Below are 288,358 nucleotides of genomic sequence, written 5' to 3'. Positions count from 1 at the left end.
GGTAATGTGAACTATTCAGGGAAAGGTTTTATACAACTTGTCCTCGAACTTTTAGATCATACTACGTACGTACGAGTTTTCAACTTACTATTTCATAACGTTTTTGAGTGACGCAAGTTTACGCGCATGAAGACATTACAAGAGAATTTGCGATAATTAACTTAGGAGGCGTTCAAAATGGATATTTTGGTCATCTATATGTTCTTAGGTACATAAGCATGTACAGATGTGTCAAAAAAACTTGTGAAGTATAAATTGGTTGATCGTAAAATTGAAATTGAGGTCGAAATCTGATTTTTTTTCTTTGTGATTACAATTCCTTATTCGTAGAAAGGAAGTAAAGTGAAATGAATCAATGATCCTTTAAATCCCCGACAATTTTATCAATTTATTTGTGTTTGATTTTTTTTTGCCATCGGCCAACGGCATCGGCCATCGGCCATCGGCAATCGGCCATTTGGAGGAAAACAATCGGCCATCGGCCATCGGCCATCTTTGAACAATCGGCCAACAATCGGCATCGGCCCATCGGCCAAAAAATGCCATCGGTCGAGCCCTAATATTTACAGGAGGCGCGATTTTGTTTCTTCCCTGATTCACCTTTCATTAATTACATTCGTCATAAGTGATAAAAAGGCAATATATTATATAACTCCCTATCTACCAATCATAAAGTGAATAACTGCAGCTAACGCGAACCAATGTAAAGGGAAAGCAATGAGCAATCTTGATTGCTCTGAAAAATTAACAATTGTTAACCCCTTCAGTCGGAATTATGAAATACTTGGCCAAAAATGTTTATATTTGGTACACAGTATACTATGGTAAAGGGTATCTTATTCACAAAATTTCAGGTTTTTTTGGATAAAAATTAAAAGAGATATGGCACGTCCAATATTCCGGACTTATATTTTTGAAATTAATATTTCATATAAGAAAACGATAAAATACCAAACAAACTTCATCATAAAATGTTGTTAAACAATAGTAAAACATAATATAAGCGTTTGAAACGATTAATTAAAAATTATATATTTTTTAAAAAATCAGGCAAAAAACCTCGCTTTTCGGACGAGAATCTATGGTTGGAAAAATTAGCCGCTCTCTCTCTCCCAATCCTTTTTGTCAGTGTTGCCCATTCCAAAACAAAACATTATTTCACGGATTATAATAAGCAAAATGTAAAGAGTCAACTACAAAAAAAATCACCTAAATTAATCAATTATTAAATGATTAACAGCTGTTTAAAGTGTATGTCCGGTATACCGGACACCAAGTCTGAAAGAGTTAAATGTATTATTGTATAACATAGACTTAAAACCAATATTGCTCTTAAAAAACACCTAATGTGTACACGTAATTTGTTCATATCTATATACGTTTCTTTTGAAACTTCTGCATGATTTTCTGCATAACTTTATTTACTCAACAAACAAAATAATAAAAGAATCTCGCTTTCTGCATGAGTTAGAATTTTTTCTTGAGTGTCCAAAAAAGATAGTACGAGTTGAACCCATGATCGAAATAAAAACCAATGTTTATCCCGAAAAAAAACATGAAAAGAAAGTAGTAGTTACAGTGAAGCACCGTTTATACGTTTCTCTTTTATACGTTTTTATCAATTATACGTTTTTAAAATTGGTCCCTGCAAAGTCTAATACACATTAACCTATACCTAATATACGTTTTTTCGTTTGTACGCTTTTTTCACAGTCCCCTTCAAAAACGTTTAAACGGTGCTTCACTATTTTTTCCTCGGGAGCGGATGTTATGCAACGGAATTGACGAAGGATTTATATTACTTTCCATGGAAAACCCGTTTCAAAAACATGAGTGACATTTTATACTTCCTATAAAAACGTTAGATGTTTTAAGCGGTTTGAGATATTACTTGATTTTACTTATTATTCCAAACATAGTTTGTTAAAAGAAAATACTTAATATGAAGAAGAAGAATATCAGAGCAGAAATTTTAATGTTTAATAAGCCGTGAAAACGCAATATGAGTAATGAAATATGGAATATGAGAAAGATGCACATGCTTGCAATGTTGTAACAATGTTGCTATCTTATTCATTACTATTGGTACCCGCACTGCATTTGCCTGTAATTGAAAAATTAAAAGGTCTTTTGGTTCGCCTGTATATTTACAAATAATGTATGGTGAATTTTCTCGCCAATTGGTTTGTACCCATGTTACGGTTCCACGTTATGATAATTTCGTATCTCGCCAATTGGCTTGTACCCATGTTACGGTTCCACGTTATGATAATTTCGTATCCGCCAATTGGCTTGTGCCCATGTTACGGTTCCACGTTATGATAATTTCGTAATTTACTCGTCCATCTTATGATAATTTTGTTCTTAAAATTGGAATAGAAAAGAATCACATCAAATTTTCGGAAAATCACTTCGAATTGCACACCCCCATGCTACAAACTAACTTTTTGCCAAATTTCATGAAAATCGGCTGAACGGTCTAAGAGCTATGCGCGTCACAGAGATCCTGACAGACAGAGATCTGGACAGAGAGAGATCCTGACAGACCGAGATCCGGACAGGGAGACTTTCAGCTTTATTATTAGTAAAGATAAGCATTCGTAATCAATTAAGTTAATTTAAAATCTTTTTGGAACGAAAGATTTTATTTCAAATCATTTATTTTGTCCAAATTTATATTAAATTTTCTAAAACTTTTCTTCTGTTCACAAAGAAGGAAAAAAAACTAATTTCCGACTTTATGTGAATAGTAATTTTTTTTAATCTGGAACATAACGTCCGAAAGATAAACTTAATTTTTTTTCAAACGTTTTGCGCTCTCCTAGTTAAATAAAATTGCGTTAAAAATATTACTGTGTAACAATTAGTTCTTTTTTCATCACCATAAATCAGTTATCTACTCCAACCATTATTTTCAAGCTTTTTTATTTACCATTTGTTTTCTAATCTTTTTCTAGAAATGCTTTAGCTTAGAAAAATTTTTTAATTTTTTCTGGATGCCTAAGGCACTCTCGATAATTAATATCGAAATGCATCTCAAAATGTTTTTTTTTTTCCTTATTTAAATGATTTTTTTTTAAACTATTGGTTATATTTCGTTCGGTAGAACAAAGTATTTCTTGGCTGCTTTCTACTACCATTTATAAATAGTTACCGAAGCCAGGTATTGAAAACAATTCTTCGGCATCAGTAATTGTTAAGGTTTTATAACCTTAACGAGCTGTACCTATGTCAATCACATTAAGTAGATACTGCCTTCATTTAAAACATATAATCAGAGAACCACATGAATAATGGGAAAAAAAAAAAGAAAATAGAGCTAGCAAGTTAACCATTGTTTTACACATAAATAATTCGCCCTCGTCTCTCCGTTATCAAGATATAAGGTCTTGAAATCTGACGAAACTTTAAGAAAAGTTGCCAAATGTAAAAATCAGAAACAATTCAATGGATGCATTATGTTTCTTATCAATATATTTTTATCATGACATTTGTTCCTTCATTTTATATTTGTTCACTATATGCTGTCATAAATAATGCAGTTTTTGTACAAAAATATAAAATGTAGCAACGAAACAATATATTTTGGACCATTGTTTTAGAAATTTCTTATACCGGTATCCGGGTATCACGCTTTAAACAATACCGAATACCGGTTTTGAATTTTTGGTCTGGTATTGCCTTCCCTAAGCGTACGCAAAAACTTTGCAACTAACAGTTTTCCATGAAAAGCCCAGTAAAAATGAATGAAGTCCCTACAAAAAGGAAATGGTTACTCCCTCTCCCCCCTCTTCCATTTTTTCAAAAATTTATAAGTTGATTTATTAGAAGCATTGTGTAACGTCTTTTACGTGGTGAAAAAAGAACTAAATTTTTTTCTTTGAAACTGCCTGTAAAAGCAATTTTTATTTTCCCCGTTCTGAACTTGGTAATGCGCAAATTATATTTCAGTAATGTTTGAAGCGTACGGAAAACCCACAAAAGCAGGAATGACAGATTATTTTTAAACTGTATGCATAAATCGCAAAACGGATCATCGAACAAAAATAATCGCAACAATTTTAAGCTTTAAAAATTACTTAATAGCGAATTATCTTACAAATTCCCCTCATTACTTATCTGATTTTAATACGAGCTAATATTTTGTGACATAGAGTTTCATAAATAAGACAAAAATAGTAGGAAACTTCATATTTTTCTCTCGCGGAATTTAACAAAGCCATGGCGAACTCAATTTTAACTTTACCTTCAAAAAAGTGAATGTTGTGAGAAAAATACTTTGGGGAATTTTTTGTTTACTATTTTTGAAAGGCAGCATATTGAAAATTTCTCCCCGAAAACAAGCCAGCCAATTTCAAATTAGTTATAAGATTTAAACTTAAGAAAAGTATTTTTGCCTCTTTTTTTCGTTCAATGCCTGCTGAACATCATTTCTTTTTTTACTTTTAAATGAATACCTAAATAATGAAAGATTTGGAAAGTTTGTTAAGTACATTAACTTACATTACTTAAATAATTCGATTCAAAAGAATGATTAAAAAATTATTTATCATGTGTATTTTAAAGTTGTTTCGCTCTCTTTAAACGGACGTAGATTTTGAAAAGAAATTAACAAAAATAAAACGGATTCACTTGTGAAATGTCGGTTTGGAACGAAGTCTCTAATCCTTGCCTTAATTAAAAATATGATTACAGTTCGGTTCTGATAAGATGGTTTCCAATGGACAGAAGATTAATCGATTCCCTTTATTTTCATTTTTTTTAAAGGAGTATGGAGTACAGGTTTGCTTTGACAAATCAAGTCTGACTGTTATGAGATGGCCCTTGAACACGTATTATATCAGAAGCGTCCATTTTCATGAAGGTGCAGTAAGCAGAGGAAAATTGAAGAACGGCATTCGCAAGAGCATAGTGGTTGCAATACCGGTATACCGGTATTTCGAATAATTTTCCAATTTCGTAATACCGGTTTTTGCTGAGGTAAAATACCGGAATTTTCGGTATTAGCTGAAAATATTAAATAGTTTTAATTAAAGTATTTTCAATTCAAATTGTTAAATATCTACTTATATTTTAAACTAGTGGTACCCTCACGGCTTTGCCTGCAATCGAAAATTAAAAGGTCTTTTGGTTCGCTGTATATTTACAAATAATGTATGGTGAATTTTGTCGCCAATTGGCTTGTCCCCATGTTACAGTTCCACGTTATGATAATTTCGTAATTTACTCGTCCATCTTATGGTAATTTTGTTCTTAAAATTGGAATAGGAAAAGAACCATATTGAATTTTCGAAAAATCGCTTCGAGGTGCACACCTCCATGCTACCATGAAACAACTCCAGACTTTCAGCTTTATTATTAGTAAAGATGTACATTTCTTTTTCCATGTTACAGAACTAATAAATATTGTTAAACAAAAGCAGCGAAAATATTATTGTCATTACTAGATGGTGAGATGAATCGCATTTTCGTACGCTTTTGTTTTTATTTTTTCCATCTCCCTGATCACTCACTTTCCCTTTTAAGGAAGTTAATTTCGAGTGTAATTTTGAATACATGTGTCCTACGAACAGTTTATTCCAACCATCTATTACAGTAATACTAAATGATTTCTTTTTTAATTATTTGTCTCAGCTGTACTAAGATTTGACAAAAACTTTTTTTTGTTAGCATAACAAATGGAAATTTGTTGTCACCAGTATTGGTTTGTTGTCTTGTCTCGCTATTTGGTCTTATACTTGGCAAGCTAATATTTAGAAATTATATAGTGCCTTGAAAGTTTGAATAGAGGTAAAACATAATCAATTGATATATCTATTCAGACAGTTACATAATTATAATTGAAGCATTTTGAAAATAAGGCGAAAACCAATAAGAGAGATTAACAAGATCAAATTTAGTAACGTTTATGATAAATTTCAAACCAAAGGACACAAGGGTAATACAAAACAAACACACACCTCTCCTGCTCTAGAGAAAATGAAAAGTATCGTCTCTCGGAAAGAAATTACAACTAGCCATAATAAAATAATTTAAGAAATAATGATACACACACTACAAAAGAAACACACAAAAGGATTAATCCAAAAATAACACGCAAGAGACTGAATTATTTGAAGATGAAGGACTTCTACACAATTAGAGGAGGTGCATTGTTAACAGTACCACCGACCTGCGTGAATTCAGAAAAATTAGTTTCAATTGTAGGAAAGATGAGCACTAAAATACGTTACAGGCTTAGAGACGATTCAATAGATGCATTATGTTTTTTACTATTTGATTTTTACTAAGCTATTTTTTCCTTCATTTTATATTTGCTTACAATACATTTTCATAAACAATACAATTGTTGTACAAAATTATGAAATGTGGCAACGAAACAATATGTTTTCAAGCATTTATTGAGAAATTTCAAATAACGGTATTCCGGTATTACGTTATAAAAATACTGAATACCGGTATTGAATTTTTGGTCCTGCATTACAATCCCTACAAGAGCGGTATTGTTTTAGAATTTGAATACGGGGGGCCATCTTGTGGGAATATAAGAAATGAGCCAAAGAGGTAAAACATTTCAATTTTGTGCGATCAAGGCATATGTCTTATTGGACAAGTCATATTATACGTACGTGGGTGGATCTTGGTTTTACATCTTTCAACAGCCTCCGCAGGCGCGACTGTCCCCCGGTAGTCCCTTCTCCTGGTCTGTGGCGTCCATGTACTACACACACACACACACGCTCATACACTCATACTCACACGCGCTCCTTTACACACATACACACACGACAACGTGCATACACACAGGTCTACGCACACACACAAGCCTACACGTACACAACTATACACACGTAACCGCCCAAGAGGAGGGACAGGAATTTTTTGTAGAAACAAGCGAGTGGGGTAGTAACCAATGAGTAGGGTCCTGTCGCAACTCGTGATTGCAAAAAACATAATTTGAATTCAAAATTTCAAAATTCAAATTAATTTTGAAAATTAAAAAAGTTTTTTTTATTTATTTATTTATTTTTTTTTAATTCAATTGATTTCAAAAATCTTAAGTAAAAATCATCAGAACTACGCACCTCATTTTTTTCAACAAAAAATGATCATCAACAAATTTCGATCAGCAAACGTTCGGTTAAGAATCAGATTGTTTCTCTCAAGATATTTACAGCAATCTCAATTGAAAAAATTATCTATATATAAATAAAACAGAGAATTTATATGAGGTAGTGAGAAGCAAAGGGATGCAAGTGGCAAAATTAAAAATTTGGAGCTAACCCGTACACATGGTAGGTGAAACTCTCCTCTGGTCTTAGTGCAAGAGATTGTACCAGTAGCCCTGGTAGGTACTGCTGTACAGTATGATTAAGAAAAAAATTTCAATGAAAGCCTACCTAGGATCTGATCTTTAAACGCATTTTACTCGAAACTTACAATAGTTCACTTGCATCCCTTTGCTTCTGTTATGCCTCATATGTGTGTGTGCATGTTCCCTATACAAATCCACAGTTCACGTCGGATCCATAGGCGGATTTACGGGGGTGCCAGGGGGTGCGCCGCACCCCCAACAATTTTGGTTGGATTTTTAAAGAAAATTTAAATGAAATATATTTTATCAGGAGAAAATATAAATTTCTCCTCAGGAATTTTGTAAAACAACTTGTATTTTTCTACATCTAAATGCAAAAGTTAATTTACTTGAAAGCAAACCCAAAAATAAAATACTAGGCAGCTTATTGTGTGACCTGGTAACCACATATCGCCAGTGCGAGAGAAACTGCACTATACGAATTAATAAGTTCTCCATTAAAAAAAAAAGAAAGATGATAAATAACTACATAAATCAAAGAGAAACATTCCATTAATTATTTTTCAGAACTGAATTATATAACAATTTTATGCTCCGCAATTTGGTATTTATTGGCATAACATTACAATTTTCTTTTTCTTTGAAACAACCAAAAATATGGCTATTGTGATGTACTTCCTTAAAAAAAATATAAAGTCCTTACACATCATTCCAGTAAACAATACAATAAAATCACTCTGAAATAAAGTAAAAACGAAAATTTCCACTAAAAATTTCAAAATTGTCTGAAGGGAGCGGAGCAGTGCTATCACTGAGTTCCGCTACTAAAATTAGTTACTTTTGTTACCTTTAATATGAATAATAGTCTCCAAAATAGTTACCAAATACAGAAACTAATTTCTAAAATAGTCTCCTATTAAAAAAAAAAGCATTTATATCATTTAAATGCCATGAAGTGGGACAGACCTACGTGGGGTAAATTTTCTCCAAACAACCTTTAAAAAGGAAAACTTCAAAAAATATTTTCCAAATTTTAGCCCAACCCCGAATAAACACTAGAGAAACTAGCACTGACACATTCTAGTATATTTTTCTCACTGTCTGACTTAATATTAAAGACAACAGTAAAAGACTGACTGTATAAAAAGAGCTCGAAGCGTCACATTCATATTTCCGATCGAAAGAAAATTAGCTCTCGTTTAAAAAAAAATGAATGTATAGTACGAATAAAATAAATTTGGAACCAAAAAACAGTTTTGAAAAAAAAGTAGTTGAGAAACAAAAATCGCGATTGCAAAAACTAATCATTTACAAAAATCGCACTCACAAAAACGATACCGTTACGAAAATTGCGATCTTTTACGATCGCGACGAAACTTTACAAAGCTTTTTTTATACAAAAATATAAATTTCACATTTTTTCTGATCGTGAATGTTTTATTACATTTCATTTTCCCACTTTTCAAAACGATTGTTTTCAAAAATTAAACGTGGTAAAACTTTCCTTTTTTTCCGGGTAACTAGGGGGGTAAACTCAAAAGTAATTATTTATTTATTTATTTATTTTTGTAAATTTTTTCTCTTAGGAAAAAAGCTAGTTTTTTTTTCTCCTATTTTTAGTTACATTTACTAAAATAGTCGCTGTATTTTACAACTGATTGCAAAATACTCGCTTTTGTCATCAAAATTGCGGTCAAAATAGCAGCTTTAGTCGCCATTTGCAGTGCTGTATCCCCCCTTCCATTCCCTGTATTGCAATGGCGTAGCTAGTTTCTATCGCCCGGGGCAGTTCCTCTATTTGCCATCTTTTCATTGAGACATATCTAATACATTAAAGCATTGAAAATTATCGCTCAAAATATAAAACTTCATTTAAGGTAGCAAAAGGAAACTGATTTGATCCGTATTCTTCCTACAAAGATAAAGGGGGCGGGGTCAGGCGTCTATCTCGGAGAAATACTCTGAAGTTACATCAAAAATTGCAGTTAAAAGTAACTTCTGGGGGAAAAGGGTTCTCTACCGAATCTTTATCAAAACTGAAGTCAGTTTAAGCCTTTGGGGACAATAAAGAGTCAGCTTTTATTCCATAACAAAGTTCCAATAATTTTTTGCCTGCATTAATTCAGTACTGGCGAAGAAACAACTTTTACAGAAATATATTTGATATTTACATACATAAATAGATTATTATTTTTTTTTTTTTTTAATTTCCAATGGCACATTTAAAGACAGTTGAATATCAAAAGGATAACAACAAAATTATAAATGAAAACGAGCAATCCAATAGCGTTCCCAGATGGATGTCCGAGGGAGAGCAGGACATCTGGACAAATGAGGCATGTCCATTACTTCGTGGAGATCACACAAAGTGCAGAAAGGGTCAGGCACGTTGATACGACAGAGATGTTTTCGTAGGCAATCATGGCCAGATAATAAACGAAACATGGCGACAGATTTCATCCTAGGCCAATTAGGAACATTCAGAATCAGCTCAAACCATGGTTTATTGCTGTTGCGATTTTTAAGTTCTTCGTGAAAAGTGTCTTTAAAAAGATTTTCTTTATTAAGCTTTTGATGTTACTAAATGGAAGCTTAGGATTGGTTCTCTAAAGAACCGATGCTCCCTTTTTGGCCAAAAAATCGGCCATCTCATAACCTTGGATTCCACAGTGGGCCGGAATCCACTGAAAAACAACTGTCTTATTTCTGGCAAACCGGTTAAGGAGCTTCAAACAATTATCGGTGGTTAAAGTTCGGGAGTGGCTAGGTGTATCGATAGCTTGGAGTGCAGCCTTTGAGTCCGTTAATACAACTGCTTTTGAAAAAGAGTCTAAATGTGGCTGGAGCTGCGACAGGGCCTGGCAAATGGCAGCAATCTCGCCATCGAAAGCTGATCTATGGTTGCCAATGGGGGTGTAAAAGGAAAATAATTCACAGTAAACACCAGCACCAGTATTAACACATCCATTCACTTTAGAGCCGTCAGTATATATTCTCAACCATTTCTCTCTGAGGTAACAGGATTCTATTGTTTCGAGAGCAAGAGCTCTTAACACTACATCATTTGTTTCCGCTTTGAACACATTCTTGATCAAATTAAGGCGAATGGAGAAACCTTTTTCAGAAATGGGGTTTATGGAGGGAGGAAATTGTTCAGTCTCATATTTTAAATCAAGTTTAGAAGAAATATCAGCTACTCCCTGGAGAAAACCTTTTATAAACAGATTATATATTTTAGAAATATGTTTGATATTACATATTTGAATATTTTCCGAAATTTAAGTTTTAAAAAAATACAATTTAAGTGTTGAATTACAATTTAAGGACATTAAGTGAATGAGGAAGGTTCAAGGGCTCACTACGGAAATATTTCAACTTTGAACACTGAAATGACCGTTCAGTCATACCAAAACCTTACATTTCAAAGGATTTTCTTTTCCTTGCCTCCAGTATTAGATTTAAAGTATGATTCCCTTATTCGATTTTTTTTTCACACCAAAAGTGCTGAATCGCCGCCCCGAAAAGTACACCGCCCCGGGCGGACCACCCTCTCCCCCCTCCCTAGCTACGCCACTGCTATATTGTTGCACCCCCAGAATTCACAGCCTAAATCCGCCTATGGTCGGATCTTCAACTAATTTGGGTAATGAGGTACTTGGGCACCAGAGAAGGAACGTAGAAGGGTTTTCGAACGTCAAAAAAGAAATGAACCGTTCGAATTTTAATTTTATGGCTCGAAAATGGCTCTTTCTACCCAAAATGATAACCTGACCGGTTCAATTTTAACGCCATTCGAAAACTCGCGAAAAATACCCATTGAATTCATCCATTTTCTTAGAATTTCAAAAAAAAAAAGCTATAAAATCACCGGGAAAAATTTTAAAAGTACTTTTAAGCCTAATGGAACTCTATTTTTATATCGGAAAACTATCGTTTGCGCGATTTCATTTTAAATTAGCGTTCAGAATGTTGCCACTTTTTTTTTTCCCCTCGGCTATGACTAAATAAAATTTTGCTTTTGTTTTGAGATAAAAATTTTCTCTTTTGATTATTTTATTTGGCGATTTATTGAGCAATGACGATTGCTCATTGTTCTCATTTGACTGTCCTTGACGTTACGCTGATTTTATCTCCCCTCCCGCCTCCCTCTGCAGCACTCCCGCTCACCGTCCTCTGCAGGCGCGGCTCCTCCGGTCCTGAGCAATGCCCCCCTCGAAATCCGCTTCTCCTGGTCAGTGGCGTCCATGTCCTATACACGCTCATACACACACACACACATACGCCTATGTGCATACACAAGTCTATGCACACATAAGACTACACATGCACAAGCGCCTACACACACAGAGAGACACACACGCCTACGTGTATGCACAGGTCTACGAACACACAAGCCTACACATGCATGCGCGCCTATATACACACACACATCTACACCACTACACACATCATACATCCACCTGGGCGGATACATACGTAACCGCCCAGGAGAAGGGGCAGGTTTGGGGGGGACAGGAGCAGTTTCTAGAAACAATAACTCCAATGAGTAGGGTCCTGTCGCAACTCGTGATTGCGAAAAACGTAATTTGAATTTAAAATATCAGAATTCAATTTATTTATTTTTTTTTTTAACTTTTTCTTTTTTTTTTTTTTTTTTTTCTTTTTTTTTTCTTTTTTTTTTTTCTTGTTTTTTTTTTTGAATTTTAGGTGTTGCGTTTAATTTATTCGGGAATTTTTGATTTACGTTTTCTTTCTTTAAGAATGATTACTTTGACGGGAAATGTTACACATTTTTTTTCTCTTTAATTGAAGCCTGATTGTTGAACATGCATCACTTGACAGAAATTTTATTTTCGAGGTAGACCGTACAAAGTCGAGCAGTGCAGCTAGCTAAGTAATAAAGTAGGTATTGCATGCGGTAAATTTCGAATTGTTTGCTACAATGTTGCCTGTATTTCTCCTCATGTGGGCAAAGAATTATTTTCTCTTTTATGACAAGTTTTAAAAAATCAATTTATACCGCCAAAATGTCGCTTAACTCGTAAGTATTGCACGCGTTTTTCTTATTCCTCTACCTATATTAAAGAATGGATTCGTTTGTCAAATAATGGACAGAGTGCCTCATTTTCACGGTCAGACAATAACAGCTACTTAAGCTCTGCCCATGTAAGAATTTCTCTACTTTTAACTCAAACATAAACGAGCTTGCCCTAGGTCAATCGTCTTGTTATCAGAGCCAAAGTAGACAAAGTGTTCAACAAATATTCCGTGTAAACTGTCAGTGTCATGTCTGTGGTCAGGGTCAAATTAACTAAAATATAGATTGAATGATTTTACTGATAAAGATTACGTAAATAAAGGACGTCAAAGTAAATACTTGGTACAGAAGCAGCCACAGAGCAAATAACGACAAACATCATTTCTTATATTTTCTACATTTGTTTACCGTGTTGTAGAAAGAGAGAGAGAAAGGACACAGAAGCAAAACAGGCAACCTTCGAATGTTAACAAAATATTGCTCGCGGGAAAATACGTCAATGGGTCTTGTGAAAACTAATAAAAATAAAAGTTACACGGAATGACATGTAAACGAATCGATTTGAGCTATTTGAAGTAATGACAGATATTAAACTTGTTGTTTTGTGAAATATCAGTAGCTTAGAATAGATTTCATGAGGGAAAACTATTTGAATGACAACGTAAACACATTAGTTTTTGAAACTCAGTTCGTCAGTCACTCTACAATTTGTAAAATGTCAATGCTGCATTAAGGTATTTATGGAGCAAAAATGAGTTGAATATTTGTTTCCTAGAAAGTCGCCCGTCAAGGTATGACGGGTGAAAATTGCTTCTACTCTTCTACATATGAACGAAGCAATTGCCTGTTTGGTGATGTTTTGATATTTGAAATTTTAACCCTAACTCCAGTGGATTAACCCAAAACTCTAGTACGTAGTGGTCATTGTTGACCCTTTTTTTCGTTTCTTCATTCCCCTGAAATGACACAGTCTTCCGAGCAAAACAGTTAAGTCTCCGGATCGAGTTCAGCCTTGTTACAATAAAGCCTTTTCCTGCATGTTAAACATTACGAAAACATATTATCAAATTATCATGCCGTGGCGCAAGTTTCATTGTTGAAACACGCTGGTTACTCGATCATTGGCTATTATTTATATGAGGATTGTTCAATGGTATGTGTCCACAAAATGTAGCAATCCGGCGGAAAAAAGTCATTTTCAAATAGCGTTCGTACTCATTCAGGAAAATGACTAGCTAGGCTTTAAATGGCTTTTCAGGAAAAGCTAAATGCATTTTTAAGACTGCAAATTTGAAAATTTGCAGTCGAGTCAAAGATCCTCCGTGTTCGCTTATGGTGACTGGGGCGCGTTAATTATGACCTAGTTAGCTTCTGGTCTGGATCAAAAAAACAGCGCTGTTTTCAAGGCCATACACAATCGATTAAACCACAGATAGTGGTAGGTATGGGGGGACGGTGATGTATACGGTAGATACGATAGTTATGAATGAATATTGTACAAATACGTGATCATACTTAAAACTTTCTTACAACAAATACATCTGAATGAATTCAATTAGAAAGGGGTTTTTTCTACATTAAAATTACTCTTTTTTTTTTTGTGTGTGTGTGTGTCTTTAATTTATTTTTTTGTTAATACTACTTTAAATTTCTTGCAGTCATTCAGGGTATCTTTGAGCCTGTCCGGATAACTTTGTGCCGCCTCATACCTTTTAGTTTATTTGACATAGAAAGAAAACGAAGTCTCAGTGATGCATTCTTGCTGGCGAGAGGGACGGCATAAAAAAATCGCATAAAAGGAAAATCGTACAAAACTTCACCAGCAGTTATAAAAAATACTTTTAGCAGCACAGTTTTTAAAAAAAAAATTTATGCAGTAAATAGGGACCGCACAAAAAAGGTCTCATGTAAAAAATAACTTAAAAACGTACGAAATAACTAGGAACTGCTCATTTAAACGGATTCAAGACACCGCAGCTACTTAAAAGCTCGCTAAACCTTTTATAATCTGATAAATAAATACCTTTGTGCTGAACAGTAAAGTAAGACAAAACAACGTAAGCAGAATTTACAAATTTGTGCTTCTGCTTACGTTGTTTTGTCTTGCTTTACTTTTATAATCTGGTTTACAAAATATAAATGCGAAAAAAAATTTTAAATAATTATTTGCATGTGCTCTTATTTTTGGTTCATTGAGTCCCAATCTGTTTGAAATTTTCATATACCGCACAAAAAACAAAAAGAAAAGAAAAAATCGCACAAAAGCAAGTTTAAGTGTGATGTAAAAATATGAAATGGTGCAAAATTATTCGAATCGGCTCGAAAATGCCCTATATGTCTGTACGGTAAGGACAATTAAGTTTTTCTCGTGCTTTTTTCGAGTATTATGGCACAACATTTAAGTATTATACCGTACCATATTTAGTATGAATCAAAAATATCTAGAAAAATAGACTTAAATTTAATCAAATTAATACAGTGGACTCCCTTTATTCTGTACACGCATGGGACTGAATAAAAATGTTCAGATTATGGGGTTGGGTCATTATATAGGGAGACTCGATAATGCATGGATATGTATTCTACCGCATCAATGGACTATGTTCAGTACTTTATCAAGTGCGCGGTGCCAATTATTGAGATAGAGGTGCTGAATTTTGGATTGACGGCTAGTGCAATGTCTACTAAAATCAGTAGGACGTAAACTTTTTCATTTCTTCATTTTTTACTTCCTTTTCCAAAAAAGGAAGTATTGTTTTTGCGAAAAAAAAATTCACTCAAAATTCGGCCTTAATTTTCATTTTGCTCACCCGCGGACAGGTAGGTGCCTAAGAACGTATAAACATCCTTAATATCTATTTTGACATTCCCCGAGTTAATTACAACGACTTTTCTCGTGACGTCCGTATGTACGTATGTATGCATGTGCGTATGTGCGGATGTGCGTATGTGCATAACTCAAGAACGGTATGTCCTAGAAAATTGAAAGTTGGTACGTAGACACCTAGTGGGGTCTAGTTGTGCACCTCTCCTTTTGGTTGCATTGGGGTGTTTCTATAGGGGTCTTTTGTCCCTTTTCGGGGGCAAATCATTGTTAATTTCTATGTAAACTCAAGTGGTGTTATAATTTGGCGGACACTTGGCAATATATCGCCAGTCTTTTGGTCAACAAGTTTAACTTGGTGACAAATTTGGCGATTTTTTTTAATTATTATTATTTTTTTATTATTTTATTTATTTATTTATTTTTTTTTTTTTTAATCTGGTTTCAATTTGACCATTGTTGGTGATATTTAGAGAGTAAACTATTGAATCACATTAAAATTACCGACAATGGGAAAATGATATTAAATTGGAGTAAAAGGAAGTCATGTGATGCACACATCAGTTCGTTCTTTCTTAATTTAAAGCGTTTTACGTTATAAACACCTATAAAATATTGCAATACTGTTATCGGTACAATACCTCTAATAAAATAAAAATTGTATATTAAAAATTATATATTTCTTTGCAATGTGTATTATCATTCAAGGCACGTGTTATCATCCAATTGTTTAAGTGAAAAGTTTTCCGGGTGATTCTCAACCACATATTACCTGTAGGTAATCGTACTTTAAAGGACTTGAATGGTTGGATTCTAAATAAGCAGTTCAGTGGCAGAAACTTCAGGTTCATATTGCTCGGCTGAATGATTTTATGAAATGCAGTAATATCCACGAAAAAAATCTTTGTTCTTCCTCTCTCCATCTTCTTAATGTTCTTCAATCATTGTGATAAAACCGAGAAGGTATTTCAGGTTTTACAGTTTGATTCATAGGAATTCCCAAGCACCGATTGTGAACATGTTCAGTATATAGGTAGGCAATAACTGAACGGGTTTAAAAATAGCGTTCATAATACAGGAGAGTTTATATTATAGAATGTTCTGAGTACAGGGAGGTCAGCCTATGCTAAGCCTAAGAAGTTTCGCCGGGACCATCAAAATGTGTTCAGAATATCGGGGTGTTCACATGAGGGAGTGTCCAGATAGAGAGAGTTCACTGTATTGATTATTGATTTCAAAATTTATCAATTTAATCAAATTGATAAATTTTAGAATCGCAGAGCAAGCAACTATAGAGCATCAAAATTCGAAAAAAAACGAGTTTTAAAAATAAACTAGCTGCGTGCCCGGCGTTGCACGGGCTACCTAAAAAATGTAAGAGCAGTCCAGTTGATGCTTTTGTAGTACACTGACACTAGTTTCTAACGCGTTAAGGAATAAATAAATGCGCGTAAAGCAAGGTTTGCAAAACACCAGTAAAACATATTTTTGCCAAAACACCTCATCAACGTTAATAATCGTTATCAATGATACAAGTTATGAGTACATTTTCAGTCAGCACAAAAGGGGAAAATATATGCATTATCAACTATAATCTTTACTCACGTTAAACTGAATTACATCTGATAGACTATATCGGAAATATTTATGCACAATAACAATCCGCTTTTTACATAAAATAGTCTACTACCCGGCGTTGCCCGGGTGTTTATTAATGCAACATACCACTCAGATAAATATTTGGATGGATTCTATCCACATGGTCGTATAAGAATTACATCAATCCGTTTTCCAGGTACAAACCCTCAAAGAACTCAAATAACTTGTAAATCACTCATTTACTTTACGACGTGCACGGTCCACCTCGAAAATAAAAGTTATGTCAAGTGACGCGAGTTCAACACTCAGGCTTGAACCAAAAAAAAAAAAAAAAAGTCAGTGTAGTTTTGCGGCAGATTGCGGAAAACCCCCCAAAAAAGTAAACAATTTAAATCCCCTGATTACAGGAAAAGCCTCAAAACAAAAACAAGAATTTTACCTGTTCATATTCGAGAAAAAGAAATGGCAACAGATCTTTCATCTCAATGATTTTCTTCACGCTGTAAATTTTAATAAAAGCGTTCATCCGGAAAGTTGAGTTGAAGCACTGAATAATAATTTGAATGGAGGAAAGCCTTCGAAAAATAGGGATTTGATTTTGAAATCTAAGAGTCATAATTAATAGTTTTTAATTGATATCTCCGCTAATTATTATCGGAGGATTATGTTAAATAGCCAAACATGAAGACGGGAAGATGACGAATCCATCGATACCTGGTTCGATGGTCAGTTCACTGTCGTTCGGGAGAAGAAGCTTGGACATAGATAGATAGATAGATAGATAGATAGATACTCAGATTTTATATGTATAAGATAAAAACCGTTTTAAAACCTGACTGCAATCTTTGATTGCTGAAACTTTAATTTGCCAGAAAAAGAAGTTCTTTTTAAACATTTAGCTTTAAAATAATTATTTTCTTTCTTTCTTCTTTTTATGAACTTTTTATTTGATATACAACGAATTTTAACTATGTACAGTAAAATACTACAACGATACTGTTGGGACCTAAAAAAAATATCGTAATAGACAGCTTATCGTTATAGACAGTTTGATTATTCATGCTGACATTTTGCTGGGGCCAAAAAAAATATTGTTACAGACAGGTTGTCGTTATAGATAGTATCGTTATACACAGGCTTCACTGTATGTGTCTATTTTCATTTTGATTTTCTTTAGAGACAAAGTAATATCAAACTTTGTATTCTTCCGAAAGTAATCACCTTAAAATTTTAAAAACTTTTAAGCATCTCTAGCAATTCCGGCTTAGAAAAAAATACAGGGATGATAAAAGATTTTTAAAAATATATTTTGATTTTAGTTATTTGCAGCGCCCTTGGCGTAGTAATTAAAGCACTAATTTTTTATGAATTAGAATCCTGATAATTGAATAAAATGGCAGGAAAAAAGTTGTTCATCCGCATTGACGAGAGTTATTGTGTGAAAAAGAAAATCTTTTATCAGAAAAGTCTTTTCTTTACGTTCGTAATTAAAGTTCTTTATGATCTGTTCGTTCTATAAAAATATTCAGTTTCTTTTAATTAAATAATTTCATTTCGTGTTTAAAAATGTTTCATTAATGAGATATTGTTCGAAAGAACTGACGGTTAAAAATGGGATTTTCCTCACTACTGCGCAATCATCGTTTCACTTCTGTGATTTTGATTCTTTGTGTTTCCCAAAAAGAAAATTAAGTGTCTATGAAAACCTAAAACTCTTTTTGGGGAAAGATAAACAATTATCAGCCAAGGAATAGTTAAATAGATCCTTAACAATCTGTTTCTAAGACTTTGTAAATGAGTCGGTTTCGAAAGGCACATATGCATTGTCCTACAGTGAAGAAAAAACGATTGTACTCATAAAATGCTGTTTGAAACCGACTAAATATTACATTTCTGTACGGTACACGCTGGGGTTAATATGAATGAGAACTCACAGAAGTTGACACCCTGCACTTTTCAATTTTATGTAAATTTTAACATTTTAGACAAGTGATGTGATTTAGTGGATAGGAAGAGCAGCACGAAACACGAAATGCAATTACCTCCTTTTGGCGGGTTCTGGGTTGTTAACATAATAAAATAGAACAACATTTTTAACGAAGAGCTGCATGGTACACATTTATTGTGAAAAAATTATCACGAGATTATAGAAAAAAATTGCAATGTGCAACAAAAGCTGTACAAAATCGATTTTGAGTTAATTTCACGGAATGTTACGGCAAATGCGCGATGCACGGTGATGCACGAACTAAAAGCTGCAGAGGAATGAAAATAGTTTTAAACATATGTAAAAAGAGTGTCAAAAATAAACATTTGGAAGGTATTAGAAAGAGGTTTTTAAACATTTGTTATTTCATTAAAAAGTTTGAAATTTTTTCGCCTTTTATTTCAAACTTTAAAGCTCACGAGCGAACTAAAGACACAATTATATGTTTATATATACATATGGAATTCATGAAGCAGTACAGCTAAATACAGTGGACTCCCTCTATGTGAACACTTTTTAATGTGACCATCTCGATATTCTGAACACATTTTGATGGTCCCGGCAAAACTCCATAGACTTTATACAGGCTGACCTCTCTGTACTCTGAACACCCTACAATATGAAGTATTATGTACCCCAGTATTATCAACGCTATTTTCAACCCCGTTCAATCATCACCTCTCTATATACTGAACATGTTCACAATCGGTATTCAAGAACTCCTATGAATCAAACTGGAAAGTCTAAAATATATTCACGATTTTATCACAAACATTGAATGGCATTAAAAAATGGAGAGAGGAAGACGAAAAATTATTTTTCTGGATATTACTGTATCACATAAAATCATTCAGCTGAGCAATAAGAGCCTGAAAATTCTGCCACTAAACTATATTTCAAAAATCCAACCATAATATCAAGTTGTATTCAAGACATTTAAAGTATAGTCCAGGATCTGAAGGGGGTTGAGCATACATGGAAAGGCTGACGCAATATTATTTCTGATTATTGTTACAGGCACGATGGTGATTATGAAACCACATGTCGTCGCCCCCCTGGGTGGTCGACAACCCCGGGGGAGGGGGGAAAGCAGTGGGGGAGCCGTTTCCTAAAACACTCATAACTCGCGAACTATTTGAGATAAAACACTGAAAAAAGTGGCAATCGACGCAACAAAACAAGGGCTTCATGAAAGCTAAATATAATTATACACCTATCTTTGTTGGTTTCTGAGTAAAATTCCGTTTTTCGCAAACAAGCAAAATTTTTGAATAAAATGCGCAAAACAAACTTTTTTTGACCAAAATAAATTCTAAATCAAAATTGTTTGATTTTTTTTTCGAATAATGTCCAAAATATCATTATTCAGTTTGTTAAAATCATTTAAGTACTGTTAACTCGTTGAAAAACGAAATGACAGTAGCAAACTCGAACACGATTTGCATTATAGTTCAGGATCTGAAGGGGTATTTTGAGCATGCATGGAAGACCTGACGCAAAATTATTTCTGATTAATGTCACAGGCACTATAGTGAATATGAAACCACATGTCTTCGCCCCCCCCCCTGGGTAGTCGACAACCTCGGGGGAGGGGGGAAAGCAGTGGGGGGAGCCGTTTGCTAAAACACTCATAACTCGCGAACTATTTGAAATAAAATACTGAAAAAAGTGGAAAAAGATGCAACAGAACAAGGGCTTGAAAAACCTAAATATGTTTATGGTCATATCTTTGTTGGTTTTTAATTAAAATTCCATTTTTAGCAGCCATGCAAAAATTTTGAATAAAATACGAAAAGCTTTTTTTTCAAAGATAAGTTTTTCTTTTAAAATTATTTAACCGTTTAGGGAATTAATAAAACCTGAAATTTCATTATTTATTTTGTTTAAAACTACTTAATTATTACCAACGTGAGAGTTAAAAAGCGAAATAGAAAATGCAAGCACTTGCCTAAGTTAGCGTATTGAATAAAACGGCAGTATGCTAAGGAGAAAAAAAATAGCCTTATTATCCTTATGACGAACTATTTATTCTTCAGTTTACAAACTTATTCTAATTGCAAAGTATTTAACTATGGCTTTAATTTTGTTATATACTGCTTTAAATTTGAGAGGAACTAGGGAACCAGGCCCAGAGTAGTTTCAATTCAAATATAATTTTAATTTATTTCTATTAATTTGTGTTTTCAATTTGCACAAAAGAATATTGCGGGTATTGTTTTGCGGATATTGCTTTTTATAATTTACTCAACAAAGAAAAATGATACAAGAAATAATATGTACTAAATAAATATAAAAAATGAGAAGCTTGAGCTTTTATGAAAACGAATATAAATATAAAACTATACACTAGAGTTCTAAAAAAACTAATTAAATAAAATTAGTAAAATAATGCGTAATAAAAAATAATTGGAGAATATCAATATGCATACATAAAGCATTAATACATCAGAAATTCTGAAAGGCGGATAATACTCTTTTTTGTTGACTTGTAATTGTCATATTGAATCGTTCTCTTCCGAGTATTTTGTAGTTTACGGGTTTTTGCTTTAGTCTTAAAAGCACAGTAGTTACAGCAAGATGAATTATTAATAAAACAATTACAATATTATTTACAGTTCTTGCCTGCGCAGGGTGGAATTAAACTCTCTGGTAAGAAATTATTGTAATGTACTTTCCGGAACTTCTGGTTTTCAAGTTATGAAAACGACAGTGAGATGTACCGATCGTGTTTAAGGTCCACTCGTGTAGTTTGACTATTGGAGAGAAAATGTTATTATTTTTTATTTGGAGACCTGCAAAATCTTTGCTACATTTGAAACAATATGGGACAATATGGACCAGAGTCATTCATTCCATCGATAACTTGAACTTTGTTCTTAAAATAGGGTGCTTCTTCCAGAGTTTTGCTGCAAGAAGTATCATTTTCAATTACATTCACGAAATCGGACCTCGCGCTTTGCTTCAGTGAACTATTCTGATGAACCTAACCTAGCATTGGGCTTATTTTATGGGAATGATTTTTAGATGTACTAACATCACTTTTGAGTTAACGTTTCCCAGGTTAAATGTTTTTTGGTTTTCTTTTGCTGTTTTGCAGTCGCTATTGAAGACATTGCCATTGCAGGACTTCTCTAGATAAGAGACTATTCACATTTTCTTTAACGTTCCACTAAAATTTTGATGCTGCTTATGTGGCAATAGCCTCGCTCACTATATTTCATAACTCAGGAGTAAAATCTGCAAAAGGGTTATCCTGATCATTTATCCTTTCCGTAATTACTTCGTACTTGCAAACTTGCATGTTTTAATTTTTAAAAAAGTCCCATTGTGACCCATACTAAGCAGCTATAATGCGTTAAAGGTTAAGTAATTAAGTAATTACTTAACTGGGACATTGTTTTGATAATATTACGAAATAAAACCGCCAAAACAGGAGAGCCACAAAATTTACTTTGGTTTATGTCGAGTCTTCAAGGTACATAGCGCAAACTTTTTTTTTTTTTTTCCTTTTGTGAATTACCTCAAATGCTTTTTGAGCTTGCTTTTATTTCACTTTTCAACGCTTTGATAATATTTAAGTAATTTTAAATAAACTGTATAATGATATTTCAGATTTTATTGGTTCCTTAAACAGTTAAATAATTTTGATAATTTGAAAAAAAAATGCGTATTTTTTTTCAAATTTTTTGCTTGTTTGCGAAAAATAAGAATTTTACTCAGAAATTAACAAAGATATGATCATAATCATATTTAGCTTTTATGAAGCCCTTGTTTTGTTGCGTCGATTGCCACTTTTTTCAGTGTTTCATTTCAAATAGTTAACGAGTTATGAGTGTTATAGCAAACGGCTCCCCCCACTGCTTTCCCCCCTCCCCCGGGGATCTCGACCATCCAGGGGGGCGAAGACATGTGGTTTCATAATCACTATAGTGCCTGTGACATTAATCAGAAATAATTTTGCGTCAGGTCTTCCATGCATGCTCAAAATACCCCTTCAGATCCTGAACTACACTGCTCAAAACAATTAGGGGAGCACATGGTTTTAACAAAATTACGCAAAGATGCATACTAATAAATAACATAAAATGTATGTACATATAAACATCCATAATTTTAAGCCTACCAGGAAACGGAAAAAGAAAACTTTATATGCCAATCAGTGTTCATGACGTCAAAAACCAGAAAAAGGAGATAAGAGCAGAAATCGAGATGTTGCAGAAACGTCCGTTTTATTGCCGTAACTGTGAAATTCGATTGCACAGTATTTTTTCTTGAGACAAGGTTACTTGAGAATGTCTTAACAGAGTGATTTACCGGAATCCATGACATGACATCTTATAGGCAGACTGGAATCCGCGCAAACATAACGTAGTGTCGCGGACGCTGTTTGAGTCTCCAGAAGTGTTGTTGCAAGGCTTTGGAATCAATTCCAAGAGACAGGAAATGTTAGACGTCGACCAGGGCAAGGTCGGCCACATGCCACTGAAGCAACTGATAACCAGTATATACTGTTAATAGCCCGTCGAAACAGAACAGAGAATGCTACGCAGCTGCAAAGACAGTTACTCTTGGCAACAGGACGAAGGATGTCCAGCCAAACAGTACGTAATCGGCTTCATGAGGGAGAGCTCTATGCACGTAGGCCAATGGTCCTCATTCCGTTGACCCCACGCCACCGTGCTGCCCGAAGATGATGGGATGCTGAACATCGAGATTGGGAGCAACATGATTGGAGCCAAGTGTTGTTTACAGATGAGTCCCGAATCAGCCTAGAGTGTGACATCCGACGCTTTCTGGTATGGAGGGACAGGGGCACTCGAAATAACCTCGCATTCATTCGTGAAAAGTCACAATACAGATGAGTTGGTTGGATGGTATGGGGTGGAATCAGCATAGGCGGACGTACGGACCTGCATATCATTTGGAATGGCACTTTGACTGGCCGAAGGTATGCATACGAGATACTGCGACCTCATGTCATCCCTTACTCTGGAGCCATTGGAGATTCCGTTGTTTTCCAGAATGATATTGCCCGACCGCATAGAGCTCGTCTGGTAGAGAACATGCTTGAAGCTGAAACAATACAGCGTATGGAATGACCAGCGTGCTCTCCTGACCTGAATCTAGTCGAGCATGTTTGGGACATGCTCGGACGACGCATTGCTGCGCGATCAAGGCCGCCTGTTACTGTTCGAGACTTGGAAATTGCACTTCTTGGGGAGTGGAACAGTATTCCCCAAAGTCAGATAGATAACCTCATCGCATCCATGGCAAACAGGTGTGCAGCAGTCTTAGGTGTTCGAGGAGCCCACACGCCTTATTAAAACTTATGCATCATGTCTAAACAGTGTCTTTTTTCATTATTTACATGTAACCAAATTGTTGCCCTAAATCATCTTTTAGCGTTTTTTCCATACTTTCAAAGCATTAAAACTTAATTCCAATTATTTTACGTCTTTTTTTCTGTATTACGCATTGATACGCGTGTACTATCCATTGTATGCCAATACATGGCCGTCTCGCCCGGTTTTCTTCACGTTTTTGCTTGCTCCCCTAATTGTTTTGAGCAGTGTATATTGCAAATCGTGTTCGAGTTTGCTACTGTCATTTTGTTTTTCAACGCGTTAACAGTACTTAAATGATTTTAACAAGCTGAATAATGATATTTTGGACTTCATTTGAAAAAAAAATCAAACAATTTTGATTTGGAATTTATTTTGGTCAAAAAAAGTTTGTTTTGCGCATTTTATTCAAAAATTTTGCTTGTTTGCGAAAAATGGAATTTTACTCAGAAACCAACAAAGATAGGTCCATAATCATATTTAGCTTTTTTGAAGCCCTTGTTTTGTTGCGTCGATTGCCACTTTTTTCAGTGTTTTATCTCAAATAGTTCGCGAGTTATGAGTGTTTTAGGAAACGGCTCCCCCACTGCTTTCCCCCCCTCCCCCGGGATTGTCGACCACCCAGGGGGGTGACGACATGTGGTTTCATAATCACCATCGTGCCTGTAACAATAATCAAAAATAATATTGCGTCAGCCTTTCCATGTATGCTCAACCCCCTTCAGATCCCGGTCTAGTATGATTACCTTCCAGCAAAATGCTTCTGAGAATCACCCGGAAACATTTTCACTTGGATGACAACACGTACCTTGCATGCAAATACCCCAAAGTGCAAAAATAGATTTAAAATACTTCTTTTTTCCAAGAATTCTACCGATAGCTGTATTTTAATGTTTTATTGTTGAATTTTACGTTAAAAATTTTAAATATAATAAAAAGGGAAAGAGTTCATGTCCTACCTGGGGTGTTAGTGATAATTATTATAAAAAAAAACTTCAAAAGCGTTTTTTTATCAATGATTTTAATGAGTTTTGTATGCATGTTTGAAGTGTTTTCACGGGGGGGGGGGGAGTCTGGCTTCCTTATAGTTTCGAAAAATGCTTCCTATATACTAGCTAGCTTCCTATATAGTTTCGGACTGGTATAGCTCACTGGGCAAAGCACTGAAAACAGTCCACTAACGCACTAGCTCAGCCAGAAAAACCTTCTGAAGTGAGTTTTTGGATCAAAAATACCTTCAGGAGAGGGGTTTTTTTGATCAAAAATCCCTTCTGAAGGGGATTTTCTAATAAAAATACTTTCTGAAAAGGGTTTTTTGATCAAAACAACCCTTTCATTTGCATAAATTTCTGTATTAGAATTAGCATTTATGTTAAAACTAATGCCCCCAGGGGTGTTTTCACCCCCAACCCCCCCCCCCCCTTCGCTGCGCCACTGCAACGCCAATAGGTACATATACATGCATTATCCAGTCTCCCTCCTATAATGGACACCCCCATAATCTGAATACTTTTGTTCGGTCCCATGAGTGTTCAGAAAAGAGAGTCTACTGTACATATTATTTCAAAGAGGATCAAATCTCAGGGGACGTACATTTGCTTTTTGATGTTTCTAGCAAATTTAAGAAAAGATTATTGTTTCACATCTATTTTCCCGTGAAATCATCTCAACTTTATTTTACATAAACGTCGCACCAATTATCTTATGAAAGAATTCAACACGGTAGCTATTCTTATAGAATCTTTATACTCTACATAATGAAAATGAAGTGGTCTTTTCTAAGAGTTCGCGAAGTTTATACTCTTGTTTAGTAAGATACTTTTCAGGCGTGTGAAAATGTTTTTAAAAAAGACGCAATCGAGAAGCTCGCTGCATATTAATCCCTCTCAAAAGTGTTAAGAAAATGTTACTTTTACGCGGTTCCCTACGCGTGAATGCAGGAAGTTTGAACGAAAATAAGCAAATAACACTTTCGCGCTTAGTTTAACATCATTGTGTTAAACTTACCGAGGTAAATTTTTAATTTTAACTGAATGGTGAAACTGTTTTTTTCTCTACTGGGATGGCATTGTTTCGGGATAAGCTTATTTAATTGTTATTTAGCAGTCCAATGGGGTTGTTTCCATCAGTCAAAAGTCCTACTTTTAGTCATTGAAGTTGATAGAATAAGCAAAAAAAAAAAAAAAAAAACAATGAACGAGCAAAACCTTTTATTTTCAAAACGTTTAATTTTATTTTTTTTTATTTTTTTTAATGTCCGATTTTTCAAACAACGCGCGGTTTTTATAACGTTACAACTTATGAATTTTGACACGTACTCCACTGGCGCATTGTATGCTTACCCTTGATGTCTACAGCGTTTCCAGCTTATGATGAATCAGAAGCGAATTAAATATTGCGCTCTATGCTTGCTATTAACCATATCGTTACATGTGAGTAAAGATGCGGATAAAATATTGCGCTCTGCGTTAATGGCATCAGTGAATGGTATTTCATTACTTGTGATGTCATGCGCAAAAGCGTAAAAAATGAAATTGAATCTGCTCAATGATTAAAAGAATTTCAAAAATATATTAAATTTTGGCTAATTATTTAAAATCATATGTTTTTAAGCTCTTTCAGATTTTTTCTTTCTTTCTTTTTTTTTTTTTTTTTTTCGGAAACGACCCCATTTTCTCATTAGTAGGCGTATTTCAGTGTGTTTAGAACAAATGAGTTGCTTAATTACCAATTTCAAAATTGCAGATAATATTATGAAAATTTATTTTCAAAATTGCTTAATATTTTGGTAACATAATCTCAAAGAATAAGAGGTTTCTATAGACAGTAGTTTTTGGGAAAACCTATATTAGTGTAGGCAATTTGAAAAGTAAATCCATATAAATAAAACAGAGAATGTGTGTGTGTGTGTGTGTGTGTGTGTGTGTGTGTGTGTGCCTATGTTCCCTATAGAAATCCACAGTTTTCTTGGATCTCGACCAAATTTGGCAGGGAGGTACTTGGGCACCGGAGAAGGAACGTAAGGGGGTTTTCGAACGCCAAGAAAGAATCGAACCGTTCAAATTTTGATTTTAGGGCCCGAAAATGGTATTAAATGGCTCTTTCTACCCGAAATAATTTTCCGATCAATTCCATTTTGGCGCCATTCGAAAGCACGCGAAAAACACCGATACAGTTCATTCATTTCCTTCGAATTTCAAAAAAAAAAGGCTGTTAAATCACCGGGAAAAAAATTAAATAGCACTGCGAAGCATAATGGAACAGAAATTTTAAATCGGAAAATTATCCTTTGCGCGATCTCATTTTAAACTAGCGTTCAAAAGGTTGCCACTTTTTTTTTTTTTTTTTTTCTCGGCTGTGACTAAATAATTTTTTTTTTTCGTTTTAAGGTTAAAATTTCCCCTTCTGATTATTATTTGGCGATTTATCTTCTTTCTTTTTTTTTAGGATTTTAGTTGTATTTATGGAGGGCTGCGTTTAATTTTTTCGGGAACATTTGATTTGCGGTTTTCTTTCTTTGAGAATGATTATTTTGACGGGAAATTTCGATTTTTTTTTTCTCTAATTGAAGCCTGCTGGTTGAACACGCATCACTTGACATAACTTTTATTTTCGAGGTAGACCGTGCAAAGCCGGGCAATGCAGCTAGTAATTAAATAAAAGGAAATATTACTAACGAGTGTATTGCAGGGAACTTTTGGATTTGTGCATACAGCTGTGAGCTTCAAGATGTATATGGTCCCTCACAGTAGCGTAACTAAAGACTAGAATAGGGGGTTCATAACTCCCCCCCCCCTCCAATGAAGCTACAAAAATACCATAAACTCTCAATAACTTGAAATCCCAACGAGCCGGCTAAAACCTTCGCGTAATTGTGATTCCGAGTTATCGAAAGTTCCTTTCCCAGTCTTATGGATTTTTTTTTCTCAGGAATAGTGCATAACAGATAGACTGTAATACTTGCTATAAAATTGAAGAAATTAAGTATTTGTATATACTTTATAAAAATACCTTTACAGAGAAAAAATTTTATTCGGCGGGTTGGGGTACACCGACTTAGGCGGTTGGTGTACTTGGACAGTTTCGGCCATTTTTACCACCGGCGGCAGTACATTTATTATTGAGGGGAGACTGGAACTATTTGTGACACTTGTGATATTACTGTAAAATTTGAACTTAATAGAAATATTTAGTTTATCATATCTTCAGAGTAAATCTCAAGAAATGTATTTATATAACTTCTATTAACATTACTAATGCATTTTGCGTAAGCTATTGAAATTTATCACAACTTGCCTCGTAGAGAAACTTGTAGTGACATGCTTGGGGCACATTGTGACACATAAATAACCCGTTCAAATACATTGCAACACATGTGAAGATTATGTAAGGAAGGCAATTAAATAGGAGAGTGAGAATTTTCTTCTCTTATAACGTTATCAACGCAACAAAAATACTTTCATGTTTTTCAATAACACTAAATAAGATGAAAATAAAATAACTAATTTTTTTAACCTTTGCTAACATTTTTTTAAAGATATTTAAAAACAGAAAGCTGTTTGAATAATGAAAAAAATGAAACGTAAACCATCACTAATTTTTGACCATATTGATCTTTGATTGGGTACAAAGTGTAGAGCCATATCCTATAGAAGAATTTACCTATTTTGACTATCACTCATTACCATCGCTTGTTTCAGCATCTGCATGATTTGTAGTTAATACAAATAAAAATAAAATAAAATAATAGTTTAAAAAACTTAAAAAACACGCTTTCGTAGCAAAATGAACTAAAATGTGAAAAATAATCTTTGGATGATAGTAGTTGACCAATCACTTAATTTTAATGTAATACAAAAAAGCGTGGGGTGCTGTCTATTTACATTTTTGCTTGGGCAACACATGGAAGAAATTCAAGACAAATGATAAGAAGCCCCCCACGCTTTTTTATATTACATTAAAATTAAGTGATTGATCAACTACTATCATCCAAAGATTATTTTTCACTTTTTAGTTCATTTTGCTACGAAAGCGTGTTTTTTTAGTTTTTTAAACTATTGTTTTATTTTTCTGTTTTTTAGTCTTATGTTGGAGAATTATCAGGCAAAGTTTTTTTTTTTTTTTTTTTTTTTTTTTTTGTGCGGTTAATGAAAATTTGAATCAGATTGGGACTTAATTGACGAAATTATTTATAAAACGAGTGCGAGGTAATATCTTAAAGTTAAGACAAGGGCACCCCGATGGGAAGCTACTGTGAATCATCGATGTATGTTTGCGGAAATCATATTTATATTACTTTGAAAATTTGAGATGCATTTGAATAAAAGTTTTGTTCATCAATGGTCTGATCGGCAATGAATTTCCAATTAAAGGCTCACCTAAATTTTAGCATGAAATTAGTTAAAAACAATTATATTTCATGTTCTAATTACCTTAGAACATTGAAACAAATTTTGTTTGATGCAGAAAAATTAAAGGTTTTTGTAGATATTTTTAAATAAGTTTTGCGAGCATTTTTTAATGTATTTTTTTAAATTTTTCCTTTTTCACATTGTTGGCTTTATGCCAAAATATTGATTAAAATGGGAGGAAACTAACAATTAAAAGAGTTAATTAATTAATTTGATTATGGAATACTGCATTGTCATCGGGTCTGAGGTCGCATGCCAAATTTCAAAAGAATCCGATCGCAGGAAGGGCGAAATTTGAGCTGCAAGATTCCGTTACAAGATACATACATACATACATACATACATACAGGTGAAGCTAATAAAATAATAAAAGCGTGTTAATGAGGTTTTTCACATCCATATAATAACAGAGATTTTTTGTGCCCAAAACTCTATATTTTTTCAGCATGACCCCTCCCCCTTCCCTCCCCAGAAAAAGAAAGCCAGTCTGTTCCCCCCTGGACAAAGAACCGCCAAAAAAAATTATGCCGACGGACCCCCAAACCTACAAATCAAGCAGCTGGTCAGTATTAGCTTGGGACTCGAACCCCCTTCTGTTTCCCTTTCTGGGCGCCTATGAGGGCGTCACGAAATTATTAATCTAACTTTGTTTGATCGTTGCAACTAATCATGTGCCGTATAGCCGTATCCGTGTCCGCGGATATTCGAGGGAAAATGAAGATTGTATTCGTGTCAGTTACGTTTTTGACCGATCTTAAACGGATCATTTATGTTTTTAAATTTCAACACGTGTTTGAATTCTAAATATAGATAAGTATAAAGCATTATTAAATTTCATTTTGATTAAAAAAAACAGTTTTATTTATTTAAATTATAATGTATCATTTCTGAATTTAAAAAGTCGTAGCGCCTAGACAGATGATCCGATTTCGTTAGTTCTTTTTTCGTTCAAAAGGTAGACTTGATTGAAAGTGTTCTAAGCTTGATGGTCTCGTCTTTGAATTTTAGTGCGCTAAATATTTGTCTGGAATTTATAAGTTAAATTCAGCAGGAGTTATAATCTTATTAAGTAAATTTTAAATACAATTCTTAAAATTTATACTGCACGAAATTAGTAACGATTTCTTTGTTCCAAGATAAAGGAGAAAAAGATTAATGATTTAAAATTCCTATCTGCTTTCAGTTTCTGTTACCCAAGTGTTCTGATCCATAAGATATGATATCCGGTCGGCCCTCTGGGTCAGGGTTTTTAAAAAAATTTAATTTGATATTAATTTTTGTGATTGATTCGGGGTTTGTATTACTCTTCATGGAGCGATTTTGGTGGAATGGGTCAGTAAAGTATATATGCTGAAAAAAATGCGGGAAAATATTTGGTGAATTCCAGCGGTAACGGAAGGACAGTTTGTACAAAAAAAATGATGTATTTCTGTCTATGAGCCTTTTAAAATACATATTTGTTCAAAAACTGATGCATAGACTTTTATACACATCATAGTAAGCAGCTAAAAAAGCCAAAGCTAGGAATTTTTTGTTAGTAACTTTTTTTTTTTAATCGAATTTAAAAAACGGTAACGGAATGGCATTATTGGGACATGATTTTCAAGCTATCATGTTCGCCCCAAAAGTTCAGCCAAACTATGAAAGGGAAAATTCTATAAAAATTAGGGCACAAACAGGAGTGTTCAATCGTTGCAATTCCAGCTCTAGTTTAAAGAAATAATTATTTTAAACATATAAATTATGTATTTGTTAATGATAACGGAAGGACAGTATCGGAAGGAAAAGAAATCCAAAGCAATTTAGCTTGGTAAATTTCAACTTACAAACATTTACTCAGCTAATACATCAGTCTGAAACAATGATATCTAATGCCTGAGCCATCTGTTGTAATTCTGAATTCTTAAAGAATTATGCATAGCATTATTACAACTATGCAAAAAATACACACATTTTTAAAATAATAGCCTTTAGGGGGCCTCAAAATTATTGTGGGCCTTTTGCGCCTCGCTTTTAGTTAGTCGGGCTTTGATTATTAATACAACTTTTTTTAATGGTTGCTCGTTGCAACTAATCATGTGCCGGATAGCCGTATCCGTGTCCGCGGATATCCGAGGGAAAATGAAGATTGTATTCGTGTCCGTTACGTTTTTGACCGATCTTAACCGGATCATTATCTACTTAATAATTTTATTAAAATACATAGACCATTATCTCCTTTCTCAGAGAGTACAAAGATCATTCCGACATTATTATGCATTCTCAAATAAGATATTTCTATGCCTTCATCTTCTTTATGAAGTACCTGTCCAACATTGCTTTTTGCTAATTTCTTTCCCATCCATTCAACTAATAAAACTTACCCAAACGTTAATGAATCCTTTGGCATACTCATGACTTGTTTTGGATTCAGCTGTATCTTCATTTTAACAATATTTATAACTGTCAGTCCGTCGACTTTGAAGTGAAATCTCCTTCGATTTGCTGAAGTACTCACTATATTAACTTTGTTACAGGGTTCAAATAGTGCATATTTTGAGTGCCAAGATGAGAATGGATATTATTTTATCTTTTTAAAAGTTGATCTTTGAATTTACTGATCTCATCGCAATACGTTTAACGGTTAAACTAATGCTCTCAACAATCCCTTCCTGTAACTTGTGGCAACAAATCTGAAAAAAGTTTCCAATATAAGTATCAAGTTTGTAAGCAACTGTTTCTGCTTAAATTGGCTTGTCACATTACAAACATTTCATAGCAAAATGATTTTCACTTGCTTGGGAATTCTTAAGTGCAATTTTCATGATTTTTATCACTTATAATAGAAGAAATGAAATCACGAAACATTTAATCTAAAAAATAAATAAAAGTGAGGTTTTTTTTTTTTTTTTTTTAAATGAAAGCACACATAATTTTTGAACAAATGTTTTAAATGTGACTACTAACTTTAAACAATAGTTTGTTTTCCATTAATATTCTAAAATTTTACCCTGTATCAGCTTATAGATAAATGTCCTTCCGATACCATTCAAAACCATATAAATTAAATATATATTCAAATTGTAAAAATGCCTCATTAACAAGGGTCTAAATTCTGCTTTGCATAAAAAAAACTTTTGTTTCAACACTGCACCCAATAGGTTAGTTGAAAAAAAAATGAAATTTTAAATTACTTAACAAAAAGTTTAACCAGACATTCAAAAGATAAAAGTTAATCTAAAAATATTATGTTATGATTACGTTTATTGAAATTACAGCTTCCCAAGTAACACTGAAACGTTACGTCATCGTTACATCACGTTGCAATTAGTTGAAATATCGTTACCGTTTCCCACGCAACGTGATATCATGTTGCTTTATCGATTCGTTACAAAAAGCGTAATTTTGAAACGTTACATCAGGTTGCAAATTTCTTAAATTTGTAACGTTGACAAACAGTTGCAAAAGAAACGTTACTTATCATTACTTTTCGTTGCACCTTGCCTCGTCTTCGGCAGCCTCCGAATCCTAGTGGCCATTTTCAGTAAACAACTTCTGGCTTGCTATGCCGCCATTATTCTGCAGCTTCTCTCATCACTTTTAGCAGTAAGTACTTTGCATTATTGTTAATGTATTATTGTTGATATACTTATTTAATTTAAAAAAAGTGTTATTACATATTTTTATGAAGTTAATGAACCGCCGTTGGTCGGAGTTTGAGTATTTTTCCCACCGTACTTTTATTCATAATATTGTTAGAAAGAGTAATGTTAGATGTTTTTATTTGAGTATTTATTCATTGATTTCTTAAAAAGATGCTGAAGCTTGGGGATATGTTCCATGAACAAGCTATAAAAGCGATAAATGATACCATTTTTTACTCATTTAATCGGCTTTTTGTAGAATGATTTTGCCGAAATAATTGTAGCAATTTTTTGAAAAAATTTTTGTCATATAACTGAAATTATCTTTAGTAATAATATTGGAAATTTTTGTTAAAGCACTGATGTAAGAGCATTTTTTCAAAACTTTCATGCCTTTCGAAAAGTATTACTGGAGTTCTTTAGTAATAATAATAATTATTTTTTTCAAGAATTTATTTATGAAAGGGGTTTTTATTTAATTTGTAGCAATATCGTTAATTTTAAATATTAATACTAACCACTTGATGTAAATTCGGCTATGCTATGTTATGGTCTGTTTATTTTTAAATATCAGGAATGCTCTTACAAAATATTGTAAATGAAGCAACAGTGTAAGAATACTCGAACGCCTTTAAACAGCATAAGACATTTTATAAATTAAAAAAAAAAAAAATGTGAAGATTTTATAAAAGTATATTAACAGTAATTGCATTAACAAAAAATGCAGAATACTTACTGTATCAAAAATTGAGGGTTCAATGAACCCACCTCCCTTCTTACCAAGAAAAAAAAACTTTATTCAAGCTTTGAAAAAAAAAAAAAAAGCTTAATACAACGTTTAAAAGCAACGTGATAAATAAAGGTTGTTGTAACGTTTCAAAAATCGTTGATGCAACGTTACTGAAACCGTTGGTGTAACGTTACTAAAACCGTTGCTTTTGCGTTTTGCAACGAGACATATTTTCGCTCTATCAACGTTACCAGTAACGTGATGTAACGTGATTTATCTTACTTGGGTTATGTAACAAAAAGAGATTTTTTTTTTGTTCTGTAAACACACAAAGAGAAAACTTGATTTTGCCCTTGATTTTCTGAAAGTCATCGAACTATATGGAAAAAGCAGGTTAAGATTAAAGAAATTCAATTATTTCTGAAGAGAACGGTATATGGCAAATGACAGAATTTTAATTTTTAAGATTCAAGTGTCATGCCTCCTTTTTCCTGGAATTCACCTTTTCTTGCCGATCCAGTAGCAACTTGATAATATAGACTCTTGTTCCTACATCCTACATCTACACAGAGCAAGTTATAACTAAATTTTCAAACTTTATTTAAAGCATGAATGCAGCTCTGTCCCATTCCTCCCAACTCTTTTCCAATCTTTGTTTTCGTAGTAGATGAACTTTTCAAAGAAATAGTGCCTTTAACCTGAAAGGAATACCGTTCGTGACAAATTTTACCTTCGGGTAACTGAACTGGGTAAGAAAACAATTGAAGTCCGTATCCATATCCGCGAATCCAGACACTAATGATCCGGAACCGCAGGCCCGGATTCATAACCCAAGTAACATAAATCACGTTACATCACGTTGCTCTCAAGCGTTGACATCACGTTACTGGTAACGTTGATAGAGCGAAAATATGTCTCGTTGCAAAACGCAAAAGCAACGGTTTTAGTAACGTTACATCAACGGTTTCAGTAACGTTACGTCAACGATTTTTGAAACGTTACAACAACCTTTATTTATCACGTTACATCACGTTGCTTTTAAACGTTGTATTAAGCTTTTTTTTTTTTTTTTTTTTCAAAGCTGGAATAAAGTTTTTTTTCTTGGTAAGAAGGGAGGTGGGTTCATTGAACCCTTAATTTTTGATACAGTAAGTATTCTGCATTTTTTATTAATGCAATTACTGTTAATATACTTTTATAAAATCTTCACATGTTTTTTTTTTTTTTTTTTTTTCAATTTATAAGATGTCTTATGCCGTTTAAAGGCGTTCGAGTATTCTTACACTGTTGCTTCATTTACAATATTTTGTAAGAGCATTCTTGATATTTAAAAATAAACAGACCATAACATAGCATAGCCGAATTTACATCAAGTGGTTAGTATTAATAGTTAAAATTAACGATATTGCTACAAATTAAATAAAAACCTCTTTCATAAATAAATTCTTGAAAAAATAATAACTCCAGTAATACTTTTCGAAATGCATGAAAGTTTTGAAAAAATCCTCTTACATCAGTGCTTTGACAAAAATTCGCAATATTATTACTAAAGATAATTTCAGTTATATGACAAAAATTTTTTCAAAAAATTGCTACAATTATTTCGGCGAAATCATTCTACAAAAGGCCGATTAAATGAGTAAAAAATGGTATAATTTATCGCTTTTATAGCTTGTTCATGGAACATATCCCCAAGCTTCAGCATCTTTTTAAGAAATCAATGAATAAATACTCAAATAAAAACATCTAATATTACTCTTTCTAACAATATTATGAATAAAAGTACGGTGGGAAAAATACTCAAACTCCGACCAACGGCGGTTCATTAACTTCATAAAAATATGTAATAACACTTTTTTTTAAATTAAATAAGTATATCAACAATAATACACTAACAATAATGCAAAGTACTTTGCTAAAAGTGATGAGAGATCGCGATTGCGAAGCTGAAGAACAATGGCGGCACAGCAAGCCAGAAGTTGTTTACTGAAAATGGCCACTAGGATTCGGAGGTTGCCGAAGACGAAGCAAGGTGCAACGAAAAGTAATGATAAGTAACGTTTCTTTTGCAACTGTTTGTCAACGTTACAAATTTAAGAAATTTGCAACGTAATGTAACGTTTCAAAATTATGCTTTTTGTAACGAATCGATAAAGCAACGTGATATCACGTTGCGTGGAAAACGGTGACGATGTTTCAACTAATTGCAACGTGATGTAACGATGACGTAACGTTTCAGTGTTACTTGGGAAATTTTGGGCCCCCTACAACAAAATCTGTAGGGCCTCTCCCTATAGGCAGCAGGTAATGTTAATAAGTCGTAGTGGTAGTTTTTTTCACCTTGTTTCTTTAATTTCTTAGGCTACTGGGCCTTTTTAAGGACGTGCCCTCCCCCCTCCTCCGCCCTGCGGGGCCTGAGGGTACGCAGATCCGGGTCTGCGGATCCGTATCCGTGCATCTACATTTCTAACGATCCGGCAGATCTTAGTTGCAACGATTATATTCAAATATAGTATTCAACTGTAATATAACCTATTATAGAACTCTTTGGTTATATTGTGAACGCAAATTAAAGAAAAACAAATGGGAGAGAAATAACGCTTAACTGCATCTGCAATAAATTTAAAAGGGGGGGGGAAGGAGAAGAGAAACATTTAACTTTAACCGTGTTTAGTGTTTACAAACAGAGCGATAGTGTGCTTAAGGAATTTTTGTTTCTGTTGGGTAGTTAATATGAGCTTGTTACTGAGCTAATTGCCGTATTTTCGTTTCTGTTTTAATTTTTGTATTATCTTTCTTTTGTTACTTGCATTTTTTGCGATTCTTTTGTATGAGATCTAAGTCTTAAAGCAATTACTTGAAGTAGCCACACGAAATATTCGAAAAGCTCCAAACTTCCTTCTATCTTATTTTTTTTATTGGACGAACAGAGAATCGTGAGTAAATATATTTTTACTAGCATAAGTTACATTAGATTTGACTGTTATTCATAGAATTTTCGTTCCGATTGGTCTATTGAGCTAAGAATAGTCTCCTGATTATGTTATAAGCATGCAGTATAAATGGAAGCACATCTTGAGTAGGGACGTGCGCAGAAATTTTAGGGCCCGTCACAAATGACTTATCCGGGAAAACTCTTCATATTGTTTAGCCCTGTATTTCCGTCCAAATTTATAAATATTGGCCCCCTTCAGACTAAGGCTCAGGCCAACAGGTGTCTCCCCCCCCCCTTCCCTTTTGTGTACGCTCCTGATCTTGAGTTATTTGTATAGATTGCATTGCAAATGTGTTTCTGTGCTGTCATTGAAGTTGCAATTTTCTGTGTGGACATTGAATAGATAAAACTTAAAGTTGAAAAACTATTTCTATTCAACGTCTACTAAGCAAAAGAAAAAAGTGAACAAAACTGCTTCAGATATATTAGTCAAAACTAATGAATGAATTTTCAAAATACTTTTACAAGTCCGACACTCCCCATTGATATCACTGCTATTTACATGCCTGCTTAGAATTCATCTTATTACAGTAATGGTCAACCTAATGCCTGCATACCATGTGTAGCCAGCAAAGCTATTTCTTAGTACCCCCGTTGTAGTATTGATTATTAGATATTCAAAAAAAATATTTCAGAGCCTTCCAAAATAAACGATCATCCTAATTCAGTATTTGAATTATTGTTGCAAATTTGAAGCCAAAAAGACAAAAATTGGTGTGAAACCAAAAAAAATTCTAAGTATTGCGACACTTTAAATTAGCAGTCCTAATGCTTAGAATTTTTAATTAGCTCAGCCCTTCCCCCTCCTGCTGCTGTCCCTCATTGTGAGATAAATCTTGCGCAGGCTGGTACACATATAAACTTAAATTGTTATTTATATTTTTTCTAAAAACATATTATTAGGTACCTAATATTTTAATGACATTGGCAAACGTGTAGAAATAAAGGAATTTACAAACTTAAAATTATTATTTTGTTTGCTGCCTTACCATTTATTTTTTAGAAACCCATTTCATACTATTTGGCTCGAAATTTGCAATAACCATTCTTAATACCGAAAATGAAAATGATGAGTTGTTTATAAGGCTCTAAAATATATTTTTCGATTCGTACTACTGAATATAACAATGGGCCACATGAATCAGCTTTGCAGGCTATAGGTTGGCACCACTACTCTAAACTTATAGGGTTTTTATTTTTTTGAAAATATGGTACTAAAAACATTATAGGGTGTCTACCCACCTGTAAAACCTGGAAATGCCAGGGAAATTTTTTCTACTGGAAATGTAAGGGAAAGTCAGGGAAATTTACTTTTGTATGCAAAAAAGCTAGAAAATTTTTAACAATATTACCAGTTTCATTTTTTTTTCTTTTTTTTTTTTTTTTTTTTTTTGCAGTTTAGTAAAATAAATTTGGTCAGAAATTCATGCAACTTGAAATTACTAAAAGAATCTTTCTTTCCTTAAACCAGTTCTTCAACCCCACCTTTTGTTATCTGGTAGTTCTCTCACACCACATAATCTCCTCTGAGGCTGAGTCCAACCTCAGACAATAACTTTCTTTCCTCAAACCATTTCTCCAACTCACCTTTTGTTCTGTAATGGAGTCGTTTCCGAAATTTTAAAAGTATTTTTTTCTGAAAGAGCATGCTTAAAAACATTTGATATGACCATTTTTAAAAATATCCCATGTTTTTAAGCATGCTCTTTAAAATAATTTGTTTAAGTTTAATATTTTTTAAAAATTACATAAATCGATGCGCTTTCATTGTTTATGTTTCTGCCCGATGACATCACAAATTATGAAATGCTATTCAGTGTTGCCATTCACAGATCAAAATATTTAATTCGCATCTTTACTCACGTGTATTGGCAACGATATGGTTGATAGCAAGCATAGAGTGCAATTTTAATTTGCTTGTTGATTGTCATAACATGGAACCGTGGTAGAAAGATGCACCAAAATGCATCATTTGTGACGTCATCAAGACCATCCACCCCTTGTTTGAAAAATCGGACATTTAAAAAAATTAATTAAAAAACAACTGTTGGGAAAATAAAAATATTTTCTGGGTCTATGTTATTTTTTTTTTTTTTTTTGCTTATTCTATCAATTTCAGTGACTAGAAGTAGTATTTTTGACTGAAGGAAACATCCCCATTATGCACATTTCAATTTCTTGGGGGCTGAGTAGTTTAGACCTACTAACAATGGTAGTTAGGTTGCTTCTGCAGCTACCAATGAAAAACTATTACTTTTTCCCTTACCAGTTATAAAGCTCTGCAAAAAAAGGGTAAACTATTTATCAGTATGTTACCGCCCCTAAGCATAGAGGAAGACCTTTAATATTGGCCATTGCTTTGATGAGATGACACCTGCCTCCAGCTTTGTTATTCACTATTCCTGACTGGTATATTGCATGTAAGGGTAAACTAGTTTATAGATTACTAGTGGAATTTGTACAGCTTTGCCTGTAGTTGAAAATTAAAAGGTCATTTGGTTTGCTTGTATATTTGCAAATAATGGATGATGAATTTCTCGCCAATTGGCTATGTTCATTCGCTCTCCCATTCCACGTCATGATAATTTCGTAATTTACTCATCCATCTTATGATAATTTTGCTCTGGAAAATGTTCTTAAAATTGGAGTAGAAAAAGAACAAATCGAAGTTTCGAAAAATCACTTCGAGGTGCAAACCCCATGCTACAAACAAACTTTGTGCCAAATTTCATGAAAATCGGCTGAACGGTCTAGTGGCTATGCGCGTCACAGAGATCCAGACAGAGAGACTTTCCGCTTTATTATTAGTAAAGATTATTTCATTTCAGTATTACTTAGGTGTTTGTGTAGTTCTTTATCTGTAGAGATGTGTTTGTTAATTTGTGTTTAATTGCTGAAACAATTCCTGTTGAATCAGAGTTAAACCAACTGTAAAAATGTCACCAAAGAAAAGTTTTTCCACTGAAATTTTGTTCGATTCGGTGGGTAGAGAGCTCAACTGTTGCATTTTAACCCAACTTGGCAACAAATTTAGCTTTTTTTATTTTAATCTGGTTTCTATTTGGCCACTATTGGCGATATTTATAGAGTTAACCATTGAATCACATTAAAATTGCCAATATTGTAAAAATTAATCTGTATAAAACATTTTTTTTTTGCTTTGTTTCGCAACAAACTTGGGGTGAAAATATTTGAAGTGTTTCTTTACTTACTCCAAATCCAAGACACTATTATCATTAAATTAGCATAAAAGCAAGTCATGTGATGCACACATCAGCTCGTTTATAAATGAAGTATCGTGATTTTCCTATTTTAAATATGGTCTTTTAATTTGCTTATTATTTTCAAAACTATTACCTACGGTTCAATCCCATGGTTTTGATTTCCAAGGGACCAGAAAAACGTTTGTTGTAACAAAATATTTGTTATAACGAAATCATCTTAAAACTTCATTTTTATATAAGTGTTAATTTTGCAAATCTGAACTCTTAATATAACTAAATCTGCAACATTAACCATTACTAATGATCAATAAGTAAACACATTATTTATTCTGAAAATACAAAAAGAAAAATATTGAGCACTGAACTTTTATTCTTTGGTCATCTTCACAAAAAGTATTATTTTTTATGAGAGATTTATTCCCAGTGGACAATATAAAAGATTCTAATTTGTGAAGGGCAGTTACATCCCAAGAAAGGTTGAAAACTTGCTGACCCTCTTTGGAAATTGCGAGGTGCTTTATGTTTAGTGCACAGAAATCGACTGTGCTTTGCTAGACAGTGACTTTTGTTGTCGCACTGAACAGATTTCCACCTTGAATGGTTCTCTTCCGAAAGTACAAACGGACATGCCCAGATCTAAGTACTTGCAGACCCTGTAGTGTGGAGGGACCCACAGCCATAAATGGCCCAACGGCTCAAGAAATTGTGAAATTTTTTTTGAAAAACTAGCGCTAAGACCTATTAACATTGCAACTGTACACTATTGGTTTCTGGGGATTTGGGACTGAAAGTTGGTTTTCTGGTGAGCCCTACAGATTTTGTTGCAAGATGGTCCAAAATTTATAGACACTGGCCTGCAAACAGAGTTTGCAGTTATCACGTTACAACTTGTGAAAGCTGTTTTTTAGTTTCTGAAAACAGCAGTGAGAAAAAAAAATCTATCTGAAGTTGAGAAAAACATTTCATTGTAACAAATTTAAAAAAAATTACTTTGTTAAAACCAGATTTTTTATACATTTTCTTGATTGCTTTTAAAATGGGACCAAAGGTTTTGTTCATTGTAATGAATTTTTCATTGTAACGGTACTTGCTATAGTGGTATTTCTCTGTATTTGCTAAAGGTCAAGACTCACGCTTACCACTGGACGACCTAGTTTGATTTGTGGTGTGTTGAGAAGGTTCCTGAGTCATCAACTTTTGGAGGATTTTCAAGAAGCAGCTCTGGTTCTCAATTGTCATGAAGGAACATTGGAGCATGATAACTCATAATGAGACAATTGGACCCCTCTCACAGAAAAACTACAACACGATAGAACAAAAATACTGCCAAAGTAGCTACAAACAGCCATGTTACAAAACTATCTTGGGAAAAAAAGAAATTTGTAAAAAGAAAAAAGTTTGTGTGAGTCTTGTAGATAAAAAAATCATTTTGATCCGCTTGTGCAAAAACATATTTAACAGATTTTCTGATAAAGGGTAACATAGAATCCAAAATATTTTAACATTATCAATGTGTACACATTTTATGGAACCAGCAGAAAATGACATTGTAAGTAGGAATGGATAACATATGAAACAGATGACATGAAATTACTGTTCCATTGTTATAAATGATTTAAAATATGTATTTATCGTGTAATATTGTACTACAGTATCATATTTTAACTATATAGGGTTAAAAAGGATGCTTTCATAAGTTGCTTTCCATAATTTTACAAAAATGAAGTTATTGGTGGTTTTTGAATTTTCTGAAGTTTCTTAAATGTATTAAGTTGAAATAGTTTGTAATTAAAAAATGTTAACTGTTTGAATATAAACATAGGCTGCGTTCGGAAACGATCCACCGGTTACACCGCGTGGTTAGTCCGGTGTGGTTATGACGTATTTGGAATTTCTCTAGGAATTCCGGTAGAACAGCTGTGTTTCCGAACGCTCGTGGTTAAACCGCGGTAGTTCTAGTTCAGCAGCAAACGACACTCCAATCAACGCGTAACTTTCATAGTAGGCAAGTCACGTGCGTTACGATCAAAACATGAAACACGACCGGATTGGTCAACACAGACTTTGTGACGTTTGTGATCTCGCTAACCGCTTCCAGACAGCGGTGCCACAGGTTGCTACCAAGTCGACCGCCAGAAAACAACCGCAGTGTTTCCGAACGCGGTTAAGTGACGTCACCGGTTCCACCGCAAGCGTTTCCGAACGCTTGCGGTTGCACCGAGGCGACCGATCCGTGTTTCCGAATGCACCCATATTAAGCAGATTTTCTGAAAAGGAGTAGGTAAAACCTGGAGTGTTTTAACATTCTTAGCATACAGCAATTTAGTACTTGAAAAGCATTTATTTTTGCAAGCCTTAATTTTTGCAAAAGTGAAGATATAAGTAATTTTGTGAATTTTATAAAAAAAAACTTTCCCAAAGTTTCTTACATATTTTTAGTGGAAATAGTTTGCTAGACTCAATTTCTTTATAATTTGTGAAAGATATTTTCAGGACTTGTTCACATTCATTAAAAATATAGTTTAAATGTCATTATTGTGTTAATACTTATGACATTTATGTTAGTACTATTGGTGCTTTTTTATACTAAGTAAATGTTTAGTAAAGCATATTATGTTGCTTGCATGTTGCTTTAGACATTTCATTGTATCACCTGTGTATAATTTTACACATTTTGTTTGTCCCAGGTAGTTCAAGTAGGAACATGAAATGGTTGTTGGAACATGAAGAATATTTAATTGATCTTATTCGTCCCCAAAAATGCTTGTGGGACACAAAACACACACTGTACATGAAAAAATCACATCGAAATCGCCTTATGAGAGGAATATGTAAAATGTTGAGTGATCGATATCCTGATGCTGCATTGCTCTTTACATACGGTAAGTTTTTTTTTGGTCATTTCATACCGGACATTGATGTACTAATTTAATCTCTATCAAATTTAAGTGGGCCATAGTGGCCGGATGGGTAAACTGTCAGACTCATAGCGGAGGGGGCATGGGCTCAATGCCGGCTGGTCAAAGATCCTCTGTTTGTGAATGGTTACTGATACACTTAAAATATGTTGGGGTCACAAAGTATGGAACAATACCTCTGGGGTAAAGTCCTGGATCCGTCTCTTAAGTGGCAACACACTTTGATCCATGCACTGCGCGCCGCTTTCGACTGCGATTGGAGGCGGGCAGTCACGGGGGTTCAGTCCGCCATTTTGTGTTGTTGCGTGTGTGATTTCACTGTGCGGAATACTAGATATTTTCTCTTTGCTATTCGTATTTTTCTTCAAACGCTATCTTTAATGTGAAGATGCCTTGGTGTAGTGCATTAAGATGTTCTAACAGTTCAAAATTACTATATCGAAGTACATTGAAAGATTATTTATGTATTTTAAATGTTTTCATCAATACTGCTGCGCAATTTCAGATACTTTATGAAACTCTTGTTGAAATTGTAATATTTTTTACTTTTCATTAAACTGTCTGATGGTTTGTTAATTTTCATGGGATAATAAAGACATTCACTAAAATCATCATAAATAGTTCCTTCAAATATTGTAAAGCTCAACTATGTAACGGCACCTAATAAATTGCCTGCAGTAGCAAAATATTTGCCCTGTTTTCAAAACTGATTTTTCTGAATTTAAGATAACAAAACCGCCAAAATTTAAATATACTAGTTATTTTATTTATTTTTAATGTAAATTTTCTATTGTTTAGTTAGTTTCAAAATGTCTCAATAACTGTAGCAAAATTATTTTAAGAACACGTCGTTTTGCTTTTAATTGTGTCATAGCCATGAGTTTCAGTGTGTTGCCAAGTTAATTATTTATCTTGCACGTAAAAATTAAGATATTAAAAGTATGAAAATATTCATTAAAAAGATTAAGCTTCTTTGAGATTACAGTAACATGTAACTCAAGCCAAGTTACATAATTACGTGAAGATTTTTTTTTTGCCCGGAAAAAATCTGTTTTCGTTTAATTTTTATTTTGATGTGAAAACTTTAATAAATAAATAAATATATATATATATATACATATATATATATATATATATATATATGTGATTTATCCCAGTATCTGTTAATTTACAAATTCATTATTACTATTTATAACAGTTCGTCACAGATGTAATCTGAACTCTTTTATTTGAATTCCTATTGGTATCAAATATTTCAATTATTATTATTATTTTTTAAATATTGATTTAAAACTGGTTACATTTTATTATCAGTTCGTTGAATTTTTAAGAACTAGTAGTATCCTTAAAAGTCAGGTTTAAATGAAAGGCATTTTTTAATGTAAAATCGTCATGAGAAACAAGAAAGTGTTGGTAAAAAATAAAATAAAAAAGAAAGAAAACTACACACATTAGTAATATAAATGATACTGCTTTGCATGAATAAGTTCAAACTGTTGCCCACAAATAATTTATGACACAATTAATTTAGCTCACTACTGTTCTACTCAGTGGATTAAAGGGGGGAGGCCCGTGCCCCCCCCCCCCCCAAAAGGATAAATTTATTTAAATATTTTATTCACAATTTTTTAATTGACTTCTCCATAGCGTTTTTTTATATAGTTAATTAAACAGAACACAAAACACACACAGAGAATATTTTGAATAATAGCATTTTTGTTTGCTAAAGAAGTCATACTGGAGTCCTAGAGTGGCAGAATACATTTGTACATTTAACTCGCTGGTTTTGAGTTCAAGGGAACGTAATATCGCGATTTGTCCATTAATTTTTCTTTGATGGAATCAATAACTAACATTCTATAAAAAATGTGCAGGCGTGCCTAGAAGAATTATTTTGATCCAGGAAGCTATTTGCGAAATAATAGCTTTTTCTTCTTCAGCTTATAAAAAATGCAAAATGAAATAAATCATATCGTAGTTTCTTGAGAAAACCATGATATTAATGGAGGCGGTATGTAATATGAATATGTTATCTCAACTTTATCATGGTTTCAAGAACAATAAGCAACTGCTTCGAAATCCACACAGAAATTGTCCTGAATTTTTCAGTAAAACTTATATGTTTAATAGCTATGATTTTCTTAATTAAATAATATTTTATAGTTAAAATGCTATAAAATAATATTAAAACCTCAAATGAGGTATGGGTATATTTTTTTCTTGAATAACCTTGCCCTCGTGTTATAATAATTACGACATTGTTCCTAAAATTAAAACCGCTAATTGTATAGCATTTCGGTAACATTATTATGGTTTAGTATTTCATTGGCTTGAAACATTAAAGATGTTTTGCGTCCACATTCAAAGTATATTGGTACATAATATGTATGTTCTTAGAAGTGGATCATAAGGGGGGATAAGATAATTAACGGATCCTAAAAAATTTAAAAAAAGACATTTTAAAATAAAGTAATGAAAACTTTGTTATGAAACGCCGTATGTGGCAGGGGGAAGGAAGAGGTGCTATTCAATTTCCCGGGTCCCCTCCGAGAGATTTTTCTGTATCCGCCCCTGGTTCTATTACACCAACTTTCTAATAATAAAACGCATGTTTAAAACACTTCAAGTAATTTAACTCAGAAGGTTTATAAGGGGGAAAAAAGAAATTACTCTTAAAAGTAGTCGAAAATTTCTTCAAAACACCTTTTTACTAATATTTGGTTTAATAATAAAAAAATATTTTTCTAAGGTAAAATTCAACATTTTTGTATGTATATTATCAGTTACATAAGTTACGATCAAAAATCTGCAAACATTCGTTGATAAAAAGATACTTTTCAATGAGCGAAACTCTGCATTTTTCTACTGTTGAGATTGGGAGAAAGTTGCGGAACGACACAAAATGGCGGATGCTGGAACGTGTCGCCACTTAAGAGACGGATCGAGGGCTTTACTCTGGGGGTGCTAGGCCAGGGAGTGGCTTCAAATTCAAGGTATTCAAATTCAAGAAATAAAGTAATATATTATTGTTTGTGGAACTTCTTAAAACAATCTTACGCACATAGATCTGACTTTTCTTTACAAGCTGGACAGAGATAACGCCTTTCCCGCCATTTTTTTGCTTATTCAACATGGCTTTGTCAGATGCTGTTTTTTTTTCTGTAGTTGGTTTCATTTTTTATGCTTTTAGATGAAAACTTTGCACTAGATTTAGCGTTTTTAATAATATAATGTGATTAAATCAAATTGTCATTTTAGGCCAGATTTCTAAAAATTGCTTTGCCAATCAACGTATTAAGCACTTTAATCTGTCATTAAGTTTGTTAATGGTCTTAATTAAAGCATTGTGCCAAAATCAGACTTTGTTAAACTTAATGATTGCAAAGTAAAATGACACCAAATCATATTTTTTCTTTTTAAATGTAATTTTTATATGGTGTCTATAAAATTGATTTTTATCTTTTGAGGTTGTTGTAGATTAAATAAGTATATGAAGTTTTCGGTTATTGTTTTACATATAATCATTATACAAGTAGCCATTTATTTGTTCATTTGCATCAATACAGTTCAGCATTTTGTTACAATTAAGTAGATAACTGTATCGTTCTCCTAAACTGGTTTTACTTTTGCCTTGAATGAAACTGTAAAACTAGTATCCAAGATGGGGGGCACGCCTTCATAGGAAGGCATAGAATAGTTTTAAGCCAATCTGCACATTGCACTAATGCTTCACTTGTGTGGTATTTTGAATATCTATTTTTCCATAAAAAAGTTTGTGAGTCGTTAAATTCAGTAATATTAACAGAAATTGTATTATAATGTACCAATTAAGAAATATGCTTTGGTTTGGTGCATAAAAACTATAAAATATGGTTTTGCTTTTCAATCCTGCTAAATAAATTGTAGCTTCAGGCAGGCACTTCTTAAATTGGATTATTATTAAAATTAACCTGGGGGAGGGGTTCTTTATGTTAAAAAGGAGCCCAGAAAGTCTGTATCCACCCCCGTGCAGAATATGTCAGCCTTTAGAAAAGGGTATATGGAAAGTTCTGGTACTAAAATTAATAACAGGCCTGTTATTTAGGGGTGTCGATTCACCCCCCTCCTCATGCCTGCCTTTGGCAAATTAATGTATTTACATGGCAGAGGGCATAGTTATTGCTGTTTTTTTTTTGGTACGGTGACCCCTCGTTATATCATGCTTTTCGGGGGACAAAGAAAAAGCGCTATATATCCGAAAGCGTGATGTAACCGAGGTCATTAAAAATAGTTATCCATCCAACACATACAAGAAAATTAGCATTCACTTTTTTTGACATGATGCCCCTATGCTTTTTTTTATCCCTTGCAAAAAAAATTATCATTTTTTTTTTGTTACCTTAAAAAGTTAATCTCCACCCCCCCCCCCTTTTTTTCTTTTAATGACGATATTTTTTTGTAGTTCCAATTACCCTTATAAGGCTTCAAAATGCAGAATTGTATATCTTTTTTTTTTTTTTTTCAAAATTTCCTGCCCTGCAGACCCCTAAAATTTAGAAATATTACATATATCCATCTTAAAAAAGGAAACCCTGGATTCACTCACCTGCAAGGACGGATCCAGAAATTGTTCAAGGATGGGCGGTTGATTTTTTAACTTATCTCTACTTCATATCTAATTTATATATTCTTTTTTGGGGGGAGGGGGGCAGAAAATTTTTATCTGACATGACTCAATTGTTTAGATTTATTCAAGGAGGTCCCCGAACCTATTCCATTGTTTTTCTGTTGAAAGAGTTATTTCAAAATTGAGCTTTAGAACTTAAATTTTGTAATAATTCTGGGGCAATATTTCAAAACCCCCTCCCTCTAACATGATCGACGGTCATCTAAAATTGCTATTTTTTGGAACTTCAGTTTTAAAAAAATTCTGATGGAAAGTCACGGAACCTATTTCTTCCATTAAGTAAAAGTTGTAAATAATTAAGTTGTAGCTAAGTTTTGCAAAATACCCGGGAGAAGTCCTTCAAACTCATCATTATATCATAAACAAAGATCGTCTGGAAATAGCCCACTTAAAAATTCAATTCTAAAAAGCTTCTGGAAGAGAGATTCAAACCCCATTCCTATGATAAAGGTCATCTAAAATGGCCTGCACTTGCACTTTAGAACCTTAATTTTGAAAAATTGCCGATGTAGGATCCCCCAAGGGAGGAACAATCACCCTCTTTTGTATACATCCTTGCTCACCTGATACCATTCCCGCTCTTAAGAACAATCAAAAAAAGAAAAACATGAAAAAAGGCACCACAAAAAAAAAATGATAATAATAATAGTAATCATGGCTTTATGTACCACAGAAAGAAAAAAAACAACACATAGTAAACAAATTTTTTAAAAAATGTAAAATTGGCCTCTTTTGCCATTGACAGAAAAGTTGTCTGGACTACAAAAGGGGCCCCATACCTAAAATATGCAACTCTCAAGCAACTACATATCATCTAACATTTGGCCGCTTCTGGATCCTTTCAATTAGTTAATTCTATTCTTAATTGCTCGATTTCGAAAAAATAGTCCGACCCCAGTAACAGACACCGAAAATTCTGATGACACCCAGAAACAGCTAGGATGAGGAAAGGATGAGTAATGGACAGACTTCCCCTTTTCTCTTCACAATGTGTAAAAGTTCTTTATTTTTAGATCTAAAACCTTATTAAATTCAAATGAACATAAAACACTGACAGACCTTGTGGTGGCTGTTCATAACTTTCTACCACTGCCCTTGTAAATACCGATTGGCTCATAAAATTCACTCTGATAACACTATATGGTTGCACTGTACTCATGGGCTGCAGAAACATCAGTTTTACCCGCCTTAAATTCTTATTATTTAAATCCAATCTTATGACTATGTCTGTTACTTGACCTTTTTCTGTTACTGGTGGGTGCCATTACCCAATGTGCACAATGTGGCTATCTTCCCCATGAACCATCACCTAGAGACCAAATTTACATCTTAACTGTAGACAGCAATATATATTTAGTGAAAATTATTTTTTCTTGCTTTATGTTTATTTTGTACAAATATTCAACATTATTGATTTTGACTGTTGATGGCTGCTTTGTCTAAATATGTAACTATAAGTAATTGATTGCAATTGTTTGTGCATGTATAGAGAGAGTTTTATCCCACTCATTTTTTGGTTTAAATATTTTTTGGTTCTTATTATATATTTCATTAATTCTTCATATTTTTTTTTCTTTCATTACAGACAATTTCTACAATTGTTATAATCCAGGGGCTAAAGTTTCAGTCTTTTGATTGATTTCCATCTTTTAAAAAATGTTTGAAACCGAAAAAATTAAACAATCAGTGTATCAGTTGTGTAGGAAAAATTCAGACAATTTAGCTTTTTTATTTGAATAATAGCTGGGGTTCTCAAGCTTTTTCGAGAATTAGAATTTTCTCATGGCACCCTAGATTAGTTCTATTATATACATATTATTGATACCATGGACTCTTTACGGCACCCCAAGTGCTGCTGACAGACAGTTTGAGAACCCCTGAATTATAGGATCATATTCAAGGAAAAAGGAACTACTCATTACCTAAAGCATGAAAAATAATTCATTCTTGAATAAAATTTTCGTATAGTTTCAATTCTCAAACAGTCCTTATAATTCTTCGTTGTGTTATTTTCTATTTTATAATTTTAATCTTTACATCAAAAATAGGTTTTTATTTTTGAAATATAGAGTTCTGTATTCAATACTTTTGTTTTCTTAAACGCTAAATTTGCAATACACCTCCTTTTTTTTAAAGGCATTTCTGTCTTGATAATTTTTGCAACTTTCATCTTTAGAATAGCATTAGGCATCCTAACATAGTTTCAAGCAGGGCAGCGGATTCTGAGGAAAAACTGTTACCCCAAAATCCTTCAGACTCTGACTTTGCAAGCACTAGCAGAGTTGTAGTTTTTGGGAAAAAATGAGCGACTCTGACTCTTGAAATTTTATACCCTCGACTCCTGACTCTGACTCGTTTACCCTTCCCTTAGAATGAGACTCTAACCCTGACTTTGCAGCCCTGGTTTCAAGCAGTGGAAAGTTTTCTAAAAACATCTGCAGATAAATTTCAGTTTAAATGAAGTGTTGAAAATTTTAAGAGAAGAATTTGTATTTAGACACAGGTACTCTTTTTTTTTTATCCTTCAATCATCAACTATCTCTCTCTCTCTCTCTTCATCAACTTTTATGAAAAGTTATTTGTAACTCGTTTTAAAGCAACTTGAAATGACTTACATCACTGTCACTCAGTAGTTAAGATGGGTTTACTCAAAACAAGTTATGCATTGACTGCTATGCGTGAATGATACTCCTCTTAGCAGAAAGTTATGGCTGTTGGTCGAACCAGCACCATGGAAACTGACACAACTGTCATTCTCTCTTACTGAGTAGTTCCAATTAATTTCAATTAATAGACACTGTTCATTTGCTATTTGTGGGCTTTTTTTTTTTTTTTTTTTTGAACAATCACAAAGTGCCTATTGTTCTCACTTGACCCTTTTTGTAACAAAACCGCCGTCGACCGGCTACCTGATGCTGATCCTCCAGTGAGCTACTGAGTGGTGGCATCCATCTCTTATACACACATACACTCATGCCAACATACACGCACTTACACATACATGCCTACACACACACACACACACACCTGTGACTGCAAAAGGCATAATTTAAATTCAAGATGTCAAAAATTTAAATTATCTTTTTTTTTTTTGCTCAGTTAATACACTTCACAGAGGAACTAAAGATGAACCCAGATCCATGCTTAGCTCAATTTGTAAGATTTTTGACTCATTCCTGTCTGATTAAATCTTGCCACCTCTTTCAGAACAAGTGCAGAAAAAATATAGAAACTTGAGAACATACTTCTTGAAGGAACTTCGATGTTTAAATAAACAGGAAAATGAAAGTGGGGTCAAAGTTGTCAGGTCAAAGTGGGCACACTTTGAGCGGATGTTGTTTCTGCAAGACATAGAGACCTCTTCAGCAAGCTACTCGAACCTGAATTACAGCTCCACATCTGAAGCAGATCCCAGTGTAGGTTACTGACTTTAATTTTACAGTCATTGCTTGAGTTTGAATCACTAACTGGGGTTATATAGCTTTGCATAATGTGAGTAGGGAAGGGTGGCTCTAAGCGGGTAGGCATTCGTATGCCCCCCCCCCCCCCCCATGGTGTGTAAGCGGCGATGCATACATATGTCATGTTTACATGAACATCTCTGAGTTTTTATCAGTCCCAGCGAAATATCAGTGAAGTGGCATGGCGCAACCAGGCTTAAAATTTAAAAAAAGATACATTTCTTTTAAAAAATAAAGTTTTGTAACTTATGATTAGTCGAAGACCAGCTTTTTTTTTTTTTTTTTTTTTTGATTGTCAATAACAATACGTTATTCTGACACCATCCACCTATAAATTACAATAGTCATTTTGTTTGTTTCTTTTTTTAAATTTAAGGTTAAAATTATTGAAATAAAAAACGTGCCATTTTGGGCAAAGTGGGTTGGGCAAAGCAGATATAGGATTTAATCATGTATTTACTTATAATATCTTGATGATTCGTGTGCTGAGTTAGATTTTCGATTTCAATAGGATAAGGATACCTTAAAAAAGTTATTTTTTAGTCTGTCAATTAATTAGTCTATTATTTTAATCAGTTATTTCTTTATGTTTTATAAACGAATGCCCTGACTTCAAATTGGATAAGTACAACTGTTTTATATTTTTTTATATAATGGCAGGTAGCTATTCAACTATTTTAATCATTTGTAACTTCATATTTGATTGGCAAATATACCAAACCACAATTAGTTAAGCTTAGCCACTTTGGGCTCCCTGGTAGAGCATAGCGGGTTTTTCAAGTGTTTTTAATAACTGTTAATAAATAAATATTGGGTTTGAAATAATACAAAAATCCCTTTTTATTTTGAAATTGAACCCTGTTAGGAAATAAAACCGAAATTGTTGCGATAAAAATCCAAAAACTACAATTTTCGAGCTTTCTTTAAAAACCTAAACGCTTTGGGCCACCCTCCTCTTCATAGTTGGTTAAGAAAGTGAAAATGTCAAATTATTTTGCATTAAAGTGAAAGGTTTGAGACTATCATGTTTGTCTGTATTTTTTTATTTGTTTGAGAATACATTTTTTTGCATTTAACTACCTAGGTAACTGTAGTCTTGTTACAATATAAGTGGTAACAGTAAATCTGCAAAATTCAAGTTTAAGGTAATAAATAGTTTTAGAGTTGCATTTCATAAGGCTTAGATGCTGTGTATTCATTTTGTAATATAAGTTATAACAAAGGCTATAGTAACAAACAAATTTTTTGAAAAGTTCTGCTTTAGAAAGTTCTGGTTTGACAGTATTGTTTTCTGCTTAATTCAGCAACAAGTACATAGAAAAAGTAGTTATAACCCTGAAACTTTTTTTTTGTGGCTGTTGAAATGGTATTTGCATACTGTGTACCTGCCAATTGTTATTCATTTGGCTCAAAACGTACACATTTTAACTGCTTTTATGATTTTGACCAATACTGCTTTTTTGTGTTGTGTCATTTTTCTTTCTGGGATGTCATGTGTTTTTTATTGGCTGGACAAAAATAGCAGAAGGGCCCACCATAAATATAGGGGCCATGATTTATAGATCATAAAAGTTCATTTTTGTTTCCAAACTAATAAAATTTTACTTACATAGCACATTACTAAATGTATGTTTACTTTACAGGAAAATCAGAGATTTGAAAACTCATACATTTTGGGTGTTCCAATGATTACTGATGTGTCGGGAAATGGTGACGAGTGCAGTGATTTGGATGTTACCACTGTGGAAAGTGAAGAGATTGAAGTTGCTGCAGATGCAATAATTACTCCTTATGAACATTGCGATGGTGAGCTGCCAAGGACGGAAAAAAAGCGAAATGACCGTGATGAAGCAGATCCTACTGTTACAACATATCCACAGATGCTCAATAATGACAAAAGGGATGATCCTGTATTGGCTGCCGAACTGCATTTTGGCAATTTTGTTGGATATAGTTTATCGACAATCAAGGAGAGTAAAAAAAGAGATTTGTGCCATATGGAAATTATCCAGGCATTGGCTAAATATCAAAAATAAGATTTCATTCGTTTTCTTAAATGTATGATTTTTTTTCTTTGAACTTTTTTATGTTAATAAAATATTTTAGATAAAATTTTGTTTTGTGTTTTTTAAATTCCTGTATGAGTCCTTAAACATATAATCATTTTAAATTTAATATCAATCTGAAATTTAATTTGTCGACCCCCTTAACATTAGAATAAAGGAGGGGGCCTGTGTGACACTTTCCATAGTTTGTCGTTCAATCAATCAAAAATTAACCAACTGAAAGTGATGGAACTGTATGTGGAGAAATGTGTAATAATTTTGCATTGATTACAAAACGTAAAATTTTTGCGTTCAGAATGTTCAGCAATATTGGGAAATTGGAACTGACAACCCTGTTAAATATACAAGTATCATGTGCAATTGAATATTGTAGTTTCTACATGGTCCAAAAGCTGTAGGTAAAGATATTAAGTACTGGAACTTAAATTTGCACTCGCCCCTGGAAGAACCCAATTCCATGCTTAATTTTAAAATTTTGACTCATTCTAACCTGTTCAATTAAATCTTTTGCCTCCTATTTCAGAAAATGTGAACAAAAAATTCCAAAACTTGAGAACATATTTCCAGACTCAACTTCGATGTTTAAATAAACAGAAAAACGAAAGTGGGGTGGAAATTGTCAAGCCAAAGTGGGCACACTTTGAGCGGATGTTGTTTCTGCAAGACAACGTGACCCCTTCGGCAAGCTCCTCGAACCAGAACAACAGCTCCACATCTGAAGCAGATCCCAGTGTAAGTTACTGACTTTAATTTATGGACATTGCTTGAGTTTTAATCACTAATTTCAGTTAAATAGCTTATGCAACGTGAGCATGGAGTTGGCATAAAGTGAAATGTTTGAGACTATTATGCTTGTCTGTAATTTTTATTTATTTGAGACTGCATTTCTTTTTATTGCATTTAACTATCTATGTAGCTACAGTATTGTTACAATATGAGTGGCAACAATATATCCGTAGAATGCAAGTTTTAGGTACCCAGGTTTTAGGTTAGAGTTGGTTTTCATAATGCATATATGCTGTGTAATTGTGTTGTTATATAAACTTTTACACATGCTATAAGTAAGAAACACATTTTTAAAAAAAAAAGTTTTACTTTCAAGGGACTTTCTCTAAAAGAAAAAAGTTATGCAGAAGCCTGAAAATTTTGTGGGATTACTCTAAAGCAGCGGTTCCCAACCTTTTTGATTGTGCGGCCCACCAGCTTTGTAGAAAACACGATTGAGGCCCACTAACTACTATACATTACTTTCACAGCCGAAATTTTCTTTCTGGGAAGGGGGGAGAGGAAGGTACTTGCTCATAACTGTCCTTAAGTGAAAGTAATATACGCATTAGGAAGAATAGGCCTGGCTTGTGGGGTTGGCAACCTAGACGGACGCCTGGGGCGGCAAATTTCGAAATTGAAACTTTTTTTTAAAGTATGAATATCTGTTTCAGTGCCAAAAGATTCACCAGAGCCGGATTTAGGGGAGGGCTGGCGGGGCTACTATCCCGGGGTCCCCAGAATAAAATTTTTACAAAATGTCCTAACTTTCACGAGTCATAAATATCGGATATATACATATATATATTAAAATAATTTATTATTTTAATTTGCAATGAATTGGTAATTAATGATAAACCTAATGAGATTGATATGATTTGGCTGGAATTGATTAGTAATAAGGGCAAAAAACTACGTTTAGGGAATATTTATAGGCCACCCAAGTTAAGCCAGGGTCAAGACGAACAGATGTTTAGTATTATTCGTCACATTTCTAGCAAGGGGTCAGTCATCATAATGGGAGATTTTAATTTTCCAGGAATTGATTGGAATAATTTTTACCATAGTAATAGCAGAGAAGAGGAATTTTTGAAAGTAATTGGTGACTGTTTCTTTGATCAAATTGTAACTCAGGGTACTCGACAGGACGCGATTTTGGATCTAGTTTTATGCGACATGGAAGGCTCTGTTCAGGGGTTATGTGTAGGGGAACACATTGGAGATAGTGACCACAACAGTATTAGGTTTGGGATTAAATTTGATATGCACAAAGTAGAGAATTTAAGGTTTGTGCCCAATTTCAGAAATACTGACTTTGTGGCACTTCGGCAGAGTTTGAAAGCAGTTTTCTCTTCTGGATTGGACAATAGCGATGAGAATCTTCAATGGGCAGAGTTTAAGGAAAATCTAGCGAATATGGTTAGGGATCATGTTCCTTTTAGGAGAAAGGGTGTCAACACTAAAATTTGGCCAATGTGGTTCTCCACAGAAACTAAAGACGCTCTAAATTACAAGCAAGCTGCTTTTCATAGGTTTAGAGAAACAGGTCACAGTGCAGATAGGCTCCAATATTGTAAGGCAAGGTGTAAATTTAAGTATTTGGTACGGATTCAGAAAAGAGAGTTGGAGCAAAGACTGGCAGATAACATAAACAGGAATCTGAAGAGTTTTTTTGCATACGCTAATTCGGGGAAAGTTCAAAATAGTCATATTGGGCCACTGGTTGATGAGCACGGAATTTTAATTCAGGACGATAGTGATATTGCTAATGTTCTTAATAACTTTTTTTCGAGTGTTTTTAATGATAACTGTATCTCAACAGTTGACACCAACAAGATACAAGCTATAGTACAGCTTGAGGACTTGGTATTTTCCAGGGATGACGTTTTACTTCATTTGAAAAAAATTAAAGAGACTAAGGCTCCGGGGCCAGATAATATTTATCCGAAAATTTTAGTTGAATGTGCAGAGGAATTAGCAGATGTAATCGCAAACATTTTCAATGCTTCTTATAATTCGGGGACAGTGCCAGAGGACTGGAAACTGGCTAACATTACACCGCTCTTCAAGAAAGGGTCTAAAGGGAGTGCGGGAAATTATAGACCTGTGAGTCTAACTTCGGTGGTTTCCAAAATTTTTGAAACATTGATGAAAATTAAGATAGTAAATTTTCTAGAGACTAATAATCTATTGACTAGTTTTCAGTACGGTTTCAGGAAAAGTAAATCTTGTGCAACTAATTTATTACATTTCTATGACAAAGTTACCATGGCTTTGGACAATAAGAAGCCTGTAGATGTTGTTTACATTGATTTTCAAAAAGCTTTCGATAAGGTACCGCATGTTGCTCTACTTAGCAAATTAGCTGATATAGGAATAGGAGGGAAAACTTTCATTTGGGTAAAAAACTGGCTGACCGGAAGGAAACAAAGAGTAGTTGTAATGAGAAATTATTCTAATTGGAGTGAGGTCTTTAGCGGGGTTCCTCAAGGATCAGTGTTAGGGCCTGTTTTGTTCATTGTCTTTATGAACGATATTCACAAAAATATTTCTGGGAACATGAATTGTTTTGCTGATGATGTCAAAGTTATGGGGACTGTAGAAAATGAAGAACAAGCAAATCAGCTGCAAGAGGATCTAGATCATATTGCGGAGTGGGCTGATAAATGGGGTATGGCTGTTAATGTTGGGAAATGTCAAGTGCTACATTAAGGGCATGGAAATAAGTGTACAAGTTATTATTTGCAAGGTTCAGTCATTAGTCAGGCAGACAAAGTTACTGATCTGGGGGTCTTAATAAGTCAGGATTTAAAGTTTAGCCAACAGTGCAGCATTGCTAGCAACAAAGTCAATAAGATGCTTGGGTTTATCAATAGATCTATTTCAAACAAATCTAAAGAAGTTCTTCTGCCCTTATATAGAAGTTTGGTAAGGCCCCATTTGGAGTATGCTGTTCAGTTTTGGTCTCCTTATCTTAAGAAAGACATTTATGTATTGGAAAGGGTACAAGGCTAATAAGTGGACTTTCCCATTTAGATTATGATTCTAGGCTTAGAAGGCTAAAAATGTACAGTTTTGAACAAAGAAGAGACCGAGGGGACACGATTCAGCTGTTTAAATTTATTAAAACGGAAGATGTTACGGGGCTAAAGTTTAGCACTGAAAACAGGACAAGGGGTCATTGTTTTAAGCTATTTAAATCTCAGACTAACATGGATATTAGGAAAAATTATTATTTTAGCAGGGTAGTGGAACCTTGGAACAGCTTACCGGAAGAGGTGGTAATGAGCAAAGGAGTAGACAGTTTTAATAGGGCCATTGATCTTCACTGGGGATTGTTAATTGACTAGGACCAGTCTAGCTGGGCCCAGAGCCTGTTGCTGGTCGTCACTTTTGTATTTGTGTAAAATATTCGGATATATATCAAAGTATCGGATATTTTCGAAAATATGATGATCTTTTCAAAACCTGCTTAGGGGCCTCCACACTTCCAAATCCGGCCCTGAGATTCACTGCTTCAATGCAAAAATAAATAAATAAATAAAAATAATATTATTAATTTAGATTTAGAGTGTACCAGTGCTTGGATATGTAAAACGTAGTTCGGAATTTAACAAGAAATTCTGTTTAATTTTAAAGGCAGCAAATTGCATAATTTAAAAGACTTTTCAAAATATTAATATCTGTTTCAGTGCCATAAGATGCACTACTTTAATGTTAAAAATAGAATTTAAAGTGTGTACCAGCGCTTAGATATGCAAAATCCAGTATGGAATTTAACTAGAAACTCACTTCAATTTTAAGCAATTTACTATTATTTTTATTTTATTAATATATTATTATTTTATCAATGGGGGAGTGGCACTTTTCAGTATCGCCTATAGCGGCAAAACTACTAGAGCCGGCCCTAATTAGTACTGAAAGTGCGTTAGAAACAAGAGTTCTGGAGCTGTTAATCCCCTTCTCCCCTTATGTTGCACCACAGATATAAATATACTGTACAAAAACAATTTTAAAAATAATTTTTAAGGAAGAAAATAACTTTATTGCATTCACTTAGCTGGCACAGCTGTAAGGTAATTCAAAATCAAGTCATCAAAGTTAAAGCTCCATTGGATTTTTGGAGTTGTTTTTCTTCTATGAGAGAGTTGATATCTGAATAGTTCTGGTCTCAGTAAATTCACAACATTCAATGCATTTTTATGTATATTTTTTTTAACTGCATACTGCAAGGAAAAGTCTCATTTAAATAAGTAAATTGTCAAAAAAAACCCCTCAATGCCTCAATTCACTAGTTATTCATGCCAGTTCAGCAAAGAAGGAGCATTTTTAACTTGAAACTTGAAGCTAGTACTAGTTTCTTTGGCAATTTTCATTAAAGAAGTTTCTGTTTCATTAGATTCCATCTTTAATTGTAGGGGAAAGTTCCTAAGAAATATGAAAAATCTCAATCCTTAAGTTCCTTATTCGCAATGAGTTAGGGAGAGTTTCTGAGTGACGGTATATCTAATAAGTGAATTTTTGCAAAAAAAAAAACTGAAATTCATGCTCCAAGATTTATTTTGGTTCAGATTCTTGACCAGTGTCCACGGCCCAGTAGCACGCTGTCCCACAAGTGGGCCCCTGGCCCATGGGTTGGGAACCGCTGCTCTAAAGCCGTAGACTAGGAATTCTGAAGAGTAGCCACTGGCTACCAAAGTCTCAAAAAATGGTAACGTTTTTCAACTTTTGTAGCCATTTTTTAAAAAGTACATGCCGCAAGAAATATATTTAAACTTAAAAGAGCTTACTCTGAAATACGTTGCCAAGGGGCGGACTAATGCCTCAAATGTCTCAGAATTGGAAGCGCGTCGCAATAGCACAATATATGATTTGATTTTTGAGAGATAAAAAAGCACATGGTCACAACTTTGGGTGAATAAGACTTGATTTTTTGTTTGCCATTTTCAATGAAATGGTCACCCGTTGGCAACTGGCAGTTGCTAATGTAGAGCTTCTCTTGAATACAGGAATTACTTTCACCCTTTCTTGAAGATCGTAAGAATAATCTTGACATTCGCTTCTGTCTTATTTATGAAATATGTAATGCTATTAATAAAAGCAGCTCTAAAAATATTTTGCACAAATAATATTTTTTGTGTGTTTGCAAAGAGGATGTTTCCTGGCAAAAAATAGATAGAATTGAACAAATAGTGCATTAACACTAGAAAGACGACGTTTTGCGTATACCTGGAAAGACGAGCAGCGGTCACTTTGACCGCCATACTTAAAATAATAGAAATTTCCTCCTTTCGGGATTTTCACCCATATAAAAGATTTGTTTTATAATATCAAAGTTTAATTTAACAATTTAATCCTAATATAGTCTGCAAATAAGTCTCAGATAGCTTTTTTTTATTTTACGTTCGATCAAGTGAAATACACATGCTTTACACAATTGGCATTGAGAAAGAGGAAATTTGTACAAAAAAGAGGAAATTTTCTTAGCATGTAATAACTAACAAGTACTATAATCAACCATGCATGTGTTATTTAAAAAATATCTTAATCACGCAAGATACCGTACATTACTATCTTTTACAGTATTTCGAAATACTTATGTTATCACGTCACCTGTATATTAGTCATTAACAGTTTTTTGTTTGGAAGTTAGAACAAATGCTCGTAGTTTTAGTTCCGCATAATTTAATTTCACACTATTTTAATCTTTTTCCTGAGGTACTTACTTATTTATATGCAGCAAAATTGATCAGTGGGGATGACTTGGAGGAAATTGAAGAAATAGGAGTTCTGTTTTTGAAATTTTCTCTTTTTTTTCGGCGTCGGACCCTTTTCACTCTTTCTTTCACTACTTTTTAAATTTTGAGCATCAGTTTTTATTAGCGAGGTTTCTTCTCATTCTAACTCAGAAGAACAATCCTTTTCTGCAAATCTAGGCTCTGAAAAATATTCGCAATAATCTCATGAAAGCAAACTATTCTCATCGCTAGAAATATATTTCTCTTCAGATAAGTCAGACTGTTCATTCAAACCATAATCTGTTTTAGATATAAATCTGCAACAGTTTCAGGAGTTAATGTTCCTATAAGTTTTGCTTGTCAACGGTTCATCTCGACATCATGAAGATAATTATGTGACTGAGCACTTCATTATCACCGAAGAAAATAAACGTCAATGCTTCAAGCAAAGCACATGTTTTGGTGCACAAAACAATTCCATCAAACATTTTTGTAATTTACCTGTTTATATTTACTTCTTTTTAGACCCAAAGTAATAGCACGTGTCCAGTCACATGCTTTTCAAATTTACCTTTCCCAACTTTGCCCCCTGTGCAGATAGCAGAAAACTGAAACCATGCAACCAGCAGGTGTTTCGCATTTTCCTAACAGTTCAAAGAATTAAACCTGACCAACAGGTACTGCTCAAGCACAAAAGAACATTACTCACCCTGACAACTAACAATAGTCCATAGTACACACAACTGATAAGCGAAAAAAGAAGAAAACGGATGCATAAAGAAAGGTTCACTTAGCGGTCAAAATGACCGTAGTCAGTCTTTCTAGGTATAAACATTTATAGCGACTATAATAATAATCCTAAAAGGAAAAAAATTACTGTTGTAAAATCTTAATAAATAGTTAGGAAAAGTCAATGAAGGAAAAAGAGTTTGAAAATTAAACGCAGCAAATATGAGCATTTGAAAATCGTTTGCGGTCAAAATGACCGCTTCCGTCTTTCTAGTGTTAAAACTTGTGAAGAGAAAAGGGTTTTTGATAATTGAACATGCAAGTATGTTACAAGCAGTTAATTTAAAATGCTTGACTCTTGATTTATGTATGTGTTTTCAAAACAGCATAAAATTTCTTACACACTTAGATTGACAACTATGATGCTGCCAACTTTTACGTTTCAAAATTCTTTTGTTGTTTTTTTCTTGAAAAATTCTTTTCTAAAGTAATATAACCATTGAAATATATCTTTTTTAAATTACACATTCTGTGTCTGTGAGATAGCAGGGACTAGAAACCACACTAACATATTGACCTAAAAGTACTGGGTTCACTGTGGGAGGGGGAAATAGAGCCACTTATGCACCCTTCAAAGGTACTAATGACGCTCTATTACATAAATTTGGGGCTCTTAAATAGGTGTGGATTACCATTTGAAATGTTAATAACAGGATCTTAATCATATTATATAAGTACAAAAATAATTTTGAAACAATAAAATATTACAATATGAATACCAATTTTTGCAAAATGCTTGTATTATTGTATTCTTTCATCTTCAGGGGTAACTTTTTCTTGAATGGAATAGACTATATGTGTCACTACATATTTAAAATATTATAGATAGGGGACAATAAAAACAGAGTAAATGCATCACATTTCGTTTTGCCTTTCTATTTTACTTAGTCCCATGTTCCCTACTATTGATTTGAAATGTCATGTTCCCTTTTTCTCTTTAAATAAGGAAAAACCTGAAAACTACATTTCACTTACATTTCCACTTTTTGCTCTGCTTACCCCCATAACGAAGTTTTTGAAAAAGAATTGGAATTTTTAAAGATACATTTGAATATTTTATTATTGATTTTAGTACAAAATGTCCACATTTTAAAAGTGAAAAATCAAACTGGTGTGCATCTCTTCTTTCATTTAATCCTTGTCTGCCATATTTTATTTAATCCTTTTTACTTTCTTCTATATCTAATATATATAAGAAAGTATTGGAAAGTATTTTCAAATTTTGACGGATTCGAAACTTTTGAGGCGTGCTGAGTCCAATTTAACCATTTTTGGAAAATGTCTGTGTGTATAAGTGACAAAATGTTGTGTGTGTATATGTGTGACCAGTTTTTGCAGCCGCTCTACAGTAAAAGTTACTGCATGAAATCGAACGAAATTTGATACACATATGTACCCCTATGTGAGCTTGTGCCCATTGGTTTTTGGCGCAAATTCCTCCAAGGCTGGTGGAGCAATGGGACGTTTCTTGAGTTATGCGTGTCTGCTATTCCCCTGAAAGTAACTGGGGGAAACACAACATTTGGTCCATATATTGCCCCTAATATGTACAGGTGCTGATTCAATGTTGGTGTCGAAAACTCAAAGGGGGGATGAACTATAGAATGTTTTTTGTCGTCACTTGTGACTGCTATATCTCAAGAAATAATGAACCGAATCAAAAAAAAATTTATCTACAAGTATCCTTTAGAGGGTACAAGAGCCGATTCTATTTTCACGTCAATAACTGAAAAGGGGCAGGTACAATCGAACCTTCTCTCGTTTTCCTTGTGAGTGCTATATCTCAAAATGTAATGCTTCGTTCTGACAGAAAGTTGGAATTAGGGATTGCAATACCGGTATACCGAATTCCGATATTTGGAGCAATTTTGCAATTTTGTAATACCAGTATTTGCTGAGGTAAAATACCAGAATTTTTGGTACAGTAAAATCCCTCTAATGCGGACACTAACGGGACAAATTTTTTTGTCCGCAATATAGAGGTGTCCGCAGGACAGGGGTTTAATAATGTTATTTGCATTGGAACTGGGAAATTAAAAATTGTCCGCATAAGAGTGGTGTCCGTCTTTGAGGGGTGTCCGTTAGGAGGGGTTTCACTGTATTAGCTGAAAATAATAAAATAATTAAAGAATTTTCAATTTAACATATTCATTATCGAATTCTAAATGTACATTTCTTTCCCATGATACAGAACCAACATCTATCAATCGATGTAAAAATTTTGCTTCAAAAGCAGGAACTAATATAATATCATAAAATAAAAGTGGTGGAAAGATTGCAGACTAAGCTTTTCATTACAAGATGCTGAGATAAAGCAGTTATGTGTGTAGTTGTGCATCATGCTTTAACTTTTTCTATTTCCCTGATCACCTCCTTTCCTTTTTGAGATAGTTAATTTTGAATGTAATTTCAAATGTATCTGTTTTAAAAATAATTTATTCCAACCGTCAATTGCAGTAATACTTTGTTATTTTCTTTAAATATTTTTCTCAACTGTACTGAATTTTGAAAAAAAAAAAAAACTTTTGCTTGTTAGTAAAAAAAAATGGTAATATGTTGTCACCGGTATTGGTTTGGTGTCATGTCTTGCTTTATGCTAGGGAAAATAATATTTAGAAATCATATAGCGCCTTAAAAATTTGCATAGAAGTTAAGCAAAATCATTTTTCAGATATTTACATAATTATAACTAAAGAATTTTGAAAAGAACGTGAAAACGAATAAGAGAAACTAACAAGATCCAATTTAGTCATCGTACATTTCAAACCAAAGGCTAATAATAAAAATCAAACACAAACCTTTCCAGCTCAAGATTAAATGATGTTAATATCGTAAAAGTATCATCTCTCGGAAAAAAATTACAACTAGCTATAAATCTAAAATATATATAATATTAATACGCACAATACAAAGGAGACACACACATACAGAAAGATTTGATTTTTCCAAAAATAACACGCAAGAGACCGAATTATTTGAAGATTAAGGTTTTCTAGACAATTAGAGAAGGTGTATCGCGCATTTTTAGCCATACCACTGACCTGCATGAGTTCAGAAAGAGTATTTTCAACTGTAGGAAAGTTAAGCACTAAATGAGTTCCAGGCTTAGAAACAAGACCATTCAATAGATGCATTATGTTTTTTACTAGTATTAATTTTTTATTATGACATTTGTTCCTTCATTTTATATTTGTTCACAATAGTTTTCATAAATAATACAATTAGTGTACAAAATTATCAAATGTGGCAAAAAAACAATATGTTTTCAAGCATGTTTTAAGAAATTTCAAGTACCAGTATTCTGGTATCACGTTTTAAAAATGCCGAATACCGGTATTGAATTTTTGGTTTGGTATTGCAATCCCTAGTTGGAATAAATGTGAACCTATAATGTAAACTGGCGATGGTTCAATTTTGGCGCCAATTGCTCCAATGGGGGCTTTTTTTTTTGTGCGAATAAAAATAGTTTTATTAAAATGCAACAACATGAAAGATAAATCGTAATAGACTGTTGTCTGCGTATTTCGTATGATTTTAATTGATGAGAAATAATCAAAAATATTATCTCACTGATTTAAAATGTTTAACTGTTGCCGTCTTATATTTGTTATAATGAATGATAATATGAATAATGGTAATGAAACATAATGAAAGATAAATTCATATTATAAATGAAAGATATGAGCTCTAATGAAGATTTTTGAACTTAGTTTTAAGATTTAGGTTATTCTCATGAAAATAGTGCAAATCAAGTTGCACACTTTAGACTTTTTTTCAGTTAATTTGAATAATTTATAATTATTAAAATTAGTGGTAAATATTAATTTTAATAATTACCACTATTTGATCTTTTTATTTTTTTATTGAATCTCCATTCATTAGTGTATAATCAAACATCAGTGGAAAATTTATAATGGATTTAAAAATATTTTAACTACTCTTACATATTGAATGTATAGAGTGGACTTAAAAAATTGTTTTGAAACTTAATAATTATAAGAACACTATAAAATGAGATCTATTCTGTTGCTGCTGTCATTATATTGACAATTTCAGGAGAAAAAACTTTTTTATTATACATTAATATAAATGCATAAAAGTAAAAATTACCTAGTCTTCTTTAAAATGTTATCAGATTCAGTGTCAATGTTTATTTTGTTTTTGAAATGGCTTTGAGAGAGTGGACAACGTGAACCATGAACCATCGAAAATGTTTGGACATAAGTAAAAAAATTTTTTCTTCATGGAAATTCCTTTTTCTCAAGTTGTATTGGAAAATTTCTGTTCGTGTGAAAGATGTAATTTAACTGATATTTTCTATTGGTGTTTCATTTCTGCGATCTTAAATTATATTTTACCTCCTAATGATTTGAAGTGACATAATATTTTCCTTCTTGTTTTAAAGCAAAGTGTTTTTGAACCCATCTTAAATTAGTTATGTAAAGGGTGTCTCAAAATTAACGCAAGATTTGAATCTGCCGCCATTTTTGCAATAAATTGTGGGCAATCTTGAAAAAAGAACAATTTGGCAGCTGAGGGTCTAGGGTTATTACAAATGGAGCGTTTTTGATTCTATAATGCGTTTTAATTTTCAAACATTATTTGAAAAATAATGAAAGTTTGGGCGGGTCAAGCAGTTTACTGTTATTGGCGCTCGATATCACAATTAGGTAATGCGCAGGTGGTTGTGGGATTGCTGACATAGACGTTTGACTTCAAATAACCCCATAGGGAGAAGTCTAATGATATAAAATCACACGATCTAGGATGCAATTCATATCACCGAAACAAGAGAGTACACGAACAGGAAATTCCTCATGCAGTGATTGAATTGTTTCGCTGGCTGTATAATAGCATAACACTCCATTTTTACTAACCCTAAACTCCCAGCTGTCAAATTGTTCTTTTTCCGTAGCTGCCAACAATTCACAGCAAAAATTGCGGCAAATTCAAATCTTGCGTTAATGTTGGGACACCCTTTACAAGCAAGTGATGCTTGGTTGTGTGTAATTAAATGGAAAATCAATAAAACAATCTGATTAATTGGTGATAATTATTAAAATTGATTTTTAGAATAAAAGCAAAACGTTGGACAGGATTTGTAATTTTTTTTCCAAAATGACCCATCAATATTATGAAATATGTTAATTTATGAGTATAGCAAGTAAGTGAAGTAAACTTTTTGTTTGGTTTTATCTTATAATTTTGCCCATATTGGTATTAGCAGTATTAATAGTTTTAATCTTGAATTTATAATTTTGTTAGCAAATATTTGGTAAATTGACTGCCACGAAGATGTTTTTTATGTATTTTTTGGAGGCATGGCAAAAATAGCAGATGGCACATTATAAATATGAAGGCCATGATTAGTAGATCATCAATTTTAGTTTTTGTTTCCCTCTTTAAATTTACTTACCTAGCACATCACTGAATGTATGTTTATTTTGCAGGGATCTCAAAACTTAGCAACTTTGTACAGTTTCACTGTGCCGATAATTACTGATGTGTCGGGAAATAATATTGAGTGCAGTAACTTGGAGGTTTCCACTGCGGAAAGGGAAGAGATTGCTGAAAGGGAAGAGGTTGAAGCTGCTACAAATGCAATAGTCATACCACATGAACATTGCTACATTGAGCAGCCAGACACAGAAGAAAGGAGAAAAGACACTTGTGATAAAGCAGTCGCTACTGTCACAAAATATCCACAGACGCTCAGTAATGAAAAAAAAGATGACCCTGCAGAGGTTGCCGAAATGCATTTTGGCAATTTTATCGCATATAGTTTATTGACAATCAAGGATGTTAAAAAAAGAGATTTGTGCCACATGGAAATTATCCAGACACTCGCTAAATATAAAAAATAGGAATTCTTTAATGTCCTGTTTTCCTTTAACTTTTTTATGTTAATAAAATATTTTAGATAAATTTTTGTTATGTCTTCTTGAGCAGAAAATCATTTTAAAGTTGAAAACAATCTGAAATTCAATTTATAGACCTCTTAAGGATTTTAAGTTAAATTTCAAAACAGTAATTTTGAAGAAAAGTTTTCTGGAAAAAAAAAAGAGTAAGCATTGTGGTGAAATTAAATCAATTATCAATGAAAAAGTTTTCATTGATAATGTCTGATTTCTAATACTTGAAAGCTTTTTCAAGTATTAGAAATCAGCCAGCCATAAGTGATTTTTATTTGAAGTATAAATTTATTGAATTTTTTGTTGTTTTGCATTGGATAACTTTACTATATTTTGTTTTGAACAGAAGAAGAAAAAAAAGTTTAAAAAATTTATAGAATGGTGGCGTAAATTATTGGTTTGATATATTTTCTCTTCTCCACATGTGTGCAGCATATATGGCATCAAATTCATGTTGATTGCAGAGACATTTTTAATGTTTTTACTAGTGTGGAAAAGTTGTTCTAAGAAATTGGTAATGTATTGAAGTCATCATCATCCCCTTTGTCCTGGATAAATAGTTTGATTGCGTTGTTGCAACTGTCCTTGCAATGCAAGTTCGCAACAGAGTAGTTTAATGATGATTTTCTACAAGTGACCTTAAAAGCAATCGGTCAAAATCATCTTCAAGAGTCCGTCAGGAGCAACATCTGATTCCGAGAATTTCAGCACGAGTTGGTCATTCCTCTTTTTCCCCCATTTACCCCCAATTCGGTACTTCACCAATTAGTTCCTTGCTACAGGTGTACCTGGTGGTACGGCAGAGTTAGAGATCAGTCTGGATGTTTACATCTACTTTGATAAATAATCTGTAATGGAACTCATTGAGGGACTTTTCTGTGTATGTTTTTAGATATTATATGATTTTAGATTTCTTGTACATTTTGACAGCACCATACCATGAGAGATACATATGGATGCCTCACTTGCCAAATCGATTAACTCCAGTTTTTACAAAAATCATCATCTCTGCTTTAATAGTGCTTAATCAATGCTTAGCATGTTAATTTATATTAAAGTTTTGGTTCAGTACATTTCTGACCATGTGATTGCTGAAAATGTAAAACACGATCCAGGAAGATTGGGCGCCACGAACTTTGGACGCCGAGCATTTTTGACACCGGGAACTTTGGGCGCCGAGCATTTTGGGCATCGCAAATTTTGTGCGCCGGGAACATTTGGTGCAGGGACCTTTGGACGTAGAAAAAATTTGTTTGCTTCAGCGGTATTGGATTTCGGCTTTTCTCGCCTGCTTTTGCTTGACGCTGTTTGATTATTTTTTGTCCTACTTTAGCTATTATGGTTGGATAAATATTAAAATAAATTGCTGCAATGCTCATTTATCGCGATGGCCGATGTCTGTCTGTATTCCAGTTCCAGAGCTTAGAATGCAATAACTAGGGGTGCCATCCCTCAAGTGCGATTGCCCCCCACCCTGGCAAAATTTTACTGGGTATATCCCTAAACACAATCCTTCAGTGGTGAGACTGAGATCCCTTTAAAATACCTTCTCTAAAGCTGTCAGTATTGTAGACTTTTTCATGCATCCCCGCCCCACCGGCAACTCCTGCTTCAGCCTTTATTTTTAGAATAAATTACTGGAATATTTAATTGATAAAATATCCCATGGTCGCTCTCTATTGCAGATTTTAGTCTGCTTCGCAACAAAAAACGCGACCCCCTACTGTAGAAACTTAACTAAAAGTATTTTTCAAGAAATTCTCTAAAAATTTTAAAACTATAATCCTTGCCCTAACTCACCCCACCCTTACATAGGTACCCTTCTATTAGCTCTTATTATTACAACAGATCTGAACCATTTATTTGTTGAGATGGCCTATGCTTATCTTTATTGCAGATCTTAGATAGCAGAAACATTAGTTGAGGATGGCCACCCCCCTCCTTTCCAAATCGGAAAATATTTGTTCAGTGTCACAACTAAACCCCACTTGGAGTCTACGTACCAAATTTCAACTTTCTAGGACATACCAATCTTGAGTTATGCGGCATACATGCATACGCACATTAAAATTTTGAAAAAGATAGTTAAAAAATTTGGCTTATTCAAAGTTGAAGCAATATTTGGAGGCAGCTTGAGAATTTAATTTGAGATACATAGTTACATCTAATGCAGAGGAGGGGGGAGAGGCAATCCCTCCTCCCCTCCCCCGCATCAGATGTAACACACTGATCTAAACTGATATATTTGCTATGTTGAACAAAAGAAAAGCATCTGTCCCAGAAGAGTACAGGTAACTTATGCTTAACAGGAAGTCAAGGAATATTCCATTATTTTGCTCAAATACAAGTATTATATCAGTTTCTCTTTAAGAATTTTTTTGAAAAAGAGAGCACAAACATGTTCACAAAATTCGTAATTCATATATTTTAACAGCTTTTTGTTAGTGTGTGTATTCATACGGCTAAATGTTAGACAAATAAGAAATATTTTTAAGTTAAAAACATTTATTATGAAAAAAATATGCATAGGATCAATGATATTGTTAAATGGTTCTTACACACAATTAAAACTTATTTTCAAGGATAAAATGATTTTTTTTTTTTTTTTTTTTTTTTTGTAAGGATTAGATGGGACTACAACCGTGGAATTTTTTTTAAACCAATGAAATAATAAGTGCTGATTTGGTTTCAGTTTATATAAAAGTGTCAGAGCATTAAACAAAACCGTTTACACCGCCCTATAAAAGCTTCAAAATCAGTCTTTAATAGAGGGATCTGATTGACAGCCACTGATCCTGATCTAAATTTACAATAAAAGCCTAGTAGTCAACCCCCTTCATAGCGAGTTCGGGATGTAACCATCCCTCAATCGTTACGGCCTGATAAATGGCCTCAACTGAAAGCCTATGTCGTTAATGTATTTTCAAAAGTTTGTAACGATTACCAAACGCAAGAGAACCGGCTGAAACGATCAAAATTTTTATAAAATTTCCTGATTTTTTCAACATTTGTCCTAGAAACATTCTTATCAATTTCTTCATAGCCAAACACCACTAATTGGCAATTCTTCCCCTTTTTTCACCAGATCACCCTGGTCCAAACCACATTCCTCAACTATTATTCCACTGTGTAATGAACTTCATACTAGGTCTAGGAAAATTGGGCACCGTCGATTCGAATACCGTGAAAGCAAACAAATTTTTTCGGCATCTAAAGATCTCTGCACCCAATGTTCCCGGAGCCCAATCGACGGCGCCCAATCTTCCCATTCCGTGTCGTAACACGAGGTTCTATTTACTTCAATGGATAACACCACCTTCTTCATAATTTTTCTCTACTTTTTGTTTTACGGAGTTAATCGATATGGCAAGTGAGGCATCCATAATATGACCCCAGCCGCCTCAATGGCTTCACGGGAAGAACTGTTGATATATACTTGAGATATATTAATGTTGTATGATTTTAGATTTCTGATATATTTTGACAGCAGAATGTTTTTATTAGTTGGGGAATTGGCTATCAAGAAGGCAACCAGGAAGACTTTCTCTCAAATGATAGACCGAAGAATTTTTCCATCTGATGATAGCCGTCGTCGCAATATCAACGTCAACATCACCTAAAGCTCAGACCGTATTTGTTTCGTTTTTCAACAGCTTCATCATTAGTGGATTTTTCAGTTGACTGTTATTATGAAAATTGGACAAAAATCTTATTGTTTGACTTTTGTTTCAATTTTCTAACTGACATTGATGTCCATATGGTTTATACAGTCGTCCCTTTTTGCCTAACAGTTTTGTAGACTAGGTGTCTTTCTGCACGTTCTCAGTCTACCAATTCATACTGCATTTACTTAATTTTGCAAGTCTTCGGTCTTCGTCCGATTGCTTGGTAAAGGGCTGTCCATAAATAATGTCACATCTTTTTTCAACATTTTTACCCCCCCCCCCCCAAGTTCGTTTTACAAGCTACTTTTTCATTAACATATTCGTATTTTAAAAAATGCTTGATATGTCACACTTATTACTCTTTCCTTCCCCCTTGTCACAAAGTCACATAATTTCACAGACCCTCCCCCCTCCCCCCCGTAAACATCATTTTTGTAGTAATCCACGAACACTTCTTTATTGTTCATTAGTATTGTCGAATTCATTGAAGAAAGAGGAAGTGCGCGATCCTTTCGAGTCAGTTTGAAATTTGTGAATGGAAAGTGTTGTATTTTTTGCCATTAAAGTGCATGTTTGAAATTCTGTAATTTTTGATAGGTTGAATGAAATATTACAAAATAGCATACCAAATTGAAGGAAATTTAACGCTCTAACAACTTTGTCGTTGACAATTTTCATGAATACTGATCTTAGGCACTATAGGAGCACAGTGGCGTAGCTAGGGAGGGGCGGTCCGCCCCGGGCGGCACTTTTCAAGGGGCGGCAAATTAACCTTTTTGATGCGAAAAAAAACCCGTATTTTTCAAATAAGAAAATTATGGTTTAAATCTGTTACTGCAGGCAAAAAGAAAGTCTTAGATTTGTAAGACTCTTGTGTCGCTACCAGATCAAAATCACTTACGTATGTAAAAAACTTTTTTGATTTTTTTTAAAAACTTTCAAAAGTCTTTCTTAATAGCATATCAGTACAATTCCTTGTTTAATTTCTGAGGGGGCGGTAGTGGACATTCATGGGACCAATGTCTTCTTAGACTGTAGAAGTTTACTCCAGGAGGAAGAAAACACTCAAGTTTTCCCATTTTCGTTATAAGAAAGAGTTAACACTGTATTTTAAGAGACTTTCTTGAAAACCCAGAGAAATAAAACTTTTTTTTTTTAACTTCAAGAAAATGGTGACATGAGTAAGAAAGGGAGGGGGGAGTGAAAAATGGCACACGGAACAACATATAGCTTATGACAGGGGTGGCTTTATATGTTGCAGGGTTTACTTTGATTTCTCATTTATTACAAAATTTCTCTATTTCAAAAGAAGTAAATAGGAATTCTGTTTTCTCGCTTTTGAGCGTAGAAAATCTATCCAACAACTTTGGATCATATGTTAGACTATTCCTTATGGAAAGAAAGCGAATTTCATTTTCCAACATTTGGTTTGGACCCTCATCTTGGCCAAGCATAGTCTAAAATTGTTTTTTAGCGCATTCAGTTTCAAACAATTCCGGTTGGGAACTTCTCCAACCTCCACTCTATATAGTCTTAACAGCGTGAAAGATAGCTTCAAAATGTTTTTATGAGGGAGAGCTCTCGAATTTTGCATCTCATTCCTGATATCACCAAAGATAACTTACAGTTTTAGACCTCAATGTTTAAAAATTTCTATGTAGAACCCCGAACCCTGTCTTTTCCTCTAACGTAACAAACACAGTTAAAAATTACATATTTAGGACTTGAATTCTGAAAACCTTCCTGGAAAAAACTCTCCCCTCTCTTCTAAAGTCTCAACATATATCCTAAAATTACGTTTTTAAACTTTGATACTTCGATTACTCAATTTTATTACTCAATTTTTGAAAACAGCATTTGAACCTTGGCTATGCTTTATCTCCTAACGTGATCACTAATAGCTTAAAATACGTTTTTAGGACTTCAGTTCCGGAATTTTTCCGAGAAAGATATCTTAACCCACTCCCCCTCGTCTAAAGTCACCAAAGATTAAAACTGCGTTTTGAAAACTTCGATTTTGAAAACTTTCCTAGGAAGGAAAGCCGAACTCCTCAGACCTTTTCCTAAAGTCCCCAAAGATAGCCCAAAATTTCGCTCATAGAAATTTGCGTGGGTGAGAGAACTCGCTAATCCTTCTTTCTTAAAGATAACCAAAAATGAACTTCAGCTTTAAGAAAGATTTTTGGGAGGGAAACCTACCTCTGCCCCCTTTTGCTCCTAACATTATCAATATCAAACAAAGCCTAAAGTCGGGCGTCAATTACGGAATGTTTCCATTAGATAGCCGCCTGGCTTCACAGCATTTTCGGTGCTATTAGGTGTTAGGGAACCCTTTAACGTCACCAAAGATGGCGTAGAATTTCGTTTTTGAGACTTTGGTGCTGAACAAATTTTAAGGAAAGAAGCCGAACCTTCCCTATTCGAATAAATCACCAAAGATGCCCTTAAAATTGATTTCAATTAAAAAAATATTTAAGTAAGGAGCCTCAGCGCCCCTTCCTCACCTAACGCTTACAACCGCCTTAGAATACACATGCAACTGCGTTGCCAAAGATAGCCTAAAATTGCATATTTCAGAGCTGAAAGTTTTCGAATTGAGTATCCAACCATCTGATTTTCTTAAACTCTCCACAAAATAACCTAAGCTGCATTTTAAAACGTTGATTTCGGAACATTTCTCTGCTGTGCCCACCGATCCCCTAACGTCAACAAAGAAACACTAAAAGAGACTTCTGTTTTGAAAAAAATCGGAAGCAAACCCAACCCGCTCTTTCTCTACACTTTACCAAAAAACTGCCTAAATTTTGAACTTTTTAGGTAAATTTTGCAATTTTCTTCAAGTGGCCCCCTTCCTTCTTTTTTTTTCTCCTGTAAGTATGTAGAAAATAATTACGTCTTTTTTTTCTTTAACTAAATTTCTAGCTTTAATTTCAACACTCTTGACAGTTTAAAGTATTAGCTATTTTACAACGAAAGGGCAGCAAATTGAAGAACCGCCCCGGGCGGCAAACACTAGCTACGCCACTGGGAGCAAATGTTTGACAAAAAGAGAGAATTTTTTCGAAAATCATTGATTTTTCATAACATATAACTGGAAAATTATTGGAAATTTAGCAAATATGTGTAGAAACAGTTTCATAGTAAGTTTATTTAGTTTTAATTTTTATTTTAAACGCATTTTTTCCACCGTTTCCGGCAATTTCTCGAAAAACCACAAATTTTCTTCTCCCCTCCCTTCTACCTTTAGCTCACCCCCTAGGGTCTGGGACTTTTAATATGTTTACTTACTAACTACCCCTATAACAATATTCTGAAGTCAAAAATTTTCGCACATTCCATGCACGCTACAATGTGTTCATTGACTGGACTATGCTCTTTCTTCTTTTAAATGGTTCAAACTTATAAACTTCTCCAATTCGCAACTCCAGGACTCGAATACGCTACCTTGCGGTGTATAACAATACTAAAGAAAAGGGTAAAACATTCCATTCCACGTGTTTTCTTTGGGGAAAATTAAATACAAATACAAAAGTGACGACCAGCAACAGGCTCTGGGCCTAGCTAGACTGGTCCTAGTCAATTTACAATCCCCAGTGAAGATCAATGGCCCTCTTAAAACTATCTATACTCTCTTGCTCATTAACACCTCTTCTGGTAAGCTGTTCCAAGGTTCCACTACCCTGCTAAAATAATAATTTTTCCTAATATCACGTTAGCCTGAGATTTAAATAGCTTAAAACACTGACCCCTAGTCCTGTTTTCAGTGCTAAACTTCAGCCCCGTAACATCTTTCATTTTAATAAATTTAAAGACCCCCGAAAAAGAGAAAATACCCCTAGAAACAACCTCCCCCTAAAAATCCCTGCCAAAACGAATTTGTAGAAAAAATTCAAGTAGTTTAAAACGAAAAAATCTGGGCCTGCACACCCACAATGATTTGTCGTGCTTGGAAAACAAATAAATGTAGAATGCATTTAATAATCACACACACACACACACACACACACACACACAAAAAAAAAAAAAAAAAAAAAAAAACAATGTTTTATCTTAGTTTTAAATTTATTGGAAGAAAGAAAAATAGTTGGAAAAATGAATTCATTTACTTTGAAAGACTTGAGTACTTGCGAGGATTCAACACTCGCCGTTAGCAAGTACGACACGTGTGAATGTGTATGAGACCCTGGAATGAAGAAGAAAATGGCTATGCTCCGGCGCACCTCTCCCTCACCCCTTTCAAGTCCTGGGATCTTAACAAAACTGCAGAGGGGGGGGGGGGCTTATGGAACGCATTACTTGTTTCGCTGAACGTGCAAATCAGCAACGAGCTTGCAATAAATGGGCGTAAATGTGAAACAGGTTTGAAGGTTAGAAATAAGTTGGGAATGTGTTTAGTCGGATATAGGTTGGTTTTAAACCATCCTCCGATGCTTCGAATGATCGGATGAGCGTATGAAAAAAACCAATATCTAACCAAAACATATTTCCAACCATTGCGATGCATTTTCAACCTTTCTCCAACGTAAATCCGATGGTTTGTGCTACCTGGGGTAACTCTGAAATTAAAAAAATCGAAACAAATTTTTTAAATTAACCGATTCGGGAATTCGAGAGAAATAACTCAGCTGCAAATGCAAAACAATAAGCGCTAGCCAAGCAAGGCAAAGAAGTATCATCTTCTTTCGATAATAATTTGTAATGTCATATTGAATTTTCTAGCATTAATTGTTATTCTTGTCAGGTCACAATTATTATTTAATTTTATCAAGAATTGATAAATATCGAATTCAACATCGTGGAAATTGCTGCTTAGAACTACGAACTACGTAGTTTGCATTAATCTTTGACGTTTAGTAATGCTTCTTGAATTCTCATTTCTTTCTACGTGGGCCAGAATATCCACAAGATTTTGAAAATTAATTTAAAAAGAATGAAGCGAAAAAATTATACATACGATCAAAAATCACAACACTTTTAGCATTTTCTTCGTTACCACATGCGTTTGTTTTAGTTTTTTCGTCCGCCATTAGACAGTGACTGCAGTGCCCCCTATAGTTCGTTGGAGTTGCGAATTCCTTTGCACGACATTCAACTAAAATTTTTGGATAAATATTATCAGGTTCCGGATCCTTAGTCTCTTTATTTTTTTTCAAATGAAGTAAAACGTCATCCATGGAAAATACAAAGTCCTCAAGCAGTTTTATAGCTTGTGTCTTGTTGGTGTCAACTGTTGCGATAGTTATCGTTAAAAACACTCGAAAAAAAAGTTATTAAGAACATTAGCAATATCATTATCGTCCTGAATTAAAATTCCGTGCTCATCAACCACCCAGTAAGCAAAATATCTTGCCTCAGCATTGCATAAAGGTTGACATGCAAGAAAAATCATCTTGCATTAATGCTGCCTCAATATTGTTATGTTACTCCATTTCTGCTGTCAGCAGGCTGCCACAATATTGACTGACAAGGTGTATGCAGCATAATATCAGGAAAATATCAAGGTATGCTGCTTTTGTAATATTGCATACGTATTGAAATGACAGGAAAATATAAAGATGTTGTCATGACAGCATGAAATCAAGGTCTAGGCAAGATGATCATGCTTTTGTAATCTTGCATACGTATTGATATGACATTATAATATCAAGATGTTGTCATGACAGCATGAAATCAAGGTCTAGGCAAGAGGATCTTGCTTTTGTAATATTGCATACGTATTGATATGGCAGGAAAATGTCAGGATACATTGACATGACAGTATGAAATCAGCACGTTTGCAAGGTGTTTTATCCATTTATTTATTTGTATTATTTTCACTTTAAACTCAAGAATTAAATTTCATTCTTTAATTATTTCTGTTATTCTTCAAGATAGTTTTCTAGCCTAAGAATATTTTCTTAAAGCTGACATCTGCTCGGAAACTCATATAAAGATATTAATAGTACTCGCAATTTAATTTAAAAAATGAAACTTTCTTCGTTTTGCGTAATGATAATATATATATATATATATATATATCAACGCACAGCCAATACTGCTGAAGCTTCAGACTTGGAATTTGGCAGGCATGTCCGCATGATTACGGAAGTAACCACTAAGAAAGGATTTTTCGAAATCTCAATTAGTTCAGGAGATAATTATTAAAACCCCTTCATTTCTGCGAAATTAAAAACTTGACATTGAAATTCAAATCCTTTATTTTCGAAGGCTTTCCTCCATTCAAATCATTATTCAGTACTTCATCTCAACTTTTGGTCGATAGCGAATTATAAATTTGATAATGTTTATGTTTCTCACATGATTCATCGAGGCTTTTCTCAAGTCAAATCATGTTTCTGTCTTTTGCTTTTACTTTTTCAAAACTAGAAACGAAGTTTTTAAGAACATCATCACAGGCGGACTATCCTTTTGAATTTAGAAGAGTGCAGTTTCCTGTTAAAGTTTGCTTTGCAATAACCATTAATAAGTCACAAGGACAGACATTAAAAGTAGAAGGGATCGATTTAAGAGAAGACTTTTTTTCACACGACCAATGTTATGTAGCTTGCTCCAAAGTCAGTTCAACAAGCAGTTTAATGATTTTAGCACCAGAAAAAAAAACTAAAAATGTTGTACGAAGTTCTAGCTTAAACATAGGTATAACAATAAAATGTGGATGACCTGTGTTTGCAGAGATAATCAATACTTAAAAAGGATCGTTAATAACAGTTAAAGATCGGTTAAGGACAAGGGCATATATATATATATATATATATATATATATATATATATATATATATATATATATATATATATATATATATATATATATATATATATATATATATATATATATATATAAGGAGTCCAGGGTCCCCGGGTTCCTCCCCAAATTAGAAAAAGTTATAGGTTATAAGTAATTACTATAGGGGATTTTTGAAACTAGGTGCACCAAGCACTGTTAACCCCTGCTAATTCCATTACCGAGCAATGCCGCGTACGGGAATGCTAGTTGTACTATAAAGACATAAAATGCCTAGTTAGGAATAATTGCGGAAGGTTTTATAGTACATTTAAGAGTAAAGATAGCAAAATAATAAATAAATAAATACAATAAAGTACATTTTCAAATGGATGTCAGCATTGAAAATATCCCATGGGCAAAGCATATGAATTTATCTTAAAGAATAACATAAATAACCATTGAATAAAATTAATCTTACTCGTGAGATTGAAATGATAATACGAAATTCTGGGCTTCATGTCCTTTGTTTCGAAGTTTAAGATCGAAAAAAGTAATTTTCGGCCATTTTTAACATTGATCGCACATCGTCTGCGATATGACTTGTTTAGTACTATATTAATAAACGAATGCAAATATCAGTCATTCATAAGTTATTCCAAAAACAATAATATTCCACACTAATAACTAAGCAACCAACGCAACGAAGCCTAAAAAATGCAACGCCACGTGCAGCTCCTCTGAACCGACTGAATCGATGAGCCGGTCCAAGGGGAGGGTTTTAGGGGTTAAACCCCTCCCATTGGCGAAAAATAATAAGGAAAATGAAGAAAATATGTTTTTTTTTTTTTGGCTTAAATTAATTTTAATGTAAAATTTGTGTTCAGCGTTTTTTTTTTTTTAATTTTTGTTTTTTTTAAACTTTCTCTCTTTTCTTAAGTTTTTCTGCAATTTACATCTGTTAAAGCTTTCTCAACTGAAATAATATTTCGGAAAAACTAAGGTGGAAGAACTGCTGAATGATCTATCAATGCAAAGCGTTAATATTGCTTATTGTAAGGAGGTTATGATGAATTTAGCATATGTTGTAGCAATGAAAATGCATTAGTGATGGTGTTTGGTAATGTCATTTGTATCTGCAATAACCTTTTTCTGGTTTAGTTTATTAAGCATTATTTCAATTATTTAGAACATAAAACCTGATATACATTCTACATTATAAAATAATTTGTGGATACATTTTAGTATTTATTGCAATGTACCGCATAGTAAGCAGATTTAATTAAAAAGAAACAAACAAGGTTTGATTAAAGTGAACCTGTTAAATGAAGAATTACTTTGATGGTCACCTGCACAGCCAAAACTATCCCTCAAAAAAAAAAAAAAAAAAAAAAAAAGGGCGGGGGGTTCAGCAGCCCCTCCAGGTGTATAAACGCCATACTGGGATCGGCAATTTGTCGTAAACTAAAGGTTGTGGAGGGTTCAATTCCCCCTCCCGCAGGTAAGAATAAAACCCCTCCCTTTATGAAAATCTGGACACGGACCTGCCAACGAACTGTGCGCATGCGCAAGTATCAACGAAGGTCCACATGTTCTATTGTGTACTAATTACATTGACGGCGAAAAAACTCTTGGGATTCCTGTTTATGTTATCTGCCAGTCTTTGCTCTAACTCTCTTTTCCGAATTCGTATACCAAATACTTAAATTTACATCTTGCCTTTTACAATATTGGAGCCTATCTGCACTGTGACCAGTTTCTTTAAACCTATGAAAAGCGTGCCTATGAAAATTACAGGCTCCAGACAGCTTGTGGTGTAATGTAATTTCAGAGGAATAGAAAAGAAAGTTTCCCACAAACACGATGAAAAATTACTGCCATTAATAAGCTTCAAAGCGAGTTAAAAGTTACGGCATTTGTTTGTTTTACCTTTTTCATCCGCCATTAGACAGTGGCTGCAGCGCCCTCTATAGTTTATTGGAGTTGCGAATGATGGAGAAAACATTTTGATATCATATATTAAAAAGTTTTTTTTCCGTAAAATCAAATTCGGAACTCCAGCGCTCGAATACGCTACCTTGCGGTGATTAACAAAACTGCCGATGAAACTGAAACATTGCCACGTTGCGTTCCACGTGTGTCTGTTGACGTAAACACAGGCAGTTTGTTCTGAGTATTTATTAACGCAATCGATGTGTCTTAGTTTGCTTTCAGCTACAGAAATTAATTCGTCCCTTAGTAGTACTCTCGAGCTTCTCAAAATAATGTTAGTTTTCTTTATTTCTTTCAAAAAAGTATTAAATGGTGGAAGCGTGAACAAGAAAACTCTGGATTAACAAAATTGGATAACGTTATACCAGGTATATTTTTTTATTGTTTTGTATGAATTTGTAAGAATATGAGTTTTTTTTTTTAATCTTAAATTAATTTAACTAATCATATTTTACAGCAGCATTTAGTTGGAATGGACAGTATGCAAAATATTTTCTTGAATTTATTATCGTAGAACAAAATGAAAAATGTTTAACCGAGAAAGAATTTACTTTATTCCTTTTATTCTCAGCTGAAAGGTTTCGCCAAATTTGGTTAGGGTTATAGTTTTAGTATTGTGCGAGCAAAGTAGCCTTGGCGAGATTTCGCGTTTTTAGTTAAACCATTTTTAATTTTTATCATGAGTGGAATAAAATGATAGTAAGATTACAGAATTCGATAAGTAAAAAGAAATAATGGTCAATCAACTGAAAAGAAAACTACCACCATATATAAATTGTGAGTACACATTTTATTTATTTTGTTCTGAGTGCATTTGAATAAATATCAGTTTTTCAATTTGATGAAAAAAAAAACGAACTTAACAACATTGACTGGACACTTTTCCTTAACCTAATTCCACATAATGATTTAAATAACCTTTGTTACTACAGTATCCTACAGAAATAGACAGTATGCAAATAAATTTTCTTGAAAATATTTATCGCAGAACAGATTGAAAAATCCAGAAAGAACGTTAAGAATTTGAACAATAAAAAATAAAAGTTCGCCAAAAATCTGTTTATAAGGTTATGGTTTTAAAGTTGTGTGAAAGAATAATGTATCTTGACAAGATTTCGAATATCAGGTAAATCATTTCCATGACGAATGAATTAAATGCATGATTTCTTTAGATATCCAATCATATAGTCATAGAAATAAATTATCTAGTGTAAAACGTTACTCTTGACAGTCTGCCACGTATGTGCACTATGTGACAAAAATGTCAACAAATGCCGGAAATGTCACGAAACTGAACTTAATATGTACTAATGTATAGAAAAAACGGTACAAAATGAAAATGCCATTCGAAGCGAACCAAAAATTTATGAATTCCGAATTCAACATCGTGAAAATGGCTGCTTCAGAACAACTTACTGTGTGTTCTGCATTAATTGTTTACTTTCGTAATACTTTTTGGTTTCTAATCTCTTTCTATATGGGTCAGAATAACCAAAAGACTTTGAAAAATCTTTTCAAATGAATAAAGCGAAAAAATCATACATACGAACAAAAATTACAACACTTTTAGCATTTTCTTCGTTACCACATGCGTTTGTTTTAGTTTTTAAGTCGGCCATTAGACAGTGACTGCAGTGCCCCCTATAGTTCGTTGGAGTTGCGAATTTCCTTTGAAAATATGAGTTGATTGAAAATGGTGAAAGCGAAAACTGGATTAACAAACTTGGATAACGTTATACAAGGTAAAATTTTTTATCGTTTTGTATGAATTTGTAAGAATATGAGTTTTTTTAATCTTAAATTAATTTAACTAACCATCTTTTACAGCAGCATTTAGTTGGAATGGACGGTATGCAAAATATTTTCTTGAATATATTATCGTAGAACAAAATGAAAAATGTTTAACCGAGAAAGAATTTACTTTATTCCTTTTATTCTCAGTTGAAAGGTTTCGCCAAATTTGTTTAGGGTTATAGTTTTAGTATTATGCGAGCAAAGTAGCCTTGGCAAGATTTCGCGTTTTTAGTTAAACTATTATTAATTTTTATCATGAGTGGAATAAAATGGTAGTAAGGTTACAGAATTCGATAAGTAAAAAGAAATAATGGTCAATCAACTGAAAAGAAAACTACCACCATATATCCGTAAGAATTCTGAAGATGATTTGCATAACTTGACATAATTAAATATCGTAACTCAGAAATTAGAAAAATCGAAACAAAAAATTTTAAATTAACCGATTCGGGAATTCGAGAGAAATAACTCAGCAACAAATGCAAAACAATAAGCGCTAGCCAAGCAAGGCAAAGAAGTATCATCTTCTTTCGATAATAATTTGTAATGTCATATTGAATTTTCTAGCATTAATTGTTGTTCTTGTCAGGCCACAATTATTATTTAGTTTTATCAAGAATTGATAAATATCGAATTTAACATCGTGGAAATAGCTGCTTAGAACTACGAACTACGTAGTTTGCACATTAATCTTTGACGTTTAGTAATGCTTCTTGAATTCTCATTTCTTTCTACGTGGGCCAGAATATCCGCAAGACTTTGAAAATTAATTTAAAAAGAATAAAGCGAAAAATATCATACATACGAACAAAAATCACAACACTTTTAGCATTTTCTTCGTTACCACATGCGTTTGTTTTAGTTTTTAAGTCGGCCATTAGACAGTGACTGCAGTGCCCTCTATAGTTCGTTGGAGTTGCGAATACCACTTATAATAAATACCACTCCTTTTTTTTTTCGATGTTGAGGCCGTATAGATGTTTGGGACCGTAACGGAATGGGACGAAGTCTGTTTACATTCTCCGTGCTGCTGCAACAAGTTCTTGACATTTAAGTTTTTTCATGCAACCTTTTCTAAAAAATAAATGAGTAATTTAAAATTTTCTTTCGAAGTGTTTGAAACTCTCTTAAAAATGCTTTTGTGATATCTCTTTTCGTTTGATTTTCTTGTGCCGTATTAATTTTTAAAAACTCGATTTTCTTTGGCTTAGAAATTGAGCTTATAGTTGACGGTGGGACAAATAAATGTGATGCAAAGTCAAAAAATTAATCAATGGAGTTGAAAATGTGTAGGCATTTTAGCCTTTAGTGTTGCGAAATGCATTTATTGTAAAATGTAATTTAGTTTTGCTCGCATAAAAAATCAGGTAAAATTTTGCTTGGCATAAAAAAGCATTTTATCTTTGATGTAGCTCGTCATAATCATTTTGTTTGAAAGTTTTAGAGGAGTGTTTCTGGGAGCGGTTTTCAAAATTGAAAGTTATTGCTTGCGTTCTTTTCTAATGCTCAAATAGTTATTCAATATATGTAACCAAACAGTCTCTATGACTTTGTATATCATTTTCTTATCTAATATCAATATGAATTATTAATCATTAATAATAACGATAAAACAAAGAAACTGGAAAAGGGGGTATATGTTAGTTTAATCTTAGACTATTTGCTTTGCTTTTTGACACTTCAAAACCTCCTCTTGAGATAGGTCAATGTCTTTATGGTACATACTAGCTAGACCATTTCATTGTTCTTGCAGGACTACTGTAATATAGAAGTTCTGAATTCAACGGAAACAGGGCACCCCTTAAATAAAATTTTTTATTTTTTAGTTCATTTTGTTACAAGAGTGTTTATTTAGTTTTTTTAACTTTTATATTATTTTTCTTTTTTTAGTCTTAGTTGTTTTATGAAAAAATAGTATTTTTTTATAATTCAAGATTTTTTCGCATGAAATTTAACAAAATAGAATAAATTGCTCAAGCGACATTCGAAACAAGGAACTCTTTAACTCTAAAAGGAATAATTGGTAAGGTATAACAGTCAAACTAAAATTGTTCAAAGTCGCGGATCAACTGCTTGTTCGAGAGATTATCTAATACAACTCTTCTACAGCTCTATCAAATCAGCTCTTATTTTCATTATGTCCCACTTGTATACCAATTAGTTTATACTAAACAGCATTTAGTTATACTGTTATACTAAATGAGAAAACCAATCGGTTGTGCTATCTATTCCCTTGGAGGTGATTTGAGCTAAAAAACTAAATTATCGAATTGTCATTGGTTTCAAACATAGAAGATCTGAAAGTGGATGAAAATGAGTTAAATTATTTCATTCCAGTTATATATGCAGTCAAACTTAATAAAAATGAGGGGTTAACTTTCAAAACAGATTGTATCCAGTTTTATACTTTTTTGGCAAAACGAAAAAAACGTTGTATGCACAAACACTTAGAATTTCAAGTTTCTCGCGCTGTTTTGGTAGAATAGCAAGTGACTATACTGTAGATCTAGTAATTTTTCCTCAATTTTAATAGACCTAAATTGCCAATTTTATTTTGGATATATTCCTTTTTGATGTAAAACAGTGGATATAATCACTTTGGCAAAAAACATGCATTTTCTTCAGAAATAAACTTCATTTAGATTAGAACAAAATTTTCAACATTTTTTAATATACATATTTTTTACTCTACTTTATTCCTTCCTACTTACTTTATTATTTTCATTGAACAAATTTTCATTGAAAAAAAGGACCTTCGATCCAATAAAGTATGAACAATAAATGTACCCTAGCTAATTCAAATAACAATGTTGTATAGGTATTCATAGATCGCAATTTTTATCACAGTTTTTCAATTAATCATTAATTAATCAGAATTTAACAGTAATATTAATTATTTAATATTAATTTTGTAATCACAATTTGAGGTTGCGCTTGCCTAACTAATAACAGGCTTGCGCAAGGTGCTGGGATCTCTTAATACGGACAGGTATCAGTCTTGATTGGAAATGCTCAGCCAGTGCTTTGCTCTGCTATTTTATTTGTGAACTACTTTTGAGTTATAAGTAGCAAATTCAAATTTGGATCCCTGCCCTCAGGCCCTTTCTAGATTTTCATAAAGCGAGAGGTTTTAATATTACCTGTGTGTGGGGGAGGGGCGGAATTCAACCCCTCACAACCTTTAGTTTTATGACAAACTGCCGATCCCAGTATTACGTTTATATACTTGTAAGGACTGCTGTACCCCCCTCCCCTATCCATGCTGCACAAGTGACCAAAGTACGTATTAATTCATTTTACAGGTTGACTGTAATCAAACCTTGTTTGTTTATTTTTAATAAAATCTGTTTACTATGCGGTATGATGCAATACATGTTAAAAAATTTCCGCAAATTCTTTTATAATATAGAATGTATATCAGGTTTTATGCTCTGAAATAATGGCTCAATAAACTAAACAAGAAAGAGTTTATTGCAGATGCAACTTGTATTATCAAATACAATCACTAATGCAACATGTGCCAAGTTCATCATAACCTCCTTACAATTAGCAATATTACTGCTTTGCATTGGTCAATCATTCAGTGATTCTTCCACCATAGTTTTTCCAAAATATTATTTCAGTTGGCAAAGCTTTAACTGTTATAAACTGCAGAATTAATTTAAGTCGAATATACATTTTCTTCATTTCACTTATTGTTTTTCCCCCATGGGAGGGGTTTAACTCCTAAAATCCTCCCCTTGGGCACAGCCCTGTGTGCCTTCTTGATCGGAAAGTGAATAAGTAGTTACTGTCAAATAAGGGATACGTTACACTTTGCTGTAAAAGACCTGGCAAGAAATAAGGGGATAGATATGCACCGTTTAGGTGGTAAAAACCAATGTTTAATCATTTTTTAACAGTAGATATAAATCACTTTGAGAAAAAAGAAATTCCTGGATCACACAATAGGGCTTATATTATATATTCTGAAAATGAAAAAAAGTTTTTTTCAAAAAGTGAGTGGATATAATCTGTTTTGAAAGTAAACTCCTCAAATGCATTTTTACTTTTCATGTTCTTTTTTTTTTCCTTTTTTATCACCTAACCAACAGAAGGGCTAGATTCCATTACAAATATACATACAGGTGAAACTAATGTAAGCGTGTTGAAAAGAAAAATACATTTAATTGAAATTGAATTTAAAGGAGCCAACTTATTATAGCTCATTTCTAAATATTAGAAAATTTCTTGTCATAAATGATTTTTGTTTGTAGTAAAAAAAATTTGGGTAGTGTAAAATTTTCATTCTGTGACTTTGCCATATAGTTTTTAAAAAAAAGTTCATAAAAAAAATAGGAAAAAGGTATTGGTTTTAAAAGTACCAGGGTTCGTATGCTCTTTCAAAACTACTCCAATACTCCTTCATTCAAGAAATTTTTTTGAACGGCCCTTCAAACTCTTTCATTTTGGTTTTAACTTCTTTAAAACTCTTTATATTTTAGTTCAAGATTACTAAATTTTCTTCTATGACAGTAACTTAGATCAACAACTTAACATCTTCACAAGGGCAAAGGTATAAGGATGATTTTGATATAGTAATTTCATATATTAATATTTTTCAAAAGATGTGAATTGCAAATTGATCATAGAAATTGAAGGTGAAAATATTATTAGATGACTAAGACAATTCATAAGTGCAGTAAAACATGCTTAAATGGTGCTTGGCTATTTTTTAAAGTTTTATGATTGTTGCTTCCCCCTCCCCCCACAAAACTCTCAGCAGCAAAAATCAGTTGGTCCAATTATTATTTAAAAATACATAAGTATTTTTAAGATGTACTCCATTTAGTGATTGTGTTAAAAAAAGCAATTGTTTAGTAAATTGCAGTTATGATATTGTAAAAAGGGTCATCCACATCCACAAGTGATGTCATGCCTTAACAGGGCTGCAGAGAGCCCCTTATCAGTTATGTCACCGGGCCCTTTCCGTCCCCCCCCCCAAAAAAAAAGAAAATAAAAGAAGGAAAAGAAGAAAAAAGGGGGTAAAAAAATTGAAACTGCTTATTAGAAAACAATTAACACTATTTTAAGTGCCATAAAAGTAAATATCAAAAGAGTAAATTTCACTTATAATCTTTACGTTTTCTCTTATTTGAAGTCCTTACCCCCTTTTTCTTTATTCGCTTTTTTTTCTTTCTTCTTTTTCTTTTCTTCCTTTTTCTTTTTGCTTCACTGTCACCAGCCCCTAGTTTCCAACTAGGCTGACATGGCGTCTCGTCAGGCATATGCCTTGAGGGGGAGACAGATTCATGAAATTGTGACAAGGGGAAGAAAGATGGTGACAAAAAGTGACATAACACAGTTATTATAATAATATGACATGTGACAAGAGGAGTAGTAAGGTGAAGTGTGACACTTTGTGAAAAAGGGGAAAGGAGTCAGAAATGTTGAAAAAAAAGTGCAGCATCATTTAAGGATAGCCCAGTAGTACTCCTTCAGAACTCCTCCAAAACTTCTTCATTTTGTTTCTGAAATTGAGTATGAACCTTGATAGTACCCTCCCAAAGAAGTTTGTGGAATAAGAACATCCATACCCTTCCCTTCCCCCCTTCCCATTCTGATATGAAATGATCATTTTTCTTCAACCAAAATGCATACACAGCTTTTCAGAAAACCTATTCAAGTCTCTTTGGAATTGAAAACTATTTGCCAAAACACATGAAACGAAAGCTGCCTGCGACAACCAGCTGGTTCGCATTTCTATACGAGCAGCTCCCAAGGACGGATACAAGGGAGGGGCGATAAGGGCGATCGCCCCCTCCTTGAGCCGAGAGACACGAAATTTCTTCATGTATATTTTCAATACTGAAGTTTCAAAACCGTAATTTTACATAATCTTCGATGGTGTTAGAAGAAAGGGAGCTCTTTTCAGGAATTTTTCTGGAATTTAAGTCTTTAAAACGCAATCGTCGCACATCTCTTATTACTCTGGGGATAGGGACAGGAACTTTCTACAAGCATATTTTTGAAATTGAAATTCTGAAATCTCAATTTTAGATGATAGAGGATATTTGGGATAGGTAAACGAGGAGTTCAATGCACTCCTTCGAAAATTTTTAGAAATTGAAGTTCCAAAGAGTAAAGAATGAAAAACAATCGCCCCCTCCTTGAACATTTTCTGGATCGACCCTTTTCAGCCCCAAAGAAGAGGGGGGGGGGAGGGGAGGTGTAGCATTGATCACCCGTTGAAGTTCCTTAAATGCGGACCGATATCGACATCTATATTTCATCTATCGATAATTCTATATGATCTATGCATATCTACCTCTGATGGTAATCAACAATCTTTTCTATGTGTATGAAACAAAGTTCATACAAAAAAAGTTTTTTTTATTTATTTAGTTAAAATAAAACCAAAAAAAAGCTCTCGGTTACCTGAAGTGGGCAAAAGATATAAAAAACTCGCTGCTTTTATTGAATCAAATGTGCACAAATAATATGTAACGCATTAAATAACAGCAGCAAAACGTGGGGGGGGGGGGGGGGGTGAATGAAATTCCTAAATAGAAGAAAGAAAAGAAACAAAAGCAAGCGCTGCAGTTATATCATGTGGCCGTGATGAAATGACCGTCATCAATTGAAGATTGTTAAAACTTACTTCGGCTATGCTTAGAAGTGGCTCCATACTTCGCTGTAAAATAATCCTTAAAAAAAACTATTGTGTATTTTTGAAAACTTTTTAATCGAAAGAAGGTGAAGTGATTTTACTTGCATAGTTAAATTTTAGAAAAGAGGCCTTTATACATTTTGAGGTATGTGTTTTTAAAAAAATTAAACCCAGAAAAAATGCGAAATGCAAGTTTTGTTTCAAAAATTCATAAAAAATACAAAAATTGCTCTATCTGCAAAATTTTCTACATTTTAGTACAAAAAATATTTTTTTTGTTTAATTGGTTCAAGATCTGTGGGGTAAAAAGTACTAAAAACTGCTAAAAATCATATAAAAAACTTTGAATAACTTTTTTAAAATTAAACCAGTAGTTCCTGAGATTAGCACATTCAAACAAACAAACTTTTCAGCTTTATATTATTAGTTAATTACGTAATAAGAAAAGTAAGACAATGATACGTGTTTATATATATTTTTATTACAAATCATTTTTAGCATCGTTTAGGATTTTCTCTGAAAAGTACACTCGAGATTTGCCTCATGGCTGACTCCAACCTATGCCCACTGGAGCATAGCGAAGCCCGCACGTTCAGGTCAAGCCACCGTGGCTGCACATATTCTGCGTTCCAAGCATTTTATATCATAATTTAAATTTCATAAAAATTTTTATTGCTGCTTCACTCCTATTAGTCATAGCATGATGTTATATAGCCTTTTCCAATGAATGGACTTACACAACACAAAAAGAATTTTTCCATTCAAGCCAGTAGTTCCTGAGATTAGCATGTTCTAACAAAAAAACTCTACAGTTTTATATTATTAGTATAGATAATGCACAGTTTTTTGTTTTAAATTTCTTATTCTCTTACTTTTTTGCTAAACATGATTTCGCATAAACTTTTTTGATGCTGCAAAATTTGAAAATTGTATATCTTTTCTGACTTTTTATATATATCTCACTTTCATGCCTATGTCTATTAATTGAAAATGAATTATTAGATCTGCACATAAATGATATTGTTTGTCGTTCATGATGAGAGCTGTCAGCTGAAGAGAACCATGCTGTATTGTCTGCGGAGTTGAAAAAGATATTTAGATTGGAAGGAAATCCATACTGTAAGTAAGAAATAGCCTAAGTTTTCTGACAGCTAAAATAAATAAGGTTTTTTTTGTTTCATCGCATTTAATATCTTTCTAGAATGTCAGCACTTGGTAACTGTTGCATGTACAGTGTATATGAAAAAAGTAAACTATTTAAAAAAGTACAAATTTTGTAAAAACTTGTATTATCAGTGTTAGATATAAGAATTGAAAGCTAGGTGTCATGACGGCACCTAGCATAAGTTTCAAGGTATCAAAAAGAACAACCTAGATGTCATTTTTAAAGAATCAAGTATATGTATCCAACTCTAAAAGTTTTTAAATTAAACACTGCTGGTAGTAAATTTATAAAATATGCCACAGAAAATGATTATAGACAAAAATTGATTTCATTTAAAAATTAATTTAAAAAAAGTCCTTCATACCATATCACACTCCAGAGTTCCCTGTACCTCCTATTATATGTGGTTTAACCAGTTGGATGTAGCCCTAAAGACAGCTGTTTCTTTTTTTTTTTATCCATAAGCCGAGCAGTCCCTGGTTCATCACCCCGAGAGGTATTGATTCACTTGGAGGACATTGTAACCGCGACATATTTAACATGCCCGACAAAGTCCTCCAAGCTGACATATTTAACAGAGGATCTTTGACTGGCTGCCGTCAAACCTGGGACCATCCAGTTACGAGTCTAACACCTTATTGATCAGGCCTCCATATACTTCATGTTTTCTGATACTAAGAGAATATTCAACACAAAGGCTTTTAGCTTGAAACTTTGAGAAATTGTACACAAAATATGCAATAGGATTGAATTTAAGAAAGAGTCTACATTTTTAAACTACTAGGAAAAGTCTGCTACAAAATGTAAAAAAAACAATATTTGAAAGACAAAATTTATTGCATTTGAAGATCATTTGTACTTTTATGAATTTGTTCTTCTGGCCAGCACCAGCTTTTAGTGACAATAAGTCAGGAAAGAAAAGCTTGAATGTTATCCAAAATTTAGGTGTCAAATGTGGCACCTAGGGGTGAAAATCTGGGCATCTAATCAATTTTTGATCACAAGATGTGACTAACGATAGCTTATTTCTAAACTTTGTCATACATGTGTTGCTTCATTGGTTTTTCAATTTACCTCTTTATTTTGCAAAAGTATGTGAGCTCATGGATATGAAACTATCCAATGAAAGTGTTTTGTTTAATGATCTTTTGCATTTAAAAGAGGTTTTTTTGTAACCCTGATACACGTGTGTGCAATTTTGTGCTTTTTTAACATCGTTCGTACTGACATCTTTCAGCTCAAAGGTATTTATTTATTTCTTAATCCTTAATTCTACAATGCATGACTATTTATTTCATTAAAATAATTGAGTTTCATTTTTATTTTGATTTACACTTGTGGCTTTTTCTACAGGTGGTGTGGATTATGCCGGGCAAAGTGAAGGTTCGCGTGGTGGCAGGACGGAATTTGCCAGTAATGGACCGATCCAGTGACACCTGCGATGCGTTTGTTGAGGTTTGTCTGCCTTTTGCATTTCCATACTTTAACTCCATTATATAATCTATGGTGGATTTTACTGCTTTTTCTAAGGCTGAAAGTTACTTTAATGTGGGACAAACCATGGCTAAGTTAGCTGAAAACGATCTGGATTTCTCAGCAGGGATATTTATATATTAGCATTCTCCATTTCAATTAATTTAAGTAATTTAATCATGTCTCCTCTTACTCTCCTGTTTTTGAGATCACACATTTTAAGCCTGAAATCATAATTGAAATCTGAAAATCGATTTACTACCCCGTCTACACCAAAACAGAAACAAACAACAAAAAAAAAATAATAATTTGAATTCTGAAATTTTGAAATTCAAATTATATTTTTCGCAATCACGAACTGCGATAGGATCCTATTCATTGGAGTTGTTTTTTCTAGAAACGGCTCATGTCCCCCCAAGCCTTCCTCTCCTCCTGTGCGGTTACGTGTGCATAGTTTTGTGTGTAAGTGTGTAGGCTTGTGTGTGTGCGTAGACCTGTGTGTGTGCACGTAGGCATGTGTGAGTGTATGTGCGTGAAGTCGTGTGTGTGAGCGTGCGTGTGTGTTGTACATGGACGCCTCCGACCAGGAGAAGCGGATAGCTCAGGACCGGAGCAGCTGCGCCGCCTGCACAAGCCGGTGGGCGTTGATGATGCAGAGACCCCTGGTCCAAGCTGAAAAAGGAACCAGACGCCAAAGACTGTCAAGTGAAGACAATAAGCAATCGTGATTGCTCAAAAAAAAAAAAAAAGACAAGTAGCCAGAAGGTGTCACATTTGGGGACTTTCTCTGCATTAAAGAATATAAATCAATGTTCACCATCAGCTTAATGTCACTTTGTCATTTTCCTCCATGCCAAACGCGATTTACGCAGCCAAATGGCACTTTTGTGAACATCTAGTCTCTTTTCCGTGATTGCAATAGTAGCCCTCCTGTGAACTCTTTTCACTAAGTTAATGTTTTTCTTAAAACTTAAAGTCCAAAATTGAACAAAATGTTATAAAATTTCTGATAATATGAATGTTTACAGTCAAATATTTAAAAGGAAACTGTCTCATTAACAAGAAACTCCAATATATAATAGACTGCTAAAAATATCAAAATAATTAACTGCTTGCTTTAAAATGTACAAAATACTTGTGTCTTAAAATAACTTTAATATAATTAGTTTTGTATGCTATTGTTTTTTAAAATTTATTTAATTAATTTTTAATGCATATAATTTTACATTTCACATTTACAGGGTAGGCATCAATTCACCAGCAATGAAAGCTTAGCAGTTCACATGTACATATTTGAATAATAAAAATGCATGCGATAGCAACCATTCCTTTTATAAATAATAACGTTGATAATATTTATATAATCTCAATTAAACAATTATGATAACTATGTATGTATGTATTATTTTATAATTTATTTTTATTGTGATATTATAAATAATCATTATAATGTAACAACCATAATAATGTTGACAAAAACATCACAAATATCCTAAACTGAGATTTTAAGCATGTCTAAAAGAAAATGAGAATACACAACAGCTGTGTGTACATTTTGCATTGTTTCTTCTTGCATACACATCACATTCATGTTATTGTGTTGAATGATTTTGTTCTCTCCTTTCAGATCAAGTTAAGCAACACAACCTACAAGACAGAGGTGTTCAGGCATTCCCTCAACCCAGAGTGGAATTCAGAGTGGTTCAGGTTTGAGGTGAGTTTTTCTTCTTTTTGTCCCTTTAAGTGGAATAAGCAGAATGGATAACAAAGCCCACTTATTGGAATATCGGTTGAAAGAATATCCCACTTGTTGTTATAAAGTTTTGATGTATGGGGGGAATGTTTCAGAAAAATGGAATGACTCTCTATTATAAAACATTTGTGTGTCACATTGGCCATAAAAAATGAAAAAATTGCAGTTACTTCCCCAGCACAGTATGTTGCCGTGGACAGAAATTTTGCATTAATTTTTTTTCCCATTTTAGTTATCTATTGATCGTTAACTTTATTGTACAAGCTTGCTTATTTGGTTTCCGTTGGGAAAAAAGTGTCCAACCCATAGCTGCCAACTTGTAAGATTTAGCCTTACATTGTAAGATTTTTGGAGGTATTGTAAGTTTGTATGCTCTTATGGCATAATTGTAAGATAATTAGATTTTAGATCTCTGGTATTGCTTTTTTTTTATGAGTTTCCTGTTATGTTGCTTCAGAAGAATAGAGAAACTGCAGATGAAGAGCATAAGATAAGCTCCAAGGTGAATTTCACTCTGTACAAATAGATGATTTGCCTGATGTTATGCTAAAAAGGGAGAGGATGGATAAAAAATAGGCTGCTTTTGAAGAAATTAGTTGATGTTAATGGTTCATTGAAGTATGAAAGTCTCTCTTTTTCTATGCTTTCCATTCTAGCCATACCTCTCAGCAATGCAGAGTGCGAAAGAATATTCAGTAGTGTCAGAAAGGCGAGGACAGAGCTGTGCAGTTTTGTCTGATAGTTACCTGGATAACATTTTATTCATTAAGAACTTACACAAAAAAAAAAACCTATTGTTTTGAATAAGTTATTGAAATAAAATTTTTTGAATGTTGCTAAGTCAGCAACTTAAGTTCCAGTAAAAGTAGTTTCAGCAAAAGCAGCTGATTGCATTAAAGAAAAGTAAGATAATACAACAAGTTATTAGTTTCTTCCAAAGGAATATTTTAAAAGATTAACATTAAATGATGCATCTTACAGAAAAATATTAGACAACATTTTAAAAGTGCACACATGTATTCTTAAATTTTTAAATGCACAGGCCTGACTTTTTGAAACTAACTGCTTGTTGTAATCCTATATTTCTCTTTTGTGAATCCAGTTTTTTTTTTTCTGTGCTGATTAATTACAAGTAAAGATTTCTTTTAGTTTTAACGGTTAGGTGTGTGTTGGTTAAAGAAGTGTACAAATACACCCATGGCATGCATTGTAAGATTTTTAAAGTTGATATGTTGGCAGCTATGTCCCCTATTATTAGTATGGTATCCAAAACACATTTCTTTCAAATATCTCAAAAATTTATTTCTGCAGATACTGCTGTTTACCGGCCTATGGTAGTACATCAACATATTTTTATAAGTGTTGAAAATATGCAATTAAGAAGTACTACTTCTAATGCACAATGTGCATTCATGAGTATGCACACCTTTTTTTTTTGAGTTGTTAAAACTACATTGGTTATGTATAAAGGGCCACGGGGAAGAATGATCGTTGTCCACCATGCACAAATTTTCCTCAGTGCGTTTTTAAACTTGAAACCTCTAATCTTTTCTGAGTTAGCCTCGTTCTTCCCTGTTAAAACTCACTCACTATCATGATTCTTGCCTGAATAATATTTCTCTTAAATACTGTCTGTAATAATCTACATATTTCCATTGGTTAACCAGAGTTTTTTAGAAAAATAGACTTTGATCGTTCTTCCCTGTAGAAATTCACATAGAAAGCATACAAGGAAGTCAAAAAGTGCATTCATATTTTTTCTTCATTAAATTTATTTATCATATTTTCATTCGCGCATGTTAAAGATCTTAACGCCCCCTCATTCAAATGATTTGTTGTATCAAAAACCAATAGAATATACAAATAAAATTATACTTAACCTTATAGATTTATCTAGAAATGTGTTTGGTAAATCCCTCCTCCAAACAGAAGTCTGATTAGGACCCTGATTTGAATGTATTCAGGGTTCTGGCCAGAGGAAATTTGCGTCCATTAACGGACCCTTCACAAAAATCCAATCAACCAAAACGGACCTTTCACAAAATCCCGATCAACCAAAACGACTCTTCACAAAATTATGATAAACAAAAACAGATCTTTCATAAATTGTTTATTGAAAGAGCAAATCAAAATAACGCAGCATATTTCCATTCATAGCTGAATTCAGCTATGAAGAAATTCATAGCTGAACGTCAGTTTGGTTTATAATTTTGCTTGTTTGTTTTATGCAGCAGTGTTGTTGTAAACTTCTCTGAAAAGCGTCAACCTCCTCTGAATAGGCGTCATAAGCAGTTTTCTCCCTGCTCATGATTTAATAAACAATAATATACAGCAAAATGAACTTAGAACTGCAAAGGATCGTTGGGTTGGAGGAAAATGTGATCGCTTCAGATAGGGTTGCCAACTTCAAACTTATCGCCACTTAGCCACTTAGCATCTAGCTTTGCGATGGATGTTTAACTGTTTATCGCCACTTAGCATCTGGCGGAGTGTTTAGCTGTTATTTTGAGAGAAAGTTATGTAGGTTTGATTTTTTGATGCTAAAAAAGATAATCAACTTTAAATAAATTTTTATTTTCCGTTTTTTTTTCATTAGATGCCTACATTTTGGAAAACGCAATCTTTTTACATCCGATATGAGAGTCATATTTTTTTCTTTTTTCAAGCTAATTTCACTTTATTAGGATGCAAATACGTGAAAAGTCTCTTTATTTTTGTAGCAACGTTTAGTTCCAAGTTTTTAAAGCGGAATCCCATTTTCTTTTATGAGTCAAAAATTAAAATGCTGAATCGATGTTTTTTTTTCTCTTCAGCTGTGTCCAGATATTAATGATATGTATATCATAGGACTCTAAAATGCAATTCTAAAGTGATTTTATCAAAAATATTTATTTTACAAGCCATTTTTATACTTTTGGTGCCTTTACTTGGAGGATTGCGATCTTTTTGCATCCGCTATGGGAATCTGATTTTTCAAATTTTTCATGTTTAGTACGCTTTGTTAAGAGGTTAACAAATAAAATATTTTTTACTTTTGTGAAAATCACAGAGTTTTAAGTTTTAAATGAAATTCTGAGCTCTTTAACGGGGGTCTTGGTTCAAAAAGTTAAATGCTGATCTGCTGCCTGAATTTCTTTGTTACAATTGTTTTAAATACCATACATTTTACATTTCTAGTATAATTTAACATAATGTTGAATGATTAAAAAATATTGATATTTGAGTGGTGCCCATCTCCCAGAGAGCAATGCCCCCCCCCCCCCCAAATATTTCAAAAACACCCAACTTTAAATGTCAATGATGCATTTTGTGCCATCTTAAAATTTTAAAATTTCGTTTTTGCAAAAAAAATAATTTTTTTTTTTGCAAAATTATTTGATTTTTCACAAAATAAATTGGTTTTTCACAAATTTTTTTGATTTTTCACAAAAAGTGGACTTTGAAAAAACAGTCCACTTTTACAGGGACAGACCCCTGGTATTATTACACAAGTTAAAAGTAATAAAGTGATCCATTCTGGCCCATGCTTGATAATCAAGTAAACAGCCACCATTCTGTGTTATGCAATTATAAATGGACCTAAATGTTCTCCTAAGAATTTTAGCCAATGAAAAGAGAAAAATAATACTAAAAATGAGCCAGTTTACTTTAGATGCTAGAGTACAAAAGAAGATTTTATATTAATTATTTTCTATTTGGAAGGGAGGGGCAGCAGTCATCCTCTGCTCTCTCTGGATGCGCCCATGCCGAGTGATATTCAAAATGTGTATAGAGTTTACGTAAAATATAAATAGTTCAATTCGGAAAGTTCCCTCCAGTCATTTAATTTATTAAACACTATTATCTTTTTTTTTATTTGTATCATAAAATCTTGCAGAAAGATTGTGAATCAAGTTGTCAGTACTTTTAAAATGTCAAAACCAATGGTAAAGAAGGTCCTTGTTTATTCTCCGTCCATGTTCCAGTCTCCTGAATAATACAGCAAAACTAAAGGGGTGGTTCTGTTTTGTCCATTGGTTCCATTCTGCCCCACCTTCCTCTACTAAATAAAGGTTAACTGGCTGTGATTTGTTTTGTTTCTTCAAGATTTGATTGTGCTTCAGATAAAACTGCGAGTTATCCAAAAAAAAAAAGCTTGCATTTTCTTCTTTTACAATACACCAATTTTAAAAAGATATATGAATTTGCAGAAGTAAAAAAAAAAAAAAAAAAGTTGAAATTTTTTCACTCAAAATGGTATTTGTTTGGTGTTAATTTTAGTTAATAACTTCTACTTTAACTGTAGAGCGCCCTCATGTATATAATATGATCAATAAAGATGTTAGTGTTTCTGAAAAGTCTATGATGTTAGTGTGTATGAACCTGCTACTTAAATCAATTTGCGAAAGACATAGTATCAGGTTCATTGATGTATGAAGTCATTGTAAACAGGATTGGATTTCTAGGGATGGCCTGCATCTGAGCTCTACAGGGGTCAAAATGGTTAGTGGTTTAATTTTAGGGGCTTCGGAGTCAAAAAACTAAGTTTGAATGGGGGGCATGGTTCAAACATGAGGTATGGAGAGGAAGAAATTTTTTTGGATATTGCTAGAAATGGAAATAAAGTGTCAAACAGGAGTAGTAATTTTAACAATTGTGATTTAGGAAATTTCAGAATGTTAAATAAAAGCAATTTGGGCATACTTAAAGTTTACTATACTAATGCTCGCAGTATTGGGAACAAAATGGAAGAATTGAAAAGGGTAATTATAGGTGAGAAGTTGGATGTTATTGGAATTACAGAGACATGGGCTACCGAATTTGATGTATATTTATTACATATTGCTGGGTATAATTTGTTTAGACAAGATAGAGTAGGCAAAAGAGGTGGTGTTAGAGCCAATTTCATTTGCAAAGAAATTGATCATATAAACCTACTGATATTGATATGGTTTGGCTGGAGTTGATGAGCAATAAGGGCAAAAAATTGCGCTTTGGAAACATCTATAGGCCACTTATTCAAGCCACGGACAAGATGATTAAATGTTATTTGTGACATGTCCAGTAATAAGGGATCAGTCATCCTAATGGGGGATTTCAATTTTTTGGGTATTGATTGGAATAATTTTAATCCTTGTGATGGCAGAGAAGAGGAATTTTTAAAAGTAATTGGTGACTGTTTCTTAGATCAAGTTGTAACTCAGGGGACTCGATAGGAGGCGATTTTGAATATAGTTTTCTCTGACGTAGGAAATTCTGTTCAGGGGTTGTGTGTAGGGGATAATATTGGACATAGTGATCATAACAGCATTAAGTTCTAGATTGAATTTGAATTGTAAAAAGTTGAAAATTTTATGCTTGTGCCCAATTTCAGAAACACTGATTTTGTTGTACTTTGGCAGAGCTTGAAAGAGGTTTTTCGGTCAGGATTGGAAAATAATGACGTAGATCAGCAGTGGACATAATTTAAGGAAAAACTGGCAAAAATGGTTGGATTATGCTCCATTTAGGAGAAAAGGTGTTGGTTCTCCCGGGAGCTCACTCTAGAAAAAAGCTCTAAACTATAAGCAAGCAGCTTTTCGTCAGTTTAAGGAAACTGGTCAGAGTGCAGATAGACTCCAGTATTGTAAGGCAAGACGAAATTTTAAGTATTTGGTACGGATTCTGAAAAGGGAATTGGAGCAAAGGCTAGCAGATAACATTGATGGGAATCCTAAAAGATTTTTTGTTTACGCTAATTCTGGGAAAGCTTGAAATAGTCAAATCGGGCCATTGGTTTATGAGCATGGAAATTTAACCCGAAACGATAGGGATATTGTAAATGTTCTTAACTTTTTTTCCAGTGTGTTTAAAGATAAGAGGAATTTGTGGATATTATTTTAAATATTTTCAATGTTTCTTATAATTCAGGGACAGTGCCAGAGGACTGGAAACTGGCTAACATAATGCCGTTCTTCAAGAAAGGGTCTAAAGGTAATGCTGGGAATTATAGACCTGTAACTCCAGTAGTTTTTAAGATATTCAAAACTTTGATTGAAATTAATGTAATGAATTTCTTTGAGATTAATAGTCTGTTGATTATATTCATTAAATTACCGCCCATTAGCCAGTGCTAATGCAGAAATACTGGCGGTGTATTTCATGTAGTCTGTTGACTAGTTTGCAGTCTGGGTTCAGGAAAGGTAAATCGTGCGCTACTAATTTATTGCATTTCTGTGACAAGGTTACCTTGGCTTTAGATAACAAAAAGAGTGTGGATGTTGTTTATATTGATTTTCAAAAAGCTTTTGATAAGGTACCGCATGTTGCTCTTCCAAGCAAATTAGCTGTTATAGGAATAGGAGGAAAAACTTTACTTTGGGTTAGAAATTGGCTGACTGGAAGGAAACAAAGAGTAGCTGTGAGAGGAAATCATTCTAAATGGAGTGATGTTTTAAGCAGGGTTCCTCAGGGTTCGGTTTTAGGACCTCTCTTGTTTATTATTTTTATGAATGACATCAATGAAAATATTTGTTCAAGCATGAATTGTTTTGCGGATGATGTAAATGTTATGGGAATTGTAAAAAATGAAGAACAGGTAAAACAGCTTCAAGAGGATTTAGATTATATTACTAAATGGGCGGATAAGTGGGGTATGGCAGTTAATGTAGAGAAATGTCAAGTCTTACACTTATGTCATGGAAATAAGCGTATGAGTTATCGTTTACAGGGTACAATCATTAGTCAGGCAGAAAATGTTATTGATCTGGGTATCTTAATAAATCGGGGACTTCAAGTTTAGTCAACAGTGTAGCATTGCAAGTAACAAAGCCAACAGAATGCTTGGGTTTATCAATAGATCTATTTCAAACAAATCTAAGAAGGTTCTTCTGTCTTTATATAGGAGTTTAGTAAGACCCCATTTTTGGAGTATGCTGGGCAGTTTTGGTCGCCTTATCTGAGGAAAGATATTTGTGTATTGGAAAGGATTCAAAGAAAGGTAACTAGACTAGTAAGGGGACTTTCAGATTTAGATTATGATACCAGACTTAATAGGCTTCATATGTATAGCCTGGAACAAAGGAGGATCAGAGGGGACATGATTCAGTTGATTAAATTTATCAAAATGAATGATGTTAATAGATTAAATTTTTGCATGGAAAGCAGGACGAGGGGTCATTGTTTTAAGCAATTAAGTTATTCGAATCTCAGACTAAGCTGGAAATAGGGAAAAACTACTACTTTCGTAGAGTTGTGGGCACTTGGAACAGCTTACCGGAAGAGGTTTCAATGAGCAAGGGGGCGGATAGCTTTAAGAGGGCCAATGATCTTCATTGGGGACTAATAAATTGACTAGGACCAGCCTAGCTGGGCCAAGAGCTTGTTGCTGGTCGTCAGATTTGTATTTGTTTTTGTCTCTTGCTTAACACATTTAAATTATGGCTAGTTCTTATGTACGTGGAATTTATTCCCTTGTGTAGCATACAGTCTTGTTTTCTGTCATTTTATCTGAAGTGCCATGTTGCTTTCTTTACCTCTGCTATCAGTTTTTGTGAAATAGGGTATAATGTAAAAGCATTGTTCTTGCTAAGGAATTTAAATGTAATGCCTATTATTTTTATACTTTTTAAATTACAGGTTGATGATGAAGAGCTGCAGGATGAACCTTTACAAATCAGGTGATATTTCTGTTCCAGCTTTGTAAATAGTCTGATCTTGTAGTTATGAACTTGTCTATCCTTTACTTTTATGTTTCCAGTATTTAATGTCATGAGTAATACTTTCATTTTTTGATTTTCTGTTTTGTATTGCATAAATGTTAAAAGATAAATGATAAAGTTATTAAGAGACAAATTTCCAAAAATATGTTTACAGGTGTCTCAGGGTTATAAGAACCTTTTTAGCAATGCAAAAAAAAAAAAAAAAAAATGAAAATGTTGATTTTTTTTTAATGAAATTAATTTGAATCAACTTTGTCAACTTAGGATATTTTTACCAGTAGTCTTCAATACAAATATAAATACATTAGATTTAACTAGATATAATATAAATACTAAAGACAAGGTATGAATATTAAAGGAGTGCAAAACAAATTTTTAAAACGATAGCAAAAGTTCAATTATTTTCTAATATAACTTGATTGTCTTGGAGCAATTTTTAAAAAAATCAAATGAACTAAATCAGTGCTTACTCGAAAGCTGCACCTCATATTCAGATGAACCTCGTGAGCCAGATAGTTAGGTAGAACATAGATAAATTTTAATTCTACTTCATTCTTTTCTACAAAAAAGTACAAAAAAGAAGTGAAAAATACATTTAAAAAATTGTTATCATTGCTACATGCTCTTTTCATTGATATGAATTTTTTTTTTTGGAAACCAATTTCTAAATGTTTGGCTCCATTCTTCCGATGGCTTAGCAAGAAATTCCTCAGGGTGGTGTCCAGCTTAAAAATAGTTAACTCTGATTCTCGGAAATATAAATAGAACCAGTCATAACATTATTGGTAGTCATAGGTACAAAAAATCGATTGTGTGATGAAAAAAGTATTTTAAACAGAAGAGAATATTTTTTGTTTTCATTTACAGAGTTTAGTTTTGAGCGTCAATTGAGGAATCTGAGCTCAGGGAGTGCCCCCTCTTCTACCACACTAAACATAGGCGGCTAGTGCCCTGAGAAATGTGGCGGGGGAGGGGGGATGCTGCAAAGGCTGTAAGGAGGGTTGGGGCAGGTTCAGAAGGTGGCGTCCCCGAAGCTGACTTTATTATTAAAATTGTGCAATTGAATTTCAACATCATTAATAATCAAACAATCTTCTCCAAAATATTCGGGATAGGACCTCGAAAATCATACATAACGCACAGTAAAACTCATTCTTCCAATTCAAAGCTTCACTTTTCTTTTTATGGAGTAATACCATGAGAAAAATATAAACACACACTTATTAAGTCAATTCTTTGCTCCTTCAACACTCATTGTGATTGATTTTATCATTTCTTGATCAGTCGATAATTTTGAATTTTGAAAAGTGGAGTTGCAAATCCTCTTTACTTTTGAAAGAGGGCCCTACTTGCCCCTCCGTATGAGACACCTATGATACTTAATTGTTCTTATTACCAAATGCATATGATTTGTTGCTTTGGAAAGCACCAGAACATGGTTTCCGATTCGTCAATTAAACATAACATACCATATAGACAGCTTCACGGGCCATAGGCTGGACACCACTAAACTAAATGATAATTCAGTATCACTGCATGCAAAAGTTTGTTTGCTTTTTTTAAATAGCAAATTGGCTTATCTTAATTTTATTCCTTTTTAATCATTTGGTTATACATTAGTAAAGGATATTTGTGTAGCTATTGAAAAAATTGGATTACAGTGAATCCAAAAATTTGTTCACCACCCACAGTATATATCTGTTTACAAATATATGTAAATGTAGATACAGTGAAAAACCTGAGTAAGAAGTTTTTCCAGCTTAACATATTCTTTTCCTTGATCCCAAGTTTTTGTTCTTAATCACGGTTTTTTAAAGCAATTTCATGACTTTTCAGACTAAGTTAATAGTTTATTCTAGTCAAGAACAGATACAAGGGAGGGTGATGGGGGTGATCGTCCTTCCCTTGAAGGACCCTGCACCGACAATTTTTCCCTACTGAAGTCCTGAAATGCAAGTGTAGGCAACCAGGAATCTCCTTCCTGGAAATGGGCAAATAGACAATGCTTCAAAAAGGCAATTTCATACGATCTTTGACGATGTTAGGAGAATGAGTCTGGAGGCCTCCTTCTGGGCAATTGGCAAAATTTAAATTTTAAAGATGTGATTTTAGATTTCAGAGGTTGTGTTAGGGGAAATGTTGGGCTCAGTGACTTACCTCCGGTAATTTTTTGAAACTGAAGTTCTAAAAGTACAATTTTAGACGAATTTACATGATGTTAGAGGGGGCGGGGATTTCAAAAAATTCCCAAGGGAATATTACGAAATTGAAGTTCTAAAATAAAATTGCTGTGTACCTCTTTTAGCAAAAAAAGTTTGGACACCTAATTGGCTAAATCTATTTTAGTTGCTTTAGATAAAATGCTCTGGTAGTCCCCCTCCTCCCTCCAAGTTTAAACAGGCCATATACGTAATAAGAGGTTAGTTAAAAAATCATCTGCCCCCTCCTTGATGCATTTTTAAATCCATCCTTGATTCATGTGAATGGAGTGATTGATTATGCTCCAGTTATATATATATATATATATATATACAGTGAAACTTCGATAACTCGAAGTTGCAAGAAACGCGAAAAAAATTCGAGTTATCGAAAATTCGACTAATCGAAAACAAAACCAAAACTATAGAAGAAAAAGAAAATGATACCACTAAAACTCAAAAAATTTATAACATGCTCAAAAAAGTGATAAAATAATGTACCAGTGATACTATATACATACATGACATAATTAACATATAATTGTAAAAATTAAAGAATTTATGTAGGTTGAAAAACAAATTTAAATTTGTATGCATAATGAACAACTTTTTAACTTACCAAAAAAGACATAGGTATCATTTTTTAAAAAAATCTGTAATCAAACATTGCTTTTGCGCGGATATTTGTTCTTTCACTAAATAATCTTCGGATACATTTAATGCGTCAAAGAGAGAGTCTGGAACATTCGGACGCGATTCTACAAAAACGCGCAATATATCTGCTGCTCGTTTTGCATCTTGAATCGAAGGTAATTTTATCACTGGCTCAAATACTTCTACCTCTTCATCACCAGAATCTTTTTCGCTTTTTTCCGTTATGCTTGATAAAATTTCTTCATCTGTCGGGTATTCAGTCACTAAAACTCCGTCATCAACTGACACAAAATCCATAAAATCTCTGTCGGTAGGAATGTTCATTTTATTTCGTAAAACGCTCCACTCACTTTGAAAATTTATATCGTCCATATTTTCATCTTCTTCGTATTCATTATCTAGCTCCAAACAAGATGTATCTTTTACAAAACCAGCCTTTTTAAAACAGTTAACAATTGTCTGTTGTGTAACATCACTCCATGCTTTCCGCAGTTCCCGGAGACTGTCGAGCAGAGTAATGCAAGGAACCGAATTCTCTTCCAGACACTGTAGAATTTTTAATACAACACGTTTTCTGTAGTGAACCTTTAAATTTTTTATGATGCCCTGATTCATAGGCTGCATGATAGAAGTTGTGTTCGGAGGAAGAAATTCCAATTTAATTGCAGTTAAGTTATTTGCCGCTGCCTTGGGATGTGCAGGGCAATTATCAATAAACATTACAATTTTTCTTCCAGCTGAGATAAATTTATTATCTATTTTTTAAGCCAAGAATTGAACACCTCTGAAGACATCCAGGCTTTACTATTGCTTGTGTAATCGACTGGCAAAGACTTGACGCTGTTAAAGCATCTCGGCTTCTTAACCTTACCGATAACAAGCAAAGGCAGCTTCTCCGTGCCTGACATATTGCTTGCTACCATAACAGTTATGCGTTCTTTGCTCCGCTTTCCACCCGAACATGTGTCACCTTTTATAGTAAAAGTTTTGTCAGGGAGACATTTGAAAAAAAGTCCCGTCTCATCTGCATTAAAAATATTATTTTCATTGTACTCCATTAGAATAGTTTTTAATACTTTTTCTTTCCATTCTTCGCAAATTTTTTCATCCACTACTGCGCTTTCGCCACAAATGGTTCGGTACACAATGTTGTGTTGAGTTTTAAATTTGTCTAGCCAACCTGCGCTAGCTTCAAAATTTGAAATGCCGATATTTTTTGGGAAAGTTTCTGCTTTTTCACGTATGATTGGTCCAGATAACGGAACATTTTTCTCTCTCACTACTAGCATCCACTTTACTAGGGCCTCTTCAAGCTCTAGATACCTTCCATCCTTAAGGCGTTTTCTTTTTGCATTAAATTTTTCGTCAGCAACCCCTTGGAGGTAGACATTTTGGTTTTTTAAAATTGTGAATCCAAGCGTACTTGGATTCACACCAAACTTCAATGCAATGTCCTTCTTTTTTGCTATGCCTAAATCGACTTCTTTTATCAGCTCAACTTTTTCTTGCAAATTTAAAATTTTAAGTTTTCTCTTAGCCTATTTTTTAAGGTCTAAACTTTGAGGGATAAGCGAGACAGCCCCTCAATCACACGCTTTCTTTAACACATAAAGAAAAACAGCAAATTTAGAACGACCTTACAGCTTTGTAGAACAAAACGCTAATTCGAGAAAGAATCCCTTCTGTCGAGACAACAGTCCCCGCCCGACCTTTTTTCCCCAAAAGTGGATATTTCAGTCCTAAATGTACCGTCCCCCCCCCCCCTTTCTCTATTTTTTTCTGTCCCGGGCTCCGCAAAGTCAGAGCTTTGGTTTCCCCCTGTGCAGGTTTTTCTTTTTAAGAAAAAAAAGGAAGCAAACAATACCTTTAGGAAAAAAAAAAGAAAAAACATTTACAAAAACATTTACAAGGTTACCTACAAAATATCGAATTCCTATTTATTAGATCTACTTGGTCTAGACGTCTTTTGATGCAATGCAGTGGCGCCAGCTTTTTTCTTTTTGTTCATACTAGAAGAAAAAAAACGATTTCGACTTATAGAGTTACATTAGCATGGAAAATTTGACAAGGTCAGGGGGAAAAATTCGGCTCATCGAATATTTCGACTCAACGAAATTCGGTTTATCGAAAATAATTAACATGCATTCTCCGTTCAGTTGGACGGGAATTAATAACCACTTCTGCTTGTCGAAGTTTTCGACTCATCGAAGTTCGACTTATCGAAGTTTCACTGTATATATATACAGTCGGACCTCCATATATCGAAGTAGCAAATTTCTGGAAAAAAATTCGATATATAGAAACGATCTTATTTTATCGTACAAACCTCCTAAAACGCTAAAATTAATGATAATTTTCAGGTATAAAACCCAATTTCTAATTTATACGAGCATCGGATTAAATGAAAGTTTAAAAATAAAAAATTAACAGAAATTACATTTTTGCACCGTTATACATCTTCTTTCTTCTGCAATTAACTTGATTCGCAACATGAGGGGGGGGGGGGGTCGTTTTGACGGTGTAATCGAGAGAAAAGTAAAAAATCAATCTACTTAACTTGAATGTTTTTTACTGAAGCTAAAAAGACTAGGAATGATAATCAACAGACAAAAGGGATAACTTGAAACTGATTTTACAGTGTTACTGGTTACAACTTAGATTTAAAATAAACTTGAGGGAATTTAAGAACTCCAGAACGGAGCAACGACCTATCAACGCAGCCCTCAACCCCAGATTCGTTGTGAGTTTCGTAGCAACCTTTAGTGAACATAATTTTCTCCCCTAATTTTCATTTTTCATGAGACAAACAGCCTGAAGTGGAAAAAAAATCTACGAATGTCTCGAAAAAAATTTCGATAAAAAGAGATTCTTTCGATATATAGAAACAATTTTTCTATGTAATGAACATAGAAATTTGCTTTGATTTCGATATATAGAAAATTTCGATATGTGGAAGTTCGATATATGGAGGTTCGACTGTATATACATGATTAAATAAATAAAATTAATTAGAAAAATATTTAAATTTTGTGAACCAGTTTTTAAAAATTGCTGTTAATAAAATTACACACTGTTAATTACATATGAAAATTCAAATATTTTTTCTTCAAATCAGAATATTCCAGCAAAATTCAGATGCCATTTTTTAAATGGATGAATTGACATAGTAAAAAATTCTATATTATTATTATTAATTTGATGTATTACTTGTTATGTTGCAGGACCTTACACAATTTGTTTATTGTTAATAAACTGCTTCAGTATATTGTTTTTGTTCTAGGCATACTTATGGTAATTTTAAATGCAAATTAATTTTCCTGCCAATTCATAGCTAAAAAGTGGCTGATAAGAAATATCGGCAAAGTGTCTGATTATAGATTGCGCCTAATTGATCTGTGTATCCCTAGTTTCTATTTTTGTAGTGTTAAGTTTCAACATTTATAATGCGTGAATCAATCTCAAAAAATGTTAGAAATTGCTTTCTTTTAATTTTAATATCCACTCTACTCTTTTACTTATATTTAAATATTTAGTCCTTAAGAAGTCATTGTATGCTGTTAGATTTTGGTCGTCTGATCTCAAAAAAGATATTTCTTTATTAAAAATAGCTCAATTCTGGGTTATGGGATTATGGTTTAGTCTTAAAAGGTTTAATATGTATAGTTTGTAAAGGAGAGTTAGAGGAGACATGATTCAGTTGTTTTAACTTATCAAAATGAAGGATGTAAATAGGTAAATCTTTGAGTCAGAAGTAGGACAAGAGGGCAATGTTTTAAGCTGCTCAAATCTCTGGCTAATCTGAAAATTATTACTTTAGTTTGGTTGTAGGCACTTGAAACAGTTTTCCAGAAACTGTAATCAGCAAGGGGATTGATTGTCTTTTTTTTAAGAGGGCCTTTGACCTTCACTGGGATGACTAAGAAATTGACTAGGACCAACCTAGTTGGACCTTGAGCTTGTTACTGGTCACCATTTTTGTATTTGTATTTGTCATTCCTTTTGAACCCTGTAGGTTATGGTGATAGTGAATTAAATGTTAATCCTAAATAGAATAAAGGGAATGAGTAGACTCTAATAAAGAGTATTTATCTGTTATCTTAGTATCATAACAGAGTAGATACATTTTATTGAATAGCTTGAAGAATTTTGTTCATTTAAATCATTGGACATTTAGTAACAATTATCCACTGTGCCAATAGACAAAAATGGCAAAAAATTCACAAGCAGTTTTTGTCTACCGGCATGGTTGAAAGTGGATGAATCACTCTACTGTTTACGTCTTGCAGATTGAAATATTTCGTGCATTTGTCTAACATCTTTCTTGCTTGCAGAAGCATACATTAGGTTTTGTATTTTTGAGATATCCATGACTGACAAGTCCAGGTCTCATAATTATATTTTTCTTCTATTTAATTGTTAGCTATATATTTCTTGTATTTAAATGTTTTCTTTTATCTATACACGCATAAGTATGTATATATGTTACTGATGTACTTCTCTCAGGGTTATGGACTATGACACGTACAGTGCAAATGATGCCATAGGCAAGGTGTATATTGACCTGAATCCCCTGCTGTGCAAGGAGGCTGGATCTCTGCTGTCAGGATGGTTCCCCATCTATGACACCATGCACGGTGAGTGCCCCTCCCGTGAAAAAAAATATTTTTGTAAAACTGCTGATGAAACAGGATCTCATTGAACTGTGCTGTGCAGCAAATTGGTTGCATTTTTAAAATGTGCAGAAATATAATATACTTTTGTGCAGTTGATACTTAAATTGAAACAGAAAACTGAGACTAGATTATGTTTTTCATTAATATTTATTTAATAATTAAAATATTTAAAACTGATGCTTGTACAAAACTCCAAAATGGTTAGAAATAGATAACATCAAAATACAGAGAACGTGTTGGATGTAGAGAATTCAGTTGGATATGAAACAGCTTGAACTATTGTATATGTATTTGTGTTAACAAAGTTATAGTTTAATATGAGTTTTATTTTGCTTTTTCATATTTGGTTTACATATTGATCCTAGTTTTTCACTTTAAATTTCTATTATTCTGCTAGCATAGCCAAATAGATATTAATTCTCTTAAAAATTAACTAAAAGATAAGAATTTGTTATTTGATTGTTATGACCCGTTTAATAATTTAAACCAAAGTCACACAGTTTGTTTGTTTATTACTATTAAAATTAATTTGCACTTATTTGGTTCAGAACTTTTGCACCCATATGCAAAATTGTAAGGGGGGACCTCAAATATTTTAACCATGGTTTAGCAGGATATTTTCCCCATGGAAGCACATTTCAGGGCAGATTAGAGTCATTAAAATTTGACATTTTTAATAACTTATTCATTAATAGCTGGAGAAGAAATGTTTTTACATTTTTGCAAAGAAAAAAGTACTAAAAGCAAGCAAGTTCTAATTTCTAAGGGGGGGGGGGGCTCCAGCCCCCCCTTGCCCCCCTATATAAGCGCCCTTGGTTCAGAACATATTTTTATTTTTGGAAACACATTTGAGAACATGTTTTGAACACTGACGCATGTCTCTTCTTTTAGAACACTTTGAAACACAGGTTTTTTGGACACTTTTACAGTACTTATGTACCACCCCTTTAATTTTACCAGTAGTTTTTGCTGTTAGTTTTACAGCAATATTGTGGGGCAGTTGTCAGTTATCACTGGCAATGGACTTCCTTCGACCAGGATGGTCATACTTTTCCCCGGCATTCTCGACACCAACCGACAGTGGTTCATTGCAATAAAATTCTACTATTACATTGAGAGATTCTATTGAATAGTAATTATAGATATTGAAAGTATATTTGTACAAAAGAAATCAATGGTTTCACAAGTGTGCCCAAATATGTTTCCAATTTTAAGTTTATCAAATATCCCAAGCGGGTCACATTAGGAACAAATGTGGAGCGCATTCCAGTCTTTCATTTTAATGCAGCAAATTTGGAACACATTTTAGTGCACATTTGGGTAACTGGAACACTTTTTCTGAATTCAAGTTTTCTAAATATGTTTACAATGTGTACTGAGAATTTGCAGTCTGGTGGTTGCACAATCTTACAACTTTGTATCTCGAGATGTCAGGAAGGGGTGTTCAAAGGACTCCATAGCTTCCTTCCCAAAGTTCCATTCTTTGAGGGTGAAAAATCTTTTTTTCAAATATAAAGCAATATTTAAATATCATTTAACATGTTTTATACATTTCTTCCCAAAGATTGGCCGACCCCCTCCTAAAACTTGGCATACCCCTAAGTGGTCCGCGGACCACAGTTTGGGAAGCCCTGCCTTGATGATTACAGTGATGTTATCATCGATTTTTCTGAGGGTATTCTACCAGTAATCCATTACGCACAATTTGTGTATGTGATCATATACATAGTATGTCATAATTAGTGATGTGCCGGATCGTTAAAAAAAGTAGATCCGCGGATCTGGATCCGGATCATTTGTGTCAAGATCCTTGGATACGGATAGGGATATGGATCTCAAATTTTTTTTGCCCAAATCAACTATCCAAGTGTAAAATTTTTTACGGAAGGTATTCTCGTCCCTATAATAACACTGTTTCTTCAAAAAATGTCATCTACAACTAAAATATAATAAAGACTATGATTTACTCTTTGAAGAAATCTCCGTTAAAATTGATGGAGGGTTGGAAGGAACGGGTCAGCGCAGCATTAATGCTTAAATAGAATGTGAAAAATTATTTCTAGCTTGCTCAGTAGATGTAGGATACAGGAGCAAGAATATAAAGCTGCTACTGGATAGGCTAGAAATAATTTTCGCATTTTTTTTTCAGCATAAATGCAGTGCTGACCCATTCCACCCAAATTACTTCGACCGACGAAGTAACATAGCCGGAATCACCTTTACAAACAGTAAATAGAGAATTGTCTCACTTTTTTTGAAAGATGCCGGGAAAAACCAAAATGAAGAAAAACAGAAACCCCAAAATCATTAACAAAAAGTAATGTTAAACTAAAAATTAAGAAAAAAACATGTCTCAGAGGGCCGTTGGCTTCTGAATTGATACCTTATAATTAAAATAGGGAGTAAAACCTAATTTAAACAGAATTGAAGAGTCTTCTATTCAAACATTTAAGAATTTTTAGAATAGAAAAGATCTGTTTAAGATCCGTCAAAAAAATAACGGATACGGATACAAATTTTTATTTTTCCCCGGATGTCCGCGGATATGGATACGGATATCCAGAACATTACTAATTATAATATGAATAGTGTCATTTATGAAGCTTGCGGGTATACGCTATATGTCTAAAAAATGTTTGAGAGTATACGATGTGTATGGAGTATACCCTATGGGAATACCACTGTGTACATAGGGGTCTCTCTGAGATGTCTTGATTCATTACATAATATCATTCGTGTAATGGATTGCAAATAAATGATGTTGTAGAAACATTGAAGTCTGCAATATCATTTGAAACTAATGATTTCTACCAGACATCATATGTCAAGAGGTTCAAGTTACTGTAAAGTTACCATAAATTAATCTACCATCTTTGTGATTGATAATATCAAGTCACATGATGTATTACAACCTGCCAATGAAATGAAAGTTAGGTTATTGATCAGTAAAAATCCCCTCTAAACACAAATATCATTATCTTTTTTTTTTTTTTTTCGCATTCATGAACTATGACTATTTATTTATTTGTTGTCATGTATTCAAATATTTTTTTTTAAAGGCAAACGATAGTTTGTGAAAAAAACTGAAGTGGTTTGAGAATAATAATTGGAGTTGAAGTGTAAGTGATAAATCAAAAGCATGCGCTAAAAATCTAGAAACAGAAAAATAAATAAATTTCTATTCTTAAGTTATTTCAATAATATTGAATTTGAATAACCTTAGAAAACCTTTAAACTGTTTGATTCCAAGGATATAATTTTTAATGTTATAGGATTAAAGTGATATTTGTTATGTTTAATAATGAGAGTAATTTTTGTAGGAATCCGTGGAGAAATCAATGTTATGGTGCGAGTGCATCTATTCAGTGATTCCAACAAGTACAGAGAGTCTTCCTGTGGAGTGCAGTTCTTTTACAGTACGTATCAGTGGTCCCTTTTTCAAAAAGACTTTTTGAGCTCAGGTGACTGTGAAATTATAGATATTAAAGTGATCTTTCACCCTTTTTTGAGTTGAAATGATTGCTGGAAATTCAGAGCTACCAACTTGTATGATTCTTCTGTGCAATGTAAGACTTTTGATTAGATTGTTGAGAAAATTGCTCATTTTGCCTGATTTTTGATTGCTTCATACATTTCTTGACACATTTGACAAACATAAAAATCTATGGTTTCCATAGTTTTTCTTTTTTTTTTGTTATGTTTGGATGATTTTATTCATTTAAAAGAAACCTTGTCACTGATGTACAAGCCTTTATATATGTTGTGCATATAAATCAATATAAGTACAAATTTAACTTATTAGTCATCACTAGAATGAAGTTTTTTTTAATCTACGGAACCTAACCCCTATTTTAACATTACCATTAAGTCTTAATTTATGCAGTTTTGATTTGTGTGGCATTTCTGTGGAACCTAACTCTCGCATAATACGAGGGTCTACTGTATTTAAACATATATAGGCATTGTTTTTGCTTGTTTTTCGTTACAGTATGCAAGGAACAACATACCCATGTTTTGGAAAAATTGAAATGACTGCTCATACATATTATTAGAAAATGTAGAGGCTGGAGTTTTGAAACCTGCCAATTGTCTCTGTTGTTTCTCAGTAATTTATCAGTTTCATATGAGGCATGGCCCTCAGGTTAAGAAAGTTGGGCATGACTGTATTTACATACATATGGACTAATTTTTGTTGCTTTTTGATACAATATGCATGCATGGAGGATGTATTCTTGCCTCCCATGGAAATATTGGAAGTTGTGGGTCTGGATTCCTTATAAAAAGTATATGCTTTTTTTTTTTGTGTGTGTGTGTGCAATTTTTTTTTAAATGTTGAATAAAATATTAGCTTGTGTCTGCTGTTGAAAACACACAAACACACACACACAAAAAAAAATCTAGTCATGAAATCGTGACCTTTTTTATATCTTTCAGGTAGTACCATACCCTGGGGATTCAAGGCCCAGGCGATCCTTGGATTTGTGGAGGAGTTGGTAGTCAATGACGATCCAGAGTACCAATGGATTGACAAGATCCGCACTCCCAGGGCATCCAACGAAGCTAGGCAGACTCTCTTCTCCAAGCTGTCTGGTAACCATTTTTGTTTTGTTCTCCTTATGGAAAGGATTATAAAAATAATTTTTTGAATGCTTTTTAAAATGTTTTTTTTTTTCAATTCAAAGTTTCAAACACTCTAAGTGTTAAAAATCAAAATAGTATGCATTCTTGTTTCCCTGCCATCTTCCATTTAGAAAGCTAGTTTTTTATTTAATAAATCACTGTACTGCCATGCTAAGCACAAAAGTTGTATGTATTTGCACTTTGTTATAAAAATTGAGTTACAGGCACCAGGTGTAGGACCAAAGGACCAAATGACGGTCCTGACCAAATGACGGAATTTGGTCTGATGGAGTCAGACCAAATCGATGAAGCCATTGACCCTTATGAAATCTGACACTAGCAGTGGACTGTCGAATATGTCGTTCCAGTTCAATCCCAGGCAGCTCAAGATATGCTGTGGTGATGCCTGGTCTTGTTGGCATTTAGGGCAGATGGGGAACCTTTTGGCGCTTCCAGAGAAAGTGAGACTTTTCAGATGTCCACTGGCGAGGCGAGACAGAATGGTGTTAGTCTGCCTATCACAGGGAAAGGCAAGAGATTGTCCTGGCCTTTTGCCTTTGTACTAATTGTGAGATGGAGGTATTAACCATTTTTCTTTATTATTGGCTTTTTGCTTGGAGAACAGTTTCTAGATAGGTGAGCTCCAAGGTGGTGGTTCTTTGTAACATATTTCATCAAAATCCAATGTTTTATTATCATCGTGGAAGAAGAGTTTTTTTTTTTTTTTAAATTCTGAAGAAGTTGCATTAGAATCAAATACATGGAGCTTTAGTCTGCAGTATCTCATTTTGAACTCGACTGCAGATGTGACTTTTGTGCTTAGCATGGCAGTGTAGTCATTTTCAGCTTTCGTATATTTCACTTCTCTAAAATGAATTTCACTCCACTGAAAAATTTGATGAGAATTTTCATGCCTTGACAGAAATCTAGCAGTATCTCTGTTTCTACTTGTATTACAGCTCTGCATGCTGTACTTACAGCAGCCTGCATGCTGCAGGCAGCTTCTCACATTACTCCCTTGTTTTGACTGCCTTACACAGTGCCCCCTTACATCTTCATGTGGCATATCCAAACATGCAGTGTACTGCAAATGTTTTTATGCTTGTTCTCCCCTAGCCTCCTTAAAATGTGTTCAGATATTTCTTGATCACCCTGTTTATGTTAGTCATTAAAGTAGACGTGTTTTGTGTTTTAAGAACTAATATATTTTGGAATGATTCTAATATGTAACTACTTGAACACATTGAAAGCATTCATGAAATGTTCAATACAATGCTTGAAACACACAACACCATAAGCCTGTGACAGTGGTTGAAAAAAGTGCACTACAAGTAGTGCTGCTATGCAGCATCTGAAATTTGTAGTTTTTTCTATTGTAGTGCACTACTTTTTTTAAAAAGCAGAGTAGTGAGCAAAAAAGTAGAGTAGTAGCAATACAAAAAAATGGTATTTTGTTGCTACTATTTTTTTTATTATCATTTTGGAAACTATTTTTAAATAAAGTTTGAAAAAAGGTAAATCAAGTCAAACAAATCTAACTGGTGCATATGTTACGCAAGTACATTAGCGGAAACAATGAAAAATAAGTATCATAAAAAAATGAGCTGACCTCAGACTGACGCCTCACATTCTATTTGACACCATTAGTTTTTCCTCGCAATTTTCATATTTTGCCGATATTTGCATTGAACAGATCTGGGCTTAGGAGGAAAAGAATAAGTGATTAACTGCCAATTTTGTAACACCATTGTTTTCTCGCTGCGGAGAATGTCTTCCTGATGAACATTTAGAATTCATTGGACTATTCTACCATGGGCAGGTAAAGGGCAGTAACTGCAAATTTTTCATTTTTAATTCTTTTGCATTTTTGGCATCTATTATATGTTAGCTTTATCGTACAAACTTGTTTCTTTGTTTTCCGCTGGGAAAAAAGCGCGAAAAAATATCTAATTAAGCCTTTTCCCCATTGTTTCTGTTGAATACCAAACACATTTTTTTCAAATATCTCAAAAACTCAATTCTGCAGATACTGCCGTTTACTTTCCCACAGCAGTATTGTTCCAATATTCACCAAATATGGAAACAACATTAAATGTTATAGAAGAGGATGATATTGAACTGCCCTGGCCGACTTACTTTAAACATTAGAGTGCTATAGAAAAGCATAAAGATAGAAATTTTTGCATTTCATGCAAAATTAGCCCGCTAAGCAAAAACTACTGTAATGAAAATTAAAGTTTTTCTCTTCTGTTTGGAAGATGGTTTTCATCATCTAATCAATGTTATGTATCTAATTTAAACCAAATTATGGCTGCTTCTATTTATATTTTCAAACTGCTGAGTTGCACTTCTTGAACTAAATATTCGCTGGCAAGGAAGAATTAAAATTTGGAAAGTTGAATTCTTTCCAGGTTTTAATCCTTTCTTGCAGAAAATATTCGTTGAGATTGTAAAAAAATGGTTCAGAATGAAAAATTGGCTCAAAAAAGGAGGGGGGGGGGAGAAAGAATAGATAGTTCTTTGACATATTCCATGTAATATTCCGGTAAGTTATTAAACTAAACTACTTTTCGAAGGTTTTCGTTTAATCCTCAGATGGTCTGTCTGTAAGCTTTTTATTTTTATTTTTTAAAAAGTTGCAAGGTAGCAACTACATTTCAAAAATAAGTCACTACCTTGCAAAAATGAGTCACTATATTTAAAAAATAATATTGATAATTATAGTTAGTTACATTTGTAATAAAGTAGTTGTTGTTCGCTGTAAATTAAATGTTTTTTCTGACCACTGCTCTGAGGTATGATTGAATGCTGAATGAAAACAATTTTTCAGGTGAAGTACAAAGAAAAATTGGACTCAAAGCTCTGGAACTCGGAGGCAATGCTGTGATAGGGTATGTTACTATCTTTTTTGCAATAACTGAGTTAAATTAAAGTTACTAATACAGTAGGACTTTGGTTATCCAAAATGTTTTTAACGAAAACGTCATATAACAGGCATTGATTTACCTTATGTTTAGTTTTTTATTTATTTATTTTTTGGTTAGCAATATCACTTCATGGTCACCAGAGGTGGGAATTCCTATTGTTGTCACCAAATTATCTGAGCATTTCTTTCACTGTTGTTTTTTTTTTAATCAAATCCACCGGCAAATTTTTGAAAAAATAAACTAACTTCAGTTTATGAGTTGTGAAATGATATTAAATTAAAATTATTTTTATTAAACTTCACATTTACATTTAAAATTAATGAAAAAAAATAGAAAAAAATATTTAACTGCATTATTAAATTCATAAAAAGATGAATGTTTGCTATATTATCTTTAGTATTTATTTTTCAAATTTAGTATTTATACTTACATTAATACAGGGTGAGTTTGATCAAATCTGCCATACAAAAGGGAGTGATAGAAGAGCCCAAGCGGAGCATAGAATCACTCATTATCGTGTCCAATCATTAACCGTAACCCAGTTATGGTAGATATAAAGAAAATGAGTAAAAAAACAAAATTTTGAGAAAATGACCAATTTCTGAGATTGCTGTAGGACCTATACACAAAATAAGTAGATATTTGGAAAAAGCAGACTAAATCCTACAAAATGACACTTTTCCCATCAAGATAGTTGCATTTTACAAGAGCTACAAGCTTTGAAACATTGGACACACTCAGAATTGAAATGGTGCCAAAATTTTCAATCTACATTTTCAAAAACAACCGTATGAGCTACAATCGGGCAAATCTATCAAAAACTGGCTGATTTCACTGAATTCCAGATGATACAACAACAAATCATATTGGCTTTAAGTTCAGCATAAATTCAGGCTTCTGTTTGAAACAATGTAAAAATCTGCATTCGTTGGAAAAGGAAAACCAGCGAAAAGTTCTAACTTTTCTATTTTAAATTTTCTGGTTCATGTAAGCATGTTGCTTTTTCTGTTTAAGAAAATTATATTTTTATATCACAATAATAGTTTTATCATTTGATTAAGGGAAAAAAACCATGATATAACAAAAAGTAGAAATAAAAGAAGTATTAATTTCCCGTGCTTTTCACAAAGGAAAAATCAATAATAAAAAAGTTACATAACGTCAATAAATACATTTAATCAATCAGTACATTTATAATAGTTGCTGAAATTGGTCTCCACCACACCTGATTCTTGCCCTTGCTTTTTTGCGAACGGAAACAACAGTTGCTCTAAGTGAAATTTCATTTCTTAGTCTTACTACTGTTCCGTCAAGCCAGTTGCTCAGTTCCTGCAAACTGACTACTTCTGTTTTGAAAACTTCTTTTCTTAAGAATCTTCAAATAAAAAAGTCCACTGAAGTCAGGTCTGGTGTTCTAGGTGGCGAAGCAATGAGGCCCCTACAACCAATTCATTGGGGACACTCTTCAGTCAGAAGAAAATCCCGAACGGCATTTGAAAATGAGCAGGGTTACAATCGTATTGAAAAATGATTTCCGCTCTCTTTGAACCAGGATAGGAGCCAGAATCACAGTTCAGCCGATATCGAGGAGTATGTGCTAGACCGAGAAGTGAAATACCCATGTTTGAGTTCACGCACGATTGCTATAGAAGGTGGACTTTCACAAAGTAAAGTTATGAAAACTGCAAAAAAACAAGTATCACCCTTACCATTTCACACTAGTACAAGAATTGTGCAATTCAAATTTAGAAAAGCGGGAAACTTTTTACAGATGTGGACAGATGAGTTGTTGTTCACTAGATGGGGCATCATGGATTTGCAAAACTGTCATCAGCATGCTGAACATAAGCATTTTTTAACCCGAAGCTCATCGTTCCAAACTGGATTCAGCTTAAATGTTTGGTTTCGCGTAATCAGAGATCATTTGATTGGTCTGTATGCGTTTCGAAGTAGCCTAACAGTAAACATATTTAGAGTTTATTGAACATTATTTGCCCGGCTTACTTGATGCTATTACTGCTGACTGAAATAGCAAAAATCATTTTCCAACATGATGGAGCCCCTACGCATTCTCCAGGGTGGCGACAGATCAAGGAAATCAGGGAGATCAGGGAAAAGTCAGGGAACTTTATTAATCAGGGAAAAGTCAGAGAACTTTATTAATCAGGGAAAGTCAGGGAAATATCAAGGAATTTTGAAAAAATAACAAAAATCAGGGAAAATTGATTTTATGAAGGAAAAATTTTTTTTTTGCTTTATAAAATTAAGTAATTTAAGTATTCCCTACGCATTTTCCGCCAATTATCTGCTCAAAAAAAAAAGTAAAACTTATGAGGTGCGATTATACACTGCCGCATATTTCTGCATCTTTTTTCTAAACCTCAAAGTATTGAATAGAATCTTACTTATTAACCACAGGATGAACTTCCTAAGATTGCTTCTGTGTCTGTTAGGTTGTTTATTTTACCTAGCTTGAAATTTCCTTTTATGCTTTCAATGCTACGTAAAATAAACAACTGAACGGGCAAAGAAAAAGCCTTCATTAATGCCTTAGCTCCTTTGCCTTTATTCCATTGTCTCGAAGTAATTAGCGTACCGTAATCACGATTTCAAGAAGAAACCTTTGGTTTTTGAATTAATACTATAGAAGCTTAAAAGTTATTACTTCTTCGCGTTTTTAATTTAATTGCTAAAATTGAACTTTCAATAAAAAAACTTTGTTTTTTGCCGTTATACTATTTGTTGTCACTGCAGATTATAAGGGTTTTCTTTTCTTCAGACTTAAGTGATTCTTTAATTTTATAACCAAGTTGTATTCTTCTTTTATATATTTTGAAATTAACTAATTGCTTTTTTTTCTTTTTTTTTCTTGCATTTCAAAGTTTGTTACAAATGCAATCTAAGATTTTTTTTTCGTTACTTCCTGAAATCATTTGAAATACTTGTGTACTTAAGTAAATATCTTTATTTTTTTATTGTTAAAATGCTGTATTCATTCATTAAAACCTATGTTCTTGATTAGAGAAAAGCTCCCTATGAATGGATGTCAAATAGTTTCATCTGTTTTGCATAAATATGTCAATTAGTTATATAAAAATAACTACATCACTTCTATTCTTTCACTATTACTTGCTATTCTTGCAACAATTATTATACTGTTTGAAAACTTAGTTCAAAATAATTTCAATCACTTTTTAGTTCTATCATATATACACATATGTTTTTAAGAGTAATTTTAATAGTTTCTTAAAATTCTTATGCTAAGTGGTTTCTGGAAGTAAAGTTTTTTTTTTTTTAATTTTCTATAATCATTCCATGTAGAAAAATTTAATATACTGTTAGTTTTGTAGGTTTTTTCCCCCCGAAAAAATTGACTTGATACGTTTTTTGTAACCATTTTATTAAAAAAGTAGCATCTTTTTAAAATATATCTTTAATTCAACAACTTTGCACAACTTAAAACGTTTAAAATACTGCATTTTATACAAACATACAATGGATTTCAAGTAGAGCAAAGAAAGCAAACCATTATCATTGGTAACGTAAATCAGGGAAATTTGGTGAACTTAATCAGGGAAATCAGGGAAAAGTCAGGGAACTTTTTTTCACAGTTCCTGTCGCCACCCTGCCTCCAAATGCTGTTTGGGATTTTCTGACTGAAGAGTATCCCCAATGGATTGGTCGTAGGGGCCTCATCCTTTGGCCACCTAGACCACCAGACCTGACTCCAGTGGACTTCTTTATTTGGAGACTATTAAAACAGGAAGTTTACAAAACAAAAATATCCAGTTTGCAGGAACTGAGCAACCGACTCGACGGAACAGTAGTAAAACTAAGAAATGATATTTCACTTAGAGCAACAGTTGTTTCCATTCCCAAAAAGGCAAGGGCATGTATCAGGTGTGGCAGCAATCAATTTCAGCATCTATTGTAAATGTTTAAGATTGATTAAGTGTACTCTAATCAATCTTACAATCAGTACTTAAGTGTACTTTTATTATTGATGTTATGTAACTTTTTATTATTGATTTTTCTTTGTGTAAAGCTCGTGAAAGTAATTCTTTTTTTTTCTACTAATTGTTATATCTTGTGTTTTTTCCCTTAATAAAATGCTAAAGCTATTATTTTAGTATAAAAATATCATTTTCTTAAACAAAGAAAGCAACATGCTTACGTAAAACAGAAAAGTGCAACTCTTTGCTGGTTTTCCTTTTCCAACGAATGCAAATTTTTACGCTGTCTCAAACAAAAGCCTGAATTTCTGTTGAACTTAAAGCCCAATATGACTTGTTGTTGTATCATCTGAAAGCTAGTGAAATGGGTCAGTTTTTGGTAGATTTGCCCGATGGTAGCTCATACGGTTGTTTTTGAAAATGTCGATTGAAAATTTTGGCACCATTTCAATTCTGAGTGTGTCCAATGTTTCAAAGCTTGTAACTTGTTGTAAAATGCAACTATCTTGATGGGAAAAGTGTCATTTTGTAGTATTTAATCTGTTCTTTCAGAATATGTACTTATTTTGTGTATAAGTCCTACAGCAATCTCAGAAATCACTCTTTTTCACAAAATTTTGTTTTTTACTCATATTCCTTATATCTTCCATAACTCGGTTACGGTTAAGGATTGGACACGATAATGGGTGGTTCCATGCTCCGTTTGGGCTCTTCTATCACCCCCTTTTGTGTGACAGATTCGATCAAACTCACCCTGTATAGCTCAAAACATCACATGTATTTTTAACTTTTCAACTAGTGTATTTTACACATTAAAAATCAAAAGTAAAACTCAAAAAGTTTGCCAAACCCGTGTCCATGATTTGTTTCTTCATAAGAATTTATTATCATGTGGGCAATCAGGGGTGGCAAGTAGGGAGGTGGAGAGGAGGCGGTAGCACCCCCAAGTTTTTCAAGAAGAATGATAAAAAATGAGAAAATTCAATTTACGTAAATCGCAAATCAATGTTCAAGAAAAACAATCTTGTTTGTACTCCGTAATGGTTGATAAAATTCGACACATTTTGAGACGGAGCAAGTGTTTTCCATTTTTTAAATTATTAGAAAATCAAGCCTTTACCGGCCTTTTCAGAACAGAAAAAACTGAAGAATCATGGTTGATTTTATCTAGACTTAATTTCCTCATGTAGGCTAAATATCTCGTTCTTGTGTGCTCTGTGTATTGATGGTTATGAGAGGCCCGTCCACTCGTGCAGTGGTGTGGCTGCATGATTTTCACATGAAAATGCCTTGGTTTTTAAATTGATTGTTACGCTCATATTTTAAGTGTGTCTATTTAATGAATATTCATTACTTTCTTCTGTTAGAAAAGCATTTCAGCTGCTCAATGCATAGTATGCTTTCATACATTCTTACTGGCAAAAGCTCAGGAGTTAAATCAAATTTGATAGATCAGCTACTATGAAAGGCTACACTATAGTAAGTTAGGCAACAAATCAATAACACGTTTAAAATATTTGTTTAATTCATTTCTTTCTTAGATTAGATAACAAATTTATTTATTTTCAAATACATGCAATGCAATTATTGCACAGATGAAATTAAATTTAACAGTTGGTTTTGATGTTTACAAATAAGTAAAAATCCACTTACTTATTATATGTATTCAAGTAATTTATACAATGTCCAATGACTTATATCAAATAGGGGAGACCAGGGCAGGTTTTCCAGCTTTTTTTGTTTTATTTTTTAAAAATTTTTTATTTAAACATTTTGTTAAGTTTTGATTATGCCTTGAATTCTTGTACTTTAGGCTAAATATTAACATTACTAAAATATAAAAAAATTTAAAAAAACTTCAAATAAATAAATATATATTTGTTACCATGTCACATTGGAAAACCAACCCCGTAGCCGGGGCATGTTTTCTAACATATAAAATTGGGTCGGGGCAAGTTTTCCAATTAGTTTAAATTGTCTATAATAATGGTAAAATAAACATGGAGTGTAACGTAAAATTTATATTCTAACTCATTGGTAAGTACAATGGGTACATTCTTAATAATTTATTACATTAAAATGTAACATTACATTATAAAAATATAATCAAAGTTAGTCAGAGTCATCTTCCATATTACTGTGACAGTTAATGCAAACAAAAAAACGAAGTCTTCTTTTTGACGCACGCTAGGTGAGCCCATTTCTTGCAATGAATAACACTGGATCCACTTTTCTTTTGACTTTGAGTTAGACCTATAAACATACAGTAAAAAGAGATTGTCGCAAAGGATATTGTGTACTATATCTAATAAATTATTGATGGTTTATTGTAAGAAGTCTACTTACACTCCATATTTTGCCAAATCCGAATTGTAGTTCTGGTATAGGGGACAAGCCTTCAGTTGAGGCCATTTCAACTGCAGGAACTCGTGCTGACTGTATATCAACATGTGCCATTTGGGTTGTAGAAACTTCGGCTTGAGGTACTTCGACCTGTGGCATTCCGACTTGAGGGCCATCAGCTTGAGGGACTTCGGCTTGTGGTAATTCGGTTTGAGGCACTTTGGCTTGTGGTAATTCGGTTTGAGGCACTTCGGCTTGTGGAACTTCGGCGTGAGGCACCTCAACTTGAGGTTCTTCAGTTGAAGCCAACTGAACATTAATGATCTTGTGGCGGTAGTTATTTAATGTCCTCGTATTTATATTAAATTCTATAGAAGCTTTCCTAACACTACATCCGTTTCTTATTGCTGCAAGCGCTGCATTTATTTGCGCTTGCATGTAGTTCCCTCGGTCTGACTTCTTACGGTAATTGTGCACCATTTTCAGTCCATCTGATATATCACATTGGAGAATGAAAATTCAGTTTCAGATATGACTTGATACTATTAAAAAAAAAAAAAATCAGATCATTTAAGTAGTTATCCAAAATTTAATTTTAAATATTTATAATTGTGGTTTTATGCAGTAATTATAAACTGTATTGGCTAAAAATATAAAGTTAAACGGTAAAATTAAAAAAAAAACCCATAAAAAACATTTATGGAGAACCCGGGACACATTTTCCAATTAGAAAATGTGCCCCGTATTGAATTGGAATACGTGCCCCAACGCCATATTTGATATTTTTTGTAATATTTGACTATGAAAATTAAAAATATTTGCCAAAGCAATTACGCCATCAGAACCGTAATGAAATATAGTTTAAAGTTAGGTCCCGACAATGAAATAAAAACAATATCATACATGTTTTTTTTAATGAAAAGTAAATGCTTGCAAAGTTACTCACCAGAAGAAAAACCGCAAAAGTTAATGTCTCATCAAGACAAAGCCAGCTGATGACCTGAGGATCACGTGGAAGGTGTGCGCAGTGCTGTAGTTTCACACTGTTCGGTAAGCGTCGCTTCCTAGCGAAAAACGCTTAAACTATGGCGCGTTGGAATACGTGCCCCTATAGAATATCTGCCCCGGTCTCCCCTAATCATCAAATAAAAAGAAATAAGAATATAGATAAAATTTTAGAGAATCAAAAGCACAAAAGTTGAAAATGTGTGCTCTTTAAAAATACATATTGTTGTATGCTCTTTAAAAATACATACCAATTTTGAAAAAAATCTCGTATCAACAAATACCTTTTTGGGGGGCTCCTTAACTATACAATCTCTCCCCCATATCATGATTACTAGCTGTTAGCCAATATGAGTTTTGTTCTGTACTAAGCTAATTCATATTTAAAAAGCTCGACCCCCCGAGTGAAATGCTGAAATGCTGCCCCTGTGGGAAATGGAGACAAAAACATTTTAAATTTGTTATTTTACCTTGAATATTATTTTTTTTTTATTTATGCAAAGGATCAATCATTCGAAAGTTTAAAAAATGAAAATAGTTCACATCTTTTCTTTCGCTGCCATCTTCCACCTCATCCTTGGGAAATTAGTTTTTTTTTTCAAGGGATTGATTGTTATTATGATCTTTACTTTGTTCATAAATTTAACTCCTGAAAAATGCATTTCACTCATGTAAAAAATTTCAAGGAATACTTTCATGTCTTGAAAAAAAAGCAAAAAAAAAAAAAATCTCTTCCTGTGGTAATTATTTTTTAAGCTTGTTAAATCTAGAGTCAGAGCTTCTTCAGTCTCTTGCTAGCAATTTTAAAGTACAACTGAGCTCTCCCAATAGGCCAGAGTTAATACAAAACCACGGCTAAAATGATTAAGTTTGGTTTGTTATTTAATACATTTGATTTGCTGTTTTACCTTATGCATTAAACTGCATTAAAATGAAAGGTTCAGCTGAGACAAACTAAAATTTCTAGCTTCTGCAATAAAAAATTTTGGGATTGAATACTGTCAGTTTTTTAATCAGATTGTCACCATTTTATTTAATTATAAAAATCAATTCATGTGTTGAGAATAGTAGCATGCTTCGGATAATTTTGAATAGAGAATTAAGTCCTTGCATTTGTTAACCTGTGGACATTTCGATTTGCTTGGAGATATAATTATTCATCTTTCTCTGTGCATTATCACCTGTCTCTCTATTTTTGGTTATCACCTTTCTTTTCCAAAAATGTGAAATTTTTAGAAGTTAGAATTTTCTGAATGTAGTAGTAATTACTCATAGTATACAATATGTATATTAGTAATATTTAATAATTATAATTTTTTTTAATATATAAATAATTATTTCTTTATTTTTGCACTCCACTTATTCAAGGTTGAAAATGGTTGACAGAGCAATCCGCTGCCTCTCTTTAGCTTTACAATTTTTCTTTAGCTTCTTTTCTGTCATTGAGGATGCTTTTCGTATACCGTTTTCAAGTTTCCGCGGCTAGTTTCAAAAGAAAGTTAGGTCTTACCAATTGAAGATTTGCCTTTAAATTGTAGATCGGGTTATCAGCTTGAGTTTGATATGGCATGCCAAGAGTTTAAAGTATCATACTTTTGTAGTATAAAACATTTTTTTGTTTAATGTCACTTAATACCATTTAAATAAATCAGAGTAACATCTAATTAAGTAATAATTGTTATCTAAATTAGGTTAAGTTTTGTATGTGTGTGTGTGTTTAAGAAATGTTAAACGAGTTAGTGTATCGAACCCTATTTGGCGCATAATATGTTTCCTGATATGTAAATGGATTTTTAGTAGTTTTGGATGCACATCACTCACAGGAAGATGTCAAAATCGAACGGTTTTCTCATTAAGCCTGATTGCTATATCTTAGAAATAATGTAGGAGGTGGCACAAAAATGTGCATATAGGGGCACCTTTTTCAACAAGTTTAGCTGCCACTCTTATAACCTTCTCTTAGCCTGCTTATCAACATATTTTGGATTTTACCAGTAGTATGCAGATCCACTTCTCTCTGGCTTTCAGCTAGAGTTTTTGCTAGTTTCTATCCAGAATGCAATTTGCAGTTTACGAATTTGTTTACGTTAATAAGTAAAACCCTTTCCGAGATACCATAACTTTTAACATGTGTAAAGATTTTTTTTCGCCAATTCTACATTGTTAGGAGAAGATCATGGAGCAGAAAGGAGTTGCCTGTGATGTCACACAGAGCAGGGAATGAATTAAGATTTGTTGTTTACAAGAGCTAGTTAGTGTAATGTTCTGAACAGTATCTTCGTCTAGTATTTTTTTAAATGTTAGCGAGTTTATATTATTTTTCCTTTCCCTTTGGAAAGCAATGAAACCATATTGTAGTTTATAATTGTGTGCTAATTTGAAGAGGAAATTTTCAAAATATGGTTGACTCCAGATACAACGCAATTCGACTAACACGAAATGGCTATAACGCGAGATTTTCACGAGTCAAATGTTAGAGGTAACACGAATTTCTCGCTCACAACGTAAAAATTTTCGGCAGAATAACTTATAAACAGAAAGATAAATTAATCACTCTTTTTTGTTCACCTTTTTCTTCTGAAGAGTTTCCTGGTGCTCATGCGGTGTCAGGGGTGTTGGCCCTCATGGAAGACCAACGGATGTGGAATGGTAATATTCGGGAGAAATGAGCAATGGAAACTGAATTTCAATTTAAATAACATTTTAATTCAAAACATGTGTAAAATGTAAATAGGCAAAAACAATCAAACATTTATAAAAAACACACCCCCTATTAACAATTCAAATGGAATAATACCCCCCCCCCCCCCAAACAAACAAATACCACAGAGAAATATCACAAGATTCAGTTACTTAAAAAAACCATCAGTTCTAAAACGTTCCTAATATTTTTAAAAGTTTACCCTATGCTATGCCACAATGATGGTAGCTGTCCAGAAAAACTATTTAAAAGTTCATACCACTGGAAGTCCATACTTTAAACTTGGCACACATAACAACGAAGGCAACATCCATCTGTGGGATGTTCAGACGAGTTGAAAACGTCCACTTGTGGACGGCAGACCAGAATCCATAGTCAATCAGTCCCAGGCACACCCTTGCCACAGTAGAGGACTCCTCACCATAAGCAGCACAGGAAATTTTTTCCCCAGCTTCAATCAAAATGGGAACCATCCACTAGCAGAGGATGCCTCTCCGTATAGTGGATTCAATCCAGTCCGACCGGTTAATCGGGTATATGCCAGACGAAACTTCCGGCCTTGTTAGGCCTAATACTTAAAAAAACGTCAACTCTTCACTTATATTCCTTAAAAAAACTCCTTGGTTACTTGTAGGGCACTGTTTTAGAACATCCTGCACTTTTAGCAGGCTATCGAATCTTGTTACTACATATCTCAAAACTTCCACGTCCTTTGCGTGGATAAATCAACCAACTGATCCCTCATGCTCAAATCAAAACACAGCGTCTGCAGAATGGAACCAAATCATAAGAGGTCGATTGATTGATTGACTTTCTATTTAAACTATGTCTGTTATCCCCAAGCAGTGACGTGATATTGTCAAAATTTACATCTGTTGCATCTCAAAGCAACTCAACACAGTTAATCTTTTAACTGTTGCTATTTCTTAAATTTACTTTCTTGACTGCTACCAGCAGAAAGATCCTCAACTCTTGAGGCCCTGACGTCATGTCCGCCAATTGGCGAAATACGTGATTGACTTGTTGGGTGTTTAGTCACTGGGGATTTCAACACGCTCGCCGGGTATTTACATCTTTTAAAACCGGGAATCAATTTCTCAGGGATAGGTTTGAATTCACAGGTAAGTTTTAAACAATTTAAAATACATTCAAGCTTCTTATGAATCTCTCCAAGAACCAAAATAATGGCTTTTGCCAACAAGGGGAAGACTGATAACAATCTGATTGCGCATCATAAAAGCATCATTATCTTCATATTTTAAGTTATAAATGTTATTACTGTATCTACTGTACTGTACTCTTATAGTGCTGTATTTTATTATTTCTAAATGCTATACCTACCGTACTGTTTTATTTTATGTCTCTTTCTCCCATTGATCAATGATTTTGTGCATCATATGAATATTTTATGTTGAATAAAACAGGTTTTCAAAACACAGTAAAAGTTCACTTCTTTATGTAAGAAATGGTACTAGATAGTTAAGAAATAGTTTAAAACAGTTTAAAGGGTGTTTACAAACTCTTATGAAAATGGTCTATAGAATTCTATTAAAACATTCTATAGAAGAATTCTATTAAAACATTCTATATACACTGGTGTGCAAAAATTAAGGACGAAGTCGAAAAATTAGCATATCAGCTGAACGAAGAGGCAGAGCGGACAGAAAGACCAATCAGGAGATTAAGTAAGGTGATGTACGGTAGCACATGCGCAGATATGCAGGCAGACGTAATGGGGGAGTGTCTGAGTAGTATAAAGCATGTTGTTGGTGTAAGATCAGTATTTCTGGCAAAGAGATTGCACGCCGTATAGCAGTTAAAATCACACCGAGTTGCTGCCTCAGCGAGAAATGGCAAATAATCAATCTGTTAGACAACATCTGGATGCTTTTACCCGAGGTCGAATCATTGGGAAGTTGGAGGAATTCCGCAGTGTGACAACTGTGTCTGCAGAGTTCGGAATTGCTCACAGCATTGTTTCACGACTTTGGAGACAATTTCAAACTACAGGAACAGCTATCCGTGGGTTCAGTAGTGGTCATCCACAAGGAACCACACCCGCAGATGACCGGTATATTGTCTTACAGGCCAGAAGAAACAGACAGCGGGAGAAATCGCTAGACATACGACACAGGCGACTGGACAACCGATATCGCGTTTTACCGTGGCCAGAAGACTGCACGGTGGTGGTCTGTTTGCACGACGCCCTATACGGTGTGTACCTCTAAATGCCTGCCCATCGGGGAAGGCGTTCTCTGTGGTGCCGGGAACACCGGAATCGGAGAGACAATGAATGGGGACGAGTACTCTTTACAGATGAGAGCAGATTCAGTCTGAGTAGGGATTCTCATCGCATACTCATCTGGAGAGAGCGGGGAAGTCGCAATCATCCCTCGAACATCATTGAAAGGGACAGGTATGGAGGTCGCGGTGTTCTCGTTTGGGGAGGCATCATGCTTGGTAGTCGTACAGACTTTCACATCTTCGACACAGGTTCAGTCAACGGGACCCGTTATTGTAACGAGATTCTTCTTCCATATGTGCATCTTTTTAGAGGCGCTATGGGTCCACAGTTCCTTTTCATGGAAGACAATGCACCATGTCATCACATAATAGCTGCCGAACAGCTCTTAGAGAGTGAGGATATTGAACATATGGATTGGCCGACCCAATCTCCGGATCTTAATCCCTTCGAGCATGAATGGGATTTTCTAGGCAGACGCTTGGCAGCTCGTACCTTAACACCAGTAACGATTCGGGAGCTTCGATTGGCGCTGCAAGACGAATGGGCAGCAATGCCTCAACAACTCATTGACACCCTCATTCTCAGCATGGGCAGACGCTGTGAAACCTGCCTGGCAGTCGGGGGAGATCATATCCCCTACTAAAGACCGGATGTTTCTTGCTGGACACCTATCACAGCGATGTTTCAGCCTTCAGTCGCATTGCGCTCCATGCTACTTTTTCAATAAAGCTTCTTTTTATCCCTTTGATTTCTCTTTTAGTAAGTGTTGCTTACATTACACATGTCCTTACGTATTGGGGATCTTACGGTATTAAATGTGTTGATTTGGAAAGCTTTTGTACAAAGTTATATTAAAAAAACCGTTTCGTCCTTAATTTTTGCACACCAGTGTAGAGTCTTATAGAATTATAACCCTATTTTCCATAGGCTGTTTTCTACAGAATTCTATAGTGAAAAACTCTTGAAGTTTCTATAAAATTAGTTCAATAGAATTCTATATACTTCTTATAGAATGCTATAGTTTTTTTTAATAGAATTCTATAAAAGTGTTCTATAGAAAATTGGGCCATAATTCTATGTAACTCATGCAGGTATTTTTTACAGAGCCTCGATAGATCTTCTTATAGAGCCTTTGTAGATCTTCCTATAGAGCCTCTATAGATCTTAAAAGTCTCATAAAACACAATGACAGTCCTTTACATAATCAATGAATCCAAGCTTTAGGCTCTTGTGACTTACATGGATTAATAAGACAAAAAACCACTCATAAATTAATGTCATTACTCAGTCATGAGCCTTATTTATTTTGTGAAATTAAGTGCTATTTCCGATGCATAATAAAGTTCATACTGGATTAAAAACTCAAATTTTGTTTTATAACTACTATTTATAAATATATTTATTCCCATTTGGTTCAATACAATCAAATCCAACAAAACACAAATTTAATACATACTTTCCGACGAATTCGCGATATGTTCGGACATTTTCATCACAATGCTTTGTGACAATCGCATGTGGAAAACGGACGATTCCATTGGGGCAAAAAATAAAGAAACGGATATGGCGCTTCGCAAAGAGATAAAATATTGTCGGCCAGCTCCCGCAACAAAATATAGAGACTGCATCTTGGAATTTCGATTATTTTGTTCTCTAAACAATGGAAAAAAAAGGCATGATTCTTCACACACTCGAAATTAATTTCAAAGTTTAGAAGTTTTATTATTACTATAAATAATTCAAAAAATTTTAATAATAAATTATTTTTAGCTTTTATGAGTATATTTTTTTATTAATTAATTACGTTTGTCTTTTTTCCTTGAACTATGACAAAATGCAACCGTATTATAGTTAAAGATCATACTACAAGCCTTCTTTGTAATAAAAAATGTAACCGTAACAAATAATTAATTGTTAAAATAGTTATTTTTAAAATGAAATAGATTAATTTATAACCTTTTTTTAACCTTTCCAAACTAAAAGTATTATATAAACATTAATGAAAGCTATAATTGTAAATAAAATGAACGAATTCTCTTTTTTTTACAGAATTGTACAGCAAGAGAAATTTTATGATTAAATTCTATAGAATTTTATAGAATTAATTATCTATAGAAATTTTGTGGTCAAATTCTATATCAGTTTGTATAGAATTTTATAAGAAATTGCTTTTTAGAAGAAATTTGGTATAGAAACTTCATTCTCAAGTTAAAGTTCTATATGGATACCTATAGAATTATATATAAATAATTTCTATAGAAACTTTCTTATAGGCTTCTATTTAGCTTTCTGTAGAACTCTATAAGTCTCTATCAATCATTTTTGTAAGGGAATGCATAAATTAACTAGGTATGCTTACAAAAAATTTGTATGCTCACCCTTTTCCACAACGTGAAATTTCTACTTAGGTGAGAGGTCTTGGAACGCATCCCTCGCGTAATTGGAGACTCGACTGTACTCCCAAAGTGCAGTTATTTTCATTGCTTAAATATGGTTATCTGTAGCAAAAGTGGATGAATGCAATAAGTTGACAGGATTTCATTTCTACATGGAACACTAAGGTAAGTAATTATTTTTTAAATCAATATAAAAATTTATTGTAGATAAAATCTGTTCAATTCATGATGTGAAATTTTGCATGCTTCAGTTGCAATTTGAATCTGGTTTAAGTGGATATGACCTAGGAGCCATTTGTGGTTTAGTGTAAGATTAAGCATTGTTTTTCTCATTCAAAGTCAAATAATGTCACCTAAAATGACAGTGGCATCTCCCACTTCCCAGAAGGGTGCCAATGTTTATAAAGCATTAATTTTGGTATTTCTTGCTTTTTGGATGCTTACCCAATTATTTAGTTCTTAGCACTACATAATTTTAAAATAAGGTCATTATTTTATCTTTCAAATTCCATAAGAAAACTATATTTTCTTTTACTTCTGTCTTGGAAACAAATAATAAAAGTATTTTATGAGCAAGTTATTTCTTCGTAACATTTAGATGAGCTATTTTGGCAAATTTAAGTTAGTGGTTGAGCAATTTAACTCACCAATGAAAGATGTATGATAAATTTCTAAAAGAGTATTTATAATGGTAGTGTGTCGTAATGTTATTTATTATGAGAAACTAGAAATGACAGATGTATGAGATGTAATCTCTTAAATTTTTTGAATCAATTTAGAATACTTTTTGGAAATAAATTTATTTTTTGTACACAAAATAATACATTTTGTTTGTCTTCTCTTCATCAGGTTTGTGAACATCTGCTTCACGACAGCGTCTAACTCATAACTGGAGGATCCTGGGTTCGATGCCAGCCGGTCAAAAATCCTTCGTGTTCATTAATGGTGACTGGAGCAGGTTAAACATGTCATGGTCACAAAGTCCTCCGTGTGAATCAATATCTCTGGGGGTGCTGGACCAGGGATTGCTCAGCTTCTGCTCTGGATTAAAAACAAAAAAAAAGGAGCTGTCTTCAGGGCCCCATCCAACCGGTTAAACCACAAATAGTGGTAGGTACAGGGGGACCATGGAGTGTGATATTAGATGTGTAATATGAAAAACGATGTGTGCACATTGGAAATGGAGAATTTACTCAAGCATTAAGTGACAGTTTGGAAGTACACAAAGGACAGAATGCACAAAATACATTCAGGTTTACACTTACAGGTTTATGTAACATGTTGGATAGAAACATATTCAAGGCATAGATTTTGGTTAAAAAAAGAACAGGTTTTTATTTTTATGATTTAAGTTGAGTCATGTGCTGAAGTATTATTAGTAGTTCATGGAAGTTTTGAGCTAAAGGTGTATTACAAAAAGATACAAATGCGAAAACTTAGAAATGTAAAACTACCCAAGACAATGATTGCTGTCAAAAACATTAATCACATTTTCAATACACTGCTCGACATTGAAAATGCAACACCAAGAAGGAGTGTTTAGAAATTTATGTCAATTTTAGTGTAGACGTACATTACTCAGTTATTTTAAATGATGTGAAATGCGCAGCTCTCCGACGCACACGAAGTAAGATATGAGGGAAGGAACTTGCAGAATGAGCAATATTCGTGTCGTTATTTCTGACTGGAGAAATATTGAAGAAATTTTGTTTTTGGCTTGGAGGATACGTGTAACACGAGAGAATGCCAGGCCGCCATCAACGAAGGCACTTCCATCAGATAGACGATTTTACAAGGGGTATGGTGATCAGACTGAGAAAGGGAGGTTGGTTCGTACGTCAAATCACAACTGATACCCACATGGATGTGAGCTTGGTGCATCCACTGTGCCCAAGATGGTTGAAACAACGAAATGTGGCAAGATTGAGGGGTGCAGGGGCAGCCAGAGTGACGTCAGAACACGTGGATCGATGCATCCACCGACAAGCTGTAGCAGACCCACAAGTCACTTGTTCCTTGATTCTGCAGCAGGTGCAAGATACCCTGAATGTTCCCGTGTCAACCAGAACCTTTCCCGTCTTAGGTCGCATGTGGTCTGCAATCATGGCGTCCGTTAAGAAGACTGCCATTGATCCCACCACATAGACAGCAACGTTTAATGTGGTGCTGGACTAGAGCCATGTGGATGACAGAATGGCGAAATGTCGTGTTCTCAGATGAATCCCGCTTCTGTTTATCCAGTGATAGTCGCCGCATACGTGTGTGGTGTCGACGTGGAGACAGATCTAATCCGGCAGTAACTGTGGAACGTCCCACCGCAGGACAACGTGGCATAATGGTTTGGGGCGCAATTGCGTACAGTTCCATATCACCTCTAGTTCGTATTCAGGGCACCCTATGACGACCCAACGATACTTGGATAATGTGCTGCGGCCGGTGGCAATCATTTACCTACAAGGGCTACCTAATGCAATTTTTCAGCAGGATAACGCCCAACCACACAATGCTCGCATCTGCCAACATGCTCTCCAAGGCACACAGATGCTTCCCTGGTCTCCATACTCTGGTGACGTCTCACCAATCGAACATGTGTGGGATGTGATTGGAAACCGTTTGCAGACTCTGTCCCTGCCTCATTCAGAAGACAAACTGTGGCAAATGGTTGAAAGGGAATGGAGAGCCATCCCTCTGGACACCATCCGCACCCTTATTGACTCGATGCCTAGACGTATTTCTTCATGTATCGCGGTCCGTGGTGGTACTACATCCTACTGAGCCGACGCCGTTCTCGCTCTGTATTCTGCCTATCATTTTGAAATTAAGATCATTTATTATTCTTTGCTGTCTCTGTATTTTTTCCAAATTCCATCACTTTCTGACCACTCCTTCTTGGTGTTGTATTTTCAGTGTTGAGCAGTGTATTTTAGAAACTTTGCCTGCCTTGATATCATGTGAAGGACATTTTGAAAATATTTTTGCTGAATGTTCCGAGAATTTGCAAGAAAGGACCTCAGATTTTGAAAATTCAAAAGTTCTATCATTTAAATATGAAGAACTTTTGTTACAAGCAAAAGAACCATCCTTTGTCCACTCAATAAGCTTGGAAAGATATGGAAACTTGCAGGATTGGTCCCCCATAAACTCGGTGACCGACAACAATAAGACACTGGAACGCCTGAACTCCAACAAGAATGCTTGATAATTATGAAGCAACCTATTCATACTATTAAAATCTGTTCACGCTCGTCTGTCTGATCATCTGAAGATCGATCTTCTTGAGAATCCCTACGAATCGAGAGTTGAATGAGTAACCGATGAATTCAAAATTTTCCAAAGAAAACAAGACCAATCTTGTAATTGTATGACTTTAATTAGCGGAGATATTAATTAAAACGTTAATTAACATTACGTTATTCAGAAACTTTTATTTCTTTCCTGTTACCATTTTGCATATAGCTGAGCAAATAAAATTCTAATAATTGTTTGAATAGAGATTTTTTTGGCTGCTGTCCAAATCTTAAAACAACGTTTCCATCCAGAATTTTATTTTAAAATAGTTTAAAATCGGTTGTTCTATTCGGACATAACCTTTATTTTATTGTGTGCCCTTTTTTTATTTTTTGCAGCCAGCGTTCTTAACTCTTTTCAGAATATGAAAGTTGTTTCTTTAGCTATGTTTATTTATTTTAGTGTAAGTTTATCATTACCAGCCTCATATTTTGGTAAATTTAGGATGTGCGACTAATTATGTTTATTTTGTTGGACGTTTTCCCTTCACATGGGTCAGTTTTCGAATTGTAATAATTCTCATTTTAGTTCCTATTTTTACTTTTGAAATCAATTTGGATCGTTAAAAGAACAGGTTAAATCAAGATTGTTTGGATTTCTTTAAGTGAAACAGAGTTGAACAAAAAATATTGTTTTTAAGGACTTGAACTAAAGTTTAATTGGAATCTGATGACTTGGTATTAAATTAATGCTTATTGGTATTTATTAAGTCTTGGTGCTTTAGTTTCACGTAATCAACCAAACAGTATGTGTCATTTTGTGTAAAAAGCTGATTGTAATTGTACATAAATATTTCAGATATAGTCTATCAGATGTAATTCAGTTTAACGTGAGCAGAGGTTATAGTTGATAATTCCTATTATTTTCATCTTTTGTGCTTATTGAAAATACTCATAACTTATATCATTGATAACTATGATTAACGTTAATGAGATTTTTGCCAAAAATATGCTCTACTGGTGTTTTGCAAACCTTGCATAACGCACATTTATTTATTCCTTAACGTGTTAGAAACTGACGTCAGAGTAATACAGAAACATCAACTGTACATCTCTTTCATTTTTTACGTAGCCCGTGCAGCACCGAGCATGCAGCTAGTCATTTAATAATAGAAGTTCGTATTTTGTTCTCGGCGAACATCTACAAGGAAATATGAACTTCTTTACATTTTTTTTTCTTCTTATAACTTTTTGCCACCCATTTCAGGTAATGTAAAACCTTTTTCAAGTTCAACATGATAAATATAATATGATCATTTCTTGCAGTTTAAATTTAATTTTCTATGTTGCTTCAGAGTAGTCCAATTTTGTATACAGTTTACTATTCAGGGCCGGATTTAGGGGAGGGCAGGCGGGGCTACTGCCCCGGTGCCTCCACAACAAAGGGGCCCCCACAAAATTTTTTTAACAAAATATCCTAACTTTCACGTGTCGAAAATATCGGATATATATATATATATATATATATATCAAAGTATCGGATATTTTCGAAAATATAATGATCTTTTTGAACCCTGATTAGGGGCCTCCACTCCTTTGTTGCCCCGGGGCCTCCACACTTCCAAATCCCACCCTGACTATTTTCATACAAGTGCATAATTTTTGCATTTAAACTTTTTAAGTTCTCCAACTCTTGCTAGTTTCTAACGTTATTGTTTTGATTTCTCTTTTGCAAAAAAATATTAAAAGGAAAATTTGTTTACAATTTAAAGTTTAATTTTCTGTATTTTTACTCTTTCAGTTGAAACTCTTACCTGGAGCTAGTAAATCTTTAATTTATAAATATTTTGCTTATAAAAATTCTATTATCATGCAATAAATGTTAATTTAACAATATGTATGTATACAAATGTCCTGTTTATGGATTAGCTGAAGTTACTTATTACTAATTATTCTTGAAAATTAATTAACTTGTTATCAGTAAAAAGGAGAAAAAAATGAAGAATATTACAGTTATTTAAACAAATATTTAATTTATGGTTTCTTTTCATGTATTGTTTTGACTTGTTTCAATAAAATATTTGTAATAAACTTTCTGGTTTCATTGTCTTTTTATTAGACCAAACTCTAGTTTTCTAAGATATTGTAACTTGAGGGAAGGAGTAATATTTCTATCTCTTATAATTAAAATACTAATTAAGTTATCCTTATTACATTAACTTTTGCTTCCGTTTGATATACTGGGGAGCTCAGCCCCCTGCTCACTGATGCTCGCCAACCCCCAAAGATTCACAATCTTATAATATTTGGTTTATAATGATTTGAGATCTTCTAGTGAGAAAAATCAAATCAAAATACTTGGTATGATTGGAACAAAATGAAGACCCCCCCCCCCCTTCCAGTAAAAAATTGTATTTAAGTAAAGAACTCTTTATAATTAGACGAATATTAAAATCCTGCTCCCACTCGAGGACAAAAAGAACTTGATTGAAATATGTATAATCAAGTTATTAAAAAATAATAATAATAAAAAAAAACTTTTGAAGGGCGCATCTTCTCTGGGTTCTCTACTTTGGTAATCTTTTAAGGATTTGCATTATTTTTGTAAACAGACTTTTTTCCATACAAGTTACTTTCGAGCGCTGCTAGGATCGCTATTCTATTCCCTGCTCTCAGTGATGTCACAGAGACACGCTATGGCCTTCTGCTACCTACGTAGTGCTGTTTTTACCTGAGTTTTAAATGGAATTTACATGACATACAAATGCCTTCTGAACGGGGCGATTGAGATCAGGTGCTGATAGGTTTGATAGCTGCGGGTACAATAATTTTATGTAATGTTCACATGAAATATACAGTAGGAGGAGGGTGTGTGATGGCCGCAGCATACTAGTTTCCTTATTTTGTTTCAGCTACCACCAGTGCTTTGATTTGGAGGGCGAATCTGGCATCGTGGTGCGTGGCATCGGTACGGCGGTAATCCTCGCGAAATCGGCGGACGCAGATGATTCCTCGGCCTCCCCCATCGAAACCCTCAGAGAGTGAGTATTTTGGCTCTTGTTTGCATTTCGCTACGTAAAAACTACAAGCTTTAATGAAAAAAAAGTTTTTAGCTGAAACTAATCAGAGTTAAAAGACTAATTAAAAAGGGTTTGAATTTGGCTTCCTGAAAGAAAATCAAGAGTAGTTGTAAGGATATTTTTTCTCAACGTTCTGATGTTTTAAGTGGGGTTTCACAAGTTTCTGTTTTACGGCTATTGTTTATTTTCATAAATGATATTAGTTAAAAGAATTTAGGGAATATTAGCATTTTTGCCGATGTCAAAGTTATGGGAGTTTTTGTCAGCGAAGAACAAATGAAAAAACTTTAAGAGGATTTAGATCGAATTTCTAAAGTCTCAGGAAAAGAGTCGTGGGAATACACATGCTAGGTATTATTTGCAGGAAAGTTTTTTTTAGCGAAAAAGAAACAGTAGTAGATCTGGGTGCCGGCGCCTTAATCAGCCATGACATCAAGGCTTTGTGAGCAGTGCAGTATAGCAAGTAACGAAACCAACATAATGTTAGGTTTTATCAATAGGTCTATTGCACAAAATTCTAAGTTTTTTTACCTTTGTATAGAAGTTTGGCAAGCCCTCATTTAAAATATCCTGTTTGGTTTTGGTCTCCTTATCGAAAGAAAGATTTCAACTAATTAAAAAGGTTCAAAGTAGGGCTACGATATTAGTAAATGGACTTTCTAATTTAGACTACGATTCCAAAATTAAAAGGCTTTATATGTATAGTCTTAAGCAAAAGAGATAAAGAAAGGGACATGATCAAGTGATTTAAATTTATTAAAAGGAAGGACGTTTATGGAATACATTTCTGCACAGATGATAAAACCAGGAGTAATTGTTTTAAGCTTTTCAATTCCCAAGCTAATCTTGACATCAGAAAAAAAATATTATTTCAACAGATTTGTTGGTATTTGGAATAGTTTACCAGAAGCAGTTGTTACTTGCACAGCACTGTTAAAACTACAGGTTGCGTTTGGCACCTTTCAGGGGGAAAGGAAGGAACTTCCAGAGAGAAAAATGGCACCCTCACTGATTTCTACAGTAGATCCTCTTCCCCCTCCGCCCTATTGTGTGCGTTTTTGAATATTATTGTGTTCTATTTATTGTTTGGGTTTATGATAGACAAAGTATTGGTACTTTTTTCACATTGAATTCATTTTGGATTAAAACTTGTCATTTAAGGCATTTGATCACATTTCAGACTTTCCAACATAATTTAGAAGTGTTCGTGACTTCAATTCCTCTATCTGAGTTCTAACTCTCATAAAAACCCTTGGATTGCTCAATAGTTTTAAATGATATTGATATTTACTATAGCATGATACTAAAAAAATAAGAGTGTAGGCATTTATGGATAATTTACAAGCACAGCCAAAAATATTCAGTTATATTACTATCACGGAAAAATCAAATCGTTTCATAAAATGCAGGCGTTTCATAAACGTTCAAAATATTTTAATCAAGAGTAACATATTGATACGTATTATATAGTTCGACATTTGAATATTCTATTTGAACATAAGTAATCTAAAAAAGCACTTTTTTTCTTTGTTAAATAGAAACTTTTTTGACATTAAAAATTAAAACAAATTTTTAGCATCCTACATAATGAAAAGCATTGGAAACAGAAATTAGAGAGAGAAAAAAAATAAACGCGTATAGACACTGCATTCGGTTTTTGAAATAACACCAACGAAATATTTTCACGTAATGAGTCATGGCAGAGATTTCTTTTCAAAGCTTTTTTTTTTCTTTGCTGCGTCTACGCAGTTATTTTATTGAGAAGGCATAAAGACATTTAGTGTATCTGCTGTGTCAGTTAGTTACATCATTGAATTTTCATCCCGGTTACTTATTAATTATTTCGTATTGCTAACAATAAACAATTTTGGGGAAAATCCGTGAGACCGCAGAGGTGACAAGCAATGAACACCATATATTAGTACACGTGATAAAAAAAGCCATACATCACTATGTTAAAACGGTTAACTATAAACAATAAGCATTACTCAGTTTACTTTGTTGAGACACAACTCTGAAAACACTAAAAGCCTGTTGGAAAGCCTTAAATGTTATACCATGATTAAATGCCTGTACTTACGCAAGGTTTTGAAGGTTTGTCCCAGAAATGTGGAATTTTAATCCAGTTTCGTTGTTTATTCAAATGTGAAAATTTAATGTACCAACAACTACGTTGCAGCATCGTCGTCCGCCATTAAAGTGGCTGAATTGAACTTATGCCGGAGTGCACAGCGCATGTGCGAGCAAGGCACCTTTGCGGAGGAAAAGAGTCGCTATTGGCTACTGCGTGGGCTGATGGCCCTTCATTACCTTCTTTCATCCACTGAGGTGCTAAAAGATATCGGAACAATATTTCCTAGCCTCTATGGCACCCTGCGGCTCCGTCGTTGCACCCTGCGGCGGAAAATCGCACCCAGCTGGCGCCTCTGGTTATAACAGTGTGGAGGGAATTGTTTTAAGAGGGCTATTGATATTTTTTGGGTACTGATAAATTGCCTAGAACCAGCCTTGCTGGGTCCGTGGCCCAGAGTGTGTTGCTGGTCGTCACTTCTGTAATTTTACATCTACTCAGTTACCACTTGTGAATGAAAAGGTTTCGTTCTTCCTATCGCGATTTTTGAGAAGGGTTCGTTTCCGCGATTATACATGTTGATCATTGTTGCTTTTAATATGAATTGTTACCAGTAGAAAAAAAAATAGTTGAATGCAAGTCATGCATTGTAGGGTTAAAAGTTCCATTATGTTTGTGTTATTTAAGCCTCTTAAGAGTTGTACTTGATATTTTATTATTTTTTTTTTACTCTTACTGATATCTTATTTTAATTATTTACTTTGTTACTGTAAAATGACAGTTATTGTGTGAGGTAAGTTTTTTTTCTATCTTTTTCTTACTGCTAGTGTTCGAAAATTTACTTAACAGGATGTAGTTGAATGCTTTTGCAAAAATATAGTTTGTGCTACTTTGTGCACGCCTTCACTTACTATAACATTTTGAAAAAATGATCTTTGGAATGGCAACATGAATAACTTTTTGAATTGCATGTGTAAAGTTAGATTCTGTTGAACTTGAGATTGCTATTTTCGCTTTTTTTTTCCTTTAAAAGGTAAAAGCTTCTTCTTTAAAAAGTTTAATGAAAACATAGAATCCTTTATTAGATGAAACACACTGTAGTTAAATGCACAAGTAGAGTTATAAAAATAGTTAAAACTCTCGAACTGTTGTGTCGCGATTTACGAAGCGATCCTCTTCAGTAGTGTAAAAGAAAAAGAGAAAAAAAAGTGAAACAGGTTCATAGTAGCCCCAAAGAAACGACGAGTTAACAGAGAAAGCGGGATAAGACAGGATATGTTGCTGTTCTTCCTGTTCAATATTAAGACATCTTGAACGTTGAAACTTCTATATAAATATGTAAAGTAATTCATGCTTTGCCAATTCTTTGCTGAGATATGCTGAATTTCAGTTTTTTCACTCTCTAATGTCTAATCATATTTTCTTTGACACATTCTTTCTTACATTTCTTACACTGCAGGAAAAAATGTTTAAACGCGCTTTTCAAGGGGGGAAAAAAAGTTTCAGGGCAGTGATATGTAGCTAGGCAGACAAAAATAAAAAAATTAACATCACCCGAAACGCGGAACTAGATGCATGGATTTTTTTTTTTTTTGTTTTTGTTTTTCATTTTTTAGGTTGCTGTGAATCATCTATCTCTTTTTTTTCCCAATAATGGAGAGGTCTATTTCGCCAGATTTGAAATGGCTGTTTGCGATTTTATATCACTGTTTACCATTTTATCTGTACTATAAAGTGTTCATTTTTGAACTGTATGTTTCTCTCGAAAATAATTGTACTGCATACTGCAGTAGAAGATCTTTATAATTTTTGCTTGGAATTAACAGCTGTTAAATTTATACACTCATGCTTGTGAAAATTGCAGCAACATGAAGTACTCATTGGAAAGGGATAAAATTTTTTACTCATATTACTCATAGTGCTACAAACAAACGATCAAAATTAAAGATCACTGAAATGAAAATAACTGCCGTAAATTAATATCGGATGTAGCTTCTCCGCGCAGCTATTCGAGCCTGTACACGTTTGGTGTCGAATCATAGAGGTTCTAAACGTCATGATTGGGAATAATAGCATCCCACATGGCTTCAATCTGAAGCCAGAGTTCTTTCGTACCAATTGCTGGACAAGAGACATGGTCTAGTCTCCAACCAACGCAATCCAAGATACTCTTAACGGGCGTCATATCCGGAGAACGAGCAGACCAAGAAAGTAGCGTAACCTGTCGTGCACCGAAGAACATTTGTACGTTACGTGCGACATGTGGACGTGCATTTTCCTGCTGAAACACTGCACCAGGAATGCTCTGAAGAAAGGGTAGTACCACCGGCGTCACAGCGTCCCTGAAGCAGCGCTCACTGTTGAGGTTACCCGTAATTCGAACTAGATGGGAGTGCCCTTGATATTCAATAGCGCTCCAGACCATGGCGAATGGCGTTATGCCGGTGTCGGATTGCACACTCTGGGTGGTGACATTTCAATGAATAACATCTGACGCGCACACCTCCATCGTTATAGTGCAGATTAAATCTGCACTCATCGAAAGACGAGCTGTTGCTAGTTCGTACGCAATTGGGTGTATTGGTGGGTCCATCGAAGTCGGAAGTGACAATGGTTAAGGGAAAAGGGATCCTTGCATGCAGGGCCCTGGCGCAGCAGACGTCGACGAACCGGGGATGCAGGAAGTGTGACACCTGTCGCCATGCTCCAACGTTGTGCTAGCGTACGAGAGGACGCTATATGATCCATCACAGCTAGGCGGATGAGGTGTCGATAATCTCGTGGCTTCGTTCTGTTGCGTGGGCTGACGTGAGTCTTTCGGCTAATTTCATCGTCCTCTGTCCATCTTTTACTAATACGCGCTACAGTTGATGCATTAAGCCACGTGCGGGCACTAATTTCTGTATACGTAAGTTCACCCCTCACGCATGCTGATCATGCGGCTACTTTCGAACTCCATTACTCGTTCGTATGACGCTCTGCGTTTTGGACAAGGCATATAGAGTACTAGAGAAGCATCTACCATCGGCAGATAATCATACGATAATTCCAAAATGCCTTTACAGCCCTTTATATACAGAATCTAAGCCGCAGTTCAGAGGGCGTTACTCAGTTCACGCATGCGCGGCGGCTCTGTAATGCTGATCATTTGCATATCTTAGCCTGCTATACGTTTCCTGTAAATTTCAGTTCATTTTCACAATTCCTTCTTGGTGTTGCAATTTTCACAAACATGAGTGTAAATTGGTGCTATGTCGTTATGTCGATTATTTTAACGCACCGAATGAACGATGCTTAGAACATATCAGAAAAATATATTTCAAGCCAAATGATGCGTCAGAATTAGTCAGGTATCAAATGCTGCTAAGTCGGGGGAAAAACCTCAAAAACTGCCGATAGATGATCCTAGTACGAGCGACTTTGGTGGAAATGTGCAGTTTTGAGAAGATGCACTCGGTGCTAAATCCAGGAGTGCCCACCTAGAGGGGAGTGGGGGGGGGGGAGGGGGGTCATGGCGCAGGACTGCGGTATTGAAATTTTTAGAGGGGAAGGTGTTTTGAGGAGTAATTTTCTCATTGGGGGGACCTTGCCTTTTAGGGAGGGATCATTGATATTGAGAGGGGGTGCGGACCTGCCCTTAGGGGGAGGGGTGGGTATTCCTAATAAGTCCACAACCTTACAGTTTTCAAACTAGATCATTAAGCGCTCAAGTTCTTTGAATCGTCTCATTTTATTTCCATTTCTGTTGTTTAAACTGGCGCCATTTATCGTGTGTTTTCAAGTTTTATTTTCCTGACTAAAGATATTCCCATGACATGACATAATAACGTTAGATCTGCAGATAATTTTCATTTCGAATATTTTTCTAAAACATTTCCACGGACTTTTTGACCACTTCGAGCGTGTTATTTTGCAAATAAACGCTTCGTACAAATAAAAGCACATTCGTTAACAGCAACGATTCTTACTCAGTTTGCTTTATGTCATGCTGGCTTCACATCGACGGCGACTGCTTCTGTTGCATGCCATTGGCTCTACGCGATTCACCTAATTCGCCCCGTTGCTGATTGACTCATTTATGCCGTCATTGAAAAATGGCTTCTATCCAGAGAACTAAGATTTGTTTCACTGGCATAAATGGAATTTAAAAGCTGTCAATGTGGGCGTGAAGTCATAATCAATGATGGTATATTTAATGGTTGGCCGGCTTATAAGACCAGCGTTCATTCATTTTGCGCTCAAATCATATCCTAGCTATGGTTTTTAACGAAGTTTTTAATACATTTGCTTGAGTGATTTTTGAACTTTTTCGGAGTTTATTATTTTCAAGTGTATTTGTGGAGCAGTCCCGAGCAGGTTCGTGGCTTCAGAGAGTCTTCTATTAAGGCATCTTCCCCTCCCTTCCCACCAAAAAAGAAAGAAAAAGAAATGCTATAATCACCTCTCCACAACAAAAAGCAAGAATTAAATTTCCTCTGTTGATGTATAGGCTCTTGATACATTGAAAACAAAAAATTGTAATAATCCCTTGAGTTTGATTACTCTGAGAATTGCTATCGTGTGCTACGTACATGTTCGGGACCGCTCTAGTTAATTTAGTATTGGTGCCTGCCTTTTCTTGCGCGCGGATCTGAATGCATGCGTTCTGATCGCCCCCCACGCCCTGCATCTGCTAAGGAATGCCTCTGCACCCATTCTGAGAACGTACCTTTCATTTATTTCTCTCTCCTTTGTTCTTTTGCCTTTTTTCTTTATTTTTAAGAAAAACCTTGAATCTCTGACAGACAAATGCTATATGTAATAGAACATCCAACCGATTCTTCCTCGAGTACAAGGCCTGTTCAAAAGAAACGTAGACTTGCGTCATAACACAAAATTTACTTTATTTAGAAGTTACATGTCTGGATCCCTTTCAAAGTTCTATCTTCCCCGATTCATACACTTACGTATTCCGACGGTGTTTACACCTTTCGAGACACTCCTGGAACGCTTCTTTTGTGATGTCCTTCAGCTCCTCGTTGCACTTGCTTTAATCTCGGGAATCGTTTGAAATCTTCTTTCCTTTCAAAAGCTTATTGAATTTGGGGAACAAGAAGTCACAAGGAGTGAGGTCAGATGAGTAGGGTGGGTAGGGAAGGGCAGTGACCAAGCGTTTGGCCGAAAACGGACGTGTTCTGAGGTCTGAATGGGCTGCAACACGGGGTATCTTGATTTTTTCGGTCGAAATCTTGTAACATTACTCAACTGGCATCCCACACTCTTCACCAAACGTTCACATTGTCAGACGTCAGTTTACCAATACCAGCAGGGTATCCATTTAGGGCAGGAGGGGGGGGTCTCTTCTTTTGGGGGATGCTCTTGATTTTGGGTTATCTTTGTAGTATTTGGAAAAGGGCACGCCCTTGCTCTCGGGGGGGGGGGCAACCAACGAGGATGTTAGTTTTGTCCACGTGTGCTGCGTCAGTTGAAGTGGAAGAACGTCCGTGACGTTCATCGTCTTCAATCGGCTGACGACCATTTTGAAATCGTCCATACCACTTAAAACACGTCGCACGCTTCATACCAATGCCACAGTAAGCAGTCTTGAGCGTATCGGAAGTTTCACTGGCAGAGTTGCCGATGGGCTCTTCCGAAACGATGCTTGGCCAAGTGCTAACTTCTAACCGTCGGACTACACCCTCCTCTTTTTGTTTAGAAAACCTTCTCTTCCCAGAGCCTAAATGCTGTGGTATCCCCTTGCACCCCTCATGCGAAGCTATGGAAGTTACGGGTTACTCAAGTTTTGTTGTAATGTTTACATTGATTGCTAAAACTTTCCTTCTTTGACGAATGTTTCACGGCTGCAACTTTTAAATCTTGCATTGTTTGTCAGAGATACAAGACCTACACTCAAGGTTTCCAGGCTTCATGCAATCAAATTTCCATATTAAATTCAATTGGGTGTTTTATGAAAGCTACTTCAAGAAATGCGTGCTCTGTTGTTGTTTGAAGCTATATTGAGGCCTGCGCAGAATGCTTTAATTTATTTAATCAAAAATTCCATGGATGCGTAGAGGCATTTTGGGTGCTTTTCCATTATAGGTACTTCAATTGACGCAATTTTGAATCTTAGCTTTAATTTTGTTTCTTTTTTTATATTGTCAACATGTTCTGTCAAAGCTGCGCAGAACCTTACTTGTACATAGAACCTACTTTAATTGTCTTTGCGTTTTACGGGTTTTAATATTAAATTGTGCTAACGTTTAACTAACAAGGTTGGTAGCTCTGCATTAGTTTTGTTCGGTTAACACCCCGTTTCCGTAAAAAATTCTTGTAGCATGTGAGTGAAATCTTCTAAAAATCTAATTCATAACCTCAATAAAAAAAATGCATCAATCGCACTTCCTAGCAAGCATTTTTGATGACTCTAACCTGGGCAACCTTCCTTTCTCTCTTTTTTTTTAAACTTTTTCTCTCTGCTTGTTTTATTCTTCTATTAAATATCGCATTAGATTATTTTCTTCTTTTTCATTTCTTATAATTTAAGATTTCTGTTCTACTTGATCCACGAACTGCCTTTCCTTGATCCTGAAATTCAAACTCTTGAGTTTGAGCCATAAAAAAAGCATTCACTTTAAGAATACACGATAAGGCAAAATGTCTTAAGCGCGAACGAAACCTGTCTTTCCCAAGTTTTTCGATGAGGGGGAAGGAACAATGCATGCTAAATCATAAAGCTTATTATATGCGCGCAAACACAGTTTTGTTTGGCAGCTGATCTTTAGTTTATCTCCTTTAACCGGATAGATCTAAATATAACACGAGTTGACAATTCTTTGTCCACCATTTCAGCTAAACAAAACTAGCGTGGGAGTATTGCTCAAACTGACAGGGAATAGATGTTCTTAACCTGTTGTAAATTTTGGACAGTAAAGCAATGAATTTGCAGAATAAGTAGCGACATGACCACCATTTTGGGGCTGATCGTTTTTTTCTTCCTATGTCTGCCATGGTGAAGTAGCGTGTTTTGCTTCTTGATTGTGGTTTCTTATTAACTCCATATTAATCCACAATCAAGAAGCAAACCACGTTACTTCGTTTTAGCAGACGTAGGAAGAAAGCGACATTTAGCCCCAAGATGGCGGATGTGTTGCTACTTAACTAGGGCTTTAATGAGTATGACTCCCACAACATGAATGTTAAGGGCAGCATAGCAAAGTATGTGGAAGATTTTTTGATTCAACTTGTGTTTCTGTAGTCGTACCATGGAATTTCGTCATACTGTATTCTTAAACAAAATCAATGTTAACAGTGTCATAATATACTAAGAGGCTACTTATAGAGAACGGCAAACGGGGGATAATTCTTGAAGCGATCGTTGCTCCAGTCCCGTAAAGAAAGGTATTATTGTATTAACTTTTCGTCATCTTTTAGTAGTTAGGATTTTTTTCTCTTTTGATAGACATGGACAAAAAAGTCGGCTGTAGAATTTAAAAAAAAAAAAAAAAATCCTAGTTTAAACGCGGAAAATCTAGTTGCAAGTTAACTTCTTAGAACAGGATTTAGTACTGGAGGGAACAGGTTCTCAATCATTGGCTTTAGAATAGCTGAAGCTCCCAGTCACGTGATAAAGCTACACCGAATGATCGACTAGTTTTCCTTGCAACTACTAAAAGAAACACGATTTCTTCCAATTCTTTACTTTTAAACATATCACATGAGTTTGGATCCATGCTTTAAGATTAAAAGAATTTCTTTCTCTACCTTTCATCCCTTCTCGATGGTTAAAACCATTATTTTTAGGTTAAAAAACTAGTTATGCTCTTTCGGAAGGAACTTTTTTGATGAGTGCAGCATTTTACACATTTGACTTTCTTCATGGGAGGGGTTATAGCTCCTGTACCTTCCTTTCGTCACGCCAAAGGTAAATGATAATCGCGCATGAAAAAGCGTGTAAAGGTGAAGTAGGGCTCAAGGAAAGGCATTTCTTCCCTATGTGTCCGACTCTCCCGATTCCCCCGCAGGCAGTCTCCCACAAGGGTCGTCTCTTCCCGCCTCTTTCCCGTCTCTCGCTCCCGCTCTCCGTCTCCCGTCGAGGCCCGCCCCCGAGAAAAGGCGCGCCAATGCGGCTCCAAGCGGTTCGCCTCCTTCAAGGGCGCGACCTCGCAGGCAACGCAACTCAAGCGCATCTGCTCTGATCCCCTCTACCCCAGGTCCTCGCCCCTGGCCGAGGAGCAGCAGTCTGGATCGCCCTCCGAGAGGACTTCTTCCTGCCACTCTCCAGCCCGGCCCGCCCTCTCCTCCGCACACAGAAGGTCTTCGGATTCCGACCTCAGCAGCACGCCCAAAGGTGAGTTTCTTTGTTTTAATATAAAAAGGGGGGGGGGAAACGCGTCCAGTTGGGGCAACGTCGGTCGAAACGCCTACCGGTCTGCCCACGTTTGCTTTGGAGCCGGCAAGCTGCCAATTAAGACACTTTGAAGGGCAGTGGTCGCACACCGAAACCACCAATTTTAAATCTCCCCCCCCCCTTTGTATGAAGTTTAATCGCTTGAGGTAAGTTTAATCGGAAGTTCTGTCAACTTCCAGAGACACCAATATATGGCAGCAAAACAGAGTATCTTTTTCTGTTGACTCAATTTCCTGTTCAAATCATCCCAAGCTCTGAACTCAAAAATGGGATTTTCTTAAAGATTTTAAAATTTTCAATCAGTACCGAAACAGTACACTTTTTCTTCATTTTCTCTAAGGTTTTTCAATCGTAGTTTTTTGTAAAAGATTAAAATCCATTTTTGCAGCACGTTTTCTTTTTCCCCTGTCTTAAGTGGGAGTTGTAAACGAATGCAAACACCATCTCCGAGAGTTGTGAGAAATATTCGCATCCGAATTATAGTCATCCACTAACTTGTCAAAGGAATATAAAACTGAGTGGCGTAACAGCCCATGGGGTGTCGTGGCCTTCTATGCCCGTCTCAGTTTTCGTTACCGAGGTCTTTGGGTTTCAGCAGATGTTACGTTCTCATGTAAACAACCTTTACTTGACTAGAGATCATATAAAAATTTGGAGAGTGCTGATTTGCTGTCTCTCGTATAAACGTCATCCATCTCTTTTGCATGCTCTATTTATTGTTTCATTTGAAAACAAGATCTTCTGGGCTTTAGGCGAAGGATGGCATGGGGGAAGTAAAAACATTCAAACGTGAATTCAGAACTTCTAAAGGAACGAAATTTGTTCAAATACGTTGGACGGGGAAGAAAGCGTGGCAGTTACATTTGCGTTAGCTGGGCAATCAGGAGTACCACAACTATTACAAAGTGCCTAACTGAGTGAAGGTTAATCATATGCGCTCCGGTTAGATGGTCAGTGGGGCAAGAAACCCCATCTTCAGTTCCCGAGCACACTTGGTACTCATTTTATCAAACCACTGAAGGGATGAAAGGCTGAGTCGACCATACTGAAACCAGAGAATCAAACTCAGATCTGCAATGTGGAAGCGCGAAGGGCGGCCAATGGGCTTTGCTAAAGAATTCCCATGAGAATTGTAGCGGTTTCAGTTTGAAAGCAAACATATCGCTTCTATCCGGCAAAATGAAAAAATATAATTTGCCTCACCATTGTTGGCACTCTGGAGTGGAACGTAAAAGGAACAAAAATACATTACTCGTATAAAAGTGCGTTAGAGTAACGAAATTATCTTATTGTCTTCTAGTTTGTTGCAAACCAATGTACGAAAGAGTTTTACAGCAATCTCACCAATGGAGTTCTGAAGGAATATTTTCTAAACATCGATCAGTTTGCCCTAAATTTGGAGTCCCATTTATGGCACAGAATTAGACGAGATATCGTGAAATAGGCGCTAATTTGTGACATCGCTTCCGTTTTATGTCAAGATTTTACCTTTATCGTGCCAAAAGAAGTATAGATTCAAAAAAAAAAAAAAAAAAAAATGTCCCCTATGGCGGTTGAGGAGGAGGGAAAGAAACTGAAGAAAAAACTTGAAATACATACATGTTCGTACATATACACATACCTATCCATACATATATATATAAGAGGAAATAGGCTTGAATAAGTTAGTAGGCTGGAAGTGCTCTATTGGGGCTTGAGTTACGAGGAATTAATGCCTGAGAATGCTGTTACATATACAGGGTGTTCCGTTTTAACCTGCAAGACCTTTATTTTCGCAACCGTTATTCCTAGATGTATACTTGCAATTGCAAAAATGTTCAAAATCATATGCAGAGTTAAGATATTGAAAGTTTGAAGTAAAAATAAAAATAAGTTAAAAAATACAAAATTTAACTTTTCATAGGGCCCCCAGGTCCCCTAACTTATAGTTAGAGAAATAATCTTCATTGAAAAATAATTCCAACACAAAAAATTTGAAATTAGTACGACCAATATTCTTCGAGATACGAAGCGCAGCGTTTTGTGACTTACACAACTTTTCCCTCGCCGTCAATAATACCTTTTGGGGGGAAATATAGCGGTTAACAAGGGTTAAAAATTATATGTGTGCATAGAGTGTGGTTTTTCAAACTGTTCGAGGTTTTGCAGTCTGTGTTTGCGTATCACTGCGTAACATTTGCTCTAATTTTTGAATAGCAATGAAAAATACAAATACTTTGTTTTTTTATTTCTACAACTTGTCATTCCTCTGAAAGGGCGATAAGTTCCTATCTCATCCTCTGTATGGTCCCTTAAAACTTTGAACTGGAATATCTCCTTGAGTTTTGGTCGCACTAGTATCAAGTTTTTGGTGTCAGTAATAGTTTTCAAAGGAGATTATTTCTCTAAATATTAGTTAGGGGACCTAGAGCCGGTTGAAAAAGTTAAATTTTGTATTTTTTGACTCTTTTCAATTTTTGCTTCAAATTTTCAACATCTTAACTCTGCATTTGATTTTGAACATTTTTGCAACTGGAAGTATACATCTAGGACTAACGGTTGCGAAAAAAGAGGTCTTGCAGGTTAAAACGGAACACCCTGTATATCCTCATTTAAAATAAAATTATTAACAGTGTAATAAGTAAATATATACAATAATACTTATAATAAAAAGACGAAGACCGAAGGGTTTTCAAAGGAATTGCAGCGGGACCGAATGTTTTTTGTTGCCTGATGAATAAAATCAATAGTCATACTCATACCCCAATTGAAAGTGAAATATCAGTTTATCTAATGAACTAATCCAACAGATTACACGTTTTGGCTCTTCTTAACACAAATAATTTAATAAAATAGAATACTATGTTCTGTTGCTGGTAGAAGTTACCCACGTTGTGATCTGTTTTGTTACAGGTGGCGGTGTTTGTGACAACGGCGGAACCAAGTGCATCAAGAGACCCGCTGTTGCGCAGGAGAGCCTCAGTATGCTGGTGAAGTATCTTGACCTGTTCCTTGTGTCTTTTTGATCCTTTGCACTCCGTTTATTCATTAGAGCAGGGATTTCCTACCTTTTTCAACCCATTGAAAAAGAAAATTTCACTGGATCTTAATCTTTTATTTGTATTATTTATGTATTACACATAAAGTGTGTTTGGAGCAGAGGGGGCCGAAAGAAAAAAAAAACAAAACTTCTGTCTAACTTCAGATTACACCTGCAACCTTTCTTAATGGAGTGTCCGCTCAACCAACCCAACCAAAATATCAGCTGTGGTTGTTTAAACTTATGTGCAGGAGTAATATGCATCACAAGAGAGGGTTTTTCATCAGGGTTACGGAGTCGGAGTCGGACTGGTTTTGGGGTTGAGAAGTTGGAGTCTGAATCAGGCACCTAAGGTTTAAAATTCTGAGGATCGGAGTTATGCTAAGCTAGTCTAAGCTCCTCCTCTCTTGTGTTTTCATTAGTTTCTTTATTATGCTCTTCTTTGCCCGTGCTTTGCGCCGGTAGTTTTCGTAACACGCCAACCGTTCTAACGCCATTTTGTTTTTTATCCCCTTCTAGATTAGCGCTTGAAACTACCATTTCTTAAATTTTTGTGTGATTGAAAAGGCGGTCAAGTAGCCTAGAGTTTAAACTGGTAGACACAGCAGAGAATTATCTTCTTCGATTTACTTGTGCAGAAAAGGATTTTCGAATTTTAACTTACTTGCAGTGCAAGTATAGAAACAAGCTTAATATTGTAGTTGATTTGTTGCTATTCAAATGACCATGTTTTGACTAAGCTGGAGCCACAGTTGTGGGAACTTGATCAACAGATCCCATTGCCACTAATTATTTCATGAGACTTAAATAGAATAATACTTAAAGTTTTATATTGTGCATTAGCTTGTAATCCAAGTGCATTTTTTGCTCTCACGTGCGGTCTATAATCAAGAGCTTTTAGCAATCTATAACACTTTAACCTTTTGCCACGTATTAGTAAGTAGTTAGTCGGTAAATAAAGGTGGGGAGCCCTTGCAAATTAACAAAAATTTATCTGGTAGTGTATTTACTCATATTTAATTGCATTTTAAATAAATGTATTTCTTTGTTTTCCTTGGAGGATCTTGTGCACATATAGAGGAACCGCAACTGGTCCGGGTAATTACCAATGTTAATGAGTGAGCAATCTTTTGCAGGAATACCCGTTCTTGACGATGAGACAGTTTCCGCCGGGATTCGTGCAACACGTCGGAGGAGTGGTCTCAGCCCGTTCCGTCAAGCTGCTAGTGCAGATCAACAACCCAGGTGGGGAAAGATTTCTTACCTCTTTTTCGAAATCGAATACCTCCAAACTTATTGGCCGCCCGTAATTTCTCCTGGGACTTGAATTTGGTTCACGCTAAATCCTTAAATATGTAGATAAAGTTGTGTCTCCGAGGGATGGCGGATGAACAGGAAGCGGAAAAGAAACACTTGATCTGTGTTTTTATAAACAGGCGGGTCAGGTCTTTGCGTGGCTGCTACAGTCCTTTTCAGGACTTTCCCTCGTAGCTACCCCCTACTGAGAGCTTACTTTCTTACGACTTCACCGATTGATTTTTACGGAAACGACATGGCATCGACATCGACAACGGAATCTGGATCTGGATTTGATAACATTAGAGAACGGCACTCCGTTCAGGAAATCGTGGGAACTCCACAAATCACCGTCGCATACTCCTCATACATCCGACGCTCCACAACCTCGTGTCCTGACACGAGAGCAATGATTGAGGCCTACCTTGCTCGCGCCGAGCAGATGGAGCTCCATATGACGTCCAAGAATCATCTAGATGACTGGACGATAGCTAGAAACCGGATGCTCCTTCATCTCCTCGCCCGTGGTAAGCATGGCTTTCTTGTTCCCGTGGCAGAGCACGAGTTAATTCATACCTATGTCATTAACAATGACAATCTTGAAGCGTATTACACCCCCCCCCCACCTAATGGGGAGGTTATTCCCCCCATGGACACTCAGTCCAAAACTAAGAAAAAAGCGGCCAAAAGGCCACCTGACAATGACGGCTTTAGAAAGCCGAATAAGCATTCTAAACAACCTGTATTGGTCGCTCCCAAAGAGACCACAATAAACAATCAATTTGATGCCTTGAGGCAACCTGATAATGATGAAAATAATATGGAGCTTGAGCGAGCAGAGGCGACACCTGCTGCCCCCACTGCTGCAAGAAAGCCCCCCCCCCCCCCATTAGAGTTATGCTACCCATTTCGGACTATAAATCTTGGATTCAAAAACTAAAGGAAGCTTCTCAAGTTGAATTTAGAGTCAAAATTTCCAATGAATTCGCTAATTTCTATGTTGATTCTAGTGATCAACATAGACAACTTAACAAGTTCCTCTTGGAACAAAAAATCCCGCATTACGTTGCTCCGTATCGGGCCGAGGTTCCACTCAAAGTGGTGATAAAAGGCCTCCCCATTTTCACGGAGCGGGCGGACATTTCTACAGATATTGAAGCCCTTGGCTTTCAGGTGGTGCGAGTCTCGCAACTCACCAAGCGAGGAAATATCCCCATACCCATCTTCCAACTCCTTCTTAAGAAGACTGAAGGAGTGGAAGGTATTTACAAAATTGAGAGACTCTTGCACACAATCGTAAAGATTGAGGCATTCAAGAGGAGGAAGGGGCCTCCTCAGTGCCACACCTGCCAACGGCTGCACCACTCGTCCTACAATTGTAGGCTTCCCCCAAGGTGCGTTAAATGCGCCGGGGAACATCTCTCGTCTGAGTGTCCCCAAGGGAAGGAGAAGCTTCCAACCCCCCTTTGTTGCAACTGTGGAGGAAAGCACCCGGCTAATTATCGAGGATGCAAAATCTTCCAAAACAAGTCCGCTCAAAAACCAGTCGAAAATCCTGGTGGCATTAAAAGGGATCCGAAATCCCAACCTAAATTCAACAAGGCCAAGCCGGGCCTTAGCTACGCCAATGCGGCCACGGGCAAACAGCCCGAAGCCGTCGCCTCTACTAGCTCAACCAATGAGGGAGCTCCAGTGGCTCCTAAAGCCACACCCCCACCGGTGTCGGATAATGCCTTCTCCTTCTTTGATCTCATAAAAGAGGTCAAAGAAATTTTCGCAAATCCTGACATCATGCAATATATTAATATAATCAGGAACATTATTCCTGAAATTAAGAAGGCACCCACCGGGTGGGATAAGATATTTATTATTTTTGAGGCCCTAACTCAGGCCAATAATGCTAGTTTTTCTGCCTGATGGGTTTTCGCCTTTTTTGCTGGAACTCAAATGGTCTCCGTACCAGGGTCCCTGACCTCAATTACTTCCTTGTAGATCAATATCCTGACGTTTTAGCCATTTCCGAAACCAAATTTGGCCAGGGGATGGCTGACCCCGTCTTTGACGGTTACGACTTCTATCGTAACGATAGGCAGGTGTTGCGCCCACGCACTGTTAGGGGAAACCCTTATGCTGCAGGTGGAACAGCTATTTTAATTAAAAATAATATCCCCCATCACTACATTAATACACCGACTCTGGGAGCCGTTGAAGCCACAATTATTAAAATAAACTCAGATGTCGTTTGCCCAGTCACAATTGTCTCCATTTACATACCCCCCAATAGGCGAAACAGAGAAACAAGCGCTGGAAGAAGAGATATTGAGAGGGATCTACGGAAACTTCTCGCACTCGATTCCAACGTTATCATATGTGGAGACTTTAACGCTAAACATACCCTTTGGAACTGCTACGTTAACAACTCCATTGGCAACATTATACACAGATTGGCGAATCGCCTGGATATAATGATAGCAGCTCCCCCTACACCTACACGATCAGACATCTACGGGACTAGTGTAATTGATTTCGGATTAATTAAGGGTTTCCCTTATAGGTTCGAGGTAACGTCGCTTGCGATGTTAAACTCGGACCACAATCCGGTAAAATTCATTTTTCTCGTAGATCGCCTGGTTTCACCACAGACACGCAGACTCATCCCTGATTGGAGGAAATTCACCTCCGATCTAATCTCCACACACCTTGACTACGCAGACATTACCTCGGGGATGCAACTTGATAATGCTGTTTCCCACCTCAATAATACTATAACTGCTGCCCTTGAAAAAAACTCAAGGCATATTGCAACCGAAAATTGTCGTCATCGACTACCTGAAAATATTGTTAAACTTATTAAAACTCGCAACCATGCGAGAAAAATTTTTCAAAGGACAAGAGATCCTGCTGACAAAAATATCTACAATAATGCTTGCAGCCAACTCCGAACTCAATTTCGCAAACATAAAAACGAATCTTGGAACACATATCTATCCTCTCTATCCCCAGACAACTGCTCCATCTGGAAAGCTGTCGAAAGGCTAAGGGAGAATAGAACTTACATTCCGCCCATTGAAGGCCAGGCAGGGATTGCATACTCAGATGCTGAAAAAGCTGAGATCTTTGCAGATCATTTTCAGCGTCAATTCACCAATAATGACATACATCACAGACCAACAGAACAAGCAGTTGACTCTACGATACATAACCTCCTTACAAGCCCATTCGCAAACACACACAAGGTATACCCCTCTGATATCTTAGAATATGTCAAAAAAGCCAAAGTCAAAAAAAGCCCGGGCATTGACGGCATTACAAACACTATTCTCAAGAAACTACCCATACGCACAATCTTCTCACTCACAACTTTAATTAATCACTCACTCAATTTAGGATATTTCCCAGCTCCTTGGAAAATCGCAGTGGTTACAACTATACACAAACCAAAGAAACCGGTCGAAAAAGCTGAAAGCTACCGACCGATCAGTCTTTTGCCTGTGTTTTCCAAGGTTGCTGAGTATTGCATCTCTATGCACCTACACAAGTGGATTAGCCACCACAACATAATTCCACCAGAACAATTTGGTTTCCGAGCCAAACACTCCACCACCCATCAATTACTACGGCTCGTAGAATCCATTAAAACAGCACAAAACAATCACAAACGCTCAATAGCCCTCTTTCTTGACATTGCTAAGGCTTTTGACAGAGTGTGGATACCTGGACTCATACACAAACTTGTACACCTTGGGGCCCCCCCAGCACTCGTACAAATCATAACGTCCTATCTCACGAATAGGCACTTTGTCGTTCGTATCAAAAACACTACTTCCACAAGGAGACCCATATGCAGTGGAGTCCCGCAAGGGAGCATATTGGGTCCCCTACTTTACAATATTTATACGAGCGACATCCCACGACTCTCTAACACAGAACTCTACACTTTTGCTGATGACACGGCAATCCTAGCCCACAACGACGATTTGGCCGAGGCCCTAAACACACTACAAAACCACCTACATTCACTGGAGCTCTGGCTACGCAAGTGGAAAATTCAAACCAGCCCTGAAAAATGCCTAGCTATGCATTTTTTCGACCCAGCACCTGCAAGTAACCTCGTCTTAGACGGCAAAGCCGTCTCTTGGGGGGGAAATTATAAATACTTGGGGGTAAATATTGATTATAGACTCCTTTTTAAAACTCATATTATTAATATCCAACATGAATTCACCCAAAAAAAAAAATGATCCTCCAACCATTGATTGATAGGAGATCAATACTCTCAATAGACAACAAACTATTGATCTACAAGGCGTATTTGAGGCCAAAACTCACCTATGCTTGCCCCGTCTGGGGAAGCACAACTTCAGTAAGCAATCTCCATAAAATTACAGTCCAACAAAATAAAGCTCTTCGCGATATTGTTAATGCACCCTGGTACATTCGTAACGAAGCTATTCACAGAGAGCTGGGTATACACCGGCTACCATTCTACATTTCGAAACTCAGTCGAAATTTTTATTCCAAATTACACACCGTCAATAATGATTTATTGGACGCAATTGAGTCCTATGACCACAGCGACCCAGCTAACAGGCGAAGACCGAGGGCAATTCTTGCCATCAATACCCCTTTTTAATTTTCTTTTTTGTTTTGCCATTTTTCCATAGTCACCCATAATAGTTACCCAATTTTTTCTATGTGGAAAGGAAATTCTCCTCCCCCTAATATACTAGCACGCCAACCATCTTAGGACCGGTTCGCCGTTCCTATGCTAGTATTGGCAGTCCTGTACTATCTTAGGACTGGCAGTCTCCCTCCCCTGCCCGGAAATTGGCAAATTAATATTTTTATTAATATACCGATAGATGTGTAGGGGTGCTCTGCCATTCGGGAAACACGGGCGAGTCAAGTACTACGATGCTTTCCTCTAACGCCACCTGACCCGACCTTTATTGATGCAATTCTACAGGACCGAGGCGAACGCGGAGAAAAGTGCTCTCTGTTGACGCCTCGGCTTCCCATCTTAGACTGACCCCCATTCTCACGCGGGATTTCGCCACCAGGGTGGGAGGAGCCATCCTCTCCTCTGATTGGCCTATCCATTCACTTCCTATTATTTTTCACTTTTAAATTTTTTAGTCGTTTTTAATTTTTTAAACTTCCTATTAGACATTTTTATACAGGGAATTTAGGAGCTCCAAGCTCCAGGCGTTCCATAATAAGACATATGTTCATGTTCATCTCTCCGTAGCATAGCTATACTGTAGCTCAGGTGACAGCAAAAAAGCGCGGTGGATTCAAAAACGCAATATCACCGAGGTCAATAAAAAATAGCGATTCACTTTACATTCTACTAAATGCTGAATAGATGTGTCTAGTGTGGTGTTAGTTTACTAGTTGGCGAATTATTTGGTGAACCTTTTTCATGCTATTTATTTTGCTTGTTTTTTATTATTAGATTATTTTGCTTTTTAATGGCGTAGATTAGTTATTTGACAGATTATTTTTCCTTTCAGTGGAACTTTTAACAATTTATTTTCTTCAAAAGTCCATTGAAATGACCAAGTAATGTAACAATTGCAATACATGCATAGTTTCTACGTAAGTGGGACCAAATATCGCGGCAATAAATAAAATGAAAAATCATTGCCATGATTGAAAAGCGCCGATTGTCTTGAAGTACCGAAGTAATTTTTTCGTTGTAGATGAACCCGAGACACGTGATGCGTGGTGGACAGAACTACGGAAGGAGGTGCGCTCCCATATCCGGGCCCTGGGGTGCAACGTCGTCTTGGGATACATGGAGACTACCAACATCAGGTGAGTTAGTTTCTATGCTGTTTTCGTTGTGCAATTTTATGAAAATCTAACAAAATCACCAAGCCCGTTATTTCGAATTTTTCCGAAAGGGCGGGGGGGGGGGGGCAAAGAATGCATACTCAGTACAAATTTTATCGGTAAACAACAACAAATTATGCCCATTTATATGCAAAAACACCATTTTTTCTAAGCTAGTTGGTCAATTGACCCCCTCTCGTACAGTCTAAATGATAGGCATGAAAATCATGCAAGGCGGAGACCAAATGTTTGTTTTCTGATTGCAAATAAAACTTGGCCGTAGGAAGCTTAGTAGTTACGGCAGAGGTTCGAGATCGTGTTTGATGCCCGAAAATATAAAAACTGCATCGAGTACAAGCAAAGACCTGAAAAAATATGTGGTCGTCGGTAGCTAAGAAAGAAAACGGCCATCGTAATGACCTCGAAAATGGCCATCTCTTTCACTGCACAGAAAAGCGCGAACGCTCGACAAGCAAAGTGCATCTGTATTTTGAGACATGATTGGCCAACATGGCAGATAATAAGTTTCCACTGGGATTGGTAATGTCCTGAAACTTCGCTGTGGTAATTCAAGCTTTGTATCGTTGAAAACACAGATCCAAAACGCCTGATGCGTCAGCTCATTTATATAGTGGCCGTATCCAGCTTCTGTTGGTAAACTAAAAGTGTTTGTTCTGATTGCAGTGACGATATTTGCGTGCTGTCTGCATCCGGCACTGCAGCTGTGCTCAGCAGCTCGGAGCAAGATGTGGGGCTGTCCTCCAGCCTTCAGCCCCGGCCGAGCCTTGTCATTGAACACGAGAAGGCCCCCAAAGAGCGGACCTCCAAGGGAGACATACATGCTACCACCCAGGGAAAGCACGAATGGTAAGGAAATTGAAGATTGACAAAACTTCAGCTATGATTGGAAGTCGTGGCGTGCTCCGCATTTAAAAAATGTAATGTTAATGTTTTTTTTTCTGAAGAAGGTGAAATGGATTTACTATTACATAGTTAGAGTTCAGAAAAAAAGTCTTTATACTTTTTTCGGGATGAGTTTAGAAAAAATTAAATCCAGAAAAAAATACAAATTAAAGGTTTTTTTCAAAACTGCATAAAAAATACAAAAAGCGCTCTGTCTGCTAAAAACTTTTTTTTTCATCATTCTTAAAAATAAATTTCCTACATCAATACAGAAAATATTTTCTGGCGCAATTGGTTCGGGGTCTTTGCTGTAAAAAGTACAAAAAACTGCTAAAAACCGCAAAAAAGATTGAATATTCTTTTTTCTAATTAAAATATCAAGGTAAATTACAGCCTATAGCCTTCCTCAATAAATGGACTATTCAACACAAAAAAACATTTTTAATTCGAACCAGTAGTTCCTGAGATTATTAACGCTATCAAACAAGCAAACGCTTCAGCTTTATGTTATTAGTATAGATTAATAAGAAAAATGAAAACGTGTGTATTCATTAATCTGTAATAAAACGTATATCTCGATTTTTTTTACAAATATTTTTTGGCATCGTTTAGTATTTTCTCTGAAAAAGTACCCTCGAGATTTGCTTAATAGCTGACTCGAACCTACGCCCACTGAATCGCGAAGCCCGCAGTTTCAGGTCGAGCCACCCTGGCTACGCATATTCTTCGTTCCAAGCATTTTATATTATAATATCAATTTTCCCGTTTCCGTAACATTCACTCGTATTAGTCATAACGTGATGTTATATAGCCTGTAGCTTTCCTCAATGAATGGACTATTCAACACAAAAAGAATGTTTCAATTCGAAATAGTAGTTCCTGAGATTAGCGGGTTCAAACAAACTCTACTACTTTATATTATTAGTATAGATAAAAATTATACTCACCAGCATATTATTTTATAGAAAAAGGTCGAGTTCAAAAAATAACAACTGCTGCCTCTGAAATCGCGAATTGCCATTTTTAGTTCGTTTGAAATTTTTAGATGCAAAATACGGCTAACAATCATTACCTTTACACACTATGGGCATCCCTGCTGAACATTATTATCAATAAAATGACGTATTCGTGTGTCCCTAGTATGAGTGGTAGGTATTCATGTGAAAAAGGTTTTTTTTCTTTTCTTTTTTAACTGTACAAGAAGAATGTATTCATTAAAAAAGATTTGAGTATGTTTTGACGAGGTTACGTGTCTCCTTTTGTAGGGGAGAAGATCACGTGAAATCCCCTGGATGCCGAATCTGCCACATTCCCTACTCGGAATCAAGCGTCCCTTTCCCCACCAACCTGGTACGATGTCACGTGTGCCGGTGAGTGTTCAATTTGCATGAAGGCAATCTTTTATTGCGTCAGAACCTTGATTATCCAAACCACTCGGTTAAGCAAAGTTCATCTTTTAAACACTTTTCTTTTTCTAATTTTTAATTTCTGCACTGCATTTAGATATGACTCTTGCGGTCTCGAACGCATATAAAATTTCAATATATTTAGTTTTTTTAGATAGCAACAGAAAACATGGAAAAGGCATAAAAATTAAGAATTGCTTTTGTCATGACTTGATACTCTTTTTTATGTATGCAATGTTGCAACTGTTTCTCGGAAACCAATTTCTGAATATTTGGCACCAGATTTTTAGCTATTTTTCTATTCGCCAACATCTAAGTATCTAAATGGCTTAAAAAAAAAAAATTAAAAAAAACAGAAAACTCAGCATTAAAGAAGTGGAGAAGTGATTTTATACCGCCGAAATACGGGCGGATGTTGCTGGCCGGCTGTCGAGGATGTTTTTGTGGTAAGATTTTAAGGTCCTAAAAATACAGTCGACTCCCGCTACAGCGCGGTTCAACTTACGCGACGAATTTTTCACGAGTAACGAATTTTAGCGAATTCCTCGTCAACAGCACGATTTTTTTTTTTTTTTTTTTTTTTTGAATGAAGTATCGGCTTCGTTATTGGCTTCTAAATATTGATTTCAGGAATGTTATTACATCCTTTTATTAGCATCACTGATAGCGAAAGCTCTCACATCAAACTAGTTTACACATTTCGCGTTGTCACACCATCAAATAACTACTCATCATCTTTCATTTATTTTTTATTTTTTTTCATTCTAACTATTAAAGTGGATAAAATATAATGACACCTTAATGCGCTGTTTCATTCAAAGTTTGAAGATGGGAAGAAAAAGCAAGTTTCCGCCAAAAAAAAGAAAGAAAAGAACAAGAAGTTCCGTCTAGAACTAAACGAGCCTACTTTCGGGTATACCCATACTACTTTCTAGTACCTGATCAATATTTTCAAAAATAGCTAAAATCGCAAATTGTTTCAAACATATTTTAATATTTTAAGCTGATTTCTAGGAATAAAATATTCCTCACTCATCTTAAAAAAAAAAATAAATAAATAAAAAAAAAATAAATAAAAAAAACGAACAAATAGAAGAGACCTTTTGAACAAAGCAGCTAATACACTTTTTTCCATTAAAAAAATTCTTTAACAGCTTTCAAAACGAAGAAATAATAATTAAAATTAATAAGCTCATTAAAATAAGTACATCATATAAAAAAAAAGTTCCTTTCTCCTCTTGCCAAAAATATTTTTTTTAAATGAATTAATAAACTTACCAAAATAAATAAAAACAATAAAATGTCAACTTCAAGAAATAATTTTCATCGTCAAAAAAAAAAAAAAAAAAAAAAAAAAAAAATCGTCTGCGCATGTCCTTTATGTAGAAACATAAAGGTCCTTTATGTAGAAACATGTCCTTTATGTAGAAACATAAAGGACTTCGAGGTTATTCGCCGAAAACTGAATACATAAATTAAAACTTTAGCGTGAAAATACAAACAAGTCATATCAGCAATAATTATTTCACAGTTAAAACCATAGCCGCGGAATAGGAGTCGAAGTCAATCTCATTTTGAGATAAAAGAGTCGGAGTCGAATATCCAAGAATCGGAGTCAGTCATTTGTCCTCCGTGTATAAATTTTTGCCAAAGCTACGAAGTCAGAGTCGAAGTCGGGGAGTTGGAGTCCGATTAATTGTCGGGCACAGGAGTCAGAGTCGGAGTCAGGTGCCTCTAAATTCTCGGAGTCGGAGTCTGGAGTTTGGCGTCAAGAGCTATTTTCAACTAAATTTGTTTGAAGTAAATCCGCCTTCAAGTGCGGAATCTACATTGACTTTCAGTTTCCCCGTAGAAGCTAATGTTAAAGGATTTAAACTGTTCAAAATTGAACGGAAAATTGTTCAAATCAAAAAGATGTTTTATATACAAGTTTTTCATCAAAACATTTTTCCTACAAAGTTTGTTTGAAGCAAATTCACCTCACAGTTCGAATTGCCTTGAATTTCCCCGTAGGCACTAATGTTAAATTTTTTTGAAATGTTCAAAATTGAACAAAAAATAGTTCAAATCAAAAAATGAAATATGGGAATGAGGTGTCCTCGTCGAGATCTTTCAAACAAAAAAAAGTTTGTTCGAATCGGATTATTCATTCAAAAGTTATTAGGGGGGGGGGGCAGACAGACAGACCGACAGGCATTTTCCCCATCTCAATAGCCTACTTTCCAATTTTTAATTTTTCGACATTTATTTAATTATTTTATTCATTTTTGACTTTTTTTTGTTTTTCGCGATATTTTTAAGCTGCATCAAGCCTTCTTTCATGCTTTTTTCTTCTTTTTCTGACTTTTACTGGGAAAGTAGGCTAAAAAGAGAAAAGGGCTAAGATTCTTGATATGCTTGAACAACTACAAAACGTCGACGGTAGCATGACAATCAGAATGAGTGAATCTTCCATGCGTACAAATAAAAGTCAAATCAAAAAGATATCCGTAAAAGCTCAGAACTTAGTTTCAATATTGAAGGTTGCAGAGTAGCATGTAGCCATAAATGGAATCGTAAAACAGAAAAGGCGAAGCATTCGAATTAAAAATGTATTAAAAAAGAATAACGATCTGATCATGGAGCATAAATCATCGCCATCTTTATTTTTCAGCTCATGAATATTATTACTGTATCTACTGTGCAGTACTATTATAGTGCAGTATTTTGTTATTACTACATACTGTGCGTGCCGAGTTGTTTTATTTTATGTATTTCTCTCCCATTCATCATTCATTTTGTGCGTCTTAAAGTATTTTATGTTAAATAAAACGGCTTTAAAAAAAATAAAAATAAAAATAAAAATAAAAAAAAATAATAAAAAAAAAACGTAAAAGTTCAGTTCTTTATGCAAGAAACTGTAATGTATAGTTAAGGAATACTTTAAAGCAGTTTAAGGGGTGTTCAACAGTGTCTAAAAGAATTTGGTATGATTATAAAAAATTGGTACACATACCTTTTTCTACAACGCGAAATTTCGAGTTACGTGAGGAGTCTTGGAACGCATCCCTCGCGTAAGTCGAGATTCGACTGTATTCCGTTCGTCAGAAGTTAGCTCTTGGCCACGCCTCCACTCAGAAGAGTCATTTTCATGTAGGTGAGTTAGGTAAAGAAAATGAAAAGCGGAAAGAGGAATGGGGTCGTTCCCAAAATTTTAAAAGTCTTTTTTCCTGAAAGAGCATGCTTAAAAACAGGATCTGGCCATTTTTTAAATAATTTGACTAAGTTTAATATTTTTTAAAAAATTCTTAAATCGGTGCGCTTTTATTAACGCTTCTGCCGATGACATCACAAATGATGACGCCGATGACATTCACTGTTGCCATTCAGAAAAGCACAATGTTTTATTCGCATCTTTACTCACGTGTACTGGCAACGATATGGTTCATAGCACGCGTAGAGGCAATTTTTAATCCGCTGCCTGATTATCATAACATGGAAAAGCAGTGAAAAATACGCCAAAGGACATCATTTGTGACGTCATAAAGACCACGCCTTGTTTGAAAAATTGGACATTCAAAAAAAATTAAGTAAAAAATAACAGTTGGGAAAATAAAAGTATTTTCTGGGTCCATGTTTTTTTTTGCTTATTCTATCAATTTCTGTCACTAAAAGTAGTACTTTTGACTGAGGAAACAACCCCATTGCGATTTTTAGAAATTAATATTCATTCTAGTCCAGTCAATGAGTGCTCAAAACAAAAGTGTAGAGTGCACGGAATATGCGATAATTTTTGACTTCAGAATATTGTTAGGAGTAGTTAGTAAGTGAACATACTAAAAGTCCCCGACCCTGGGAGATGAGCTAAAGGGGGGATGGACTACGAACGCGAGGGATGGGGGGAACGAAAATTTTGGGTTTTGCGAGAAAATGTCGGAAACGGTGAAAAAAATGCGTTTAAAATAAAAACTCAAGTTAAATAAACTTCCTACGAAACAGTTTCTACACATATTTGTCGAATTTCCAATATTTTTCCGTGTATTTGTTATGAAAAATTTATTTTCGGAAAAATTCCCTCTTTTTTTTCAAACTTTTGCTCTTACTGCCTCCCAGGATCAGATTTTGGGAAAGTTGTCAATGACAAAGTTGTAGAGATTTAAATTTCCTTCAATTTCATATGCTACTTTGTTACATTTTATTCAACCAATTAAAAGTTATAGAATTCCAAACACGCACCTTCATCGCAAAAAATGGAACGCTTGCCATTCATCAATTTTAAATTGAGGAAAGAGGAAGTGCACGATTCTTGCACGTCCATGAATTCGACAATCCTGATGGACAATAAAGAAGTATTTGTGGATTACTACAACACAAATGATGTTTGAGAGGGGGGGGGGGGGGTCATGAAATTGGGACTTTGTGACAAGAGGGAAGGAGAGAGTAAGAAGTGTGACATCAAGCATTTTTAAATACGAGTATGTTTATGAAAAGTAGCTTGTAAAACGAACTTTGTGACGAAGGGGGGGGGGAATAAAATGTTGAGAAAAGTGTGACATCGTTTACATATGGACAGCCCCTTACCAAGAAATCGGATGAAAAATTGCAGAACTACGTACAGTCAATTCGCGATAACTTGAATCTAAAGGGACCGACGAAAAACTTCGACTTACCGCTGACTTTGGTTTTCGACTTTTAATATTAAAAACCATCGAATATTTTAATTAATATGTACATATAACAATCAAACTTACAGAAGTTAAAAGTTTTTAAGCACAATATGCACAGTTTAATCAAAAATATTGAGAGAAAAAATCAAAAGCATGGTTTTGATTTCGATACTGCTGGAACCACTTGAATAGAGCTGATTCTACTTCAGTAAAGGTGCACATCTTCATTCGTTTCAAATTCGGATTTATGGATTTCACCGTTTTAGAAGTATCTCTTTTTCTTTTAATATCATTGACAGAATACTTGGTTAGACATCTTTGATAGTAAAGAAAACTCACTCTGTCTCTCAGGAACTTAACAGCAAATAATCGAACTAAAGAATGAAGGGGAACGCATCTTAGGTCAGCCTTTGAATAAAGGTATAAGCAGTTGACTCGACAACTAGACAGCTTAAAAGCAAGTTCGTAGTCCAGCAACATGTCAAAGTGTAAACAGTACAGTACAACAAAAGAAAACAAGCTAACTCATTTCTATACGTGTAACTCTTTTGTCGCACATTGGCTCAACAGGTGCTCTTCTTGCTTTAGAGATCTATTGTGCAGGAATTGCAAGTGAAGGTGAATTAATTTTTCTCTTAGTCACTTGTTTCTTTCTTCTTCTTCTTCTTTTTTTTTTTTTATTCGGTCTTTCAAAAAAAAAAAAAAAATTCGATTCATCTTGAAAAAAAAACTTAGAGTTAAAGGAAGTTAACTTCGAGATATTGAGAATAATTAGCATGGAATTAAAGACAAAATGGTCAAGACTTGATAAAAACTTCGAGTTGTAGTAATATTCAAGTTATCGAACTTCGAGTTATCGCGAATTGACTGAATAAGCAGCATGAATTAGCTCCATACCCATGGCATTATTTAACAAAAGTGAACTGAGGAAGTGCAGAAAGCCAGCACTTCTTCGGTAAGAAATTAGTTAGAAGTAAATAATAAATAAACATACTGAAAGTCTCCGATCCTAGGGGAGGGGGAAGGGGAGATAAATATTGTGGTTTTCGATTATATCTCGGAAACGGCAGGAAAAATGTGTTCCGAATAAGAGTGAAAGTTAACTAAATTTATTGTGAAATTGTTTTCATACATATATGTCACATTTCTAGTGGTTTTTTAAGTATGGGGGCGTTCTTGAAAACCAATACTTTTCGAAATTAAAAAAAAAGCCTCGAACTTTTTGTCTCAGAGTGTCTGTGCCAAGCAGGAGCTCAAGGGATCTTGTGCATCAATCATGTGACATGGACCCTGACGGTTTTCTGCGCCTTGAAAATACACCGGCTAAACATTTGAACAGCAGATTCAAACATGTTGACAAAGAAATACGAAGCCTATGCCCAATCATCTCGACACCCAGCTGACAAGCAATCAAAAACTATGAAGTTTTAGCATGTATTCTACTTTGTTATTCTTATTGAAATGAATATGTGACGCTATAGCATGATAAGGAAAAATTTTATAATAGAAATAAGGTAAATGTAACTGACACGCAGCACTTTTTTGTAATTATAGTTTTTTTTACATTATTACTAATCATATTTTGAAAGTGTTAATATGGAATATGGACTTACACTAATTAGAAAATGAAAATATGTATAATCTTTTAAGGTGACATCTTGGTTTTATTCTAAGGCGGGGAAGTTCATGTCCACCAGCAGTGGAAAGGTTTTTCTAAGAAATTGGTAATGCATTGATGCCATCGTCGTCACGTTTCCTCCTAGATAAATATTTTGATTCCGTTGTTGCAACTGCCCTTGCAATGCAAGATTGCGACAGAATAGTTTAACGATGATTTTCAACAATCAATCGGTCAAAATCATCTTCAAGATTCCGTCAGGAGCAACATCCGATTCCTAGAGTTTCGGCACGAGTTGGTCATTCCTCCTTTCCCAAACCCCCAATTCGGTACTTCGCCATTTAGTTCCTAGCTACAGATGTACCTGGTGGTACGGCAGAGTTAGAGATCAGTCTTGATGTTTACATCTACTTTGATAAATAATCTGTAACGGAACTCAGCGACTTTTCTGTGTATGTTTTTAGATATTGTATGATTTTTGATTTCTAGTACATTTTGACAGCAAAATTTTGTAATCAGTTGGGGATTTGGCTGCGAAGAGAACAACCAAGAGGACTTCCTCTCAAATGATAGCTACCTAAGAATTTTGCCATCTGATGATAGTCGTCTTCGCCATATCAATGTCAACATCACCTAAAGCTCGGAGCGTATTTGTCTCGTTTTTCAACAGCTTCATCATTAGCAGATTTGTCAGCTGACTGTTGTTATGAAAGTTGGAGAGACACTTTCTTGTTTGACCGTCGCACAGTGTGGCATAGTGGGCAAAAATCCACCGAACTCGCGGGTTTTGAGCTAGAATTTTCTATTATGGCTCAAAATGCGGCAAAATTCTTCGACTATTTCGTAGTGGTGCTACAATTTTGAATTTTTTAACCCCCTAAGTCCCGCAGAGCTCAGAATGGACCCAAGTCGCGATTTTGAAAACTAAAAAGTATGACCATATTTTTTCCTTGATATGTGGCTCAATGCTTAGTATAAATCGAGGAATTGGATGATAAATTACAACTTTTGATCCCTGCCGGGTGTTTAGAAATGTTTTTTTCCACCGTATAAGTCATTAAAAACATTATTTTTCAGGTTTTTCCGTTGAAAAAATGGGTTTTAACGGTCTTCACACATCTCCCGCGCAAGAACAAATATACATTTTAATTCTAATCTACAAGTTTTCAATCATTTTCCAAGGTTCAAAAGGCAAAAACCTCCCTAAAACACCGAAAAATTGCTCAAAGTCCGAATTTCAGCTCGAGATTCTACCATTGTTCACGGAAATAAATCTGTGCAATAGCGGCAAACAGCTTATCTTATATGTATGCATTTATATGTATACATTTTGAGAATAAATCGTCTGCGTTCGAATAAAGACCTTTACATATAAAATTTCCGAATGCTTTTGATGTTTTTAAGAAAATTTAATGTATTAAAGTAACAGTTGAGCAAATGTGTAGACGCAATATTAGTATGTCTGTTTCCTTGGATTAATCGTAATATTCGAATTGTAACAGGTATGTTCACTCTTTTACATAAGTATACAAAATAGAAAACTTTGTCCTCTGTTACATAAATAAGTCTTTAAACAAATTATGCAAGTTATATTTTTTTAAAAATTAGTTTCTGCGTGTAAGACCAACAAAACAACATAAATTTGAATATAAATTCAATAAAACTTTATTATAAAGTTAAAATAACATGTCTTTACTGTTTTTCATACGGAAAGCGAAAGCTAATGGACATATATTTGTAATTATTTGTTTTTAAAATTAAATAGAGTGAAGTAAAATCATATAATTTCATTAATCCTTTCATCCCTACCTTAAATTTAGTTGTATTACCTATAAATGATGTTGTTAGGAACAAATCTGGGCTAAAAGGGTTCAGCTGAGCATTAATTGTTTAGTTTAAAACACCTTAAAATTTTAACATGCGTTTTTACATTTTAAGTTAGAATTCCAACAAAAATACTTACGTAAAAGAGTGAACATACCGTTACAATTCAAATATTATGATTATTCCGAGGAAACAGACAAACATACTAATTTTGCGTCTACACATTTGCTCAACTGTTACTTTAATATATTAAATTTTCTTAAAAACATCAAAAGCATTCGGAAATTTTAAATGTAAAGGTCTTTATTCGAACGCAGACGATTTATTCTCAAAATGTATACATATAAAATAAGCTGTTTGCCGCTATTGTACAGATGCATTCCCTTGGACAATGGTAGGATCTCGAGCTGAAATTCGGACTTTGGGCAATTTTTCAGTGTTTTAGGGAAGTTTTTGCCTTTTGAACTTTGGAAAATGATTGAAAACTTGTAGATTGGAATTAAAATACATATTTGTTCTTGAGCGGGAGATGTGTGAAGACGTTTAAAACCCATTTTTTCAACGGAAAAACCTGAAAAATAATGTTTTTAATGACTTATACGGTGGAAAAAAGCATTTCTAAACACCCGGCAGCGATCAAAAGTTGTTTTATCATCCGATTCCTCGATTTATACTAAGCATTGAGCCACATATCAGGGAAAAAATGGTCATACTTTTTAGTTTTCAAAATCGCGACTTGGGTCCATTCTGAGCTCTGCGGGCTTAGGGGGTTAAAAAATTCAAAATTGTAGCACCACTACGAAATAGTCGAAGAATTTTGCCGCATTTTGAGCCATAATAGAAGATCCTAGCTTAAAACCCACGAGTTCGGTGGATTTTTGCCCATTATGCCACACTGTGCGTCGTTTCAATTTCCTAACTGAGATTGATGTCCATATGGTTTGTACAGTCGTCTCTTTTTGCCTAACAGTTTAGTAGACTCAGTAACAAAAAATTCAAATTAAATTAAATCAATGTCTGTATCAATTTCCTTAAACAGTATGTATAGTGCTTGCTGATTTTCTGTAGGTCCTCAGTCCACCAATTCATACTGCATATACGTAATTTTGCAAATCACACTTCTTACTCTTTCCTTCCCCCTTGTCACAAAGTCACAGTTTCACGACCCCCCCCCCCCCCTTAAACATCATTTGTGTTGTAGTAATCCACGAATACTTTTTTATTGTTCATCAGAATTGTCGAATTCATTGAAGAAAGAGGAAGTGCGCGATCCTTTCGAGTCAGTTTGAAATTAGTGAATAGAAAGTGTTGTATTTTTTGACATGAAAGTGCGTGTTTGAAATTCTGTAACTTTTGATTGGTTGAATAAAATATAACAAAATATCACATCAAATTGAAAGAAATTTAAAGCTAAACAACTTTGTCATTGACAATTTTCATGAATACTGATCCTGGGAGGTACTAGGAGCAAATGTTTTACAAAAAGAGAGAATTTTCCGAAAATCATTGATTTTTCGTAACATATACCCGGGAAAATATTGGAAATTTGACAAATAAGTGTAGAAACAGATTCACGGGAAGCTTTTTTAGCTCGAATTTTTATTTTAAACTCATTTTTTCCACCGTTTCCCACATTTTCTCGAAAAACCCAAAATTTTCGTCCCCCCATCCCTCCCGCCTTTAGGGGCGATGACTTTTGGTATGTTGACTTACTAACTACCCCTAAAAATATTCTGAAGTCAAACATTATCGCATATTCCAAGCACGCTACAATGTGTTCATTGACTGGACTATTATTATATATGCTTAATGTTTTACTTCTTCTATACATTATTTTTTTCCCTCCTTATGAAAAATAAGCACAAATCTAGAATTTACCAAATTGTTATGATTAAAATGATTGTGTGTGGTACTTATTGTTAGGAAATAAATATGAATTAGAATGTTTCGTAAATTAATTTTTCTTTCCTGGTTGTTTGTTGTATTAGTAGAATTCATATGCGGGAAGCCATCTCAATCTTGAACTCTGAAAATCTAATAATTGAAAAGTAAATTGCACTACAATTAGAAAAGACGGCCTCACTCGTTGATATTAGAACTTACACTTTACTTTCTTCTAGAGAGTTACACGCTTGCGCAGCGCGCCATCTGTAGACTGTATACGAAACATATCGCCCCCCTTGAAACACGGAGGGGGTTTCAAAATTAATGAATTAAGTTAAACATACTAAATGAATTTAAATTAACAATAAATCATACTTCTAAATAAATGAAATTAAGTAATTAGCCTTACAGATGAATCGACGACCTTAACCTTCTACAATATTAGAAAGAAAAATTAGGTATAGTTCAAGAATGCTCAGGTGTCTATAGGAAGGAGACACAGTTTTGCAATTGGTCTAACAAGTTCACCAGTGTCAGTTTTTACCTTGACCACACGAATTTTATTGTCTTTACCAGGGAACGTTTCCGTGACCTTCCCTAATTTCCACTGTAGTGGAGGTAAGTTGTCGTGTTTGATTAAAACAAGATCTCCAATACCAAGGTTCTTTTGAGAATTGTGCCACTTCGCTCTTGATTGTAGCAATGTCAAATACTCTGACGAGCATCTATTCCAAAAATGTTGGATCATTCTTATAAGCAATCGCCAACGATCGCAATGACTGATGTCGTCTGGAACCGTAGGTTGAGGAACAGCTGTTAATGCTTTTCCTATTAGAAAATGTCCTGGAGTCAGAACAGACGGATCATCTGGACTGCTAGATAATGCACATAGTGGTCTAGAATTAAGGCATGCCTCAATTTGACTTGATAACGTGGCTAATTCTTCGAATGTGAGACTGTTGGCTCCAACAACTCTTTTCAAATGAAACTTGAACGATTTCACGGTAGCCTCCCAAATGCCTCCGAAGTGGGGAGCAGATGGAGGATTGAAGTGAAAGGTGATGTTGTCTGTTACCAGAAATTGATGTACGTCGTTTTCCTTCATCAACTGACGAAACTCCTTCCTGAGCTCTCTGCTCGCTCCATAAAAATTACTTCCTTGATCGCACAAGAGGGCAGATGGCCTACCTCTGCGTGCCACGAATCTTTTTAAACAAGCGATAAAGGCTTTTGATGACAAGTCGCTGACGACTTCAAGATGAACTGCCTTCGTTGCGAGGCAGACGAAGACGCAGATGTAGCTTTTAGTATTGCGGCTTCCTCTTCCCTTGGAGTTCCGTATTAAGAATGGACCTGCAAAGTCAATACCAGTTCGTTGGAAGACAAAAGAGGGGCAAACTCTGGACATTGGAAGATCTCCCATGATTTGACCAGCGAACATTGGACGATTTCTGAAGCACGGGATACATTTTCTTACAACTCTTCTAACTGCATCTCTGGCTAAAAGAATCCAAAATTTTTCTCTGAGAGCTGCTTGGAGAAGTTGTGGACCGGCATGAAGAAGTTTTAGATGATAATCGGCGATAATTAAATTCACAACATGGTCGGTTTTAGGAAGCAAGATGGGATGCTTCTGCGATTCTGAAAGCATTGAATTTTTTAGTCTCCCACCGACACGAATTATTCCGGAATCATCGTAGAACGAAGTCAAGGGATTAATCTTGTTGTTCGAAGGAAGCTGCCTTCCCGCTGACAGATAGGAGACCTCCGTCAAAAAAAGATCCTGCTGGATAAATCTTACAATCCTTTTCTCGGCTTCGTGCAATTCTGTCGTTGTTAAAAAAGACTTATTTCTTTTATCCGCAGCCAGAGAACAGTTCTTCCCAAATCTTAAACAATAGGCTACAACTCTCTTCAACTTGTTCCAAGACGAAAATTTCTGAAAAAACTCTGCCTTGAAAGAAGCATCAACCACCTGCAGCATAACCAGCTTGGATGTTCCTTTAGCTTCTACAGACATGTCTTTTTGCAATTCTGGATTATCCTCAAACCCTCCATTAGGAAAAGTAGAACTCCTTAGCCAATCAGGTCCGTTGAACCACAATTCGCACCTTTCTAGTTTAGTTGGAGGTATCCCTCCTGTTCCGCAATCAGCAGGATTCTCCAGACCGCTCACATGGTTCCAGTGCACATTAGGAGTCAGCTCTTGAATTTGTGCTACTCGATTAGCTACGAACGGTTGCCATCTTCTTGGTTCAGACTTCAGCCATGCCAGTGTGATCTTGGAATCAGACCACGCAAATGTCTCAGAGATTGGCACAGTTAGCGTTGGCAAGGTAGCTTGCAACAAATTGGCAAGAAGTAAAGCAGAACAGAGTTCCATTCGAGGTAAAGACTGCGGTTTTACTGGAGAGACACGCGTCTTGGATGTTAGCAGTCTGGATGTCACAGCTAGGGTTACATCCTGGGAATGAATGTATATAGCTGCGCAATAGGCCTTCTCTGAAGAGTCGCAGAATCCGTGTACTTGCACGTCTGAAGCCTGGGGAATGAGAATACAGCGTGGAATTTTGATATTTGTAAGTACAGGAAGCTGTTCTTGAAATGTTCTCCACTGCTTTGCCAGAGAATCAGGTAGCTCCTCGTCCCAGCTTAGATGATGACTCCACAGCTCTTGGAGGAAGATTTTGGAAATGATAACTGTAGGTGCCAACCAGCCCAAGGGGTCAAAGATTTTAGCGACTTCAGAAAGTACCTTACGTTTAGTCCATACGTCCATCTCATTGACGGTGATGGTAAAGGTGAACTTGTCAACATCTGGAAGCCAAGCTATTCCCAGAATCTTGACAGGTTGGTCATCGTTGATCGTGTGTTTTGAATCAATCGCCTGTAATTCTTTTGAAATGGTTGCTAGTACGTCGGGATCGTTTGACAGCCATTTACGTAAAGAAAAGCCTCCCTTTTTCATCATCTCCTGCAGCTCGGATACCAGTTGAATGGCTTCCTTCTTTGTCGCACTCCCACTCAGCAAATCATCTACATAAAAGTGACAACGGGTAGCTCTTGAAGCGGCTGGAAAATTCTCTTGTTCGTCTATGGCAAGCTGTCGTAAGGTTCTCGTGGAGAGGAATGGTGCTGAGGATGTTCCGTAGGTAACAGTAGTTAGACGATATTCTTTTATTGGTTCGTTTGGAGACTCCCTCCAAAGAATTCTTTGCCAGTCTACGTCTTCCTCATGAACTTTAATCTGGCGGAACATCTTTTCCACATCAGCGCAAATTGCTACATTGAAAAGTCGAAACTGAATCAGGATAGGGAAAAATTCTGGCTGTACTCTTGGTCCAACCATGAGCAAATCGTTTAAAGAAAGTCCAGACGAGGTTTTACTTGAAGCGTCGAAGACGACGCGGAGCTTAGTTGTAGAGCTAGTGTTTCTAACAACTTCGTGATGAGGGAGGTACAAACTATTGATGTTATTGATTTCAGAATCTGGAACCAGCTCCATGTGCTTTAGATCAAGGTATTCCTTCATGAATTTGCGATCGAGTTCGTATTTTTCTAGATTAGAAATGAGATGGCGTTCCACGCTGATTAGCCTACGAATTGCATTTTGTTTTGAATCACCTAACCGCGTGGGAGGTGTATGAAATGGTAACCTTACTGTATATCTGCCATTCTCATCCCTAGAATGTGTCTTTGCGAAATGATCTTCACACGACTTTTCTAAAGAAGTTAAGGGTTTAGCACATGGTACAGAATCTAATTCCCAAAATTTATTGATTGGATGATCTGACACTAACTGAATATTATTTACATGAAGAGAATTTTGATCACCAAAATTAGCCTTACCGCCAAAATTATACAACCCAGTTCTGAACGAATGGCAAATGGTTTATCCTTACCTAACGATAACGTTTGACCCTTTAGCAATGGCAAAGTATGGTCAATACCGAGAAGTACATCAATCGGACCACTCTTGTAAAATGTTGGATCAGCCAGAGAAATATCCCCAAATAATTCGCACATTGAGGAATCTAAGTTGTGATGTGGTAGCATACCTACAATTTTGTTAACCACATACACGGGCGCTTCAAAGGACTTTTGAGATGGAAAATGTGAGGTGAATTGAATCTCAGCAATCCCATTTGTACGCGTATCGGAAGCACCCAAACACGAAATACGAACATTAGCCTTTTTCCTGTGCAAGCCCAATTTTTCAATACACTCATTTGTAATAAGCGAAGCCTGGCTTCCGCTATCCAAAAGACATCTACAGGTCTGATAGTTACCCCAAATATCTCTTACTTCAATCAGAGCCGTGCAGAGGAGAATTTGAACGTCTGAGCCCACATCAGAAAGACAAGATGTAACATCCACCACTCCAGAATTTTCCCTCAATTCATTAGTACTTGGAACAAGGGCAGGTGAAAACACAGGGGCGTTGATAGAAAGTCCACTCGAATTTGACACATTTACAGGACCCTGTCTTCCCCTAGCTCTAACATTTTCGATATGAAGTAAACTGTGGTGGGTTTTTTTGCACGTTCTACATCTAAACTTGCTTTTGCAAGTTTTCACACCGTGAAATTGAATTAAGCAGTTAAAACAAACATTATTCGATTTAACGAAATTTGAACGCTCTTGTACTGACAATTTTAAGAATTTATCACACCTCGACAATGCATGCTCTCTATTACAGAGAGGACATTGTGACTGGGCGCTAGACGCGACCAAAGTCACCTTTCTTTGAAGAACGTTTCTCTTGGTAGTTAAACTCGGGATGGATCTCGCTTGTGTTGCAAGAAATTGCTATAGTTCGTCCAACTTTGGAATGACATCAGTTGAAAAGGTTCTCTCAAACCAAGTTCTTAAATTTGTATCAAGCTTGAACAATATCATATGCATCAAAAGGGTATCTGCAGTTGGATCAATCTCATATTCCAAGGACTCTAACATTCTTACAAATTCCTTAGTAGAATCTATCAAATTCAAAATTTGTGTGGAAGATTCTCCACTTAAGGGTGTTATATTGATAAATCTTTTCATTAAGGAGGACACAATTTCTCTTTTATTAAAGTATCTATCCCTTAGCAATCTCCAAGCAATTTCGAAATTATCATTGGTAATCGATAAAGAGTTTACGATTTTTAACGCATCTGACCTTAAACTCCCTTTTAAATATTGCAATTTTTGTGCTCCCGTCAAATTTTGATTGTTGGAAACTGCAGCTTCAAAAAGATCGGAAAAGGTAAGCCATTATTCCTCAGTTGCACAGGAAAATATAGGTAGGGATAACGTAGGCAGTTTTACTTCAGCTGACTGAGCTGGGACTGAAGTTTGGCTTGAATCCTGGGTTTTAACCTGAAACTCGGAATTTACCACAGAAGGTACAAGCCGAGTATCTATAGTGACAAGTACTGCCTCTAAAGTGTCTAAAAGATCGTCCTTTTCCGTACAATAAGTTTCCTCATCTTTTTCTTCTCAAATACTTATAATAGGATCCAAAATACCCTTTATAGTCCAGGATCTGACAGCACTTCTGTAGGAAAGTTCGAGTAGGGAGAGTTTCTTTTCAAAAACGTTTAGTAGGTGTCCTAGAAAGTATTTTGGACTCGGGTGGACATCCGCCACCTGGTCACTTCTCCTGCTATGACGTCATCAAAGATGGCGGCCGCTCGCTCTCATAAATGCTTAGTACTTCGATGGGAAGATTGAGTGCGGAGAATTTTGCTTCAAAAATGTTTAGAGGTGTCCTAAAAAGTATTTAGAGCTTAGGTGGACATCTGCCATTTCGTACATTTTTTGCTATGACGTCATCAAAGATGGCAGGCCCGCACTTTCGGCCCCATATAAGCCCAAATTTATGTTAATAGTACTTCACCAACAAAAATGAAAATTTGGCCAGTAAGTTACAATTAGTGTTTTTAAGGCGAATGGCAATGTATTTTTACTGCTGCTATTAATAAGTTTTTTTTATTTTTTTGTTGCACTTAATAAAATTATATTTAAAAGGGGTTGTTACAAGTTGGTTTCAAACCAAGGGCGCTCATATGCAAAATAGTAAAGGGGGGACTCAGATATTTTCCCCATGGGTTGGGAGGGTATTTTCTCCACGGAAACCGATTTTAGGACAGATTAGAGTCATTAAAATATTTCATTTTTAATAACTTATTCATTAATGACTGGAGAATAAATGTTTTTACATTTTTGCAAAGCAAAAAGTGCCAAAAGCAAGGAAGTTCTAATTTTAAAGGTTGGGGGCAAGCCCCCCTATATGGGCACCCTTGTTGCAAACCCGTACTATTACACTTACAGAAAGAGCAACAGGTTACTTCATTTGCTCTACAAGTACAGGAAGATTTGCACATTTCAAGCAATTACATGCTCCAATAAAATCGATTGGAAATCTCTGTAAGTTCTTTTCTGGCATCAAATCATCATCTACCACAGCAAAACCAAATTCACAAGGATCTAAGTCAACAGCAACATCGTCAATACAATGTCGTTGTAGGTATGTGTAAAAATATGATTTTAATAAGTGGCTCTTAGCATTCTGCTAGTAGGCGGCAAGTTATCAGTGTCAATATTTTTTGCATGATGATACAGCCATAACATAAGTTCATCTAAAGATTTACAGAATGACCCTTTCCGCAGTACTTGCACTAAGTATTTTTCTGCCGATTTAAGACTTTGCTCTATATAAATCCAGTCAGATGATACGCCAAAACTCTCCAAATATTCTACAGATGTACAATGAAGAGCAGATTTTTTGGTACGAAATTTACTTGATTAATCTGATCCAGGTAGTGCGTATATGGCAGGAAGCAACGAACATAAGTTTTCACCTTTTTTCAGTGAATATCATTAACGATAAGAATCGTGTAAAATCACCAACTCCAGTACGCACCCAAAGTTCCTGAACACCAAATCGTTGAAGAGTAAGATAGTGAAACAAAGTTAACACCATTATATCAGTGTCGGCGCTAGCAATAATGATTTTAGTGAACACACACAAGGATGCATGTTTTGAAGGAATCGACATTCTGAATTCAGCTTCCTCTACTGTCAGACAGTTTAATTCTGGGTTATTTATCTGTTTTCCACTTTGCACAGATGTACAGTTAAATATTACATCATCCTCTTCATCACCATGAAAGGCACTAAAAGTGTGGTTGGTATTATGTGGCGTTTGGAGTCAAAGAAGTTGTCACTGTATCGACAATGGACTTTTGCAACATCAGTTTGTTTCTTAAAGATCCCCAAAAGCTGCTGAGTCGGACAGGCAATGGAATATATCTTCTGAGATTTTGACCACATCTATAACGATGCTGCTACCTTGTCTTTGCACCCTTTCAGACTTTTTAGGAGAAAATTTGCGATAACTGTCAAAAATGTAATGTACTCTTCCACAGTTCTTGGTGATGCTCCCGATGTATGACGAAAAAGCTGAAATAACTCCACCAAAAGTTTTATTTTCATTTGTCATAACCTTTCGTACAGAGTTCATGACGTCAACTATAAAACAGGTTTTATCGTCAGACTTGAACCAGGTATCATCACTGGTGCTACCATGTTTCCAGCTCTTTTAACAATGCACTTTTTTGTTATTTTACCATTAGCCCTTGGTCATTGAATAATGAACAGTTTTCAGATAGCTCATAACAAAAGAGCTCTTGCATGTCATACGAACGAGCCTGAGCTATTTGTATCATTCGGTGAGATGACTTGCTCGATATCTTTTTAGTAACTTTCCTTGTAGCACCTATACTTTGCGCTTTGGTGCAATGATATGGTGGCAACATGTCTTTACGGAAGGTGCTTGATATTCTTACTGTTTTGTCCTCGTATCGTGTTTTCTGCAATGTACAATACATCTCTTCGCCGGTCTTAGATAATTTTAATATTTTTTCCTTTGTATCTTGGGAAACCAGTGCTTTTGTTAACAGATTGTGCAATGGATTAGGAAGCATATGCATATAAAACGGATTACCTTTGTTCCCCTTCATGAACATTTCATGCACCTCTGGGGCTGTCTTGGTTAGTCTCCTCATGTCTTCTAAATACAGAGAAAACCATCGCTGATAGTTGACACAGTCAAATACGGCAAATACTGGTTGAAGTTTCTGCACTTTATTTAAATGTAATTCCCAAAGACCTTGTCAATCTGAAAGAATCAAATTTCTGAGAAGTTGGACGAGTTTCATAAAATTGTTCCAGTACAAAAATTGCTCTGACATTTTCCTTCCTCGGCTGACAAATCTCTCAAAGTCTGAGAAGAGTTTTTCCACATTACCATCTACATCTATATGATCTAATTTTTTTTCCCCAAGCCAAAGAAACATTCTGCTGAATGTTCTGTAAGTTTTCAAACTCTGTAGCGCAGGACTCAATGGAACGTTCTTCAAAAAAGATTTCGCCTGCAATCTGAACATGGTTTTTCCCAACATGAACATCCCCTTGACACCTCTCACATAATTCTTTCCATGTAAAATCGATTGTAGCACATTTACTCCAAAGACTGAACATTCAATAAACACATTGGATATTCCACTTCCTTGAAGATATTTACCTAAACAACATAGCACAATTTTAGCCATATGGAATGCACCCAACACCAGTACAACATTTGAAAATTTATCTGGATTGCTAAGTTGCACTTCGCGTGCAATAGCGTATACACTTTTGTCACAGGTTACTGGTAAATAATTTATCAGTAACTTGCCATCTTCACCTTTTGATTTTTCCTTCTCATTTTGAAGCTGTAAAAGAGGTTTCTTATGACAGTATTGCTTATAGCATGCATTATTCATATGGTAGTACAACAACTCTTTCTCACTTAACGCGTTCAAACACTTAGTAACTACGTCATTTCGCAATGACCCTTATTTTTTCACGACCATTTTCTGTACTTATCACACTATTGTTGCTTTTATTACATATAATGCAAGTCTTTTCAACTGGTTTAAGGTCTCCTATGCTGTCTTTTGACACTCTCGACAATTTAATAATATCCATTTCTTAATTTTATTTCGATAAATCTCGAACAAAAGAATCATTTAGATTAACAGCGTTTCATCATCTCAAAAACCACTCTCAGTCTCACTCATAACACATCATATAATTCAATGGCTGCTAACTTACTACTTCAAAGAATAACAACGCGCTCGAATGTTATCTCTGCCCCGCCTATAGTGGCGCGCTTAAGTGGAGCGACTAATGAACATTCTGATTGATTAGTCACACCAGGTGAAAATGGCAAAAAAACATTTTTTTACGTAAATAGTTTCTGAGTATAATTTTATACGGTTATTCAACGACTGACAGTTGAAAAAATAATTTTAAAGAATGAATTTAAAAAAAAATAAATAAAAAAAAAATAAAATAAATTTTTTTAAAACTGCGTTTTCGGGAAAACTTTAACACTGTAACTGAAAAGTAAACTAGTTAATATAAATTAGTATAAAAATGTGCAAGAATTACGCAGAAAAGTCAAGTATTAAAATAAATATGAGCATTTATGTGATCGAGATGCCGCCATCTTTGATGACGTCATAGCAGGAGAAGTGACCAGGTGGCGGATGTCCACCCGAGTCCAAAATACTTCCTAGGACACCTACTAAGCATTTTTGGAAAAAAATTCTCCCTACTCAAACTTTCCTACAGAAGTGCTGTCAGATCCAGGACTATTACCTAAAAGACGGCCTCACTCGTTGATATTAGAACTTACACTTTACTTTCTTCTAGAGAGTTACACGCTTGCGCAGCGCGCCATCTGTGGACTGTATACGAAACACTTATTACATAAAGTAGTAAATTTGGTACTTTATTTTGGTAAATACTCGCAACGGTTGATTTTTATGTACGTGTCCAGTAAAAGCTTCATTCCTTTCTGCAGTCGAGCCCGCGTAATGGAATAGGCAATTAGCCGTGAAAAATTATTCCAATAAGCAGAATATTCAATTATTCGAGATAAAAATAACACGCATCAACGGTGTAGTGCACTGAAATTTTATTGTATTAAGCATGATATTCTATTATCCGATATTCCAACAAGCGGGCTCGACTGTATCTGTATTTTAAATCGTTTTTAAATCCTCATGTGGCTTGTAAAGTACTTCGTTGTTAAAGTATGAAGTGCTTTTTAAATTATGATAAAAACTTGTTTCACAAGTATTTTGTTCTATTATAATTTTTTTTCCGGTGTGTGGGTAATAGATATCAATAAAATGGGAGGGTCAGTACAAAGTGCTCTAAATAGATTTAAAAATTATTTTACAGTATTGAGCTTTTTTAATACGCAGGAGCAACTTCATTTCGATACATTATTTTGATTTTTGAACATTTATTTGATTTTTTTTTAAATTGTTTAAATAGAATTTGGCAGATTGGATTAGAATGTTAAATTTCAACAAATCGTAATTTCTCCATTTTGCTACCCACAGCTATGTTAAAAGGGACCAAAAGAAATGCAAAGTGTTACACTCTTTCTCGATGAAAGTGCCCGCAGAGCTTTTTCTCGGGATTCCGGAAGTTATTTTGGTCCCATCTTACGTGGGGACATTTCTTCCCTAAGTCCCTATACCGATCGATCCGTTTCCGCATTCTATCATCTTTGCTCTGAGGGCAGCGGACGTGTTCGAGATGACTGCCACGCGAGAAAAATTCGTTAGCGAATACGGTAAAAAAGAAATGGCAGAAATGTGGTTCTTAACAATGCTGAGCTCTCTGACCATATTCAGTTGCATCCTCTTACTCGCCTTTTTCCGCGAACCTTGTCGACATATCTGGGAAGAATCGAAGAATGCCACCACTCGAAGTGGCAACGCCCCCGCGATCTTCACCAACTCTCAAATGCCTCCACTCTGGAAAAGGTCGAGAAATGCCACCGCTGGGGATGTCAACACCACCATTGTTTTGAGCAACTCTCAGATCCCACCGTTAGAATCCCCACCTTTTGAAGAGTCGAAGAATGCCACCACGCGAGATATCAATGCACCTGCGATCTTCAGCAATGCTCAAATACCACCACCCCGGAAAAGGTCGAGGAATGCCACCGCTGGGGATGTCAACACCACCATTGTCTTCAGCAACTCTCAGATGTCGGCATTGGAATCCACACTCTTCGGAGGGTCGAAGAATGCCACCACTCGAGATGACAACGCCACCGCGGTCTTCAGCAACTCTCAAAGGCCGACCTGGAAAAGGTCGAGAAGAGCCACCACTGAAGATGTCAACACTACCATTGTCTTCAATAACTCTCAGATGCCACCATTGGAATCCTCACCCTTGGAAGGGGCGAAGAATGCCACCACTTGGGATATCAACACTACCGTGGACTTCAGCAACTCTCTGATGCCACCCTTGGAACTGTCGAGGAATGTCACCCCTAGTGATGTCAATAGCACCATGGTCTTCAGCAACTCTCAGACATCATCCTTGGAAGTGTCGAAGAAAGCCACCACTCGGGATATCAGCACTTCCTACATGGTCTTTAGCTTTTTTCGGACTCAACCCTTGGAAGTATCGAGGAATGCCACCACTCGGAATGTCAACAGCACCGTGATCTCGAGCCACATCCCTCAACCATTACCGAAGGACAGCTGGGAAGTGATCTGCCCGATCGTAGAGATTTATGTGCTGTTGTGTTTGATCTTATCTCTGGCGTGTTTGTGCGTGCACTGGATCCGGTGGATCTGCCGGAAGGAAAATCAAACCAATGACAAAATTGGTCTGCGAAACGACTTTGGACAGTCGGCCCAGATGGTCCATCCTTTCACGAGGGATGCTTAGACGAATAATGCTTCGGTCATCCATCGTTGCGTAGACGATTCTGTTATTTCGCGCCCTTCAAAATCGACCTGCGCTGAAGAAGTTTTTCGATAGTAACGTTGTGACATATTTTTTTTCCTGGAGAGGGGAGGAGGGTCTCTTATAACTTGCAGTAGATCGCCGATGATCCAAATCTGTCGGAACCCTACTTCAAAGAAGCGAAAACTCGGATCATTTGACAACAACGTAAGGGGTGCTAACGGGGTGCTAACTTAAATGGTTTAAATAGATAATTTTACTTCAGAAATTACAGAACGGTAAATGTTTATAAAATTTAATCTTTTTTTTCCCCGCTGAGTCTTCATATGTGTCAGTCGTTTGCAGACTAACTGCGATTTTCATAATTGGTATCCACTCTTTCCATGTTCCACCAATAACGCGTGGACAGCAATGCCACCTATAAAATTTTGACACCACTAGATGGCGGTTCGTGAGCTCTGACGATGCGAAACTGTTCGAGGAATTTAATTCAGCTGACAGAATGCTAATCACATTTAACACTAAATATATAATTTAAAAAAATCATTCATGTGAATGTTCTGATAATTGGACAGTTAGGTTGATTGGGGCTTGATTGAGTTGGCTATCTATAAATACGGGTACATAAATACGGGTACACACTCATATGTACATCTTATTGTTTAGTTTATTATGAGGTTATGCCCTCCTATTCCCCCTCTGCGCTACGCCACCGATCCTCAATGTAGGTGTCTTCTTGAAAAGTACAGATGCTACTCTTATAAGTCTACCAATGGATGTTCTTCGTTGATTCTCTGATAAAAATCAAATTTTATTCAAGTAGAGTCGAAAGATACGTTTTACATAAATGCTTCCTGTATCATTCGTCCTGTACTGTTATTGGAGCTTAGTTTCCAAAAAAAGGACTCTTTTCCAGACTGTGTTTTCATGCTCAAATTGCTTTGATTTCGCCTGATATGTTCAAGATCACATGACACTGAAAATGATTCCTTTTTTCCAAAAATCGTGTTAGCAAAAACATACTGTTCGCAAAATCATTAGGTTTTATTTCCATGCACATTGAAGGCCAAGAGCTGAACTTCCATATTCTGCCATTCAAATGACGGCCTGATTATTAATCAATTGACATTGACGCCCGGGGGCTGAGCTTCCGTGAACTCCCATGCATATGTTAAGTCCTGATTAATATGTACCACTAAATCATATGCTGCTAGTCTCAAGAGAATGTTCATCTCACCTTGTATATATATTTGTACCTTTCCAGAAGATTTTCTGGAATTAATACAATATCAACTTCTCTTATGCGACTGGTTGACTGCTGCAAATGTTTTTGTGTTTCTTCTCATCATGTGAAAGAAAGTTCAGTATTTTCTTGTTGATTCAATTTTTTTTAACCTTTTGAGTGCTAACACCCTTCGGTGATTTTTCAACCGTGGGAAAAATTTCGTCTTTTACAGTGATTCTTTCCTTGCTGGGTCAGAAACTCATTCTCAAATCTTACAAAATTTTCGTCAGTTCGACAAAAAGTTTACGTGGAGCGTTTTCACGAAGCCATTTTGTCAAATCCGACGAAAGCTTTGGTAGATCTGACCCGGAGACCATACAATGTACAATAATGTTATAATGATAAAGGTTTAAAGTAGAGATGGAACGAAGCTTCGGCCTGAAACAATATATGTTGCGAATTTTCTTTTGCAATTATTATGTAACATTAGATATTGTCTTTTAAATTCAAAATTGTACCTTATGATAAATCGTAACAGAAATGTATATTTAATTATAAAATTTGTGTGTATTGAAGATTGAGCCCTTGAAGCCAGAATTCATTCAACAACATAATTAAAAAAAAAAAAAAAAAAACATCTGTTAGCAGTGTATTCTATTGAAAGTTACAGTACGTTATATTTAGTTCAAAATTTTTTAAATAAAAAACGTTTTAGTTTTAAAATGAAGCTATATAAACGTACTTCATTAAACATTCTTCAAATGTTTCTAGCTTTGAAACTTATAACAATAGTGATAGTGATGCTGATATTATTTATATCGATATGTAATAGAAGGGCGGTAATGCGACTAATGGGCATTCTTAAGAACATAATTTGTTTTAAAATTGTTTTTTTTTTAATTAAAATAGTTATAGGTAGGTACAATATTTCAGTTTTTTAAACAGATGCATTAATCGGCTAACATATTTTAATTTGTAACATTGTTAAATCCTTCTGTAAAAATAAATACGAAATGATAAACTAGTAGGAAAGAGTGCATGATATTACTTTTACAAAGTCATCAAAAATTGAAACATTTTGCATTAAAAATGTTTAGATATTAACATTCATGCTAACACATTATCTAAATATAGTAGGTACTTTATTTCTGGATAATTCTATGATGTAATATTTGATCGTATCAACTGGTTGTTATAAACATTAACTTATTTGTAGACCATGCCTTAAAAATTCGTAATAATGCTTTATATTACTTATTCTAATGAAAAATTAGAAACACGTTTTTTTGGTACTACCAATTCAAAGCAAAAGTAAAATCTAAAGTGGTGATATATATCAATTAAGAAAAGCACAGAAGCTGGACATGTTGAAACGATTAAGAGGAGTAAAGTATATGGACAGTTACATGATGTTGTATGCATTTATTGTGCATTTAAATGCTAAAACTCAACGTACAAAGCTGCCGAAGCTTCGACATTCGGCGCTTCGGTCGAATTGCACTTCGTTCCATCTCTAGTTTAAAGTAGTAATAATTGAAAGTGCGTAGTGAAACATGTTTTTTCTAGACTCATAAATTCTTTGCCCTCATGTCCTCCTTATCAAAATACAAAGTCGTAAAATCTGCAGAAATTTTGAGAAATGTGTCCAAATTTAGTGAGTTTTGGTGAGTAATGGAAGATATCTTTTACACGCTTTGCAGATGGATGTCCTGCTGCATGCAGACGGTGAAATTGGGGGGGGGGGGATTTCAATCTGCTGCCAAGTCTTTAAATTTGGCGCTTTTCTTAAAACTTTAAGGCTTTATGTCTCGATAACGGGGACACGAGGGCAATTTTTTCTTTCTTTTTTTTGCATCAAAAATCTTTCTATTGCTACACATTTCAACTTTTTTCGTTATTGCACTATTCCTGTGTTTTCCTGGTGATCACACGTCTCTGAGTGGGAATTACTGCGGTCGGCAGTAATAATCGCTGGAGACAAAATACATTTTGCTCAATATGGGTCTTATCGGTGACATATTCACACATTATAATATAGTGCACTGCCCAATGACAGTTACTTTATTCACTCCAAAACGGGTATTTCTTTTTTCAAAGTATATTGTTTATTCACAACAATACGTTTTACAACAGACTAAAAATTTAAAAACGCTATAGTTTGATAGTTTTACCGAAAGCTCACATATGTGCTCTTCGTGCGTTAAACTATCGGTGCACATAAGTGCACCGATCGTTTTTGCTGGAAGCAAGTATGCGCCCATAGCAGTCAAATGGTTAAACTAACTTATCTAGTCACATACAGGGGTGCAGAAAATGTTTTTAACACCAACATTTTCCCCAATCTATATGAAAGTTTCCCCCAAATTTTACAATATGCTTTATGTTTCAGATAAAAATTCATTCCTATTATTATAGATAGAGATAATTTTTGGAAAAAAAAAGCAATTGCATCTTTAAAACTAATAGAATGAACTAATGGCTTGTAGAACTCGATATTTAAAAAGTAAATTAAGTAATTACATGTAATATTTTTTAGGGCTCGACCGATGGCATTTTTTGGCCGATGGGCCGATGCCGATTGTTGGCCGATTGTTCAAAGACGGCCGATGGCCGATTGTTTTCCTCCAAATGGCCGATTGCCGATGGCCGATGGCCGATGGCCGATGCCGTCGGCCGATGGCAAAAAAAAAAAAAAAAAAAAAAATCAAACAGAAATAAATTGATAAGATTATCAGGGATTTAAAGGATCGTTGATTCATTTTATTTTACTTTCTTTCTACGAATAAGGAATCGTATAATCACAAAAAAAAAAAAATCAGATTTCGACCTAAATTTCTATTTTACGATCACCGAATTTAAATTTCACAAGTTTTCCGGCACATTTGTACATGTGCATATGTACTTAAGAACATATAGGTGACCGAAATGTCCATTTTGAACGCTTCCTCAGTTAATTATCGCAAATTCTCTTGTGATGACATCATGCGTGTAAAATTGCGTCACTCAAAAACGTTATGAAACATTAAGTTGAAAACACATACGTACGTAGTATGATCTAAAAGTTCGAAGACAAGTTGTATAAAACATTACTCTGAATAGTTCACATTACCGAAGCACATCTATCTACAAAATGGTCACCTCGGACGACTATGCACTTCTGCCAACGTTCGTATAGCTTTTAGAAGCACTCCTGGAAGACATTTTATGCAACCTCCTGTAAGGCCTCTTGCGCAGCTGCTTTTAACTTCATCGTGGGGAAGAAGGCGACTTTCATGTTGAGGATGCACGGTTCGATTGGTCGATACTCTGGTATGACAAACAAATAACATAACGTTTCGTCGGACTTAGCTCCGAGTGACTTTTACCTGTTCCCAGCATAAACACATTTGTATAGGCACCGCTTTCTTCCGTCAGGAGAAGATAAAGCTTCATCACAGAAGGTTGCGAAAAATGGCTTTCAGGAGTGTCTCCAAAAGTTATATGATCACTGGCAGAAGTACATAGTCCCTCAAGGTGACCTTTTAAAGGTGGATGTGTTTCGGTAATGTGAATTATTCTGGGTAAGGTTCTATACAGCTTGTCCCCGAACTTTTGGATCGTACTACGTACAATATGTATAGGGTGTAGTTATGCTTCTCCTTTTTTTGAATGCTGTATGATGAAAGAGAAAGAACAGCCAAAAAAAAAAAAAAAAAAAGGACGAAAAACAAAGAGACTGTTTAATAACCAATTGGTTTGTTTGTTTGTTTGTTTTTTTAATTGAACATATAACTAAGATTTCAGTAATATTGTAATAATGTATAGATTTAGGTTCACTAAAAATAGTTAAAAAAACATTAAATTATGTTGGTGTTAATTTAAAGAGTTCAGAAGTATAACTAGAGTTTAATTTCAGAAATTGAGGGAGTGGGAGGAGGGGCACGCAAGTGTTCTCGGAAATTCAAAAAATAGTCGTAAAAAATAGAGTTCAAAATAGTCATAAACATGGATCAGAAAAAACCTTTTAAAACTTGCACCCGAGTTTGTTTTGACGTGCAGTGACGGGTTTAAAACATAGCAAATGTTGCCCCATAACCATAGGGGCATAGGAGTTACAAAAATGCTTATGATAAATGTTTTACAACTTCTGTGATAGAGAAATAGGGCCCCAAAATGTATTTCGACGGGCCCTAAACTTCTAACTCCGCCGAAGCGATACAGAAAAGACTGCATTACTGTGATTCATATTACAAGTATTGAAAAATTAAAAATTCCCGCGATTCAACAGGAATCTACCAAAATGACACGGAAACCGGTTTCGCCATCTCATATTTGTTTCCATGATCTCCAATTCGGCAATATATCACTACATGATTATCAGTCTGAGACGCTAGATTAGTTTTGCATTGAAATAAGTAATTAATAGCTACAAAAAATGAGTAAACCGACTTTTTAGAACACTCGATCGAAAACAAAAAAGGAAGTGCGTAACTGGAACGTACGCACACCCCACATATGAAAATTGAACCTTCTACAGCTTACCATCTTTGAGTTATGACTTATGAGAGATATATACGTACATCCAGCTGCAAGAAACAACGCAATAATTAATTTGTTTGGTATCTGAATGCAGTATTAAAAACTCTTTCAGGTGTGACTAATATAGAAATTCATACTGAAAATTAAGTAAACAATTTTATATGAAAACAATAACTCTCTTTACTTTGTATTAAAAAGTAAAACAGCAAAGGTACTTTTTTTTTTTTTTTTCAAAAACATCGGCCAATTCCATCGGCTTTTCAATGTATTTTATGGCCGATGGGCCGATGTTTCCTGCAAGTTAGCATCGGCCGCCGATGCCGATGGCTAAATTGTTGAAACATCGGCGCCGATGAATCGGTCGAGTCCTAATATTTTTTAATAAATGTGAATTTCTATCCAACAAATAGTTGATGAAAATGTAAAATAAATATAATATATAGAAAATATAGTGGTGCTGCAAAAGAAAACGCATTCAAATGACACTTTCAGAAAAAAAAATGGAATTTTTCTTTTTAAAAAACCAAATCTGCAAAATTTCCCCAAATGGTTCAAATTTCCTCCGATCCTAGATCGCTGGATCGGACATGTTCTGCACCCGTGGTCACATATGCCTGCTAACATTAGTGGAATTTTCGGGAGACTTCAGAAGTTTGGAGTCTATGTGCTTGTACTTTGAGGGATAGTAAGGAACCCTCGTTTCCCCCAAAATAACAATGTTAATATTAAGGGTGGCATCACAATCGTCTACTGTGTTTTTCCCCCGTATATTGTTGGCAGGTATGAGCATCTGTAGCACACTGTAAGTAGACATCTATGTTAAGTATTTATGTTGTTATTAGATATCCATGTAAGTAGACATCTGTGTAAGTGAGTATGACGTTGTGTTCTTGACAAATTTTCGTTTCGCAAATAAAGATAATACCGTGTTATTTATTCTGGGCTGTGTTCTTGAGTGGTTGTTCCGTTGCGTTGCAAGTAAGAGCTGGGGAATATTTCGCTAATTGGGAGTTTTAAGCTGTTGTCCAATTTTTAGCGTTGTTGATTTTATTTTGGTAGCCCTTTAGTCTCTAATGCTTTGTAGTACCCATATTCGATTATATCTCTATGTTTGGTTTACATACGCAAAGGAAAAATATTTTTCACACAGGCATTAGTGCCAAAAATTTGACGCCAGTGGATGAAGATAGCCGAACTCCCAGTTATGGAAATATTCCTAAGAACGCGTTGTCTGCTGTGGTTTAAATGACATAGTGCATTGACATCACATTTCGGCAGGAGTATAAAATATGGATACAGTGGTGCGTAGCGACCTATTTACTTACTCCCTTGACGTAAACAAAAATAGCATTCTCGTCGTCGCCATTTTTACCCTTCATGTTATCATTTTACATTTCCATGGGACTTTTAATTGCGTGATACATTTATTTAGTGGAATATCAACTTTTAATAAAACTTTTAATCTTCTCTAATAAATTATTTCATTTAAAAGTCTATTAAGAAGATAGAATAATATATTGCTAAAAAAAGCATTCTCGTGTAACTTTAACTAGACATGACGACAAACACTAGGGTTGTTACACAGTTATAGAATCTCGCCAACTAGAAAACTGTTAGTCTTAAACTGCTATAAATTCGTTGTATCCCCCTTATTATTACTTCTTTGCCATGTAATTTCCTTCACTGAGCTTTATTACAGGGAAACCTGTGTATAACGATGCTGTCTATAACGATAACCTGTCTATAACTTTTTTTTTTGACCCCAGCAAAATGTCAGATGCGATATTTTTTTAGGTCCCAACAGGATCGTTGTAGACAGGTTTTACTGTATTGTGAAATGGAGAACCAATTTTTTACCATAAGTAAGTAACGCAATGAACGATCCGGCCCGAGCGAAAGGAGGAGTCGGTTATTTGCAATTCAAATAAACTGTAAGAGGCGCTGCAGTCTTTGGCCAATGGTGATGAAAGAGGTAAAACAGACCCACCCACTTACGAAGGGATATGGCCTGTCCAACGGGACATCTGCCTTGTCCGCGTAAAATTGACATGTTTTACCTCTTTGAAATTCTTAAATCACCACAATGTGGCATATTGAAGCTCTGGAACTGCGAATCGTTCAGCGATGAAACGCACTTTTTTAATAAGTCTGGTAAGTATCATTATTTCGGGAGTGTCGAGGTAAAAAGGGTTTCGAAATATTTAAAGAGCTGCTAAAATCTTGAACTTGTTTTGATCCTACTGTTGGGTCATCTGCATTGGTTGAAGTAACTGTGTTAAAACGGTACTCTGCGCCATCCTGTTCAATCGATATTGTTTTCAGGCTCGAGGGTAAATCTTGCGATATATTTCACCAAAACTTTTTTTATTGCTAGCGCCAAGATCATCAAAATAGCTCTTTTTTTCTATTATTATTACTGTATTTTTAGTAGTAGCTATTGAACTGAATCCAGACAAACATTCATTGACTAGAGCTAACATAGATAGCGCGCTCAAGACAAACACTCGAAGAGAGGGAAATGTAAAAATATAAAATGTAAAACGGTAAAATTGAAAATTTGTAAAAATGGAAAATATAGAATGTAAAAACAAGTAGGAAGTTAATAAGGTCATATCATTCAGTGATGGTCAGAATTATAAGGACAGCAGAAAAATTACACAGAGAAAAAAATATTTCTGAAAGAATGCAACCAAATTAATGCACAAAATGCCTTTTTATGCAAGAAATCATTGTGGAATGCAAAACATTGGAAAATATGAAATATATATATATATATATATATATATATATGTTCGTGATTTAATAAAAAATATCATTGTTAAAAACTGGACAAAATTATACGGATAGCGAGCACTTTTCCCTGAAAAACCTCAGTAATCAATAAGCTCCCCCTTTTTTTATCAGTCCTGATGTCATGGAAGTTGAAGAACTTTTATCCTGGCCTTTTTGATAGAGAAAATGAGTTCTTGCTTGTTTTGATACTGAATACCATTTTTTCATACTTAGGGTGCCAGAATGCCTCACTAAGTTTCCGTTAAACGAAGATCCAGCCTTTTGTCCGACCAGTACAGTAATTTCACAAAAAAAGCATCAAGAAATGATTTTGAGGTTTGAAAACATAATTAGGCACTATTCTGCTGGAACAAATGGTTTAAACTCGTAATTAACGGTGATTTTGGGTAAAATAATGTTGCTTAGTACATCAGCATTGCTCTCAGAATTCATTCTGCCCTGCACAATAAATATTGGTACAGTTTCCGTTCGTTGCGAAACTTTCTCAGACCATTACTGAGCCGCCTCCAAAATGTACGCTTTGAGATTTTTTTTTCCCTTCAAAGAGATCGTTCCAGAAGTAGCATATCTATCTAGCCCATCCTAATTGAACTTTTTCTCATCGGAAAACATTACATTACCACTTTTTACCCAGAACAACGCATTTTTGGCTCGCTCAACCCTTGTTCTGTTATGAACTTTTATAAGAGTCTGTCATGACATTTCACGTAATGAAACTTTTTCTCTTTTTGTAAAAAAGATGCATCGAACTGCATCGAAACTTGAATTTCCATCTAATATCTCTTGATGCTTGTTTTTTACAGCAAGTTCGTCTTATCATCATTAGTTTCACACACACAGATACACAAGATTTCCTACCTTTTCGTCTTTCCATCGACCTTATTTACCGGAATTTTTGAGAAAGCTCTAAATGACCGATCTCTATCTATTCAAGTTAGTTGCAATTTGACGTGTAGTACGCTGCGAATTTTTTCAAGCAACTACTTTTCTTTTCTCAAATTTTTAAGTTTTGTACTTAGTGGTATGACTAAAAATTGGGTGTGACTTCCCCAATCGCTTACTAAGCATTTATTGTACAGTTATATACAGGGCCGCTGAGAGTCAAGGCGGGCCCCTTGTCAGTTATGTCGCCGGGCCCCTCGCACCCCCCAAAAAAAGAAAGAAGAAAAGAAAAGAAGAGGGGAAAAAAGGGGGATCAAAACTGCTTACTAGAAAACCATTAACTCTATTTTAAGTGCAACTACAATTAATACCGAAAGAGTAAACTTTACTTAATCTTTACGTTTCCTCTTATTCGGTGTCCCCCCCTCTATTTCTTTCTTCCTTTCTTTTTTTCCTTTCCTTCTTTTTTTTCTTTTTTTTGCGCCAGTGACGCCAGGGCCCCCCAAGTCCCGGGCCCCTAATTTCCGACTAGGCTGACATGGCCTCTCGTCGGGCCTGGTTATGTAGTGCAGTTAGCAGAACAAAGAACATGCGAATTTTGCTTAGAACACGCAAATCTAATTGTCCTCATAATTTTGCCCATATCACACGGATATTAAAATTCAAACTTCCTAATACGAATAAGAAATTCCTTGGTATTTCCAATGAAAGTTATAAAAAAAAGTTTCATTTACTATTAGTTACTAGTCATAAAATTTGCATAACTAACCAGACCAGAAGCCGAGTAATCCGTGGTCCAGCAGCCCCAGAGTTATTGATCCACTTGAAAAACTTTGCGACTACGACATATAGACGAAAAGCTGCTACAGCATATCTCCTAGGAGCAGGGATTCGCCCAATGACCTTCTATCCAGTTTTTATCTTTAATTTGATGAGCCTGCCTGGATCGAAAGTCATCATGCATTCTTTGTTTTAATAGACGCGCAATTGTGGAATAAAGAGACAGGATCCCGTGAAATTTGTTGTTTATTTTGGTTCCCTTTTCTGCTAGAAAATCAACCATTTCACTGCCAAATATTCCACAGTGAGACGGAACCCAGTATAAAACCACATTTTTTCTTTTTACCTAAGGTTTGCAACATACTTAAATTTACTATGCACAGTAGGCTTCAGAGATGACAGCTTGAATTACAGATTTCGAGTCAGACGAAACAACAGTTATCGAAACTCTCACTCCAAGAAATCACTTGAGACGCCATGCAAATGGCTTCCTTTTCCTCCATCAAACTTTGTGGTAAACGGTCCATGGAACGAATACAATGCTAAAAACTAGGAAAAGCATCAGCTTCCGCATTTCCCTCTTGTGAAAAGTGTTCTCTACCACGCCATACTAACACCAAACCATTTTTGTACCTTTAAAACGATTGCCAAGTAAGGTTTCTCGTCAATGAATCTGACGTAACCGACAAATTTGACGAAAAATTGAATTTGTATCAGTTTAATGATGTTTTGCGATATTCCCAAACAACCAGCCTTAAAATAGCCGATATTTGCAACCGGGACAGATATTCTATAGGGGCAGGTGTTCCAACGCGCCATAGTTTTAAGTGTTTCTCGCTAGGTAGCGACGCTTACCGGACAGTGTGAAACTGCAGCACTACGCACGCCTTCCACGTGATCCTCAGTTCATCAGCTGGCTTTGTCTTGATGAGACGACAACTTTTGCGGTTTTTCTTCTGGTGAGTAACTTTGCAAGAATTTACTTTTCATTAAAAAAAAACATGTATGATACTGTTTTTGTTTCATTGTCAGGACATAACTTTAAACTATATTTCATTACGGTTCTGATGGCGTGATTGCTTTGGCAAATAGTTTTCATTTTCATAGTTAAATATTACAAAAAAAAAAAAAAAATATGGCGTTGGGGCACGTATTCCAATTCAATACGGGGCACATTTTCTAATTTGAAAATGTGCCCTGGGCTCTCCATGAATGTTTTTTATGTTTTTTTTTTTTACCGTTTAACTCTATATTTTTAGCCAATACAGTTTATAATTACTGCATAAAACCACAATTATAAATATTTAAAATTAAATTTTGGATAACTACTTAAATGATCTGATTTTTGTTTTTAATAGTATCAAGTCATGTCCGAAACTAAATTTCATTCTCCAATGTGATATATCAGATGGGCAGAAAATGATGCGCAATTACCGTAAGAAGTCAGACCGAGGGAACTAATTGCACGCAAGTGCAAATAAATGCAGCGCTTTGCAGCAATAAGAAATGGATGTAGTGTTAGGAAAGCTTCTATAGACTTTAATATTAATACGAAAACATTAAATAACTGCCGCCACAAGTTCATTAATGTTCAGTTGGCTCCAACTGATGTACCTCAAGTCGAAGTGCCTCAGGCCGAAGTTCAACAAGCCGAAGTGCCTCAAACCGAATTACCACAAGCCGAAGTGCCTCAAGCTGATGGCCCTGAAGTCGGAATGCCACAGGCCGAAGTACATCAAGCCGAAGTTTCTACAACCGAAATGCCCAAAGTTGATGTACCGTCAGCACGAGTTCGTGCAGTTGAAATGGTCTCAACTGAAGGCTTGTCCCCATCTGTTTGTTCACAGACAGATCGGTTCCTGACGAAGTAAACAATGTAGGCTCAACTACTAACACTTCTGACAATCGTCCAGCCAGTTCATTTTCATTTATTCTCAATGAACCATGTCAACCACAATTAGGGTTACCAGAAGGTGTTCCTTCTACATCTAAGGACATCCAAGGTGAGCCTAACTCACAACCATCTCGCTCGCCGATAGCTGGTTCTTTGCCTCAACAGTCTTTTCCATTCCCCAAAGAAATCAGACCATTTGAAAAGGGTGCCCCGAGGAAAGGCACAGGCAAGGGGAGGAAAAAACGAAAATTCGCCATTGTAACGGATACTCCTATCAAAAACGCTCTTCAAACAGAGCAAGAAGCAAAAGAAAAAGTCCAACACGGTCATTTTGAAAAAATGAAAAAGGAAAGAAAACTGTGAAGCTTTAGCTATTTGTTGATGAAAAAAAGGAGAAGAAGACATTTCGCTGGCTTAAGAAAAATAAAACTAAATATGCCAGTGTATCAAGTGAGGAAGAAGATGAAGATTGTGTTTGCCTATATTGCTTTGACACCTTTTCTTACTCAAAGCCAAAAGAAAAGTGGATCCAGTGTATTCTTTGCAAGAAATGGGCTCACGTCGCGTGCGTCAAAAAAGAAGACTCTTTGGTTTTTTGTTTGCATTAACTGTCACAGTGATATATGGAAGATGGCCGTGACAACTTTGATTATTGTTATTGGGTTGTTCGGAAAGTCATTTCGTTTTTTTTGGGGAACATGAAAGACAGTTTTCGTATAATGAATAAATATTTTATTAAATTATATATTGGCCATTCTGGTCCAACACCTTTTGCGATCTTTCTGGCAGTAACATAATTCCCCTATCATAAAAGTTTTGGTCCTTGCTGGCAAAAAACTGGTTTAGGTGGTTTTTGACATCTTCATTTGAGGTAAAGGTTTTGCCATCCAAAAAATTTTGCAGGGACCGGAACAAATAGTAGTTGGAAGGCGCCAGATCTGGAGAATATGGTGGATGTTGCAGTACGTCCCACTGAAGCTGTAAAAGTTTTTGGCGAGTGACCAAACTTGTGTGAGGTCTCGCATTATCCTGGTGGAACACTACACCCTTCCTGTTGATTAATTCGGGCCTCTTCTCTTTAAGTGAATCATTCAATTTGTCCAGCTGATGACAATAGACTTCTGAATTAATCGTTGTATTGTCCGGCAAAAGCTCAAAAAAAAAAAAAAAAAAAACGATTCCTTTGACATCCCACCAAACGGAGAGCATCACCTTTTTTTGGTGAATGTTGGCTTTTGACACGCTTTGAGCCGGTTCATCTTTTCTGCTCCATGACCTCTTGCGTTTAACATTGTTGTATACAACCCATTTTTCGTCCCCAGTAATAATCCGATTCAAAAATGGATCATTTTCTTGACGTTTGAGGAGCGAATCACACGCGTCAACGCGACGACACAAATTTTGCTCCGTAAGGACATGGGGCACTCACACATCGAGCTTCGAGGTTAAGCCCATACCTTTCAAATGGCCATAAACAGTCGATATCGACAAATTTAATCTCTCACCGATCTCTCGTGTGGTTATTCGCCGATTTGCATCAACTAATGCCTTTATCGCATCTTTGTCAGCTTCGACCGGCCTTCCAGACCGTGGTGCATCTTCGACATCAAAATTGCCGGATCGAAATTTTGCAAACCAGTTCTGGCACTGGCGTACTGTTAACACGCCTTCTCCATACACATCCGTCCATTTTTTTCTCGCTTGGACAGCATTTTTAACTTTTCTGAAGTAAAAAAGTAAAATATGACGAAAATGCTGCTTATTGCTCTCCATATTTAAAAGGGCACCAACCAAAAACTACTGCGTATAATTAATAGAACTTTTTCACACACAAGCCTTGCAATATCAGCTCTCAAGACATATAATGGTTATGCGGCTTAAGTGTGAAGTTGGTTTCGAAAAAACGTAATTAAGTCCTCTGACGGGAAAAAACGAAATTACTTTCCGAACAACCCAATATAATGCATTTTAATGTAATCAATTATTAAGAATGTACCATTGTACTTACTAATGAATTAGAATATAAATTTTACGTTGTACTCCATGTTTATTTTACCTTTATTATAAACCATTTAAACTAATTGGAAAACTTGCTCCGACCCAATTTTGTGTGTTAGAAAATGTGCCCCGGCTACGGGATTGGTTTTCTAACGTGACTTGATAGCAAATATATATTAATTTCTTTGAGTTTTTTTTAATATTTTATGTTTTAGTAATGTTAATACTTACCCTAAAGTACAATAGTTCAAGGCGTAATCAAAACTTAACAAAATGATTGAATAAAAAATTAAAAAAATATGAAACAAAAAAAGTTGGAAAACCTGCCCCGGTCTCCCCTACTAGAGGCGTAAATACAGGATGAGTCAAAAAAAAAAAAAAAGGTGGCGGAATAATTCTAAGAGTAAACGTGCAGCAAAAACTAAATTATTTTTACATACTTAATCATTCTCAGATGCTCGATGTGTCTTCCTACAGACACCCGAACGGTATCACACATGTGTAACGGTGTATTCTAACTCCTGCCATGCACGTTGTAACATCTCCGCAGTCACAGACGATATTGTTTTAGCAATACGATGAAGATTAACAGGTAAAAAAAAGGGGGGAGGGGGGTTACACTTACGAAATATCTTTCACGTATCCCCACTGGAGAAAATCACCTGGTGTTACGTTTGGTGCCCTAGGGAGCCAATCAAATAGTGCTAACTCATCTCTTCCTTGACTGCCTATCCAATGATGAGGGAGCGTTGAGTTTAAAAAAATGTGCTTCTCAAGATGCCAATAAGGTAGCCAATTGAAACTTTACAACTCGTTCGTTCATTCAAGCTCCTATCTAGAACTATAGACTGAATATTCCAAAATCGATAGTCGTATGAAACCCCACCATTCTTTTTTGAATCATCCTGTATTTGAAATGTTTTTCTGTTCTTTCAAAGGAACTATTATGAAGTGTTTGATGTTTCTTTTACAAGTTCTAATTAGTTTTAGTAATTAGTTAGTAACGTTAGTACTAATTAGTTTAGTAACGTAGTGGTTTCAAAAAGTAAGGTAACAAGAGCTCTGATGGGAATGTAGATTCTCTGTGTGAATAAAATCACGCTGAAGATAACGAAGATGATCAGAGCTTTCAAACTGCCGGTGGATGTGGCTGAGTGTCCAGTACTAGGACAAAATGTCAGTTAGAAAACGGACACATGTCCCGCCAATTAAACAAGAAATGCGATGAGGATTTTTGCGTTAGGAGGTATTGAATCGCCCAGTCTTCTTCTTATCTTATCCTATCTTATACAATCCCGACCTCGCACTGAGTGATTTCCATCTCTGTGGACGTTTTAAGTGACACTTGGAGGTCCGACATGGAAGAAATCGTCAAGAATGTGAAATCATGTCAAGATGGTTTGCTGAACAGCAGCATCGGTTCTGAACGGCTAACTTCTTAAGGGGCTCTTTTAAGATCCAAATAGATGTAAATCACTTGGTGCGAGGTCGGGACCGTAAGCAGGGTGGTTCAATACCTCCCAACGCAAAAAACTTATCAGATTTCTTGTTTCATTGGCAGGACATGTTTCTGTCTCAGCAGCCATCTTCTAACTGACATTTTGTCCTGTTAGCGGACACCCAGCTCCATTCACTGGTACCGTTTGGAAGCTCTGATCTGATCATCTTCGTTACTTTCTGAAACCCCTCGTATTTAAGCAATTTCGAGCCTGAAGGATGCCCTATATTTTTTTCAAATGAGGGGTGAAATATAGGGGTAAAATGTGGAGGGGGCCCGTAAAAGTCTTAACGGGCCCCAAAATTTCTGTGCACGCCCCTGCCTCTAGTACTGAAAATGGCTTTACTTCATTCGTATTTACTTTATAATTAAAAATAAATAATATAGCCTAGTGGGTATTGATTTTGAAGAGGAGCATTTGTAACTTTATTTGAAAATGACGCACGTAAAGACGTGCCGGAAAAAGTCGTCAAAGTAGATTCAGAGATGATTGAAATGGGAAATAAGGTAGAATTTTCATTTTAAGCTGGAAATTTTATGTGAATATTTCCTCTAAAACTCTCGGTTGCAGTCCGAAATTTCCCAGTCTGTACCTACGTGGGGAAATTTCCAATGATAAAATCCCTAATTTTATCGATCCATTTCCGCATTGGCCTCTGCATCCCGTCATCCTCTTCGCTCTACGTCAACGCATAAGTTGACCAATGCCGAACGAATACCTGTTTCCGGGGTGTTGAAGAGGAGGAGCTAAATTTTCGCAATCTCTTGCAGACTTTTGTTGCGCTTTCCCGGAAAGCGATTGCTGATGTTCCCGGAATTGTGCTAAAATTGTCTTTTAGCAGCCTACTCATATTTCAAAAAATATTTTTTTTCCAACCCGGAACCGCCGACCCAAGTTGAATCAAGTGAGGCTTTTAGCCTGAGCAAAGTAGTGCATTTAATTTTTTTATTAATTTAATTTGCTTATTCTACCTCTTTTAATTTCTTCACTTAATTTTTGCCTTTTTATTCAATTTCTTTGTTTTTATTTAGGCTCTATTTTTGTTCGTTTATTAAATATTTGTTCACTTATTTATTTTATTTTTGTTTATTTGTTTCCTTTTTTACTAAATTTGTCTTTGTTTAGTCTTTGTTATTTTTTTTGCTTTATTTTTTATTTGTTTCTTTTTTCTTTTTTTTTGTTAATTTTTTAAAATTTATTTTCGTATTCAGTTTGTATTTATTTATTTATTACCTATTCATTTGCTTATTTTTTCTCACAACAACTGAGATATATGTTAAAACTGCAAATTAAAAAAAAAATGTTACATATACGATGTTTTTATTGTGGTATGAAATTTTATTAAGTTATGAATGGAACAATCATACCGTGCATAATTACTTATGTAAGATTCCACCTGACTGCACAGCGCACCTGAACTCTTTATAGTTTAAACACAAGAAAAGCACTTCAGCTTCTTATAACGGTGTAAAAATTTACTTGTAACTGCCGAAAGTTTCAAAGGCTAAAGTGTGAAAAATGTTTTCAATATTGTGATTAGTTTTGTATTTTAAATAAAGGTTTTTCCTGAACTAAATAAATTGAGTTTTTTGTAAACCTTCTTGTTTTCCACTTGCAAATAAAAAATGTTCACTCAGTTGTAGAGTTTATTTTAATCATTACTCGATACTCTCTTCAACATTGGAGTACCATATGAATGATTATTTTTTTATCTGGGGAGTACTTAATAGATTAAGTATGTAGTAGAATTGCTTGTGCTTAAATGTGTTAATGTCGGCTTTTGTAAGCTGTTTTTTTAAGTTGTTAATAAGCATTGCAACATTTTCATATTTTTACATTATTTTTTACAAGTTAAAAAAAATGCATCAACTGATTTTTTGAGCAATTACGAATTGCTTACTATCCTCACTTGACCAAATTTGGTGTTGCTCTGATTCTTCAGGTTACCGTAATGGCAGTTGTTTTTAATACTTATTTAGAGAGCGAAATTTCCGTAGTCATAGTTACATATCGTCTGCGGTTTGATTTTATTCATAGTTTTTCATGGCTTATCTCAAGCAAACTTTACATTTAATGAAACGTTTTTTGTGTAAAATTTCGTTTTTTCAGGAAAAACCACCTGTGATCAAATTTCATCCAAATACAAAATTTCCAGATAACTGATTCCCATCATTTCAAATTGATAAGAAAAAATTTTTCATAATGTTATACGCTGTAAATTATCTTTATGAAAAGTAGAGATGGAACGAAGCTTCGGACTGAAACAATTTATATTGCGAATTTTCTTTTACAATTATTATTATATAAGATTTGTTTTTTAAATTCAAAATTGTACCTTACGATAAATTATAACAAAACTGTAGATACAGTTCTAGAATTAGAAGAAAATGCAACAGAGAATGAATGAACAATATATCAAGACCAAAATAATTGCAACAGTTACATACGCCCCCCTGATGTATCCAAATAACACAGCATCATTACGTGATACCATAGAATACGAGGCTGCCGCTGCAAGCAGCTATTTATGTTTAAGAGACTGTGTTAAAATATTCAAAGACTTTCTAACCAAAAGAATAAAATTAAAAGTTACGATTCGACGTGTTACCGCGATGGCAAATTCGCCAATGTACAGAAACAACATAAGTTTATTCTGATTTTTATCTCTGTCAGCTCAACTCTCGCACACTTCGGATTTAACTTCGCTACCGTTTTTAACACGGTCACGTGTCGAATTATGGTGAATCGGGTGCGATTCCGTGCACTTGACTGGTCAAAATGAGCATCGAAATTTCGAACGGCATGAGTATAACCCTGGAGGGAATACGTCGCATCGAATTCTATCGCCGACTTTCGTATTGGTCCCAGCTAGGCGATTTTTCGCGTAGACATTGGACATAACAGCCGAATGGTTCCAATAAACGTTCATATTTTAAGGAGATTTCCGTTTTGAAATGTTGCGTCGTTTCAGGAGAGGCGCAATAGACACTAATGTTTGTGAAAATTGCCAACATCAAGACGGAATTATGCAAGTTAACGGAAATTTGCAAAAAATATATAGCAGGATAAGATATGCAAATGATTAGCGTTACTGAGAAGTTGTGCGTGTGTGAACCGAGAAACGTCCTCGAAACTGCGACGTAGACTCTATGGTTGCGTTCGACGAACCTCACCGGTCGACCGGTAAGTAACCAGTTACTAACCGCGGCGTTCTATGATCAACCGGTACCGCAGCGGTTACTATTCTAAGCAGTTGATTGGTTGATTGTGGCACGTGATCATTAGCTGTCACGTGATTAACTAACCGGTCGCTCCCGGTCGTGCTCGTCGAACGCACTCTATGTATAAAGAGCGGTGAAGGCTCTTCGAAATCAGTGTGTGATCTTCTGCCGAAGGTAGATGCTTCTCTAGTACTCAATATGACTCGCCGAAAACGCAAAGTGTCATACAAACAAGTATCGGAGTTCGAACGAGGTCACATGATGGGCATGCGTGAGGGTGGACTTAGTATTAAAAAATAAGTGCACACACGGGGGCGTAGAGCGTAATGTCTCGACTATGATGCGTATTTGGAAAAGATCGACAGAAGATAATGAAATTAGCCGAAGGCCCATGCAACGCCGCGAGGCAATCGACACCTTAAACCCTGGTTTCCTAGAAGTGAATGGCCGATCTTCGACGTCGCTCCTCGCCGTGACGCTGAAATCAAAGTCAAGTGGATTCCGGCGTGGCCATTCACGACGTCGATTTAGCTCAGGCGCGCATGCGCAGAAGAATCAAGTTTTCGCCTCGGCGAGAAGCGACGCTGACGATCAACGTGTTTGCTTCTAGGAAACTAAGGCATTACCCGCCTTGCACTGACGGATCGTGCAGCGTCTTCCTGTACGCTGTCACAACGTTGGAGTATAGCTACAAGTGTCACCCTTGCTGCATCCATGGTTCGTCAACTTCTGCTGCTGCGTCACAGCCTGCATGCAAGGATACCCCAAAACAGGATTCTCTTAACCCTCAATCACCGTCGCCTCCGACTTTAATGGGTCCACCAATACACCCAGTAGCGTGTGGGCTGACAGTAAATCGTCTTCTCAGATGAGTCCAGGTTTAATCTGCGCCATAACGATGGGCGTGTACGCTTCCGACGTTACTCAGAGGAACGCCACCTCCCGGAGTGTATAATTCGCCGACATACGGCCATAACGCCAGGCGTCATGCTCTGGAGCGCTATTCTATATTAAGGGCGATCTCATCTACTTCGAGTTACAGGTAACCTACATTGCGAGTGTTGCATCAGGGACGTGGTGACGCCAGAGGTACTATATTTTCTTCAGAGCGTTCCTGGTGCATTGTTTCAGCAGGACAATACACGTCCACAAGTCACACCTAGTGGAACGGAAGTTGCCACATTTTCAGTGAGATTCTTTACTGCTGATGTATCGTCTCCAGCGGATCGTACATTATAGCTCATGTTCATATCGGTTACAAACGGAAAGAGCGTCTCATCAAAGGGTGCCTAATAAAACACATTTTTTTATAACTGAGAGTCTTGACATTTTTCCCAGTTGTTGGCAATTTTTTTGACGCCAAAATCTAAAAACTAAATTATTTCATGTTGCTTGATATCACTTGATGATGTTGCATGAATTAAACGATTATTGCACGAAACTTGACGATCACGCTGAACCTTTACCGTCAAACTCTTTTATTGCTGAACTCGAATACTCGAATAGATTAATTCAAAATATTTTTTTCTCTTCTTTCATTTAAAATCATGTTGAAGAAAGCCGTTCTTGTATTTTTATGCTGCTCATGTTTTATATTCTAGGAAATCTAAAGTTCCTGACGTCTTGTTCATGACTATAGAGCCACCTCCCAATATATTGGTCAATGGCAAAAGCTGTTTGCTGCAAGCGAGGTACGCGTTTTTCTGCTTTAAGATATTATTGTTTCCTGTTATTAAAACTGGTAGCTGAAGCAAGCATACTGCTTCAGCTACCTAGTCCGTGTGTGTGAAAATTGTTCCGTTGTTTTAATAAATTTCTACAATGCTAATAAAAACCTCTCTTTTTTTTTATCCTCCCTAGGGTGTGTAAAGCCAAGAAGGATGGAAAAGGAGAACAAAATGCGAAGGAGATAAGTGATGTATGTCAATTTATCACATTCGTTTCCAGTTGTAGATTTACCATGCCGCATTTTCAACCGGCCCCTACGATCACAGGGATCTCGAGGGGGATTCAAAATTAGGGGGGGGGGGGGATTTATATTATTTTGTGGAAAACACACGGGCCCTAGAAAAGAATTGCGCCGGGTCCCCAATCCTGAAAATCCGCCACTGTTGTTATTTATTTATTTATTTATTTATTTTTTGGTTCAGGTTCAGATTAACCCTTTATTCAATTTCCAATTAAAGGAAACTATAGTTGGGGTAAATCTAACCGAGCAGCATCGTAATGCTGCTGTTTGGATCTGCGTCATAGATGTTGTGTTGCGACGGTAACGATTAACTACATTTATAATCTGCGTAGCCTTCACAACGCTGCCATTTTAGGTTTGCCCCAACTACACTGCTTGACAGTTGCTAAGGAACAATTACGTTTTTTGCAATAGTTAAGGATAGATAATGATTAAAGAAACAGAACGAAATATATAGTTAGTAGGGAGGATGTGCCTTTATTATAAGTACAAAATAATACAGATATTACTGCATCAATGAAGTAAAAACTTAAAAATAAAAAAATAATCCTACTTAAATGATTTTCATACAACCACAAAAAAATGATCTTGATCAGAATGATGGAAACATTAGTACCTTAATATGATGAATGATTACCAGGGGCACTGATGCACAATTTACATCTGTTTTCCATACTCGTCACTAATTATTGAGGAGTGTTTGGGGGATATTTTCCCACTCCTCTCTCAATGCGGATTTGAGTTCTTGTACTGTTCTGGGAGGGATGGTTCTTCGCGCAATACCATCTGCCAAGAACCTCCCAGGCAAGTTCAAATGGATTTAAGTCGAGAAAGTAAGCAGGTTACTGCATACGGAGAATGTTTTCACTTTGCAGTGTGTCTGACACTTTAATACTCCAGTGTGGCCGTGTATCGTCGTCCTTAAAGAGAAATTCTGGACCTACAGCCCCCCTAAAAAGGCGAACATGGTCCAGCATAACATCTCTGTAATACATTTGCCACGTATCGCTTTCTTATTCAAAAATGTGAAGCGGTGTTCTGCCATTGTGCAAGATGCCTGCCCACACCATGACGCCTGGGCCGTACCGATCACGTTCGCAAACAAATTTTTGTGCATAACGTGTTCCACGCTCTCTCCACAGTAGTTGGTGACCAGAATCACTTGTCACACTGAAATGAGATTCGTCAGAGGACATCACTCTAGACCAATTTTGATAATCCTACCAACATATACCTTACACCAGCGTAATCTCTCTCGACGATGGCGTGGTTGAACTTGGATGCAACGTACGGGCTTCCTTGCATACAAACCGACATTATTTACTCGCCGTGAGATGGTTCTTGCAGAAACATGCGTACCGGTAGCGGTTGTTAGATTTGTAGCTATCTATCCAAGAGTGAAATTTCTGTTCCTTTTTGCCACGAGGGCTACACAGCGATCCTCTGAAGATGTGGTGCTCCTACCACGATCCCCGGCATGCTTTTGCAAAACATTTCCACCTTCAGCGGCCGTCTTTAATCGGGAGATGGCACTGTTTATAGACCCATTGCAGCAGCCACAGTGGTGACACTTTGACCTGCTTCCAGTCGTCCATCCGCTAGTCTACGATAGTAGATACTCAAATGATGTCTTGCTGACATTTTACTCTCAAGTATTTCAAGAACCAAACAGAATTTCAGAGAAAAACCTTTTTTAACATCCAGCACAATTTTTGTTAAAAACCAAACAGCATGAATTTTCGTACGAATATTGAGCGTGTGTGCACTGTCTTTTATACAGATAACGAGTCTTGATCTAACACGCCATCTGAACTTGAATTTATTTCCATTGGTCAGGTAGTTGAGGTACAAATTTCCATAAATCACTTATTCCTTAGCAATTGTCAAGCAGTGTAGTTATAAAGCAAGATTAAAATGTGTTCCTTTTTGTGTATTTTAATATATGATGTTGTTGCTAGTAGATAGAAACTAGAGACAACTTTGGCAGTCGATATACTTTAAAATTTCATCGCGAAAAGTAGTTTAAACATGATGGAAAAAAGAAACGCCCCCTTTATACTTAGTATTACTTGAGCGAAGAGTCAACTTGAACGTTCTGAGAACTAAATGGATTTTTTCCTGAAAAGATTTACTCATAGATATTTGTATTTTATTTAAACTATAAAATAAATTATTAATTTAATTAATTAAATTCACATAATGTGTCTGTAGTAATTTAAAAAAAAACGTTATCAGTGCATTAATCGGTATACGTGTTTTATTTGCAGAGTTTACCTTTTCTAGAGTATGAATTACATCGGCAGTTGCTGAATAAATTGAAGGTGCGTGCTTAAGTCTGATTGGCTAAAAGTAAAAAGTGTAGATTTCTTTCCTTTATACTGTGATTTGATTTTTAAAATGCTGTACAGTTTTATTGCAGTACATTTTGTGATAGTGATTTATATTTGCAGGTCAAATGTATGAACGCCATATTTGGCCTCAAAGTTCAAGTTTCCATCGGAGATAAATTGATTGTTGGGATTGCTGTAAGTACGGAAGATCGTTGTTACTGGTACAATTTTCGCTTTTGAAAGGAATTTTGTCATTTCGCTGCAAGTTTTTCATTCAATGCAGCCTTCAATTCGTTCATTTTTTTTTTTTTTTTTTTTTTTTGCCCCGCCTCAAACTTTTAATATCTTAACTTTGAATCGCAAGTTGATTAGTTTTGTAATTGGAAGTGGGCATCAAGGGATTAATGGTCAAGGCTCCCGTAATACGGTGGTTCTGCCTGAAAATAGGTCGTTCAAGTTAAATGCCGATACGCTGCAAAAGTATGGCACTTTGAAAAGTGTTTTCTGAATTTCTTATAAAAGTAAGTTTATGTTGTATAGTTAGAGTTGCTAGAGCAGAGCTCGGAATGTTGCATTTCTTTACCAAATGTCAAGTTGCATTGATTTTCATTTTATAGCCAATGTGCTCTCCTAAAAGAATGAAATTTGTTTCAGACCGGAACGGGAGCCTTCCTTTCCGCCCTTCCTCCCCCGAGTATTCCAAAGTTGGCATGCGGGAAGGTGAGTACAGTTTTCCCTCCCCTATTTGTGTGCTGTTTGCTGTATAAAGTTTGTCCTGCTCAAACTAGATCCGTTGTGCTGCCGCCGAACTGGCACGCAGTATTAATTGTTTATTGTCGCGACTTTATCGTTTCAAAAAAATATATCGATTGAATTTTTTAATATTAGTTGGAGCCTCATTTTTTTGCGATAATAATCTTCGTACTGCTCTCCAACTAAGCACCCCAGTTTGTCGTGTTACTTTTTTCAATTCGTGAGTGAGGGTGTTTCGGTGAGCTACGCGTCCTTATCCATAACAAAATATTATTGATCTTACTTTATTAATAGTAAGTCAGAAGTCTGTGTATGTTATTTATTTTAATTCCAAGACCCACACAAAAGTTTCGAGATTTTGCAAAGTTAACGATATCAGGAAAGGACTTTGCCTTGGTCGCAGAAACAGATCCTTTAAACTTCTGATCGCAGAATCCTTCACTTACTCCTTCATCATTGAAACAAACACATCGCGAACTTCTTGATCGCTGAAACTGGCCCATCGCAAACTACTTGTTCGCAGAAACAGATCTTCATAATCTTCTTATAGCAGAAGTTTTCACAATTGCTGAAATAGAACTATTACCGAATTCACAATCGAAAAAGCAAAGCCTTCCTTTCCGAACTTAATGATCGCAAAAACAGACATTTCGCAATTTTCTAGATGTCAGAAGAAGACCCTTCGAATCAGGCCCCTTCTTGATATCAGAAGCAGACTCTTCGCAAACTTCTTGATATCATAAGCACTCTTCGCAAGCTTCTTGATATCTGAAGTACTCTTCACAATCTTTTCGATATCAGAAACAGACCCTTCACAAAGTTCACGCTCGCGAGAATAGACTCTTATCAACTTCACGATAGCAGGTACAGACTCTTCTCAAACGGATTTTTTACGACAATATTCGCTTAAGTCAACAAGGAAAATAAAATACCTAAGCAGCCCTTTACTGACAGTTGAATTCCATTAAAAAGATTAATAGAAATTATCTTTTTTTATGGTTGACATTTTTTAATTTATTTCAGAGCACGGATGAGAAGAAAATGAGTGACATTCAAGCTCAGATTCAAGATGCCATGGCCAAAAACAAAGAATATTTTGGGATCAAGATACCAGCTTGGGTAAGAAGTTTTGGTAAGAGGGTAAAGTAGGGGTTCGTTGTTGCTTGACAATCTGTTTAAGTTCTACCTTTGCGAAAACAGAAGAATATCGTTTACTTTGCCATCATGTTTGCTCCTCATTTTCCATTTTTATGGAACTTTTACGATTTGATATCTTGATTTGCGCAATAGTTTACATTTTAATGGAGCTTATAATGGTTTTTCATTAGTTAGCTGGTTGGTTTGCATTTTAATAGAACTTTTACTACTATTTAATGCTTGATTTATTTATTTGGCTTATTTTGTCACATTTTATTGAGGCTTTTAACCTTGTTTAATGGCTTCTTTAAGTTATTCAACGTGATAAAATATAATCTGTGGTATCTTTGATTAATTAGTTTCCATGTCACTCTGACCAAATATGGCGGCGAAATGCCACACAATTGTAGAATGTTGCCGAAAACGAAATCCTTGGTATCTAAATGCGATAATTTTTAGTCAGCCAATGTGCCTCTATTCTAAACTCTAAGTAAGAAGTATTCTGTTCTTTTTTCCACTCCAAAGTACTTGTTTTGTTCTTTCTTCAGCTCGTAACAATTAGTTGTTCCGTACAGTTATTTCTTAAAAACGTAAGATTCTTGTACCCTTTGTTTACATTTTTGAAAAAATCTTTCTACCTTTTTCTGGCTTTGTATCCTCCTTTTCTTTTTCTTGGCATGATTTTGAAGGAACATTATCTTGGGTTAGTGCTGCAATGGAAAGAAAAACCAAAACTATTCCCGAGAATAGATATGCTGCGTTTCTCGGGAAGAAAATTTTTAAATTCCCTACAATTTTAATGTCGTTTAAAGAATTTAAAAAAAATATTTTAACCTTTTACCTTGGCAATTTTAATATTAAATTGTTAGTGGAAAACCAAACTTTTTTGCTTAAAATTGTCTTTGAAATAAAATGTGACGAGTATTATAGCTACCCTTGCAGTAAACTGAATTCCATAAATAGCATTTATTGTTTGCAGTTATTTATTTTAATGACTAATTTGAATGTGATATTTTTTAATAACAATACTAAGCTAAATCTTTCCCTTTATAATACTATTTGATGATATCAGCATGAATTGTTTTTGTACTTATGTTCGGACATTAAACCTGAATTCGACTTATATTTTTTACACAAAGATAGCATTTTTAACTAGCATATTCTCAGGTTTTATTCAATTTTGCTTAAACAATAGCTTGTTTTTGAGAACATATAGAGATTTTCAGCAATGGTAACACCTGCAACAATCTTACATAATCTTGCTTTAGGCCTAAAATCTACGGGGATACTGATGTCATTCGTTTACTCCCAAAATTCCCAATCTTCACCAAAGTTCAATGTTTATTCCTCTAAATTCCCGACTTTTTCTCCGTCTTTCAAAATCTGTGTGAATGTGTTTAAAAAGCATTAAACAATAAATAAATACTAATGGTCAACAATAAGTTCGAATCTTTTTCCAAAATAAACTGGAAAAATCAGAGAATTTCATTATTTAATTGTACTGGCAACCCTGTAGTTGGTGACCGTCATTACCCTGATCACAGAATTAGATGACTAGAATAACCGTCAGGAGATGGCGCTACCAGCCATCTCATAAATTCACAATTTAGGCACAAAACTGCAGGGGAATCCTTGGTCTATTTGGTCCAAAAACTCCCGCAAGCCTTTTAGCCCTCTGAGTTTAACGAACTCGTAACCCTCATACGTAGATCTTTTACGGTCTTGATCATCGAAACCGATTCCAAAACGGTAATTACTTAATTAAACTGAAAAATATTAAATATTCTTCAAACCTGCAGGATTCTTCTTCCGAGGGCTTGTCCAAGGCTGAGGATGGCAACAGCAGCGGGGAAGAGGAAATGGACTTGTCGGCGGGGAATAAAGACGCCTGCATACTGGAGGTGAGTCTCTTTCCCCACTTTTCACAGTTTGGAGGGTAACGCAGGGCGTCGTCCGCAGAATGTTGAGTCCAAATTGACGAGCCACATCTGTTCTAATGATGGTAGCATTACTGCGTCAATAATTAGCTCGCAGGGAAACCCGTTTACATATACGTAAACGAACAGTCCATTACTGCCGCCACTCGTTGATGAAATCTGGAAAACTTTAAGATGGGGCTCATTCCTATATGGCGACCTCCGCCCCGAGAGATTGCCGTGGCTTAGTTTTCCTGGACGTGAGAGGGAGATGTGCTCTTTCCTCTGGTTTCTTGGCGAGCGTCACAGGTTCTTCGTAAGTGACCCTTTCCGCCACATTTCCATCACTTAAGTGGTTGTCGATTTTGGTCCTTGGGAGCCGAAATCCTTTTGAGGGTTCCTGCAATTTCTTTTATTTGCTTCTCAAGTTCAGTAAACCGTGACGACACCGGATCAGTCTCATCAGTTTTCACACCGCGTTTTGAATGACGATCCTTGCGGGTTGCTTGCTGGGTGGTCTCCAACTTCATCGCATACACAACAGCAGAATTCAGATCTTTGACATCTGCCATCCGTAGAGCCCTCTGGATTTCTGGATCGTCGATGAGTAGTTAAATGCCAGGTTGTCTCGAACATCTGCAGGACAGTCGCAAAAAGCCAGATGAGACAATTTCTCGACATCCGTCAAGACGACGTCCGATTTTCAAACTAATCAGTACATCATAAAAGTAAAAGATAGTGGAATTTAAAGATGAAACAATTTTTTTTTACGTCCAGATATACAAAAAAATAAGTGCAGTGAAGATTTTAATCTTTGGTGGAAAGAACAAATTAGGCAATATATATGAAGGTCATTTAAGTACGCAAGGAAAGATAGTAAGTTAGACAAATGCTCAGCGAGAGAGCGGGATTTAAAAGTTTTCATTCAAAAGATCGGACCGCTAATCGGTCGGAGTTCGCTTCGCTCACTGATCGGCTAGATTACAGTAACGTGGTGGCTTGGTGACTTTAGCCATAAACAATAGAGTTGTGTGATTATTTATTTACATTTTAAAGCTACTGTTAATGTAATGTACTGTATTTTTTGTCTATTTGGCGAAATATTTTAAATTACAAAGAATTGTTTTTGGTTTTTAAAGAGTGTTTAGTCACTTTAGTTGAAGAATTTGTTTATTTTACATCGGGAGGGGGGGGGGGGAGTTGAGTGATTTTTGCTTATTCAGGGAACTGTTTTTACTTGATCATTTTTTTAAACGATATCCTTTCGATTGTTTTATTCTTTTTTATGTGGGGGACGTTGCAGCGGGATTTCCCGTTTGTTCTAGATAAGTAGGTTTTTATGCTTAATGTCTGAGGATGATTTTCATCCTTTGAGTTTGGCTAAAGGAACAAACCATACAATCTAGGAAGACATTTCAACTGCGCGAGAAGAAATAGTTGATAAAACAACTGCTCAGTGGGTATCAGATTAATCAAGTTATAATAAATATACGCATTCTGACACCAAGCAGCTTAAAACATTTTCTTTTTACTTATTTTTTTCAACACAACGGTTCAAACACTTGATAGATTACTGAAATTTTTCAACTTTTCAATTTACAAAGTTTGAACGGAACAACGACTGTCGCGTCCTTTAGTACAATTATAAAACTAATAGCGCCATCTATATAATTAAAATATTGCTAGATGGGTGGTGCTTAAAGCAGGGCAAATATTTGACCATTTCACCTTGCTCCACTTGAAATGCTTAGGTATAATAAGGCAATAAGGCTAGATTGTGATAAAGGGATCTCTTGGTGAAATTTGAGATAAATAACGGAATTACTGGATCGTTTTGCATTTTAATGGGAGTTTAGTACACTGGATTATTTTTTATTTATTTGGCGGATTATTTTAAAAATTAATGGAACTTTGACTGCTTTTTTTTTTTGTTTTGTTTTGTTTTGAGCAATCACGAATTGCTCATTCTCTTCACTTAATTGAAGTTGATATTCCGGGTTACTTTTGAGGTCCACTGGCCTCCGCGTGCGGGTGCGCTTGCCAGGTTGTGGCATCCATGTGCCAAGAAATCGAATTTATTTATACTAGGCCGACTCGATTTTACACAATCCTTTTTAGACAAAAATAGTATCCAGCACACAGCATCTAGTGTCCAATCCCCTGACATTCACTTGAATTTTTACGTCTGTAATACAAATTATGTTTTACGCAATTATAACTGCTATCGGAGCCATTTGTAGAAACAAGAAACCAAACGAGGAGTTCCCTATCGAAATTCGTGATTGCGAAAAGCATAGTTTGAATTCAAGGTGTCGAAATTCAAATGAATACCAGGAGCAGGATTCGTTTTTAGGTCCAATTTATTTCTTTGTCCGAAATTTCGTATTTTACTGAAAATTTTGGAACATATAATGCGCCAAGATTTTTGAAAACTCTCCATGACCACGGTACCGTAATTCTACTAAATTTAAAACATTGCAGTTCATTTGTGTTCTTTTTGTATGCTTTTAATGGTGAATAAAAAAAATGAAAAAGTAAACTGACATTTATGTAGAATAAAACTTTTAGAAGCACTGTGTTTTCCTTGGCAACAATCTTTGAATCTAAAAACTAATTTTTCAGAAACGTCTTATTAGTATTTTATTAAGCTGAAAAAAAAAACAATAATGTTTTGCGAAAGAGCAGTATGAAATACGTATGTGGTATAGTACAGGGTGGTTGTAAAATAACGTGAGGTGTTCAGAGCCTTCTAGCAAGTGAAGTATTGGACGAAACATTGCCAAATTTCGTAGGCGTGCATAAAAGACCATGGAATTTCGATTACAAAAAAAAAATGTACACATTACAAAACAACAATTATTACAACATACAACATATTACAAAAAAAAAAGAAAAGTACCAAAAGTCACCACCAGGGAGAATTTTAGCGCTGCAAAAGTGTATCACTTGCGAATAATGAAGAATTAAAGACCAAAATATGCAGCACACATCAAGTTTTTTCTACAAATATATGATGCTTACAAATGAGTTTCAATAAAATCAACAAAGAATTATAACTTGTAACGAGGAGAATAGAACCAAAAGTCGTCGTGAAGAAATTTCGGCGTGACAGGAAAGATTTCTTTCTTGCATAATATTCATGTAGGACGGAGCACCACTCACGTTGAGCTTTAGGTACTGAGTGTTTAGCGGAAAATTTCTTTGATAGCAGTTTTATTAGTCATACATTTCCTACGATGTGGTCGCCCAATCTTTCACCTTTGACGTTTGGCCATAGGGTGGTGGCCTTCACGGTGTGGTGTATCTACGGCATGTTCCCAGTATCTCAACTTTGAAAACTCGAATTACTTTTCAGGATTTTAGTCTTTCCCCACTCCCCGGATGTGTGGAAAATATTGTGCATTGTATGCACTACCTGGAAAATTTTGATGTTGGTCATATTGAACGCAAAAATCATATTTTGTAAATAAAATTTCCGCATATTTTGTCAGTTATTTCTTCAATATTCACAGTAATACACCTTTTTAACGCCAAAATTTCCCCTGGTGGCGACTTTTCGTACTATATTTTTTATATCAGAAATCGAAATCCCATGGTCTACTGTGTACGCCCATGAAATTCGGCAATGTTTCAGCCAATACTTCACTCGCTAGAGTGCTCTGAACACCTCACGTTATTTAATAACCACCCTATATATTTCATCTAATATTCCAGTCCATGCTCACTGCGAAACATTGCAAAACGATGATATCACGCCGAAAAAAAGAATAATAATTTGAATTTTAAGCATCTTGAATTCAAATTATGTTTTTCGCAATCACGAGTGTGTATGTGTGTAGGCGTGTGTGTTTGTGTGTGGGGGGTATGATAGTTTGTGTGTAAGGGGCTATGTGTATGTGTGTTGGCATGTGTGTTTGTGTCTGTGTGCAGGCATGAGTGTGTGGGTAATTATGTGTATGTGTGTGTTTGTGCGTGTATGTGTTTGTGTATGTGTGTGTGGGTAGTTGTGTGCATGTGAGTGTGTAGGGGTGTGTGTTTGTGTGTGTATGTATTTGTGTATGTATGTGTGTAGGTGTATATATGTATATGTGTGTGTGTGTGCGTGGATGTATGCGCGTGTGTGTAATATATTGACGCAACCTGGAGACGGCTTTCGCTATATGAGCAGCATCGTGAGTAGCCGGTCGACGGTGATGCTGCAGAGGGTGCTGGCGGGAAAATAAAATGATATCATATCAAAACAGTCAAGTGAGAACAATAAGCAATCGTGATTGCTCAAAATAAAAAGAAAAGAAAAGACAAGAAAAGGCAGACAACCCCGCAGAACAGTTATGAACCAAAACGGCTAACGTTGTGCAGCTGTTTTCCCCGCACTGACAAAGCGCTAGCAGAGAAACAACTTTTACGGAATTCATTTAGAGGTAACGCCCGATTAACAAGGTACTTGAGAAATGCGCTTCGAAAAGTACTGATGCTCTCCCCCGAACTGCATGCTATTCCTTTTACTCTACGATACCCTAACTTTACTATACGATACCCTAAACTATACGATTTTCGAATATTTTTTTTTGAAAAAGGATTAAAATTCAGTGAGACCTCCATACATCGAAGTAGATAATCGCAGGGGAAAAAATCGATATATGGAAATTTTGATACATAGAAGCGATCTTCATTTTGTCATAATTACCTACTCCTAACACATTTAAATTAAAGCAAATATTTTTATACTAAATTCCATTTTTAATTCATCTACGAATCACATTATATGAAAGTTCACAATTAGCAAAAATATTTGTAATAAAAAAAATTGAATACTAGAAATAAAGAAGTAAAATCTAAGAAGTGGTTACTTTGATCTAGGTTGCATTCCTTTCTAAAAAAAAAAAAAAAACTACCAATGCCTCGCTGAACAGTGAGTTTTGCTAAAAGTTTAAAAAAGAAACGTTCCTGCTTATTCAAAGCATTAAATATTCAGCAAAATCATTTTCTACGAACTATTCCGGACATTATTTATCAAATGCCCTTTGCGTTACGTTTATCGTTATCTAGGAAATTTTTACAGATTTTCACTGAAAGTAAGAAGATTTTTAAGTAAAGAACAATCATCAGACAAAAGGAATAAGAAAAATGTTTTTATAGAACGGGGTTACGAAGACGAAATTTGAAAACGACTGACAGAAGTTTATGAATTTAGAATGAAACAACCATTTTCTCGTCCATTCCTCCATCCCAGCTGACTTCTGGGGTTCGTAATGTCCCAAACTGAACTTCTTTTCTAAAACACGATCTAATTTTCGAAACGCAAATGGTCTTAAGGGAAATAAATCTCCCCTCCAATGTGTCTAGAAAAATATTTCGATATGTTGCGATTTTTTCGATATAGAGAAACAGTTTCTCTATGAAGTAAGCCTGGAGTTTTGCTAAAAGTTCAATGTGCAAAAAATTTCGATATGAAAGCGTTCAACTGTACATACGTTATTTGGTATGAAATTGTTTCCTAATATGTCATTTTTTGATAAAATAAAAAGTTACAGTAACAAAGGCAAAATTCTAACATTTTCTTCTTTCTTTTTTCTCCTCACGAATTCCATATTGTAGTTCCGAAAGCCACAATTTCAAAGAATACGGAACAAATTAATCATGTTCTTTGGGAGCTACCTCTATTAGTAAAAGTAAGGAAAAATATTGCATTTTTGAGAAATGTCCTACCTCACATCAACACAAGGTCGCCATCCTCCCAAGAGCGATGGCACACCCTTTTCAATTCTACGGAGCATCCCTCAAAAACTCGAGCCTCACCTCCTCTTTTCGCCCCAAAAAGGCCCCTCAAAACATCCCCTAAAAATTTCTATGGCGCTGCTAACGCAGAGACCTCCTTTCCTCCCTATCCGCGTTGTCACCCCTGATATAAGTGGCAGAAATAACGTTTAAAAAAATTATTCAACCTAAAAGCTAAACCACAGAAAGGGGGAAATGAAAATATGCATTAAATAAATTGTTCTGTTACATTATAGTGTGCAATAAATGAAAAATGATTTACGTTTAATGCCATCTACCACAAAGTTCCAAAATTAAAGTAAAGAAGCTCTCGTCCAAAACATTCAGAAATAACAATAATAAATAAATAAATATTAGTTTTAAAACTTTTTTGAAGAGGGGGGGGGGGAAACGAGAGAATGAAAATGATTGAAAGTCTTCCACTTTACGACTTCACTCTTTTTGTACCTATTCTAGTGTTGAGTTCAATCCCTTGATGTATCCAGAGATTTTTTAACACTTCTACAAGCATATTTCACGCATTTAAAATCAGAAATACTCCTCAAGAATTTAGTCCGATATTTTCAATTACATAAATGAACATTTAGTATTGTGAAATATAAAATAATAATAATAATAAAAAAATATCAGAATTTATTGACAACTGTTTTTAAGGATTAAGTATGTTAAAGATCTCCAACAGTTGTGACGAAGTACCCATATTGTTTCTCAGGTGGACGATGCAGAGGATGTGGACATCATCGCCCAACTCATTGATCCGAAGGTGCCTCCAGGCTTTGATCTCTGCAACACTGAAATTTTGCCCGGTCTGGAGAATTTTGTCTGCAATCTTCAGGTGAGTGTGCCAGCCTCTCATCGGGTAAGGTGATTCGGGTACATCTTGTCGTTTGGGAGATCTCGACTAGTTTAATAACACCTGTTTAGAAGCGGAAAAAAACCACTGTGTTAGCTAGTTAATCAAGTGAAGCTCTGTTTATCTTCTCGCAGATGTTTACCCGCATCTTCCGGCACAAGATTTGTAATCCACCCGAAGGCACCCACATCTCCAAGACGTTTGAAGCCGTCATAAAGGTAACTACGAATCTCTTTGTTCAACAGCAGTTGCCTTTCCTTTTAAAAAGGTGGTAAATAGTCCCAAATACTCATTCTTTGAATGACTTGAACTTCATAGGGGTTTCAACTTATCATCAAAGGTATTGGCAATACAGTAAAGCCTCGAGAACTCGGCATTCCATTACCCGGGCGATTTCAGTAAACTCTGTCACATTCAGGCTGGATAAAAAAACCCGCGCAACAGGAACCTGTTGCTCGTTATCCAGATAATTGGACCACATTTCGAACAACTGTAGGTCGAGTTTTCGAGGTTCTACCTTGCCAATTTTTTAAATGTTTTATTATAGAGTAATGGCACCAGTTCAGTAACAGACAGTCATAAGTTTGGATTTAAATAATAAGAATTTTAAGCGGGTAAAACTAATGTTGCTGTGGCCCATGAATATGGTGCAACCATCTAATGTTAACTGAGTGAATTTTATGAGTCAATTGGTATTTACAGGGCAGTGGTGGAACAGCCACCACGAGGTCAGCTGGTGCTTTATGTTCATTTAAATTTAACAGACTTTAGTTCTAAAAATAAAGAACTTTTGCACATTTTGAAGAGAAAAATGTAATTTTGTCCATTACTCATCCTATCTGTTACTGGGTATCAACAGATTTTTTGGTGTTTGTTACTCGGGGTTGAACTTTTTTTCGAAATTGAGCAAATAAAAATAGAATTAACTAATTCAAAGGATCCAGAAGTAACCAAACGTTAGATAAGATGTAGTTGCATGAGAGAAAAATAGTTTTAAAAGTCTAAATACATTTTTAAAGGCGCAGAAAATTGAGTTAACCTGAGAGCGATGCCCTAAGCATGTCTGTTACTGGTGCCGTTATCCTACTTGTTCTTGCCTTGAATGGGTTGATGGCACAAGCTATATCGATTCCTAAAAGAAAAGGGAGTAGTAACAATTATATGAAGTTTTATGAAGTTAACAATTTAATTTTAAGTAGAAACCTAAGAGAATATATGGAATAGTAAAGAACGTACTTTTGGAAGTTTACAAATGATCCTGGTTTTTAAGGGTTCTTCTGTTCAAGGCATCAGTTAAAAGATTTATTTATTAATGTATTAATTTTTTCACCCTGTTAGTTTTCCTTTACCTGCTGCTGTATTGTACAACATTCTGCTTTAACGTTTTTTCAGCCATTCAAAATTTTTAAAATAGTAATAATAAAAATGCAATGTAATACAAGAAGTTCCGTCTAGAACAAAACGAACCTACTTTCCTGTATACCCATACTACTTTCTTGTAGGGGAAACCCCGCTAAAGTGGATACCCCTGGCAAAGCGAATTTTGCCTATAACTCCCAAATAATTAGTTGGCCAGCAGCCGTATTGTCATAGCAACGGTCGCCTGTTGCTGCTCCGTGTGCGGCATACACGTCGGGACGAGTTCGCGTCACGCGACGCCAGTGACCGAACAAAGTATGTTTTGGGGAAAACAATATTAGTTTACAGAGGTTAGTGTTTCATCTATAACTTTAATACTACTTGTGACATGTTCTTAGTTATGACTAGGATTTGATGTACGATTATGTAGCTTTCAACTGTCCGTAGACGACGAGTTTAGATGCTCTAATTTTTTATTAGTTTTTAGTAACCTCAAAAATGTACCTGAAGGGCAAAGCGGATTGGGCAAAGTGGATACCATATTCACTATGCCCGGTCATGACAAGTAACTTCATCCGAACCCGGAAGTCCTTCAATTTTAAGATCTCAAGACAATGCTACCATTGAAGACAGTCCTTATACTTCCATAGGACCTGAAACAACAGAATAAGTCCAAAGCAATAATGTTCCCTCCGCTTCACCCAAACCTGGATGTGCTAAGAACTACTACAGTCCTTCAGTTTAACGGCCTATTTCTCACCCTGCAAAACCAATAACAACACGTAAGCTAAAACTACAGAGTTCTACAATCCTGACAAGTACTCCAGTAAAGGACAATCTGAAACAAAAAATTGAAAAATCAAAAAAGACTGTCATGAAGTAACTAGATGATGTTTCGACTAAAGCTTCTCAAAAGACTTTTAAAAAGACCACTACCAAAAAGACCTCTGGCACAAAACATAGGACTGCATAAGAGAATGATAAGAAGAATGGAGTAAAGAAATTTGATGATGTAAGGTGCATTTTCTGTGATGAAATGTTAGTAGGGGAATAAGGACAGTTCAACGCCAGCCGGCGGCTCTCCGGCTCATAGCCGCCGTCCATTGCCCCTCTGACCTCCCCTCCACCCCCTCCCAACACCGCCTCATCCCCCTCCCACTTCCTCCGACCTTGGGTTGCGCCTGAATCTTGAAGAAGATGACCACCGCGTTTTCGCCCTTCCTCGTTTTCGCTCGTGAAAGGTTACGAATAGTTTTCGCGCGTTTTTAGTTTCGGTTTTCGGTTGGCAACACTTGTTGTCATGACAACCAGAGTTTTTAGTTTTCGGTTGGCAACACTTGTTGCTATGTTTTAACTTATGCTATGTTTAACGTCGGTGGCGCCATCTATTGAGAGGTTGATTTTTTATTTCCGGACTTTGAATATTTCTGCGAATTTAATTATTTTTATTTTTACAGAGTGTCGCTGCTGGGAATCGAACACACGATCTCCAAAAGGTCTTAGTAGCTGTCAGATTTAGACACGCGCAAACTGACCAAGCTACTAAGACCTGAGTGTAAGCACGTTAATTATCATCTCAATATAATTTTCACATGAGGTAAATGCACATGGCGCCACCTATTGAGGCTTTTGTGTACTTTTTCAAGCATGTATTAATCGATATAAAAGCGTATAAAGGATGATAGCACATGTATTTCTATTTTATTCTTAAACATGCATCCTAGAGAAGAGGTTGTATGGATTACGGTCCTTTATCTGAGTTTATGTTGCGTCATGGGAATCATTTATATTCTAACTGGGAAATCGGATTTTGCCGTTGATTTTCTACTTAAACCAAATGATACCTCTAATTCACTCATTACATTCCGAGGATGATTCATTTCAACGTGTCGAATAATCATTTTTCCTGCTGCAATGAAGAAGGCTTACCTGGAACCGGCTCAAGAAGCAAGTTTTGGCGGTGTCAATGCATTATTTCGTGCTTTGGAAGGAGAAGAAAGCAAGAAAGCCATTCAGAATTATCTAGCGGGAGTCGATGCGTACACTCTACACAAACCTGTGAGAAAGAAATTCCCGACGAATCGCGTATTCGTTCATCATAAAGATTTCCAATGGCAGGCAGATCTCGCCGATTTAGGAAGTTTACAGAAACATAATCGTGGTTATCGATATATATTAACATGTATCGATATTTTTTCAAAATATGGATGGGCAAAGCCTTTAAAAACGAAACAAGGTCGAGAGATTGTCGACGCCTTCAAATCCATTTTTGCAGAGAGAAAACCCAAGTTACTCCAAACGGATCAAGGTGGTGAATTTAAAAATGCACTGTTTCAAAAGTTTCTACGAGACAATCAAGTCAAGTTCTTCACAACTTTTAATGCAACGAAGGCTTCAGTAGTGGAAAGATTCAATCGTACTTTGAAAACTAAAATGTGGAAATATTTCACAAGTCAAAATACTTACAACTATATTGATGTGTTAGACGATTTGATAAAGAGTTATAATACTACTTACCATTCCACCATCAAGAGGGCACCTGTTGAAGTGAATGCGAATAATGAAGGACAAGTGTATTTCGCGATCTACGGAGATAATCAAGATGCGGAAAGGAAACCATGTGTTTACAACGTGGGTGATGTCGTTCGTATTTCTAAACAAAAACTCACTTTTGAAAAAGGATACGAAACAAATTGGACAGAGGAATTATTCATCGTCACCGAATGTGTCAAAAGAACTATTCCCGTGTACCGTGTGAAAGATTTAATGGGTGAACCCATCCAAGGAACTTTTTATCCTCAAGAATTACAAAAAGTCAAACTGAAAGAAGATTATACTGTCGAAAAAATATTACGAAAGAGAAAAAAGGAAAGCAAAACTGAATATTTTGTCAAGTTTCGTGGTTATCCGGAAAAATTTAACCAATGGATTCCGGCCTCACATTTATCCAACCTATAAATACTTGAGACACGATATCATTTGCTCACTCTGCAAGATGGGCTCGTTCTATGTGACTTTGCCCAGCGACAGCTCATTAAACTATTTCCCAGATAATAAAATATCCCATTTTATTACACGTCTACCGACCCCAATTGAACTGACTGGACATTGGGATTGTGCATTGGTGGAAGTCATTTACCCGCATACTTGGTATAATGTGAATCGAGAGAATAATTTAATTGGATTCGATCTAGGTGATGGAAAAGAATTAGGAAGAAATATTCCACCCGGATGTTACGAAAATGTATCCGACATTTTGAAGGCAATCAACATACCCGATCATGATAATAAGATTTCCTTCAATTACAATCACGTCACGAAACGCGTTCGTGTTAAAGTGAAAAACAATGCACGCGTTGTCTTTCATGAAGGATTATCGCAGATGTTAGGATTTCCCCCAATGGTTATAGGGGGCGATAGCGACAAAAATGTTGAACAGACCGTGTTCAGCCCGCAGATTGCAGATCCTAATGCACATTTCAGAGTGCTAATGGTTTATACAGATATTATCGAACCTCAAATCATAGGCGATGTGTATGCTCCGCTCCTGCGAACAATTAAAGTTAGCGGTTCCGACGGAGAAATGGTCAGCGTGGAATATGAAAGACCTCACTATTTGCCCGTGAGTCGAAAAATTATTGACACTATCGAAATCGTTATAAGAACCAACACAGGAATGTTAGTGCCATTCGAGCGTGGAAGGTCGTACGTGAAACTTCACTTTCGTCAGAAATTCCTCTCATGATGTATATTCCATATCAATGCTGTCAAAAATCCTTTGAGGATTACTACACCCATCAATCTGGAAATGGTCTTAATTATTATCAAGGTGCACCCTATCAAAGAGGCTATGGTTTCGGAGGACTCTTTAAATCTTTCTTCAGGGCTGCAGTCCCACTTTTCAAGTCGGGTGCCAAAGCGGTCGGTAAACAAATTTTGAACAGTGGTGTTGATGTATTCAACGATGTCTCACGTGGTGAAAATCTCAAAGTGGCCGCTAAACGACGTTTGAAGGAAGCCGGCAAATACTTAACGGATAAAGCTGCAGTTAAATTAAAGACCATGATCGGGTCCGGCAGAAGGAATAAAAAGCGCAAACTTCCCAAGAAACAAGTCAGTGTTCGTAAAACCAAGAGAGTGAAAACACATCACGATATTTTCTCTTAAAAAAATGTCTTCTCTCATTCATCGCGATTCCCCAGTGTGTGTGAAATCAGAACTGGACTTATTCACACTGCCTCCCACTCAAGCTGCCATTGAAAAAGGACAATTTGTCGAATATCACCCCATTGCAAGCATTCGAGACGGATCACCTCTCGAATTTTCAATATCTGGAAGCGGTGTGGAATATACAGATCTCAACGCATCCTACATTTACGTGAAAGCGAAAATCGTCAAAGCGGATGGATCCCCCATATCACCGAAAACCTCCAAGCCCGATGGATCAGAAGTCGAAGAAGTTGTAGTGCCAACCAACTTATTTCTCCATTCTCTGTTCTCACAAATCGACATCAGTTTGAATGAACGAAATATTTCATCTGCAAGCAACACTTATCCATATCGTGCATACATTGAAACTCTGCTAAATTATGGAGAAGATGCCAAGAAAAGTCAACTTACCTGTGAGCTGTTTTACAAAGACGAAGATCCTGAAGAAATCGACCCCAATGCTGTGAATGCTGGACCCGGATTGAAATCAAGATATGAGCTCAGTAAACACAGTAAAACATTTGATATGATCGGACAATTACACTGTGACATATTCCAACAGAATCGACTCATGTTAAATTTAGTCGATATTAAAATTAAAATGACTCGAAGCAATGCAGCGTTTTGTCTTCTATCGTCAAAAGTGGATGCTGCATACAAAGTGGTATTGGAACATGCGTCATTATTTATACGAAAAGTTCAAGTGAGTCCTGGAGTTTCACTCGGTCATGCGAAAGCTTTAGAAAAAAGTTCTGCCAAGTATCCCATCGACAGAGTTTTATGTAAAACTTATTCTATTTCGAAAGGAAGTTTTTCCTTCATGCAAGATAATGTATTTCTAGGTGCGATGCCGAAAAGAGTAGTGATCGCATGCATTGAAAATGCGGCTATGAACGGACAATATTCAAAGAACCCTTTCTTATTTTCACACCACGATGTAAATTTCATCTCTATTTACGTTGATGGTCAACCCGTACCAAGTAAACCTATGGAATTGGATTTTAAAAATAATAATTACATTCGTGCCTATCACAGTTTGTTTGATGGATTCAATAGTGATAAGGGTATCTATTTGTCTCGTGAACAATTCGCACGCGGAACGACACTTTACAATTTTGATCTCACAGCAGACCTATGCAACGGTCCTCATTTAAATTTACAACATCAAGGAAATTTGAGAGTTGAAATTAAATTTAGCACTGCCATCGAAGAAACGCTATCATTATTGATCTATGCCGAATTTCAAAACGTGATTGAAATTACAAAATCTCGTCACGTGTTGTGTGATTTTGCAAATTAAAATGGATTCAAATCAAATACAGAATATTCTTCAAAGTGACTCAATTACCAAAAAATATTTTCTGGGTGTGTTTCCCAGTGATCATCTGGCGGACATTGTCATCGATACGACGCCCTCTTGTTTTATTGCAAACGTGGATACTTCAACGGAAGCCGGAAGCCATTGGGTGGCTTTTTATGTAGACGGAAAACAATTGGAATTTTTTGATTCTTATGGGAATCCGCCTTCTTTTTTCAAAGGACACATTGATGATTTTGTATCACGATTTTCAAATGTAAACTTTAATCCCATGACATTGCAAAGTAATGTCACGGCAGTATGTGGTCAATATTGTATTTATTATTTGTATTCAAAATGTCGCGGTCATTCATTGAAAAATATATTGTCTTCTTTTATAGATTCACATGTTTGTAATGATAAGATTGTATACAATTTTATTGCGAAACGTTTTCATATATTTCCGAATTTTAATCAATAAATATATTTAAACGAATATTTTCTTTGTCTGTCTCTCATTCGCCATGGAGTTTCCAAAGTTGGAGGTTCCTTTTACGATGGTCGCAGCCGGACCAACTTCTTCGGGAAAGTCATTTTTCGTTGCCGATCTCATCAAACATAAACGTGAGATGTTTTCAATTGTCCCCGACAAAATTGTATGGTTCTACGGGATCTATCAAGAATTATATGATACGATCCCCGATGTGACGTTTGTGGAAGGATTTCCTTCAAATTATCGAGAGTATTTGGGGAATTATACGGTTTACATAATTGATGATTTAATGCATTCTTGCGGTAAAAATGAAGTCATGACTAAATTGTTCACGCGTGGAAGTCATCATATGAATATATCTGTAATTTTCATCACACAAAACTTTTTCCACAAAGGAAAAGAAATGCGTGAAATTACTTTAAACGCACATTATATTCTTCTTTTCGAAAATAGGAGAGATTTGAGTCAAGTGACTCATTTAGGAAAACAGATTTTTCCCAGACATTTAAAATTTTTTCAAGAAGTGTATGAGGATGCGACGAAGGAGAAATTTTCATATCTGTTAATCGATTTGAAAAATGAAACACCCGAGGAAATGCGTCTGCGCACAAATATTTTACCCAATCAAACACAGTACATATATCAGAGAAAAATAGTATAAAGTGAAAGGATATAAATAATAACATTCATTTGTCATCATGACAATTACCAAGCAACAGCTGAGCGAGCTACATCTTCTGCAGATTTGTCCAGCAAAACTTCAAAAAGAGTTATTAAAAAAGATTGATGTGAAATGTATCAAGGCAATTTGTGAGTGCTGTCACAACACATTGAAAGGAAATATTCCTCTATCAAAACATCAAAAGAAGAACTTGTCAAAGCACAAGACAACTTTGCGCAAATTAGCAAATCGTAAATTAGCTTTGTCGAAAAAGCGGAAGCTGGTTGTTCAAAAAGGTGGATTTTTGAATTTTCTCATTCCTGCAGCTGTAAGCGTGCTATCAACTATACTCGGAAATGGAACACGCTAAGAAATATTCCTTGGTTCCCGAGGAAATATTTCTGAAACATACAGTCACTTCCAATCAGTTGAGTGAATTGGATCGTGAAATGTTAAAGATTTTACAGAGCAAGTTAGCGGATCATGAAAAGTTATTGAAATATACAGAATTGCTACAAAGGAAGTTGAACATGACAGAATTCAACCCAAGATGGACCCAACCTCAAGAAAATAAAGTTATTGAAAAAGAAGAAGAAGAAGAAAGAAAAATAACAAAAACTGAAAATTATGAATCTACGATACTGAAAAGTGTTGCAAAGAATTACCTGCATCAAGCAAGAAATCTGTTGGATCTCCTGAAGAAACATTCCGATCTTTTATCATGGAATGAAAAAGGACAAATTATTTATAAAAAACAAAACATTCCGAATAGTAATATTGCGGATCTGATGAATTTAATTTTCAGCAATCGAAAAAATATTCATGTACCATGGAAAGATGAATTTTTACACACGTTAAATGAAATAAATGTACCCAAACATTTTGTGAAAAATAAGTATTTAACAGATGTGACTCCAACTTTTGTACCTAAAGCTGTCAATGTACCTTCGTCTCTCGATACACCCAGAAAGAAAAGGGCGAAAAGACAGCCCGATTTTGTATGGGATACTATGTATCAATAAAATATTTTAGTTCATTAATTCTGTCTCGTTATTATTTTCGCTACATGCAAATGAAAACAATAAAAGCAGTTAAATGGAATAATACATTTATTGAACAAATAAAAATAGTATATACAAAAACTACTTACAGATCAGCCGTTCGCTCCTTCAAATAATCCACTGTAAACATTGCAATTTGAGTCTCACTTAAACATATTTTTTCGGAAATGCTATCGCAAAGTTCGACAAAGTTCATAGTAGTGAAAATATTTTCATTTTCACATAATAGAGTGTATTTGTCCTTGGATGTTAACGACATACATTCATGTCTTCTTTGTGAGGGATGTTCTACCTTACAGCCGGCACATTCAAAGTTTTTTAATACAGTTCGCCGCATTTCTTCAATGAAGCAATCGTGCGCAAGTTCAGGCGCTACAACTTCATCAATCGTTGGAGCTTGAATATTTTTTCGTTCAACACGGAGCATTTCACGAAATATGGTGAAAATTGCACGGAGGATCTCTCCTAGAATACCATCATCTTCTTCTTTCAAAATTTTTCTAACGTCTTCTCGTAATAAAATGGGAGGTTTTTGTATACACATTTTACCGTCGACTTCTTCTAACTGATGCACTTCGCACTGCTTTTCTCTGGTAATAACAATAGCATCCGTTCCAACGACAAAGTTACTACTCGCGTAGTGGGAATTAAAGTCCCACATTTTTGTTAAAAAATGCAGCCAACTCGGTGGTTGAAAATTCACTTCGGCACCCGAAACAGTATTTTCTAACTGAATTACGATTTTTCCATTTTGTCGTAGGCATACACTGATGTTCAAATCTGTCGGTAAACTTCTAATGTTGTTCTTTTTCTCTTCAAAACGTTGAAGGGAGCTCGAAAGGAACTTTTCCAACCAATCGTCCCGAGGGAGTGTAGGGTTTTCTCCTTCACTAAGTGGAGAAACGACGGGGGAGGGATCCACTGAGGCATGAGGCGAAGCAAAGTTCATTGATGTATCACTTTCTTGAGACATGATGCTTGTCGAAATTTCAGGCTGGTTAAAGAGGGAGGCATCATCATCCAGTGCCATTCTCATTCGTTTCGCTGTAGGTGGGTTTGCGTCACTCATGATGTTTCGAAATGTAATGCTAATCCTCGGTAAAGTCACAGTTCTGTCAGGTTTAATTCCATGCGTAAATAGTTCATTGGTAGGTGGTAACATCACGTACATACTGCCATGGCGACATAGTAATTCTTGAGGTTGAAATCCACGTCTTTCAAATGTCAGCGTTCTGGACGCACCCAGACTCACACAGGCAACACCGTTGGAGGGGTTTACGCTTTTCTCGTCGTCTTTATGCGAGCCCAATGCCGCGGTCCCATCGGGAAAATAGTTCAATAACGCGTAGTTGTACGATTGTCCAGTCGCAGCTTCCACATCTTCTTTTATTCGCAACATCACCGGAGTCCATTCGTGTGCAGGGTTCGACGTGCCAGAGTATTGGTAATCAAGTCCAGTATCTCCGAATGCGAAACTTTTGCGTTTTGGGGTATAGTGTCTCCCATGGACGATCACATTGATAGTCTGGAACGGCAATTTCAGCAGTTCATTGAATATGTTGTTGGCGACTTCACGAGTGTAGAATTGTTCTTTAACAAGAACATTCAAACCATTTGCACTTAGTAAGTAATCCATTCTTGAAGAGAGGGAGAGAGCACCGAGCAACTGAACACCACACATAAAAATCTGAGCGAGAATGAAAATTTTATCAGGATAACAACCTCACTTCCAGTCGTGGCGCTGTAATCGCTCTGATTGATAATCACAAGATAGTTAATCATCGACCTCACGTGCCCAGAGGAAGGGACATAGCAATGACATCTTATCAATGCTTAATCAGCTGATTCACCATCCTGTGTTTTCAGACTGTGTCCGTCCGGTGCTTAATCATCACTGACCGAAGGGTAATCATTATCAACGCGTGTGATGATTAATCTATATTCGATCATGTGATCTTCAACCTTTCGTATGAGTCGACCTGATTAGAATTGCCTCATTTGCACGTTGTAAGTTGCCATGCAAAGAGGTTTAAATCGCTTAGGATTGAACATTGACGATTTTGATGTTCGCATTGAGTGAGGCTAATATCATGACAAGTCCAATTTCAAAACGTTTTGCGATTCGAGATGTGGATGATTTCCCTCTCTTCAATCATCCTGAAACGGTAATTGCATCGGACAGCTCTCCTCTACGAAAAAAAGTTCCGAGTCGATACACCGCATCTCAATCTGTTTTTGAAAGTTGTGAATTAAACATTGTGAATGCTGTGGACGAGAAGTGTACTCCTGCCGAACAAATTGAACTTCCAACGTTGGAGAAACCCCCCGCACCATCAACAAGCTTGATCGAAGAAAACGGACCCCATCAGATTCTCAATATGAACGAAAGACCTCCCATGGGGTTGACTCCCATTCTTCCTTCCGATGACCGGGTTGATGCAAATCTAAAAGGTACCCTTCCACGATTTGCTGAGAGAAAGATAAAAGCTTATGATTTACAATTGGGAACCTTTCTATATGTTGTGGTTAAACCAAATGGAAGTATAGTAATGATGATTGAAGACTGCAGTAATGGGAAAAAAATTAATTTCTCACCTCACGCTTTCGTCGACTTCATGGGAAAAATGTGCAGTTTTAATCTTGTGTATAAAGACTGCAGTTTTGTTGCATACAATGAAATAATTGTATTTAATGTAGCAGGACAATGTACAATGTATCATGTTGATATCTCTGAATCGAATGTTATATTCAACAATGAAAAATTCGTACTTCATAGTGAATCTGCGAAGTGCTTAGTGAATAGTTTTTGCATGATTATGGAAAAATTACTCGAAATAATGTTTTCAACGATTTTACAAGATATGATCCGTGCTTATCGTGATGAATTTAAACCGAAAAAAGTGATTAACGAACATAGTAAAATTCATAAGCGTATGTTGAGCAGTATGCATGATTGTCTGAACGAAAACTATCGCTGTGCGAGATGTAAAATATTGTATCAATCGCAATCGAAACATGAGTGTATGTCGCAAAACTTTCATTCGAAATATCTATGCAGCGAAAATTATATTTTTCTAACTGTTAATTTAAATGAACTTGCAAGTAAAATTTCACAATCGGTTTGGATATATGATAGTATGATACAAGAAATTGATTTTAAATATTTTAAAAGTCTAAACACCTATCTGTAAGTACTTTCATTATTATTAGTAATGTGTATGTTAAAATTAATGTATTTGGTTCAATTTCTCTGTTTTTATTTGTATGTATTTTCAACTATGACAATTTATTTTATACATTTTGTTTTTTAAATAATAGTTTGAGAAAAAATATTATATGAATAAAATTATTTAAAGACTTAGAAGAAACGCTAGAATGAAATCATTTGAGAAAATGTTTTCCTTCCATTGTGTGTATGTGTGAAAGAGAGAGAGAGAGAGAGAGAGAAGTTCTTATCTTCCTCCCCTTTGACCACTTGTGGTTTTCGAAAGAGAATTCAATGAAGAAAATTTTCTATTTCTTTCTTTATCTGCCAAAACAAGATGGTTCGAATTCATTGAAGTGCAAACACCTCTGCAGATAAGGGGGTAGGATTTTTCAACGAGAGGGGAGATGAGTTTGTTCTCTTATGACTGTGTAAGCGCGATTCACTGATTGGCAAAACCCCTCCTCCCATTATCTAAAGGATATGAATCAGTTCGCAAGGTTGAAATTTAGCCCTGCGCTCTGCAAGAGAAGATTGTACGTTTAAGTGTATGAGAAGACAAGGTGTTGTAAAATTTTTTATATAATGGATCAATTAAAGCATCGATTCGTTGGTTGAAGCGTTAACACTCCACACTTATGAAAGTATTGATTTGATTATAACAAATTCTTTGGAGATGTTTATTTCGGAAATTTGATGTGTTCGCGATGAACGTATTTCGAAAATTACGCAAAATATGTTTGCTCTTTCGAAGAATGCTGTGGAATATGCTTAGAACGAGACGATGGTACATATATTGAGCTGGAAATTTGAATTAATTAAATGAATAGTGTTAAATTAAATGAAACTCTTGAAAAAAAAAAAAAAATCTTTATCGTGAAAAAATTAGTGTCAAAATGTGAACTGATTGAAAATAGTTAAAGACTAAAAATGTAAGAAAATAGTTAAAGATTGGAAATGTCAAAAAATAAACTAAGTATAAAAAAAAAATCGTGAAAAATGAATAAAAGATCTTAAACATAACCAAAAGACCTTAAAAATAATCGAAGACCTTAATGATAAAAAAAAATAATAATAATAATCAAACTCTGAAATGTATGAAAATAAACTGATTCGTAAAAAAAAAATAATCAAAAACCATAAAATCGCGAAAAATATTTTCAAAGTTCCTATTTTATTCGGCAAATTCTTTGGTAACTTATTCGTATTCTAAATTAGGTGAATTGTTATGCATCGGCAGACTAATTAAAAAAAAAAAAAAGTTGATGGGGTGTATTGATTTAATACACCGGGTTGGTTTTGGTGGGACCATCAACTTAAAACTAAAATTTATTTTTATGAAACTTCACTAATTAAAGTTCCAACTCAAGGAAAATTCGACTAAGTCCAGTATCTTTGTAAATAAAAAAAAATATATATATTGCCATCCTAAAAGTAGTAACTTTTTGGATGATATGTCAAAAAGTAACACATGTAGCTATACAAACAACTGTGACATATTGCCATTCCCTAAAAACAAAACTTCGACCATCAACTTAAAACAAAAAAAAATTAATTTTGCGAAAAATAGCTCCATAACCTTTCACGAGCGAAATCGCGGGTAGGCGAAAACGCGTTGCGACATTTTGCCATTCCCTAAAAACGAAGATTTAAAAAAAAAAAAAAATTCCAAGTCCAAAAAATCACGGAAAATCTTCAAAGTCTCAATAGATGGCGCCATGTGCATTTACCTCATGTGAAAATTATATTGAGATGATAATTAACGTGCTTACACTCAGGTCTTAGTAGCTTGGTCAGTTTGCGCGTGTCTAAATCTGACAGCTACTAAGACCTTTTGGAGATCGTGTGTTCGATTCCCAGCAGCGACACTCTGTAAAAATAAAAATAATTAAATTCGCAGAAATATTCAAAGTCCGGAAATAAAAAATCAACCTCTCAATAGATGGCGCCACCGACGTTAAACATAGCATAAGTTAAAACATAGCAACAAGTGTTGCCAACCGAAAACTAAAAACTCTGGTTGTCATGACAACAAGTGTTGCCAACCGAAAACCGAAACTAAAAACGCGCGAAAACTATTCGTAACCTTTCACGAGCGAAAACGAGGAAGGGCGAAAACGCGGTGGTCATCTTCTTCAAGATTCAGGCGCAACCCAAGGTCGGAGGAAGTGGGAGGGGGATGAGGCGGTGTTGGGAGGGGGTGGAGGGGAGGTCAGAGGGGCAATGGACGGCGGCTATGAGCCGGAGAGCCGCCGGCTGGCGTTGAACTGTCCTTATTCCCCTACTAATGTTCATTGAAAAAGATGATCGGCCAACGGATACAATGTGTATTTGTACTCAGTGGTGTCATAAAAAGTATTCAGCATTCTAAGATAGTAATGATTTTCTTTGTGATAACTGCAGAAATTTTTTTTTTTTTCAATATGCTCCTAAATTTTGGATATTGACTTTTTTTAGTTCTTCTCTGTTTGTTATAATAATTAGTATTGTAAAAAAATGTTTTTTTAATATGAGCCTTTAATTTTCGATGCTTGTTTTTATGCTTGTTTTTATTTTTAATTTATATTTCTTTGTTTGTAATAACTACAATAATTAGCATTGTAGCAAAAAAAATGTTTTTTAATATGCTCCATTAATTTTCGACGTTTATTTTATTTTTAAATTCAATTTCTTTGTTTGTAATAACTACAATAATTAGCATTGTAGCAAAAAAAATGTTTTTTAATATGCTCCATTAATTTTCGACGTTTATTTTATTTTTAAATTCAATTTCTTTGTTTGTAATAACTACAATAATTAGCATTGTAGCAAAAAAATGTTTTTCGGATATGTTCCTTTTGTTTTCGATGGTTATTTTATTTTTAATGTTTAGTTTTATGGCAAATAATGTTGGTGTTCGCTTTGCCCTGGTACCGAATCCACTTTCCCCGGGGTATTGGGTAAAGTGGATATTTATGTCATTGTGGAAAACTGGCCTTATATCTAGTAGTGTAATTAATATTGAGGACAACTGTTACTGCATTACGTAAGTTCATTAAATGAAGAATGATTATAAACAGTTGTTTCAATTTCCAAAGTAATAACTAAACGATAATAATCAAGGAAAGCTTAAAGTATTCACGTTGCCCGGGTTTCCCCTACCTGATCAATATTCTCAAAAATAGCTAAAATCGCAAATAGTTTCAAACATAATTTTTTAATATTTTAAGCTAATTTCTTGGAATAAAATATGCCATATATAAAAAATTAGATGGGGAAAAAATGAACAAATAAAATAGCAGCATCTTTTAAACAAACCACACTTTTTTCCATTTAAAAAAACAATCTTTAACCGCTTTCAAAACGAAAAAATAATAATTAAAATTAATAAGCTCATTAAAATATAAAATCATCATATCGAAAAAAAAAAAAATCGTTTCTTTCTCACCTGTTGCCAAAAATATTTTTTAAATGAATTAATGAACTTACCAAAATAAATAAAACCAATAAAATGTCAACTTAAAAAGATAATATTCATTGTCAAAAAAAAAAAAAAAAAAAAACATCTGCGCATATCTTTTTGTAAAAACATAAATGACTTCGAGTCTATCTGCCGAAAACTGAATACCTAAATTAAAACTTTAGAGTGAAAATAAAAACAAGTCATATCAACAGTATTTATTTCACAGTTAAAACCATGGCTGCGGAGTCGGAGTCAATATCATTTTGAGATAAAGGAGTCGGAGTCGAATATCCAAGAATCGGAGTCGGTCATTTTTCCTCGGTGTATAATTTTTTGCCAAAGCTACGAAGTAAGAGTCGAAGTCGGGGAGTCGGAGTCCGACTAACTGTCGGGCACAGGAGTCGAAGTCGTAGTCAGGTGCCCCAAAATTCTCGGAGTCGGGAGTCAAGAGCCATTTCCAACAAAATTTGTTTGAATCCGCCTTCAAGTGCGGAATCTACATTGACTTTCAGTTTCCCCGTAGGCGCTAATGTTAAGGGATTTGAACTGTTCAAAATTGAACGGAAAATTGTTCAAATCAAAAAGATATTTTATATACAAGTTTTTCATCAGAAGCTTTTTCGTACAAAGTTTGTTGGAAGCAAATTCGCCTCACAGTTCGGAATTGCCTTGATTTTCCCAGTAGGCGCTAATGTTAAGTTTTTTTGAACTGTTCAAAAATTGAACAAAAAATAGTCACTCAAAAGTAATTGGGGGGGGGGGGGACAGACTAACAGACATTTTCTCCCATCTCAATACCCTACTTTCCAATTTTAATTTTTGCAATATTTATTTATTTATATATTTATTTTTTGTAATATTTTCAGATGCATTAAGCCTTTTTTCATGCTTTTTTCTTCTTTCTCTGATTTTTACTGGGAAAGTAGGCTAAAAAAGGTGGATTTTCTCCTTTTCCGTTTCAGAGTCTGTTTGTGAAACTGAGGCGGTTGGTTCCGTGCTGCCTGACCGGTCTCGACTTTCGGGTCGATCTCGTGGAACAAGACGACTTGCAGGTGAGTAAATGTCCCTTCCCGATCGATGTTGTTGTTCGTGTTGTGTCGACTCGTTATGCACTGAGAATTGTTTTCAGGTGACAGTACTAGGCCTTGCTGTGGGGTTGAATAACTCGTTGACGGAAGCTAGCAGTTCGGCCTGCAAGCAATCTAAAAAAAGTAAGTTTTTGCCAAAAATAAAGTTGAAAAAGAAAAAAAAAAAGACCCTGGACGGTAGAAAGGATGAAGGGGTCGAATTTTGTGGAAGAAAAACTCTGGAATTAGGGACAAGTTTTCAAGAGATAACTTTACTTAACGATTACTATACTTAATCACAGAAAAAAAAGCCTTTTAAGTTGAGGAAAATTAATTTCGAACAACAGCTGACACAAAAATGTTTTTATACAACAAATCGTCTCATTTTGCATGAAATAACTAAAATTTTATCAAAAAAAAAAAAAAAAAATCAGTGGTGCCCAGCCTAGAACCCGAGGTTATATGGGACCTCTATAACCATTTACTTATTTTTTATGTTTGTTCATTTTTTAAACATTTATTTTATTTGTTTTGTTTGTTTTTTTATTTTATTTTTATTTGTTTCCAAGCAATGTTTGTTTTTAAGCAATCGGCGAATTGCCTCAGCGTGCCCCTTATTTATACCTCGCGAGATTGATGATTACCAATCTCGCGAAATTTTCTTGCGAAGTATCTAATAACAGCGGCTTCGGTTTCACCCGTTCGTCTCTTTTTGACCATGGGCGTGTCTTGTCTTTTTCATTTCCTTACCCTATGGTTCTTTTACTGCTTTCCTTGCTTCAGTGACTCTTTGTTTTATTTCTGTTCTAATCCAGGCGGTGACTACGATTTAATGTTCCCGATGGATGAAGACAAAGTGGCGGATTCGGCTCCAGTGTTTGGTAATTTGGTTTTTCTCATTCTTCAAAAAAATAAATAAATAAATAAATAAAATAAATAAATAAATAAAATTCAATTAACATTGAGGCATGTTCAAAAAAGGTTTTCATCCGTAAAATCTAGAATTTTGAACTCTTGGAAGAGCAGGGCATTTAGTTAAATGAGACTAATAAAGATATTTACTCAGATTATACAGGAGGCAAATAGAGTCAGGAGCATTGATTCGATGACGTTGCGTGCGGAAGCAGTTATGGCCAGATAAAAGACAGAACGTGGCTACGGTTTTGTTCCTAGGCCATTCGACTACTTCCAGAATCTGCCTAAACCATTATTTACTTTTGTTTTTATTTTCGAGTTCTTGAGAGAACTGGTTCTTGAGGGCTTTCCTATGAATTGACCTGAAGGAGCCGTAGGAGAGGCAAGATTGTGGTGTTTGAAAAATGAAATTTTCTTCTTAGCCAAAGAAATCGGCAGCTTTATTACCCTGAACCCGACAATGGGCAGGAATCCATTAGTGTACAACACTTTTGCCAGTATTTGAGAACCAGTAAAAAGGGAAAAACAGCAATCCATAGTGCAATAGCAGGAATAACTCTGTAAGTCAATATTATAATGATTAAACAAGTCATTAAAATACTGTAACCCGAGAAAAACTGATTTAATGACATATTTGTGGGTCGCAATCTACAAGTTAAGAACTGTTCTATAACTTTGTACAAAGCTAGAAATTTTCTTCTGCATAACTAACCGTAAAGATCTTCAAAAATGCCCTTGATATTTTTTTTTCGCTCATCAAGTTATCCTCATACAGCATCCTCGTATAAATAATGGCCGATGATCGAGTAACCCGCGTGTTTCAATAATGAGATCGTGTCACGGCATGATAATTTGATAAAATGTTTTGGTAATGTTTAACATGCAGAGAAAGGCTTTATCGTGACAAGGCTAAACTCGATCCAGTAACTTAATTGTTTTATTAGTAAGACTGTCATTTCAGGGTGATGAAGAATTAAAAAAAAAGTGGTTGAAAATTAACGCTATCCACTGGAGTTAAGGGTTAATCCCCTGGAGTTCGAGTTAAAATTTGAAATATCAAAATGTCACCAAACAGGCAATTGCTTCGTTCAAATGTAGAAGAGTAGAAGCAATTTTCATCCGTCATACCCTGACAGGCGACTTTCTAGATAATGATAAAATGCATACAAGATTTTCAGGCAGTGAAGAGCGTTTGACCATAAATAAGATTTAAAAATAAGTTCACAAAATTTCGGACGATATGGAATCACGTAAATACAAACTGTGTTGCAAAATAATGAAAGAAGAAAAAAAAATATTATGAGAAGTCTAAACAATACGTTACTTGTAAGGAATACATCAAAAACAAAAAATGCTTACCCATTTATTATTTTCTACTACCTACGCACAAATATTAAAGCAATATTTTCAAACAATCCTTGCAGTGCAACTGAGTTTAAATGGTTTTTCTATACCTTACTATGTTTAATAAATGGTTACTTTGCTTACTAAAATAAATTCGTTACATTTCATTTCCTTTTCCCACCTCAATCGAGAAAAAAAAAAGGTTCCCTGCGCATGCATACAAATGCATTTTAAAAATACGCCTCTCAACTCTGAATGTTCCTAAAGGGAATAAAACATTAAAAAACAAACCAAGTACTTATGAAATCCTTTCTCCAAACATTTTGACTCCATTTAGAATGTGCGTTTTTTGTTGGAACGGATAATAAAGTTAACAAAAGGAATTGTAAGAAAGTGACTCTTATGTGAAGAACTTAATTTAAGACAAAATATGTAACGTTTGATTGATTGAATACAATTTAAAAGATTATAAAAAGATTTCTGGGGGAATTGAAGTATTGTTATTTTTATAAGCTCTTACAACTATTTGTGTTTTACCTCTAATAGATTAAAACAGGGTCAATAGATGTTGGTTTTGACTACCCAATTGATGTCATTTATGAAAAAAATTCAGAACTGAAGTGTTGTTTTTTTTTCTCCCTCTCCTACCTCTGTTGATTTATCCCCGCATCACTCACTGAGCGTAAATCAGCGTCTTAGTTTTCTTGCTGACAAAAAGTGTATAGTCCGACTGTCAGGACTTGCCTCTTCACGATGTCTTGTTTCAGAAGTATCTCCATGAAAGTGCGTTTGGTAGATTGAAAATAATGGATGAAATGGAGAAAATGGGGTTGCCTTAAAAAAACTTAAAGCCAGTCATTTTTAACATTTTTGCCAAGTAAGGCAGTTTGAAAATACAAACAGAATGCAGTTAGAAGCTGCTTGGTCTTTAACGTTTTAGTCATAAGGAATCACATAACGAAAACGTATTAGAAGTACTATGTACGTTTTTATTCAGATCAATCCTAAAAATATTATGTTTCAATCATAAAAATTAGCTTTGAAAGAATGATAAACATTTAACTCAACTCAATTAGCAAACAACAAATTAAACATAAAAGATTGATCTTCATAAAATTGACCACAATCTCATTTTAAATAAATTATAACACTAAAAAAAAAATCTTCCGAACTATAGTCAAATAGTTAATTCCATCAAAAATGTTAAAAAATACTTTCACATCGCTAAAACGTTGCAAAATTCGTAAATATGCCAACCTTTAATTCTGCTATCTACTTGTTTTAAGCTATTTTTCTCCACATCACCCCACCTTTTAGCGATGCGCCTTAGGTTCTACCGTATGGGGGGGGGGGGGGCACTTGCCCCCATCCACGGCTGGGATCTGCTGTCGGAAGTCGTTTTGTTGCCACGGACGGTATGGTACTTATTGCGTCGGGGAAGATCCCGGTAAGGGGTAAACTCAAAGCTGGGCATCCGCCCAGCTTTGAATTTACCCCTTAGTGTGTGAACCTTGCTCACTGTGAGATTATTTTAAGGTATTGGACTCGTTTCTACCTTCCATGGGTTAAACCCTCACCAGGATTGGCACAGTGATGATTAATGGGGTTTAAATAAATAAATAACCTCCGTTCACTTGGAAAGTCTGAAGGTGAATCCAGACTGTAAACAAGTTCGTTTTTTACTGCTAGAACTAGGCGCTGGTTCACGTATAGTGACTTGGGCTGAGTGATGCGGTGATTATGGCTCCTGTTTGTAACAGTGAATTGTTTGTTTTCAGGACACAAACGAAAGCCGTCGCTCCACATGAGTGAGAGAAGCTACTGCTACCATGTAAGTACTTTCACTCAAAACGAAAACTCTTATTTTAGTCATTTCCGTAAGCCGGGATCAGAGATTAGCAGGGAGGATCACAGCGTGGGACACTTGGCGCGTTTTCAAAAATTTTCGTTAAACTTGAATTTAACTAGGAGCTTTTTTTTAAATTTGAATGTAAACAATGAAGCTGAATGCAATACACCAGACATCCCGTTTATCTCATCCAGAGACTGCAGTTTCGTTCTTGTTAGAGATAATCAATTTGGAATAGTGAACAACTAAACTGAAGACAGATGTCATTCATTGAAGCTGAGAGCTCTGACAAATTGGTAGATAAAGTAACTTTATCTCAACCGCGGGAAGGGGAGTATTCCACCCTTCTGTCAAATTGCAGTTCTGTGGCAGAAGGGAGGGGGTGAAGGGTATCATAGCTTATTGAAATAAAATAAATACAATGTGTTTAATTAGAACCCAAATATAAACACTTGGTTCAAAAAATATAGTTAGAGCAAAATTCAAATGGTTTGTCCCCAGGTGAAAGTAATTTTATTTTTATAGTGCTTATCTTGTGATGTGATCTGAGCATTACCTTGTTCTTCCAGTACAAAGAGTCAGTTTGTGTTTCTGTTCAGTAAAATAGGACTATTTCTTGCATATATAATTTTTAAATTTAGTCTTAACTTTTTGCTTGAAAAATGTAAACAGTAATTTTTTTTTTCGTTAAAATACCCTGGAAAACGAGATTCTCATGCTTGTGGTTGGAAAAAGCAGACAAAAATGGATGCAAGAACAGCACATTGTGCCGTGCCGAAAAGGATGAATTTTAAGCATTTTGTTCTGTTAGTACATTATCATTCCAATATTGATAATAAAGGATTTTCAGTTTCTATCTCATGCTGATGTGGCGAGACATAAGAGGTTAGAAATGAAAAATCAAGCTGTGTTTTAAATTTCTTGTTCTTCGTCTCATACTGAAAATAAATTGGTTGTGATGAAGCAATCCAAAGCTTTTGTGCCAAATTCACTCCAAGATAAAATTTTGAAAGCAGAGGTTTTCTCAGTTTTAGTTGCCGTAAAAAACAATTATTCATTTGCATCTTTAAATGATTTATCTGTAATTTACAGGAATATTTTTGATGGTTCCAAGATGGCAAAAAGTATCAAATTATCTGATAAAAGTTAAGTACATTATAAATTTTGGACTTTCACCCTACTTTAAATCCCTCCTTATTAAGGATATTTCTTTATCATTCTTTGTAATTCACTTTGATGAAACAACAACAAGGCAAGTTAAGAAGCAATAGGACATACATTTTTCCTACTGGTATATATTTCTACTTCTGAATGTGTCACTGTGTTAAAGAATAAAAGATTGAATGCAATCTATTGAGTTCTCAAAATCGAATTTCAAACGTTTTATCAACCACAATGAAAATTAAGCTTATAAATTACCTTTAAATTAAAAAAAAACTTGATTTTTGTTGTCCTAAAATTTTATTAAAATTGTGTCCTAAAATTTTTGAAATCACCACTTCGACACCTGCTGTACATTGGAGTCTGCGAAACGCCTTACCTTTCTTGTGCCTTTGAACATTGACGTCTCACTGATTTAACAATAACTTTAACCCTATAGCATACGAGAGACGTGTCTTTCACTTGTCGTGGTACACTAATCTGACGTTGTTATTATTTTCACAGTAACTTTAACCCCTTTACATGCATTGGCGTCAGGGAGACGTCTTTCCTTTCATGTGCCATTGTAGATTGACGTCTCTATGACTTAACAGTAATTGTAACACATTGACATGCATTGGCGTGTGGTAGACGTCTCTCCTTTAATATACCATTGTAAATTGACCTCTGAATGATTTAACAAGAATTTTAACGGTTGCATATACAGTGACATGTGAGATGACGTGAGAGACACGTCAGGGTCGCCATGAATCAAAAATTTTGGAAGTGTGGAAATTCTCAATTTGCCGAATGAAAGTCAAACTTCGCCGACTGATAAAATACGGTTAAGCACACATAAGTACACCTAATGAAAAGGGACATTGGGGCGTTTAACAATTGCAATATTGAAATTATATCTCCAAATTTGCCTAATCGTTAGCGAAGATTTGCCGAATAGGAAAACTTTTGGGAGGTCACAGTAACCTCCCATCGGGATGCCCTGAATAAGTTTTCCATTCAGATGTTATTCTATACTGACGTCTTCTTCATTTCACAATAACTTTGACTCTTTGACATTCATTGCGACTGGGACATGCCTTTCCTTTCCTATGCTATTGCAGATTAACCTCTCTCGGACAGGACAATAATTTTAAACATTGGCATTACATTGGCGATTGGGAGACACGTCTTTCCTTTCATGTGCCTTTCTAGTCTGAATCTCCATGATTTTACAGTAACGTTACCCACTTGATATACATTGGGGACTGGGATCTGGGAGACGTGTTTCCATTCATGCTCCGTTGTTGACTGACGTCTCCTGGAGGAAGTCATTTATTTCCTGAATGATGAAGAACTGCACCTCGTCGAAGGGCCACAACCATTTATTTGAAGCATAGACTGACACCTGGGAGACGTCATTTATTTCATGCTCCGCTGTAGATGTAGATATCCCCATGATATCATTTAGTTGGTGCTATTGTGAACTTTGATAATCCCTTCCCGAGACGTGATTTGCTTCACTCGACGTTACAAACTTCGATGTCTCGTGACGTTGTTCTTCCAAGTGTACTGTGACAAACTTTTTGGAAGAAGTGTGTGCGAGATGCTCAAGTAATTATAACCTTTTCCAGCTGTCTCTGGGGGAGCATAACGGCGTGGACATAACGCCCCTGAGCTACATCCCCGGCAAAAAGATCGACCAGTACCTGGGAGACCTGGACTTCTTCTTTATCCGGGAGAGCAACAGCATCAGAGAGGTGAGTACGCATCTCCGATCGATTTCTTCTCTTCCTATAAAATTTTTAGCGGTTTGATGCAGAATTCACATCGTAGGCAACGGCGACGAGATCTTTGTCGCTTCTGGCGCTCGTCATTGGCTCTGCCACTATTTCTGTGGCATTAAAAAACCTATCGCTTTGTCGTTTTCAGAGCAAAAAAAAAAAAAAAAACAGTCAAATGGATTAAGTTATACTCTCATCTGTCGTAGATAGTAGAAAATTATTGTCGGAGAATTTAGAAATAAATGAGCAATAAGTGACAATTCTGCACCTCAGAGCCAGAAGGACGTAAGTCACATTAAGATAATTTTACAAGAGAGGGGAAACATTTTTTTCTGGCGCATGCAAAGGATGGGACGCGCACTCTTATAACCCTGGTAAAAAACTTAAAAGGATTTTTTTTTTTCAACAATTACTTTCACACTGTAAAAAAAATTCGGAAACGTTTCTGAGTATATCGTGCAGCTGCGGTTCATGAAATTTTCAAAAACGTTTCTGAGTATTTCGGAATTCTCTTTCTGTAATGTCCGGAAACGTGTCTGAGTATTTCGGAATCCTCTTTCTATAATGTCCAGAAACGTGTCTGAGTATTTCGGAATTCTCTTTCTATAATTTCCAGAAATGTTTCTGAGTATTTTGGAATCCTCTTTCTGTAATTTTCAGAAACGTTTCTGAGTATTTCGGAATCCTCTTTCCGTAATTTCCAGAAATGTTTCTGAGTATTCTGTGCAGCTGTGGTTCATGAAAGTTTCGAAAACGTTTCCGAGTATTTCGTAATTCTCCAAACAATTTTCAAAAACGTTTCTGAGAATTTCGGAATCCTTTTTCCGTGATTTTTTCTAAAAAATAATTCTTTTATAATAGTATTGCATGCCATATCAGTTTCAATTCTTTCATATCTGAGAGCAATGAAACAAGCAATTTTAGAATCATTCGTGGATTTTTTTTTCTGAATTTCGAATGACAAATAGCATGGTTAACAGCATAACATATGTACAGTTATAAATTTTTGAAAATTTATGAAATAATATAGTAGTTTCATTCATAATCACAAAATCGTCGGGGGAGGGAAGGGAGTACTTTCTCAAAAGTGGCATTGTTTGTTAAACAATATTAAACTTCAGTTTTTCTCTCAATATTTTCAAGACAAAATTATCAACATATTGCATTTTTAATGCAGAACTTAAAAACATATCTTGTATCAAACTTGATAGCTTTTATTTTCGGATAAAATTTGACAGAACTTACCTACACTTTGCGTTCCGAAATTCGTTCACGTCAAGTCAATTTCTTTGACGAACAAAGTGTACCGAAAAGTACCAACAGAGAAATTGATGAATTTAAATATGACACCAAAGTCCCCCTGCTGGAACCATTCGGGTTTATTCCTCTGTTCTTGCCCTTTTCCAGTTTATCACAAATATAGATACTTAATCAAAATAGGTTACTGATTTAGAGTGTGCGCAAAATGCATTATATATTTTATTTATTAAAACGTTGAACTCTATTACATGATTATTCCATTTCATATATACGAGAGTTCCCCCCCCCCACACCATAAGAGTGATGGTGCACCCATAAAATGATATAAAGCGCCCCCCACCTTAAAAAAAGCAACCCCTTGAAAATGTCAATGGCACAGTCTGCGTGGTGAACGCCCCTCGTCTTCTCACCATATGTGCATTGCATATTAATAAATAGTATTTAAAAACTGATCACTTTTGATGACATGAAATAATATTACTTTTTATTTCAGCATGTAAATGCAGCTGTTCCATTTTTGCCGCTGACTCATTCCTCCTGACTGTCCTACATTAAACTAGTATATCCACGAAGGAAATGTTATTTTCGGAACTAATGTCAAGGAATTTTTTTATTGTTAACCACATTTAACAAAATGAATAAGCAGATGAATTAATTTCATAACTATGTTCTTACTAATAGATAACATGGTCATTTTCTAATGGTATAAATATCTTTAAATGAATGAATAAATTATAATAAAAAAAGATAAATTATACCGGCACATTTTTTGTGAAGCATATTACAATACTGGAAAATATTTGCATTACCATATTTCTAATGAATTAAACAATTGATTTTTTTTTTCTTTTTGAACCAAAATGTATGTACATCCAAGTATTTCGAAATAACTTTTCTGTGATTGCTTCTCAAATATAAATCTTACTTCTTTTGCGTAATTGATCAGTTTCAGTTGGTTACAACAAATAGTACACCGCGCACATAGGTATGTAGGATAACTTTAAATTAATTCGATAAACCCAAAAACAGTTACAATTGGAGCCTCATCAAATGCAAATCAACAAAAATATAAATGTATAGAACAACATGTTTTAAAATATTCATTAATACTTACAAGTGAACATGAGCGGAAGAAAATCTAAGTACCTCCATTACAACTGAATAATTAATCCAAAGGGTTTCGTTTCATTAAGTATAAACACGGGTGTTGAAACTATTCACGCTTGAACACACAATATATATCTAATTATGGTCGCATTGGAAATTGTAAAGAAGCAAATGGTTATTAACTAACTTAATAGCTGCGTACATCGTCTAAAAAATCAAGGGCAGTCCAAAATGCAAAGGCGTAAAATTAGTTTCGACACATTTTACTACTCTCTAGACATGAAATAACAAGCGATCCAATGCTAAACAGTTGCTGACTGCAGCAACCATAGATAAGAAAAAAAGAAGTTCTCGTTATTTCCGACTCATTGGCGCCTGTGTTGGAAGGATGAAATAGGTTTCGAAGCGTTGCGTCATCACTTCCGCTTCTAGATATCTTGAAATAACAAAAAGCTTTCTGAATATTGAGGAGTTCGCTATTGGATGAAGGATTCCTACTATTTCGGAAACGTTTCCGATATATCCAGAAACGTTTCCGAAATTTGTTACAGTGCACATAGCTCGATTCGGAGTAATCTTTTACATACAGTGCACTAATGAACAGAAAATCCTAATTTTTGGACTTGCGTCTTTCCGACTCTGAGGTACAAAATTTACCAATTCATGTGTAAAATCTTCACACAAAGTGGGATACGCAATTCTAAAGCTTGAATACACCTCCTGCGGCGATTTAAGAAATTAACCAAAGAGGTGAAATTAGCCGAAGAAATTTGAAAATCATACAAATGAAAAATCCCATAAAAACGAAGAAAACTACTATCATTTATTGAGCTTAAAATAAAGTTATGAGTTATTGAATATGTTTGCTTTACCTCTTTCAACAGCCGTTACTAAAAGACTGCCTGCAGTGCCTCTTATATTCTAAATTAAGGGGTCTAAGGACCTTTAATCTTCAAAATTTTCGATTTTCTGGAAAAAATATATGTTATGCATAATTTTATTCTGAACAATTTGATACCTTATTTATTACCATACGCCAAAAACTTTTTGAGTTATTGCAAAAATGCGTAAACTTTCCCCGTAGAGATTTATGTTAACAGCAGCTGTTTAAGTCTCTTTTTCTCAGGTGCCGATTTCTTCGGTTTTCCCGTTTTGCGCGCATGATATCTCAGAAAGTTTCTTATATATTTCCGTAAAACTTTTCATGCATGTTTGTCTGATACATCTTAATGTTCTGAACCTAAATTTCAACTAAAAATTAAAGTTACTATTTAAAAATAAATATTTTTTTTCCCAAAATTTTGGAAATTTTCGATATTAACTTACCAAATTTCAAAACAATAAATAAATAATTTTAAAAAAATAAATAATTTTAGGTTCAGGTCATAAATATAAACCAAATAAACATACATTAAAAGTTTTACGGACATAATATAAGAAACTTTCTGAGATATCATGCGCGCAAAACGAGAAAACCGAAGAAACCGGCACCTGAGAAAAAGAGGCTTAAACAGCTACTGTTAACATAAATCTCTATGGGGAAAGTTTAGGCATTTTTACAATAACTCAAAAAGTTTTTGGCGTATAGTAATAAATAAGGTATCAAATTGTTCAGAATTAAACTATGCATAACATATATTTTTTCCAGAAAATCGAAAATTTTGAAGTTTAAAGGTCCTTAAACCCCTTAAATAAGTTTAGGTATCAAACGATAATTTTTTACAAAGCGGGGAAAGTAACATATGAGGACTAATTTATCAAAAAGGGCACATATCCATTTTCTAAGAATGTTCAGGAGGTGAAAAAAACGAATTAAACTCACAGCAAAATAGTTTTATATTTTCTGTGCATATAGTTGAGCACAAAGGTGTAGCAAATTATATCCTAGAGTAAGAAATTTTCATGTAAAAAAATCAGGAAAATATCACCATTTTAATTTTGGATATGTGCCGTTTTGTTTGAAAAACGTGATGACGTGCCCTTTTGAAAGAGAACCTGAGTGTTCATAGCTCCAACTTCACCAAAACTTTAGTGCATTAACACCTCATGTCCTCATATCGAAATACTTGGACCTAAAATTAGTGGATCAAGTGTTCATGAGCGTAACTAATGATTTAAAGCTTTGATCATCATAAATTTATGAACTTCATTCCTGGGATTGGAAAGTAAAAATTTTTCTTAGCTTTATACTTCATTAGTATTCATGATTATGCTCTTTCGTAAAATGACGATGTAATAAAATAAAACAAAGGTAAAAGTAATAAAATCAAGAAGTTTACCCCTGAAATACCGATTAGAAAATTTTATTCTGAAGAAAAAATTGTAGGGAACGGATTTGTTACCTATTCCCGTCGTCATAGTCATAATAGAGCAGATTTTATGAGGGCCCGTGTCTTGTTTCAGAGTGGCGGGCTAAATGGCTTCATCCAGAGCTTCGTGGCAGAGACGCTGGCCATCGTTCGCGCCCACGTCTCGGCGCTGGGGGGCAACGCCATGGTGGCCTTCCACATGACTGAGTTCATTCTGCTGCATAACCCGCACAAGAACCAGGTATTGTGCTTTTTTGCTTCATTATAGCCTCCTATATTGAATATCTTCTGAAATGCTGGAGTGCATTGTTGGCACCGAAACAATTCCAAAAAGTTTTCCTTCCTATGACTGTATTTTTGTGCATGAGTCCCTGCCCCTACAATGTTAGTCTGTATCCACCCCTGCGCCAATGCACCGCTATTCACGTATCCTACATCTTACTTTTCTCGTTGCATGTTTGATTTCCATTTCCATCCCCCAGGGGCAGTGTTTGGTTAATGTCGCCGGGGACGCGGTGTCCGTCAACATCCCTCAGGCTCAGTCTTCTTCAGAAGCAGACGACGGAAAGGTAAGTTGGCAATAATACTGTTCTTCCTTGTTCTATCTGCCCCTAGAGATTCGATCTGTAAACCTTTAATAACTAGACATTGCAAGTGAGCAGAGTCAATGACACACAAATTACGTTACTTAACTGGATTTGAAGAGTATTAGGCTACTACTCGAAATTATAGATCTTCAATACGCCACCTTGTGGTTATTTAAGAAATTAGCTGAAGAGGTAAAACATTTCAATTTTGCTCGGAAGGCATATGTCTTATTTGACAGGTCGTATCCTATGTAAGTCGATCTGTCTTCGTTTTACCTTTTTCTGCCGTCATCATCCAGAGACTACAGCAGCTCCTATAGTTTATTTGAACCGCAAATAAAAATGAGCCGACGCATACAAGTAGATCCGATTCTTCGTTGAAGGAAAGCCAGCGACACCAGAGAAAATCTGACAAAATTAGTGAAAGTTGGATTGTGAGAGCAAACCTTTAATACCGACTCTATGGGAGCAGTGGATTACATTCGTGCATTTCGAAAAGTTTTTTCGAGTATTTTTAGCATAAAATATGACGGTTTGTTCAGCTTCAAACTATTCAAATACTTCTGAACGCGAATTGCGTTTAATTCAGATGTTGTGCAAGAAGAGCAGCATAGGAAAGCGCATGTTGCTTTTAATTAACAATTCGGTTCCATCGGTGAACGCTCACTGTGAAACATTTCCAAAATGCCGATATCATGCCAGAAAAGAAAACCGCGCAAACATGAACTCTGATCAAAATGGTAGATGCATCTATGCAGTGAGAAGAATCAGAGTAATCGTCATGCCATCCAACGGGAATTTTGTTAGCTTAGTTCTGAGGGATTTTTTCCCTCGCAACGTTTTCTCTACTGCTTTGTGATAACTAATGGTAAATTTTGTAACAACAAACGGTAAACTTTGTGTGGATATCAAAAACTCTTTCATTATCTACAACGATTCTATTGAACAATGTTATTACTCACAAATCAAATTTTTCTGCAAATCGTGCACTCTTCTATGGACTATTTCACCGAATTAAAACAACCTTTCCGAACACTGCGTTATTCAGTATGATACCAAACATGTTTGAAATTCTCTCAACTATAATGGAAATACCTCTATTTTTAACAACTTAAATTTTCGATCTTATATGAACGTGTTCTAACTCTAAACTTCTTTCATTTCAGGGAGTCTTCTCTTACATGTGAATGTGGAAACTAGTTCTTTTCCTTTCCATGACTTTTGAATCTCTTTCAGAACTGAATCTTCTGAATCTTTTAATTCCACTGCTTGTGGAATGGAGGTCCTTAAGATCTCTTCTGCCTGCTGGGAAGGAATGTACAGATGAGGTTTAAGATGTGATAACGTTTCGATAAATCAGCAAAGATCGGCATAGTTTTCTCATTCAAAATACATTTACCTATCTTTACCTAATATGAAAAGTGGCGTCTATAAACATTGAAAGAGACTTTCGTTTATTGGGCTAACATTTCACTAAAAAGTCCAAAATTGGGACCGAGGGGCTGTAATTTTTTTATGTTAATCCAGACATAGTCATGAGTCATCGGTTTTGTCATAATTGATGTTAATCATCTAATTTGCCGCGGTTTGTAAGAATCTCTGTTGTTATTGAAAAGGAGATGTTTCGGTTATGAAGACTTTGCACAGGAGCTGGCAAAATGCCATATTAGTCTATTCGGAACTTAGAGGCCCAGCCCTTAGGGAGAACCCGGCTTGAGATCAGAGGATAGGGGGAGGAGATCTGGCGATCAAACTGATAGGGTCAAACTGACAGCCTTGTCCCTCCGTGGCCCTGGTTTTGCAATGTTGTAGTAGAAAAAAAATGGGGGGGGGGGGGCGGCTCAACGTCTTACTTTTTTATTATAACTTAATAATTTTGCAACCTGTTTATTTCAATGTCTTTTGAATTTCAATAACTCATGTTCACATCAGCACTGTATCACGAAAACTATTGGGACACCTTCAAAAATTTACATTTTTACGGAGTTCTCAAGAAATAAGATACGTATTGTTACGTAACTTTTGTCACATAAAAAGGTATACTTTATTCGTCATTTTCCAATAAAAAATAAGATTTAGGGGACCAGCAACAAATTAAAATTAAAAGGGAAAAAAAGATTTTTGAGGTTCCTCAATTCTAAATAGCTTAGAATAAGGCTGTGCATTTCATAAAAAAAAGTTTAGTTGCTAAGTAGAATTACTAATTTTTATATTTTCGTGACGGTATCACTTGTATTCACAAGATATAAGCATTTCTTTCAAAAATGCAAGTCTTGTTTGAAGGTTTTTGGCCCATAACACGCAGACTTTTCCATCACCCCTTGCCAAACTTTCAGAAAATTTGAGAGCATATAAGAGAAACGTAATATTAAAATTTGAAGTTAAAATATTGGAAATTCGATGACATATGAACCTTTCAAGCAATTAATTTTTCATTGCTCATAAGCGAAATGTAGCAATTTATAACCTTCATAATTTAATACCTCAGTAAATCTCCCATTTCATTAGAAAATTCCAGTTCAATATCTTAAAAATTTAGAAAGAGTTTGGTGATCTAACGAGCCGAATTTCTATGATTTTTGGATAGGTGTTGAATCGTAAGGGAAAATTTGCAGCACTTGCTTGGAATTGTTCAATGTGATTCATGATAAAAAATAGATTATTTGCGTTATGGTCCATAACCAAATATGAGAAGCGGAATATTCTCTTCTTTTTTCTACCACAGGTACAAGTAAAACAAGTTGCCAAGCGCATAGCCGAAGTCTTTTCATAACCGAACGTTTCCCAATAATTGCACCGCATTTATTATTTGCTTTTTACTTAAAGTATTATTTAATCTTTTTAGTACTATTTACAAATGAGTTTAGATCTTTGGATATATGTTATTGTGATATTTATTCTAATTATTATTAGTATTCTTATTACTATTGTCTGTAAAATAAAAATTTGTGCGTTTATTTATGTATGCGCGTTAGAAGTTGCACTTCTTAACTTCAAGTTTTTTAATTGCACTTTCAGTTAAGATAAAGGTAAAATTTTAACATGCAAAAGCAATTCTTCATGTAATGTGCACAACGTCATGAAATTTGTTTCCGCCTAGAGGTAAGATCTAATAATACAGGATGATTCAAAGGAATGGTAGGGTTTCAAATGTGTAAATAATGAGTAAGAGTTAAAGTTGCACAAAAGCGAAAAAACGTTCTTAAACCGCTTTAAAGATGTTCTATGTTCTCTCCCCCTCTAAAGATGTTCTATGTTCCCACCTCCTGGCATCTGAATGATATGACACCTGTACTCAAGCTTCTGCATACACATTGTTGCATGTACATAGTCGCAGAAGCAACCTCTGCAATGATCCATTTTTTTCTGTTTGTCAATTGTCAGGTTCTTCAGGTGAGGGGGCATAAGCCTAGTATCTTTTAAATATTGCCACAAGAAAAGAATCACTTGAGGTTATGTCTGGTGACCTAGAGGAGCCAATTACAAAGTGCTAAATCGCTTCTCCTTTGATTGGCATTTTGTCAAACTGAATAATAGGTAACCAGTGGGACACATGCGGTAACATGCAGAGACATCCGACCGTAGCCAATTGAAACTTTAGATCTCGCTGCTTCAGGTCTATTATTCCCAAATCGGTAACCTTACAAAACACCACCATTATTTTCTGAATCTACCTGCATAGTTGAACACACCTAATGACAAGCGAGAAGGGATTGTGATATTTGCTCTTTAAAATCTAGTATCTAGTGTTCGTAAAAAACAGAGTTTCATATAAACAACTTTTTTTTGCAAGAGGCCACGAAAAAATCCGGAAACTACTGATTGGCTGCTTTATAGCTTGTTTTGAATTCCCTAATTTTTGTTTTATTTAGAAATCAGATTTAGACAGCACTCGAGTGATTAAAAACATTCAAACGTGAATTTAGAGCTTCTGGGGAACAAAATTAGTTCACATGCGTCGGATGGGGGAAAAAAAACATGGCCAACGCATTTGCATCAGTTGGCCAATCAGGGGACTCAAAACAATTACAAGATCCCTAGCTATTTAAAGGTTAATTATATGCGAACGGGTTCGTGCATTTTTGCATTGTTTAATTTTTATTTCTCTACAGTTTCAAAGAAGTTGTTTAATTTGCTTTAAACTGTCTTAGTCTCTCATTCTTGTTTTGTTGTTTTTCGAGGGACTCTCAGCTGTGTTTCTAATCTAGTCAATATTCAAATACTCGATGATTATGCTAAAGTCATGTGTTTAAGATGAGTAAGTTAAAACCCGCTATATGCAGTATTTTTGGCTTATAGTGGTGTCCAACTTTCAGTATTTTTCAATCGCTAATTCTTTTTTGCATATTTGTGGTATTTCAAAATTCTGATTTATGTGAGAAGGTTATTTCTGCATTATGGAAGTTATTTCACAGCGAAACTTGTTTGTTTATTTCTGTTATTGTTCTCTCTGAAGTGTACTGTGGCCATGTCCTGGAAAAGGCCTTGTCTTTTAATTTTGTTTTTTCGCAAATCGAACCCTGTAATTGGAAAAACTCAGCTCTTAATATAATGTTTGAACTAAACTACTTGAAGCTGAAATGTCAATTAACACAACTACCAAATGGTGAGAACTACTTGTTGTAGTGATAACTAATACACTGGACTGTATGTATTCAATTATAAAAACGGAGCATTTTTCATTTGAATTTCCGATGTATCTTTCAAAGTAATAAATTAGAGTCCTATACCCTGTATTAAATCTGTAAAAACCTGAAGTTTCTATTAGCTCTATTAAAAGCATACCATATTCTGTAATTCATAAAATCTGATTATTAGTTTAAGGAAAAAATAGAACTTTTCGCAAACTCTGAAATAATTGAAGCTGTACTGTCTCGTCGACGGCTCTGCAGCTATGTTGAAATGCTCATATTATTTACAGTCAACTCCCGATAACTCGCCCAAATCCCAATGGACCAGCTAAAACGTTCGAGTTACGAGAAGTTTCCACAAGAGTCTCAAGAGTTTGAGACCCAATAAAAACTTTGAGATATAAGAATATTCAAGTTATAAGCTTCGAGTTATCGAGATTTGACTGTATTTATTTTATCTGATAAGCCTTTAAGACTCAGACTCATGTGACTGATGGGCCTGTGTCAGAAAAGGGTAAATTTTTTCTTATATTTAAAAAAAGGTTTTGTCAAAACTTTGCGCATATGTGACTCTGCGAATTGGGAGACCCTATAGCACCTATAGCCTTGAAACTTGGTACAAAATCACTCGTGGAGGGTAGGCACCTCAGAGCATTTAAAAATAAAGCTAAAAAGGTCACATAAAATTACCTGACACGGTTGGGGGGGGGGTCGAAAACATGTCATTTAGTTTGTTCCGCATTTCTCAATAAATTCTAACAGTGATGATTAGCGTATCTAATTTAACGAAAATTCTGGGCTAAACTAATTCTAGAACTGAGCTATTGAGCATAATTTTACTGCTCGTCCGCTTACCTGCTTGTCCAAATGCTCGTAGATACTTCGAACAAATTCCATCTCAAGCAGATAAATACTAGATTTCATATGAAATAAAACTGTAAAACGTATAAAATACTTCGCCCCATTACCAGTAAATTTATCTCAAAAGTGAGCTTAAAATTGAAATTAAAAATAAAAGAAAGACGTTTCAGAAAAAACGCTTTAAGGTGAACACCCTCATGATCCAATCAAATTTAGTGCCAAATTTCAAAGAAATTGACCCACCTGTCCGGGCTCTAGGCAAGTCGCAGAGAGAAAGTCATCCTGACAAACTTGCTACTTTATTATTAGTAGTGATGTTGAAATGTATGTTAAATGCATTCCGCTTTGATGGTGACTCAATAAAAATAATTTTTGTAACGTTTTGTTATATTGTATTTTCAAAATCATCTAAATACACTTGTCCTAAAATAAATAAGTAAAAATTAAAATTAAAAAATAATGCATCGGCTATCCTAACTGCATGTATTGTGGCAGCACTTGTCAGGTGCGCTTGTATTCGCAGGGGCGTATACAGGGGGGGGACACCTGGTGCCCTGGGCCCGAACCTGAAGGGGGCCCAATATTTTTAAAACTAAGGATGAAATATAGGGGTAAACAATATGGAGGGGGGGCCCGGAAAAGTCATTTGTGACGGGCTCTAAATTTTCTGTGCACGCTCCTGTGTATGAGTAATTTACCTCCATTGAATTTACTCATAATTTATGTTTTAATCTGTAAATACAAATACAGTGAAATCCCGTAACAACGAACTTCAATGGAGCTCAAATGTTTTTTCGTTCTAATCGGAATTTCGTTGTAATAGTATTCCAGCAATGCAATGGAAATGAAATCGGGACTGAAAATATTTCGTTGAAACGGATATTTCGTTGTTTTGGTATTCGTTGCAGCGGAATTTCACTGTATTACAACCCACACACGCACTTACACCCATTATACATCTATTAACATTTTGGAAATGAACCATTAGATTTCCAAACATATCTCACAGACATCTAATAGAGCAACAAATGTCACCCTGTTTTACATCCATTACATGTCTAATAGATCCCACCAAAAACATTCTGTAAAAAACTAGCCAAGTCTCGATGGAGCTGCTTGTTTATCTCTAAAAAGTAGTGAAATCTGGACAAGACAAGTCTACGGTTCCTTACTGCGATTTCTTTATCATTATAGTTAATGTTGTGTGACTTGGCCGTTAAACATTCTTTATACGTTAGTGGGTACAAGTCAATTTTGTTTACACGTTTTCCAAGTGGCAATTTTCCATCATCAATGGGTAGCGGTTCTGGCGACAGATTGGTGCAGTGGTGTCATGGAGCACCTGGTTTTGTACCCTTGTGAACCCTTTAACTGCCAAGTCACACAACACACATAACATTAACTATAATGATAAAGAAATCGCAGTAAGGAACCTTAGACGTCATGATTTTGTCTAGATTTCACTACTTTTTAGAGATAAACAAGCAGCTCCATCGAGACTTAGCTAGTTTTTTACAGAATGTTTTTGGTGGGATTTCACTTCTTTTTGTAGAAACATTTAATTTGTGTAATGTTCGAGTAGACTCAAGTTAGGCTAGATTAAATTAGAAGATGTGTCCCACTACGCTGGGCTTTTGCAATGACAGTCGATGTTTTTTATGTGCCAATAGTAGAAGGGGGCATTACCATACCTGTAACACAGCTGAAACCAGCTGAGGGTTCTTCATTAGATACTTCAGACTTTCGATTTTTGACATCAAATGAAGCGGCCCACCCAGTTGAATATTTTTTGTAAAGGCGGTATCCCGATCTCTAATAGTTTGGTTGGGCTCTTGTGTTTTCTAATCAGGGTCACTCCACATCTTCGATTAGCCTAGTTTTTATAGTTTTCCCTTTATGTGGCCATTAAACCCTAACTCTGTGCCAAATTTTACCTCTCTGAGTTTATGGGAAGTACTAGTTCTGTTTTGATGATCATGAGTGAGTGAGTGTCATAAATGCGAAACTTTGCTTTCGCTTAACTTCGGAACTAAATGACCTACAGACTTGAAATTTTGGATTTTAAGTATGTGAATGTAGCTTACTGGATGACGAAAATTTCTGCGTTCTGGTCTCATCCAGAGGTTCTCAAATAGGGGCCTGAAAATGCGGCGAAATGGTTCCTGTAAAGGATGGTACGGCAGTGTTTGCTTCGCGCTTGACTTGGCGGGGGCACTGCCGTGCCCCCCGATCTCTAAATATCCAGTAATTAGACATTATTTAGATATTCTTAGATATTGTTGAATGGAAGTAATATACCAAATTAAGATATCTAACAGTCATCTAATAAATATTTCTAGACATACTATAGATATTCAAATATCTACTATTTGGACTTTGTTTTGACATTCGTAGACGTTGAATATAAGTAATATGTCAAATTTAGAGATCTAATGGACATCTAAAAAATATTACTAGATGCGTTATAGATATTTAAATATCCAGTTGTTGATCCTTATATATATATTTAGACATTTTTACATATTGAAGAGATAATATGGAAAATTTAAAATATAGAAATCTATATCTCGCAATTTAACCTTACTTAGATATTTCTCAATTTTAATGGATATTAACTCGTGTTTTGAAACGATATTTGAGCATGTTCATCTTCTGAAAATCCAAGTATTTTAATTGTTGTCAAGTATTTTAAGTTCACAGAATTTTATTATTTTATCCAATTTTAAATAGAGGTGATTCTGCAAGTATTTTATGAATTCAACATTAAGGTTGAATAAGCACTGTAAGGAGGATCAATCGTATACTTTAGTAATGGAAATGAAATCGGGGCTGAAAATATTTTTCGTTGAAACAGATATTTCGTTGTTTTGGTATTCGTTGCAACGGAATTTCACTGTATTACAAAACTCGATGGAATAGGCGGGATGTCTAAGCAAAAAAGGGGTGGATCCAGCTTCTGCGTTTGGAGTTTGGAGGGGGTCGTTTTCGGAAAGGCATTGGCGTCGTCATCTGAAATTTATTGGGGGGGACCATTCTGTCATTTTCAAGTTGCATTAAGAAAAATTCGTATATATATATATATATATATATATATATATATATATATATATATATATATATATATATGTACATATGACAAAAACTTGACATCAGATAGAAATAGGTTTACATTTAATACAATACTTTTAAACGGGTACACCTTGATTTACATATTACACAATAAGTTAAAAAAAAAAACCCAAAAATTACATTTTTTTTCTAGACTGCACATGGGATACGAATATCCATGCTATTTTTTGTGATCAATTTCGACCAAGATGTTTTTGTGAACGTAAGATAAAGCAACATGATTCAACCGCTTTTGTGTCATAGTCGACCTTAGATACAATTTCAGCTTTCTCAGCGCACTGAAGTTTCTTTCAGCTTTACAGACAAAGGGCGGCACACCAAGAGTAGTCGCACCAAATTTTCAGCATTTTGAAACAGTGGACAGTTAAATTAACCGTTCTTAATGAATGAAATCATCAAAAACGAAATCCAGCTTTATTGAATCAGCCGCTTTATGCAATCAAAGCTGTTTAGAACAAAATGTGACTTATATAAGCCGCGACAACTGTATAATTAAATTTTTATATTACATAGTGATAAACCCTGCAGCTCTAAGTTCTTGGCACCAGTTGGATTCGAAGGAGTTTAATTTGATGTTTTTTAATTAAAAAATTAAGGTACATAATTCACCGATATGACATTCACGAACCTATGAAAAACACAACTACAAAAATAAAATAAAACACATAATTAAGCTCTCACGATATATTTTAATAATGCAACCTTTTTAAGTATTTTCTTAATTTTTTTCAGGTTTTTTGTAACAAATGCACTAAAATTTTGCTTTTGTGTTGAATCCTCCATACACTCAATGCATATAAAACCAAAAAACAGCAAAAGCCATGCCCATGTAAATACATTAATTTCTAATTTCTCAGATTCATCAGGGAAAGTTCCCCTCCTGATCCTCTTTAAGTGACAGGCCTGCCTTGAGAGGTACACCCCACAGATTGAAAAGTACTGGCCTACACAGAGAACAAACAGCATTTGGTGTATAATTGAATATTAAACTTAATCAGAATATAATTGAATTCTGATCAGCGGACGATGGGAAAGAGATAGAGAAACGAACTGCTTTTTTTCTGACACTTGACAATAAGTTTTAAACTGGTTATTTCAATAAAATTTGTTCAGTAAAGCAGGATTATTAATGGATAATTTTCTGTTAAGCTTTAATAACTAAAAGGAGTATTATTTATTCCATTAAAATTTATAAAAGATGAAACATTTCAAAAAAAAAAAAAAGAGGAAGTTGAACGCATTAGCTCTGATAGGTCTAATACTGTCAAAATATTGACTGTAAAACATACCTGATTAGCAGGCATTTAGAGGCTACTCGATAGGAGGTCACTGTGAACTTTCATAAACTTTCCTTTCCCAGAAAATTTTGTCTGACGAGTCTTCAAATTTCGAGTAGATTTTTGTGCAATACTGCATTAAAATGATATTCTCATTAGATGTAGTGATATGAGTAATTAGGAATTTCATTCGGAAAATCGAGAAGTAACCCCATCTGAATAGTATAAAATCGGGGAGCCCCTGCATCTATTACACTAAACAGAATGGTACTTACCTATCACGGTCTTTTGACTTTTTAAAGACGGTTCCGTGGATGTTGATGATGATTCAGTAGTTAAATATTGCTCAGGTTCATTTGATGTAGAAGGTTTGCAACATTTTCCCGTTTCAAGCCATCTCTCCAAAGCCGTAATCGAATATGTAAAAAAAAAGTATTTTTACCAAAATAGGAGCGCTCTTCAGATCACCTACTCTCAAGGAAACAAAAGACCTCATGAAATTATTTTTATTTTTGTCGGAACGTTTCCCAATAGGGAAGCTCCTTTTATTTCTGTTTTTTTTTTTTTTTTTTTTTTTCTGGTCATCTTGCGTTTTTTTTTTTGTTTTTTTTTGTTGGTCTATCGGAAGTGACATCACAGTATCCATCGGTATGCTGGTTTACGATTTGCTTTTGAAATTGCACGTTAATTTTTGGAATCCTCCTCTTTTTTTTCTGTTACGTAACGCTTTTTTGGTCAAATTTGAGATGCCGCAAACACAATTGAGAAACCGCGCTTCGGTAAGTTACTTTGAAGTCACGTGTTGAACAATGTCAAACACATGACACGTCCTTTCCCTCTCTACCCCAAACTTAACCTTTGACCAGCTAAGTGGTCTTCTAAATTTTTGTGCATCCTATGGCCAGGGTGTTGTTTCCAGCTGCAAAAAACCGCCAAAGAGGTCTGGTGTTTCATTTTGTTTGGGTAACATCGGGATCGCTATAAATTGAATCGAATCGGAGAAACAAACAGTGCAAAACTCGAAACAGAAACCTGGAAGCGCCGAGAAACGAGATAATAAAGAAAGAGGCAGAAATTTAGATCCCCGTCTGACTTCTGTTGACTTATTAGCATGAGAGTCGTAAAAAAAAGGGGGGGAGGGGAGTTGTCCATCTAGTTTCAGTACTTCAAAGTTGTTCCGTTGTTTCCCCCTAAATAGCAACAAATACTAGTCCAAGAGCTAATAGCAACGTCGAAAAAACAAGAATTTTAGGAAAGCTGGTTCTTTAATATATCTTTCCCGAAGACGTTTCGAACAGCGTGCGGGTTGTCTGGCGGCCGGTAAACGTTGTGTTTTTTAGTGCGCATCACATCTTTAGAAGTAAAAATATGGATTTTGAAATCATTTTAGTAAGAATCTTTTCTTTTTCAGTGAATTCTAAACACTTTTCGAAACACGAATTTAATATTGCCAGACAATTTTGTTGTTGCGAATATCGTGCCAGATTCAATTTTTTACGAAAAAAATAATTTAAAAAAAAAACTATTTTAGTATGTCTGTCATTTTAACATTATTTTACCTACATATGAATAAGTACAAAATTAATTTGACAGACATGAATTCGGTTGCGTACTCGACAGACAGACCGATTTATTGCTGTAGAGTAGCGCAGCATTATGCCTCTGAATATGAGAAAAATGAAACATTATTATTTAAACTCGTGCCAAAATGATATAAAATAGCTGGATATATATTTTGTTTAATAACAGGAGAAATATGTCACTTATAAGTATCAAAATTAGAATATTTACAGATTATATTTAAATCATAAAAATCGAATTGTAACTAAATTACATTATTTTTGTAAAAGATACAGGAAAAAGAACTTTAATTTAGAGCCAAAGTTCTCATTACTTATAAATATTATACTTAAAAAATTACAATCCATTTTTAACTAAAATAGGTATGTTCATTCTATAATTGTATCGCAAAAAAGTGATGTATCTCCATAGTCGTCATCGTCGTCACTGCTCTCATCATAATCATTGTAATCATCGTCATCTTGCGTAGAGTTTTCGTTGGATAATACTTCACTTTCAATAACGATGTCAGCAACTGATGATGGAAACTGCTCCCCAGCAAACCAGAGAAAATCGTATTTATCATCATTGATGTCCCAACCGGAAGTTAACGGCGATAAAGATGAAGGATTTTTTAAATTAGCGTTTCTCCAAATTTTTGTCACATACCGCACTCGCAATAAATGCTGATATAATTCAGCTTTGCATGGGGCATGGCTCGATGCATCAAAATTTCGAATTTTTTTTTCAAAGTTATCACTACATTTTTTCGATTCATAAGTTTTTGAAAACAGATAAAAGCGAACATCGTTTAACATTTGAAGGATTAGTCACCCCATACATGTGACATATAAAGTTTTCTAACCTGTCAAATGTGCGTTCTAGTACACGCTCATCGTCTGTTGTAATCTCTTGACATGCCAACTGGTACTCAACAGATTTCTCTAGCAACTTGAAGGGCCTTAGTTTACCTTTCCGGAAAAAAGCTGGGGTGTAATCACATCCTGTTATTACGTGGAAACATGGTAGAGCTTTTGATAAGGAAATACCAAGAGCTTGATATAACTCATTGACGTTTATTAGACGTTCATGGTTTCCTACTCCCCATTGAATCCAAAGCTTTAAAGGTGCATTCAGGTGATCCATATTGCCTAGAAGTATAATAAGAATATCAGAGTCTGAGCAACGTACAAGAACTTGAGAGTCAAAATTTATCTGGCAAATATGGTATATGATAAGAGTATCAGCTTCTTCGTGTTCTTCACATGATAATGATTCTTCAACGATTCTAATAACTTGATTATTTACAACCTGATACGAGTAACACTTATCAAAACTCAGGTAAATAGTTTTATTCCCAATAAAAGGAAACATGTCATCATTTGCCCAATGATCAATAAAAAACCTTACAAGAGCTTCCTTGAACTGCGAGTTTCTGAGTTCACCAGCAAAATGATGAGGCCGAATTTGACTAGGTTTGATGAAAACTGTACTGGTTAATTCACTGCGACGTAAACGCTCAAAATCTTTTATGGAAGGTTTGAAGTACTGATCAAAAACAATGTCAATGCGAGATGATTTAAACTGTGAAATCATTTTGAGGAATTTTTTCGATATGCCATCGAAAGTTTGTGGTATTTCTTTCATAAGGTGTAACATGAAGAATCCGTCCAAAATACTGATATCAAAACATAACAATTGCTGATTGACACTGCTAACTTTCTTTTCGAATACTTTGACTAATTGTGCTTTATCCGTTTTACAAATACTACCATCGGCATGGCACATTGATGTTGGTACTGGTGTTAGTGGAAATCCTAATACTTTTTCAATATCAACCTTGTTGTTCATAGATATCCCCAACATTCTACCGAATAGATCTCTTTGCATTCTTAGCTCAACAATTTTGTTACCAAGAGTTAGTTTTTTCTTCTTTGGAGCACAAGCAAAATTAAGCACTTGATTTTTTTTTTATTGGTTTGTCAAATCTCTCCTGATCTTCAGCGCATTCATTTATAAACTGCTTTCGCAAATCGTCACCCTTTTTTTTCAATATTCAGCAAAAAGTCAGCTGTATTTTCAGGAGCGGGTTTCGCAGTAGCAATATTGTACAAACTATTTTTGTCCAAATTTTGATCAAATGGATTGTTATTTTTCTGAAAGATTTCTATAAAATCGGTGATTTGTTTGTTGTAAATTTTGATTCTATTAGGTTGTAAATCGGCAGACACGTCTTGTAATTGCCTCAATCCACAAACATCGAGAACGTGAGAAATTAAAGCAGCTCTAATGCTGTGACTCTTTGACCAGCGCTGACGGGCAGCTATGGAATTGGTAAAATGTGCAATACCGCTAAGACGTCTAGCCGCTTCGGCATTTATAGTCTGCTCCAGTGTAAGGTCAATTGGTATCCTTGAGAATGGTTTGTCGGTTCTTTTTATTCCAAAACATCCGTTTGTGAAATCATCTTTGAGTCCTGGATGTGTTTCATCAACATTATTCAAACTGTCTAAATATTTAACACACCATCGAGCATAATTCGGTTGATTTACAATGAAAAACAAATTTGTTATTTTTGGAATTACATACTTAAACATTTCGAAATCACCCATTCGTATACTTCTTGATAGGGTAATGTAATAGTTTACAAGCTGGATGTAAATCATATAGAATTGAGCAGTTTTCCCATGTTTACCTTGTCTTGTTTCTGCTACGAATTTTTCATAAGCAGATATTAGTCTCGATAATACATTATTTGATAATTCTATCGTCGTAGATGTACAAGTAACTTTAACCTCCTGGTAATGTAAGAGATCGTTAGAAACTTGCTCTTTCATAAAATAGTATTCCATTTTGTCCATCTTTAAAAATGTATCAAAATGCAACATTTGCAAGCCAAGAGCCATCAACGGATGCAGACGTTTGCAACGATTAAAATGCTTTCCTTCAACTATCCCATTTACTGAGCCAGGAGCAATAATATGGCTCTCAATCATCATATGCGATAGACCACATTCATTAATAAAAACGCCTATAGCTTTGAAGAAAGCCATCATTAAATGGAATGAGCCAAGATGGATGAAGATATTATCAAATTGGGGCTTTGATGTTGATTGAATTTTATATGCTATTTTAGCTATTGCCAGATCATAAGTAACTTGCACGTACCTTTGATTACATTCTTCTCCAACGATTTGGGCCTGTTCCAATGTATGTTTAAACACCGCTGCATTTGTTGGTGAAAAATTAATAGGCGTAAGATACGATACTTTTTGTTTGGGGCTAGTATCTTCAATGATTTTACAATTAAAACCAGTCCACATTGGAGTATTTGGCACATGAAAGACGTGTGAAAGTAAGTATAGCATATCTATTGTTTCTATCAAAGGTAAGTTTACGGGCCGAGTTAATGCATTGTCTTCAACTGGTGTTAAATGCTCTAATATCTGCAATCGATTTCCATACGAAGGGAGTTCAGGAATTTCTTCGTTAAACGTCCGTCTTCTTTTTGCTGGTGGTGGTGACATATCAAAACTACTATCTATATTGCTTGGGTTTAATTCTACATCGTAATCATCACTTACAATTTGGTAGATGATCCCTACGATGTCATGCAGTGTATCTTTTCCATTTAAAGTGTCAACGTATCTATCGAAATTATCGAATGCTACACCTGTGCATAATGACGGACTTCGAATGATGTCAGGAGGACAAATTTCAGAACGTGTTACGGATGAGATCGTAGCTTCAGTTTCTAATTCTTCCAACGTATTGTAGTTGCAACAATGTCCAAGTCTATTCAAAATATTTATCATCTTTCGACTACTCGTAAGACTTTTGACAGTCATACCCAGAGTTATATGTTTTGATGGTTTCACAGTACCGTTGCTTACACAAAAAACAGCATCAGAAGCCAATGAGTTGCTCAATCTATGACAATTAACTCCATCTCTGCGACGAATATCTTTACCTCCAATCAATGCTTTAAAGAAACGATCTAATTTTTCAGGAATTGTGCATTCACCATTTATCAAATCCTTTGTTTTCATTGCAGCAGGTAATTTTGTTTTCTCCATTTTCAAAATTGTAGTTCTTAGAATCGAAGCAACTTTATCGATGAGATCATTTTCTTCGAGCATCATAAAGTCTTCTTCTTCTAATAAGTTACTATCAGTATGCATAATAATCTTTTTTTGTATTTTGTTATAATCTTTATTTGCTTGAACTGATTTAATATTTTTTATTCAAGCTGATGATTTTTCATCATATTTATTTCTAATTCAGGATGAAGTACTAATTCCTGTTGTAATTCATAATTATAAGTGTCACAAAGAGAATTTAATAGCAAATAACTTTTTTTTAATTATGTCTTCCTGAATTATTGACAATTTTATCGAAAACAGTGTTGTGAATATCTCTTACGCAATGCCAAGAGGTTCGTGCAGTATCAGTAATTATTCTTTTGTAATGATTGAAATATTCCAATTCACATGAATGATGATAGAATATTGGACCATTTGAGGTTTTCAGATAACTAATTTTTTGTATCAACTCTTGATTTTGGCATTTTTCAACCCACTGCATTACTTTTTCAAGCATCTTGACATCATTGGAAGAATGTAAATTTTGGTGCTTACCTTTGACTTGTTTTCGATCCTTTTCACAAAAAAAAACAGACTCTTTCATTACTAAGACTTGAACAGGCATCACTACATGACAAAGTCTCTCTTGCATCTACTGGATTATTCGGTAATGTTGAAGAAGAACTTGATGTGCCAGGAAGAGTTATTGATGAATCATAATTATCATCAGATATATTCCGATAATTCGCCATCAAGGATGCAAAGGATTTGTAACATCGTGTGTGGTATCCATCAGAAGTATTTAGTTGTTTGGGTAACTTTATATTACTATATTTCAAGTTGAATGTAACACGAACACTCAAAACTTCTTCACATTTTTTCAATTTTCCTTCGTCAAATGCTATTATTTTTTCATTTATTCCATTGCAAAATACACATTTCATTTTATTTGCCATTATTCTGTCATAATTTTCACGATAATTTTGAATACATTTTTAAAAATAATATTTAAGAATAATCATATTGATGAGAAAATTTACAGTAACATTTTTCGTCAAAGACGCGTAAGAAAAACAAAGTTTACATACCAGCAAAACATTTCCACTGTTCTATCTAATTTCTGTTTTCGCTGATATTACAAAGAAAATAAGAAAAAGCAGACGATATTTAAGTTAAATAACGCAAAGACACATAAACATTGCAGACGATAGTTTAATTAAATAAAACAAAGAAGTATAAGCATTTCAGACTATTATCGTATGCAATGTTCTTTTTTTCTTTGCATTATTTAATTTAAATATCATTTGTAATGTTTGATAAATATTAAATGTTCAAATGTAAAACACGGCAGACGAGGAAGGGAAAAAAGGAGTCAGAAAAGAGTCTTCAAAAGATCTTGAGCAAACAATTCACTATTATAGACCTTTACAAAAAAAAAATATATATATATATATATATATATATATATATATATATATATATATATATATATATATATATATATATATATATATATATATATATATATATGTATTTTTAAAAAAATAAAAAAAAAAGCTTTAACTGAAGATTTAAATTACAATTTTGTAATTTTTATCTCAGCTCTATGATTGCGCCACCACAATCGTTATTATCTTCCTGTTTCAGTAAGTGATCAACAAGAATTACATCACAGCTGGGGCGGCAAATGGGGGGGTCAAGAGGGGGCGGTCGCACCCCCAAATTTTTTGAGCAGAATGATAGAAAATGGGTGAATTCAATTTATGTAAGTCGGAAATCAATGTTCACTAAAGGAAATCTCGCTGGTTCTCAGCAACTATTTGATAAAACTCGACACATTCTTAGAGAGACTATAAAAAGTGTTTTTCGTTATTTGGATGATAACTTAGAAATTCATGAAGTATTTTCGGCTTTTTCAGAACATAGAAAACTGGTAGAGAACCGGTTAATTTTAACTAAAGAAGACATTTCCTCATATAGGCTAAATATTTCACACTTGTGTGCCCAGTGTAACGATGGTATGTGCAATATGAGAGGCCCGTGAAAAGTGGTGTGGCAGCATGGTTTTCACAAGAAAATTCCTTGATATTTTACATTCACTTTTACGCTCATTTTTTTAAGTGTATACTTATTTAATGAGTGTTCATCGCCTTCTTCTGCTAGAAACACGTTTCAGCTGCTCAATACATTATAATGCTTTCATAGAAACTTCTTAAAAATGCATGTGATTATTGAATAAAAAAAGACATATCAACCAAATACCTTTTATGGGGCTCTATAATTATGCAATCGCGTAGTGACACAAGATAATCTTCAAGAGTTAAAACGATAAAAACAATTCTCTATAACTTCAAAGCAGTGATTTGACGACTGAAAGAATTATTGCAAAACGATTCTTTCAATCTTGAAAAAGCTCATGCCCTTTAGCATGTACGACTTCGTTTTAATTTTTATACAATTTGTTTGCATCGGGAAAAGGTTTTTGAAAAATGCTTTACTCTATCAAAATCTATATCTTCAATCCGCTACTCGACTATTTAAACCACAGTTCAATCTATAATTGATCTGCGCACCATATTACCACAGTTCAATCTACAATTGAAACTGAAAATAGATTTTTTATAGATGTATATTTCAATCAATCGAGAAATTTTTCAAAAAAATTCTTCCTCCAAGCCAATTTTAAAAAAGCGCAAAAAAAAAAAAAAAAAAAAAAAAAAAAAGTGACAAAAATTTACATGATGATGTAAAGTCAAACATTGATTTTTGAATGTTTTGTATGAAGTAATAGATTCAGTTTCGAATGAAATTAACACTCGATTTGATGATAATTATTTTTCTGTATGGTTGGCTGGGATTATGGTTTTTGGATTGATTTTTGAAAATGAAAAATAAAATATTTCAATTGTGAGTAAAATTTTTAGCATGAGGCACGAAAAATTACAAGCAATATACAGACAGAATGGTTTTTACATCCAGAGACTGCAGTTTCGTCCTTGTTATGGACTCATCAGTCTGTAATAGTTCATAACAGAGCTGGAGGCAGATGATATCTCATTGAAGCTGAGAGCGCCGACATGACTAGATTATTCAATGATGAAAAGTTGAAGCCCCTCACAGTTTTTGAAGTAACCTGGGTGATTTTGAAGAGCAAGATATAAAAAGTGTTTTCATACATAACTTTGTGTTACTTAATTATTTTTTAACTATTACAATCAGCTCAGCTAGTAAAGAAAATTTTTTTTTATGTCTCAGGAAGTTAGAGAAATATTTTCGAAGCACAAAGGGGGAAAAAAACCTTTTCCATTTAGCTAAACTGGCAAAACAGCACGATATTGGGCACTGATAGATTAGTAACACGATTCCCTGCTCTTCCAAATTCCAAAAATCATGCATTATAACTTCTCCAAAAGGTCTAAAAACTTTAGTAGCGAGATGTTTTGTATGATAACTTTTTAGTCAATGAATTAAAATTTTAATTGTTTCTAAACACTAATTTTATTCATACTAAACCGATTTTATGACCACTTCTTGTTAGCTAATGTGTGTTTGGTTTCGCTTTGGGGTTATTTAAGAAACTCGACCCCCCAAATGAAATGGTGAAATGCCGCCCCTGCATCACAGTGCGCAAATTGAAAATGGATGTGGTTCTCTGCGCGGCACGCTCGCAAAATGGAAAATACTTAACTTTTTACATAAATTTTAACAAAAAATAGGCAACATGTGTGTGAATTCAACAAGCAATTCTTAATTTTAAAGCGAGGTGACTAATTTGACCTAAAACTTGGGCACCGCGCTAGGAATACTTCTTTCGTTTGGTCTCAGCTTATCGGTCTGTCTGTCGAGTACGCAACCGAATTCATGTCTGTCAAATTAATTTTGTACTTATTCATATGTAGGTAAAATAATATTAAAATGACAGACATACTAAAATAGTTTTTTTTTTAATTATTTTTTTCGTAAAAAATATCATCTGGCATGATATTGGCAACAGCAAAAATGTCTGGCAATATTAAATTCGTGTTTCGAAAAGTGTTTAGAATTCCCTGAGAAAGAAAAGATTCTTACTAAAATGATTTCAAAACCCATATTTTTACCTCTAAAGATGTGATGCGCAGTAATAAACGCAGCGTTTAACGGCCGCCAGACAGCATGCACGCTGTTCGATACGTCACAGGGAAAAATATATAGAGAAATCAGCTTTCCTAAAATTCTATCTCGAAAACGTTGCTAGCTCTTAGACTATACGCTGGAATGACTTTCAAGCTGGGGAAGACGACTATGGATGGTTGACATTGCACTAGGAAGAAGCTGTCTCCTTTCTAGCATCCTCCACTGAAGCTAGTGTACGCAGAGAGCAGAGCAGTTTGTCATTGAAGTTCACTTTCCGAATTTCCGTTCACTATACACATCACCTACTTTGTTTTTTTTTTTTTAGTTCATTTTTTTTTCGATGTTCATTTCGTTTTATTTGAAATCAATTAAACATGGTAATTATGTATTATGCAACTGTTTAAAGTCTTCAAAGCAAAAATAATTTCCCGAAAATAATGAATTTCATCTTGACAATTATCGAGTGGGTCAGATTTTCAAATATTGAGGGGTTTCGGTCCTCAAATATTGGGGGGGTCCGGACCCCCCCTCCCCGTCCGCGACGCCCATGCGGAAAGGTAGGGGTTAAATGCAATTTTGGGCTCAAATAAGCGTTGTACGGCGATTTGTTTTTGAAGATCGGTACCAAAAATTCAGTTTTAAGCAATATTTGGTCGGGGGGAGGGAGCATGCTATTCCCATGACTAAGTCCTCCGGATCCGCGTCTGAAGCAAAAATGTGCAAACAATTAGGTTGTGAATCAATGATTGAGTAATTTTGCTGAATTTCTGCAGGGATCGTCAAATTAAAGAAGAAATTTTTCTAAATTTCCCTCAAATAGTTCGAGGACGGTTAAATTAAATCTCGTGAATGCCTCGTAACGTCAAATCGAGACCCACGGTCAAATCCCTTTCAGTCTTCAGAATTTGTCATTCGTGCTGCCATCTAGTGGAAAGCTTTACAAGGAATGCACAATAAAATTAAAGCTTTGAGCACATATTTCTCCCCTCCCCTTTTTTTATTCAGGGGAATCGAAAGTGCCGTATTATATGCTCAAGTTGTAAGCGAGCATTCATAGTGCCGAAATTGTCAAAAAAAAAAAAAAAAAAGAGCGAAAATAAATGATTTCCTTGAGTGAAATGAAGTTTGGAATTTTTGAGTGCAATTCGACTTTTTTTCTTCGCAAATAAAGGTTATTCCTGGACGGGTATGTTCGAATAGCGCAACCAGTTAAAACGAACTCGCAGGACAACGGCAAGGAATCAAAACCACCCGGTTTAACGTGGGTCATTATGTTTTGTTTCATTATGTTTGTTAGAAACAAATAACTAAAATTAAAAATTTTAAAAAACCCCGAATGGGTTGCAAATGTGGAATAAAGAGGGAAAATTGAAAGTCCTTTTAAAAGACTTATACTATTAAAAATCAATTATAAGTATTTTATTTGTTAACAAATAGAGACTGGCAACAGATAAAAATTTTAAATCATTGCTTTTAATTTCCTTGTTATGTCGGCCAACAACATAGAGTAAAGAAATTTACTCTGTAAAATTTTCTGTAATTTTGCTCTATGGCCAACAATGAATTTGGTTACTAATCGCTGAATAATGGCTTAGCCATATTTAAAATCTGCTTTAAAAAGCATATTATAATTTGAATTCTATATAACATTGAAATTTCAAACACAATCTAACAGACGCAGAAAAAAACTTTTATTTTGGTACTAAATTAAAAAATTTTTGAATATATTTTCACTGCTAAAATCACGAAAAACCTTTAAGAGGTTCCTAACTTATGTCTTCGTTAATTAATGTCATCCGAAGACGCAACCTAGCTAAGAACACTCTCGATCAACTCTCCTTTTGAACATTTTTTTTTTTTTCAAAATTGGTCCATCCGTTTAGGCGCTAGAGTGCCACAGACAGATACACAGACACGTGGAAACTTTATCCCCAAACTTATCCCCCACTTCCTTTGTGTGTCGGAGGTTTAAAGGTCTGTGGTTTAAACCCTCATTTGAGTAAAAAGATTTATTAGGATACTAGCAAAAATACCCGGCGTTGCCTGGGTCAGTAATAATTATTAGAAAAAATCGTTACTTGCTTTTGTTTTCTGTTTTAAGTGAAAGAATTTAAAACACATCTTTTTGACGTGATTTAAAATCGAATTTCTTCCTTACCCATAAAACTAAAATAGCAATAAGTATAAAGAACAAAGTAGTATTGATTTAGAACCGAAAGCACTATATTTAAGCATATACAAATTTAAAAACATGAAATTAATCTTCTCATGTTTAAAAAGATTAATCTGTTGATACTTTTTTTTTTAACATGGAGTCTAAAACCTTCTCTGTATGGCTAATGAAGTACGAAAGTGATTAAAAAAAAGTAGCTGCGCTCGTAATCCCCTTATACTTGCTTTAGTTATTTCGGGAAATTTCAATCATTGTGGCTCTTGTACCGAATTTGCGGAAGTCGTTTCGGGGTACCTTCGATGATGCTCCCCCATTCTTTCCTTACTTTGTAAAACGATATGATATTAATTTTCGTTACAGAGATATCGTCGCCAGATGCTGTGATATTTTTGGTCACCATAAAATGGCGCTAAACAGTTTCATCCGAAATGTTACCAAAATAAGTAATAAAATTTGGTGATTGTTTGAAATTGTGCAAAAAGGAAAATTAATGGAAGTTTTTGTGCTGTTTATGGATTTGCAAAATTTAGTTGCTGGATTACTTAACACAGTAAAAAAAGTCTTTTGAAAATTCTTTGATTGGCGATATTTTGTTTACATGGTGAAAGCCGAGAAACATTATGACGTAGTGTTCGGCTTCAAAAGGAGCAACGTTGAAAAAACTGCCAAATGCATCAGCTACGGAAATCTTTCTGCAAAAATTTTGGCGATCTGCTGGTTGTTTGGATAATGAGTAAGTGTTCAATCAGCATGAATAATAATAAAAACCATTAATTACATTAAAGTTCCGTTTAAATGGAAAATCATCAGCCAAATCATGTATTATTTGCCAATCTTGTGCAAAAATCTTACTTCAAGATTTGACTTGAGAAAAGCCTTGAACAATCACGAAAAGCAAAGAAAGTCAACAATACAACAATTGTCGCTATCGACAGGGAGTTGAGATGATACACTAAATACTGTATTGAGTTGAGGAAAGCCTTCGAACATGGATCTAAAAAGCTCATAACTCGTTTTTTATTCTACTTAGAAATTTCGAACAGGTGCCATCTTCAGCAGAAAAATCAGAGCTTTCGATGGACATATAATGTAAATATGTGCAAGTATTTTTTCATCCCAATATTAGAGAATTTATACAAAAATTGTGTTTATTGCCCCCCTAAGGAGGTTTTGCCTCCCATAACGGGACGAAAACTACCCTATGTGTTATTCTGATGCATAAGCTATATTATTTATTGTAAAGTTTCATCAAAATCTGTTCAGTAGTTTTTGTGTGAAAGAGTAACAAACATCCATATAGACAAACTTTCGCATATATAATATTAGTAAAATTAATTCGTTCCAGATTTAAAAAAAATATTGAATTCGATACTCTTTTAACTAAGGAATTGTTGCAATGTTAGAAACAATAAGGAATTTAAAAGTCATTTGCATCTCCTGTTTATTATTTACTAGCTGCGTTGCCCGGTTTTGCACGGCCTACTTCGAAAATAAAAGTTTTGCAAAGTGACGCGAGTTCAACAATCAGACTTGAACAAAAAAAAAAAAAAAAAAGCAAAATTTTGCGGCAGATTGCGGAAAAATAACCAAAAAGTAAACACAATTTACAGGATTACAGGAAAAGCCTTTAAAACAAAAGCTAGAATTTTATTTGTTCATGTTCGAGAGAAAAAAAATGGCAACAGATCTTTCGTCGCAATGATTTGCTTCACGTTATAAAGTTTAATAAAAGCTTGTTACGGAAAGTTGAGATGAGAAGCACTGAATAATAATTTGAATGGGGGAAAGCCTTCGAAAGCAACGGATTTTATGGCGAAACATAAGTATCATAATTAATAGTTTTTACGTGATATCTCCACTCATTATTATCAGAGGATTATGTTAATTACCCAAACGTAAAGATGGAAAAATTACGATTCCATCGATACCTGGTTCAACGGTCAGTTTACTGGCGGGGAAGTAACTCACACATAGATACATAGGTACATGCATAGATACGCTCAGTTTTTAATTATATAAGATTTTATGACACCATATATAAGTGTAGACTGAGCTCATTAAATTAACGGTTATGCATGATATTGCAATTTTTTCTTTTAACATATCATTTAAAGTATTAACATTCATAGACTATTGAACTGTAAATGGACTTACGGATCGGCCATGCAATTTAATCCTGTGGAATACAAACTAATGTCCTTTATCTAAAGCAACGTGATGTTTTAATTTTTTTTTTTTAACGTGTTCGGTGGATTAAACAATTGAAGAATGGAGATTAAGATCACTTACCATGATTGTTGTTTCGTGGATATAGTAGCCCTCTTTTTTGGGTATTCCAAAAATGTAGCTCTATTTAATGTATTTCCACTACTGTGAAGTGCTATTTCAACTCTTGAAAGTTGCAGCCGATGGGTATTCCGAAGCTGTAGCACTATTTAATGTATTTCTAACGTTGAGAAGCACTATTTCAACTTTTGAAAGTATCAGGCGATCCACAGATGCTGGTAATTTAATTGACAAGAATCAAAATTTTTTGGGCATCACGGTTATCAATGGAAGAGAGAAATTTGCCATTTTAAAAGCTTGTTCTGTTCTTGGCGGAACAGAAGACCTTGATAGATTTATTGAAGACATTTGCGCCGAGAATGAGCGTTAGGCAATAACTCCCAGAAAAAATTCCAATAAATTCCTCCAACAATCCTACTCGCCTATTACAATGAAACCGTTAATTAATAAATTATCAGAAAGTAATGCGTTGAAAAAAATATGTTAAATGAATATATATATATATATATATATATATATATATATATATATATATATATATATATATATATATATATATATATATATATATATATAACTGCAAGGGAAGATTAATGTAACGAATCTTTTTCGTTACAATTTTTAATTTACTTATATGCTTTTCTTCTAAAATGCATTGGAACACTCTTCTGTTTCTAAAAAGTTTGAGTTAGTTTATTGTCATTGCCACAATCGCAGAACGAAAATAGATTGAAGTAACAGCCAGGCCCGACGAGAGGCCATTTCAGCCGAGTCGGAAACTAGGGGCCCGGGCCTTGAGGGAGCCCTTGACACTGACACACAAAAGAAAAAAAAAATGAAGAAAGAAAATAAGGAAAGAAAAAATAAATATGGGAAAAAGACGGGACTCCGAATAAGAGATAACGGAAAGATTAAGTAAAATTTACTCTTTTGGAACAAACTGTTGTGGCACTTAGAATAAAGTCAATTGTTTTTTAGTAAGCGGTTTTGATTTTTTCTCTCCCCCCTCCTTTTATGTTCATTTCTTCCTTTTCTTTTCGTTTTTCTCTTCTTTTTTCCTTTTTTTTCTGGGGGGGGGGGGGCGACGACACAACTGACAAGGGGCCCGCCTTGGCTCTCTCCGGCCCTGGTAGCAGCATCTTTTATGTAACATTTCAAATTCTTTGTGGCTATCTGGCAGTACATTACTTGACACTAGAAACAAAAAGAAAAGAAAAACGACGAATTATCCTCATGGATGAGAAATCTCGAAAAAAAGTATTTCCTCGTAAAACCCCAAGAGGCAAACCATAAGCAAGAAGATTATCGGTACGTAAATTCCGTCAAAAAGGAAGTGGCGACTCGTGGCACTTTCAGCCCGGAGGGTAAAGTAATTCATGATGGAGACCCGAATGAAATCATTCCTGTCTTCCTTTTGATAGAATGGTGTTGCGCGTTTCGCTAATTCAGAATGTAATCGTAATTCGAAAATGCATTTTTTTTTTTTTAAGAGACGGAAGCATCAAATTGATTAAATGCTTCTGAGAATGTGGATCAAAAATTGAACAAGCTATTAAAAGAAGTTTAAAACTTAAATTATTTATGTATTTTACCATATAAATTTTTTCGAAGTTATAATTTTGCAAATATTTTTGTATTAAGAGGAGAGGATAAGCTTGTACTCTTATAAAGACGAAAGCATAGACAGTAAAACCTGTCAATAAGAGACACTAAGGGCTTGTGCGTTTTGTCCCTTAAATAGAGGTGTCCCTTCTTCAAAGGTAGATCAATTCATGCATGTTGTGTATTGAACTTATATGATTTCATAGTAAACGTAAATCAATGAAATGTAAGGCTCAATATTGAAAATATTTTGTATATACTAATTCAAAGTATTATATACTAGTGGTACCCGCACGGCTTTGCCCGTAGTTGAAAATTAAAAGGTCATTCGATGCGCCTGTATATTTACAATTAATGGATGACGAATATCTCGCCGATTGGCTATGTTCATTCGCTCTCCCATTCCACGTCATGATAATTTCGTAATTTACTCGTCCATCTTATGATAATTTTGCTCCGGGAAATGTTCTTAAAATTGAAATAGAAAAGGAACAAAATCGAATTTTCGAAAAATCGCTTCGAGGTGCACACTCCCATGCTACAAACCAACTTTCTGCCAAATTTCATGAAAATTGGCCGAACGGTCTAGGCGCTATGCACGTCACAGAGATCCAGACATCCAGACAGAGAGACTTTGAGCTTTATTATTAGTAAAGAATATTCCGAATTCTTCAATTTGGAAAGAAAATTATTTTAAAAATAAAAGTTACTATGTATGGTATGAAATTTTTGTAACTGATTTTTATTGATTACGATTTTGAATTAATGTGTTATATGGATATGTTTGATGTCATGTAATTTACAATGCAATGCAAAGCAAAAAACAGTGTAATCACTTTCTAAGTTTTCTATACGAATCTTGTGATAGGCCCGGGTTTATCAGTCGGAGCTGAACATATATAAAGAAATTGATGAAAAGGAAACGCATGAAGCTTTTCCTTTCATCAATTGGTTTCAACAAGAGTTCAAGAACATATATTTATTTCTTTTCATGTTCATGTGAAGTTGTGAAGACAAACTTTTACCAGTTAATTTTTGGACAGCAAGTGAACCTTGAATTCCAATAAATTCAATATATTTCTAGTCCATTTTTACATTAATTTCTGTATTTTTCCCCCTTTGACTATCTCTTAAATAGAGTGTCCCTTAATCAGAGACAGTTAGGGGAGACTGGGGATACTTGATCCCCACTTTAGTTTTCTTTTTTTTTTCTCTGCTGAAAATTATCTTTTTTTTTAAAATTATTATTATTTTAAAAGAACGTGAACAAAGGTAATTTTTTCCTCTATCTGACAGTGTTTTTTTAGTTGAAATTAAACAGATAGTTTTACTAAAATAATTTTTTTTTCAAAAATTTCATAAAGGGATCATGTACCCCCACATCAAGGGATACATGATCCCTTCATGAGGGATACTTGATCCCACTCAAAAAATACATAGACTTTTCATTAGGTCGGCAATTTATTTATGGATTTTAGTTTTCTACATAATGTTTCTAAAAAATATCACCATTTCTAATTTTATTTATTAGATTATAATAATGTGAACACAAAATAACATAGTTTCAAATTCATGAACTGTTTGATGCTTTTGATCAGTTACTTGTTATCCAATACGGTTGTGAACAACACTATATTTTATGAATAAAACAAATATTTTTTTTTTAAGTAATGTAATGAAGCTAAAATTACAACAAATAAAAAAAATAGGAGGACAAGCACGAAAATTATCTTATTTGCGTCTTGTCTTGCAATAATAAAATTAAGAGTTTCATAAATTGAATTAATTTTTAAAAAGGGAAGAAAAATGTAAGTATCAGTGTACTTATAAAAAAGAAAGCCTAGCTTATATGTTTTTCAAACCTGAAAAGTCAAATGCAAACACTTCGTTTGTTGTAGTGCTTAAAGTTCCGCTCAACCCAAATGGATGTGTGCGGCTTAACACATTTTGTCAATTTTTCAAGAAAAATAGATTGATTAAGCATATTACCTTTTCGCTTCAGAAAAGTTATTTCAATCTCTAGAAATCCAACTTTGCATTCTATCCACTAATGAGTTTACAGAATGGGCAAATCACTTTTTTGTTGTAAATCTAACTATAGCAAAATCATTTTTTCCCCTTTCAAGCAAAGATTTTATTTCAACTTGTTAAAGCTCATTTTGGCTAATCAGAGCATAATTTATCAGTAGAGTTAGTTTATGTTTAGATGTTTGAGGTGTTGTGTGGGTTACAAGTGCGAACTGATATTTCAATTGTTCAGCATATTTACTGTAGTGATTGTTTAAATCTATCACTCAAACTTCGATAAATTTTATTATGTTAACATGGTAGTGATTGTTTAAATTTAATGTCAAACTGAGTAAACAACATTTATATGATTTTCATTTATATTGTCATATGGATACTTGATCCCTGGGATCATGTATCCCTCTAAACGAAGGGATCAAGTATCCCTAATATGCGATTTTTACAAATATACTAGTTTTATTATTAACAATTAGTGGCAATTTACTAAAAATATGTCTCAATTATTAAAGACTGTCTATACTTTAACATTACACTTCGGAATTTTTTTAAAGTTGTATATAACGGATTATGTAAACTTCGGAATGATTTCCTTAAAAAAAGTTTCCCTTGACACATTCAAACGATCATTTCTTGAGCTAAAACAAAATGTCTGAAAAAAAAAACAAAATGTTGCCAGTTTTTATGTACAAGCGTAAATTTAATATGATTGCCAGGTTTTAAATCTCTACTTAATAATTTTGGTACATTTTTGTCTATGGGATCATGTATCCCTAGGGATCAAGTATCCCCAGTATCCCCTACATAGAGGTCTCTATTCAAAGGAAATGCGAGCAGAATGTCCCTTTAATAGAGATGTGCCTTAAAATAGGCGCTAAAGGTAAATGCCCAGAGAAGGGTGGGACTTTTCCGTTTTAAGAATGTCACGGCTCATTTTCAGCATTTTTCGCCTATGGTCAAAGTTAAGACCAGTCGAAACAAAATGCCTAGTGGTGTGTCATGTGCTGCCGAAATCAATATTACCGAAATTTGAAATTAGAATGTGTAACTTTTAAATAAAGCAGTTCAATAAATGAGACTCAAATAGTTATATTAAAATGAAAAAAAATCACCAAAAAAATGAACTAAGCCGTTAAATATATAAAACTTTTATGTGTCAGAAGATCTATGTAACTAGGGGCTGGGAGACGTTTTCAAGCTCCATGAGTATGAGAGTAGCTAAAGAAGAATCGGGGGGGGGGGGGGGGGGGGAGATCTTTTACCACGTGAATTAAATTTTGAGATCGTATTTTCTTTGTAAAACTATTGATATTCATGTCGTTTTAAATGAGTTTCGTTTTGGAGAATCAAAGCGTCATATAAGAATTCCGGGCTCTTGTACATATCTTACAGTTCTGAAACATGTCTTACAGTTATATAACTAGAAATACTTTTTTTCTAAAGTTTCTAAAATAAAAATGTTTAGGAAATAGTTAAAACAATTAAAATCTATTCTGCAAACTTTTTTTCTCAAATTTTATCAAATCCACTTTGCTATTAAAGTTATCCGGGTCATCTGGGACCCCAATTGTCCCTCTATCCTCTTGATTTAGGAACTGCAGAAAAACATTCTCATAGTCCTCCCCCCCCCCCTTTCTCTTTGATTAAACATTAATTTGATGTTTAGGAATTTCCTCCGGTCCAATATTCAAGAATTAGAATAAAAAAAAGGGGGGGGGGGGTCCTTTTTTTTTACCATGCAAAACATTAAATTTCTGAAATCATATTTATTTGAGAATTTATTGTTTCCATTTTTATTTTAAAATAATTTTTTGTTTAAAATTTTGTAAGATACTTCTTATTTTTACATAAAACGTAAAATCTAAAATCAACCCTCTCGTAACTGTATCATGAAAAAAAAAAAAAAAAAACGGAACTAAATATAACTTTACCACTTCATGCATCTTCTGTAAATCATGTCGAACAATCAGATCTATTTTGTTTAAAATTAATTTGAAAACGTACACACAACGTGTGAAGGTGAAAAAAGAAAATATCTACTTACCTCAATACCTCCATAGGAAATGAAGGTTCTTGTAATAGTACAAGCAATGAGTTAATTTTTCTTCTTAGACAAATAGTCTAAATTGAATGACAAAGCAGTGAGCAAAATAAGTATAATAATAACAGTTTTGCAGACATTTCGAAACCAAAATATCGCTATTTGAAGTAAGAACCACATAATATGAGGTTTTAAACTGACTAGTGTACTTTAATGAAACTCGGGGGATCTAATCAAAAGCATGAATACTTAGTAACATATTAAAAAGTACTGAATTTGCGTTTTAGTAGGTAGAAAATCTGTTAATAACCTTCCTCGTGAAATAATATCAGATATGCAAAAGAATTTCTTCTTTCAAATATATACCACATGATGTAAAAACCCTATGAAACTCTTTAATACGTATATTGTAGTCGCCATTGCTATTTTTGGAATGTATTACACTGGCCGCCGCTTATATGAATCACGTTTTTTCTAAACAGTTTTGACTATACAAAGCGGCTGATTCAATAAAGCGGCTGATTCAATAAAGCGGCTAATTCAATAAAGTGGCTAATTCAATAAAGCTGGATTTTGTTATGATTTGATTCATTAGAGCGAATGATTCAATCACTACTGATTCAATTAACCGGCGTCTACTGTGTCTCTACCTCTACGTGTTAGAAGAAAGTAACACCAAAGACATTGTGAAAGGATGTCTGTCTCTGTTTCGCCTCCAGGCAACTCTAAATCACATACACACACACAGCCTTGGTTGAAGCGCTTTTCAAAGAGGTTTTTCTTTTTGTTTTTCAATAAATTTTAGTACGTGGTTTCATTCAGTTACTTTTATCTTCGAGTGAGTGTAGGATTTTAATATTGCTTGCTGAAAAATGGACACTTTATTTAAATTCTATATTTTCTAGGAAAGGATAGGGGCGGGAGTTACATTTCGTTCTAATCGTAACGTGCACCTAAAAACCTTTTTTAATCTTCGTGAACCTAATAAGATTGCTAGGCAATTTTCGAGATTGGTAAGCATCATTGAACAGGGGGCGCAGCCCCCTATTTCCTTAAATATTTAAAACTCACCAACACATAAAATGGAATCAATACAAATGCATTTAAGACTCGGAAAACTTAAGCTCATGCGTTAAGTTTTCTAGTTAACTACGCTTCACGTAGTAAATTCTAGCTATTAAATAAAAATTCACAAACTTAAAAAAAAAAAAAAAAAAAAAAAAAAAAAAAAAAAAAAAAAAAAAAAAAACTAGTGGTACCCGCGCGGCGATGCCCGTGCTATGAATTTAAAAGTTCGTGTAATAAAAAAAAGTCCTTCCCCCCCCCCCCCCCTTTTGATGTGAAATTATCATTTTTTTTTCAAATAAAATACGTACACACCTTTTCAAAAAACCTGTTCAAGTCCCTTTTCAGTTTAAAACTATTCGCCAAAACACGTAAAAAGATTAACGGTAGCTATATAACTCAAGATAATCCTTCGACTCTCTAGTTCATCTCTTAACGCGCCAAGCAACCACGCTACCGTAAACCTGCCCTTTAGCGAGTGAAGCGGTTTTTTTTCCCCGCAGTTTAAAATGTTTCGCCAAATAAACAATACTATAATAAAAATGTTACAAAGAACAATCATAATTGAATAACACGACAAATGAAATTATTTACTTAGATAAGTAACTATATTCAACTATAAAAACAAAAGCAAACTTTGAAGAAACAAGGAAAGCAAAGCCCAATAGAAAAATCCTACAAAATTAAATTATGTACCTGAATATCGAAAAAAAAAAAAAAAAGAATGCATTAAAAAATCAGTTCGCTGACTAAACAGCGCAGCCGACCACGCGTGTGAGCCGCGCGTCATGGTTCCTCGCAACTATCGACACTGTCGGTCAGCTCCCTCCCGATGAGTTAACTTACATCGCCATCTTTTTGGAATTTATGGAACTAAACTTACCCCGCCATCTAGTAGGAATTCATAGAACTAAACAATTAATTAAATTTTTAATTTGCAATATTTACTAATAATAAAGCTGAAAGTCCCTCTGTCTGTCAGGTTCTCTGTGACGCGCATAGCGCCCAGACCATTCGGCCGATTTTCATGAAATTTGGTACAAAGTTAGTTTGTAGCATAGGGGTGTGCACTTTCGATTTTTCGAAAATTCGATGTGGTTCTTTTTCTATTCCAATTTTAAGAACAAAACTATCATAATATGGACGAGTAAATTACGAAATTATCATAACGTGGAACCGTAACATGGGTACACGCCAATTGGCGAGAAAATTCACCATACATTATTTGTGAATATACAGGCGAACCAAAATACCTTTTAATTTTTTTATTACGGGCAAAGTCGTGCGGGGTACCACTAGTTACAAATATTTCGATCAATCTGATTTTTTTTTTTTTTTTTAAAGCCTATAGCCTTCCTCAATAAATGGACTATTCAACAAAAAAGAGTTTTTCAATTCGAACCAGTAGTTCCTGAGATTAGTGCGTTCAAACAAACAAACTCTTCAGCTTTATATTATTAGTATAGATATGAAAGTGTCTAAGAAATATTCATGGCTCTTAGGAATATAAAGTGACTTTTTAGCTGTAAGGTACCGCCTTCTAACCAGGGCTAAGGCAGAACTCCGAAAAAGAAAAAATAATAAATAAATTAATAAAGCAAAAATAATTATATCTTTATTTTTTAAGTACAATATTATTTTTAGAAAGTTGATATTTTATATTATTGTACATAATGGTTCCTTATACTAAAATACAGTGAAACCCCGATTTTACGTTTCTCTAGGGAGCGGGTTTAAAAAACATAAAATGCGGGAAATGCATAGAACGTAAAAATCAAATTAAAAAAAAACTAAAGCGAGTAAAGATAACTATTTCAAAAGGTATATTACCTATATTTCACGAAAAAAAAAACATTATTACGCAGATCATTTTAGATAATTTTAACACATTTATTTGCGAATCCGGGTGCTTCGTTTGAGAACAGTCCGTAATAGTAAATTGTTTTTTAGTCATTGCGTTCAAAGTAAATGCAGTATCCTCCAGGATCGAAATGCTCGCCATTTTTTTCCCCCCGGTCTGCATGAGAAAGAAAATAGTCTTTCACCATTTGAAGCTCCTCAATGCAATATTAAAAAGAGGGACGGACCGTGTTTTCGGTTCTTCTTGTTCATCCTCATTCTCGGACGAAAAGTCCAGATCGCCTACCCCAGGAGTCGGGCCTGATTGGACTGGATGACGCGAATGATTTGATTTTTTCAGAAAATGATGTGGAGGTCGACGAGGATGTGTCTTCGACAGCTTCGGAGTGATTTATGTAGTGCTTTTCTTTTGCACCTCATGGACAAGACAACAACAAACCGGGTTAAATTAACATTATTAACGAAAAAAACTGGAACCTGATAGAAACAAACGTAGATTCGGGAGACTTAAAATTCGAGTTTCACGGCGATAGTAATTTTAAGCTCAAAGTATAAATTCCGAGAATAAAATGCAAATATATGCCTAACAATTTCAGAAAACGAAATGAATATATATATATATATATATATATATATATATATATATATATATATATATATATATATTTACTCGAGAGAGGCATATCTTGTCTTAAGAAATCATTTTTTATCGTTAGGGAGGTATAATTGAAATAATTTGCAACCGTAGAGCTCATTGACTTGCCATTGAAATGATGCTAGAAAATCAATGTTGGTATAACGAGTAAGTAAGTTCGTTTAGTTCTAGAGGGAACTTCTTGCTAATATGGTAGTGAATTTCTGAAAATGAAATTGTTCTTAGTTCTTTATTTTTACTGGTTAGACCAGGCTTAAGGTGATAAGTTCCTATTTCCCGCGAAGGATGGACCGTTTTATATAATATGTTTTAAGTTGCAAGCAAGACTGCCAGAGCTTGGGTTCCCCCCCCCCCCCTCCCAAGATCTTTGATTTTCATGAGAAATCTTTGATTCTTGGGATTTTGCGTGAAATTTTTGAGTTTTGTGTTAACTGATGGAAAAGATGCATTTATTAAATATTCAAACGATTAAACATAATGTTGTTGCTGAAATGTATTTTTTTGGCTTTGCAATCTACGATTAAAAGAATTTTAAAAAAAGAAAGGAAAAGAGAAAATATAAAGAAAGAGACAAAAAAAGAAGAGAAAGAAATGAAGGAAGAAATTCTTTCAAAGAATGTAATTTTTCTCTTAATTTATTACAAATCATTCCAAAATCTTTCTTTCCTATCTATTATGGAATCCTGTGTATTGTATCAAAACTTTAATTAATCTCTCGCACCCCCCCCCCCCCACTTTTTTTAGCGACAGATGACTTTGACATGACTTTTCATAAAATTGCTTCAAACAAAAGAAGTATTGAAAGATCAATTTCAGTATTTCTTATAATATTTTTAACTTTATGAATTTTTAAAATTAATAACCAACTAACTCCAATAGTAGTAATTATTAAAAAAATGAATAAATTGCACTCATTGTTAGTTACATGATCTTGAGTATTTTATGACTAATTTTGGCCTTTGCAAAAAAATTTAGGGGAGCTTTGGATACGAGTGGAGAACAGAACAACTTTAGCAAATTTCTGTTCCACAAAATACAGTTTCAACTACGGTTGTGTAATTGAGAGTAAAATCACTATAAGCGTTCAATATATCACAAACACGCATAAAAACAAGTTACATAACCTCATCATTACTTATTAAGAGAGCTGAAATATGTTCCGAAGTGATGAAAACGAGGTAGTGCGAAAATGAAAGAAATCTAGCAAAATCCTTGAACTTGAGATGAACCCGGCAAATGACCTTTATGTCTTCTGCCGTTTTTCAATGGCGCGGGCCCAGTTTAAACCCGTCCGCAACAGGGGTGGACTAAGGCCCTTCGAACAAAACGGGGCCAACAGCGAAAGTGGCCTACTTAGGCAACCTATTGCCGCTGTTTTTGCAGCTTCCCTGAGCGCACGCGCAGCTCTCGCGTTACCATGCCCTTCTTCCGAACTCTTAATTCGAAAGATAGAATTTGGGGCGTACGTTCTCCGCTTCTTCTTCCGTGAGTTGAAAGAGGTGCGCTATTCTCAAAGATGCAGGTAAGTGCTTTCGAACTTATAAAAAAAAATAGTTGGAATACATTTTTTTTTTCAACCGAAATTAAAAACACGGGGAAATCCAAAAGTACTTGAACACTTTGAAACTGTCATTAAACTCAAAATAAAGTCATTAAAAGTAACTGAAGGAATAGCAGGAGAAAAATGATGCGCTATTTGTCGAGGTGAAAATTAAAAAGAAATACTTTTGATACCCCTTGAAGACGTTAGCGCCGAAAACTAATCAGCACCAACTCCTATTGGACTGCATGTGCCCACAAATTTTCTTTCGATTCCAAAGATTATGATTGTGTTAGAGTAGTAGCAAAAAAGAAAACAGTTCACAACATACTGACCGACAGTTTTCATAAATGGTCTAAATAATTCAGCTCTCATTAAAAAATATCAAAATCTGAATATTTTCTGAAATTCAATACTTTTTTCTGTATATGAGCTGTAAGAAGAATGTAAAACAACAGATACCGTATACTCTCAATGTTAATGTTTTACCATCATCATCAAGGACGAAGCTAAAATTCTGTTTCGGCTTCTTGGTCAAACTCCCGTTTGATAGGCCTGCCACGCAAGGGCGGATTCAGGGGAGGACCAAAGGGTCAGCTGACCCCCCTATGACAAGAATTTTATTAAACTTAAAAATTTTTTAATCCGAAAAAAAAGTACATGGAAGCAATAACCTCTTTTCTTCTTGGTTCTGTAAGGTATTTCTTCTCAGCGCGTCATAATTCAAAGGACTGACTCTGTTCGTCAACTGGGGTATTGCTATTTTGAAATTTTTGCTGATTTTCAAGAGAACAATCATCTCTAATGAACTTTAGGGTTTTTCCAGATCACTCTTCGACTTCAAGTCCCATGTCGCGTGTGCTTTTTCCAACTATTTTATAGCTGCAATCTTATATATTCAAAACTTTCGGTATCGTGACCAGCCTGTCTTAAAGAAATATGAGTTTTCTGAAAATTTGAGGGAATAAGATCCACGACGCAGGCGACGCCATTGGAAAATTTAGGGGTGGGGTGGGGGGGGGGGGGGTATTTGGAAGGGTTTTGATTTCATTTGGGGATGCGATCTTAGCATATGAAGGGATGCGTAACAACCTTGGAGCGATGGGCACCAATGCTTAACTGATACCGTTTTACGTAGGAGGTGTAACGCTGACAATTGCAAATTGACCCCCTTTACAAAAATTCCTGGATCCGCCCCTGCTGCCACGGTTCGGTTTGTTGTTTGGCCTACAGTAGAGGACAGTAGTTGAAAATTTCCCTCGTTTCATTCGTTGGGCATCATCTTTCCAGTCAATGCAGAATTTGTTAATTTTTCCACAGGGGCTGAAAACATTTAATTTTCCTGTTACATTTTCATTTCTTATTTTATCCACAAGTATACAGTTCTTTAGGAACCACATCTCAGCTGCCTGGGTTTCTGCTTTCATTTTTTATGAAATCATAAATTCCTCTCTATTTGCCTGCCGCTAATGATGTAGTGAAAATGAAACAAGCTCTCAAAGCAAGCGCGTTTTACAGGAAACGCTAAAAGCTCTTTTCACCGACATAGGGTAAAGACCCCAGTAATTGGCACTTTAAGAGTTTGTCCTTAAACTTACCTCTGTTTTCAGTACTTAGAAAAAAAATACTCTCTTGCAAATATTTTTGTCTCAAAGAGTGCACATCTGTGCATCTATTTGGTTCACTAAAATCAAAAATATTTGAATTCAGTTGGTATATAGCCTTCTTTTTTAAAAAAATTGGATACGAGTCTTTTTTTAGGACATTTTTGTTGGAAGTGCCAATTACTGGGGCCCTGCCAATTACTGGGGATGTTACCCTACATCCAAGTTAAACATCATGAAAGTCACTCATCATGAAGACGCGGGTTCAGTCTGCAAAACCAAACTTCAATACTACTACTTTATTTCCGTTTTTTACGCCGCCGTTATACATACAAAATTGTACAGACATACATACCAGGGGGAATTGGTGCCTGAACGCCGTTTCCAGTACTACTTTTGAAAGAATATAAATTCCCGGTTCACATAAAATTGCTCATTCCCACTCTTTATACCGCTGTTATACAGACATACATACTAGGGGTGATGTGCCAGAACGCCGTTCCAGTATTGCTTTTCAGGAAAAATAAATTCCCGGCTCGCAAAATATTAGTCACTACTGAGTATTAAATTATTTCGCATTGGTATTTCGATACTGGAAAAACTACGAACTCACACCTGATACTACGTGACACGTATGTATGTAGAGGAATGTGGGGCAAAGTGAAATGGTGAAATATTTTCTGTTTCTAGTGCCATCTGTCTGGTAACTATGTAGTAACACATATAGTCTACGCCAGTCAGAATAATGTTATCTCTAAAAGTATATGGTAATACAAGTGATTTTCAAAAACTTATACTCATATTGTAGCATTTTGTTGTAAATCAAAAATTATTTTTGTTATTATAAAATAGTTAAGTTTTTGTTATTAACATTTTAAATATCAATGATGGGGTCCTGCTAATATTCGGATCATTCTTAGTTATTTTAATATTAAGCTCACTTTTATTTTGATTATTTTCTACAATTCGTCAAGAGCAAGTGGGCAAAATGTATGGGGCAAAATGAAATAGTTCATTTATTTTATTTATTCACTTATTTATAAGACTTCAATTATTATTAAGTCAGTTGCATATTAATTTATTAATTAATTCATTTGCATGCCTTCGTTTAAAAATGCACTTATTTTCTTATTCATGCACATTTTATTCAATCATTTATTTTTCTCTTATAGTAATTAATTCATTTGTTTCTTGTTTCATTATCTATTCATTTATTCTTTCAATTACTAATTTATTTGATTAAAAATATTTAAAAAATCAAAAACATAACATTTCATTAGAATACTGTATTTTTCACTTCTCCTCATGGAAGAAAAAAATTAAAAATTTCCATCTTTTTTTTAGCCTCGAATTTATTGCCAAAATAATAATAATAATAATAATAATAATAACAATTATAATAATAATAGAAAAAGTAATAATAATAATAATAATGATAATAGTAATAAAAATAATAACAATGTTTCAATGCAAGTTTTATTGAAAACTACATCGTTCTTTCTTTATGTACTGTAATTTTCAAACAAATTTCCAATTTGTGTATTTTGAAAAAGATAAGTTTTCTTAACTATTTCACTTTGTCCCACATTCCCTTATAGGGTGATTCTGAAAATAAGTTTTCCCTGGCAACTGTGAACAGAGCTGTGTATGAAAGTCAAATAATCTAAAGAGAAATTAAAGATGCGACTTTATTTGTCAAAACAAATACCAAGCGCGTTGAGACTTTGTCATACTGCTTGGTAAACTTCAAGAAGCCCTCCAGAAAAACTTGCATACGGACGAGGTGTTGAACGGCTATGGGCAAAAATGCGATTCGGAAAAAGCGGTCTGGCGTTTTAATGTTCGATGACATTGTGATACCACACTCGGAGACGACAGAACGCACGCTCGGAGACGCAAAAACATATTGCAACTCGTAGCTGGGAGGACCTAGTCCTGATCTCGCACCAAGTGACTTCCATCTGTTTCCGGCTATGAAGTAGAGTCTCGACGGAATACGCTTTGGAAGCAATGTTGAAGTCAAACAAGCCGTTTAACGCTTCTTCTGTATGCAAAGCCTCGGAGGGCTTTCAAAGTTTATCAAGCGGTATCAATGTATCAATGTCCTTGGTGCTGATATGGAAAGATCAAGTAATATATACTTTAGTCTCTCGTTTGATTTTGACTTTCATACACAACCCTAATCACATTTAACTGGGGAGATATATCTCCCGACTCTCCTTCGTACATATGAATGCCATAGAGGTGTTCCAAGCAGGAACTACTGAACACTCGGCATGCATCAATACAATAGTTCAGTTCCTGACCCACTCTACTCAACATGGGAGTATCAGGGCTCGATTAAGATATCGGGTTGCCCAAGGCAAAATGCTTTTTCGGGGCCCTTTTCAGTGAAAACTTAAGATTTTAGCCATTGGCTAAAATAATTTTAGCCATTTGCGGGCCCCTTATAAGCGGAGGCTCTAGTCCACGGCCTAGTTGGTCTATTCAGCAAACAGCCCTGTGTACCATCAACGTTATTGACAACACTTGTTATGCTTGTGTACTTTGTTTCGTGGAGGGTAAAAGACCACTCATTGAGATGTATGCGATGTATTCTCTAGCTCTTACACGTAAAACACCTGTAAGATACGCAAATAAAACATGATTTCTTTTTCCTGCACTTTCAAATGCTCTTTTTTGCTGCATTAATTTTCTTTCTTTCTTTCTTTTTTTTTTCCTATAGTGATTTGAAGCTCTAGATTGTATTATGAATAAACACAGCATAGTATTATTATTTATATTCTTTAGTACAGTTGAACATCGTTTATCCGGTTCCGTTTATCCGTATCTCCATTTGAGCTGGATAAATTTGTAGAGTTAGAAAAAAAAATTCTCACTTAAAAATAATTCTAAAATTACGAAAGTTAAAATGAAACTATAATTGCGTGAAATACTCGCTCTTTACTTTGATCAAATGTACAACTCTCGCATAGGTCGTGCAATAAATTGTTGTCATCTAATTACTAACATGGCTTCTTTGAAGTGTCAGTCCGACAACACTGTAGCTGAACTATCTCTACATAGTATAAAATGAAGTCCCCAAAAAGCGTCTGTGTGTTTGAACTCGCAAAACTCGAGAACTACCCGGCTGATTTTGCTGAAATTTTCACAATTTGTTCCTTTAAGTCCTGAAAAGGTTTGTAGACCAGTTCGAAAAAAATTCGATGAATAGTTCTTTTTTTATTCCAATTTAGGCCCAATTTTCTCATAAATTCCCGATTATAGGGGTGAAAAGTTACTTGCATATATTAATATTATATATCGTTGGAAAGAGTAGAACTTTCTGCATTCTACGCAATTTGTTCAATGATCTAACTTAATTACGACGGGAGTTATTTGCATTTTTAGCTCGAATTTGTTTAGGCTTAGCTGAAATTTAGGCACTACTTTCATCATTAAATCTATCAATAAAAAGTGAAGGGATTGTGCTACAGTTTTCTTTTTCACAAAACTGAAAAGAGCGGCTTTTTTTACTCCAGATCTAACTCGACCTAAGATCGAAAGTTTAACCCTCTATCTACGTTAGAAAAAAAGTTACAAGCGAATTAAATGAAGTTCAAAAATCTGTTCTCTATACAAGTTTTTAACCATTTTATTTTCCGTTTCCACGGTAACGCTTTTTGAATCTATTGTTTATTTGCATCTTTCTCATTTTCAATTCTTAAACTTATTTTACTTTAGTGTTTCCATGGTTACGCTTTTTTAATCCATCTTTTTCATTTAAATTTCTTAAAAGTATTTTAATATCTGTCGTCATTGTTTGGCGGGGAAATTTTGCATGACGGTTTTTTTTTTCTTTAATTTAATCCTGGTTATTGAATATACTTCACTTAACACAATGGATTTTTTTCAAGGTAGACCGGGCAAAGTCAGGCAACGCAGCTAGTAAAAGATAAAGTGTTTGCGAGTAACAATTACACGTAATTTAGTGACAAAGCATCGTTTTTTTTCTGTCATAAAGGATAAGTATGTTTGTTTACCAATATGTTTTACTTATTACCCTTATTATCCGTAATTTCGTTTATCCTGATTGCTTTTGATTGTAGTTAGTCCGAATAAACCGAGGTATACTGATGTGTTTGGTCAGTTGGCTCAAAGCACAGCAGCCTGAGTTACTAATCATAAATAAATTTAAAATGAAGTTGAACTAAACGCAAAATAAATAAATAAAAAGACTACAATGGGTGATACATCCTTCGTGTTCATATACAGTACTTTAAATGAGGAAAATCGTGCTCTACGAGCGGGGAAAAAAACAACCAAACCAAACGTACATATATATAAATTCAAAAATTATTGCTGAATGTCTAACGTCATTTATTTCGTTTTGCACAGGGAGTGTTGTGAATGACACACATGATAATTTCGATCTGAAATTTCCTTTGGTATTAGTTTGTTGTTTGGTGAAATTTGTTCCACTGCTCTGCCGAAAGGATAAAAAATATTAAAACTGACAGCTGAACTCGCCTATAACGATCGTGACGAAAACTCGATATTTGCTCGTTAAAACCAAATGCTCGTAAAAAACTGGGACGAGAAAAAATTCATGAAATGTACATGCTTTTTTTCTTTTTAAAAAGTTTCTCTACAGTACCAAAGAAGTTAGTTAATTTGCTTCGAACTGTCTTATTGTCATTTTCTCGTGTTTCATGGCCCAATAAATTTTGCCATTTCGTCTCGAACTTGGGGACTTTTGGGGAAGGCGGAAATTCTCAATTTACCAAATGGAACTCCAAATTTCTCCGAATGTTGATTATGCAGAATCGTCAGACAAATAGTGCTTTAAAAGAAAATTTTTGGGAAGGAACTTTTGGGATTCATTTTTTCCAAACCCACAGATATCTTCCTGACCTTATGGCTTAATTATTCTGCACATTAAGAGCTATCGAGTTTGTTGAGAATAGTTCAAGTCTACATTAATTTTTCGTGATCGTCATCGCTTTCATAATTTTTTCAGTTGCATTAGTTTGTATTTGAACAATAATATTCTCGGAAGCATTTCGGAAGTGATAACATTAAATATTTAGCTCTCAAATGCTTCTCTACTCCACATTTTTTTAAACGAAGGTTATTTTTAGGATTTTTACTTTCGATTGAAATTGAAGAAATGTTTTCAAAAAAGGATAAGCTGAGGTGGAAGTCAACACCAATTTTATGAATCACAAAAATATTGCTCGCTTTGAACGAGGTTTACTCGTTAAAACTGAGTTACGTTCCCATAGACTTAATATTGTTCGATTTAAATATTTCTGATATCCTCGTTCAATCCAGGTTCTCGTTAAATCAGGGATCGTTATATGCGAGTTGAGTTGTATCATTGTATTATTATTATTATTTTAATATTCGTAAATTCCTCAAAAAAATTATTTTTTCTAAAGATCGCTGAAAATAAGTCAGCTGTAGTTTACCAAAATTTCTGTTTATCAGGTGTTAATGGATCAAGAGCCTTTACAGCAATGGTCTCCAAACTGAGGGACACGCCATCTTAGGGAGGCACATAATTATTGTAAAGGGGCCAAGCAGCAGTTACTAACATTTTTGAAAAAAAAAACTAAGTTTATAATGAACTTGAACTGAAATTTTGAATTCAAATTATGTTTTTCGCAATTACGAGTTGCGAAAGGACCCTACTCATTAGTTACTACCCTACTTGTTTCTAGAAACGGCTCTTGTCACGCCAAGTCTATTCCTCCTCTTGAGCGGTTATGTGTGTACAGATGTGTGTGTAGGTTTGTCTGTATGCGTAGACCTGTGTGTATGCACGTTGGCGTGTGTGTATGTGTGTAAAGGCGCATGTGTGTATGTGTATGGGTGTGTGAGTGTGTATGTGTATGAGCGTACGTGTGTGCAGGACATGGACGCTACCGACCAGGAGAAGTGGTTACAGGGACGAGTCGCGCCTGCAGAGGTTTGAGAAAACTTGTGCTCAGAAACAAGTTCACCCATTTTTTCATCAATATTGCACTAATATTTCCCTAACGTTGCATATATTTTTCTGTAATTATGTACGATTTGTTAAATGTAGAATGTTATTCATATTATAACATAATAATAAGTAAACATGTTATCGTGACTTCTTAGTAGAAAGGGTGGTTTATAAAAATTCTTAATGGAAAGGGTGGTACCTTTTAGTCTGTCAAATAAAACACAGCACCAACATTTATGGAATCCAGTGGCGGCTCGCAGGAGGGGCCGGAGGGTGCCTGGACTTCCTCACTATTTTCAGACAATAATTTAGATGTTTATTATCCGCGAATTATCTGTTGGAAAAGTGTAAAATTGATGAGGTACGGATTTTACGCTGCCGTGGATTATCTGTCCTTTTCCTCCCTCAACACCAACACATTGAACCTCAGTATTTACAGCAGGATTCGCAGAGACCGTTACTCTGCCTGTATGATGTTTATTTTACATAGCTTGAATGTTCAAGCTGTGTAAAATAAACAACACACAGTTCCTGAAGAAGCCTTCGTTTGCACAAGGTTAGACCGTTTGCTCCTTTCTTGACACTTTGTCTTCAAGTAATTAGCGTACCATAATGATAATTCAGAGTTTAGAATTAATTTAATTTTATCTATTCAACACAAATATATTAACACAAATATTTATTTTCAGAAAGTTTAAATATTAAAAAAATATTTAATTTTTTTTCCACTTTTTAAACACCGGGAGGCGGAGGGACAGGGGGTGCGAGTGCACCTATGATCTGGCCCCCTCACTTTTTCAAAGCACGAGCCGAAACTGATGGAATCTTAACATTTAGGGGATCTGATTAAAGGGGGGTGGCAGAGCAATCATTTTATGAAAAAATAGGGGCGCAGGTATGAAAAGTCTGGAAACCACTGCTTTACGTGGTATGCTGCGACATATGAAGTTTATTTTATACTTTTTCGCATTTTTGGGAATGGAACTACCCTAAGTGTGGATGCTCCGCATTTGCTTATTCAATAGGAGAAAACCGTTACGCCACTGGTTCAACACAGTATTACAACCACCACCTCACCTAATCGTTTCTTGAAAATAATTGTAATTTTCTGAAGCACTTAAGCAATCATATTTTCTCGTAACAATTTCAGAAATATCTTAAATGTTTCAATTTTTTTCGCAAAAAATAATATATTTTCCTTTTATTATGTTATTTATTGTGTCTTTTGTTTCGCAAATTCTGAGTAGGATAGCGTTAATGTAATATGTCTAAACGGAACTTCGAATTTCACCGAGCCAAAAATGATTATTGCTTCACTGCAAGGCCAGCAAAAAAAAAAAAAAAAAAAAAAAAATCACGCAAAAAGCAATTCATTAATAACAACAATAATAATAATCCATGGCCTTTGTCTGAAGCTAAAGAAGTATATTGTCTTCATCTGTCGAAAACTGAAAGTTTTTTAGCGCTAGCCTTTCCTTTTTCACCACTACAATTTTGTATTTCAGCAATTCGATTTTTAAAATCTATCTAATCTATACCGCTGTATACCAAAAACTCCCACTTCTCAAAGAAATATTTTTGTTATGCTACTACTCAAAAAAAAAAAAAAAATCATTACAATAAATTATCGAATTCTTTAAAAAGAAGAGGGCATTCGCTACTTTTCGACACAAGCCGATAGATTTGATAACATCTTTTCTTGTGGTGATAAAATAACCGGTTTGGAACCTTGTAACAGGTTATTTGCCTCATTCTATTTGACAATATTTGTTAGAGTTGTCTATTATGCTCATTATACTTTCTATCACAAAACATAAATGTTGACTTCCATATTTTATTTAATCTTTTAAACTTAGTGTTACTTGTTTATTAATTTGTTTATTTACGTATAAGAACACGTAACTTGTTTTTACGCGCTCGAGTATGCGTATGGAAACACAGGATGACGTTTTTTTTCCTCTGTAGTATATACGTATATTTGATTTTATGATATTTTCTTTTTCTTTTCTTTTTTTTTTTTTTTGTCCTTACTGTATGTTTGTACTGTATGTCACTGGTGATTCCACCACCACGTGAAGGACAAATTGTACTGCAGTTTTCTTGACGCTTTTATACGTGTACAAATAATTTTGAACTAAATTTAGAAACTAGCTGGGCCAGTGAAAGCATTTTACTTGTGAGTGTGTACTTGTGTTGTGGTATGTTCCTAAAATGAAACCATCAGTAGTTGACGCTGATAAAGAAAAAATAAATTAACAAGTGCCAAAAGATTAGCTAAGTATAAGCTGATTACGGGTAAGCATTCCAATTTTAAACAGGATTTTATAAAATTGCAATTTTTGTACACTTTTTACAATTTATCCTGTTAATTTTTTTTTCTCTTTAAGTCTCAACTATTAGTGCAGATCACAACAACTAGTAGATTTTATCTAAATGCTTCGACTGGTTATGAATTTGAATCAGGTTTTTAAAAAATTATAACTTTTTTGAACTTAAAAAACCGGATGTTTTTGCTTTAAATCGGATTTTTTTAAAATGACTGAAGGCACTTCAGTTATTAATTAATTTACATACATAAATATAATTAAACTTGAATTGCTGTTTTTAAAATTACAAATCAATTATATTTTAAGTATTGCTCTTAATTTAAAAACTTGCATAGTGTGGTATAAAAACAATTTAAAACAAATGCATATGATCAGGGGCGTGCACGGGGGGGGGGGAGATGAGACACCTGTTGGCCCGGGCTGGATGATGAAGGCAGACCAATATTTCTAAAACTAGGCGTGAAATGTAGGGGTAAACAGTATGGAGGGGGCCCGAAAAAGTCATTTGTGACGAGCCCAAAATTTCTGTGCCCGCCCCTGCATATGATTCAAAGCAAATTTAATAAAAATGGCACGTTACTATTTATGTGTACTGTGGTTATAGCACTCTACACTACACAAAGTGGCATTACACTATAAATGCAGAAAAAAAGGGGAAAATAAACATGAGAAAAAAATCAAATGAGAGTTCAATGAATTGGAAAACATAATTTAATTTTTAAAAAAAGGGATTTTCGATAGAAATCCCTTGGGAAAAAAACATATGTCGAAATTATTTTAAAATAAATTTTACTATTTAGGTTTTGCAATAATTACTTAAAATTTAGACAGTTACCCCCCCCCCTTTTTGGGCCACTTTTTTTTATAAACGTAGGGGAATGTAGGGCAAAGTGAAATAGCGGAGTAATTTGA

General features: G+C 35.0%; 2 protein-coding genes across 2 annotated transcripts; both read left to right on the top strand.

Annotated features, from left to right (window-relative positions):
• The first annotated feature begins 36,561 nt into the window (after window positions 1–36,561).
• Window positions 36,562–66,416, top strand: LOC129221302 (uncharacterized). Its single transcript, XM_054855762.1, has 4 exons — window positions 36,562–36,805; window positions 42,776–42,970; window positions 53,723–53,931; window positions 65,942–66,416. Exons 2-4 carry the CDS (start codon window positions 42,793–42,795, stop codon window positions 66,353–66,355), a joined length of 801 nt encoding a protein of 266 aa, XP_054711737.1. The 5' UTR covers window positions 36,562–36,805; window positions 42,776–42,792; the 3' UTR covers window positions 66,356–66,416.
• Window positions 66,417–88,300: 21,884 nt separating this feature from the next.
• LOC129219651 (C2 domain-containing protein 5-like) lies at window positions 88,301–244,225 on the top strand. The gene is made up of 32 exons (XM_054853925.1): window positions 88,301–88,343; window positions 89,743–89,844; window positions 91,490–91,576; window positions 99,212–99,252; window positions 106,650–106,780; window positions 110,140–110,235; window positions 111,254–111,409; window positions 114,270–114,330; window positions 135,149–135,277; window positions 145,580–145,716; window positions 148,669–148,745; window positions 149,932–150,040; window positions 155,794–155,908; window positions 156,611–156,793; window positions 158,095–158,199; window positions 200,427–200,516; window positions 200,686–200,743; window positions 203,062–203,115; window positions 203,245–203,319; window positions 203,779–203,844; window positions 204,901–204,996; window positions 206,814–206,915; window positions 213,421–213,543; window positions 213,696–213,779; window positions 230,251–230,340; window positions 230,418–230,499; window positions 231,171–231,236; window positions 234,393–234,445; window positions 237,235–237,360; window positions 242,155–242,301; window positions 242,543–242,629; window positions 243,814–244,225. Exons 2-32 carry the CDS (start codon window positions 89,755–89,757, stop codon window positions 243,832–243,834), a joined length of 2,937 nt encoding a protein of 978 aa, XP_054709900.1. The 5' UTR covers window positions 88,301–88,343; window positions 89,743–89,754; the 3' UTR covers window positions 243,835–244,225.
• The last annotated feature ends 44,133 nt before the right edge of the window (window positions 244,226–288,358 follow it).

The sequence above is a fragment of the Uloborus diversus genome, chromosome 4, assembly GCF_026930045.1.
Source record: "Uloborus diversus isolate 005 chromosome 4, Udiv.v.3.1, whole genome shotgun sequence".
NCBI classification, from domain to species: Eukaryota; Metazoa; Arthropoda; class Arachnida; order Araneae; family Uloboridae; genus Uloborus; species Uloborus diversus.
This window is presented reverse-complemented; position numbering and strand designations above follow the sequence as displayed.

Excerpts from the sequence above, each read along its gene's own strand:
- LOC129221302 (XM_054855762.1), top strand. The coding sequence starts at position 42,793 with ATGAAATGGTTGTTGGAACATGAAGAATATTTAATTGATCTTATTCGT. Across the intron at positions 42,971-53,722 it reads TGCATTGCTCTTTACATACG|AAAATGTGAACAAAAAATTC; the intron begins GTAAGTTTTTTT and ends CTCCTATTTCAG. Across the intron at positions 53,932-65,941 it reads CATCTGAAGCAGATCCCAGT|GGATCTCAAAACTTAGCAAC; the intron begins GTAAGTTACTGA and ends TTTATTTTGCAG.
- LOC129219651 (XM_054853925.1), top strand. The coding sequence starts at position 89,755 with ATGCCGGGCAAAGTGAAGGTTCGCGTGGTGGCAGGACGGAATTTGCCA. Across the intron at positions 200,517-200,685 it reads AGCTGTTTGCTGCAAGCGAG|GGTGTGTAAAGCCAAGAAGG; the intron begins GTACGCGTTTTT and ends TATCCTCCCTAG. Across the intron at positions 203,116-203,244 it reads AGTTGCTGAATAAATTGAAG|GTCAAATGTATGAACGCCAT; the intron begins GTGCGTGCTTAA and ends TTATATTTGCAG.